The following is a 252,002-nucleotide window of genomic DNA, read 5'->3' as shown; positions in this document are numbered from 1 at the left end:
GGCCCCAAAATCCCCGGCTTTGCCTGCTGCTGGTGATCGAGGCTGGGGTCGAAGTGTTCGGCAGAGATGGTGCTCAGTACTCGGTGTCGAAGGGCTGATCGGAGCTTGAAGTTTTGGGACGATTCAGAGTCGGACTTTGGTCGGGCATGGCAGGGAGAGTTTTCTTCCTTCTCCTGTCTGTGTGAGACGTGGGACTTTCGAGAGACTTTGAACTTTTTTACTGTGACCATGGCCTGTTCTTCATCAAGTTATGGTATTGTTGCACGGTTGTAACTATATGTGGTTTTTGTTAGTTTTTCAGTCTTGGTCTGTCCTGTGTATCTGTAATATCACACCGGAGGAATATTGTGTCATTTCTTAACGCATGCATTACTAAATAACAATAAAAGGGGATTGCGTGTCCTCATAATCTAATCAAATGTAATCTAATATGGTGCTGCCTCCCACGCTCAGCTGTTTCATTCCACAAGATGAGTTTGAATGGCATTTTCAAAGATACTGAACTGCAGCCTGCAGATATCCAACTAAAGGCTGATTTATACTTGTGTGTTAAATGTACGCCGTAGGTACGTCGTAGCCGCGAAACCTACGCAGTATCTATGCTGAACCCTACGCCGTAGCCTAACGCGCACCTCTCCCAAAATGTAACTACGCGTCACGACGACGCAAACCGCAACAACTGTGAGTCGGCTTGGTAGCATCGCATTTCCTCCTACGCTGCAGTAGCTTCCCATTGGGCGACTGAAGGACAGGGAAGGAACTCTGGCTGCAATGCTTTCCAAAAAGCTTTACAGACCTCCGAGATTATGGAGGACCCTGTGCTCGACCCCAGTTTGTAGCTAGCTGCTACAGCCTGTTGACTTCCACCTGAAGCTAAAACTCGAATGGTGATTGCCAGTCTCTGAGTATACTGTGCGTACACTGATGCGAAATAAATGGTTGGAGACGATGAACCAAATCGTCAAATCTACCTGCCGACATCCGAAAATATTTGAAATGCATTTCCTCATCCATGTCTCTCAGTGGCCGAACAAGCACAGAAAATTCACCCTCCTTCAGTTTCAGTCACCATTGTTTGAAGTTTGAGTTTCTTTGTGGTGAGTTTCAACACAGTGGCATAGAAACCCCACCACCAACTAGCGTTTTGGCGGTGAATTGCAGAGCGATACAGACAGACCAACGCACAAGTATAAATGCTCACAACAGCGTAGCCCACTTGTGTAAGCTGCAGCGTAAGCTAGTACGCACAAGTATAAATCAGCCTTAAGAACTTACACTGGGGAAAAGAAAACTCCTGTGGGAATGGCGTTTATAACGATGAAATACAACAACCAATAAACCACCTTGGGCTTATATATGGTAAAAATAGGAGGTCCAGCATTGTGGGGCTGTGATGGGCTGAGACAACTACAACTTGATTGGAGATCCATCTAAAATTTGCATGCCACATCCCCTACATTAGAGTCAATTGCAAGCAAATTAAGAAAGGTACTGGATGATGCCACATCAGCATTCAAGGACAGCATTGGAAAGCTCAAACATATCAGGGGTAAAATAGTGCTGAATGAAAATGCCACACCCAAGTTTTACAAAGTTCATCTGGTTGCTTATACCATCCATGACAAAGTAGCCAGTGAGCTAGACTGCATGGAGGCCGAAGGAATTCTTTCCAAGTTTGAGTGGAGCCTGTGGGCAGCACCAGTGGCCTCAGTAGCCAAGAAGAATGGGTCTGTCAGGATCTGTGGTGATTGTAAAGTCACCATCAACCCAGTATGAAAATAGATTAATACCCCCTGCCCAGGATAGAGGATAGATTTGCAAATCTTTCCACATGAAAGCACTTCAGCAAAGTGGACTTCGCTGAGGCCTACCTATAAATGAAAACAAAAGAAAAGTCTAAACCAATTCTCAACATAAACACTCACAAAAATCCTTGGACCATAAGACCATAAAACATAAGAGCAGAATTAGGCCATTTAGCCCATCGAATCTGCTCCACCATTCAATCATGGCTGATCCTTTTTTCCCCTCCTCAGCCCCACACCCTGCCCTTCTCCCTGTAACATTTGATGCCATGTCCAATCAAGAACCTATCAAGCTCTTCCTTAAATGCACCCAACAACCTGACCTCCACAACTGCCTGTGGTAATAAATTCCACAAATTCACCACCCTCTGACTTAAGAAATTGCTCCGCATCTCTGTTTTAAATGGACACCCCTCTATCCTGAGGATGTGCCCTCTTGTCCTAGACTCTCCCACCATGGGAAGCATCCTTTCCACATCTACTCTCTCTGGGCCTTTCAACAGTCAGAATGTTTCAATCCTCCTAAACTCCAGTGACTACAGATCCTGAGCCGTCAAATGTTCCTCGTATGATAACCCTTTCATTCCTGGAATCATCCTTGTGAACTGCCTCTGAACCCTCTCCAATGTCAGCACATCTTTTCTTGGGTGAGGAGCCCAAAACTGTTCACAATACTCAAGGTGAGATCTCACCAGTGCCTTATAAAGCCTCAGCATCACATCCCAGCTCTTGTATTCTATTGAAATGAAATTGCATTTGCCTTCCTCTCCACCGACTCAACCTGCAAGTTAGCCTTTATGGTATTCTTCACTAGGACTCCAAAGTCCCTTTGAATCTCAGATTTTTGGATTTTCTCCCCATTTAGAAAATAGTCTACAAATTTATTTCTATTACCAAAGTGTATGACAATGCATTTTTCAACATCGTATTTCATTTGCCACTTTTATGCCCATTCTCTTAAACTGGCTAAATCCTACCTATTTCCTCAACACTAACTGCCCCTCCACATATCTTCATATCATCTGCAAACTTGGCAACAAAGCATCTATTCCATCATCTAAATCATTGATGTAGATCATAAAAAGAAGTTGTCCCAACATTGACCCCTGCACAACACCACTCGTCACTGGCAGCCAACCAGAAAAGGATCCTTTTATTCCCACTAATTACCTCCTACCAATCAGCCAGTGCTCTAACCATGCAGTAACTTTCCTGTAATACTATGGACTCTTAACTTGGTAAATAGCCTCATGTGTGGCACCTTGTCAAAGGCCTTCTGAAAATCCAAATATACAACATCCACTACATCCCCTTTAACTATCCTGCTTGTAATCTCCTCAAAGAATTCAAACAAGTTTGTCAGGGAAGATTTTACCTTTAGGAAACCATGCTGACTTTGTCCTATCTTGCCCTGTGTCACCAAGTACTCCATCACCTCATCCTTAACAATTGACTCCAACATCTTCCCAGCCACTGAGGTCAGGCTAACTGGTCTACAAATTTCCTTTCTGCTACCTTCCTCCTTTCTTAAGGAGTAGAATGACATTTACACCATGCCAGAGTCCAATAAATTTTGAAAAATCATTACTAATGGCTCCACGAACTCTACTGCAGCCTCTTTCAGAACCCTAGAATGCGGATCATCTAGTCCAGGTGACTTATGTACCCTTAGATCTTTTGGCACCTTCTCTCTCATAATAGTAACTGCACTCATTTCTCTTCCCTCACACCCTTCAACATCTGGCACACTGCCAGTGTCTTCCACAGTGAAGCCTGATGCAAAATGCTCACTTAGTTCATCTGCAATCTCCTTGTCCCTGTTCTTATTTCTCCAGCCTCATTTTCTAGTGGTCCTATATCCACTCTCAAATCTCTTCTATTTTTTACATGTTTGAAAAAGTTTTTTCTATCCACTTTGGTATTGCTTGCTAGCTTGCTTTCATGTTTCATCTTTTCCCTCCAAATGATTCTTCTAGTTGCTCTCTGTAGGTTTTTAAAAGCTTCCCAATCCTCTATCTTCCGGCTAATTTTTGCTTTGTTGTATGCCCTCTCTTTTGCTTTTACATTACCCTTGAATTCCCTTGTCGGCCACGGTTGTATTATTTTGCTGTTTGAGTATTTCCTCATTTTTGGAATACACCTGTCCTGTACCTTCCTCATTTTTCCCAGAAACGCATGCCATTGCTGCTCTGCTGTCATCCCTGCCAGCAGCTCCTTCCAATTTACTTTGGCCAACTCCTCTCTCATACCACTGTAATTTCCCCTACTCCACTGAAATACTGCTAAATCAGACTTTACCTTCTCTCTATCAAATTTCAAGTTGAACTGAATCACATTGTGATCACTGCCTCCTAAGGGTTCTTTTACCTTAAACTCCTTGATCACCTCCGGTTTATTACATGACACCCAATCCAGTATAGCTGATCCCTAGTAGGCTCAACAACAAACTTCTCTAAAAGGCCATCTCGTCGGCATTCGACGAACTTTATCACTATAATAGGCCTAGTTTTGGAGTAGCATCTACATCTACAATCTGACAGAAAGCTATGGACCAGATGCAGCAAGCCAGGAACTCACTGCTACTTAGATAACAGCACTCTTCCCAGTTAGGGTGACAAGGAACATCTCCAATATCTCAAGATAGTGTTAAAAACATGAGAAGATTATGGGCTTTATGCACAATGCAACATTAAAGTGGATTCTTTAAATCAAGTATTACTTACTGTGGCTGCACTATTAACGCACAAGAATTACACAAAAGTGTTCTGAGAAAATTCAAGCAATGATGGAAACCTCAAGGCCAAAGGCAAATGCAATATTAGACAGTTGCAGTCTTTCTTAGTATTTGTCCATTACTATAACACTTCCCTGCCAAACTTGGCTACTATGTTCCCTTCCTTGAACCTAAGTAACAGGAGCAGGAGTAGGTCATCTGGCCCATTGAACCTGCTCCACCGTTCACTAAGATCATGGCTGATCTGGCCATGGACTCATCTGCACCCACCTGCCTGAGATGAACTCATTACTACACATCGGGGAGAAATGGCACTGGACAAAGCAGTGTGAGGTGGCTTTCCGAAAGGTAAAGGAAATGGTGACGTCAAACACTGTACTCGTGCATTATAATCCACATCATCCAGTGATGCTTGCCTGTGATGCCTTGCCTTATGGTAAATGTGCAGTCATGTCACAGGTTATGAGTGATGGAAGGGAACACACTATATCCTTTGTATCGTGTTCCCTTACCGCTGCAGAGAAAAATTACAACAGATTGACAGAGAGGCTTTGAGTCTGGTTTCAGATGTAACTTGTTTGGGGGAGAGTTCATCCTCATTACTGATCATCAACCACTGGTGTCCATTTTCAATCCACTGAAGGGTGTTCAACTTACACTAGCGGCACAAATGCAGAGATGGGCTCTGTTTTTCGGAGGACACAATTACAAGATCGAATTCAATGGGACAACTAATCATGGAAATGCTGATGGGTTGTCCCATTTACCCTTGGAAAGGGAAATACCAGAAAAATTTACACAAGAGAGCACTCCCCTTGACGTATCAAGCAGCTTGTCATATGTTGTTTGGAATGCCAACACACCCAGAAGATGCCAAAAGCATCTTTGAGAAGAAAGGTGTCCAGATCTGTCAACACTTCCTGCAGTCCCAGAGTCAACTCCTACAATCCCCATGGAGGAGCCCCAGAACCTGAGATTGTTCCACAGCCGCAAGTCTCACCTGCCAAGCAGAGTGACCTCCCTTGTCAGGTAAGATGTTATCTCACAAGAGTAAGAAATCCTGCACAGTAATTGGATCTTTAGGCCTGAATGGAACAATATATATTTTACTGTGCTGTGGAAGTCATTGTTTCATTAAGCATTCTTTATTACTTATGTAATTCATTATGGCTTAAACGTAAAAGTACATGAATGGTATACGTCATTACAGCACCATGTCCTACACATGCACCTCACTTAAAGTAAGAATGAATCGATGATGCTTATCTCCCAACTCCTTGTTTTTATTTTATTATGGACAAGGTGTTGGTAAGTATTTCATTCTCCAGCAATGATAATTGTTAACTCCAACCAACCAAAACTAATGACAGAAATATTAAATGAAAAATGAACACGAGATTCTGCAGATGCTGGAAATCCAAAGCAACACACACAAAGTACTGGAGGAACTCAGCAGGTCAGGCAGCATCTATGAAAAACAATGAAAGTCATCGTTTTGGACCCATCATCGGGACTGGAAAGGAAGAGGGGAAAAGCCAGAATAAGAAGGTGGGAGGAGGTGAAGGAGTACAAGCTAGAAGGTGATAGGTGAAACCAGCTGGTGGAGAGGTATGAAGTGAGAAGCCAAGACGCATTAGATGGAAGAGCTAAATGGCTGGAGAAGAAGGAATCTGATAGGAGAGGGAAGTGGACCATTAGAGAAAGAGAAGGAGGAGAGGCACCAGAGGGAGGTGATGGGCAGGTGAGGAGAAGAGAAGAATTAAGAGGGGAGTTGGTGTGGGGAATGGAAGAAGATGGGAGGGGGAAGGAAAGAGAAAATTACCAGACGTTAGAGAAATCAGTGTTCGTGCCAACAGGTTGGGGGATACCCAGACAAAATATGAGGTGTTGTTCTTCCAACCTATGAATGGCCTCGACATGGCTGTAGAGGAGGCCATAACCCAGCATGTCGGAATGGCTGTAGGAGTGGAATTGAAACGGTTGGCCATCGGGTAGTCCTGCTTCTCGTGGCTGGAGCAAAGGTGCTCACCAAGGTGGTCCCCCAATCTACGTCGGGTCTCATCAATGTGGAAGAGGTAATATTGGGAGCACTGGATATTAAATTAAAACAAGTTATCAATCAGCATTAACAATTGGGGCCTATTTATACTGAAGTCTTGACATCATTTTTATTCATGAAATTCATTTTTGGATATCATTAATTTGTCATTTCTCACCTTAGCACAGTAACTGCTGACCCATTACTGTGCTATCATTAAGACTGAGACTTTTCCCTGGGCTCCTGCCAGTGGCTCCTTCAACCACTCACCGGGGTTTTGCCTGTTATCGCTGCATATGCTGATCTTCCCTCCTTGTGCCTTCTCACCCACCAGAGGAAACAACGTTCTTGCCTCTTTCCTAATCTATCCCTTTCATCATTTTATATGTTTCAATAAGGTCCCCTCTTGTTCTTTTGAATTCCAGTGAGTATAGTCTCAGGTGAGTCAATCTCTCCTCACAGGCTAACCCCCTCATTTCTGGAATCAACCTGGTGAACCTACTCCTTGACACTCTGGACAAAACTGGATACTCTAACCTGATGGCACAAATATCGATTTCTCCTCCTGGTAACACCCACCCCCACCCCCCCTTCCTCTATTTTTCACTTTGACCTTTTACCTCTTTACACCGGCCTATCACTTCCGCCTTGATCCCTCCTCCTTCCCTTTCTCCTATGGCTCACTCTCCTGTCCTATCAGATTCCTTCTTCTCCAGCCTTTGACCTTTCTCACCCACCTGGCTTCATCAATCACCTTCCAGCTAGCCTCTGTCCCCTCCCCCCCCCCACTATTTTATTCTAGCATTTTCCCCCTTCCTTCTCAGTCCTGAAGAAGGGTCTCGGCCGGAAACATCGACTATTTATTCATGTCTGTAGACGCTGCCTGACCTGCTGACTTCCTTTAGCATTTTGTATGTTTTGCTTTGGATTTCCAGCATCCACAGACTCTACATAATTGTTCCTGGTGAAGGAAATGGGGCCTGTCACTGTGGACTGCACTGGAAGGCTACACCGGTGCGGCAAAGTAGCGTGGCGGTTAGCATAAAATTATTACAGCACCGGTGACCCAGGTTCAATTCCCGTTACTGTCTGTATGGAGTTTGCACGCTCTCCCTGTGACTGTGTGGGTTTCCTCCGGGTGCCGTGGTTTCCTCCCACACTCCAAAGACGCACAGGTTAGTGGGTTAATTAGTCACATGGGTGTAATTGGGCTCATTGGGCCAGAAGGGCCTGTTATCATGCTGTATCTCTAAATTACACTAAACAGTCTGCCCTGGTACTTTGTTCATTGATAGGACTTTGCAGATGATTTCAAGTTAACTTCATTCACTGGTGTCAAATGAAGATCTACAATTTAAAACACCGGCCCTGCCTAACTAAACTCTCCCCATATGCATTCACTCAATGAGGCAGAGACAGCTGAGATACTGAGACCATTGCATGACCTGAGGGTTGTCCCTGTGTCTGTGGTCCAATCACTCGTGTTTGTATCAGGCCATCGTTTTCTCTACTAATGCAATGACACTCTCAAGCGTTCTCCTCTAGACTTCCATTTCCATCTAGTTGAGTAGAATGGCTGGAACGGAACGTCTGCTTAGCACTAACAGCCGAAGATGAACTTCCATCCTTTGGACTGTGAACAGCAACCAGAGAAGGCTTCCCCACGGCAGTCATGTCCTGGTACAAGACCCAAGTTCCAAAGGTGAAGAGGTTGCCCACTTCTCTCCTGCCAGGACCTCCTGGCTTGGTTTGTCAGAAAAGGCAGAACCATTCCAGTATCTGTCAGTCAGAACAAGAAGGCAGCAATTCTTTGGCAGTTGTGGCATTGCTGCCTTGGTGACATGGACAACCTCCATCGTAAGGTGCCAACGCAAAACTGGAGGAAAATCAATCAAAATAAACTTGAGAAGAAGTTCAGCTTCCATCGGGACAAGCCAATTGGCATTTTATTTTTCTGTTTTGCAGCCATTCAATTATTTCCTCACTGGCTCACTTTAATTTTTTTTTAATGTTTTCATTTTATACGCCAGTGACCCAGTTCTGTGAAAATTGCAGCCTGTGAATCTTGGCGATGTTGTTACAGTTTGGGATCCAGACTTTCCCTTTCAGGATGACAAGGCTTGTTTCGCAAATGTGGTTTTGTGCTGCACAGGCAGGGCAAGCTCATGTTTGTGTTCCTTATTCTATGCTGAGTTAGCCGATCTCAGCAGGAGCAGTGACCACGAGAGAGAGGTCCATCCCTTCAGGGTGGAGAATGTGGAAGGAGGCAATCTGGCACATTGAGTCCAACTCAGTTCTATGCGGGAAACAGTGTAGCTACTCCCACTCCCTTCCCTCACTCCAAAGTACCACAACTTCTCAGACACTTACCCAGCTCCCTTTCCAACATTACAATTGCCCCTTCTTCCACCCCTGCTACAGGCAATGCATTCCACACCCCGCCAACTTGAGAAAAAAAATTATCTTGTGTCACTTGTATTTTTTTAGTCAATCGTTTTCGTTCTGTGTTGCCTAATTCTTGACCCCTCCGGCAATGTGAACAACTTCTCTCTGTCCACCCCGTCTATACCCTTCATGATTTTAAATATCCTCGTCAGGATCAGGAACAGCTACTTTCTTACAGATATCAGATCCTTGTACAGACCTGCACAACCCTAACCTTACTTCAGTAATGGAGCACTATAGGCTACCTCTTGCACTATCATAGACATGTCTGTGATTGTATCTTCCTTTTTGCTGTAAGATCTTGTTTTTGCACAGAATTTATTTCTCTCTCTTTGTGTGATGAATATATAATATGTCTGTCTGCACCTACAAGCCTCTATTGATACTGCATGCAAATTTTTACACGGAATCTGTACTTCAGCATCCTTGCACCCAGAACGATAAACTCAATTTGACATGACTTGGTAAATTTCCCAATGGTTGCAAAAGCACCTACAAATATACACAAGCAACACACATCAAAGTTGCTGGTGAACGCAGCAGGCCAGGCAGCATCTGTAGGAAGAGGCGCAGTCGACGTTTCAGGCCGAGACCCTTCGTCAGGACTAACTGAAGGAAGAGTGAGTAAGGGATTGGAAAGCTGGAGGGGGAGGGGGAGATGCAAAATGATAGGAGAAGACAGGAGGGGGAGGGATAGAGCCGAGAGCTGGACAGGTGATAGGCAAAAGGGGATACGAGAGGATCATGGGACAGGAGGTCCGGGAAGAAAGACGGGGGGGGGGTGACCCAGAGGATGGGCAAGAGGTATATTCAGAGGGACAGAGGAAGAAAAAGGAGAGTGAGAGAAAGAATGTGTGCATAAAAATGAGTAACAGCTGGGGTACGAGGGGGAGGTGGGGCCTAGCGGAAGTTAGAGAAGTCAATGTTCATGCCATCAGGTTGGAGGCTACCCAGACGGAATATAAGGTGTTGTTCCTCCAACCTGAGTGTGGCTTCATCTTTACAGTAGAGGAGGCCGTGGATAGACATGTCAGAATGGGAATGGGATGTGGAATTAAAATGTATGGCCACTGGGAGATCCTGCTCTGGGAGACCGCTTTGCTGAACATCTACGCTCTGTCCGCCAGAGAAAGCAGGATCTCCCAGTGGCCACACATTTTAATTCCACATCCCATTCCCATTCTGACATGTCTATCCACGGCCTCCTCTACTGTAAAGATGAAGCCACACTCAGGTTGGAGGAACAACACCTTATATTCCGTCTGGGTAGCCTCCAACCTGATGGCATGAACATTGACTTCTCTAACTTCCGCTAGGCCCCACCTCCCCCTCGTACCCCAGCTGTTACTCATTTTTATGCACACATTCTTTCTCTCACTCTCCTTTTTCTCCCTCTGTCCCTCTGAATATACCTCTTGCCCATCCTCTGGGTCACCCCCCCCGCCCCGTCTTTCTTCCCAGACCTCCTGTCTCATGATCCTCTCGTATCCCCTTTTGCCTATCACCTGTCCAGCTCTCGGCTCCATCCCTCCCCCTCCTGTCTTCTCCTATCATTTTGCATCTCCCCCTCCCCCTCCAGCTTTCCAATCCCTTACTCACTCTTCCTTCAGTTAGTCCTGACGAAGGGTCTCGGCCTGAAACGTCGACTGTGCCTCTTCCTATAGATGCTGCCTGGCCTGCTGCGTTCACCAGCAACTTTGATGTGTGTTGCTTGAATTTCCAGCATCTGCAGAATTCCTGTTGTTTACAAATATACACAAAATTGTTTTACGTTACTCTGCCTGATAGCAGAAAGCACGGTTGTATTACCCATAGGGATTGTGTGAATGAATATCCAACCTCCCCTTTAGACTCAGGTACGAAGTTTATGTGGTGTATATGAAGATGCCAATACCACATTGGCATCTTGGTCTTTCATTAATTGTATTCTGTTTAGAACATAAAACATAGAACATGGTCCACAATGTTGTGCTGACCATGTAACCTACTCTAGAAGCTGCCCAGAATTTCCCTACTATATAGTCCTCTATTTTTCTAAGCTCCATGTAAGAGACCCTATTGTATCCGCGTCAACCACTGTCACTGGCAGTGCATTCCACACACCCACCACTCTCTGTGCGAAAAACTTACCTCTGACATCCCCCTTGTACCTACTTCCAAGCACCTTAAAACTATGCCCCCTTGTGTTAGCCACTTCAACCTGGGAAAAAGCCTCTTGCTGTCCATACGATCAATGCCTCCCACCATACTGACGCAATCGCGAAGAGGGCACGCCAGCAGCTGCACCTCATTAGGAGTTTGAGGAGATTTGGTATGTCACCAGAGACTCTAGATGTGCAATGGAGAGCATTCTGACTGGTTGCATCCCTGCCTGGTGTGGAGGCTCCAATGCGCACCATCACAAGAGGCTGCAGACGGTTGTAGACTCAGACAGCCCCATCGTGGACACAACCTTCCCCACCATCAACCTCATGTTCTCTATCATTGAGGACCCTTGCCATCTTCTGTCAGAGAGGACATACAGGAGCCTGAAGCCACACACTCAATGTTTTAGGAACAGCTTCTTCCCCTCTGCCATCAGGTCCATGAACACTACCTCACTATTCCTCCTTTGCACCCTTTATTTGTTTATTTTTTAGTAACTTATAGAAATTTATTGGGCCTGCACTGGCCTGACGCCACAACACAGCAACTGTCATGACTGAAGTCAGTGATGATAAACCTGATTCTGATCCTGAATGGGTTGATGCGGACAATTTGGACCAAACAGACTGAATCCATGCTGCACAACGCTACGACTGTAGGATTCAGACAGAAGAGCCAAGCTCTAACTCCACAGCCGTGTGAAGCACTGCTCACCATTTGTACTTAAAGACAACTAATCCACTAGATGGCTATTATACTTGATTTCCCCTATGATACATTACTATTTACATAAGCTGTCTATTCTTTGTAATTAATAATTAAACTCTTAATTACAGTCTTCATGATATTCTCAGTGATGGAACATTAATAATAATAAACTAAAATTCTTTGGGAAGTAATAGGGAATAGGACTGATTGAAAAATACTGAGAAAAAACCAGCACTGATATCTTCTTTGGTGAGAAAGGAGGCTTGTTAAAGGGTCAGTCTGTGGCTTGCTGGGGGAGAACCAGGGGTCAGACTAGAGTTAAAAGTAAACTGTAGTGGGAACTCAGTGGATCAGGCAGCCTCTGTGGAAGTCAAGGAACGGTTACTGTTTCAGGTCAATTCCCTAGATCGGGGCTGGGAAAGTAGGGGGAAGGTATCCAGCATAAAGAGTTTGAGAGGGAGGGGTGCGATATGGGCTGGTAATTGATAGATGGAACCAGGTGAAGTGCAGGATGATGAGAGAAGGGAAAAGCAACTTAGGTGGGTAGGTGTGTGCGTGATGGGCAGATGGAGCCATGTGAAGAGTGGTAAATGTTCCGTATGCATGGAGCAAGAACGACGACGGAACAGTACGATTAAACATTTCTTCCTGAGTCATGTTAGTAAAGGTTCACGCTGGGCAACTGACAGTGCAGGAGTGACGAACCGAGCCCACCGAGACTTAAAGCTCGCGCACTCGAAAAGAGGTCCCTCTGCGTGAGGGAAGGCCAATCGATTCGCCATGAATATGGGTGCGGGGGGGAGACAGAGAAGGTAACCAAAGGGCAAGAGAACCCAGGAGGATTGGGGGGAGTGGGAAAGGACCACAGGGACTGGAACGTCACTGGGTCATACCACTGGACTGTAGGCTGCCTGGATGGAATAAGAAGAGTTGCTCAGTGCTGTGGTAAAGGAGGGAAGTAATGAAACACACCAGAGTGAGCCTCATCCCCACAGTGGAACAAAACTGTTTAGGGAGTAGCAACATAGAACATAGAGCAGTACAGGCCTTTCAGCCCATGATGTTGTGTTGACCCTCTAACCTACGCAATGATCAATCTAACCCTTCCCTTCTTCATAGCCTTTCATTTTTCTATCATCCACGTGCCTATTTAAAAATCTCTTAAATGACCCTAATGTATCGTCTCTACCACCACCCCAAGCACCACGTTCCACACACCCAAAACTCCCTGTGTAAAAATCCTGCCTCTGACATCCCCCCCACTAAACTTTCCGCCCAACACCATTAAGTTATGCCCTTTTGCATTAGCCACTTCCACCCTGGGTAAAAAGTCTCTGGCTGTCCACTCGATCAATGCCTCTTATTATCTCGTACACCTAAGTTATTAAAATTTGTTCTGAACCATGCAAACGGCAGGCACAGCTCAGAACATGTACTCATTTCATGGGGAACATTGTACTGATAACTACATTACTCCGTATTCTCCAGAGTTGTTACGCCAGTATAACATGATACAGGAAGTATCTGTCAAAGTAGCACGATTCATTATTGAAATTGTTACAATTGCATTCCACTGCAAAAAGGATTAATTTTCACCTGCTTTGCATTGAATAAAACACAATCCCATGAATTAAGTTCCAAATGGTGTCACCAGAGGGCAGTGTTTTTAATAAAAGTTTGCAATGAACCATCTTTGCAGCAGTTAATGCTTCTGTGACAGCCTCTGTTATGCTCACAGATAAAGAACAATAAATATTTGGACAAACGTAGTGTGGTGTGTTGAAAATAAAATTTCCATTATTAAGGTGATTCTAAGTATTGGCAGGGTTAAGATTTTGAGCTTGAAGTCAATGGTAACTTTCTCAACAGAGGCTGTTCTGAGTTTTGTGCAGAGAGGGTTTGAAGGATAGGAAGTAGAGTAGGTGTTTAGAGTTAAGATACAGATTGACTTTGATCTAATTAGCAAAAAGTTTCAAGAGGCAGAATTACTATGACCTTCCCCCACTGACGGTACTCGATCTCTGAGAAACTGCGCTTTGATTGGCAAAACCCAATGTGTTTGGCTTACGATAATACCAAGCTTCGAGTCACTTCACCTCATAGAACAGTAGGGTGCAGGAACACGCCCTTTGGCCCACAATCTCTGTGCCGAACAGGATGCAGAATTAAACTATATCTCATTTTGAGTAAACAGAAAATTTACAAGGATATTTCTGAGACGTACAAGTCTAGGATATAGGGAAATGTTGAATAGATTGGGACTTTTTTCCCTGGAGCATAGGAGAATGAGAAGAGATTTGAGAGAGGTATACAACACAAGTGCGCGCGCACACACACACACACACACACACACAAAAGCAATCACTCACACACCCACACACACACTCTTACACACTCTCACACACAAAAGCAATCACCCACACACCCACATGCACACACACACACACACACACTCTTACACACTCACACACACACTCTTACACACTCTCACACACAAAAGCAATCACCCACATGCACACACACACACACACACTCTTACACATACACACACACACACAAGCAATCACTCACACACCCACACACACACACTCACACACCCACACACACACACTCACACACCCACATACACACACACACAGCCACACACACACTCTTACACACTCTCACACACACACACACACACACACAAAAGCAATCACTCACATACACATGCACAGACACACACACTTACATACTCTCTCACACACATATGCACACGCATACTCTCTCTCTCGTGCGTGTGTGTGCATGATCACTCGCTTTCCAGCGCATCAAACCAGAATGGGAATCTGGTGTGGATCCTCGCCCACCAGAAGCAGAAGAACCAATCTGGAATTGTTGAAGGCTGATCCCAGTCTGTCTGGCTGCCAGTTTTTCAGGGAGAGTTTGATCCACTCAGGAAGTCGGAATTTTGGTTGAGTGATTGCTAGTGATCGCTGTTGAGCAATCTGTATCTCGGCAGATATCAGTTGAACTGGGCGATCGGATGTACTTTTATCTTTGGGAAGAAGCATGAAACCAAAGTTGAAGCTTAAATTTACAGACAAATATGCCCATCTCCCTGGAGACTCAGCCTTCAATCCCAGCAGCAGACACAATGCCAGGAACAACCACTTCCGATATACATGACAACATCCCAGTGAATCCAGAACACAAATAGAAGAATGAACACTGCCAGCACTAAAATGACTCAGATAACCAGAACTCTGAATAGCGGCCAATGCATTCCACTGGTGTATTGTCAGAGATTAGAGAGATGAGCTTCACCATGTCCCATTTGCCAGACAGCAATGAAAGCGAGAAGCAATCGCTAAACACTGTCAATCCTTGTCTCACACATCAAGGACAACCATGCAGCTGTAGAGGCCAAGTCATTGGGTATACTTAAGGCAGAGGCTGATAGGTTCTTAATAAGTCAGAGCATGAAGGGATACGGGGAGAAGGCAGGAGATTGGGACTGACAGGGAAATGGAGCAGCCATGATGAAATTGCAGAGCAAACTCGATGGGCCAAATGGCCTAATTCTGCTCGTATATCTTATGGTCTTATAGTAATCTGGACATTTATCACTCTGCCTTTTTGGAACCTTGCTGTATACCAGTCGTCAGCTAAATTTCTTCTTTACAAGATTAACTTATAAAGTACTTTCAGGGCATCCTAAAAACCCCTTATTAAAAAGGTTGCATTTGCATTTAAAAATATATTTTGCTCTTTTCAAGACCGTCCCATCCCACCCCTAAATCAAACTTTGCTGGGTCAAGTCATTAGCTTCATACACCAGGATGTTGCTGGATTTGTAGGCTACGGCTCTGTTCTCGATGCAGAACCATGAAGGACAGACAAGGCTCCGAGTTACTCAAGTTACTCTTTTGACCATGGACGGAAATAATCTTCCTGCTTCCCAAGACTTCTTGCTCCTCAATAAATCCGCTGCGCACAAGTGCCAGGGAAATTGGTGAAGAATTTGATTTGAGTGTGATGAATTTCATGGCTGAATCGCCTACTGGCAATTAACAGGTACTGCGTTGGGAATGATCACCAGGACAAAGTAAAGAGATGTAACTACCGGTCAGCAGGGAGCCAGGGGCCCAACAAAGAACAAAAGATAAGGTTAGCTTTATTTGTCACGTGTACATCCAAACATACGGTGAAATGTGTCGTTAGTGACAAATTAAGTCAGTGAGGATTGTGTTGGGCAGCCTGCGAGTGTTGCCCACAACTCACTAACCCTAACTGTCCATCTTTGAAATGCGGGAGGAAACCGGAGCACCCGGACGAAACCCACACGGTCACAGGGAGAAGGTACAAACTCCCTACAGACAGCATCGGGAGTCGACTGGCACTGTACATCATGGCGCTAACCACTACGCTACACCCTGGGCACTGTTCCACCCAGGCACACTGAAAGAGTTCAAGATCCCTCTGAGTGTGGAAATCAAGCAAGAGGAATTATGGAGTGGAAGGGAAGAAAGTAGCAAAGGTCTCCCCTCATCCTCTGTATAAAATGCTGCAGTTATTGGTGGTCAAGTGCAGATTTCAGAACTGAGATTCATAGAATTTTACTTGGTAAATATATCAAGGTAAATTCTACCTATAGTGGGATCCAAAGCAGGATGTCATTAATAGATGGTCAGTGATGAAGCCTATCTGAAACTCAATGGAAAACTCTTAACCTACAGAATGGTTAGAATGTGGAACTCACTAGTAAATGGATGGGTAAGGCAAAACATCAGATTTTTTTCAGGCAAAACCATGTAAGTTCATAAGGAAGAATGTGGGAGTGTGGTTGAGGAAGGCTCTTGCAGATGTGTAAACACTTCCATACAGATTTCAGACTTAAAAATTGTAAGCAGTGTTGATCTACATAGTGATACAGCAAGCCCGAGGGACTGAATTTCCAACTTCCCAATGCTCCTGAGAGTATTTAGAGAGGAAAGGAAATGGCAGGAATATTCTCAGCTGAATCCACTACAAAATGAATTGCTAACTGTTTATGAGGTGGGTAATGTCGGCATAACGTGTCATACTTGTGCAGTTGATTTTTTTTTTTGGCCATTAACTGAATGAAACTGCTTGATCACACAGCACTGTTCATGTGCAATTTCACGCGTTGAAAACTTCTCTCCACACCCCCCCCCTCCCCTGTGTCTTGCCTCTACAAGACAAAAGAAAGCCAATTCACTGAGTACCACAGTCTCACAATTCTTCAGCACAAATGTCGGTAAATGGAGTTCAGCAAGGGATTTTCAGGAAGTCCGAGGGGCTGTCTGCTTTGTTTCCATCTGTTAGCAAGCACTGACCTGAGCAAGTTAGTACTCATGATGCTGAGAGGGTTGCGTATTTATAGGGTGGCAGCAATGGTATCAATATTTTAGAATAATTGCAGGACTATACCTGGACTTGCAGAGCCATGGGGGTGCAACATCATTGGGGCACATCAAAATCACTTGCAGAAATATAGCATAATGTGCTGCCCTAGGGGATAGGGAGAAAATGGGCATGTATACTGTAGGTAGAAATCCAAATTTACAGAATGACTGCTGAGTTTTTAAAAAGTTAAAACCTGTTTTGTTTAAAATTGGTTTAAAAGTCAGAACCTATATTGTTTAATTAATAAAGGCACCTTAAGATCTTTAATCTTCCACTTTAGTCCAGTGATCATACTGGGTCAAGAATAACTCGTGATGAGGAAAACAAAAGGTTAAATTTACATGAAAACTTTCTCAGAACATCCCACGTTTCACATTAAATGCTCCTAGACGTGTTTTTAGCTCATGTCAACCTTGGTGTTTGCATGTTGGCTGCAAATAGTGGGCAGTATGGGAGCGCCAGGGTCCCACAGCTGAATGTGAGGTAAATGACCAGACACACGGCCTCTCCAGAGTTCAGTTCCCCAGAACTATCTGAAACCCGTAAAGTTTGCAAGTTGGAAATGTAGCTGTCCAGCAATATATTGAAACAGAGGTATATGCTGGCCAAAGGCAATATAGTTAAAGCAGAGCGTTAAACTCAACCACTCATATTTCTGTGCAAGATGCAATGATATTGCCACAAACCAAGTTTCCACATAGATGAAGATCTCTGCAACCCTACAGCAGCCAGCAAATCCATCCCAGCAGTGTCCCAAATTCTCTTTATGTCTATGGGCTGTATGTAGGCTGGGTGCTCGTAGCCTTCGGTCTGTTTCTGCAAGCGTTAATTGGGAGATCAAATCACAAATAAGATGAAATCTGCAAATGCTGGAAATCCAAGCAACACACACAAAATGCTGAAGGAACAGGTCTCACCGAAGGCTCTTGGGCCGAAACGTCAACTGTACTTTTTTTTCATAGATGCTGCATGGCCTTCTGAGTTCCTCCAGCATTTTGAGTGATTAATTGGGTGGTATCTATTTTCCTGCATACTAAGAGAGTTTCCAAGCTTATGCTGATTAAGTACAATGGGATCGTAGGTTTGCATAAATAAAATGGCAGCGGCGTTTTAAGTTTAAAGAAAACTGTAACAACTCCTTTATTGCCAACCGAACACAGAACATAAAGCGCAGTAAAAAGCAGCATCACGTCAGACCAGCCTCTTCAAGTGAAGACCCAACAATTATCCATGTTTTTTCACCCCTTATGTTACCCTACACAGGCGCCCCCCCCCCAAGAATTCAGCAAAACCGGCACTGTGAGAGCCGCCCAGATCAGGTCCTATTTTCTAAGGGTGGAGGAACAGCAGGTGCCCCTGGCTCATCCAGAGGTGTGTTGACATGCTCATGGTCCTGTCATGATGCTAGTGGCATGGTAGTGGAATTACCCTACACGATCCCTACATCTCCCTGAGAGGGCTGGAAGGATGCTGGTTTTTTACTGCCTCCAGGAGGACCTCATTAACTCATTACCCTCACTGAAGAGTTTAGGCTTTAGAAATGGAGCTTCTTCTACAACTAAGGTGCACCTATGCTCAGGTGAAAACGTTGACAGGTATATGGATAGGAAATGCAAAGAGAGACGGGCCAAACGTAAACAAATGGGACTATCTTAGATGGGCATCTTGGTTGGTATGCACCAGATGGGCCAATGGCCTGCTTCTGTGCTGCGTGACTCTGTGTTATTCGAGGGGTACAGTGGAGAGCCAGAGGAGGAGATGAGGAGAATTTCTCCAGATTTTGTAAATTGCTGTGATTGTGTACACACTGCTGCTCAAAGTGGAGAAAACCTGTAATCTTCAAAAGGTAATTGAAAACAATCATTTGAAAGTGGATGAATTGCAGGGCCACGGGGAAAGAACAATGGACTAATTCGACAGCTCTTTCAAAAAACAATACTGGCCCAAAGACTTTTTAACGTACTGTCCTTATTCTATAAATCTACGTATTCCACTCTTTCGTGTCACATATAGAGTCCACCAGATGTTTCAATCAATGGAGCTTGTAAGTGGGGGTGGGTGAGGATGGGGGCGGGGGTGGTACCTACTCAGATAAATGCTGACGGCAAATGTAGAGCCTCTTTCAATGTCCATTTGCACTGTCAAAAGCCTTACACTTATGTATATTAAAGGATGCTATATTAAGGAGAAAAAGCATAACTCAGTGTAAAATGCAAGTGAACTGTTATAAGCAGTAAGACAGCATTATAAAATATGGAAAAGCTTGTAGACTAAGACTTTTACCCAGATGAAAGAGACTAGTTAGTATTTCATGGCAAATATATTTTAGGCAATTACTTAATGCTTTTGGAAAAGTCAGACCCAAGTTTCTAATGAGCACATGCAGCGTAGTTATATTTATTCACATTTTTACAGACATCATCCTTCCCAGCCTAGGAGAACGCCACTTTTTAAAAGATGCCCGGGTTAAGTGGTTTATTTTTGAGGCCTTTGTTTGGCTGGTTTGCTTTAATTAAAAATACAATTCATTGTGAACACAAGGGGCTTCCACCAAGCTGCTTCCTGCATTTCCAAGGGCTCGTCGGTGTCATTCGGAGTTCTAAGGCTTCCTCTAATCCTTTATTTTTATTCAGTTTAACCTGTGCAAAGCGGCAAGGTCAGCTTGGCCCATTGCATGCTTCACTGTCAATTAGCACATGAACAGGGAGACTGCAAATGGCCCCCGCAGCCCTGACAGAAGCCAATGATACACAGGATCTGCAATGCAAATCTTTCCTGGGACATTTTAAAGAGACAGTGCCCCTGTTTGTCATGGATTATGGTCAGGATCAACAAAAGGGGGGAAAAAAACATTTTTCCCACAGAGTCTGATGAAAATAATTCCCAATTTTCACCTCTTTAATTCCGAGCAAAATAGCAAACAAGCAAATTGGTTGTGAGTATGACATTTACTTGTTATGTTCTGATAATAATGGTAAACGCCACAACGTGTTTTTACATGTTTCATTGGTCTAAGTGTCTTCATCTGTCCTTGCGTTGGGCTCCCCTACTTGGGCTGACATTGGCACTGAGCTTGATCCCACCAACATTCAAAATTCAAACAGCGGATAGAGACAGGATTAAGGAATCTTGCTTTAATCCTCCCTACCTCCTACCCAACAATGAGGCAACAATGCAGTAGCTGTGCTCCCTCTACCAGGGATTTTATAACATAGCTCATAGGAACATAAGCGGACCTCTCACCTCCTTGTGTTCTGCTATCCAACTCATTGGCCAGTATCGTTTTTCCTCTATTGATCTTGGTTCGGAGTCACTTAGAAACCAACAAAAATCTACAAATCTCTGTTTAGAGATTTTCAGTTGCTTTCCCAGCTTCCCCACCCCATCACCTCAGCTTGTTTCTTGGGACATGGTTGCAAATTTTTACTATCCTTTGTGTTTTATTGCCTTCCTTACTTATCAGAGTATATACACTGCATACGTAGCCCCCCAGTACAATGCAACTGATGGTTTTCATACCGATTTGATAGCCAGCCACGAACTCTTATTCGGGATACGGACAGGGATCGGTTTGAGTTTCACAACTCCCCCTTTCTCGAGCTGTATTTATTCTCGTGCAGAATGGGACCTTCCTGCTCTTTGAGCCACGCCTCCCAGCAACCCCCAAATTTAATCCGAGCCTAATCACGGGACAATTTACAATGACCAATTAACCTGCCAGCCGGTACATCTTCGGACTGTGAGAGGAAACTGGAGCACCCAGGGAGAACATACAAACTCCTTACAGGCAACAGTACGAAATGAACTCGGGTCACCTGTACTGTAAAGCATTGTGTTAACCACTATGTCTGCTTGTACCCCATGAAAAACCATGGGTGGCAGAGTGAAGATACGTCTCTACCAAAGGAGGTGTAAGGTGCTCCTTCCCTCCACTAGCCTGCAGGTCACCCTTGGACAAGGTGTAGCACCTGCTTAGCCCCCCAATCAGGGTCATGTGAAACCATGGAAGCAGATGATGGATGGCCGTATGAGCAGCCGGTGCATATCACAAGTCATGGCTACGCAACCGCTGACGCCAGGCAGACAATCTCTGAAGAGTATTGATAATGGCTGGAATCACCTGCTTGTAAGGACACTGCCTAGAAGAAGGCAATGGCAAACCACTCCTGTAGAAAAATCTGCCAAGAACAATCATGATCAAGATCATTATCACCTACATTATATAACATGGCACATAATGAATGAATGAATGAAAAACCGACATTTAAAATCTATCATTTTGGTAACATACAAATGGTGAGACTGCAGTCTAAAACCTGTTACAGCATCAAGGGCAAATTTCTCACTTAATTCTCTTCCTGGACTTGCCTTTAACGGGAAAAAATGGTTAAAACATAGAACTGGGAATACAGATCCATAATTCCTTGAAGGAGGTGTCACGGGTACATAGGGTTGTAAAGAGAACTTTTGGCACACTGTCCTTCATAAATCAGAGCAGTGTGTACAGAGGTTGAGATGAAATATGGAAGCTGCGTAAGATGTTGGTGAGGTGAATTTGGAGTGTTGCGTGCAGTTCTGGTCATCCACATACAGAAAGATACCAATAAAATTGAGGAGGTGCTGAGACAATTTACAAGGATGTTGCTGAGGCTTGAGGACCTGAGTTATAGAGAAAGATTGAGTGAAAGGAGATCTTATTAGAGGCATATAAAATTATGAGGCTCCTCTCCCTGAAGCTGGGTGAGACTAGAACTAGAGGTGATGGGTTTAGGGTGAAAGATGAAATATTTAAGGGGATCTTCATCGCTCGGTGGGTGGTGCGAGTGTGGAACGAGCTGCCAGCGAAAGTGATGAATGCAGGTTCAATTGCAACAATTACGAGGTGTTTGGATAGGTACATGGATGAGAGGGGTGTGGAGTAGATGAGTGCAGGTAGACTGGAATTAGCAGATAAACAAGTCAGCACAGATTAATGGGCCAAAGGACCTGTTTCTATGTTGTAGTGCCCCATGACTCTGAATTTAATTCTTAGACAATATTTTACATAATTCTCTGTAAATATGGAATAAAACCACCCACCTGGTTTCACCTATCACCTTCTAGCTATCTTCCTTTCCCTCACCCACTTTTTTATTCCAGCATCTTCCCCCTTCTTTTCCAGTCCTGAAGAAGGGTCTTGACCTGAAATGTCAACTGTTTATTCATTTTCATAAATGCTGCCTGACCTGCTGAGTTCCCCCACAAATTTTTGTGTACCATACTCTGGATTTGTGTACATTACACTGGATTTGCAACATCTGCAGAATCTCCTGTGTCTTTATTTATTGTTATCAATTTTTGTTCTTTGCACTTTGCCTTCTTTTGTACATTGGTGGTTTGTCAGCCTTTGTGTGTAGTTTCACATTGATTCTATTGTATTCTTTATTTTACTGTGAATGCTTGCAAGAAAATGAATCTCAGAGTATTAGATTAGATTGGATTATGAGGACACGCAGTCCTCTTTTATTGTCATTTAGTAATGCATGCATTAAGAAATGATACAATGTTCCTCCGGTGTGATATCACAGAAACACAAGACAGACCAAGACTGAAAAACTGACAAAAAACACATAATTATAACATATAGTTACAACAGTGCAAACAATACCGTAACTTGATGAAGAGCAAGCCGTGAGCACGGCAAAAAGGTCAAAGTCTCTCGAAAGTCCCACATCTCACGCAGAGGGGAGAAGGAAGAAAACTTCCTTTGTTAATGGTGACATATAGGTATTTTGATAGTAAATTTACTTTAAACTTTGAATGGGGTGAAATGGTGACTTGAAGGGATGAAAGGCTTTCTCCTGCTTACATTTATGTTGCAGGTTTCCCAGTGACTTTCCGTGCTCTGAGAGCATCATGGAATCATTTTCCACTGACGGTTACCTACTAACCTTTTACCATGATGGTGCTTGGATGGAGTGACTGGTATCGAGGTGGACTGGTATCGAGGTGGACTGGTATCGAGGTGACTGGTATCGAGGTGACTGGTATCAAGGTGGGCTGGTATTGAGGTGACTGGTATCGGGGTGGGCTGGTATCAAGGCGACTGGTATTGAGGTGACTGGTATCGACGCGGACTGGTATTGAGGTGACTGGTATCAAGGTGGGCTGGTATCGAGGTGGGCTGGTATCGAGGTGACTGGTATTGAGGTGACTGGTATCAAGGTGACTGGTATCGAGGTGGGCTGGTATCGAGGTGACTGGTATCGAGGTGGGCTGGTATCGAGGTGACTGGTATTGAGGTGGGCTGGTATCGAGGTGACTGGTATTGAGGTGGGCTGGTATCGAGGTGACTGGTATTGAGGTGACTGGTATCGAGGTGACTGGTATCGAGGTGGGCTGGTATCGAGGTGACTGGTATTGAGGTGGGCTGGTATCGAGGTGACTGGTATTGAGGTGGGCTGGTATCAAGGCGACTGGTATCGAGGTGACTGGTATCGAGGTGGGCTGGTATCGAGGTGACTGGTATCGAGGTGACTGGTATCGAGGTGGGCTGGTATCGAGGTGGGCTGGTATCAAGGCGACTGGTATCGAGGTGGGCTGGTATCGAGGTGACTGGTATCGAGGTGACTGGTATCGAGGTGGGCTGGTATCGAGGTGACTGGTATTGAGGTGGGCTGGTATCAAGGCGACTGGTATCGAGGTGACTGGTATCGAGGTGGGCTGGTATCAAGGCGACTGGTATCAAGGTGACTGGTATCGAGGTGGGCTGGTATCGAGGTGACTGGTATCGAGGTGGGCTGGTATCAAGGCGACTGGTATCGAGGTGACTGGTATCGAGGTGGGCTGGTATCGAGGTGACTGGTATCGAGGTGACTGGTATCGAGGTGGGCTGGTATCGAGGTGACTGGTATCAAGGCGACTGGTATCGAGGTGGGCTGGTATCGAGGTGACTGGTATCGAGGTGACTGGTATCAAGGTGACTGGTATCAAGGCGACTGGTATCGAGGTGACTGGTATCGAGGTGGGCTGGTATCGAGGTGACTGGTATCGAGGTGACTGGTATCGAGGTGGGCTGGTATCGAGGTGGGCTGGTATCGAGGTGACTGGTATCGAGGTGACTGGTATCAAGGTGGGCTGGTATCGAGGTGACTGGTATCGAGGTGGACTGGTATCGAGGTGACTGGTATCGAGGTGGGCTGGTATCGAGGTGACTGGTATCAAGGTGGGCTGGTATCGAGGTGACTGGTATCGAGGTGGACTGGTATCGAGGTGACTGGTATTGAGGTGACTGGTATTGAGGTGGGCTGGTATCAAGGCGACTGGTATCGAGGTGACTGGTATCGAGGTGGGCTGGTATCGAGGTGACTGGTATCGAGGTGACTGGTATCGAGGTGGGCTGGTATCGAGGTGACTGGTATCGAGGTGACTGGTATCAAGGTGGGCTGGTATCGAGGTGGGCTGGTATCGAGGTGACTGGTATCGAGGTGACTGGTATCAAGGTGGGCTGGTATCGAGGTGACTGGTATCGAGGTGGACTGGTATCGAGGTGACTGGTATCGAGGTGGGCTGGTATCGAGGTGACTGGTATCAAGGTGGGCTGGTATCGAGGTGACTGGTATCGAGGTGGACTGGTATCGAGGTGACTGGTATTGAGGTGACTGGTATTGAGGTGGGCTGGTATCAAGGCGACTGGTATCGAGGTGACTGGTATCGAGGTGGGCTGGTATCGAGGTGACTGGTATCGAGGTGACTGGTATCGAGGTGGGCTGGTATCGAGGTGGGCTGGTATCGAGGTGACTGGTATCAAGGTGGGCTGGTATCGAGGTGACTGGTATCGAGGTGACTGGCATCGAGGTGGGCTGCCCTCTGAAGCTGACCCAGTATATTTTGGGGTACGGTCCTGGGATGCTGGTCTGGGAGAGGAAGCTGATGTGATTTCACTTACCCTCAAATTGGATTTGGTAGATTTTAAATTGGTGATGTCAAACGTTCCCTCTAATTTTCATTTACACTGCACAGACAAATGATTGGTCTGAGCAGGAAATTTTTACACAGCCTGAAAGCTGGACAGCACTTTAAATGTTTTGTTTTGTGATATGCATACTATGAATATTTAGAATGAAAATTGAAAAATCACGTATTCTTGATTTTATTTATTAAGTAAAGGGTACAATGAAATACAGTACAACAAAGAAAATCTTTTCACATTTCATGAACATTTTCTCGTCTGTCTTATATTCCAGCTCTGCGGCAACGGAGGTTGTGCGCGTGGGAGCATTTCAGTTACTGTATGACCGTGCACCCACACACCTTAGAGGGAACTGTTGTGTTGCCTGTCCTGTGCTTTGAGGTGCCAAGCACTGAGGCTAAATGGATAGTGTCATAGGGTCATAAAGAACTACAGCACAGAAATGGTCCTTCAGCCCATCATGCTGAACTGTAATTCTGCCTGGTCCTATCGATCTGCACAATGGGCCATAGCTCTCCCATCCATGGACTAATCCAAACTTCTCTCAAATGTTCAAAATGAACCTGCATCTGCCATCTCCTCTGGCAGTTCATTCTGCACTTGCATTATTCTCTAGGTGAAGAAGTTCCCCCTCGGATTTCCCTTAAGTATTTCACCTTTCACCCTTAACTTATGACCTCTAGTTCTAGTCTCACCTGACTTCAGTGGAAAAAGCCTGTATACATTTACCCTATCTATACCATACCAAATTCTACACACCTCTATCAAACCACCCCTCATTCTCCTACGCTCCAGGGAATAAAGTCCGAACCAATTTAGCCTCAATCCCTAGCAACAACCTTGTCAATATTCTCTGTACTCCTTCAATCTTATTGATATCTTTCATGTAGGTAGGAAACTACAGCTGCGTACAATACTTTAAGTTCGGCCTCACCAACATTGTATACAACTTAAACATAACATCCCAACCCCTGTACTCAGTGCTCTGGTTTATGAAGACCAAAGTGACAAAAGCTCTCTTTACAAACCTACCTACCTATGACACCACTTTCAATGAATTATGGATCGGTATTCTGTGATCCCTCTGTTCTACTGCTCTCCTCAGTACCCTGCCATTCACTGTGCAAGTCCCCCCCAAAGTGCAATGCCTCACACTTGTCTGCTTTAAAACCCATCTGCCCTTTTCGAGCTGCTCAAGATCCCACTGTAAGCTTTGGTAGCCTTCCTCGCTGTCCACTACACTCCCAGTTCTGGTGTCATTGGCAAATTTGCTGATCCAGTTCACCACATTATCATCCAGATCTTTGATAGAGATGACAGACAACAACGGACCCAGCACCCATCCCTGTGCCACATCACTAGTCACAGGCCTCCAGTCAGAGAGGCAACCATCTACTACCCTGAAGTCAATGTCGAAACTAATTTACTACCTCATCCTGAATGCCAGGCAATTGAACCTTGTTGACCAGTCTCCCATGCAGGGCTTTGTAAAAGGCCTTGCTGAAGTCCAAGTAGACAACATCCACTGCCTTTCCTTCAACAACCTTCCTGGTAACCTTCTCAAAAGATGCTAGAACATTGCTTAGACATGACCAAACAGAGGCACCTGGGAGCACGAGTGCACAGTTCACTGAACGTGGCTGCACAGGTAGACAGAATGCGAAGAAGACCTTTAACATGCTGGCCTTCGTCAGTCAAGGTATCGAGCAGGAACATTATACTGCAGTTATATAAGTCATTGATGAGGCCAAATTTATATATTCATTTCCGAGAGGAGCAGAATGTGAAGACAAGGATGTAATGCTGATGATTCATAAGGCATTGGTCAGACTGCACTTGGAGTATTGTGAACAGTTTTGGGATTCTTATCCAAGAAAGGGTGCTGACATTGAAGAGGTCCAGAGGAAGTTCACAAGCAAGATCTTGGGAATGAACAGGTTAACATATGGGGAGCATTTGGTGGCTCTGGCCAGTTCTCTGGAGTTTAGGAGAATAAAGGGGGATCTCATTGAAACCTAAGAAAGACCTAGATAGAGTGGAAGTGAAGAGGATGTTTTCTATAGTGGGGGAGTCTAGGACCAGATAACAGAGATGAGGAGGAATTTCTTTAGTCAGAGGATGGTCAGTCTGTGAAATTCACTGCTACAGTTGGCTGTGGAGGCCAAATCATTGGGTAAATTTAAGGTGGGGGTTGATAGGTTCTTGATTACTAAGGATGTCAAAGATCATGGGGAGAAGGCAGGAGAATGGAGTTGAGAGAGATAATAAATCAGCCATGATGGAATGGCAGAGCAGACTTGATGGGCCAAATGGCCTAATTCTGCTCCTATGCCTTATGATCTTATGGGAAAGGCAGTATCAAGCTGGAAAGGATGCAGAAACTATTTCTGAGGACGCTGCTTGGATGAGAAGGCCTGAGTTATAGGGAGCAGATGACCATGCCAGATTTTTATTTGCTAGTGAGCAGAAAAATGAGAGGTGACATAGGTGGATGGTCACCGTCTTTTCCGCAGAGCTGGGGAGTCCAGATACAACCAAGGGGCACAGATAAAAGAGGAGGCAGATTTAGAAGAGACCTGAGAGGTAACTTCTTTACAGAGAGGGTAGTGAGTACCTGGAGTGAGCTGTCAGAGGAAGTGGGCGAAGCAGACACAATTACAACATTTAAGAGGCGTTTGGTTGGGTACATGAAAAGGAGGGGCTTGGATGGTTCTGAGCTGAATGTGGGCTACTGGAATCAGCAGGGAGGATGGTGTTGTTGACATGGACCAGTTGGGTCCAAAAACCTGTATCTGTGCTGTTTTATTCTCTGACCCCCACCACCCTTTCACTCTTAATATAGCTAAAGAGCCACTTGGAATTTTCCTTAATGTTACCCGCCAGATCCGTCTCATACCCTCTCCTTGCCTTCAGAATATTCTTAATCTTTTAGGTGATCTCACTTTTAAGGACACTTTATCTCATGTTCTTGTTATTGATTGCTATTTCTTTATATTTGCATTTGCACCGTTTGTCGTCTTCTGCACTCTGGTTGGTTTCTCATTGATCCTGTTATAGTTACTATTCTATAGATTTGCTGAATATGTCCATAAGAAAACAAATCTCAAGGTTGCATATGGTGACATGTATGTACTTTGATAATAAAATTTACTTTAAACTTTTATGATCATCAAGGGATTCACTTGATCCCAATGTACATTTCTCTTTCCTGACCAGAGCCTTAATATCTCTCATCAGTCAAGGTACCTTAAACTTGCCAGGTTTATCCTTAACAGGAGCATGCTGTTCCTAGACACTTGACATCACACAATCTCATAAGAATATTAATACATTAGTATTCATCCTAGATTACTTCTACTGCAGGAAAAGCACATTCGAATTGAGGTGCAGCATTTTAATAAGAAAGATGAAGTGTTACCCCACTTGACTCCATGTGTGGCACAAACTCTCCATAACTTCCGCCATCTCCAATAGGATCCCACCACCAAACACATCTTTCCCCTACCGCCACCCCCCCAACCCCCAGCTTTTTGTTTCCAAAAGGTATTGCTCTCTACGCGAATCTCTTCCCTCTCTACTGATCTCCCTCCTGGTACTTATCCTTGCAAGTGGAACAAGTGGCACATCTGCCCCTACACCTCCTCCCTCACTATCATTCAGGGCCCCAAAGAGTCCTTCCAGGTGAGGTGACACTTCACCTGTGAGTCCGTTGGGGTCATCTACTGTATCCACTGCTCCCAGTGTGGCCTCCTGTATATTGGTGAGGAGACCCAACATAGATTGGGTGACCGCTTTGCTGACCACCTATGCTCTGTTCCCCAGAACAACCCATTTTAATTCTGCTTCCCATTCCCATTCCAACATGTCAGTCAATCGCCTCCTCTACTGCCGTGATGAGGCCACACTCAGGTTGGAGGAGCAACACCTTATATTCCGTCTGGGTAGCCTCCAACCTGATCATCGATTTCTCAAACTTCCGGAAATTGCCCTCCCCCTACCTCTCTTTCATCATTCCCTGCTCCTGTTTCCCTCTCTCACCTACCTCCTTACCTGCCCATCATCTCCCTCTGGTGCTCTTCCTTCTTCCCTTTCTTCCATGGTCTTCTACCCTCTCCTATCAGATTCCCCCTTCTCCAGCCCTTTATCTCTTTCACCAACCAGCTTCCCAGCTCTTTACTTCACACCCTCCCCCTCTCCTGGTTTCACCTATCACCTGCCACCTTGTACTTCTTCCTGACCCTCCCCCTGCCTTCTTACACTGACTTCTCATCTTTTTTTTCCAGTCCTGATGAAGGGTCATGGCCCGAAACATATATTGTTTACTGTTTTCTATAGATGCTGCCTGGCCTGCTGAGTTCCTCCAGAGAGTGGGTGTAGATGGTTGCCCCTCTGACCAGAGGCCTGTGATGAGTGGAGTGCCACAGGGATCGGTGCTGGTGCTGTTGCTGTCATCTATATCAACGATCTGGATGATAATGTGGTAAACTGGAGCAGCAAGTTTGCAGATGACACCAAGATTGGGGGGTGTAGTGGACAGTGAGAAAGCCTATCATGGCTTGCAGAGGGATCTGTACCAGCTAAGGAAATGAGCTGAGAAATGACAGATGGAATTGAATGCAGAAAAGTGCGAGGTGTTGCACTTCAGTGGGGCAAACTCGAGCAGGTCTTACACAGTGAATGGTAGGGCACTGAAATAGGATGTTGTGTAAAATTATGAGGGGTAAAGATAGGGTAAGTGAAAACAGCCTTTTTCCACTGACATTGGAAAGGACTACAACCACAGGTCATGGCTTAAGGGTGAAAGGTGAAAAGTTTAAGAGGAGCACTTGAGGGAAACTTCTTCACTCAGAGGGTCGTGAGAGTGTGGAATGAGATGCCAGCACAAGTGGTGCATGAGAGCTCAATTTCAACATTTAAGAGAAGTTTGGATAGGTACATGGATAGTAGGGGTATGGAGGGCAATGGTCTCGGAGCAGGTCAATGGGAGTTGGCAGTATAAATTGTTTGGCATGGACTAGATGGGCCGAAGGGCCTGTTTCAGAGTGGTACTTTTCTATGACTCTTAAGCCAGCAGTTCTTAAGATCTACTAACCGTTCTTTGGCGCACAGAAAACCTGTGCCAAGCAGAGGTCTACAACTTCAGCTAAAACAAAGTCCCATGTGTAGTGTCATCTATTGAAGCAGAGTGTCACACGTCGTGTCCCATAAGTGCAGATCATGCTGCCTTTGGTGGTCTATAGCGAGGGTCTGTCACTCTCTGCCTTATAATCAATGGGCAGTGCTGGCAGCACACTAACTTGAGCACCCGTGTCGGACAGGAAGCTTCGCCTTGAAAGGGTGTCTTTAATCAACAACAGATGAAACCCGAGGTGCTCACAGACCTCCAATGTCCCAATGCACTGGCACTGTTAAAGCAGCATGACATTTGTGCCAAAGCATGCGTGGTAAAGGCATAGATCCAGCATTGTCTGGTCTAGAGCCACGGACGTGAGTCTGCTGACAGTGCTTATTGAGATTGGGGAAGGAGGAGGAACGATGCACCTCTGCCTGGCTGAGTGTAGACTACCGGCCATTTTAGCAAGCTCTCCTTAGTCCTTCATGGGTGTATTAGTGAGGGCTAGGTGAATTTGATCAGGCATTTGTTGCATAAATAGTTCTTTAAAAATAGAACAAGGATGGTGATTGCCCAGGAGATAGCATGTGGCCATTAGTCCTGAAGGACTATCGTCACCCAGGCCCGGTAAGGAGAGCAAATGTTCGGTTTACTCAGACTCAGACAGTTCAAAAGTCGGCAATAGGTGGGTTTTCAGAGTGACATGTTTATCACGTGCAGGCAGGTCTTCTAGTAGATTCACCACTTTGGTTGCAGCAGAGCTACCTTGTGATGCTACGCCATAGTTACAGTTGAAAATGCCCACAGTGATCTCTCGCAGCGTGAACTGGGCTTCCGCCTGTGCAAACTACGTGGTAGCGTGCTGCTCCCAAAACCCCGGCAGCTTCAAAGCGATTGTGTTGGTTGACATGTCGTTCAGTAACTCTGGAATCATCCCTGAGCGTTACGGTCGCCAATGTAGGGTTTTGTGAATAAAACACGGCAGAATCATTTCATATGCTTAATAAAAGCCACAACCCTTTTGGTTTATGAGGGGTGACTGATAAGTTTGTGGCCTAAGGTAGAAGGAGTCCATTTTAGAAAACCTAGCACATTTATTTTTCAACATAGTCTCCTCCTACATTTACACACTTAGTCCAGCAGTCGTGGAGCATACGAATCCCTTCTTTGTAGAAGTCGCCAACAGCAGGGGTGATTGATAAGTTCATGGCCTACAGTAGAAGGAGGGGAGTTATTAACTTCAAACTTTCTGCATTATCACTCAAAGAGTTGAACTGCACGTGCATGTAACCAGAGCGTCTTGGACCTCCAGGTGGTCCATAGCAGGGAGGATTGATAAATTCATGGCCTAAGGTAGAAGGAGATGAGTTATACCGCTCTCGTTACATGCACGTGCAGTTCAACTGTTTGAGTGAAAATGCAGAAAGTCTGAAGTTAATAACATTTATGTCTACCTTAGGCCACAAACTCATCAATCACCCCTGCTGTGGACCACTTTCTGGAGGTCCAAGATGCCGACTTCTACAAAGAAGGGATCCGTATGCTCCATGACCGCTGGACTAAGTGTGTAAATGAGGGAAAATAAATGTGCTAGGTTTTCTAAAATTGACTCCTTCTACCTTAGACCACGAATCACCCCTCGTATGAACAAACCAAAAGCAGTCGCCTTTCACTGACTTCATCACCTCAGACACTGTCTTTTAAAGTGAACACACAACTCAATGACAGTGTTTGTGAATTATGTAGAACAGTTTCTATTATAAACAATATGTGTCATCTGTCACACATTGCACTACCCTACAATGGCAAGGCTGGACTACACAGTTTGCTGTGGAATGGAGTCAAGGGTGCACAAGTCGAGGACAAATAAAGTAAAAGGAACACTTTCATCAGGGGAAGAGAAATACTCTCCTGACACAGTGATTGTTGCTGTCTACAGTGAGGTACACATCTCCCCCTGTGACATAAGACCAGGTGGCAGATAAATCAAGGCCGCAAAAAAGGGCTGTGGAGGATCTGCAAGATGGCAATAGCTACGGTTGGATTTTGCAGTGTGTCTAAAGCTCAAAAACCTGGGGCCCCACATAGATGAGAGCCAAGAACTTCAAGGGCAAGAAGGTTGTCAGGATTCATAACAGGGAAGGTTTTAGCGACCCCTGGGCCGTATGTCTGTCACACATCAGTAATATACTCCCTGCACCCTATGCAGCTGATCTCCCGCTACTGAGAGGCTTCTGCCCACATCACTAATGAAGGGTTTCGACCCGAAACATCAACTGTTTATTTATTTCCATAGATGCTGCCTGACAGGCTGAGCTCCTCCGGCAGATTGTGAGCGTTTCCCGCACCACTTCCGGGTTGCAGTACATCAACTTCCGGGTTCGGGGAAGCAGCATGGCGGCGTCCATCGGTGTCCATCTGGAGTTCAGGTGTGTTTCCGGGCGTAAAGTTAGAAGGTTTCTGTGTGTCGGGCTTTCTCTCTCTCTCTCCTGTCCTTCCGTATGTTGTGTGGGTTTCAGGTACGGGTATCGGGGTCTCTGACCGGACAAGGGGTGGGATGGGCTGGCCGGGAGTGGGGTTTCTCATTGGGATCAGAATCGTTGCCGGTCCGGTTTGTAGTTGTTGCTTTAGATTTGGTATTTCGTTCACCGTGATTGTACGGTTCGAGTGCAGAGCAAGGTTGAGGTCAGCGACTGGTCGCTATTCTGACCATGAAGTGCTGAACATTTGTCTTTACACATTCATGTAGACTTTTAGGTTGGTCTAGGTGCCGGGGCGAGAGATGCTGAGAGCAGGTTGTGAACTGGTTTCAACAATGATAATAAGCAGGGACAGAGTTACTGGTTATTATCATGACCGTGCGAACGGATATCCTTGACATTTATGGATATAAATGCCTTGAAAATTAGCTTTTTACAGCACAATACCTAACAAATATGAATTAACATAAAATTTAATCAACATGAATTATGCTTAACTTACATGATTAAATAAATATTATGTCTTGAGTGCAAGAGAAGGGAAGTATAGTCTGAGGTAGTGTTAGGGGTTTTCAGATTGGTTCAAGAACCTGATAGCAGTGAGGAAAAAGCTGTTGTTGACCCTTGAAGACTGGATCTTCAGGCTCCTGTACCTCTGGCTGATGGTAGCAATGAGAAGAAACAATGGCTTGCATATTGGGGGTCCTTAATGTTGGATGAATGTGATGCCAAAGTAAACATAAAAGTATATTTTATGACTGGTTGTTGTGATGTACTGTTGATATACAATCACTGTTTCTATGTAGCACGACAAGCTCCCAAAGCCAATATTTTAAGGATCATCTAATCTATTTTAGTGATGTTAATTTAAGTAACAAGGGGTTGTAAGTAGCAGGAGTTGATTCCACTGTTCTTCAAAATAGCGGCATTGGATTTTTGAGTAAACTAGTGAGAGGCATTTTGTTCCCAGTTTGAAAACTCATGCTGGCCGGTGGTGTAGTGGCATTGGTACTGGACTTTGAGGCGAATGGTCCTGAGTTCAAATCTAGCCGGCTCCTTGCACACTTTCCATCCGTGCTGGGTTGAGTGTCGAGCTAGCAACTTGGTCATCTTGTATAATGCTAAGAAAACAGCAAGATGTTGCCCAATGTACCACAGGGTGCGGAAAGGAATATAGATAATATGAAAACTCATCCAAAAGGTAACAATCTTGGCAATGTAGGGTTCTCTCTGGACTACACTATAGATTCTTACACTGCGGTCTCTGGAGTCGGCCTTGAATATGCAACTTTCTACTAGACTGAGCCGTGGTTGACACTCTTCAATGGTATTGACAAACTGTTCTACATCAATGGTGCACTGCAAAACTGTGCTCAAGTATCTATTTTACATGTGTGAAATTATTGTCAAACTATTAATAAGTTTATTACAGTAACAATCAAGATTAATTGATATGATAACGCTGACTGTTTCCCTCTTCCCTGAGGTAAGCATTCCCAAACACAATAGATTTTGGTTTCAACAGCATCCTGTGGATTAACATTAGCCGATCTGACAATTTGTAGAAGAGTAAACCGTAGAGTGGAGACTTGAATCAATGACATTCTGTAACATGAATTCAAACGATGGGTCTTGCGGCAATTTATCTAAACTGACTTTGATTTCAACAATACCACTACTCCGGATTCCTTTTGGCAAGTCCCATCTCTGACTTGTTCCTTCAGTAAAGTTAATGAGCATCCACCCCCTTAAAATGTCTGCAGCATCTGGCTTCATTGTGTCACGCAACTCATTTAATTTCATGTACACTTTAGGCATAGCAATGATGATAAATATTGATTTTGATTACCTTGCACAAATAGAATTCATTTTCTTATCCCACTTCTCAATTACTTTTGAAATGTGAATAAACTTAACAGTCAAATTTCTAGTTTTTAACTGCCTTCAGGCACCATCATACCTCACTCTGCAACACGATAGAACGAGACTGGAGTTACATTTCCCAAGGAACAATGTTGCAGAATGCATATGAACAGTGACAATATCGGCTAAGGAATAGACACGGGGTGGGGGGAGGGGGTTTGAAGTGTGTGTATTTTAATGCTAGGGTAAGGGTGATAAACTTTGAGCATGGATCAGTACTTGGTCAGAACAGCCTTGGTTGAGGGAGGGACAGGAATGGATGCTGAATCCTCTAGATCAGAGCTTCACAACCTGGGGGCCTTGGACCTCTCGGTTAGTTGTAGGGGTCTATGACATGAAAAAGTTGGGAACCCTGCTCTAAAGTTTTGATGTTTTATTAAAAGATGGAGAACGAGGTAAAAGAAGAAGGAACACCAAATGTTGAAAGGACTAGATAAGGTGGACGTGGAGAGGATGTTTCCTGTGGTGGGGGTATTCGGAGCCAGAGGGCACAGCCTCAAAATTGAGAGGCCACCTTTTAGAACAGAGGTGAGGAGGAATTGTTTTAGCCAGCGAGTGGAGAATCTGTGGAATGCTCTGCCACAGACTGTGGTGGAGGCCAAATCTGTGCATATATTTAAGGCAGAAGTTAATCGTTTCCTGATCGGTCAGGGCATCAAAGGTTATGGTGAGAAGGCAAGGGTATGGGGTAGAATGGGATCTGGGATCAGCCATGATGGAATGGTGAAGCAGACTCGATGGGCTGAATGGCCTAATTCTGCTCCTATGTCTTATGGTCTGAGAGGCTGGGGGAGGGGGAGATGCACTACTAATCAGGGACAATATTGCAGCCGCACTCGGGACATATTCATCCACTGAGTTATATGGGTGGAACTTCAAAGTAAGAAAAGTGCAATCACTCTGATGGGATTATATTACAGCACCCCCCCCCCCCCCAACCACCAGCACCAGGACATCGAGGAACTGATGTGCAGGCAGATTAGAAAAGGGTGTGAAACTAACAAAGTTCTTGTGGTAGTTAACTTCAACTTCCCTAATATAGACTGGAATCTCCTTAGTACAGGAGGTTTGGAAGGGGCAACACTACTTAGGCTCATCCAGGAGGGTTTCTTAAATCAATATGTAGATCATCCAACAAGAGAGCAGGCCATACTGGATCTGGTGTTGGATAATGAGCCTGGCCGGGTAACTGTTGGGAACTGTAGGAGCAGTTGGGGAACAGCGATCGCAACCCCTTAAGTTTAAAGATAGCTATAGATAAGGGTAATAATGGACCTTGCAAGAGAATATCAGGTAGGGACGAGGGAGAGTTAATTGAGAACAGCTGATTTTGGGAAAGTCCACATTGTACATGTGGGGATGGGATGTTTAAAGGCCAACTGCACAGAACACAGGACAGGTATGTTCCTGTAAGAAGGAAGGACAAAGGTGGCAAGATAAGGGAATCTTGGATGATGAGAGAAGATGGTGAATTTAGTCAAGGAGAAAAAGGAAACGAGTGTAAGGTTTAGAAAACTGAGATCAAACAGAGCCCTTGAGGATTATAATGAAACCAGAAAAGAGCTCAAGTGGAATTAGGGAAGCTAGGAGGGCCATAAGATGTCCTTGGCATGTAGGATTAAGGAGAATCCTTGGGCACTCTGTGCATATATCAAGAGCAAGAGGGTAAGTAGAAAGTGGGTTGATAAAGTAGGGACAGGATTTAGAGGCATTTGGAAAACTATGGTCTAATTAGGGACAGTCAGCAGGGCTTTTTGTGGAGCAAGTTGTGCTTCACTAGCTTGAATGAGTTTTTTGAAGAGGCAATGAAGAAGATTGATGAAAGAACAGCTGTGGATTTCAGTGAGGCATTTAACAAGGTCCCTCATGGGAAGCTCAAGATGAATGGGGTCCATGGTGAAATGGCTATTTGGATTCAGGTTGGTTTGGCCATAGACGAAGTGGTTGATGGGACTTATTTTGGTTGGCGACTAGTAGTGTTCCACAGGGATCTGTTCTGGGCCCTTTACTATTGGCGATATATATAAATTGTTAGGATGAAAACATAAATGGAAGGGTTAGTAAATTTATAGACAATATGATGATTGGGATAGGTGTTCTGGAGAGCGTAGAAGACTGCCAAAGGATAGAATGGGATATAGATCTGTTGCAAATATGGGCAGAGAAATGGCAGATGGGGTTTAGCTCAGCCAAATGTGAAGTGATGCACTTTGGAAGATCAAATGTAAAAGAACAACACACTTATATCCTTTTATATAAGATTCTTTGTGTTGAAGTACAGAGGGTCTGAGTCCATGGCTCCCTGAGAGTAGACAGGGTGGTTGAAAAAGGCTTATGGCATACCTGCCTTCATTAGCTGAAGAACTGAGTTCAAAGATCAGGAAGTTATGTTGCAGCTTTATTAAACTTTAGTTAGGTCGCATTTGGAGAACTGGTTGCTGCATTAGAGGAAGGATTCAAGACTATTTGTTGTTATTCGTCGGTACACAAGTGGAAAGGAGAGCAAAGTAATTCTTACTCTGGCTGTGATGCAGCATCAAAAAACACAGTGAGTATAAATACACAAGATTAAGTTGTGTACACAGACCGATTGTACAGTGTGCACATAAAGAGAGGCTATTACAGGAGTTTCTGAACGTAAGATGATTCTGACAGGAAATGATAAAGTGTGGTAGGATGGGTTAATGAATGGAGATGTTGATCATTTTTGACTCTGGTGGTCCTATTCTGTATGTTGCATAGCCTGTTCTCTGATGGGAGTGGACTAAGCAAACCCATGAGCAGCGTGAGTGGGATCCTTCATCGTATCGCCGGCCTTATTCCAGCACCTTTCTGCGTAAACTTTGTGCCCTTGATGGTGGGTAGGCTGGTGCAGTGGAGGCTTTGGGGAAGGTGCAGAAGAGGTTTACCAGAATACTACCTGGGTTAGAGGCCATGTGCGGTGATGAGAGGTTGGAAAATCTTGTGTTGTTTTATCTGGAGCTGCGGAGGCTGAGGGGAGATCTGATAGAGGTTTATAAAAGGGATTGTGAGAGGCCTAGATACAGTAAACAGCCAGTCTCTCCCAGGGCTGAACTTTAAAATATCTACTGCCAAAGGGCATTTAATGTGAGGTGGGAATTAGAATTAGAATTTTATTTCTTACATCCATCTCAGAACATGAGGGAGTAAAAATCTTTATGTTGCATCTCCGTCACTATATACAAGCAATAAGGAAGGGAAATGTGGGAGGTTATTGCCCAGACACTAAGATTGTGTACATAATTCTTTGTGTGCATGCATTTACAGTCAGATACAATGTTCAGTCAGGTAGGCAATCAGATCAATGTGTATTGATCAATCTGATGGCCTGGTGAAAGAAGCTGTCACAGAGCCTGTTGGACCTGGCTATAATGCTGTGGTATTGTTTGCCAGATGGAAGCAGCTGGAACAGTTTGTGGTTGGGGTGGTCGGAGTGCCAGATGATCCTCCAGGCCCTTTTTACGCACCTGCTGCTGTAAACGTCCTGAACAGAGGAGAGTTCACGTCCGCAGATATGCGCTGGGCTGTCCGCACCACTCTCTGCAGTGCCCTGGGTAGAGCGTAGTACAGTTCGCGAACCAGGCAGTGACCCAGCTGGTCAGGATGCTCTCGCTGGTGCCCTTGTAGGGCTCATGCCAAACTTCCTCAGCCGCCTGAGGTGAAAGAGGCGCTGTTATTTTTACACAGAGTTGTGGATGCTTGGGATGTGCTGCTTGGGGTGGTGGTGGCGACAGATGCAATAGAGGCAATCAGCAGGCTCTTAGAAAGGTACATGAATGTACAGGAAATGGAAGGATATGGACATTATGAGGGATTAATTTAGACAGGCATTTGATTACCAATTTAATTAGTTTGACACAACATTATGGGATGAAGGGCCTGTCCTAGTGCTGTAATGTTCTATTCTATTAGATCTTTCTGCTCTGCAGTTAGCGTCTTACTGCTCCATTTGGTGGTGTATGTTCCTGCTCCTCTTGATTAATTAGTGGTTCCTCAGTGAAATTCAGAGAGTGAGGCTTGAAAACCAGATACTGGAAAAAAAAAATTGAGAATGACATAATTATAGTTCCAGATAGCAGCCATGCTGCATCTTTCTAAGATGAACCCCAGGAAAGTGTTTCCTGTGACCCACAAAACAGAACTCTGTACATGTGGTATTGGCGCAGTCTGTCTTGCCTGAGTCTTTCAGGCCCTAAGCTAATTCCCACAACAGCCCGGGGAGGGAGAAAACATTTTGTGCTTGAGCAAGAAGAACAAAATACAACTGTGTAGACTCAGCATGACTACAGATGGTCTCCATATCCAAATTGCTCAGTGGTAGATGCCAGAGGCACAGAGGTGTGAATTGGTGTTTAGTTAAAAAAAAAACTATGTATTTCAAAAAGCTGATAATCAGGAAGAAAAAACAATCCTTAAGGATACTGAATCAAATCTATCCTATTTTAGATAAAATTAAATATCCTAAGTTTGATTTTGGTGAACAAAATTACCTGCCCTCTAATGTGGAAACTCTTTTACCCACAAGGTAACTGGATTCAACTGAGAGTCTCAGAACTAACATTGTCAAATAATTGCAGCAGGAATTTGAAAGCAGATCATTGGAGTTGAGATTTAGTTTTGCTGTGAGCCAGTGAGTAGTAGAACAAGTTAGGGGGTAGAAGGGACTGTTGTAGATGCAATGTCATTATGGCCACAAACACACGAGATTCTGCAGATGCAACACACACAAGATGCTGGTGGAGGAACTCAGTAGGCCAGGTAGCATCTATGGAGAGGAATAAAGAGTTGCTGTTTCAGGCCGAGACCCAACGTGTTTATTCATTTCCATAGACGTTGCTGGTCCAGCTGAGTTCCTCCAGCAGTTTGTGCATGTTGCGATATCATTATGGTTTTGGCCTTGCTATGGAAAGCTGAAATGCTGGTGGCATTGCCCAGAGCTGCAGAAGTTACGGGGTTAGAACAGAAGGATTGTGACACATTATTGAGACCCTTCTCTTCTCAAGTGGGATTGTGTGGTCTGACACTAGGTGTTAAGAAGGTTCTTCAGTACCCCAGTGCTGCTGATTCTTTATCCTCAAAGACACCATGAAGTAACTGATTTTCTCAGACATGTAATGGCTTTTATTTAATTAACTCATTTATTCTTCTGATTAATCGCAGAGGTGGTGCTGAGCTGCTCTTCAATGGGGTGAAGGAGCAGGACGTCAGATTGCCGAACCAGTCAGCGCCATGTGAGTGATGGATTCTATTTACTCATATCGAATCCTCTTGCAAAGCAACCAAAGTGAACACAAGTAATTGTGTTGTACCTTCTTGGGAGAAGGGGGCCACGAAAACTGCTGGGCGCAAGAGCACAAATGTGGAGAAATGTTCTTTAAGAGAAAATTGACTCGTGCGGCAAAATGATCCATTACCAATGATGAGCTGGACGCTTTGTGCCTTTTCTTTTCCTTCTGCCAAGTGATCTCCTGGCAGGGGTGAAATTTCAGCACCAATCCAGACAGGACGAAAGAATCTCTGGCAAATCCTGAGCCCTTCAGGTACCAGAAACAAATCCAGCCAGGTCGTGGCGTTTTCCGTTAAACAATTCCGACTTTGTGTAACACTGTCTTGTTTCATCAAGGTTAGAGTCAGGTTTATTATCACTGACATATGCTGTGAAATTTGTTGTTTTGTGACAACCGTACACTGCACTACATAAAATATAAAATACAATGAGAAATATATAAAAGAAATTAAATAATCAGTGCAAAAATATTGAGGTAGTGTTCATGGGTTCATTGACCGTTCGGAAATCTGATTGTGGAGCTGTTCCTAAAATTCTCCGCTCTAATGGTAGTAGCAAGAAGAGGGTCCTGGGTAGAGAAGGTCCTTAATTATGGATGCTGCCTTTTTGAGGCATCGCCTTTTGAAAGTGTCTTCAGTGGTGAGGAGGCTGATGCCCATGTTGGAACTGGTTGAGTTTACAACATTCTGCAGCTTTTTATGATTCTGACCAGTAGCCCCCTCCATACCAGACGGTGATGCAACCAGTTAGAATGCTGTCTGTGATACATCAGTAGAGATTTGCGAGAGTCTTTGCTAGATATATGGTCCAACTTCCTCTTGGAGCCAGAGTGTTGACTCTGCTTACTAAGCTGACAACAAAATCCAAAGTGGAACAGCCAGTGGATCTGTTGCCTCTCAGATCCAATGACCCAGGTTCAGTACTGACTTTTAGTGCTGTCTGTGTGCAGTTTGCCTGTTCTCCCTGTGACCGTGTGGACTTGTGGCAAGGATCTTGCTTCCTCCTGAGGATGAGTAAGTGAGAGAGGGAATCTGGGGAGAGTTGTTGGAAAACTACAGGTTGAATACCCTGTTTCTGAGATGCTTGGGCTGGAAGTGTTTTGGATACTGGATTTTTTCGGATTTTGGAATATATAATGAGATAGCTTGGGATCATCACTATCATTTCTGACTTGGAATTTATTTGCTACCGGTAAGCAGTCTTTGTCTTACACTCGTTCCTCACAAATGATTACAAACCATTAATGTAATGAAAATGTAGTGTGTTCGGGTAACAAAAGCAGCATCGAGAGAATCAGCTGTTGAACAGCAACAGACAATGGCAGGCTTTCAGACTCCACCTACACGCTGTGTTTTGATTAAATGGTTACAGTACACTGTGTTTGTATTTTACCTTTTTTTTTGGTTTTATGTGAGGTATGGAAACATTCAGCATTGTAGACTTGTTCTGGTGTTAGATTTTCATCAGTGATGCTTTAAAACTTTAATGCCATTATTTATTTTTTTAAAAAATTTATTCAGGACATTGCTAGCTAAGCCAGCATTTATTGCTCGTCCCCAGTTGCCCTTGAGAAAGTGGTGATGAGCTGCCTTCTTGAACTGCTGCAGTCCCTGAGGTGAAGGGTACCCACACAGCGCTGTTAGGGAGAGCATTCCATGATTCTGACCCAGTAACAATTAAGGAACAGCGATATGTTTCCAAGTCAGGATGGTGAGTGACTTGGAGGGGGATTTCCAAGTGATGGTGTTCCCAGATATCTGCTGTTCTGGTCCGTCTAGGTGGTAGTGGTCGTGGGTCTGGAAGGTACTGCCTTATGTAGGGTATAAAACCAACCAGCATCGTAGACTTGTTCTAGTGCTAGATTAGCAGATTCTTTAAAAAAAAAGTCATGCCTTTTCTTAAATTTCTGCAACCACCCTGATGAATATTCACCGTTACCTTCAATTTTCAGTCTCTTACCAACTCTTCCTTCAGTTAGTCCTGACGAAGGGTCTCAGCCTGAAACGTCGACTGTACCTCTTCCTAGAGATGCTGCCTGGCCTGCTGCATTCACCAGCAACTTTGATGTGTGTTGCTTCAGTTCATTGTGATAGATCTTTAGTTGTTTCATGATCAGCATATCGTTAAGTGGCAAATATTCACTCCAGCGCTGTCAAAGCATGGTCGAGATCTTCATTTTTCGCTTTATGCAGTGTTTTTTCTATTTTTCGTAACTTCTTTTCATTACATATGTGAAGTCACTTCTCAGAAGTGTCTGTGTTGTGCAGAGACCTGCGCATCACCTGGAACCTTCCCAGCACCTTGTGAAATTTTCCAGTTGTGTCATCATGTCAGCACTCAAAAAGAATTCCGATTTCAGAGGTTTTTGGATTAAGGGGTACTCATTTGTAAATGGGTTTGGTTTGGTTGGCATGTTTCTGATGGGCTGACAAGCCTGCTTTGATTCTGTATGATTTGATGAATGAAATCCAAAGGTTCCATTCTCTCTGAGAACAGAAGAACCCCCTAATATCAGGCCTGTTAGTATTTTTGCATAGGTCCATTGTATACTAACATCACGGAAACCATCATTTTATGCTATCTCGTAGCTATTTGGCGGAATTTGCTTGTTCAAATTGACTGGATACACTTCCAGTATATTTTATTGGCTACAAAACACGTCAGGATGCCTCAAGGTGAGATGTAACCTCTCTCGCCATGTCTTGATCTCACATTCTCTCGCCATTCAGTAACGTTGAAGTGCAGTTGCCATGAAGCTATTTATGTGAGGTAAATTTAGCTCCAGGACATTACAATCCTACATACATTGAAGGATCAAATTTATCTGCCATATATATTTACATGTATATGGAATTTGCTGTGGTGTATTGTGACTTGCAACTGAAGTCAATAACACTTAACCATTATAAAGAAAGAATTGTATAAAAAAATTAAGTCAAGAGGTTAAAGTATGAATATGGAATAAAATGTACATGAATACATTAATACCAGCAGGTATTTGCGATGTAAACAGCATTATAAAAAGTGGTTTAAAGTGTTTACTGTGCAGTGATTGGGATAATAGATAGAGGATGAGGAAGGCTAGGAAATGCGAACTAGAATTGTTGATCAGATTAACTGCCTTGGGAAGAAGCTTTTAAGATGGTGTGAAGTTTTTATTTTAATAGCCCTATAGCACTTTCCAGAAGAAAGCTTTTGGAAAAGGCATCTTGCAGGGTGGTTAGTGTCTGCAAAGATTTTTTTCTGCCCACTTCTTTGTCCTGGACACACACAAGTAGTGATGCTAGACTGCAGTCAATGGCCTTTCTTCTGACTGTGTTCAGAAGTGAATTTTTCAGCACAAATCAGTGGTAGAACAACTCCTGTGCTTGTTTTCCCTGGCACTATCCCACATATTGTCAGATTCAGGCCGTTGAGTTTCAAATCTTGCCACAGTGACATTTGAACTCCGAACTCTATCACTCTGGTCCACAACACTATCACAGCCAATGTGTACTAAGAGTTCACAGCAGTCAGCCTATGTACTCTGGTGCCATAAGCTCCTGAAGCTTGACTTTGCATTCACGCAACCTTTGTCCCCTGCAGAGTCCAAGTGTGTGAAAGTGTAACAATTTGACACTCCCGAGATAATCTTTGATTTGTTTTCCCCCTTCCCCCAGCTTCCCAACAGGTTGTGCTGATCTTTGCCCTTTAAAATGCTCTATTTCATGTTATGAATGGGCATCTTATGATCCCATTGTTGAGGTATTTTGAGATGTATGTGTTTTTTTTTGGTTTACTTGATTGGTCTTAATCCTGGATCAAATTCAAATATAGTTTTTTTTTAGTTGTTCCACCAGAGAAACTCATCACCCACCTCCCTTTGCTCCACCACCCCAATTCAAAATCAGGTTATTTGTTATGTCTTGCAAAGGTTATTATGGCTGGCATCTAAAATTTACACTGCATTTCTCTTTTATCCACTAACCTTTCTGTGTGGATTCCACTTTCCCTCCTGCAGTTCAGGTAAGATACGGACGAATGCTTATTCCAGTGCTGGGCAACCATGGCATTCTTCCAACAATGCAGCCTTGAACTCTGACAATTGGCCTGCTGAGGATTTCTCAGTACTGTCATCGGACGGAAAAAGAGTGGAAGAAAAAGGACTCTCTGCCCCATCACAGCTTTCCATGGGCCAGGATTTTCGATGTGCTAAATTGAAACACTACACACAGTGGCCATTTCATTAGTTACCACCTGTACCTTATAAAGTAGCCACTATATTCATAATCTTCTGCTGCTATAGCCATCCACTTCAAGCTTCAACGTGTTGTGCGTTCAGAGTTGTTCTTCTGCACACCACTGTTGTAGCGCGTGGTTATTTCAGTTACTGTCTCCTTCCTGCCAGCTTGAACCAGTCTGGCCATTCTCCTCTGACCTCTCTTATTAACAAAGGCTTTTTGCCCACAGAACTGCTGCTCACTGGATTTTTTTTTTGTTTCCCTGTAAACTCTAGATGTAAAAATCCCAGTAGATCAACAGTTTCTGAGGTGTCAAATCACCTCATCTGGCACCAATAATCACTCCACAGTCAAAGTCATTTAGATCATATTTCTTCCCCATTCTGATGTTTGATCTGAACAACAGCTGAACCTCTTGACCATGTCTGCTTGCTTTTATGCATTGAGTTGCTGCCACCCGATTGTCTGATTAGATGTGTGCATTAACGAGCAGGTACTGAAAAAGAGTGCAAGATCGAAGAAGATGGAGGTGCATAGCTGCCAACCCTGGATTCGGAACGGCACCCACTGACTGACTGACTGACTGAATGACTGAATAAAGTGGCCATTGAGTGCATAGCTGGAATGTTGGGCCAATGGAAAATGCCTCAACGTTCCAAGTGAGCGAGAACAGCAAAGGATCCTTTAGAAGACTAGTTCATAGCTTTCTCCTCTATGGTTTAGCAGGGTTAGCTGCTGAAGAATAGGGTCTGTGTTGTTCCGATCAATGTGATCATGCTGTGTTAGCTCAGGAATGTGTGGTGACACTTGCAGGCTACTCCTTAGGTGTGTTGGTTGTTAATGAAAATGACATATTTCACTGTATGTTTCGATGTACATATGATAATCTGAATCTGAAGATTGAGGATTACCAAGAATGACTCCCAAGTGATAAATTTTGTAGTCAACTTTTGTCGGGTGTGAAGAATGTGCCCAGACAGCAATCAGCAGCTATGGGGCCAAAATCCTGCAAAGAGAGTCACCTGATTGAGGAATGACTGGAGAAAGCTGTTTTATCTTTGCAAAAAGTGAAGCCAATAGATTAGCAAATTAATTTGGCAAGAATTTAAACTTTTAACAGCCAGTAACAAAGCACAGAATGTTCTCCACATGCAGTGAATGTTTACAGTTTTCTGAGGCACATCAAGGATTGTGATAGTAACACGTGTTTCCAAAATACAGATGCCACAGTAAAACCTTGCAGGAGCATAAGCAGTGGATTCTGGTTAATCGGGCCATCAGTTAATCAGGGCAGCTGCTTATTTGGGACAGCTCTTCATAAACAAAAACGAATAGAGAAAGTTGCCAAGATTACCTTTGTTTATTTGGGATACCGTGCCGCTTAATTGGGGCAGGAGACTGTTGCCGAATAGGTTCTAACTACTGTCAGTCACGCACACTTGCATGGCCGTTTGACGCTGCACTTGTAGCATCAGTTGTGTGTGTTTGTGTTCAGAAAGCGGTGATTTTTGTTGCTGATAGTTGGTGAGAAGTAAGCAGTAAGACAATTCTAAACTGTTGTGCTCACTTTGGTTTCAAGCATTCAGCCTTCCAAATGCCAGAATTGGCTGGGAGTGAAAATCAAACCATTTCACTACTTAAGCAAGTTAGGAACTAGGAAGAATTTGAAGGTATCGACAGTCGTCTTGAATGTTGCAATGAAAATGAAGATTTGGAGGATCCAATCATCGATAGCATTGTAGGAGGACAGTCCATTTTTTGCACTTGGTGTCCGTGCTGATCTTGTTCATTGTGTACTCTGGATGAACTCCTCCATTGATAACTAATAGGAGCTAATACACAGCTTTATAGTACTATAATGCTATTGGTAGTGTTCTAATTTGTTCTATATTAGATTTAAATACATAATTTCTTACTCAGTTAAGTGGTAGTTTGTCTTTTTTTAATACCTTTTTAACTATTTCCATGAAATTTCAGCTAATTGAGACAGCCACTTAATTGAGCCAAAATGTACAGATCCTGATGTGTCCCAATTAACCGAAATCCACTGTTTTGAAAAAATGATGCTTAGTTAATGAAGAGCTATCTAGCCCAGATGACAAAAGATGTTGGCAAAAGTTTGAAAGAATGTAAAAAGGAACTAGATACTGGGCATTGATAGAAAGTGATGAGACTCCATTTGATACTTCAATAATGTAGTACTGTTTGTTTTAACCAGTATTTACAATCTAAAACTTAAATCAGCTTACTTCGTGTCTTTGGAATGGACTGAAGTGATATGAACTTGGCTAATTTAGTGATGCATTACTTTAGATGAAATGCTGGGATTATCCTAAAAGACATAATATATATTTTCCTGTATATTTAAAAATGGCATGAAAACACTTAAATATGATTAAAATATTCGATCAGAATAATTATTACCTTTGGCATAAAAGAGCTTTGTAAAAATCACAAATTGCCCATTTTCTGAAATGAAATTTAGAGACAAAATCTTCCCAGGCCCTCACTGTTGGAGGCTTTAAAACATGGTTCCGTTTGCCTGTGCATCATCCCTCATATCCTGGGTATTATTTACCTATAAATAGGATTGTCTGATCATGTCTCATTGTTGTTAGGGGGACTCTGCTGTGCACAAATTGTTTCTGTGGTTTCTGGCTGCACTTCAAAGCGTAGTGATCTTCTTCAATATTGCATCTTTAGAAACCTGGCGAGCCAGTGGCACGTAAAGTTACGGATTTATGAATACTCCTATTTAAGATGCTCCTTTCAGTAAATTGACTTTTGGTTTGCTAATATTTATCTCCTAGATCTCTATATCATACAGGATAGATCAACAACTTTGAAGAGATCATTATTCAAAGCCATGTGGAAAATTATTCATTGTGACCAATATTTCAGAAGATGATCAAAATTTCGGGTTAAGTGTGAAGCCAGGGATTGGATAACATTAATTTAGGGTCACCGTTTTTATTGGGTGAGTTCTGTAAACCAAGTTGTGAGGAATGAAACGAGAGCCTTGCTGTCCAAAAATGCTTCAGTGTGGGTGGGAAACAAGTGAAGAAATTTGGCATTGATGGCAGGATGCACTGTAATTCAGAGCAGCTGCCAGGTTGGAGAAGGTCTGCATCTCCAGCTGTTTTGTAAATTAGATTCAAATATTGATTTATCTTGCCTTCAAAATGTACAGTTTATGCATATTGAACTGACTGATTTAACCAGCATTCATCCATCCTTCTGCTCCCGACCCACATCATCCCTCCCTATGGAAATGTTTGCCTGCAATTTGGGTTTGAGAGCAGAGTTTTAATATTTATCTGCAAATTAGAAATGTGTTCAACACTGTTCTGCTTCAAGGAACACTCTAGGAAGACAGATCATGGAAGATAAGGTATATCCAAGACAAGTTTTTGTAGATTGGCTGTGGTTTTATTTTCCTAGTTTGGTGCCCTTGAGCAAAATCAATTCATCCAGGTCCAAAAGACGAGTAAGATCAACTAAACTATATTTTTATGTTCTATTCCTACTTCAGACAAGTGGTAGACTTTTACATTCTCACAGAATGATACATCTATTGTGTCCATACCAGCTGATTGAAACACATTCATTCCTACTTCTGACCTGCTCCCCGTAGCCATGCAAAAAATAACAGAATATCTGCTCATTATTCTATCTCTGGGAGCTTGCTCTGTGTAAATTGGCTGTTACGCCAATGACTAAAAGACTGACGTAATTTACATGCATCTGTTCTCCATCTATTGACATTTTTCTGAAGAGAATATTTTATTTGGATCCACCCTTATGTATTCACCTCATGTAGAAAATTACAGAACAACTTCAGAAAATTGCAACAGATCCATCTAACATGATTTCCCATTCCATAAATCCGTGCTGACTTTTCCCAATTCAATTATTATTTTCCAAAAGCTCAATTAATGGTAAAAATCCAGCATTTTCCTGACTACTACATCTTGCTAACTGTTCAAAAGTTCCATATTTTTTCTGTGCCTCCCTCCTTAAATCATAGTGGATCCTTTCAACAGCTTCCAACTGGGAGAGGTTGCTGTAATTTTTGATCTGGCCTGCATCATTTAGCAATGAAACAGACTGAGTGATCATTGAAAACCCTAGTGCATAGGTTGATGTATTTTCGCCCAGAAGGATTGAGGAGGTGGGATCAATGAAGATACTAAAGGTAGATTTTCTTTTGAAAATCGTGCAATTGAGTTCTTTGGCAAATTGGCATAGAAGAGGGTTTCAGACCTGGGGCGATCACGTTGAGTGATTGAGCAGGCTTGAGGGCACAGATGACCTGCTTCTTATGTTCTTGATTGTGACTGTTGAAGAAATTGTCTTTTCAGTACATTTGAGTGTTTGCTGTGAGCCCAGACATACGTCAGTCTATTTTGCCTCCAACTCATTGTAATTTTAAAAAATGCACTTTATTGGCTGCCATTTTCTTTGGTGATTCTTGAGAATACAAAAGCTATTATATCAGTGCATGCCTTCCTATACCTGGCCATACTCAGTCCCCAATAGTCTTCCTCACCTGCCCACAACCCAGCCTATGCATTAGTGGGGTCTGCCATGTCCCCCTCGCTGAAATCCACTGCTGGAAACTGATTATGACCTGATAAATAATTAAAAATTAAATTGTGGCTTTTCCAACAGTGTATTTCACTGGCTCAGAGCCACAAAGTATCGAAGGATATCAAAGAGGGTCAAAGCAAACTGGCTATGGAAAGTCAAGAGACTGAAAACATCTGAAGCTGATGTTGAAGAGGGATCCACCTCATTGACTGTAAAGTGCATTGAGACGTCAAATACATTTTCAATACAAGCAGAATCATAAAATGATTCATAAATCAATTCGGCTGCAGATATGTGGAAAGGAAAATATTAGCAGAAGTTAATGTGGGTTGCTTACACACTGAGAAGAAGAAATTATATTGGGGAATAAGGGAATGGTAGAGTAATTAAGCATATTCATGGAAGATGACATGGAAAACCAGCTTGGAAATAGTGGAGGGCAACCAGTAAGTGAAGAAGTGAAAGAAATTGGAATTAGTGACAATGACTATTGGAGAATTCAGTGGGGTCGAACGCTGCTAAATCCCCATGACCCGATGACCTACCTCTGAATGGTTTGAAGCTGGTGGCTTTGGAGATGGGAGATACAGCCATCTTTGAAATTTCCTTAAATTCTAAAATAGATCCTGCAGTTTGAAAGATAACAAATGTAACTCCACTGTGTAAGAGAGAGAACAAGGAACTTCCAAACATTTGGCCTGAAAGTAGTAGTTAGGAAGATGGTGTGATTTATCATTAAGGGGTTGATAACAGGGCGTGTGGAAGAGAGTAAAAGGTTTAGGTGGAGTCGGGATGAGCATGAAAGAGAAATGATATCTGATGAATCTAGTGGAATCTGGTTTTCAAGGATGTTTCAGATGAAGCTTCGGAAGACATTTGATAAAATGTTACACAGGAGATTATTCAACAAAATTAGATGGCCTGGTACAAGATTTGAGTGTTAGAAAAAACACTTCTTGCTACATTTATATAGAGCCCGGTGAGATCACATCAGGAATACTGTGCACAAGTCCGGTATCCCTGCCTATGGAAGGATCTACTTGAGATAGACTGAGTGCAGTGAAAATTCTCCAGATTAATTCCCAGGGTGGTGGATTGGTGGATTTGAATGAAGAAAGATTAAGCTGACTGGGTTTGAGTATAGAAGAATAAAATGTGATCTTATTGAAACATACAACATTCTTATAGAGCTTAAAGGTTGATACACACTTAATTTTCCTTCTGGCTGCAATGTTTAGACCAATGGTCAACATCCCTGGAGAGGGCTTTGGAGGCTCAGTTGTTCAGAGCAGATTTTTGAACACTGAATAGATACTGAGGGAGATCATCCAGAAAACTTACTGAATAATGCCTTACTGTGTTATTTATAATACTTATGGCTGCTGTTTGGTAGAGTTATGGAATGGTCCCACTCTCCTACTTTTGCTCCCCATTACCTTTTGCCTTCAAATCTTTTTTTTGGTGTTTAATGTGGAATGTGCTTTCACCATCCTTTCTTGAAGGAGATTCCAGATCACTGCGTGCTGTTGGGTTTAAGCTGAACATCCTTTTCTCAGCTCTGTTCTTTTGAGAGATCACTTTCAATCCATGTGCTCTTGTTACTAACTGTGCTGGAATTGAAAATAGCTTCTGACTTTTTCTTTTAAAATTATTATTATTTTCAAATCTCTCAATCGTCAGCCTTGTAAGGCTAGCCCTATCTATGTAAGTGGAAGCATTGTGGTTAAGGTTTTATTTAGTTTTCTTTCTCCTGCCTTTAATTTCTCCATTGGTGTAATCCCAGATGCACATCATTTTAAAAGGGGTTCTGTCCCTTTAAGCTGAAATGGGCCAGTTACGACCTGCTGGGGAGTATGAGGTGGTGGGAGATGCGGTTGTATTTAAAATTCCGTTCACACGCTGCTCATTACCAGCTGGTCATTCTGTGCTGGTTTGAAGAGTCCTGTTTGCTGAACTCTGAGCAAAGTTTAAATGCCCTGTGCCTCAGTGCAAATCACATTTTAAAAAGGCAAGTTTCTGCCTAATTAAACAATGAGCAGTGACTCTGTACAACATCTGTGAAAATCCATCTTCTGCCTCATTCTTTACAGAAACCGTGTCTTTGTTACGGGCCATTCACTTGTAAATGTAGCCACTGATCCCTCAGCTTCGAGTTTATTGGGGGTGGGGGCGGGGTGGAGGAGAGAAAGATGAGGGTGGCAGCCCATTTGAGCTGTTATATCAGGTTAAGTGCTGTGTTGCCGCTGTTCTCATATTTGGCTCTTGGAAATCTGAGGGTAAATATGTTGGGTTTGCTAAAGCGGTTTCCAGACTTTTGAAAAGACCGACCAGCTAGTATTTGTACAGTGTCTTTCACACAGTTGGGGTACAGTGCACTGCAGAGTCAGTGAAGCACTTACTTTTAAAGTGTTATCACTTTTGTAATGTGGATTAAAGTTTTGGGCATCCAGCTCAGCCACTGTTGAAATAGAGATAGAATGCTACAGCACAGAACAGGCCCTGCATGTAAACTACTCTAAGATCATTCTAACCATTCCCCTCTACATAGTCCTCCACTTTTCAATCTTAAATGCCCCTAATGTATAAAGGGGTTTGTTTACTAGTTGCCGCTGGTGGCTCTCAGACCGATGTTGGCTGTGTGAATCCCTAGATAAAGCAAGCTGCTTTATTGCTCACTCCACACCTTGATGCCTCCAACTCACCTGGCCACTAGCATTCAAATGTTTAGCAAACAAAGGTACTTCCTGCAGGTACCCACTTTTTCATGAGATTCACAATCACTGTGGGTTAAAAGAATGAGCTTGCATGACTAACATCTCAGTGTACTTTTTGCCCAATAAAGTATTAATTTTTAAAGGCAGTTACTGTTGTAATATTAAAAATGTGGACCTATTGACTTTTACCTGTGTTATAATTTTGCCATAAATCTTGGTAGATCTGGCTTTAACCTTTGGGACACAGGTTTGCTCCATTGTCTGGATATCCACAGTGCAAAATGACCAGAGAAAATTGCAGAGAGCTAAGAAGAACACCTGCTGTGTCAGTGCACTGATATTGGGGACATTTCTCACTGCTCCATTCATGCCTGCCTCTGCCGCTGTCCTACAAATGGTGCACGGGTCAACTGATTCAGGCCAGTGATAGCTTTTGATCAGTTTAGTTTGTTTCTATGAGAAAGTCTGAGAATGGGAGATTTTATTGTGTATGTGTGTGTGTGTGTTATAAACTATAGCTAAATTGCACTGGAATCTTATTAACGTGGTATATCTATTTAATAAGCACAATGGCTCTCATTCATATTCTATCAACATTCTTGAATTGGTGCAAAACAAATGGAAAAATATCAACCTACCTACAAAGAAGCAAATGCAATTGCTTGAGAAACACAAGGTCCTCACAAAATTAGAGCTGTTTTGCAACAGGAGCCAGTATGTCTATAACCTCTGACTTGGCTCATCAATCACACATTTAAAAGAGATGACAGCAAGCTAGGCAGCCCCGAAAAACAATTAAAATCTTGTTTTACTCTGTGTTTATTTACCAGCAGTTAAACTCTGTATTCATAATGAGAAGCCACCTCACCAAAGCAGCAGAGTACTGCTTTGTGCACAACAACATTATGTTAAAACAAATTTTGTCCGATTTAATCACAGGTAGCTCCATGGTGAGCAATGGATGTTTGTGCAGTGGCAGGAATGCTGTGGCCAAACAGTACTGATGAAGGGTCTCGGCCCAAGAAGTCGACACTTTATTCATTTTTATAGATGCTGCCTGATCTGCTGAGTCCCTCCAGCGTTGTGTGTGTGGTTCTTGGTATTTGCCACTTTCCTCGTTGTGTTAGTTTGCTTCATCTCCCATTTACCGTGTCCCAAGGAAAAATTTAACTTGTTAAAAGGCAAGTAGGAGCGAATGTTGCCTTGTGGGCACAGAGAAACCATGTTTTTCTTTAATTGTAGAGGTTTACTTGTGCCTGCTGTTAGTGCCATTCGTGTAAAAACATCTTTATCATATTGAGGATGAAAAGCAGGAAAACTGCAGATGCTGAAAATGTGAAATAAAAGCAGAAGGTGCTGCAAACACACAGCAGGTCAGGCAGCATCTGTGGAGAGAGAAACATAAATGGTAATGTAGTGGTCAGCACAACGCTTTACAGTGCAGGCAACTCGATTTCAATTCCCGCTGTTGCCTGTAAGGACTTTGTACGTTCTACCCATAACAGTGTGGGTTGCGTCTGGGTTCTCTGGTTTCCACCCACAGTCTTAGGACATACCAGTTGGTAGGTTAATTGGTCATTGTAAATTGTCCCGTGATTAGTCTAGGATTAAATCGGAGGATTACTGGGTGGCACAGCTTGAAGAGCCTATTCTGCACTGTATCTTAATAAAATAAAAAAAATTATGATTTCAAAATAGTGTTTTATTCCTCCTATATTCTCCTGCTACTTGCACCTCCTACAGACATTAATAAGTCCTTACTATCCTCTCTCAGCTGACACCATCCATGTCATATATTTTCTCTTGGTCTCCATCGTGTAGCAAAGGTTACTTGTTCTCCCCCCTCCCATTTTCCCTTCTCTGCAATGAAAAATCATGTATGTTTGCTGAATTTTCCCAGTTATAGCAAAAGCTTATTGAGTAGCTACATGGGTTCTGATGAAGGGTCTCAGCCGGAAACGTCAGTGTTTATTCCCCTCCGTAGATGCTGCTTGAGTATTCCAGCATTTTTTTGTTGGTTTTTATTTATTATTGGTCATACCAGCATTTGAGAGCATGATCTCAGGAATTTAGGTGGGGAGAAGTTATGCAGGACACAACCACAAAGTTCTTCTATATTATGCATCAACACAGTGTTTCATAAAACATTCACAAAACTTAGTCTCAAGTATTTTACAGAAACCTACATGACAAGCTTCTGTTCAGTGGTAATAAGGTGTGCAGTCCTTCCATACCTTAAGGTACAGTGCTCAGGGGGAGTAAACGTCTGGCAGTAGAGGGTGCAGCAAATGGTTCTTGATGAAAATTGACTGTAGTTGCTGTGAGGTCTGCTGTTCATGATGAGGAGTGGTGACTAACAAACCAGAGGAGTAACGACTGTTACAGCTCTTGGATTTACTGAGTATGCCCACAAGGAAATGGATCTCAGGGTTGTATATGGTGACATATATGTACTTGGATAATAAATTTACTTTGAACTTTGCTAGGAAAAATGTGAGGTTCAGTTTTGAATTCTGAAGAAATGAAACGGCTTTTTACAGATGATTTAACACCCTAAATCACTTGAAGTGAATTTCGTGTTTTCTTAAATGGAAAGTCAAAAGTTTGCTTTGTTTATTTAACAGTCTAATCAGTGAGTTCTTGTTTTCTGTCACCTGAGTGTTTTGTTTCATTGCCCGGGAAAAGGATGTAGGTTCTTGTATTGAGATTAGCTAGAATTTTTTATATTGAGGAGGGATGAACAAGGAACAAAGGGGTGCCATTATTCCACATTTGCATGAAAACAAAGGCCTCTTGAGTGCTCGTGTGCCAGGCGTACTGGCTTGCGCGCGCTGCCATTGTTTCCAGCAGGAGAATACCATCTGGGGGCTTTTACTCTACAGACCAATTTATTTGGCAACATGTTCTGGGTGTGACAGGGACTATCTCATTCCCAGCCGCATTGTGCTTGGTGGTTCCATTGACGTGCGCTCTCTTAAAGGTGAACTGTCTTGAGGAGACTTGCTGGGAAAATTGTTTTATTGTGCCTGATTGCAAACTGTACAACTGAGTTGCATGTAATAAAGTATTATCTCAGCTAATGTGACATCACGATGAAGCTTACAGATGTCACTTTGTGTTATTTTAAAATTTGGCTGTGCTATTTTTTTCGAACAAGGAAAGTATCCCTTTAGAGCAGAGGTTCCCAACCCGCCGTCACAGTTAATAGTAGGGGTCCATGGCATAAAGAAATGTTAGGAACCTGTGCTTTAGAGAATATGATACACTCAGTCACTACTTTATTAGGTACCTTCTGTACCCAGTAAAGTGACTACTGAGAGTATGTTCATAATCTTCTGCTTCTGAAGCCCATCGTCTTCAAGGTTTGACGTGTTATGCGTTCAGAATGCCCTTCTGCACACCGCTGGTTATTTGAGTTACTGTCGCCTTCCTGTCAGCTTGAACCAGTCTGGCCATTCTCATTAGTGACTTTTTCATTAACAAGGCATTTTCACCCACACAACTGCAGTTCACTGAATGTTTTTTTTTGTTTTTCCACACTTTTTTCCTGTAAACTCTGGAGACTGTTGTACGTGAAACTCCCAGTAGATCAGCAGTTTCTGAGACGCTCAAGCCTCCCCATCTGGCACCAACAATCATTCCAAGATCAATGTCACATTTCTTCCCCAGTCTGATGTTTGGTTTGAACACCAGCTGAACCTCGTGGCCATGTCTGCATGCTTTTATGCATTGAGTTGCTGCCACATGATTGGCTGATTAGCATAATGAGCAGGTGTACCTAATAAAGTGGCCACTGAGTGTAGGTTGCTGCATTTAAAATTAGCATTCAATACACATATATTGTAATTTACAGGTTTTATTATTATGTATTGCAATGTACTACTGCCGAAAACAACAAATTTCATGACATATGTTGATGATATTAACCCTTTTCCTGTATCTGATTACGCTTGGATTTTATCCCATGTTATTTGAGATTTGAACAGAATTTGAGCAAGAAATACACACGTCCAAAGCCCCACGCCACCAGGTTCAGTAGCAGTTACTTCCCTTCAACCATTCACTTGAACCAACCTGCAGAACCCCGATCACAGCCTCAGTACAGCAACTTTCTGGCCACTTTGTGCTACAGTGGACTTTTCATTGTTATAATTGTGTTCTTCCTTGTCTAATTAATGCTTAACTTATGTTTTTTCTTGTGAATGTTGTGTCTAATACAAGGTGCTAGTGACGCTGTTGCAAGGATTTCATGCTTCTGTATTTGTGCATATAACAATAAACGACTCTGAACTTGTCTGTCAGGAGCAATAGTCGAACTTATTGGATGTTACCTTGGCCTAATTTCTTTCCCTAGATTTTCTAATCCTATCATACTTCATGCTTTATTACTTGCCTACATCATCACCTCAGGATAAATTCTTCCTGATTTCTCCCTCATGTTTCTCTGATTTGTTTCACCTCAGTGGTCACATTGCAGATGTGGATTTAAGATGATGGTTTGTTGTTATTTTAACACCTACCATTTTCCCCACATGTGCTTCTTCCTTTCTGCCCCCTCCTGCCCTGGCATTCTTGGCTACATATCCGAGGCTGTTTGAAACAAAATATCTTTCTTGTCCATTAGATTTGCCACCTCCTGATAATGAATCTCCTGGATACTTCTGTGCTTGATCAGCATTGTAAAAGATTGCCCATTTTGTTTCTTTGAAAATAACCGCTCAACTGTGCTGGTATGGGTGGGGCAGTAGAAGAGATGGTTGGAGGCAAGATATGATGAAATCATAAGGGGAGAACTGGGTCAGAGTTGGTGATCCTCTCCTGTTCTAAACTCCCCTCAACACCCAAACCCTCCTTTCACCAACCACAGCCACAGAGTAGTTTGCCAACTCTATAGACAGAACTGAAAGCAAACTAAACTCTTTTGGAATCATTCGGTTTCGTGTGGAAGGGACACATTCAGTTTTCAGTGAACAGTTTTAACTGAAGGAGAAGCTTGATTTCATTCTGAAATTGATGCATTAATGTTTGTATGGGTGAAGACTTGCTCACTACTTTGCTTTAATAGATGGCCTTATCCATGAGCACTTTTGTAGAGACAAAGGGATGATCCTGGTTCCTTTGGCCATTTAATTAATAAAATAAAATTACACCACTTGGTGGATAAGGAATTATTCCTTCCTGTTGATTAAGATGGTATTATTTTTACATTTGCATATACATAAAATGCAAATATAAAAATGTTTTTATGTATATAATTTTATATATATGCAAACATAAAAATTACACTATTTGGTGGACAAGGAATTATTCCTTCCAGTTGATTAAGATGGTATTACTTTTACATTTGCATATACAGTATATAAAATGCAAATATAAAATTGTTTTTATATAATTTTATATATATGCAAACATAAAAATTACACTACTTGGACAAGGAATTATTCATTCCAATTAATTAAGGTGGTATTATTTTTATGTTTGCATATATATAAAATGCAAATGTAAAAATGTTATATGTATATAATTTTATATGTACGCAAACATAAAAATAATACAATCTTAATCAATTGGAATGAATAATTTCTTATCCACCAAGTAGTGTAATTTTATTTTATTAATTAAATGGCCAAAGGAGCCAAAATCTTTTATTGAAATGTTTTAATCCATATTATGAGTTGGATAAATTTGTAACAACAAATCAGACATTTAAACCAATAGATCTATGCCAGTCTTTATGCTCCCCTTGAGTTTCTTCTCAACTCATATTATCCACTCCTTTTAGCACAATCTCTCAGTCTCCCTTTAAATATTTCTCTTTGGAGGCCTTTGTAAGTTGAATCTCTTGGTTTTTGCCTTTCTTTATTCATGGTCTCAATGCCATTCAAATTGTATTTTTGGACTGGTGCACTTGGCAAGCTGTCAGCTAAAAATATTTCAATGTTACTTTTGTAGTCACAAGAGTGCCCACTGTTTTCTGTTCAACTGGTACTGAGCAACTGGGATGAACGTACATTGCTGTCGTGTTGCCAGTGGCTGACTAGATGATCCACACCTATTTATCTATGGATTTTTCCCCATTTCTTTCCATTCTGCTGATAGTACAAATCGCCAGTTGCACTGTATGAACTTGCAGCAGTAAAAATAGCAAATTGCGTTTATAGTGCACTCCTATAACAGGAAAATGTTCAAAAGTGCTTCAGAGCATCGGTTAATAAACTAAATTTGTCAGCAGGCCATCGGAGATGTTAGGACATCACCAGAAGTGGACGTTATGAGAAGTATCTTAAAGAAGAATTGGTGGGCCTTCAGGAAAGCTCACCCCCACGTGGCCACCCCTCTTTTGGTCCTGCCACTATATTAACGACCATTTTTTTAAAGTACGGGAGTGGAACCCAGAGTGATCTTCTGCTGCTGCACACCATCTACTTCAAGGTTCAATGTGTTGTGCTTTTAGAGAAGCCCTTCTGTGCACCAGAACACCACGTGTCAGCTTGAATCAGTCTGACCATTCTCCTCTGACACTCTAATTAAGAAGGCGTTTTCACCCACAGAGCTGCTGCTCACTAGATATTTTTTAGTTTTTTTGCACTATTCTCTATAAACTTAAGAGACTGTTGTGCATGAAAATCCCGGAAGATCAGCAGTTTCTGAGATACCTTGACTGTGGAATTATTAGCACCAATAATAATTCCATGGTCACAGTCACTTAGATCACATTTGTTCCCATTCTGATGCTTGGTCTGAGCAACAACTGAACCTCTTGACCACGTCTGCATGCTTTTATATGTTGAGTTGCTGCCACATGATTGGCTGGTTAGATACTTGCATTAACATGCATTAAATTGGCCACTGAGTGTATGTAAATTGTTGGCTACTTTTCTAACATCCATTGAGAGATAGAACATAGAACGGTACAGACCTTGCAGCCCATGATATGCTGACCTAACCTACTCCAAGATCACGCTAACTAAAATAACTCACCATTTTTCTTTCATCCATATGAGCATTGGATGGTCAGAAATATTCTCCAGTTAAATGTTGGTAAGAGTGGAGCCATTATTATCAGTTCTGTTCATTCCGACCTCATGACTCCTACCATGTATTCAGAACTCGGGCATATTTTCAGACTAAGGGTCATCCAGATTAGGAGGAATATGTACTCTCAGAGGGTCACGAACCTTTAGATTTCTCTGCCTTGAAGAGTGGTTCATTGTTGATATCTGGCTTGAATAAATCGACATTTAAACTACAAGGGAGTCAAGATATAGGGGGCTATGAGGAAAGTGTTGTAGAGATCAGGATTAGATCATCCATGATCGTTGTGAATGGAGAAGCAGGCTCGATGGGCTAATTAACCTCCGGCTCCTGTTTTTTAAGTTCTTACGTTCTTGTGCTGGCCTGGGCATACTACTTACTATCTTGGAACAGGAGCTTCTGTAGTTATGGAATTGCCAAGACTGATCGCAATGCCACTTAATAAAAAAATTATTCTGTGGATCTGGGCATCAGTGATATATTTATCTACTTTAATATTTTATTTAGAGTTTGAGAGCCGGCTGGTGGCGTAGTGACATTAGTGTCGGACTTCGGAACGAAAGGTCCCGAGTTCGAATCCAGCCGGTTCCCCTACACGCTTTCCATCCGTGCTGGGTTACGGGTTGGTGATCACTTTGGAAACTCACCCGGCAGAAGGCAATGGCAAACCACTGCTGTAACTTGCCTCGTACGCGGTTCCCCACTACGTCAGAGAAATCGTCTGCTAACCAGAGAAACTCTGGATGTGACGTACCTTTCCTTTATTTAGAGATTGAGCATGGTAACAGACCCTTCTGGCCTGATGAGCCCGCGCCACCCAATTACACCCATGTGACCAATTAACCTGCTAACCCGTATAGCTTTGGATTGTGGGAGGAGACTGGAGCACCCGGAGGAAACCCACACGGTCCCGGGGAGAGCTTGCAAACTCCTTACAGCGGCAGGAATTGACTCCAGGTTGCTGGCGCTGCAAAGTGCTATGCTACTGTGCTCCGTGGGCACCATGGTAGCATGGCGGTTAACGCGACCCTGTTACAGCGAGGGTTGTCCTGAGTTCAGAGTTCAGGTCGTAAGGAGACTCTGTGTGTGTTCCCTGCGGAATGTGTGAGTTTCCCCAGGCGCTCCGGTTTTGTCCCACAGTCCAACGACATACTGGGTCATTGTAATTTGTCCCGTGATTAGGTTAGGGTTCATCGAGCCGGTGGTGTAGTGCCATCTGCGCCGGACTTTGAGGTGAATGGTTCCGGGTTTGAATCCAGCCGGCTCCTTGCACGCTTTCCATCCGTGCTGGGTTGAGCATCGAGCTAGCAACCCGGCCTCGTAAAAACCAGACAAAAACGCTAGGGAAACGGCAAGGTGTACCAGTGCTCAGTGCACCACAAGGTGTAGAGGCGAACACAACAGCAACAATCGGAGTTGTGGGGTTGCTGGTGTGGCGTGCCTCGAATGGCCGTAAGAACCCACTATGCGCTGTATAGTGGCACATGTCCTTCTCCCTAATTGCCCTTGAAGGTGGATAATGAGAAGCTTCCTATGTAGTAAGGTACAGGAACTCTCTCAAACCTCGGTAAGATCAAACAGTAGTGAAGGAGCAGCAATGTGTCTGCAGGTCAGGAGTTATAAGTGACTGGGAAGTGATGTTCCCATGGATCTGCTGGCCCACGTATAACCAACTCTCATAGATGGCACTGATTCTAAAGATCGCCATAGTTAAACGTATTAAAAGTCTGAATGTTATTCATTATCCAGTGATCCCATTCTGGAAAATGGTCAGACTTACTTGTAATGCCTTGTAGGAGACTAAGGGTAAGAAAAGAACAATCAAAGGCATTACCCCTTTATCATGACTTCTTGATATTAACCTTTGGAAGAATATATATTGCTCTTTTTACTGTGTTTCAGGCTAATCTGTGTGGAGTCAGTGTGGGGCGTTTATGGTAAGCTGCTCTCTACCCTCCACCCCCACTGCTCCACAGGACAATGCCCCTCTCCTCTCCATTCCCTGACAGCAATAAATGGGCAACTTTTCCATAGTGACTGCACCACAAAAGGTGATACAAGACCGGAATGCACTGGGGTCATGAGTCTGAAGCCACAGGACAGCTCTGATGACCAGACCTTATAAATGACTCATCTTTTGTATAAAAAGAAGCTACCAAGAGTGCGATTGCTTCTTTGTGAGCGCAAGGTGGAATGATTGGAAGTTTGCAGTATTGGGAGGAAGTTTGGGGGGGTGGGTGTGGATCTTCTCTGTGTGCTTGTCGCTCTAAACTGGATGGAACTGGTGCACATACCTCCTAGGGAGTCCCTGGCAACAACCTATCGCTGCGCTACTACACTGCACAGTACAGAGGCCCTGCTAGCACGGCCAGCAGTAACACATACTGAAGTCACTGTTTAAAAAATTGGCTCAGTGTTTCTTTAACCTTTGTTGACTCTAAAGCCCCCATGACGACCTGGAATGTTGCTCATTATGGCTGTCGGGAATGGGCAATGATTTCAGTTCTGCCAACATTGTACACATGCCAAGAAAATGCAGAAATTCACATTTCACCCAGTATAGTCTGGCCAAGCAGGCTGTTAACATCTAAAGAACCAGATAAGTACAAAAATCGGTTTTGTTGAAAAGTTACTTTCCTGCCGTCGTTGGTGTCTTTGTGCTGCACATTCCATGAAGCGGATTTCAAAATAGAATATTTCATTGAATTCAGCACATTTTGCGTTCTCTTTCAGCTTCCTTCCAGCTGAGCACAGTGACTCGTGCTGGGGAATCAGATACACACAAACTCTTGCACCTTCTTTCTGTGAACCTGAACAGTAATTAGCAGCATATTCCGCCATAGGAGATATCACAGGCAGACCCTGCATGCAATTGTTATTGACTGATCAGAATCATATTTATTATCACTGCTCGATATTAATCCGATTTATATCACTGCCATGCTCCTTTCTCGCTGCTGCCATCAGTCAGAAGGTACAAGATCCACCAGGTTCAAGAACAGTTACTACCCCTCAACCATCAGGTCCTTGATCAAAGGGAATAAGTACACTCACTTGCCCATCCATTGAGATGTTCCCACAGCCAATGATCTCACTTTAAGGACTCTTTATGCAAGGAGATCATCGTGGACTCCAGGCATGCCAGGAGTCACACTCATGTTCCCATCTACATTAACGGGACTGTAGTGGAGCATGTATCAAGCTTCAAATTCCTTGGTGTCCACATTTCCGAGGATCTCACCTGGTCCCTGAACTCCTCCATCCTGATCAAAAAAGCGCAACAGCGCCTTTATCTCCTGTAGAGCATTGAAGAAAGCTCACCTCTGTCCCAGGATACTGATGGACTTTTACCGCTGTACCATTGAGAGCATACTCACCAACTATATCTCAGTGTGGTATGGCAATTGTCCTGTATCGCACTGCAAAGCACTCCAGCGTGTGGTGAAAACTGCCCAGCAGATTTTTGGCACCCAATTGCCCACCATTGAGAACATCTACCATAAACGCTGCCTGGGCAGGGTGAAAAGCATTATCAGGGATGCATCTCACCCTAACCATGGACTTTTTACTTTCTTCCCATCCGGTAGGCGCTACAGGAGCCTCTGCTCCCGCACCAGCAGGCACAGGAAGAGCTTCTTCCCTGAGGCTGTGACACTGCTGAACCTCTCATCACAGCACTAAGCAGTATTGCATCCGTATTGTACTGTCTCAGTACTTTTATGTTTGTGTGCTGTAGCACTTTTCTTATTCACAGTTATTTTGTAAATAACACTATTCTTTGCATTTCTGGTCTGATGCTAAATGCATTTCATTGGCTTTGTATCTGTACTCGGCACAATGACAATAAAGTTGAATCTAATCTAATTACTTCATGTTCTTGTTATTTATTGCTATTTACTTATATTTGTATTTGCACAGTTTGTTGTCTTCTGCACTCTGGTTAATCTTTTATTGATTCTGCTTATAGTTACTATTTTATAAATTTGCTGAGTATGAAAATGAATCTCAGAGTTGTATTTGGTGACATATATGTACTCTGATAATAATATTTACTTGAACTTTGCCATGGAATTTGAAGGCAGACACTGTATCTCATGAGCAGGAAGGGAATGACCCAAGGCAATGTGTGGAAAGGCATGACAGAACATTTGGTTTACTTTTTTTCCCAATCAAGCCACCACTCAGTGGGAATTTTAGCTGATTTCTTTTGTAATGTTTGCCCCTCCCTCACCACTGGTGTGGGTCACACCTAGCCAACACTGGCTCATGCCAAATCCCTCATTAATCCAGGATGTTGAGGTCAGTTCTTGAGTCCCAGCAGACAGCCTGACTTCAGTGGGGTGGCTGTCGCTGACCAAAGTTTGAATTTGATCTGCTCGGCTGAATGTGCTGAGCCGCTGCGCATATTGCCCAATATCTTCGCTGCTCTGCTTGTAACAGGCATATGAATGACAACAAAATATTCTTTATTTCTTATCCTGAGTGAGGATAATAGCAAGGACATAGCAGAAATAGGAGGATTAAACTAGGATTCTCATAAAGTGAGATCTTGGCCAATCCTGTAGATGGCATAACTCTTCTATTCTTCATCAGTGTTATGTCGAGGTATTTTTCATATCTATCTGAGAGAGGAGATGAGTTGTGTTTTCAGTGTTTTATGGGCACCATGGCAATGAGAGTTTTGAACATCGAACATAAAAATCTACAGCATATTACAGGCCCACAACGTTCTGCCGACCTTGTAACCTACTCTAGAAACTGCCTAGAATTTCCTTACCACATACCCTTCTGTTTTTTCTAAGCTTCATGTACCATCTAAGAGTCTCTTAAAAGTCCCCATTGTATCCACCTGTTACCACCGTCACTGGCAGTGCATTCCACGCACCCTCCACTCACTGTGTGAAAAACTTACCTCTGACATCCCCCTTGTACCCTACTTTGAAGAATCTTAAAACTATGCCCCCCTCCGTGTATCACTTGAGTGTCAGCCTAGGTTGTGGTGGGGTGAAACCATAATTAGTGACTCAGGTGAGTGCTGTCATTGTGCAGCTAACAGCACAGGATTAGTGCAGAGGGACAGCCTGTGCTGCCTGCACACACTGAACAACTTGATCAAAAGGCGAGGAGTGATTCAGTTGCCTTGTTGTTGGGTAGAGGTCACAGACCTGAATAAATGCATTTCTTTTCACACAGATATTTTCTGACCAATTTTCATCTGCTGGACTATCTGTACTAGTTTGCCATTAGTGTCAATGTAGCTGGAGTTGAACATGAAGGAATTTGTTTCATTTATGCTCTTCAATGAAATTATTTAACCAATTCTTTTTGCTTATCTCATGCCTTGGACAAAATTTTATTGGCAATATTAGTGAGCCTCCAAGAGGACCACAACCTTATCGTAGTGATCGGAGATTTGAGTGCCTCAGTGACCTGCAGAGCTGTGTTGGCTGGAGTCAGGGTTTTATGCTTTGGCTCTTGGCAGGGTCACCCATGCCAAACAGGTGAAAGGGTAGAGGCCCTGATGAAGAGTGATCCACCAGTGTTCCAGGTTTGGAGGTTCAGCTCAGAGCTAACAACTCTGATAAAACAAAATTATTATAGAAACAACTGAGTGCAACAGTGTTCCTGAGTTGCAAGGCGGACAGTAGTGAAAACTGAGAGGGAGCTGCTGACACCTTGAAGAAAGTCCTGAATACAGCCAGAGATGGAGGACTTTCACTGCTGTCCTAACTGCCAGTAGTGTAACAGGGAAGGAAGAAGTGAGTGAGCCTGGAACGTGTTAGCAAAAATTCTTCTTTTATTGCCAGCATTTGGCTGAATATTTTAAATGGGACAACCTCTGGATTAAAATAGTAGACTAGTTTTCTAAAAGGCTCTCCCAGTATTGCTTCTGGCATTAATTTCTAATCTCCCTTATGTGAAAGTGCTCAGACTCCCCAGGATACTCTTTTAAAAGCAGAATATGCTTTGAAGATTATATTAACATTATTAATGGGATGCAGGTCCACCCAGGTTGTGTCAGGGTGGCGTTCCATCAAACTGTTCATAACCCATTCAGTTCGCAGGTTGGAAATATAGCCACAGACTTGTGTTCTCGCATGGCAGAAAATGCCTGTAACCCCCAGCAGCCGACAAATCAATACTGCCCGTCTCCTGAGTGTGTGTAAGGGCTGTGTATAAGTCGGGTGTGCGTTAATGTATTGACTTTATTCGTAGTCTACTTCATTAACCTATACTGTGGAACTTTTTGTTCTCGAGTATTCTTGGGATATATATGCACCGTTTATGCGATTGCCATACTGTTTGCTGATAAGTACTTTGCCAGGGGGTCCTGCAGAACATCTTGTTCAGTGTGGCAGTTTTCCTTCTCCGGAGATCAATAAACCGTGGTTCCAGAAGAAACGGAACCTCATTTTTCCTGGTGTATTTTCATAAGCAGGACCTGACACGGAGGATGTCATTTTACCACCATTGTTTGTGTCATTGCCTCCATCCTCGGCGCTGCTTTATATTAAGCACCGAAGATTACGCAAGTACCTTGGTTGGTCACATGATTGGGGAATGAAGTGCCAGTGATTGCAAGTCTATTGCTGGTAGCAGGATGTGATTGGATTAGATTAGATTAGGCTTGCTGCTGAAGAAAAGCGCACTTGTCGGAAAAACAACACCAAGACAACACTGGAGGACAGTGCCTTCAAGCGCAGTCACTGCAGCCGAGACTGTCACTCCTGTGTGAGACTCTACAGCCACAACAGACGCTGCTCTAACACAGACTGAAGCAAGACTTTCCAGGCGAATTCCATGGTCTCGTGAGACTAACGGATGCCACATCATCATCAGATTAGATTAGATTATGAGGACACTCAGTCCTCGTTTATTGTCATTTAGAAATGCATGCATTAAAAAATGATACAACGTTCCTCCAGAATGATATCACAAGAAAACACAGGACAAACCAAAACTAAAACTGACAAAACCACATAATTATAACATATAGTTAGAACAGTGCAAAGCAATACCATAATTTGATAAAGAGCAGACCATGGGCAGGGTAAAAAAAAGTCTCAAAGTCCCGATAGACTCATCTCACGCAAGCGGCAGAAGGGAGGAATTCTCCCTGCCATGAACCTCCAAGTGCTGCCAACTTGCCAATGCAGCACCATTGGAAGCACCCGACCGCAGCGGACTCTGAGTCCGTCTGAAAACTTTGAGCCTCCGACACCAAACATCGAGCACCATCTCTGCCGAGCGCTTCAACCCCGCCCCGGCCGCCGAGCAACAAGCAAAGCCGAGGATTTGGGGCCTTCCCCTCCAGAGATTCTGGACCACACAGTAGCAGCGGCAGCGAAGATGTTCACCAGATGTTCCTCCGTGCTCTGACGTCCATCTCCATCAAATCAGGATTGTGCACGGCACCCTACTTGATGAGTAACATACATCACCACCGGAGTGGCCGCTGCGAGCTGCGTCACGTCGCCATCTTCTCTCCTCTCCTCTTAAATGGGATTTAAGCCCATTTTACCTTGCTCAGTTGGAGGGCTGAAGAAGTGCTATAAGGATCAGATGAAGAATGCTTTAAGGAAGTGCAAGGTCAGACTTGAAGACCTGGAGCAAGTTGCTGCTGACCGTACCACTTGGCGACAGCTGGGTAGGGACGGGGTTCGTATTCTGGAGATGGAAAGAACAACCAGAAGACAGCAGAGGAGAGCCAGGAGAAATGCAGCCATGGTTACCACCACCACTACTACATATACATGTCCCATCTGCAATAGAGCTTGTGGGTCCAGGATAGGACTGTACAGTCATCAAAGATCTCACCGGTAAAGGAGTGGACATCATCATCGGATTTCGATGGACAACCGAAGACCTTGGGAATGCATCCAGTGGAGAATGGGTACACTCATTCTCAGACTGCACTCTTCAGTACAAATAACCTAATCTACAAGGGGACGAAATACATTCTGTTGTGAGTCTATAAACCTGTTGTCAAACTAACAGACACAGTGAGTTGTTCTTGTGTTTCTGCACCTCTATAACACTGGACAGCAAGCTTTTTTGGAAGTGTTGCTTCCCCAGAAATTTTCTGTGGTTATGATAAATTGCTTGAAGCTGAACACAAATATAACTTCAGACTACTTGTTTCTCCAAACTCCTACTTGATACACAAAATTAGCTTTTATTGAATGTAATGTGTTTAATTACATAATGGTTCTGATGCTTTGCAGCAGTTCAATGAAGCTAAAATGTTTTGTTGATGATTTTCATTTGTACTCAGTGTCTAAGGCTTCTTGCTTAAGTGTCCAACAATAATCGGCCAGCATTGATGGATTCCAGTTGCCCTGATACCATTTCTCTATGACAGCAATGTCCCGGTGAAACCTTTAACCTTGCTCCTCACTGACAGCGCCAAGATTTGCAGGGAAGAAGTCTAAGTGGGAATGCAGAAAATGAGTCTTTAGTGACATGTTGCACTTCATGGTTTTTGTATGCTTGAAGCATATTGTCAACCAGCTGCATTTAGCTTGGTGCTCTGTAGTTGCCAAGAAAATTTTCAACAACATCCTTGAATGCCTTCCATGCCATTTTTCTCCGGTCCCACTAAAAATTCTTTGAATTGCCTGTCATTGATGTGATTTGTGGACCAACAAAAATGCCTTCCTTAATCTTGGCGTCAGTTCTGGCAAATATCTGTCTCAAATATTGAAATCCTCCATGGAAATTTTTGTGCCTGGTGATAGCAGATTCCATCCCAGTAATTCTACTTTTGCCTTTGACAAATCCAAGTTTATGACCAGGTCATTTAACTCAGATTGAGTTGTCAGATGAGGCTCACTTGATGCAAAGGGTTCAAAATCTGTATCAGTATCAGTGTTGTTTTCCGTTCCTGGCTCGTGCATCATGGCATCTTCGTCTGCTCCTCTAGACTGTGTCTCTGGTGGCATTGGTACTGGAAGACTATTGTCATGCTCCACAGGTCTCATTGCTGAAGGGAGATTGGGGAATTCAATGGCTTTCTTCATTTTTAGCAGAGAGATCAGACACGCTGGTCAGACAGGAGTAGTAGTCTGTCACGTGATGATTCTGCTCTCTCCATACCACTGGGACTTCTGAGTACCTCTGAGCCAAGCTAAAGATCGACAGCACACGTTGCACAACAAATGTGAGGAGCCCAGGCTTTGTTTTGGTCGCCGATTTTACATCCAAAGTAGAGCTGAAAGGCTTCCTTAATGAGAGGTGTCATGCTCTGTTTTTGAGATTTAAGCATATATTCACCACAGATATAACAGCAGGTATAGCGACTGTTAACAACATTAGTGAGACATTTTGCTATCATAAATACTCCTGAAAATATAATTACTTTATTATAATAAGTACACAGTGTGCTACATGCATAGAGCATGTGCATCAATGTGATCGCAGACCGATATATGTGTAAACAATACATAGAACAGTTCGTGTGGTGCTTTATAGCCTTTATAAACCCTGTCCTGCCATACAACATCCACCCTGCCTAAGCATGGCCAGGCATGCCTGAACAAGATAGAAAATCTTTCAGCTTACATTGTGGGCAACTATTTAATTGACTTGAATTGTGAATTGAAATAACAAATGTAGGTGATTTCAAAAGAAACAGTACATGATAGGGAAATTGCATGGTGATTTTCATAATCAGTAGCCCAAAATCGATAAAGTACACTGAAAAGTATTCAGGAAGCAAAATTTTTATTGTCCTGTGTAACTAGACTTGTGTGTTCTGTTCAAGTTTCACTGTATATATATATATATATAAAATTTATTGTTTTGTGGCAGTGGTACAGTGCAATACATTAGAAATATTTGCGAGTCGTTGCAATGAGAACTGTATAAAAATAACTAGTGAAAGAAGAGAATGATATAGTGAGGTAGTGTTCATGGTTTATGGACCATTCAGAAATCTGATGGCAGAGGGGAGGAAGTCAGCAATCCAGGTTCAATCCGGCTGCTGTCTGTAAGCTGTTTGTATATTCTCTCCATCACCACGTGGGTTTCCTCCAGGTGCTCTGGTTTCCTCCCACATGCCAAAGACACACAGCTTAGTAGGTTAATTGGTCAAACGTGTAATTGAGTGATGTGAGCTTGTTGGGCCTGTAACGTGCTATATCTCTAAATCAATGAATAAATAAGTGAAATAAAGCTGTTCCTAACACAGTTGAGTGTGTCAAGTAAATTTCTCAGAATGGATATGTTGCAGATTAAGAGATTCTTCTGGTTGCTCTGCAGTTTCCCACTTATACTAATGTTGACAACATAGTCCTTCACTTGGTGATGGCTTGGTCTGAATCACCCATCTCGAATGCGGGTGCTCTGTCTTCCTACCAGTACTTACAGTTTCTGTTATTGTCAAAAATTGAAGATAATTTACCAAATTACTCTGAAACGAAACAACGAGTTTGGCTAACCACGAGACTTCTTTATCTGGTTAGGATTAATGTGTTTTAATGATACTCAGACTGGTTGCTTAAGTATTCAATATTCCTCTTTCATTCAAGTGATGGTTAATTGAACTTGTGTTCTTCACTGCCCTATTCTTTCCGTGGGTTTTCCCCAGTGAAATACTTAAATACATAAATAAGCAGTGAGAGGAAAGTCCGTAGGGATTACTTGAATATTCAGTTTGAGGCTTACAAAATGATTTTCAGCTGAGTTTCCCATCACTTGTGTAAGGCTGTGAGCCATTTCTTGACCCCATTGACCTGTGTCTCTTTTGTTACATTAACCATATTATTTCCATCTACTGCTGTGATAAACTTGCATAGTCCTAACAGAAGTTTTTCAGTTGCAGTTTGGGGTGACATCCCTTCCAAAACCACTGTGAATTGCCTTTTGATCAAGACAGACTTACAATGAGTCTGTGTGGGATTCAGTGTGACCATGCTATTACCTGTATAATATTTAAAGAATATTGTGTTTTCTTGAAAGAAAGTCTTATGTGGTTTTTTTTCTATTAAAGTTTGTCCAAAATTACAATAGGACCATCCTATGCTACTCTTGTGGGCACGAGGCCAAGTAGTTAAGGCATTGGACTAGCGACCTGAAGGTCGTGAGTTCGAGCCCCAGCCGAAGCAACGTGTGTTGTGTCCTTGAGCAAGGCACTTAATCACATATTGCTCTGCGACAACACTGGTGCCAAGCTGTATGGGTCCCAGTGCCCTTCCCTTGGACAATGTTGGTGTCGTGGAGAGGGGAGACTTGCAGCATGGGCAATTGCTGGTCTTCCATACAACTTTGCCCAGGCCTGCGCCCTGGAGAGTGAAGACTTTCCAGGCGCAGATCCGTGGTCTCGCAAGACTAATGGATGCCTTTCAATGCTACTCTTGCAGCTATAGATAAACTTGGACTGAGGTCTTCTCATGCCATCAAGTTGTTACAGACTCCCAGTAATGCAATTGTTTGGCCAAATATGAACTATTTAGTATTATAGCTATCTATTTTCCTTTAGGGGATATTCGGCAGCTTCTGGTGTGGATCAAAACCAATATGTTGAAGGATCGGCCAGAGCTTTTCATTCAAGGTGACACCGTGTAAGTACAAACCGGCTTCTGTTTCTTGAGTGCCAATAACCTTGTACTTGGGGTTGGCTGGGATATACCCCAGGTTGCTAGGGGAAGTGAGGGAAGAGATTGCTGCATCTTTGGAGATGAACTTTGCGTCCTCACTAGCCACAGGAGTAATTCAAAAGACTGGAGGTTGGCAAATGTTATTCCTTTGTCCAAGAAAGGTAATGGGGATAATGCTGAGAATTATAGATCAGTGAGGCCCACCTCATGGTGGGCAAGCTATTGGAGAAGATTCCAAGAGGTAGGATTTGCAAATATTTAGAGAAGCATAGTTAAATTCAGAATAGTTAACATGACTTTGTGAGGGGTGGGTCATGATTGGATACTTCAAGAAATTGACAAAGCAAAATGATGAAGTTAGAGCAGAGGATGTAGTGTCTTTGGATTTTACTGAGGCACTTGACAAGGTTCCCCATGGTAGACTCATTCAGAAAGACAGGAGGCATAGGATTCAGGGAAACTTGGCTGCATGGATTCAGAACTAGCTTGCCCACAGAAGGCAGAGGGCGGTAGTAGGTGGAGCGTATTCGGCCTGGAGGTTGGTGATTGGTGGTGTTCCACAGGGATCTGTTCTGGGACTCCTGCTCTTTGTGATTTTTATAAATGACTTGGATGAGGAAGTGGAAGGGTGGGTTAGTAAGTTTGCAAATGACATGAAGGTCGGTGGTGATGTGGATCATACAGAAAGCTGTCATTAATAGGGTGCAGAGCTGGGCTGAGGAGTAGGATGGAGTTCAATCTGGAAAAATGTGAAGTGATTCACTTCGGGAGGCCAAGCTTGAAAGCAGAATACTGGGTTAGCGTAGAAGTTTTAGCAGAGTGGAGGAAGAAAGGGATCTTGGAATCCATGTCCACAGATCCCTCAAAGTTGCAGCACAAGTTGATAGGGTGGTTAAGAAGGTGTGTGGTATGGTGGCTTTCATTAGTTGGGGGAATTGAGTTTAAGAGCTACAAGCTCTGTAAAACCTTGGTTAGACCACACAAGTTATTGTGTTCAGTCTGGCTGCTTCATTATAGGAAGGATGTGGAAGCTTTAGAGAGGATTCAGAGGAGATTTAGTAGGATGCTGCCTGGATTAGAGAACATGTCTTATGAGGATAGATTGAGTGAGTTAGGTCTTTTCTCTTTGGAGCGAAAGAGGATGAGAGGTAACTTGATGGAGGTGTATAAAATGTTAAGAGGCTGAGATAGAATGGACAGCTGGAGACTTTTACCCAAGGTGGAACTGGCTAGTACAAGAGGGTATAACTTTAAGGTGTTTAGAGAAAAGTATAAGGGGTAGAAATTTTACACAGTGGATTGTAGGTGTGTGGAACGTTCTGTGAGGGCTGGTGGTGGAAACATACATTAGGAGCATATAAGAGCCTCTTAGATTGGGACCTGGATGAAAGAAAAATGGAGGGCTGTGTAGGATGGAAGGGATAGATTGATCTTAGAATAGGTTAGAGGGACAATATAACATTCTGGGCCACAGGGCCTGTGCTGCATTGTACTGCTCCATGTTTTACTTATTAAAAGTCACAACTGCATTCATTTGAGACGTCTATCACTCACTGTCAGTCCACAAGCCCCAAGCACAAGAGAGTAAGCTATCATGCAGCAGCCAATCCAGATTCAATGTCTTTCCCATTTATTTATGGAACTCTGGCAGGCACATGAACTGTAATTCCCTGCAGCAACAATGAATTTGGACACATTAAGCATGGTCTTTATCCCGTGCAGTGGGCAGCTTTTATGCTATGTGGTGTTTAACTGGCAGCAGCTTTGGTGCTGTGCAGATTTCAACATCGAGCAGCTTTTTACACTGCAGTGTTTAATAGAGTGCAGTTTTTCCACTCCGCAGTTTCACAGTGTTCAAGTTGCGTTCAACTGTAATGTCTTTAACAGTGCAACTTTCATACTCTGCAGTGGTACACTACATGCAGTTTTTGTTCTGTGCAGTGTATAACATGGTGCAGTTCTTACACTGCGGTATTTGCCATTGTGTGGTGTATATAATATGCTGTGCTTCATGGTGTGAACACTATTCTGTGCAGTGTTTCACAGAATGCAACATTTATGCCATTTTCACATTGTAGAGCTTTTACTCTGAGTGTAATTTAACCAAGAGTAGGTTTTAAATGGGAGATTCAGATGTTGGGATGTAGACTGGAGTTTCTGTAGTTTTGTAACAGTTCCACCTCCCTGATACCACAACACCGCTACAGAGCATCCGCAAAGGGGGAAGGTGCACATCCGATCTCACAATCCATAACATAGGCAGGAAAAATAATGAAGGCAGGAAGACAGCATTGATAGAGCTCGGAAAGAGGTTAAAAAGCAATATGTCTTTGCATTACTACCAGTGCTGTGTTCTAGCTGGTACGTGAGCAGGATGATTGAACAGATGAATGCATGGTTGGCGAGGAGGTTTTAGATTCAGGAGGAATGAGACTGTTTCTCAGGAATGTGAGGAATCTCTATAAGCCAAGCAGTTTGCTCCTTAACATGGAGAGGATTAAAATCTTCAGAGTGGTTGGCTGGGGGTGTTGGGGAGGGTGTTTGCTAGTGGGTTTCAATAGATTGACAGGGGTTTTGGAACTCAAGTGTATTCCGAATGGACGAAAGCTAAACTGGAAACAGCAGATCAGGTTCAGATGGAAGTGTATTTACAAAAGCAAAAATTAAAGGCATCGGTATAAGATATAGGAACAGCAATAGGCCATTTAGCCCATCGAGTCTGCTCCACTATTCCATCATGACTGATTTATTATCTCTTTCAGTGATAGGGTACCAAATCGGACAGTATGTCAGCAAGAGGCACAGTGTACAAGTATAGGAGTGTATCAGCAAATCAAGCGAGAGTAAAAAGATAAGGTAAAATTAAGATCTCTTCATTTGAATGCATACACTGTTCCCAATGACACAGAAGAATTGATAGCACAAATAGAAATAAATATACGATCTGGAAGGTGATTGCAAGGTGAGCAAGTCTGGGAAACTGACGCTTAACATTTCAGGGAGATAGGGAGAAAGGAAACTGAGGTAAGTTAACTCTGTTGGTAAAGGATGAGGTCACTGCAGTAGTGAAAAAGGACATTGGCTTAAAAGGTTAAGGTGTCGAATCATGTTCATGTCATTAGTTAGGAGGATACCAAGACGGAATATGTATTTTGGTGGACAGAATATAAATGAAAAATTGGGTGATTTTAAGAAGAATGATCATATATGATTTTAATTATCACATAGACTGGTGAAATCAAATTGGCCACAGAATCCATATCATTCGCTTGGAATGGTTACAGAACTAAATATTAAGGAACCAACCAGGGAACAAGTTATTTTAGATCTGGTGTTGTGTCAATTGGTTAATCATCCGAGAAACATGATCCTAACATGATCAAATGTCAAATTCAGTCTGAGAGTGCGAAACAAGGGCCTGATCGGCAATTATTTTGATGTGAGAGCAGAATATTGGCTAAAGTGAACAAGGGAAACAGACTGAACACTACAACCATAGATCAACAAAAGAAGTCTTATGAAGAAATAGCTCGTAAATCCCAGCAACGTTCTATCCAGTGAGAAGGGTACACCATCTGTGGCAAACTAGGTTAAGGATCGTATCACTTTGAAAGAAAAGGCACAGAGTGTAAGGATTATTCCAAGGGGTATGGTGTATAAAAGAAATTAAGTTGTGAAGCAGCATTAAAGGGCACTGGTGAACACTGTGTATAGTTTTGGTTGCCATAGTAATAGAATGATTTACTAACATTGGAAATGGTGCAGAGCAGGTTTAGCAGATTGGTTTCAGGGATGAGAGAGAGGGTTGATGTGTAAAGGACAGTTGAGCTGATGGGGGCCGATAATTAAGTCCTGAAAAATGAGAGATGATCTCATTGAAACATTCTGAGAGGCCTTGATAGGGTGAAAGTTGAGAAGTTTGCCCTTGAAAGGCATCTAAAGCTAGGGTACATGATCTCAGAATAAGCTTGCCCATTTAAGATGGAGGTGAGGAAGAATTTCATCTGTGAGAGCTGTGAACCATTAAAATTATCTACCCCAGAGAACTGTAGAGCTAGAGTCATTGTAATTGTCAAGGTGGTGACTAACAGCAAAGGAGTTGGGGGGTATGGGGAGAGAGCAGGAAAGTAATGTTGAGGCAAAGTTTGGATTCAGGTGATCTTATTGAATGATACAGAAGGCTTGAGGTGTAGTTTATTATACTGCTGCTTGTATTGTTTAGCAGGCATTATGCTCTATACCGAGCAGCTTTATTTCACGGATGCGGTGTCAGGCAGGATGCAGTTGTCACACTGTGCATCGATTTTCATGTAAGGTCAACAATCTGGAATGTTAATTCCATTTTTCTGTCTCCACAAAAGCTGCTTGACTTGCTGAGTTTTTTTACTGCAGCATTTTCTGGTTTTCCTGTATTATGTGTCAGGGTACAGTTATTGCACATATTAAAACGTTAGAACAACACAACACGGGAGCAGGCCGTCCGGCCCATTAGCTAATTAAACTAGTAATTAAATGCCTAACTAAACTAATCCCTTCTGCTCACACAACGTCCATATCCCTCCATTCTCCGCACATTCTGTACCTATCCAAGAGCTTCTTAAACACCCCTATTGTATTTGGTTCCGCTAGGATGATACATTCAGATAGGCACGGGAATGTGAGGAAGATGGAGGGATATGGACATTGTGCAGGTAGGAGGGATTAGTTTTGGCGGGGTTTTGATTTATTTTTTAGCTGGTTCGGCACAACACTGTGGGCTGAAGGGCCTGTTCCTGTGCTGTCCTATGTTCTACATACCAAGCCTGGCAGAGTTGATCAGGGAGCAGTCGTTTACACGGTGCAGTGTTTTTCATGGCACGGCTTTGACATCATGCAGTGTTTTACTTGGTGCAGTTTTTGCGAGGTGTAGGGTTCTGCTCAGTGCAGCTTTTAAACCACACCCCGCTCCACAAGTCGCTCTCTTTCACAGGCGGGCATTGTGGATTGGCAATATCATTGCTTTCTGATGAAGAGGTGCATTGACATTCTGGACCCGAGCTGTGGTCACTGCTTAGTAATAGCAAGCTCATTCACGTGGTTTCTGGAATTTTCTGAGTCATTGTTTTCTGTAGTGTTGCCAGAAAGAGGACTCTTTCTGGAATCTTTTGATGAAACTGAAGATAGTCTTTAGTCTCTACAATCCAAAGCCCATTTCTGCATGTGACCACCAGACTGTCTCAGTAACAGGATCACTATTCATTACATATTTTTAAAGCAAAGGTGCTTTGGGATTCCCTCTTCCCCACCTGTCCCAGCTCTGCATCCTCTGCATTTTTCATCAGGTATTGACTAACACATGTGTGGATACTGAATGAGATCATATTCTAATGGGATGCCTCATGCTCCCCGGTTAAATGGCTTGTCAGCTCAGCTCTTGTGTGAAGGATGCCTTTCGCATTTCATTTATCCTGCCGATCGCTATCTCTTTACAAGTGGGATCATTCACGGGCAAGTGGAGAGAGGGGACAAAATTCTTGTCGGTTGTGGATGTCGGCACTGGGGGAAATGGTGAGGAGGTCGTTGACCTGAGACATTAACAATGCTTCCCTCTCCAGAGTGGCAGATGAGCCAGTCAATGACCCCAGTAATTTGTTTTTATTTCAGATTTTGAACATGTTTTGAGATAGAAAACCTTAAAAATTTGACAGCAATAAATCCTCTTTGTAGAATAATCTTTATTCGTATCTCTGGATTGGAGAGTCAGTGGCAAGACCAGCATTTACTGCCCATCCTTCATTGTCCTTGAGAACATTGCAGTGAACCATTCCCTTAAACATAGCTGTATTCCTCTCTATAGTGCTTTTGGATAAATATTTCCAGGATTTAGATCCAGTGATGATGGGACACTGATGGTTCATTTCCATAAATTTAAGGTATATGTGGGTATACACACCCAGTTGCCACTTTATTAGGTACCTGCTCATTAATGCAGCTATCTAATCAACCAACCATATGGCAGATGCTCATTGCATAAAACCATGCAGACATGGTCAAGAGGTTCGGTTGTTCAGACCAGACATCAGAATGGGGAAGGAATGTGATCTAAGAGTCTTTGACCATGGAATGATTGTTGGTGCCAGATGGGGTGGTTTGAGTGTCTCAGAAACTGCTGATCGCCTGGGATTTTCACGCACAACAGTGCGTCTTTACAGAGAATGGTGCGAGAAGCGAAGAACATCCTTGAGTAGCAGTTGTGTGGGTGAAAATGCTTTGTTAATGAGAGAAGTCAGAGGAGAATGGCCAGACTGGTTCAAGCTGACAGGGAGGTGGCAGTAACTCAAATAACCAGCTATTGCAACAGTGGTGTGCAGAAGAACATCTCTGAATGCACACACATCGAACCGAGGTACATAATAAAGTGGCCACTGAGCGTAAATTTGGTCATCTATATATTTGGGTATATTTAAAGTGGTAGTTCATTGGTTCCTGATTTGTAAGGGTGTCAAAGGTTACAGAGAGAAGGCAGGAGGATCGGGTTGAGAGGGATAGTAAATCAGTCATGATGAGCAGAGCAGACTCGATGGGCTGAATAGGCTAATTCTGCTCCTATGTCTTATGGTCTTGTATCAGAATAGTTTGCAATTTGGAGGAAAATCTGCTGTTCCAGATCTGCTGCCCTCATCATCCTTGCAATGGAGGTCACAGGTTGAAAGGTGTGGCTGAGTAGCTTAGGTAGCTAACTGCAAATCACTTTGGAACTGTTGTTTACTCCGTCACAGGGGTGAAGGAAATGAATGCTTTGAGCGATTGATGGATGCCAATAAAGTGAGCAGTTTTGTCCTAGATGGTGTCGAACTTCTTGAGCGTCGTTGGCACTGCACTCATCCAGTCAAGTAGAGAGCTCAACCATTTGAGCCTTCTACCAACCAGCACAACTCTAAACACTACACTACAGTGACAGCACTGACAATAGATTTTACTGTGGGACTTCTCATAAAATATTCAACCTGCAACACCAAGACAGATTTTTTCTCTAATTGTATTCATTCTTGTATAATTTTGTATGACGTCAACTTTTTTTGGGCGTGAATATTGTGTATCTGATGCTATCTTCCAGTGATGCTGCTGCAAGCTTTTCATTGCACCTATGCATACGACAATAAACTTGATTTTGACTTTGCATTCTATCATGGACCAGATTTCTGCCTTGTAGATGGTGGAACGGCTTTGGGATGATAGAAGGTGAGTCATACACTGCAGGGGTACCCAGTCTCTGAGCTGTTGTGTGTCACACTATTTATGTGGCTGGTCCACATCTGGTCATTACCTTTGGATCGTCTACAGTGGGAGACTTAGTGAAACTTTTTAATGTCAAGGTTAAGCAGTTATTTGTTGGAACTGGTCATTGTTTTTTTGGATTTTTGAGGAATGAGCATTTCCCTCCACCTTTTAACCAATGCTTGAATGTTTGGATGCGGCAGGCTTGGAATGCCTCATTTGCTGAGGGTTGCAAATGGAATTGATCACTGTGCAATCAAGATTCAGATTTTATTTATCACATGTACATGGAAATAGACAGCGAAATGTGAAATACAGGGAAATGTGTCATTTGCATTAACAGCCAACATACCCGAGGGTGTGCTGGAGGGCAGCCCGCAAGTGTCGCCACACATTTTGGCACCAACATAGCATGCCCACAATGCTTGGCAGAACAACATAGAACACAAGAAGTAACAAAACGAGCCCCATTCCTTCCTCCCTCCCTCCCATCTACCCATGCACGTATATAGTCCTCTAACCCCAGGTCGTGCATTTTTGGCCTTCAGCAGACTTGCAGATATTGGGGCTTAGACTTCCCAGCGGACTCTCAGACTCTGGGCTCCGGCCAACACCAGTGAATGTTCCCACTTGTCCCTTTGGGATGGGCAGAAGATCATTGATGAAGTAGTTGAAGATGGATGTGCCTGGGCCACTCCTGTGGTGATGTGCTGCAGCTGGTATGAGTAATGTCCAGCAATCACTATCATCTTGTATGCTGGGTTTGACTCCACCTGTTGGGTATTTCCCACGTGACGCCCATTGACTGTAGCTTAACCAGTGCTGCCCTGATATAGAGGAGCAAAAAATACTGGAAAATCTCAACAGGTCAGGCAGCATCTGTGGAAAGAGAACGAGTCAATGTTGTGGGCCTGCAGCCCTTAGTCATTCAGCTCTTTGGTGCATGTTTAAACCAAACCTGTGAAGTCTGGAGTGAGGTGGTGTCCTGTGGGGAGATGTGGCTTATTCTGATTGTCAAAAGTTGCTTCCATTGTTATTAGTTAGTTTAGAAATTGCAGCTGCTTTTCCCATTGGATAGATGCCTGGTGTCCAGTTTCAAATATTCTGGGTACTGTATATAAAATAGCGTGTGGAAGGGGCTTGCTCCCTTCATCATTTGTTTAAGGCAAGAATGCACATGACGATTGGGAAGGTATGCTCTGCGAGCACTTTTAACTCAGTATGTTTGTTGAATGTATGGATGTTTGTTGAATATTCAGCTTCGTAGTGTCTGTAACATCAATATTTGGTTGGATTTTTACTGTTTATAAATAAATGATTAACATACCTATTTGAAGTCAGTGCATGTCCTGTCTCGCTGGACCCGTGAACCTGATTTAAGATTACAGGTGGTCCTTGTCAAACCGAACGAGACATCAGTGAGAAGGTTATATGTTAGTACCGGCATCTGCCAGCACTGTCGATGAACTCCCTCCAACGCTTTGTGGATGATTGAGAGTAGACTAGGTATTGATGAGCTGGATTGGTTTTATCCTGCTTTTAGTGAACAGAACATACTCTGGCAATCTTCCATATGAGACATTAACTCCTGGGGCAGGGATTTTGTCTGCTCCCATACCTTTTGCTGTTTCTAGTCCGTGAGTCATTTCTCGGTATTGTCTGGAGTGCATTAACTTGGCTGAAGACTCTTCTGCTGTAGTGGAGATCTCAGGAGGAAGCTGAGGTGGATCATTCACTCAACACTTGGCTAAGTGTGGTTCACATCTTTAGACACAGTGGGCCCCTCGCCAGTGTAGGAGAGCTCCTTCTGCCCAATAGCTGACTGCAGAGCTTTGAACCAGTAGTGGTCAGATGGATGATTTCTACCTATTATATTTAAATTTTTTGTTATATACTGCAGATGTAGTCCAATGCCACTACTTTACCTGAACTGACTGGCACACCTGTCTTAGTTTTCCTGTTACTTCTCCCAGGAAAACCTTTCTGCACTTATCGTTGGATCACCATTGATCCTCGGGCTTAGTGGTAGTGATAGATCATGGGATAGACCTTGTCATGAGATCATTGACTACAATGGTGTATGTTGCTGCTAATAATGATTCACAGCACTCTGTGGATGTCCAGGTTTGAAATGCTGAATCTACTTTAAATCTAAACCACTTAGCAGAATTTTCATCACACTCTTTGGAGCGTAGGAGGTTGAGGGGGGACTTGATGGAGGTATTTAAAATTATGGGGGGGATAGATAGAGTTGACGTGGATAGGCTTTTTCCATTGAGAGTGGGGGAGATTCAAACAAGAAGGCATGAGTTGAGAGTTAAAGGGCAAAAGTTTAGGGGTAACATGAGGGGGAACTTCTTTACTCAGAGAGTGGTAGCTGTGTGGAACGAGCTTCCAGCAGAAGTGGTTGAGGCAGGTTCGATGTTGTCATTTAGAGTTAAATTGGATAGCTATATGGACAGGAAAGGAATGGAGGGTTATGGGGTGAGTGAAGGTCGGTGGGACTAGGTGAGAGTAAGAGTTCGGCATGGACTAGAAAGGCTAAGATGGCCTGTTTCCGTGCTGTAATTGTTATATGGTTAACAGCATTGATAGATTTGGCATTGAAGTGGTTTAGTGCACTTCAATTGCTTCAGTTTTTTTTCTTACACTGATTCGATTTTCAGGTAATTGGTCACATGGGTGTAATTGGGTAGTGGTCTTATTGGGTTGGAAGGTCCTCTCACCGTGCTGTATCTCTAAGTAAAATAAATAACTAATATTTATTTTCCTCATATTCTACCATGGATCTACACATTAGGAGCAATTTACATTGGTCTATTAATGCTGCTTGGCCTGCTGAATTCCTCCAGCATGTTGTGTGTGTGTAGCTCACCATCCTCCTCGGGATGCAGATCACTTGGAGGAAGCACACACAGTCAGAGGGAAAACTTGGAAACTCCACACGAAGGCTAAGGTCGTGATCAAGCCTGGGTTGCTGGAGCTTTGTGGTAGTAATACTTCTAGCTGGGTTGGAGGCACAAGAGAATGCAGATGCTGGAATCTGGAGCAAAATCGATGTTTTTGGAGGAACTCAATGCGTCAGGTAGCATTTGTAGAAGGAAATGGACTGTTGACATTTTGGGCCAAGGTGGAATACAAACCATATCACTGGAATATCAACCCTTGAATATCCCTTTACAGCTCAGAGTTCTCTGTGTAGTTGACTAAGAGATGCATAAACCTAAAAGTTCCCTCAGCATGGCATCCATGGAGAAGAGCAAGGCCATCAGTGACGGTCTTGAAACTTGGAGCAGTTTTCTAATCAGGATAGGTGTGAGTGAGAGCATCCTCTTCCAAAGTAGCTCCAGTTCATCCATGTTAGGAGATTAGCCATCTTCCTCAACAATTTATATAAACACCTTTGAACATTTTTTTCTGCCTTCACTGAATCAGTACTTAGGAATTCTTGAGTTTCATAAATCAAGGAGATGTATCACAAAGAATCAATACTTTTATAGAAAATAGTCAAAATTTGAATGTTGTAAATAGAGAAGGATCTATATATTTCATAGTTCATCTTTCAAATGTCGACATACTCCTGTAAATAATAGCACACTCTCCGAGTCTCTTATCAAAAATTGATATAATCTCAGCTCACTGTAAGCAGCACTAACTTTCAAAAGACTAAAGGAATGCAGAAAGCATTTTTATAATTATGATAATTGGGGGAAAAAACCTAAGCAATAAATCAACCTAATCAGAAATTTGGGTTCTTGCTTTTAACAAATGAACTGTCTCTTTACTTCTGACTTACCAATATGCAACGCTTCATATTTGGCCAGGTTAAACTCCATCTGCCATTCCTTCGTCCGTATCTACAACTAACTGTATGTCATTGTATTCTTCACCAATCTTCATATCATATCATATGCAAATTTACTAACCCACCCATCTGCATTTTCATCCAGGTCATTTATATACATCACAAACAGCAGAGGTCCAAGTCCAGATCCTTTAGCTAGAATTCGACCACTCCCATCAGTCTTCTGTGGGCAAGCCAATTCTGAATCCGAATGACCAATTCCCCATGGTTCCCATGCATCCTAATCTTCCAGATGAGCCTCTCATGTGGGATCTTGTCAAACACCTTACTAAAATCCATCTAGATAATACCCACAGTTCTATCTTCATCAATCACCCTCGTCACTTTGTCAAAAAACAAAAATAATGAAACCGGTTTTGTCCCCAACCACCTGATTTCTGATTGGAAATTTGGTGGTATCGTTCTCTCTCCCTCTGGACAGCAGTATCAGTTCGTATGTGGCTGTTGAACGAGGCTAGGATTGTGTCCTCTCTGGAGAAATGGCTACCAGGTGACAAATGACCATGGCATGGGCAAAGAGTGCTTGCTGACCCGCACGTACCTCTGGGTGAGTCGACTCTTTGAAGAGGAAAAAGGAAATGATAAATAGTGGAACCCTTTTACTTTTAATGCCACTTGCTCTCAGAATCCCACTGAAGGCCACTGCTGTCACAAGGCATGACGTGCCGCTGTGAGTTTCAGCTCCCATCTGGCGCTGTGCATCTGCTTTTGAATTAAGGGCACACTAAATGGCTCAGAGTGTGGAATGCTCCTATTCTGAAGACGGTTGAAGTGTAGTAATGATCAAACAGCTTCTCCATCCAATTTTCATCATTAACTGATGTACTAATGCCTTCCTTTTTGTTGACGGGCTTTAAATGAATAGCTTTGATAGCACTTCCAAGTGTCACTTTAACATGCCTCTCTTCTGTTTGTGCACACTGCCAAGCAACTGCTCCCACCTCACTTGTGTGAGATTTAGTGGCTATAGCCATGCCTGACCAATAAATTAAAGTGAGAGGTGAATCCACGGGTATCCTACCATTCATGACTTGCCCATTAAGTGCTTCTCTGGGTCAAATGCTATTCCACATCACCAGGTTTCTGAGAGGGGACTTGGGAGGGTAGAAGGGTTTAAAGAAGAATTCTACGGTACAGGGTTGTGATAGGTGAAGATTCTCTATAAGAAGGGTGCTGAGAGAGGCAGGGTGTACACTAAAGGACAGGGATGTAATTCTTAGTTTTCAGACTACTTCAAAGTTCAAAGTAAATTTATTACCAAAGTACATATATGTCACCATTTTCTACCCTGAGATTCATTTTCCTGCGGGTACTCAGTAAGTAGAAAGAAACACAATAGAATTAATGAAAAATCGCACACTCAGAGATGGACAAACAACCAGTGTGCAAAAGAAAGCAAACTGCAAATACAAAAAGAAATGAAAATAATAAAAAAATAAAAAATAAATATCGAGAATGCAAGTTGTAGCGTCCTTAAAAGTGAGTCAGTAACTAGTGGAATCAGTTCAGTGCTGGGGTGATTGAAGTTATCTTCTTGGTTCAAGAGCCTGATGTTTGAGGGGTAATGATTGTTCCCGAACCTTGTATGGGTTCTGAGGCTCCTATACCTCCTTCCTGATGGCAGAACCGAGAGCAGAGCATGGCCTAGATGGGTGGGGGTGCTCGATGATGGATGCTGCTTTCCTGCGACAGCGCTCTTTGTAAATCTGCTAAGTGGTGGGGACAGCTTTACTCTACTTTTTGTACGATTTTCCATACAAGGGCATTGGTGTTGCAATCAAGCCATGATGCAACCAGTCGGTGTACTCTCCACCTTGTATCCATGAAGGGTGATTGATAAGTTCCTGGCCTAGGGTAGAAGGAATCAATTTGAGAAAACCTAGCACATTTATTTTTCAACATAGTCCCCTCCTACATTTAAACGCAAACAACAGGAATTCTGCAGATGCTGGAAATTCAAGCAACATACATCAAAGTTGCTGGTGAACGCAGCAGGCCAAGCAGCATCTATAGGAAGAGGCGCAGTCGACGTTTCAGGCCGAGACCCTTCGTCAGGACTTCGTAGTCCTGACGAAGGGTCTCGGCCTGAAACGTCAACTGCGCCTCTTCCTATAGATGCTGCTTGGCCTGCTGCGTTCACCAGCAACTTTGATGTATGTTGCCCCTCCTACATTTACACACTTAGTCCATCGGTCGTGGAGCAGACGGATCTTGGACCTCCAGAAAGTCACAGATGGGTAATTGATAAGTTCGTGGCCTAGGTTAGATGGAGGTGAGTTATACAGCTGTCATTACACGCACATGCAGGTCAGCTCTGTGAGTTATTATGCAGAAAGTTTGAAGTTAATAACTCATCCCCTTGTACCTTAGGCCATGAACTTATCAATCACCCCTGATGAGTTATTAACTTCAAACTTTCTGCAAATCACGCAAAGAGTTGACTTGCATGTGCATGTAACGAGAGCTGTATAACTCATCTCCTTCTGCCTTAGGCCACAAACTTATCAATCACCCCTGCTGTGGACGCTTTCTGGAAGGCCATGATCCATATGCTCCACGACCATTGGACTAAGTGTGTAAAGGTAGGAGGGGACTATGTTGAAAATTAAATGTGCTAGGTTTTCTAAAATTGACTCTTCCTATCTTAGGGCACGAACTTATTTATCATCCCTCGTATAGAGGTTTATCAGAGTTTTAGATGACATGCTGAACCTGCACAAACTTCTAATAAAAAGTAGAGGCGCTTTCTTTGTAATGGCTATTACATGTTGGACTCGGGACAGATTCTTTGCGCTGATAACGCCGAGAAGTTTAAAGTTGGTCACTCTCTCCACATCTGATTCCGTGATGACGACTGGCTCATGGACCTCTGGTTTTCTCCACCTGTAGTCAATAAGAATATGGATATACAAATTAGGAGCAGGAGTGGGATCACTCAGTCCGTTGAATCTACTCCATCATTCAATAAAATCATGGACAGTCTGACAGTAACCTCAACTCCTTATTACTAGCAATCTCTGGTAATTTTTCACCTTTATCGTGTATCTGTCTTCCACTGCTTTAAAATATTCAGAGTCTGGTTTTACTACCCTTTGAGTTACAATGACGGCATGGTGTTTAGCACAATACTTTACAACACCAGCAGCCCGGGTTCAATTCCCGCCACTGCCTGTAAGTCCCCATGACTGCGTGGGTTTCCTCCGGGTGCTCCGGTTTCCTCCCACAGTCCAAAGGCATACCGGATGGTAGGTTAATTGGTCATTGTAAATTGCCCTGTGATTAGGCTAGGATTAAATCGGGGGTTGTTGGGCAGTGCCGCTCGAAGGTCTGGAAGGGCCTATTCCCCACTGTATCTCGATAAATAAATAATAATCTGAGTAGAAAAGTATTCCCTTCTGCCTAAAATCCTAATTCTTCTCCTGTGTCTTATGGTCTTAAAATGTGTGACTCTTCTTTTGAAGCAGTGACTCAATAGTTCTAGATTCTCCCAGGAGAAAAGACATCTTCGCATCAACCCTGCCCACAGCTACAGCCTTCAGCATTTAACATTTCAATCAAGTTGTTTCTCATTCTGTTAAATTCCAGCAGATGCAAGTGTCTTTCAAAATCACCCCAAGTGTCTTTCCATGTATCAATCTGGTAAACCTCCTTTGAGTAGTTTCCAGTGCATTGCGGCCTAAATAACGAGACTGGTGTTGTAGGCTATGCTGGAGGTTTTGCTTCACTAACGCCCTATAAAACTGAAACAAAACCTCCCTACTTCTGCTTTCAGTCCCATTGCAATAAACAATAACTCTTGTTTAACTTTCCTGATAACCTGATGTACCTGCAAATAGCAGCAAAGAATATAATTGACTGTCGTCTATACCCTCAATGGCCACATACTAGGTACCTCTTGAACCTAGTAAGTTGTTCACTGAGTCTATGCTTGTGGATCTTCTGCTGCTGTCGGGTATCCACTTCAAGATTCAGCATGTTGTACTTTCAGAAATGCACACCACTGTTGTTAAGTGTGGTTATTTGTGTTACTGTCACCTTCCTGTCAGCTTGAACTAATCCAGCCATTCTCCTCTGAACCCTCTCATTAAAAAAGGTGATTTCACCAACAGAGCCGCTGCTTCACTAGATTTTTTTTTTGTTTCTCGCACCATTCTCTGTAAATACTGAAGATAGTTGTGCGCGCAAATCCAGGAGAGTAGCAATTTCTAACATACTCAAACCATCCCGCTTGGCACCAACAATTATTCCACGGTCAAAACCACTTATATCACGTTTTTTCTCCATTCTGATGTTTGGTCTGAATAGCAACTGAACCTCTTGACCATGTCTGCATGCTTTTATGCATTGAGTTGTTGCCATTGATTGGATGATTAGATATTTGCATTAATGAGCAGGTGCAGGGGTGTGCCTAATAAAGTGGTCACTGAGTGAACATACCTTGGGCTTTGTACCCAGTTCTGATCAACAAATCATAAAGGATATATTTGAGTATTGGGGCAAGACCACCAGGATGTTTTCAAGGGTCTGTTCTGTGTTGTAAGGAGAGGACCATGTGCTTTTTTTCCTAAAGAACACGTGTCCATCTAGAGAGGGTGAACTGAATGAAGATGTTGGATCTGAAAATGAAATACAGAGGCCAAGTGTTCAACTAGTGGAAGGCAAACTCAGGACCAGGCAGGATGTTATTCTTCACATACACGTGTGGGTTGGGGGTCTATTTAAAATGTTGAAGACAAAATTTCAAGTGAACCTGCTGGATTTGTGAGTAGAAGTTTGGAGTCTTTGGTCAGATGATTCATAATAGTATGGGTTCACAATGTAAAGGGCACAGTAAGCCAGTGGGAGTTAATGTGGAGCAAGGTCACAGCTGGATAGTATGTGATGTGAATGGGATTTGTTATATTTAGGTGGGTAGATCTTAGTCCAGGTTATCAAGAACAGCACTTACTATGGGATGAGATACAGGCAAGACCTGGTACAGGGTGAATTGTGGGAGAGGTTGGGTATTTAAGGTGTTTATAAAGTATAGGGAAGGGAATTCCTGATGAAAATCTGGTTTGGTTTAATTTTACTTGATTCAGTGCTTTTAGTGAGGGTGTCCAGACTGGAGTATTCTTGGCTGGGGATTTTGCAGTTTCCCTCTATGTTCATGGACTAGAGTAAGAAAATTTTTCTGAGTTCACATTGATTGTTATCTAGGACCCTTAGTTGTCCATCTACATACCTGCATTGGATAACAGAATCAGTGTCAGATGTGATGCTGTCTTATTTATTAACTTTAAGTCTCAAAAATCTTTTGAGATCGCAGGAAAAGAGATGGAACAGATAGGATTATTCTCTTTGAATAATGATGCATGTGGTGAGAACCAGAGAAAGGAAAGGAAGTTCATTGTAAATTAGAAGTCAGAGGGCAGAATTAAAAGTATGGTATTGGTGGCAATTTGCAGTAAAGCACAGGCTTGCATTTGAGAATTACACCGTGAGTACTTGGGTGATCGCAGTTAAAGCGGTCACTTCACTCCTTTTCCTCCAACCCCTTTCTGAGGAAGGGCCCCAACCTGAAATACTAATGAGCTGCTCTTTGCACAGGATGCCATTTGACAGGGTGGTTTCTTCCATCATTTCCTGGCTTGGTTTCAGATTCCAGCATCCAGTGTTATTTGTTTTCTATAACAGTAGAGTGCTATGATTGGTGTGCTTCACCCTGGGTCTGACAGGATTCCTGCTCTTTGTCATCTAGTGACTCAATATTGGAAAGTGCATGAGTGCATTCTGCTGGATGATGGCAGCACCCAGTCCAGCACAAGAACAAACTGGCCAGTTTCCCTCTCCTGTTCTGTGTTACAGGTAGCTACAAACCTACTGTTGGTTTGGTGGTCAGGGAACGGACAATGAGCCAAATGCCTACCAATTGTGATCACTGAGCCAAACCTCCTATAATGGGTATGAATGTGTGGAGAACCAAGGGCCCAAGTTAACTGTGCCCCTGGGAGAGGTAGATGAATTTTAGTAATGTTACAGAGATGAGAACTGAAGTGGGTGACTTTTGTGATTAAGGGAGTTGAACCAGCATTGTGTAATTTGACAAACTGATTCACTGTCATCCAGGCACTTAAGGAAAACAGAATCACAACTTTACAACAATATGGCAGTCCATAAATTGTCAAAACCACTTAACAAGTTCCACAACTGTCAGCTTCTTTCCTACAGCTCATAAGAGAGTAGCTTGACTGGAAAACCAGCAAGTGGTCATTTGGCAGTGAAGTAGATGCAGGTCAAAGTGTCAAAGTTAAATATAATTAAGTCAAGTGTACAGACTGTTAGTGGTGAACTTCATTCATGCTGAGCTTAAAGAAGATGTAAGCATCCAGCTGATATTTGAACTTGTTGTACCAAAGAGCGCTTTTAAACAGGGCACTGGGAGAAATTACCAGGTGGCATTTGACATAATATCATTCCCATCATCTAGTTGGATGGAAACCAGTGCCCCAGCCTCAACCCCAGAGAGGTATGGGAAGTGTTTATAACATAATATTTATAACACCTCAAAAAATTCCTTCCCAAATGTCCTGCATACTATCAAAAATTTTTATCAAGCAATAACCCAAGACCAAAGTATCTTGGCTAATGTTCCTCCCTCAACAAATTCATTTGTCCTTTATCACATTGTTTGTGGTTGCTGTCTTTACCCAGCTTATAATAATGATTGCCTTCAGTATCTGTAGTAGCCCTGCAATTGATAAATGGAAGTTTCTTTCTGCCCTTATATAAAACTCTTAGTGTTCTTCCAATATGTCACCCCAATCATTTCTGCTAATTGTCTATTGCAAAGTGCAATTTTTGCTCAGGTCAAACTGAAATTTTTTGAACAGTTCGATAGGCACTTGGCTGTTAAAGATCATGTAATGGCTACTAAGTTATTGTGCGAAGCTGTAACCTGGCCAAGGGGGGGGGGGGGCGGGATGGTATTGGAGGTAGTTGAAAGCTGAAAGAGGTCCGAGAATATTAATAAATTATGGTGAAGGGGCAAGGAATCAGTGAAGATTGTAGAGTTATTCTTTTAGTGCTGAATTAATTTAAGCCATTGAATGTTGTCTCTGTGTGGAATGTTCAACCCATAAAACTGATTTTTACTAGACAACCCACAGAATATGCAATGAAACACACTGCATCACACATCTGGTGCTTTTATACTTCAATAAAATTACATGTCTGTGAATATTCCTCACCTTGCACTTTATAGACATAAAACATTAATGGACAGAATAGACACACTTTTCCCATCAAGATTGTGCCACACACCATGCTAGTCAGAACATTAGGTCTTGCTGTTTCCCCCTTCCAAAGAGCTGTGTGATCATTAGGGAGAGGTAAACTTAAACGAGGATAAATCCTCAAGAATGAGAAGGAAAAAATATTCTTGGACAATTTCTTTGACGTCCCTCCCTGCCAGCCATGTGTTATTGATAAAATAAACCTGCATCCCTGTGGATGCTGATGATTTTGTTGTCATGAATTAACACAGGTAATAGGATCCATCATAAAACAGTGTGCTAACTGTGTAAAAGATTTTAATACTTTGTCCAAAAATTGCAATTGTGACTTCAAGTTTGACTGTCTAGCCAACTCAAATGGCAGGCCAATACAACCCGAAACTTGGAAGGAAGTAAAATCAGAATCAGGTTTAATATCACCGGCAGATGTTGTGAAATGTGTTAACCTTTGTGACAGCAGTACAATGCAATGCATAATAATAGAAGAAAAAATGTGAATTACAGTAAGAGAGAGAGTGTGTGTGTATATATATATATATATATATATATATATATATATATATATAGAAATAGAAATAAAAGTAGTGAGGTAGTGTTCATAGGTTCAGTGTCCATTTAGAAATCAAATGGCAGAAGGAATGAAGCTGTTCCTGAATCATTGAGTGTGTGTTTTCAGGCTTCTGTACCTCCTTCCTGATGGTAACAATGAGAAGAGGGCATGTCCTGGGTGATGGGGGGTCCTTCATGATGGACATAGATGTGGGGCATGGCATTTATGCTGCTGCTTTTAGTAAAGCAGCTGACCCTTTGACAGCTCTGGTCCATGACAACAGTGAGTTTCTCCATTTTACTGGTATCTCTAAGCAAAAGGAAGAAAGCTCTTCTTGAACCAGTGCCCTTACAGGCAAAGTGGTTAAATTGCTCGACTAGTAATCCAGAGGCCTCAACTAATGAGTTCAAATCTACCGTGACAGCTGGCAAATTTAAATTCCGTTAATTAATTAATATGGAATAAAAGGCTTGTATCAGTAATGGTAACCATTAAACTCCTAGATTTGTCATTTAAACCCATCTGGTTCTTGTGATGTCATCATGTTTGTTGAGCAGCAAATCATGTTGTAAAAAAATCACACAGACTGCACACCCAGAAGCAAAAACACAATTTTAATTAACTTTTTAAGCATTATACACTGCTAGAATGAGACACACATCTGATATGATTAAAATAGCACCTGAAATACAAGGAACGTTTCTTTAGAAAATATTTAACATTTTGAAATACTTTTAAGGATTGCAGGCCTTGTAATTTGCGGGCACAAGAGATTCTGCAGATGCTGGAAATCCAGATTAACACACACAAAGTGCTGGGACATTTATCAGTAGGTTAGTATGGAGAGGAATAAACAGTCAACATTTCAGGCTGAGACCCTTCATCAGGATGATGAAAGGTCTGGAAGAAGGGTCTCGGCCTGAAGCATCGACTCTTTATTCCTTTCCATCGTTCCTCCAGCATTTTGTGTGCAGAACGCGTAATTTACAGGAACAGTTTTCTAAGCAATAACAGCATGGTACATGATTTTAAAACTTAGACCTCAAGTATTAAATCGAAAGATTTTCAACGTATTCTGGAATGGGTCAGGGAGTCTTGGAGTCACGGAAAGGGAATGGAGTTCTGAGAACAATGAAAGATGGGTTTGGTTTTCCCTGTAATTGGAGGAATCTCTGGTTCTCCAATACCAGGTGCATGCCGGAAGCAAGTGCAATGTGCAAGGTTTTGAACTGACTGGTGTAGCATCAATAGTCTCCCAGTGGTGTCTGGCATGAGAGGCTAGGCTGTATTGTCAAAGCAGACACACTCTTTGCAAATGCTGAATGCTTGAAGGATCGAATACTGCAATGCTACAGTATCTGAGATGTAAAATCATTTGTTAAGCTAAGGTCCTGACTACACAAAGGGGCCCTGTGGGTGATTAAACAGTGCAAGAGGTTCTCTTCAACACGAGAGATTCTGCAGTTGCTGGAAAGCCAGAGCAACACACAAAATGCTGGAGGAACTCAGCAGGTCAGGCAGCGTCCATGGTGGGGCATAAACATTATTCTGTCTCTTCACTATCTTTCAGCCAACATAATCTAAACATATCATTTTGCCGTAATCACACTATGACTTGTAGGTGTTTGCTGAATTGGAATTGATAGCTAGATTCTCTACTGAACAACACTTCTGAAAGTATTTAACTGGCTGCAAAGTGAGTGCTTCAGAAACGCAAGTTTTCTTTAACTGATAGCGACTGTGTAGCAGAGGCAGTGATTCTGGTCTTGGTCAGCTGCTAACTAATGTCTCAGCATATGACCTGCAGGAGCATCGGAAATTAATGGGTGATTTTCCCGAAGAGCATCTGCAACACCCCAATGCGGAGAGATTTTGTTCATGTGGTTCCCGCACGATTATTTTTTTTTAAGTCCCGATTTGCTGTGCTGCTGAGTGCGAGAAACAAGACAAGTTGGCTAATGTTGAAATAACGCCCACTGGCTCACTTGAGGCTAGAACCTCCTGCACGTTTTCTCCCCTGAGTTTCTGTGGGCCTGTACTCCACTATCTAATTGACGCATTTAGATACCTGAAGTTGGAAATGGCTAGGGTTAGTTGAACGATGATCGGGTCTGTCTTTTGGAGATTAACCCACCATAACCATTTTAAAACTCCAAGCCAATAAAGCGATACAACACGCTCAAACGTTAAATATTCGACAATTTCCCATATAATTCCGATTGAACACCCACCTATACAGTACGTTTTTTGACGCTGAATCGGAACATAAACCTGAGATCTGCGATTTGGAGAGTTGTCTGATGACTGACCTCTGTCCTGTCCCTTTCTTCTTCCAGGAGGCCCGGCATCCTCGTCCTGATTAACGACTCCGACTGGGAATTAATGGTGGGTATCATCCGGTTTGATTTCGCTTTACAGTCCACTTCCGTCCGCCTTGAATCGGGAGCAAGTAATTCTTGGAGCTAGAACCGTCACAGTTCACATGGTGTTTAGTTAGGCGGGTGGAAGGTTCCCGTGACATACAAAATGCTGGAGGAACTTAGCATCTATGGAAAGGAAGGTTCCCGTTACCGACAGGGCGCCGTCTGTCCATTATGTGATACAATCATCACATTGCACAAACAAATCAGACGGCTTTATATGGGAAATTATATCAGCAAGTCTTTTCTTAAGTGTATTGCTTTTGTATTGGTTTTACGTTCAAATTTGTGATTACAGCAACTGCCGTTGCCTGCGTGTGCCACGCTTTTTTACACTGAAAATATTTACACCAGTTTCGAAGGGTGAACCGGAGTACTTAGAAGACTATATAAATGACGTGCATCGTTTTTGCTCTTTTTAATGCAATAAGCATCCCTCCATTTTATTCTCCCAAATAGAAAATGGCTGCTGTCGGTTTCGGACTGTTCGATTAGGGCCGAATAACGTTGTGGCCGATTTATTTTGCAACGAAGGCTGAGAGTGTTGGGATGCTTTCTTTTTAGGTTTTGTTATATTGTTCTCTCATCAATTTCGGGACCACTTCAGCCTTCTTTTTAAGCAGGAGGAGCCAACTTTAGAAACTGGTCCACTTTAAATTGGGAGTTAAATCCACTTCAACCAAAACGTATTTTGACGGCAGTTGAGAGATTGGGCAAGAGGAAGGTAGTTTATAAGAAACGGTCACACTCCGGATGAAACTATCAGACAAAGATATATTAAACGATAAATCGTATTACAGCTGCGCACTAGGCCAAGGAAAAATGCACAACTGCATAGATAATGGGACATGCTAACTAATACTTCATTTTGATTTCTAAATCTGTTGTAAATTGTTGAACGAATTAAACAACTGGACTTGCGATATGCTCAATAACCAAGAGTGACAGGGATTTTCCCCTCTACCGTTTTGTTTTGGTAGGGCCAATTGGATTATACACTGGAAGACCGAGATAACGTTGTGTTTATATCAACTTTACACGGTGGCTAAGAGAACATTATCTTAAAACGGCGAGAGATTCTTTATGGCAAGATCTAATCGTGGTTTACTGTTTCACAGTAAAGGGACGCTGTTCTCATGGTTATGCAGATTCATTTTGCATAATTTACACATCGTTTGACCTCTAGGACATTAGGATTACGGCCAAAACCAAGAATATTAATTTTAAACTACAATAGAATAAAATAGAAATAAAAAAATAAGCTTCTGTGATCCTTAAAGTCCTTAATCCCTTCTTTACAAAATAATAATTCCATCAAATTATATGGCAATAAAGTTGCATGTTTTAGCGTAGTCGAGTTAACTCCCACAAGAATTAACAACGCGAGTCAAAATTCGACGAAATTATGACAATTTAAGGGTTATTTGTGTTGTTTTTATATATTTGTTGTAAATTAATATTAAAATCGAATCTTGAAGGATCCTGTACGCTGTTTACCCTGTAGTCTCTTTCCAAGTTATTTTGTTACCGTTTTCTCTCCACCCCCTCCACCTTACCCAAACGCGTACGCACGCAAATAGAAACCGTCCAAAATTTAGTCCACGGGGGTGAAACACGATTTTCAACGCAATAATCACTAATTAAAGATACTGGTAACGGATACCGTTCCCTGCACCTGCCTTTCATTTGACTTCGGGCCCAAAGCCGCAGTTCGCTGGAACTACACACTTTTCAACTTAAATTCTTTCAAATATGTAGTGGGAAATTGCGCAATACCTTCTAGCTCTGATAGAAAATTAACTGACAAATTCTGGAGTTTAATGTTGTCAATTGAAAACGGGTTTTGCGAGCGATTCGAGGCAGAATACTTTTTAACAAATATCCGCTTTGCAATACTAAATGTAACTCCCTCACTAATATTAACCTGAAAACAGTGCCCCATAGGAAAAAAGTTGGGGTGGGATCGGGGTTGAACAGATGCTATTAAGTTTCGTAGCAACGTCAGAATATTTTATTAATATAAGTGAATATATAGTCACATTATAGTCGCGGTATACTATCTTAAATGCAAAATAAACGGAGCCTGCTCATTTGCTGCATGTCTTGAATTACATGCAAGAAAGGAAACAATTTATCGAACACAAAAAATTATCTAAACGAACATAACCTCCTAGTCGTTGGAATAATTTCTCGCTATTGTAATTGCATACTAAGACGAGATTTTATATAGACACTCTTGCTTTAAAACTATTTTTTTTAACATAATAAACCATTTTCCTTGTAAAACAAATGATGTAAACATATAATCAGATTTTTAAAAACTCTAGTGAGAGTTCAATTTACCAGCTGTATTCACCCTTTCTGTGATATGGGTATTAAACGTGCTTTCAAAAATCGGAAAATCCATTTTTTCCCTCTTTGGCCTCTGCTGAAGATTCTCCATCCCGCAGTTCCGCTTAGTTAACCTCGTTTTATCCCTCCGGTTCTTGAATATAAACTGAAGTTGTTTCTTTAAAAAAAAATGTATGTATATACCGTTTTCTAATTACAGTGGCCGAAGGCAGAATGTGAAAATCCAGCTACAGATGTCCATCCACAATTCTCGGGGTCCGACTCTTAAAAGCACAAGAATTGCGTTTGGACAATCAATAGCGAGAATTTCTCTTTTTTTTTCCCGGAGGCAGCATTTTGTCTTCGATGAAAACACACACACGTACATTTTTAAGCAGATTTGCTGACAAACGCACTCTCCGCCAATTTGCATCTCTTCTGGTTGTGATCCAGTAATGCTGGAAACACGAGAATCAAATCGCACAACGTTTTCCAGAGAAACTGCGGGCAATTTATAGACATAACGGCTCGGCTAGATGGGCACTTGCCGGTTTTGCTTATCGTGATAAGGGCCGCATTATTTTGGCCACCATTTTCGCGTTAACACAGAATGATGTCGTTCAAGCAAGCACAAGCATTTAAAAAATAATACGAAATCTTCCTTCTAAAGATAGAAAAAAAGAAATTGGAATCTCACTTTTACCTTTGAAATCTAACAAGCCATGGTTGCAGCAATCGTGTAGGTACGCACATCATACACATATAAAAAGACCTGTAAAGGATTATGAGGGAGGCGGGGGAAGGTTCTCCCTTATTCCCTCTTGTTTAAAGCATCGGTATTCCCGCTGTTGTGACTCACCCCTCCAACTAAGGTGACATTTCAGACTCGTGGTACTTAAACTCCGTTGGAGGATGTGCATTTCGCACCGCGTTTGCTTGCTCAGTTAGTGTGAAACGGGGCTGCTTCTGAGCGTTCCGTCTTCTTCCTCAACCACGACCCCACCACCCTCCCACCCCCCCCCCTCCACCGCCGTCGAACAATAAATGTACAGTGACCAAAGGGGAGAAAGAGCGAAAAAAGACGATTGTCTTCAATTGGCACTGCATTTGAATAACGCCACGGGGTGATAAATGGCCATTGTGACCGAAGTAATGAATCTGTGCAGTCTCTATAGCAGAGAACGGCAGCTGGGAAATATCCAGGCTCTTCTTAAAGCAAACGCCATTGGGGGAAAAAAAAACCTTTATATAAGGTTCGAAGCTTTATTTAATATATGTAATACGTAAACAAAATGCACAACTATATCACGCGCAAATTATTTGTTTCTAAGTTAATAGCAGGTGTTTTCTCTCTGTTATATATCAAGTAAGCAGTTTGGCTTTTACCGAGGACCACGTGCATATCTATTTATAAATATCCCAATATTATATATAGTGCACTTTTACAACGCATTCTGTGTGAGCCATGTAAATCACTTTGGGCCCAGTGCATTTGCGGCTGTGCGGGGGTGCGGTACACACAACTAACAGCTGGACATCCGCTACATTCTCAGTTCATTACGGCTGTATTCGTTGCTAACCTCGTCGCTCGGAGGCAAATACTTAACTGTTTTGTTCTAACTTTTATTTAGCCACCAGGCGTCAGACTTCAGCCTGAGGACTCATTTCTTGACATGTTCCCTGACATTTACTGTAAACATGTATGTTGTTATTTATCAGTGTTTATTTCAGGGTACTCCACAGGCCTTAGTTGTCTATTATCCAAGTTGTTTTTTGTTCTCCTTAAAACAACTTCCAAACAACTTTATTTTGGCGGCTCCGCGCCAACCCAGTCAGTCATCTTTTCTCTAATATATGATTGGCCCCGGGTTATACGTTTAGCAGTGTGATATACGAATGATTCATTTAAGTTATGAGTTCATATAAATGTTAATTATTTCATATTAAAACAAGAAACGTACAACTGTCCGTTTCCATCCCGTTTTTCCGCCTATCTCCGCTTTGCCTGTGTGTGTGCGTGTGTTTAGATATATTTTGGAAAGGAAGATTTCTTGGCTCACTCGCACAAGTTGCCCAGCAACAGCAAATCAAAAGGGACAAATGTAACCAATCAGAAGATAAAGAATAAGATTTTCTTGACGTCTGACCCTTTTAAGCGAGAGGAACAAAAATCCCCGCAGTTATAAAGTGCCCCGCTGCGCGCTCTGTTCCTGGGCCCTCAGTCTAACTTTAAATGGAACCGATAGTGGAATTTACAGGTGCAAATCTCCATTCCCTCAACGCAAAACAAAATGAGAATCTGGCTTAGGGTCTACCAGGGCCTCTTCGCCCCTCCGTCCATAATGCTTGATACAATTAACCACTCCAACCCACTTTCTTTGCAACACCACAAAAATTTCCCCTTCAAGCAATGTAATGTTTTAAAAAGAGGAACTCGTCAGTTTTTTGTTCTGACTAGGGGCGACGGAGTTTGAATTGTTGATTTTGTCTTTTTTTGGAGTCAGAATATGCATAGAGAGTTTGTCACAACACCAGTTACTAATTTATAATAAATTACAATGTATGTGTGGTAAATGGTTGCAGCCGCTTCAACATAAAATGGATCCTTTCAGATGTATTCTGTAGAGGAGTTCTCCTGACCAGAAATCTGTGGTCATTTTCCAATGTACACTTCTGTACCCATTTTCCATTTCCACATTTGACCTGCTGGTTCGAAGTCAATTCTTCGTACGAACCTTTCTGAAAATAATTTCTCCTTCCCGACGAACGGGACATTAAATATTGCGATTTATCCGTTAAGCCAGACGACGTCTGAAGCGAACAACTTTTGGGCAACCAGCAAACACTCGACAGCTCAGGCGGCGCTTGTGGGAAAAAGAACCAGAATTAATATTCAGGTCGAAGACTGTTCCTCAAAACGAAATCCGTTTTTGTTTCAGATTTCCAGCATCTGCCGTTATTATTTTCGAATTTTCGATGAAGTTTTCATGAGTCCGCCAGTTGTAGTTTGTTCCACGTTCGTCCAATTCTTTCGTTAATCACAGTTTGGGAGATTCCTTGTATTACAATTGAGATCCTTTCAGAACACGGCGAATCTAAGTTAATTTAACAATTCCTCGCGCAGACGGCGGAGCAGCTGCTTACCTACCTGAATTGCTGTCGCTTTGTCCGGCTTGTCATTTTGATTCGTTTTACGGGCCAACGCTTATTAACGCCAACGCAGAACAAAATTTACCCCGCCGCATAGTGCGGTGTGCTGGGGTGTTGGATAAAGACGACTGTAAAACAGATTAAAAAAAAACAACAAAACGATTTAAACTGAACAGGGTAAAAACCAAGGTCTCTTGACATGACCTATAGGCAATTTTTGGTCAATTTCCCCAGCGGGTTTCACCTTTGAAGTGATTATGTAAGCTTTTCAAAAGATTTCAGTAGTTCAACGAATATAAATTACAACGACTATCAAATTTAATCTATCTATTGTCGATGGACCCAGAGAGATGGGGTTTAAAATGATGAAGAGGCGGGGCATTTGAGTTATAAATAATTCAGATGAAATCTCTCCCCTGTACCTTCCTCCCCCACCACCTCCCTTTTGACCAAGCTTTTGGTTTTCTGACGTAACAGTTCTTCGCGTGATAGGATGTCAAAATCTGTTTTGAGATCTTCTTGTGAAACTCCCCGGGACATTTTAATGGCAGCAAAGGTTCTGCGCACATGTCGATCTTTGCTCTTAGTTACAATATTGCGGAGCCCTTAGTGAGGGAGTAAGGTTAGTTAAGGGGTCTGAATAAACGGGGTTGTGAGCTGAGATATGCTGTCGCCTCGAGGTGTAGAGGAACCAGGCAAAGAGGCGGGAGAAGGACAATTGCCCTCATGGGGCAAACGTCCAATCTGCCTGGTGGACGCTGCGATCTCTGCATATTTTCTCTGACAGTTCCTCATTTCTGATGTTCCAGTCCACAAGTGAGAGGGCCGCTGATCATTGGCGGCGTCTCCCTCTCGTGGGCAAATCTTGCACAACCATTGACACATGTTAGCTTTACCGTGCAGGGCCACAGGTGAGAATAGGCCAGGGTTTCCACAACTGGTTTATGAAGCAGCCTCCTTTCTGACTGTGTTACTATTGGAAAATGTAAACGCATACATTGTATTTTCTATGTATTACCGTATTTACAATATTTACTCAACAGTATTTCAGTATTCACTCAAATGCACACATTATATTTTCTATATTTACTATGTAAGCACTGCTAGCTGAATAGAGGGTATTCACTATGTAGCCATGACTTTTGACCTAATCACTATTAATTCATGAAGAGAACTAGAATGAAACTAAGTAGGAAGATAACGGTGGCGAGTAAGGTAATGAAATATGTGGCAGTATGTCAAAACAAGACCAATTAAGAAATAACTGTGGTTAGGGATGAGGGGACACCTGGTCTAAAAAGTAAACTAGGACATAGTTAAATTGGGATGATATGTGATCACAGGCCGTCTGGATATGATAATGTAGCTAAGATAGGAGATTGCTATAAAAAATGCTGTGTACAAGCCTCGATGGGCAGTCAGCTACTAGCTTTCTGATTGCCTCAGCTTTGATTTGCAAATTAAAGTTTAAAACGTCTTGAAGGATTTTCTGCGTCTCCTTGTTGTTTGTAAGAAACGAGAAACCACGACAAAATTGGCATCACGAACAGTATTCGGATAGAGACCCGTGAGGAAGGGAACGGCAGATTGGGACGCTTCCCGGTCCCTCGGGGACCCTCACGGGGCTAACAGAATTAAGGGTGCACCCAAAGAAAAAAGTGAGCGCTTTTTGCGATAATTCGGACTAAGAATTCTGTTGGTTTTGGGGGGACTCGGGGACTCAGAAGTGTGAAGCAACTGCCGAAAGGTCTCTCCGATCCAAAGAATCTGGCAGAATCGGGGATAAAAGGAGGCTCAGAGGATTAATCAAGAACACTGCAGTGGGGGTAAGTACGAATAAAGTAATAATAAGTTAAGTAAGAAAATTCCACGTGGTGTTGGTAAGTCCCTGTGGATACCGCTTCGCACGAAACGAAGGTCTGAACAGGCAGGGAAGGAGAATTAAAAATCCTCGTGAATACCGCCTTAAGAAGTGTAAGGGTCTGCATAGGCGAGGTGCAAATTAAAAATCCTCGTGAATACCGCCTTAAGAAATGTAAGGGTCTGCATAGGCGACGTGCAAATTAAAAATCCTCGTGAATACCGCCTTAAGAAGTGTAAGGGTCTGCATAGGCGAGGTGTAAAAGGTTCTATGGATACCGCCCTAAGTAGGGGTCTGCACGGGCAGAACGTAGTAAGAGACAAAGATAGTTTGATAGAGAATTCAGACGCTGGTGAGATAAACCATAAGGCTAGGCATAGAAATAGAGTTAGAAAAATAGTACTATTAAATAGGCAAGTAGTGAGATTCTAAAAATACCATAATAGAAAAAGGAAAAAGAGAGCAACATGACAGAGACAGGAACAGCAGTAGAAATATTGAGCAGAAAATTCCCGGTGTGTCAAGGTAAGATCGTGGAAATTTCAGAAAAATGGGAAAAGAAGAACTAAAGAACTGGTCACGAAATGGCCAAGAGAAGGAACGTTTGATGTAAGGTTATGTGAGGAAATGGAAGCGCTAATTAAAAATCACAAACCCAAAGATAAATCTAAGAAAAGAGAAGGAAAAAGGGAACAAGAAATGGAAGTGTTAAAACTCTTTAGGATGGAGGGAGAAAGATTAAGAAAGACGGGAGGTATATTAATAGTAAGTAAAAAAGACACTGAGAAACGAAACGAACAGTCTGATAAAGAGAAGGAGAAGCATAACAGGGAGCCTGCTTCGGCTCTATACCCAGACCTGAAAGACGTAGAAAAACCTCCTCCCTATTACGAGAGAAAAACCCTTAAGCAGTGTCCGATGATAACAGGAAGAGTGGATCTAAATGGAGAAATTAAAGTCTGGGATACCGAGGAGGAACTACGGAAGGTAATAGAAGAAGACAGGGCAAAGATAGAACAGGAGAAAAGGGAAATAGAAGAAGAGATCAAAGGGTTACAGGAATTAAAAGCGAAAAGGGATGAAGAGAAATCTTTGTTATATGGGCACGGAACTGAACAGGCCAGAGCAGAAGGAGACTTGTCGGGAGAGCAAGAGTTAAGTAGCGAAGGAGAGGGTACGAGAGAATGTAGGCAGAGGATAGAAGACAGGAGCCTTGAAGGGGAAAAAGAGAGAGTGAAAAGGCAGATATTAGAAACAGAGGGAGAGATTAGGGAATTACAGCGGAGACTGAATTTCCAACGAGAGTTTGAGGATTTCGCATGGGCCAAAGCGAATGCTAGCTCAAGGCAGAAAGAAAGAACTCCACGAGGAGGCCAAGGGAGAAAGGAAACCCCGGAAAGAATCATGTGGCAGCCAGTGAAAACGTGCTCAGAAACAGATGGGGAGTCAGGCGAGGAGGAGAGTCAGGAGATGTGGGAAAGGAAAGGGAGAATGATGCCGTTGTTAGTAAAAGGATTGGGACAAGTGCAGTATATTCCTTGGGGATCCCAGGACCTGGAAGGGCTGAAAAACACCCTGCCCAGCCTACATGAGGGTGCAGGGAAGTGGATTAGGGCCTTTGAGGAAGAAACCACGGGACGAATGTTGGCTATAGGAGATTTGAAGGCGCTGCTGATATGGCTGATGGGAACCTCCAAACTACAAGAGTTGATGGAAGCGGCTGGCGTTCAGAATGCGGACAGCACACTGATTGACGGGGCCAGATTTGACACAGTGAGGCAGAGGGTATGGGGGGCCCTCAGGGAGCTCTAGCCACCCAGAATGGACCCCAAAGCCATGAAAGGGGATCCACTGAAAATCCAGTAGCCTACATAGAAAATCAGTTGAAAAGGTGGAGACTGGAAATTGAACAAGAGGTGGAAGGCAACCCGTTTATGACCTGGATGTTCCGAAGTGCTGTTTTGGATGCGATGCCTTCCCAAGTTAAGTCTAAACTTGAGGAAGTGGCCGGACTGATGTCAATGACCCCACAGGAATTCAGGGACCACGTAGCCCATACGGTCGAAAAATATCGAAAAGACAAACGAAAGTTGACTGAGCAGCAAGAAGCAAAGAAAGCTGATACAAACGCAGCTTGAAGAACTTAAAAAGAAGGAAAAAGAAAAAGGCAAGAAGATGCAGCCAGCAATAACCGATTTAAGCACAGCCGTGGAAATGAATGAAATGCCATTATATGGAGGGACCGGTCGTGCCGTAAGACAGAGTCCGGAACACCCCATGCCAATAATAAACGTCTTTGGGGGATCTTTTCCCGCAAATGCCCTATCAGGGACAGAATAAATTTAAACAGCAGCCCAGACAGGACTGGAAATCCCAAGGAAGGGGGCAGAGAGATAACAGGCTAGATAGGTTACCATCTATTCTGTGGTCACAACATGACACGGATGTAGGGAAAATAAGAACAGCTAGTCCGGTAGAAATAAAGCTGAAAAAGGGAGCAGTTCCACCCAGGAGACCACAATATCCCCCGAAACCAGAGGCAGAAGAGGGAATAGCGCCAACGATACAGGGGCTACTGGAGGCAGGAGTACTTAAGGACAGACAGCCCATGTAATACCCCACTGTTACCTGTCCTTAAAGCGGATAAATGTAAATGGAGACTGGTGCATGACTTGCGAGCGGTGAATGAGGTAATGGAGGACTGGCCAGCGGTAGTTCCCAACCCACACACGCTCTTGACTAATGTTCCACCAGAGGCAGACTATTTTTCGGTGATTGATTTGTGTTCGGCATTTTTCAGCGTTCCCCTGGCAGATCAGTGTCAGTATCTATTTGCATTTACATACAGAAACAACCAGTATACCTACACTAGAATGCCTTAAGGATTTAAACATTCACCACACGTATTTAATCAAGTGTTAAAGGCGGACCTAGAGGGCACATCGTTGGAAAGTACATTGATATAGTATGTGGATGATTTGTTGATTTGCTCCTAAAGTGAGGGACAGTGTGAATAGGATACCATAACCCTTTTAGAGAGACTGGCGCATGGAGGGCATAGGGTATCTAGAAAGAAGATGCAATTTTGCAAGCAACAGGTAGAATACCTAGGTAGAGTGATATCCAAGGGAGTGAAGGCGATAGCGCCCGATCAAATTGAGGCTATAACTAAAGCTCCCAAGCCCCAGACAGTGAGACAGATGTTGACGTTTCTGGGACTGACAGGATATAGTTCAGATTGGATTGGGGAATATGCTGAAATTGTAACGCCACTAAGGAAAATAATGAAGGAAGCAGGACATACAAACTTGGGGAGTAATCTACAGTGTGGAAACAGAGAGGTTTTAAAAAGAGCAATGGAGATCCCATACAGCACTGTCAGCAGATTTTAGATCTAATAAAAGCGCTGATGAAACCTAAAGCACTGGCTATAGTAAAATGCCAGGCACATAAAAAAGGAAACGATACAGTAACAAAGGGAAATCAAGCTGCAGATGAAGCAGCCAGGAAAACGTCAGGGTGTACATCCGTTGTCAGCGCACCCCAGGTAAGTCTAGAGCCGGTACCTATGGTAGAGGACCTAGTTGAAATACAGGGAAAGGCAACTTCGCAGACTGGGAGACCGCTTTGCTGAACATCTACGCTCTGTCCGCCAGAGAAAGCAGGATCTCCCAGTGGCCACACATTTTAATTCCACATCCCATTCCCATTCTGACATGTCTATCCATGGCCTCCTCTACTGTAAAGATGAAGCCACACTCAGGTTGGAGGAACAACACCTTATATTCCGTCTGGGTAGCCTCCAACCTGATGGCATGAACATTGACTTCTCTAACTTCCGCTAGGCCCCACCTCCCCCTCGTACCCCATCTGTTACTCATTTTTATGCACACATTCTTTCTCTCACTCTCCTTTTTTTCCCTCTGTCCCTCTGAATATACCTCTTGCCCATCCTCTGGGTCACCCCCCCCCGTCTTTCTTCCCGGACCTCCTGTCCCATGATCCTCTCGTATCCCCTTTTGCCTATCACCTGTCCAGCTCTCGGCTCCATCCCTCCCCCTCCTGTCTTCTCCTATCATTTTGCATCTCCCCCTCCCCCTCCAGCTTTCAAATCCCTTACTCACTCTTCCTTCAGTTAGTCCTGACGAAGGGTCTCGGCCTGAAACGTCGACTGCGCCTCTTCCTATAGATGCTGCTTGGCCTGCTGCGTTCACCAGCAACTTTGATGTGTGTTGTTTGGCAGAACAAACACTGTGGAGACGAAGGGGGCGCCAAGCAAATCCCAGAAGGCCTATGGACCACGGAAGATGGTCTACTGGTAGCTCCCATCCCTTTACTGACTTTCCTGATCTCAGAAGCACATGGGATGGATCATTGTGCAAGGGGGGAAGTAATAGGAAAAATAAAAAAGGATGGATTTTGGTCGCCTTATTTACAGGCTTCAGTAGACCATGTGTTGTCACAGTGCGAGGTATGCGTGCAGAATAATAATCGGAAAGGAATTACAACCCCAATAGGTCATATACCCGTACCTGAAGGGCCATTTAAACACCTAGTGATTGACTATGTAGACATGATAAAAACAATAAGAGGGAAAAGATACATGTTGATGGTAATCGACAGATTCAGCAGATGGGTAGAGGCAGTACCCTCGAAAGATCAAGGGGCAGGAACAGTGGTGAAATTCCTGACAAACGAAGTGATCCCAAGGTTTGGGATACCGACAGAAATTAGCTCAGACAATGGTTCAGCTTTCATTCAAAAAGTGGTTAAGTTAGTTCTGCGAGCACTGAGAATAAAGCAGAGATTTGGATGTGTGTATCACCCTCAGTCGCAGGGTATGGTGGAAAGAATTAACGGGACCTTAAAAACCAAACTAAACAAAATCTGTGCAGATACTAAACTTAATTGGGTCGATGCACTACCATTAGCATTAATGAGTTACCGCATGCAGACTAATCGGATGACGTGTCTAACACCGCATGAAATGCTAACCGGAAGGCCCATGCCAGTGCCCCGGTGGAGAGGCCCATATAAAGGGCCTAGTTTAGAACAACTGGAATTGGAATTAAAACAATGCATGCGGCAATTAACTATGATGCATAAGTCTATTTATGTACAGGAAAAACAGAAAGAGCCAGAGATTGATCAAGGGGAAGGACCAATCGAGCCAGGCGATCAGGTCTACGTGCGAGCGTTTCGAAGAAAGTGGAACGAACCCAGAAGGGAAGAGCCCTTTATAGTAACCAAAGCATCACCCACCGCAGTTCAAGTGGAAGGACGCTCCACCTGGTATCATCTCAATCACTGCACTGGAGCAATCCCGCAGGTACAGTCAGGTGGGCCACCCGAGGTAAGTGGTGAAGAGGAACAAACAGTAGGGGACAGACAAGATGAACAAGAAGCTGACACTGAACCGCAGGAACTTGACCAAGTAATAAGGGAAATTTTTGGTCCTGAGGACAGGCCCGAAGACCCTAAGGATGGGGTTATGGATGGTAGTACTCTTTTAGATAATGGGGACGACTTGGGGGGCGACCAGTCCCGCCCCCCGGGAGGATACACTCAGATACTCTGGTGCAGATTTGCAGACCATTTATTTGGCAGATGTGGCATGGGACTGTTAGGATCCCACAAAACCTGAGAGAAAGGAGTAAGAGGAGCACAATGGTTACCTCCGTACCATGGTACCAGAACATGTGGTACCAATGGGCAAATTATACAGCAGGAATGATGAAGAGACAGAATTGTTATCTATGCTCAAGGGCAAGTCCAGTGCAATATGTAGTCCCCATGCCATACAACTCTTCCACCTGCACGCAATGGCGAAAGGAGCGGAGGGGGCAGTGTGCGCAGCAGTGTCCAAGTATAGTCAAGACCTGCAGTATGGGAATTTGTAGCGGGATAGATCCTTGTTATCGGAAATGTATTGATAACACACCAATGTGCCCTTATTGGTGTATGTTATACCAGGCTTCCTCACAGTATGATCAAAACAAGCTTGCCTCTAACTGTAATTACAGCAGACCGTGGGCTATGAATAAAAGAAGCCAGACACCCACTTTGGGAAAGCTCAAAGTGCAGGAGCATTTGAGTTATGAATGTTTCACACAGACGGGTGATCTCTTGGTTGGACATTTCAGTGGTAACTGTGCTAAGACTTGGGATGTAACCCCAGGACAGAGATACAAGACAGGTACCCCTCTGCCCGATGGTGCACTGGATGCCCAGACCATCCCGTTAGCAGATACCTGGTGGCTCTGTGGGAAGGAGGGAGGTCTGAGATCCACGCTCCCCCTCGGTTGGACAGGTACATGTACACGAGTTATGCTGATTCAAGAAGTTGTAGTATCCCCTGAAGTACAATTTGACGCTCTGAAGCAGCAGATACTGCGACGAAGGAAGAGAAAATATGAACCTGATCCAACAATCCAAATCGACAGTATAGGACAGCTGAGAGGTATACCTAATGAGTTTAAGGCAAGAAATGAGATTGCTGCAGGCTGGGAGGCACTTACTCCTCTAATAGGGGTTAGTAAAAATGTTGAATGGATAAATTATATATATTATAATCAACAGAGATTCATTAACTACACTGATGATGCACTAGAGGCCTTGGGGCAGCAGCTAGATGCAACCAGTAGAGTGGCGTGGCAGAATAGACAGGTACTAGACTGGCTATTGGCAGAGAAAGGAGGAGTTTGTGTAATGCTTGGGGAACAGTGCTGTACTTTTATACCAAATAATGCTAGTCTGGAGGGATCGTTTACCAGAGCAATGAATAAACTGAAAAATTTAAGAAAGGAAGTTAAACAAAATGCAGGGTTTGGACATCAGTTCTTTGACTGGTTAAATAGTAAACTAGGAGGATGGGGAGCATGGCTGACCAAGATTGCAGTAACCATTGGTATTGTATTGCTAAGCTGTGCGGTCATTCTGTGCTGTTTTCTTCCATGCCTCAAGTCGCTTGTAGTGCGTGCTGCAATGAAACGGTTTCCGATGCTCCTGGAAATAGTTGGGTCGAGCCCTATGGAGAAGGAGACACCGATGATGTATTCGTACGGTCTACGAGACATGCAAGACGAACAGGAGAGAGATGAGATATGTGGGGATTAGGCTGTGAAGGTTCCTGAGACTTTTTTCCTGTCTCAGTTACAAAGGGATGGGTTTTTGGCTCAGTGGCCTAGGGAGTTAGGGAGAGAACACTTTGAGTCTTAAGCGCAGGAAACTATAGTTTAACCCAAATTTGGGAGTAAATGCGTGGCTTTATTTGAGCTTTTGTGCATAGACTCTCAGTCCTCTCTCTCTCTTTATGAGACCCTGTGGGTCTCAAAGGGAGGATTATATTGGAAAATGTAAACGCATACATTGTATTTTCTATGTATTACAGTATTTACAATATTTACTCAACAGTATTTCAGTATTCACTCAAATGCACACATTATATTTTCTATATTTACTATGTAACCACTGCTAGCTGAATAGAGGGTATTCACTACGTAGCCATGACTTTTGACCTAATCACTATTAATTCATGAAGAGAACTAGAATGAAACCAAGTAGGAAGATAACGGTGGCTAGTAAGGTAATGAAATATGTGGCAGTATGTCAAAAGAAGACCAATTAAGAAATAACTGTGGTTAGGGATGAGGGGACACCTGGTCTAAAAAGTAAACTAGGACATAATTAAATTGGGGAGTAAAACAATAGTGGAAGGTCAAGAGCGGATGTATTGATGATATGTGATCACAGGCCGTCTGGATATGATAATGTAGCTAAGATAGGAGATTGCTATAAAAAATGCTGTGTACAAGCCTCGATGGGCAGTCAGCTACTAGCTTTCTGATTGTCTCAGCTTTGATTTGCAAATTAAAGTTTAAAACGTCTTGAAGGATTTTCTGCGTCTCCTTGTTGTTTGTAAGAAACGAGAAACCACGACATTACCCACAGCATCACAGTTGGTAGGCATGATTTGCCGCTCAGAGGTACACCTGCCCTGAAGAAATTTAAATCTTCTCCTCGACGGGAGTTCACTGAGGCCCGCTCTCACCGCCCCCCTCCTCTGCTGCTCTCCGACTCTCCGCGACTAGCTTGTACTCTTTCCCCTCCCCTTGATATTCTGGCTTCTTTCCCCCTTCCTTTCCAGTTCCGATGAAGAGCCTCGACCCGAAATGTCGGCTCTTTATTCCTCTCCATAGATGCTGCCTGGCCTGCTGAGTTCCTCTAGCTTTTCGTGCGATAGACATGATGGTCATTAACCGAGTAGAATAAAGACACTAAGAATTGCGGGGCGGCATGGATATGTTGCGGTTCGCCCAGTCGCTAAACAGTGCCAACTTCGCAGGTGGATTCCCGCCTCTGCCTGTAAGGATTTCGTATGTTCTCCCCGTGACGGTGCGGGTTTCCTCCGGGTGCTTCGGTTTCCTCCCCTATTCTAAAGACGTACGGTTGGGGTTAGTGAGTCGTGGGTGTGCTTTGTTAGCGCCGGAAACGTGGCGGCGCTTAGCTGATTTGATTTGACGCAAAACAATGCATTTCACTGTATGTTTCAATGTGCATGTGACAAAAAAATTAATCTTAGAAAAGAAAACGAGAGACGGATCTGTTTGCTTAAATGACACTGCATTGTATCTCGGTCTGGGTCAGGTTGGCATATCTGGAACAGCACATTGGAGCAAAAGTGGATGCTACACAGACAGCACCGCGGGTCAATATTCTAAGTGTAATCTGCACATCTGTAATGACGATCCAATTGTTGTGTAGTTACCAGGTCTGTATGACAGCCTACTTTCCTGAAGATGGTTATGGCATCTCCGAGGTCCTTTGGACTTTAGCTTGAGAAGGGATTGATTGGCAGACAGAGGAAGAGACCCAAGTATGTGCTTGGAGTCTCTCATTCCCCCACTGACTCCAGGGAACATTTCGCCCACGATCGCTCAAAGTGGAGAAGGAATATTGTGGATGGCGTTGAGAAATTTGAATCTACGTTGGAGCGCAGAACTTCAGTGTAAAGTCGAAAGGAGCCCTCCTCCTCACAGACTACCTGCTCTGAGTGGGGCCCCTGTCCCACATCAATACTTCTGTTATAAATTTGAACTTTGAAGTCATCCTCAGTCCTGAGGAACTGCCCATGAAGAAACAGGACGACCAGTATTACTGAGCTCTACATATGTAACATCATTTCTGGTCAAAAGATCTTGAACATCAGCCCTACTGTTACATGATCAACACCTGGTAAAGCAAGGCAGGCAGTAAACACATCGGGAAGAACAGTACTAGTGTTACACACCTGGAGCATCTGAGTGGTTGCCCTGGGGCTGGCTGGAACAACAATCCACGAATACAGCTTGAATGGCAGATCCGGAGCTGTACAGTCAGATCATTGGGGACAGCCGTCCTGGTGCAGGAGAGGCACGTAAGGCTTTGTGATCGAGAAATCCATCATATTCACTCTTCTCCTCATTGATTCTGAGACCATGTGCATAATATAGCAACAACTCAGAGTTAATGGGGAGATTTGCCAACAAAGTGAGCATGTTTACGAATTACTGGCATTAATTAATTTGAACGAATCAGTTGTCAACCACTTTTCAAAGTCATTCAGCATTTACATACGAAACCAACAGCTACACTTTGCAGATAGAGGATCTCGGCAGGTCAGGCAGCATCTATGGAAAGGAATAAAGAGTCGACGTTTGGGACCGAGACTGCAGAATCTCTTGTGTTTACAGTTTGCATATGTTACTATTGATTTTGCCTTTGCTGATTTTCTTCTACCGTGCCACACTTTATTCATACACGAAAAAATACACAGGGGACCAGTTTAACATGGGCAACATTATGGAGTTTGTTCCCAAATGGGTTTGTGATACCTTCAGTAGTGTTCGTCGCGTGTTAGTAATGAAATATTACTGCTTAACGTTGCTTGCCAGCGCCCACCCATTTTTTTTGCATCACTTGTTCTTAAGTTTTGGTTTAGTTTGGGTATGTTTTGTTTTCATTTCTAATAGCGGTCCACAAAATTAGTTATTTTAATTTCTTAAAAAAAGTTCACTCAAGATATCACAGCTTTGAGTCTTTATAACACGCAAACTGGTAATAATAGGAATCACGGACGAATTCAAGGTTTATCTTATTTCTTCCGCCAAATCTTCAATTTATATCATCGCAAAAGCCGTTTGCCTGCGATTTTCTCTATCGGCCTTTGTCACCAATCCCCACCCGTCACTGGTCGGAGTCCACTTGAGTATTTCGAATAGCAGATGCAGTATTCTTAAAACAAATTCAGTCATAATGTACATGGCTGATATTTACTCCTGGCATGGAGTTTCACCCATGATTTTAAAAAAGGATCAATTTTCCGCGTTGTTCCTCGGGAGTGTTTTCCTGTTTCAAACCGACAATGTTAAGCCCTACTGGCAAAAACCAGGCTCCCCGGTGTCACTGCTGTCTCAGACACAGGGCAGAGCTCCGAGCCTCCGCGCATGATTGTTTAGTCTTTAACATTGTATCGCTGACTGCATCCGCGTCGCCGGCTCGTATGTACACACACACACACACACACACACATCCAGACAAAAATATTTGTGTTGATGGCGAGCACTTAACCATTCGCGCTTTGTAGATTAATCCATACAGAGGATACTTGAAAATCCGTACGCGCACTCACAGTTGCTAATTCAACTTTACACTCATCTTGACGTGCATCACACTCTCATTTCCAATGAAGACGGACTCATAGACTACCGTAATGCACGTAACAGAAACATACATAGGCGCACTCTCGTTCGTTCACAGGCTCTCGCAAACGCATACTCACTCACCAAGACTTGTCAACGCTGACACGTATTTGTACAGGAGTAAATATTTGGCATTACTATTGAGAACATTGATTCTAATGGCACGTTACTGTTATGAGACATTAACTCTTTCTGCACAGACTGTCCTGACTTGCTGAGTGTTTCCAGCATTCTGATTTTATTTCCGAATTCTTCAGCGGCTTCCGGTGTTTGCTTTTCACGCGATAGCGGTACTGTTCCGCCTGCATCTAAGTTTGTAACTTGCACCAATATGAAAGAAACAATGCGACTCTGAAGGTTGGTTCTGATTAACCATAACAAGATGTCTTGTTGCATGTAGAAATTAATTAACATGAAGTTTCAACCCCTGCTTTAGGTGCAATGAAATTCCTTGTTTGTATGAAGCTCACAGAGAAAACAATACACATGGTAATAAATACAACAGTAAGTACAACGATGAACACAAAATGGTGGGATGATGCAATACCATTTTAAATAAAGATTTGGGGCAGCTAGAGTCCAGAAAATACTTGAAAAGTTCCCCAAGACAGGCGGATGTCTAAACTCAGCGCTCCGGGACTCCTAACTAAATCTTGTATATGAAATGGAAATTCAAAGTTCAAAGTCAGGGTATTATCAAAGTAAGGACTTACTTACTGCCCATTAGGCTGCTGGTATTTGGAGCAGCAATGAAGGTCCCCTTTCCCTTGCAGTGTTCAGGGCTTCCTTCATCGTGTCAGTAGCTTCTTCATGGTTTTCACTACTGCCAATCACGCAGGTCCCGGGTGGAGACTCAGGAACCACCATCGCACTCAGATGTAGAAGGATTCTTCATTGCTGTTTTCATAACAGTTTAGTTTTACCAGTCAGGAATGTTGGCCCTGAGCTGAACTCTCGAACCTGGAGAACCAGTGGACCACTCTTAGTCTGACCTCTACCCTTTGACCTGTTCGGCGTGGGCGACTCTACCAAGAGCCGAAGCTTAAAACCCTGACTCCAGCCAGCAAATCCCTGCGTTGAGGCATGCAAGTCTCCAAACCATGACAAGGTTTTTGGAGGATTGAGGTATGTATATGTCACCATGTACTACCCTGAGATTCATTTTTTGCAGGCATTCGCAGTAGCACAAATAAATACAACAGAATCAATGGAAAAACTACACACAAAGACTGATAATCAATGTGCAAAAGAAGACAACCTGTGCAAATGAAAACAAATACTACTGAGAACATGAATTATAGAGACCTCGTAAATGAGGCCATAGGTTGTGAGATCAGTTCAGTGTTGAGTGAAGTTATTCCTCCCCCGCCCCCATTCATGAGCCCAATGGCTGAAGGGTTAGGGTTAAATTGTTGCTGAACTGGGTGTGAAAATGGCTTAAGGCAAGAAATGAAGTGGGATTTCAATCTAATTCAGGGTAGGGACAGTGAACGAGATGATTTCAGGATCAGCATTGACATGACTACAGGTGTTAGCTTACATGAATAGTTTTTGTCTGAGACAATGTGTTACAGATGCACATTTGAAAATGATAAGTGTTGAGGAGGCAGGTAACTCAAAATTAAGGCAAACGTTAGTCTCGCGAGACCATGGATCTGCACCTGGAAAGTCTTCACTCTCCAGGGCGCAGGCCTGGGCAAGGTTGTATGGAAGACCGGCAGTTGCCCATGCTGCAAGTCTCCCCTCTCCACGCCACCGGTGTTGTCCAAGGGAAGGGCAAGGGCCGATACAGCTTGGCACCAGTGTCGTCGCAGAGCAATGTGTGGTTAAGTGCCTTGCTCAAGGACACAACACGCTGCCTCGGCTGGGATTCGAACTCATGACCTTCAGATCGCTAGTCGAATGCCTTAACCACTTGGCCACGTGCCCAGATAGTAACTCAAAAGATGCAAGTCAAAAAGAACAAGGTTTGTATGTGCAAGGAACACCCAGGACGGAAGTGTGACGTGTAAAAGATTATTGTTGTTAAAATGGGTAAAGCTAAAGTTGAAGAGATGTAGGACTCCTCACAGGCTCAACAATCCCAGAGTCCCACCAACACCTTTAGAATGCGGATATCAATAGCCCGAATACAGAGGTTTGAGGGAAGTGGCAAAGGAACTAGATAGGAGGCAAGGGGGAAATTAATTTGACAGCAAATTGTTGTGATCAGAATAACTGCCTAAAGGGGTTAAATGAGAATTAAGTAATTTGTATAAATGGAAAAACTTGCATGATTACAGATGCTCAGGCAAAACATTTCAAGAATTGGGAGGAGTGTGGAGTGCCTGGGGATTGATCATGTGAAGGGCGGAGGACTAGTTTCCAAGTCCCAGCTGGTAAAAGACCAGGTAACAAAGTCATTCTTAAAGCGGCGAGTGATCAACATGCTCGGAGCAAGAATTACAGCGGAGTAGCATGACGAAACATTTGAGTCATGTTGATAAGGCTACACGCTGGGCCATTGACGGTGAGGGAGTGACGGCCCGGGAGAAAGCCCGCGCGAAGGAGGCCCACGCGCCATCAATGGGCCGCATGTGCACTTGCCGCATTCTGATACAGTTCACCTCTCCTTCACTATCGATGGGAACCGCAGAGGAAGGGAGTAAGTGAGGTAATCTGAGGAAAAATGGTGAGGTGAAGAGTCTATACTGGCCAGCCTCTCTTTCTGGTTAGCTAATGTCGAAGCAGTTTTCCTCTTGATGTCAGGTAGGGTAAAGTGGGGTAAATAAAGTGAAAAGAAGCAGCAGTGATGTGATTTTAGGAAACTTCAGAGTCAGTTTTAAGAATATTCAGTGGTGGTGTAGTGATTGGAGTTTTATTTTTTGCCGGATGATTTAAAACCTTAGCTGTTGAAGGGAAGTAGCCTTCCTGAACCTTTGATGCGAGATCTCAGGCTTCTGTACCTCCTGCCCGGTGAATGAATAGGTTCAGAGAGACCTGCCCATCCTTGCAAAATGTTACAACCAGCTAGCTAAAACGAACCTTGCCTCCTCCATGTATACACAGTTACTACCGGCAGTCTGTGCTCGTGCACATAATTGAGCAAATACTTGCATTTATATAGCATCCTCGTTAGAGTAAAACATTCCAAGGCCCTGCATGGTATCGTTATCAAACATTGAGCCACATAAAGGCAAGTGTCTGAATTTTGACCAGACAGGAGAGTTTGGAGAGTGTCACCTGGTTCAATATCAAATTTTATTTAATCACAATCCTGTGGAGAGTTATGGAATATCAAGGTGTTACTGTATATAACTACTTTGTGTTGTTAGTGATGGAGTTCAGTAGAATGACTGGATACCTAAAGCCTGGATAGAGTGGGCATGGAGAGGATGTTTCCATCAGTGGGAATTGGGCCTCCAGGGGCACAAACTAAAAATAAAGGGATGTCCCTTCAAAACTGAGCTGAGGATGAATTTCTTCAGCCAGAGTGTGGAGAATCAATGCATTATTTTTGCCACACAGAAGGAGTATTTAAGGAAGAGAGGGTTAGGTACTTGACATGTAAAGGGGTTAGGATTACAAGGAGAAGGCAGGAGAAAGGAGCTGAAAACATCAGCTGTAATTGAATGGTAGAGCAGACTTGGTGGGCCATATGGTCTAATCTGTGCCTATACCTTGTGGTCCGATTGTAATTGAGAAAGATGGAAAAGCTGAGATATTTAGGGTGGGAGCGTCAGAGCTTTGGATCTCAAGGAGTTGCAAATGTAATCATCGGTGGAGGAGACAAAAAACTGGAGTTGTACAAGATGCCAGAACTGGAAGAGCAGAGAGATTTTGCACAAGATTTTCTGCAGCAGATAAATAGGGGTGAGGCAGACTTACAGAGATAGAAGGAGGCATTCTTGGTACCTCTGCTTCCATTAAATTCAGTCATGGAGCAAGGTGTATTGACAGCAAAACCATCTCCTATTCCCATGTAGGGATGAAAATAGACAGCTGAGGCAAAGGCCAGAATCAGAGTCAGGTGAATTATCACTGGCATACGTTGTGAAAATTGGGGTTTTGTGGCAGCAGTTCAGGGTAAGACATAAAAATACAGCTATTAGGACAGGGTTCAAAGGGTGGTCAAATTGTTTGATTTTAAAGATCCCATGAGAAGATGGTGGAAGGGAGGCAGAGGGTTATTATAGAATCACATGGCACAATGGAAGACCATTTAGTCTATTGTAGCTTAGATGACTCTGAAAGATCCACCCTATAGGTTCTGTACTTCTGCTCCGACCCCAGATCTATGAAAATGCTTCCCTTCCAAGTATGCAACCAATTTCCTTTTGGAAGGTCCTATTGAATCTACATCCAACGTCCTCTCAGAGTTAGTGAATTTGTTGGCTAGTTGAAGACATGGACTCAATGTTATGCAGGTGAATTAGCAACAGTTTGAAACATACTGAGTACTTTATTAAGTACACCTGTACACCTGCTTGTTAATGCAAATATATAATCAGCCAATCATGTGACAGCAACTCAATGCATTAAAGCATGTAGACATGGTCAAGAGGTTCAGTTGTTATTCAGGCCAAACATCAGATTGGGGAAAAATCTGATCTAAGTGGCTTTGACCGTGGAATGATAGTTGGAGCCAGACGGGGTGGTTTGAGTATCTCAGGAACTGCTGACCTCCTGGGAATTCTATACATAACAGTCTGTAGAGTTTATAGAGAGTGGTATGAAAGACAAAATAAGGAGAAACATCCGGTTAGTGGCAGTTCTGTTGGCGAAAACGCCTCCTTAACGAGAGAGGTCAGACTGATTCAAGCTGACAGGAAGGCGACAGTAACTCAAAAACCGTGCATTACAACAGCGGTGTGCAGAAGAGCATCTCAGAACGCACAACATATCGAACCTTGAAGTGGATGGGCTACAGCAGCAGAAGACCACACTGAGTTTCACTCCTGTACCTAATAAAATATCCATTGAGTGTACGTTAAGTCACCGGGGATTTGGATTTAAATTCTGTAGGAGGTTCAATGATGCTTTTGTCGAGTTGGAAGTTGCTATTTTATTTTCCAGTTAGACAGGCAAATATGCAGAGAACAATCTAAGTTTCTCAGTATTTTGAAATGAGGCACCCCCACTGAGTCAACAGTCTGCAGAGCTGTCTGTTCTACAAAAGGCACTCAGACTCACTGTGTTAGCAAAGTGGTGAACTTTAAAAGACAATTGTCAGCTTTAATACATGTCAACAAACTCAGGCAATTCTGCTCTCTGACTGCTGCACTTCAGAATTTATTTCCAGCCCTTACAGTGAATCAAATGTCTCTGGTCCAGCTTTTCTTTGTAATAGTTATTGGAAAGTGGTCATGCTGTCAAGTTAATGTTGGCTCATAAGGTTGGTCCAGTAAAGTTTAGGCAACTCCTTAACAATCCTTAACTCCTTAAATATCCCTGGTAAATGCACTGACTGATACTGGTCTTGGTTTATTAGTATCACATGTATCACGATACAGTGAGAAGCTTGTCTTGCACATTGTTTATGCAGATCAAATCATTACACAGTGCAGTGAGCAAGAGTAAGGTAAAACAATAACAACGTAGAAAATGTGTAAAAGCTACCGAAAGAGAGCAGTACTGGTAAATGATGAAACCATAGAAACCACAGAAAAACTACAGCACAGAAACAGGCCTTTTGGCCCTTCTTGGCTGTGCCGAACCATTTTCTGCCTAGTCCCACTGACCTGCACACGGACCATATCCCTCCATACACCTCCCATCCATGTATCTGTCCAATTTATTCTTAAATGTTAAAAAAGAACCCGCATTTACCACCTCGTCTGGCAGCTCATTCCATACTCCCACCACTCTCTGTGTGAAGAAGCCCCCCCCTAATGTTCCCTTTAAACTTTTCGCCCCTCACCCTTAACCCATGTCCTCTGGTTTTTTTCTCCCCTTGCCTCAGTGGAAAAAGCCTGCTTGCATTCACTCTATCTATACCCATCATAATTTTATATACCTCTATCAAATCTCCCCTCATTCTTCTACACTCCAGGGAATAAAGTCCTAACCTATTCAACCTTTCTCTGTAACTGAGTTTCTCAAGTCCCGGCAACATCCTTGTAAACCTTCTCTGCACTCTTTCAACCTTATTTATATCCTTTCTGTAATTTGGTGACCAATACTGAACACAATACTCCAGATTCGGCCTCACCAATGCCTTATACAACCTCATCATAACATTCCAGCTCTTATACTCAATACTTTGATTAATAAAGGCCAATGTACCAAAAGCTCTCTTTACGACCCTATCTACCTGTGACGCTACTTTTAGGGAATTTTGTATCTGTATTCCCAGATCCCTCTGTTCCACTACACTCCTCAGTGCCTTACCATTAACCCTGTATGTTCTACCTTGGTTTGTCCTTCCAACGTGCAATACCTCACACTTGTCTGTATTAAACTCCATCTGCCATTTTTCCAGCTGGTCCAAGTCCCTCTGCAGGCTCTGAAAACCTTCTTCACTGTCTACTACACCTCCAATCTTTGTATCATCAGCAAATTTGCTGATCCAATTTACCACATTATCATCCAGATCATTGATATAGATGACAAATAACAATAGACCCAGCACTGATCCCTGTGGCACATCACTAGTCACAGGCTTCCACTCAGAGAAGCAATTCTCTACTACCACTCTTTGGCTTCTTCCATTGAGCCAATGTCTAATCCAATTTACCACCTCTCCAAGTATACCTAGCGACTGAATTTTCCAAACTAACCTCCCATGCGGGACCTTGTCAAAGGCCTTACTGAAGTCCATGTAGACAATATCCACTGCCTTCCCTTCATCCACTTTCCTGGTAACCTCCTCAAAAAACTCCAACAGATTGGTCAAACATGACCTACCACGAACAAAGCCATGTTGACTCTCCCTAATAGGTCCCTGTCTATCCAAGTACTTGTAGATTCTGTCTCTTAGTACTCCCTCCAATAACTTACCTACTACCGACGTTAAATTTACTGGCCTATAATTTCCCGGATTACTTTTCGATTCTTTTTTAAACAACGGAACAACATGAGCTGCTCTCCAATCCTCCGGCACCTCACCTGTAGACAGCGACATTTTAAATATTTCTGCCAGGGCCCCTGCAATTTCAGCACTTGAAGTGCACGATCATAACAAGTTAGATTATAGGGCCACGAGTCCATCTTATCATATAAAAGGTATGTTCCAAAGTCTGATGACAATGGGATAGAAGCTGTCCTTGAGCCTGATGAAGTGTGCTTTTGTGCTTTTGTACCTTCTGCCCAGTAGGAAAGGGGAGAAGGGGAAATGTCTGATGACACTGAACCGTATGGACCGATGTGACGTAAGGTCTGGTGAAATGAATGTACCCGTCTAGAGATTATTGACCCGTTGAATCAGGTGGTTTGATGCACCTTTTGCCCAGTGACAAGGGGGAAGAAGAGAGAATGCCCAGGGTGGGTGGGATCTTTGATTATGTTGGCCGCTTTACCGAGGCAGCATGATGTGTGGGTAGAATCCATAAAGAGGAGGATGGTTTCTGTGATATGCTGAGCTTTGTCCACAGCTCTGCAGTTTCTTGCAGTCACGGGCTAAGCAATTGCCATGCCAAACCATGATACGTCTGTAATAGGACACTTTCTATGTAGCGTCAGTAAAATTAGTAAGGGTCAAAGGGGATATGCCAAAAGAGAGGTGTTGGTGAACTTTCCTGGCCGTGGCATTACCATTGTTGGTTCAGGCCAGGCTACTGGCAATGTTCACTCCTAAGAACTTGAAGGTCTTAACCTTCTCAACCTCCACACCATTGATGTAGTCTGGAGCATGTGCAACTCCCTTTTGGAAGTCAATGACCAGCGCTTTTGTTTTACTGACATTGAGGGAAAGGTTGTTCTTATGACACTATGTTAGGAGGCTTTCAATTTGCTTCCTGTACTCCAACTTGTTTTTTTTTCAGAAACAGCCCACTACAGTATCTACAAGTTTGTAGATGAAGTTAGAGAAGAATCCAGCCGTGAATTTGAGAGTGTACGGGGACAGAGGAGGGGGATGAAGACACAGCTTTGTGGGGCATCAGTATTGAGGATAGTGGTGGTAGAGGTGTCAGGAAGTCAAGGATCCAGTTGCGAAGAGAGGCGTTGAGTCCCAGGTCTAGGAGTTTGGAGATGAGTTTTCTTGGAATTATAGTACTGATATATGAGCTGTAGTCAATAGTCTATCATAGGTTCCTTTATTGTCTAGATGCTCCAGAGATGAGTGTACAGCCAGAGAGGTGGTGTTTGCCTTAGATCTGTTTCAGTGACGGGTAAATTGAAATGGGTTAAGGTTGTCTGGGAGACTGGAATTGATGTGTGCTATGTCCAGCCTCTTGAAGCATTTCATGATGGTGGATATCAGAGCCACTGGGCGTTAGTCATTAAGGCATGTTGCCTTGTTTTATTTTAAGATACCAGGATGATAGTGGTCTTCTTGAAGTACAGATTGAAGCAGGGAGAAGTTAAAAATGTCTGCAAATACCCCTGCCAGCTGATCCTCACAGGATCTAAGAATACAGCTGGTTGCTTTCATGGGTTCACTCTGCAGAAACTGATTTTCATCCACAACTGTGACTGTGGGTTGAATTGTATTGGAGGCTCTCAATGTGACTAATGTCTTTCCATTCTCTTTCTGTTCAAAATGTGCATAGAACGTGTTAAGTTTATCAGGAAATGATGTTCTGTTGTCAGCAATGTTGCCTGACTTCATTTTATAGCCATTTATAGCATATAAGTTCTGTCACAACTGATAGCTGGTCTGGGTTTCTATTTTGGACTAGTCTTGTCTCTTGGCATTACTGATAGCATTATGGAGGTTGTATCTTGATTTCTTTTATAGATCAGGGTCACCTGATTCGAACACTGCAGTCCTGTCCTTCAGTAGGGAGTGGATCTCCCAGTATGTCCGTGGTTTCAAGTATGGAAACATCTGAATTGTTCTCTTTAGTGCACAGTGCTTAATGCATTTTCTGATCAAGTCTGTGATGGTGGTGACTCACTTATCTGGGCAGGCTGCTGAGTGTGTGAACGTGGACCAGGCTAATGACTCAAAGCAGTCGTGTAGAAGCTGAAACTGTTTTCTCAGACCAGCATTATTTGACTTTCTGTACTGGATTGTAACGTTTCAGCTTCTGTTTGTATGCAGGGACAAGGAGCACAGCGTCATAGTCTGATTTACCAAAGTGCGGATGGGGGTGGCTTGGTAGGTGCTTTTGATGGTTGTATAACGATAGAGCCCCTGGTGGGACAGGAGATGAACTGGTAGTATTTCAGTTATGCATGCTTGAAGTTCGCCTGGTTAAAATTATGAGCAGCGATGAAGAGGGCCTCAGAATATCCTGTTTCGAGGCTTCACGTCTGCGTGGGGAGGATGTAGGCTGCTTTCGGGATAGCTGAAGTGAACTCCCATGTCTGGGCAACATCTTTCCATTTGTTCAAAGTTCAAAGTGAATTTATTATCAAAGTACATATGTCAGCAAATATAACTCTGAGCTTCATTTTCTTGCAGGCATACTCAATAAATCAAATAACCATAATAGAATCAGTGAAAGACCTCACCAACTGGGCAGACAATCGGTGAGCAAAAGGCAACAAACTGCAAATACAAAAACAAGGAAGAAAAAATAGTAATAATAAATAAGCAATTAATACCGAGAACATGAGACGATGAGTTCTAGAAAGTGAGTCCTTAGGCTGTGGGAACATTTCAGTGATGGGGCAAGTGAAGTTGAGTGCAATGATCCTCACTGGTTCAAGAGCCTGATGGTTGAAGGGTAATAACCAGTCAATCTCCTCTCCACCACAAATCTGTAGAATTTTGTAAAGTTTTAGATGTCATACCAAATCTTTGCAAACTCTAAGGAAGTAGAGGCACTGTCATGCTTTCTTCGTAATTAAGTTTATGTGCTGGGCCCAAGACAGGTCCTCTGAAATGTTAAAACTGAGGAATTTAAAGTTGCTGACCCTAACCATCTCTGATCCCCCAATGAGGACTGGGGTCAATAATTGGCTCCTAGGTAATGCTGACATTGATTAAGGGGTTATTGTGGCACCTCTCAGCCAGATTTTCAATCTCCCTCCTTTATGTTGTATTGGCCTACGTCACTGGTGTCATCAGCAACTTGAATATGGCATTGGAACTGTGCTTAGACACACAGTCCGAAGTGTAAAGTGAGTAGAGCAGGGGGCTCAGCTCACCTGTGCCGATGGAGATTGCGGAGGAGATGTTGCCAATCCAAACTGACTGGGGTTTGCTGCAAGTGAGCATATCGACTATCCAACGGTACAAGAATGAATTGAGGCCAAGACCTTGAAGCTTATTGATTATTGATGTTTCAGGTTTGGTGAACAAGAACTCATATAGTCCGAGAACCACAAAGTATTGATTGGAAAGCGTACTCTTCAGCTTCTTACTTTACCCGAAGATGCCGTACAAAGGGTAATTGGGAAGCCCTATGGTTGTATGGGGCAGTCAGGTGAAGCACGTGTAAGCCATGTTTCAGTATGACAGCAGATCTCTTTGGTAGATCAAACTTGCTTCACTTATCAACCTTGTTCTCAATGGCCTGACATTATTCCGCTCAAAATAGTGATCAATGTTGCCCAGTGGATCATACATGGATAGCCAGGGAGGGGAACTGAGAAGAGTGTTTGTTCTAACACATACAATGGTTACGGTTACGAGGGCTACGGTAGGAAACTTTGTCACATGGTGTGAGCAGAATTATCTGCAGCTTAATGTGAAGAAGACTAAGGAGCTGGTGGTAGACCTGAGGAGAGCTAAGGTACTGGTGACTCCTGTTTCCATCCAGGGGGTCAGTGTGGACATGGTGGAGGATTACAAATACCTGGGGATACAAATTGACAATAAACTGGACTGGTCAAAGAACACTGAGGCTGTCTACAAGAAGGGTCAGAGCCGTCTCTATTTCCTGAGGAGACTGAGGTTCTTTCACATCTGCCGGACGATGCTGAGGATGTTCTACGAGTCTGTGGTGGCCAGTGCGATCATGTTTGCTGTTGTGTGCTGGGGCAGCAGGCTGAGGGTAGCAGACACCAACAGAATCAACAAACTCTTTCGTAAGGCCAGTGATGTTGTGGGGATGGAACTGGACTCTCTGACGGTGGTGTCTGAAAAGAGGATGCTGTCTAAGTTGCATGCCATCTTGGTCAATGTCTCCCATCCACTACATAATGTACTGGGTGGGCACAGGAGTACATTCAGCCAGAGACTCATTCCTCCAGGATGCAGCACAGAGCGTCATAGGAAGTCATTCCTGCCTGTGGCCATCAAACTTTACAACTCCTCCCTTGGAGGGTCAGAAACCCTGAGCCGATAGGCTGGTCCTGGACTTATTTCATAATTTACTGGCATAATTTACATATTACTGTTTAACTATTTATGGTTCTATTACTATTTATTTATGGTGCAACTGAAAACCAATTTCTCCCGGGATCAATAAAGTATGACTACTACTACTACTTCTGAGGAAGCTTCTATCGTGATGGTCCGCTGCCCCCTGGTGGTAATGATCAGAAATGGCACCTGTATAAATGTCAGAAAGATGCTACAACCTAACACAGCATTGCAGAAACTCAGCGGGTGAGACAGCACCCAAAGCATCAACTGATAATTTCTCTCTATAGATGCTGTCTGACTCCAGCACTTTGTGTCGTTTTAATGTTATCTATCTAAAGCCAATGTTAGCTTTAGGCAGAATTTTTCTTTTATTTACTTTTTTTTAAGATGTTGGCATCGTTGGCAAAACCAGCAGAGATTGCCCATCCGTACCTGTCCGTGTGAAGGTGGTGACCACCTGAACTGCTGCTGATCTCCAGGTGAAGTTACTTCCTCTGTGCTGCTGGATTTAGACCGAGTGATGATGAAGAAACACCAACCATCAAAGTACATTTATTATCAAAGTATTTACAACTTTGTGATTCGTCTCCTTAAGGCAGCCACAGAACAAAGAAACCCAATAGAACCCATTAAAAAAGAGGACCCTTAGGCACTCAATGTGCAAAAACAAGAGAAAACAATAAAAAGTGAGCAAATAACATTCAAAACTAAAGTTGATGAAAGTGAGATCACAGCCACAATTAGTTAATACTAAGGACATGAATTGTGGAGTCTTTGAGAGTGAGTCCACAGACTGTGGAATCATTTCAGTGTTGAGGCGAGTATAGTTATCCATGCTGTCTCAGGAAGCTGAGGGTTGCGTGGTACCAGCTGTTCCTGAACCTGGTGTTGTGGGATATAAGACTTGTGGCAATTTACAAAGGGCAGTTCAGTCACTATCCACTTGCCCATCGGGTCCTGGGTAGATTGCCCACCTTCCTTTATTCCTATAGCCATCCGCGCTCAAGAAATCTGCAGTCTTCCGTTTGACAACTTTGTGGGCTTGTGGATTTGAAGGAATATTAACTGAGTTTGAACGAACCCTCATAAGGTCTTGACCAGCCGGGGTCCTTTAGTGGCTTGTTTCTTCAGGATGCGTATTAATTGCTTACAGTTAACCACGGGCTGAGCGGAGGGGGAGACGGCAGGAATGCTGATGGGAAATGGAAGACGTTAAAAGGTTTTAAGGTTGATGTTTCAACATTATTCAGACATTGAATGATCTACAAAAGCGAAATAACATAACAAATATTCAAAAGAACTAAGAAAGCAGCATTCATCCTCAAGGATTCTGACTGTCCAGGCCATGCTATCTTCTTGCTTCCTGAACCATCAGGTTCAGGAACAGTTATTACTCTACAGACATCAGGCTCCTGAATTGGTGTGGATCATTTCACTCACCACAACTCTGAACTGATTCTACAACCTACTGATACACTTCCAAGGACTCTTTACAACTCGTGTTCTCAGTATTAATATTTAATTTGTACAAAGTGTCTTCTTTGCACATTGGTTGTTTGCCGGACTTTTTATCTGTCCCCATGAAACTAGATGCAACATTAAGGCAGAGCTGTATTTGAACAAGTGGTGTTGGTGTTGGATCCCAAGGGGGGGAATGATTAATTGCAGAGATTTAAAATGGCTTGTAATTAGAGTTGGTAAACCTGACAACACAAATGTTGTGCATTGACACGACCTGAGGTGGCATGGTGCCGTAGCTAATAGTGTAACTCTTTTTTTTTGGGCGGCAGTCAGAGTGAGAGGTTGTTCACTGGTGAAGCAGCACGAGGGTTAAAAAGAGCTGGGATGCTTTCGGCTTTTTTCTTGGCAGGTGGCAGTCAGCGTAGGGCCAATGGAAAGGAGGTGTAAGCAGAGCGGGCATTGTTAAAGCGGTCTGGCTTTGGCTCAGCAGGCTTCAGTGAGAACAGATTTGGGAAGTACAGGTGGAGGTTCTAAGAAATTAAGTAGGAAAGTTTCTCGTAAGTTTTGGGTCTGTAATTACATAGCTAATGCGCTGAGAATGGATCCGGTATGTTCATTGTGTGTGGTGTGGGAAATTTGGGAGACCTCCAGTCTTCCTGATGACTACATCTGCCATAAAGTGCATCGAGCTGTAGCTGCTTGGAGAGCAGGTTAAGGAACTGGAGCTGCAGCTCAATGACCTTTGGCTCATACAAGGAGAGTGATAGATAGGGAGGTAGTCACCCGCAAGTTGCAGAGTACCCCGTGGCCACTCCCCTCAATAGTAAGTATACTTTTTTGGATACTACTGAGGGGAATGGCCTACCAGGGAAGCTGCAGCAATCGGGTCTTCAGCGCAGAGTCTAGCTTTGTGGCTTACAGAGGCGGGGGTGAGAAGAGGAGTGCAGTAGTAATAGGGGATTCCATAATTAAAGGAGTAGAAAGCAGAATCTGTTAGTGTGAAACAGACACTCAGATGGTAAGTTGCTTCCAGGCGCCAGGGTCAGGGATGTCTCCGATCAGCATTCTAAAGAGTGAACAGCTGAGGTCGTGGTACACTGGTACTAATGACATGGGGAAGGGCTCCTGAACAGAAACTGTGGAGAGTTAGCCAGAAAGCTGAAAAGCAGGTCTTCCAGTGTAGTCATATTTGGAGTGCTGCCCGGGGCCACATGCCAGTGAGGATAAGACTAGACTCTGCGTCCAGCACATAATTCTCCATAACTTCCACCACCTCCAACAGGATTCCAGCATCAGGCACATCTTTCTTTCCCTCCGTCCCACTTTCCACTTTCCACAGGGATTGCTCTCTACGCCACTCCCTTGTCCACTCGTCCCTCCCCACTGATCTCCCTCCTGGAACTTACCCTTGCAAGTGGAACAAGTGTCACACCTGCACCTCCCTCCCCACTACCATTCAGTGCCCCAAACAGTATTTCAAGGTGAGGCGGCACTTCACCTGCAAGTCTGTTAGGGTCATCTACTGTATCTAGTGCTCCCAGTGCGGTCTCCTGTTTATCAGTGAAAACAAACGTAGATCGGGGGACTGCTTCGCCTGGCACCTATGCTCTGTCCGTCAGAAAAAGTGGGATCTCCCATTTAGTAGCACCCATTTCAATTCTACTTCCCACTCCCATTCTGATATGCCAGTCCACGGCCTTCTCCACTGTCGCAATGAGGCCACACTCAGGGTGGAGGAACAACACCTTATATTCCATCTGGGTAGCCTCCAACCTGATGTCATGAACGTTGATTTCTTGAACTTCCAGTAATTGCCCCCCTCCCATTCCTGTTTCCCTCACTCATCTCATCTCCCTCTGGTGCTCCTCCCCCTTCCCTTTCCTCCATGGTCTTCTATCCTTTCCTCAGATTCACCCTCTTTCAGCTCTTTTTCTCTTTCACCTATCACTTCCCATCCCTTTACTCTAGTACTTCCCCCCCTCCCAGTTTCACCTATCACCCACCACTCTTTCCTTCCCCGTTCTCAACTTCTCCCCTCCCTTTCCAGTCCTGAAGAAGGGTCTCAGCCCAAAACGTCAATTGTTCACTCCTTTCCATGGATGCTGCCTGGCCTGCTGAGTTCCTCTGGTATTTTGTGTGCGTTGCTTTGGCTCGCTGGCATTTGCAGATTTTCTCCTGTAAGAATAGGATGATTTGGCAGATGAATGTGTGGCTGAAGATTTGGTGCAGATGCAGCTTTCAGATTTATGGATGATTGGGGTCTCTTCTGGGGAAGGAATGGCCTGTACAAAAGGGACAGGTTAAACCTGAACCCAGTGGGGACCAATATCCTTGCAGGCAGGTTTGCCAGAGCTCTCGGGGAGGGTTTAAACTTATTAGGCAGGGGGATGAGAACCGGACTGACAGGGCTGAGGTTCGGGCAGTGGGTATACAAGTAGATGCGGTGTGTAGTGAGACTGTGAGGAGGGATAGACAGATGGGAGGACAAAATTGCAGTTAGTGGCATGAGTTAAAGTGTAACAGGGGGCCAAAAGCAAAAAGGGTGATGAACACAGGACTGAAGGTGTTACATCTGAATATGAGCAAAATACAGAATAAGGCAGCGCACTGCAGTTATAGATTGGCAGGTATAATGTGGGCATCTCCAAGTCATGGCTGAAAGAAGATTATAGTTGGGAACGTAACATCCAAGGATACACATTGTATCAAAAGGACAGGCAGGTAGGCAGAGGGAGTGGGGTAACTGTTGGTAAAAAATGAAATTAAATCCTTAGAAAGAGGTGACTTGAGATTGGAAGATGTAGAATCCTCGTGGATAGAGTTAAGAAACTGCATGTGCAAACCTGATGGGTGTTATAGGCCAGCCTCCAAACAGCAGCAAGGATGTGGGCTACAAATTTTAACGGGAGAGGGAAAAGGTATGTAAAAAGGGTAATGTTGTGATAATCATGGGGGATTTCAATATTCATGGAGATTGGGAAAACCTGATTGGTGCTAGATCCCAAGGGAGGGAATTTGTAGAATGCATATGAGATGGCTTTTTAGAGCAACTTGTGGTTGAGCCCACTAGGGGTACAACAGTTCTGGATTGGGTGTTGTGTTATGACCCAGATTTCATTGGGAAGCTTAAGGTAAAAGTACCCTTAGGAGACAGTGATAATAATATGACGGAATTCAAACTGCAGTTTGAGAACGAGAAGCTAAAATCAGATGTATCAGTATTACAGTGGAGTAAAGGGAATTACAGGGGCATGAGAGAGGAGGTGGCCAAGATGATTGGAAGGAGACACTAGCAGGGAGGACAGTAGAACAGCAATGGCTGGTGTTTCTGGGGGAAATTCAGAAGGTGCAGGAAGAATGCAGCTCAAAGATGAAAAAGTATTCTAAAGGGAGAGTAAGGCAACCATGGCTGATAAGGGAAGTTAAAGACAGCATTAAACCAAAAGAGAGAGCATATAATAAAATAAAAATTAATGGGAAGGTAGAGGATTGGGAAGCTTTTAAAAATCAATGGAAGACAATTTAAAAAGCCATAAAGAGAGAGAAGATAAAATGTGAAGGTAAGCTAGCCAATAATATAAAAGGGGATACAAAAAGTTTTTTTTCAGATATATAAAGAGTAAACGAGAGGCGACAGTGGATATCAGACTGCTGGAAAATGACACTGGAGAGGTAGTATTGGGGATCAAAGGAATAGCGAATGAACTTAGTAAGTATTTTGCATCAGTCTTCACTGTGGAAGACATTAGAAGATTGCCAGAAACGCAAGAGTGTTGGGGCAGAAATGAGTACAGTTGCTATTACTAAGGAGAAGGTGCATGGGAAATTGAAAAGTCTGAAGCTAGAGAAGTCACCCGGACCAAATGGACAACACCCCAGGGTGCTGTTTGTTTGACTCTGGCCATATTTGAAGATATATTTTGCAAGCCAACAGGATTGAGTCTGCTTTAACCTTGATGATATGAACAGAAATGCTAAGCATCCTTCACACTAACAGATTGATGCAAATAGTGCTGGTCTCAATTTACAAATGTTTTTTATATGATGCTCTGGAGCAACAATAAAAGCCACGAGAAGCAGTCAGTTCGCGAGTGCTTCAAAGCAATGTACTCACTGTGTTTGTTTAAAGGACAGTCATCAACCTTTAGGAACCTGCTTCCCTAACCAAACCGCACTTACTGTTAATTATTATTAATAAAGGGTTATTTTGAAAGAGATATGATACCACTTGGACAAACACAGGGCACCCCCCCCCAGTGAAGGGGCCCAACCTTAAACATCATCCATAGATGCAGCCTGACCTACTGAGTTCCTCTCGCATTTTGTGGAGGGAGAGGCAGAACTTACCCCTTGGCATGTGATCACAGAGGAACAAATGATTTTTACTAATTTTATCCAGCAGAGGGAGCCACATCCCTGGAGTCCAGGTTTTCACACTGGAGTGGTGCAGCATGTCACCTGAGGTTTTGATGCAGTTTATATTCACACTTACTGACACTTTATATTGGTTTCCCTTGTAATATCTGAATCTGTGTTTCAGGGATGTGGATCAACCTTCCAGTGTACCACAGGAAAGATTCCAGCGTGGATAAAGAGGTGACTGAGTGGCTGGAGGCAAAGTGTGTGAATAAAGGGAGCCGTTTCTGACTGGCTGGCTGGTGACAGGGGTCTGTGTTGGGACCGATTCTTTTTACGTAAGTATAGTTAATGATTTGGATGATGGAATTGACAGCTTCGTTGCAAAGTTTGCAGACGATAAGAAGATAGGTGGAGGGCAGGTAACCATATAACCATTACAGCATGGAAACAGGCCGTCTCGGCCCTTCTAGTCCGTGCCGAAATCTTACTCTCACCTAGTCCCACTGACCTGCACTCAGCCCATAACCCTCCATTCCTTTCCTGTCCATATATCTATCCAATTTAACTTTAAACGACAACATCGAACCTGCCTCAACCACTTCTGCTGGAAGCTCGTTCCACACAGTTACCACTCTTTGTGTAAAGAAGTTCCCCCTCATGTTACCCCTAAACTTTTGTCCTCTAATTCTCAACCCATGCCCTCTTGTTTGAATCTTCCCCACTCTCAATGGAAAAAGTCTAACAGGTAGTCTTGAGGAAATAGAGAGGCTACAGAAGGACAGAATGGGCAAAGAAATGGAAGATGGAATGCCGTGTCAGGCAGTGTTTGGTCATGCATTTTGGAAGAAGAAATGAAAGGGTAGACTTTTACCAAAAGGAGAGAAAATACAAAAAACTGACAAGCAAAGGGACTTGTAGTCCGTGTTCGGGATTCCTTAAAGGTTAATTTGCAGGTTGAGTCTGTGGTGAGGAAGGCAAATGCAATGTTAGCATTCATTTCAAGAGGACTAGAATATAAAAGCAAGGATGTAATGTTGAGACTTTATAAAGCACTGGTCAGCCCTCACTTGGAGGATTGTGAGCAGGTTTGGGCCCCTTTTAAGACCATAAGACATAGGAGCAGAATTAGGCCATTCAGCCCATTGAGTCTGCTCCACCATTCTATCACGGCAGATTCTGGATCCCACTCAGCCCCGTACACCTGTGTTTTTGCCATGTCCTCTGATGCTCTGACCGATCAGGAAACTATCAACTTCCAACGTAAGTACACGTACGGACTTGGCCTCCAGCACGGTCTGTGGCAGAGCATTTACTACTCTCTGGCTAAAAAAATTCCTCCTTACCTCTGTTCTAAAAGGTCGCCCCTCAATTTTGAGGCTGTGCCCTCTAGTTCTGGATACCCCCACCATAGGAAACATCCTCTCCACATCCACCCTATCTAGTCCTTTCAGCATTCGGTAGGTTTCAATGAGATCCCCCCACCCCTGCATTCTTCTAAATTCCAGTGAGTACAGGCCCAAAGCTGCCAAATGCTCCTCATATGTTAACTCCTTATTTCCCAGAATCATCCTTGTGAACCTCCTCTGGACTCCCTCCAGTGATAGCACATCCATCATTAACAAACAATGTGAAAAGCAGCGGTCTCAATACTGACCCCGAGGAACACCACAAGTCTACCAAAGACCCCTTTTATTCCCACTCAATGCCTTCTGCCTGTCAGCCATTCCGCTATCCATACCAGTATCTTTCCTGTAACGCCATAGGATTTTATCTTGTTAAGCAGCCTCATGTGTGGCACCTTATCAAACGCCTTCTGAAAATCCAAGTAAATGACATCCACTGCCTCCCCTTTGTCCACCCTGCTTGTTACTTACTCAAAGAACTCCAACAGATTTGTTTGGCAAAATGACTGTCCTGCCCAAATTCTTATATATGTTCCAAAGCCTCCCAAATTTTCTAACAAAGACTTTCTTCAGTAATCTAAATAGTCAAATTTCAAGTTTTATTTGGGATAAAAAAAACAGCCCAGAGTAAAGGAAAAAATACTACGGAGGCCTCGTAAGATGGGGTTTTGACACTTCCAAATTTTCTGTATTACTACTGGTCAGCTAATATAAGAGCAATTTTATATTGGACAAGAGATGATATTGCTGCTCCTAGCTGGGTGATTATGGAGAAGTCATCCTTACAGTTTACCTCTTTGTCGGTAATATATGCTAAAATACCACTGTCACAACCTCTATTTAGTTTCACACTGAATCCAGTTGCGATGTACTCCATTAAAATTTGGTTCCAATTTAGACGTCATTTTGCACTTAATAACCTTTCACTCGCTGCACCAGTAGCAAAAAATTACATGTTCACTCCATCAATAATGGATGTAGCGTTTGATTTTTGGTCTAAACACGGTATCACTCCATTATATAATCTCTACATTGACAGCAATTTTGCCTCTTTTGAACAGCTAGTTAAGAAATTTGGGATCCCTAGGACACATTTCTATAGATATTTACAACTCAGAAGCTTTATGGCCTCTCATCTTGAGTGCTTTCCCTACTGCCCCCCCCCCATCGCTCTTAGGTTCAGTCCTTAAGTGCAAAATTGATGTGAAACAATCTGTAAGCAAAATCTATGAGCTACTTAATTTGGATTATGAGGACACTCAGTCCTCTTTTATTGTCATTTAGAAATGCATACATGCATTAAGAAATGATACAATGTTTCTCCGGTGTGATATCACAGAAAACAAGACAGACCAAAGACTAACACTGACAAAACCACATAATTATACCATATAGTTACAGCAGTGCAAAGCAATATCATAATTTGATGAAGAACAGTCCAGAGGCACAGTAAAAAAAAAGTCTCGAAGTCCCCAAGTCGATCGACTCCTGAGTCCCCGATAGCAGCGGCAAAAGGGAGAAACTCCCTGCCATAAACCTCCAGGCACCGTCAACCCGCCGATACCTTGGAAGCAGCCGACCACAGCCGACACTGAGTCCAACCGTCTGAAAACTCCGAGCTTCCGAGCAGCCTCTCCGATACCGCCTCCCAAGCGCCATCCTCTGCCGAGCGCCTTCGACCTCTCCCCAGCCGCTGAAACATGCACAGCCAAGGATTTCGAGGCCTACTGTAGTTAGTCCTGAGAATTTGGAATTATTAAAACATAAATGGGAAGAGGATATTCCAGATGACATATGGCAAAAAAAAAGTCATAGAATTTATTTATCCTCTGTGTGTCTTAGACATGTTGTTGTTCAGTTTAAAATTGTGCACTGTTGTCATTGGTCTAAAGTTAGATTGGCTAAGGTTAATAAAGATCTTGACCCAATGTGTGACAGATGTAAACAATTCCTGGCTACAGTCTGCCATATGTTTTGGTCATGTCCAAATTAGTAAATTTCTGGGGTTTGATTTTTGAAGCTTTTTCAAGAATTTTGGACAATTTATTACACCATCTTGGTCAATAGCACTATTTGGAGTGCCTTCTCAGAATGTTAACCTCAGCAAATTCCTAACCAATCTCATTGCTTTTTGTTTACTTCTTGCCAGAAGGCTTATCTTGTGCAAATAGAAAGACTCTTCCCCTCCAACGTATGGACATTAGATCAAAGATAACATGTACTTTATAAAATTTGAGAAGATCCACTATTTGGTCAGGGAGCAGTCTGCAAGATTTAACACCACTTGACAACCTTTTTTAAGCTTTGTCAAAAATATGGATGCTGAAAAAGTTATTTGAATGTGTAAGGTGCTCTATCTTTATATGTACACTAGGCCTTTTTATCTATTTTTGACTGGTCTGGCTGGTTCTAGTTGTTCTTTATTGAGGGGTGGGGGGGCTTTTTTTGTAACTGGTATAAAATGGTTGGTTGTATTATAACATATGTTCTGCTATTCTTCTTTGTTAATAAAAATACTTTGATCAAAAAAGATTTGTCTGGCAAAAATTCCCTTTACATGCTGACTTTGATTTACTTTATCATTAGTCTCCAGGTACCTGGAAACCTCATCCTCAATAATAGACTCCCAACACTTTCCCACCCACTGAAGTTAGGCTAACTGGCCTATAATTTCCTTTCTTTTGCCTTCTTCCCTTCTTGAGGAGTGAAGTGACATTTTCAATCTTCCAATTCTGCGGGACCATGCCAGAATCGAGTGATTCTTGAAAGATCATGATCAATGCATTAGTTATCTGTTCCTCCTCGTCTCTGAGTATTCTTCTGTTCCGAGACTGTCCCCTCTGGTCTTAGAATTACACACCTCGCTATTGGATAAATCCTCTCCACATGCACTCTATCCCGGCCTTTCAATATTCGACAGCTTTCAATGAGATCCCTCCTCATTCTTCTAAACTCCAGCAATCAAATGCTCCTCATACATTAACCTTTTCATTCCCAGGATCATTATGGTATTCTTTACATCCTTATTCAGTACCCAGACACTGGTCCTACTTGCTCCCTATTCAATCCTCCAAACAAGTTATCATCGCTCTATCTCCTGTTTCAGGGCTTTATTCAATCCTACCGTCTTCTCTGCCACATTATACTGACTTTAGCTGTTACTTTTAAAATCTAACCTCAGTGGTGTTTTTAAATAAACCCTTAACCTAGTATTGAAAAGGTCTATCCTCCACATGACAGCTATTTACAAGAGACCAACTCTTCTCAACTCAAAGATGCCATTTCTGTTCTATATTGAATTCAGCTCCACCAATGTGGCAGCTGCGAGCCTTACGATTTTCCTGTCAATCTGCCTCCCATATGTAATTGAAGATTAAAGAACTAGGCTAAATAGACTATATTTATTTTACAGCAAACGTTTTGAATTAAATCAGTATTGGCAGCCACTGAGATTTTGTTTTACCTTTGTACAGCTGCATTTCTTCAAACATTATACAATCCAATATGTTGCTGACATGTTGTCTTTGTTCTGAATTACAAGCAAATGTAAGCCAACAGCTCAATCATTTATCAGAGAGACCCAACCTCCTCCAAGCCCATGTTGTCCAGAAACACCTCTCCAATAATTGCTGTCTTGACCTTTCCTGAGGAAAGAAAAACACACAACTCTACCTCACAACCGCAAATGTTCCAAAGCACTTAATGGCTAGTTGAATGCAACACGACAGGAGCCAGACAGCACTTGAGGTAAGGTGGATCAGAAGTGGCAAAGGAGAATCAATCACTGTCATCTGAGAAGGCAGGTAGTGCCTTGGCCTGGAGTTGAGAAGCTGAGGTACCTCCTCAACGCCACAAGAAAGCCTCAGTCAAGTCTCCTAGGTGGAACTTGAGGTCAGGACCCTCAAATGTACAAATACAACCACTGTCCTACTGTCATTTATCCAGCTTCCTGATTCCTCTCAGTGCCCCCCACCTCAGCTAAGCTCTACAGCATCTACTGGCCCTTTACACGCAGACCAAATGGCCTAGTCAGCTTCCATTGGGCAGAGTCCCTCGATAACCCTCGCCCTCACAATTCTCAACAAGTAGCTGTCAAGAAGTCTAATTCAAAATCACGTTACCCATTACCTGGTGTTGACTCATGCAATACAAGTGAGTCCTTTAACTTCCCTGGCCTGTTTAAAACCGCTGCACATTTATTAATGAGCATTCATAACAGAATTCTTAATTTTTAAGTTGCAGAAAATATTCCTTGCATGAGCAGTTTGAGTTCCAATTCCGTAAGGTGAAAGCTGTCTGACCAAATAACCATTTAAGCAGGTGTGAAATTGGACAATGTACACAAGTGGGCTATTTGATTATGCAGACCATCATTGCCCAACAGATCCAACATTCCCCAGACCCATCACATCCCTGTCCTGGACTAAAAAAAAGCTAGTTACATTGTCTGCGTGTGACAATACAGGCACCCAATGCACCCTTTACCTTCCCTACCTACCATCACCCAGCTTCTTTCTTCATCCCACGCCCACCTACTTTCCTCCAAACCTGGCTTCACACATCACCTGCCGGCTTGTACTCTTTCCCTCCCCTCCATCCCCCCACTCCAAACTTCTGGCTTCTTTTCCCTTCCTTTCCGATCCTGGTAAAGAATCTTGGCGCAAAACAACGGTGGTTAATTCATTTCCATAGACGCTAACATTGAGTTCCGCTAGCAATTTGTATGTGTTACTCTGCAGTTTCAGCATTTATTAGAATATCTTGTGTTTAAACCCAGTGCAATATATTTTCACCCCACGCTTCAAATGCCAATGGACCCGGTCGCTTCACTGTTTATGGAAGCTTCCAGTGCACTGTTCGCGTTTCCCTCTTTGAAGCATAGTTCATCGTCTGGAAAGCATTCGAGAAAGTCGCTTTTAAAATTTAAAGTTTTTGAGATCCACCCTGGCCTCTTCCTGTCTGAAGCCCAGTCAGTTCCCTGTAGGTTTAACGCACTGACTTGAGAGGAACATATTTGAATTTAAAACCACTTTTTCAGGTAAGCTGAAAAGAATGATACTATTTCTTTTTCCCCTTTCGGGGAGACTTTCTGAACTACAGGGTTAACATGTGCCTCTCTTTTGTTTTCTTAGCAATAAAGTCACTTTTCCCCTGAGTTTTGTTCTCTGGTTTCTCCCTCGGCTCCGCCTCTGCGAACTTTCCGTAGTCTCCAGCGCTTTTTTGTCTCCACCCCCGCCCCTGCCCCTGCCCCTGCCCCGCTTGCTGACGCGTCCCGACCCGCTCCTGGGGATACGGGCAGCGCCAGAGTGCGGGGAGAGCGCGAAAGGATGGCCGTTTGCGCGGCGCTGTTCCTGACCCTCCTGTCCCGACCACTCACTACCACCGCCTACTTCTCCGAGGAGCGGCAGCCCTTGGAGTCGCCGCTGCAGAGCCCCACCGTGCTGATCGCCATCATAGCCAGGAATTCGGCCCACACCCTGCCCTATTACCTGGGGGCTCTCGACAGACTGGACTACCCGAAGGACCGGATCTCCATCTGGTGAGTGGGGTTGGGGTCAGAGTCATACCACTGATTAAGCCTAGAAACGCGGGCGACGATACACCCCCTATAATTGGAATACTTTTTCTACAAGTGTTTGTAGCCATCTCGGTTCAGCTGTGGACGTTCAAACCAAAACTCGGTGCCTGAAGGGAAAGAACAGTCTTTGTGTACTGCCCTATTCAATTGTAGATACCATTATCGTCATCCAGCGACGAGTTAACGTTTCCTGGCGCAAATTGCCGGACCTGATTGGCCCCCTGTGCTCCTCTCTAGAGCAAATGAAGCACCCTCATTGCTTCATCCTCAACGCCTACGGGGCTGTTTTTTGAGGGGAGCTGGACGTCCCAGGGCGCCTCACTGCCCTGAAGAAAAGTTGGTTTTGAAATGTGGCAATCCACAACTGGGGAACAAGATCCCAATACCAGTCAGGTCATCTGTATTGACTGAGGAAACACCCTGAGATCTTATTCAGTCCAGTGCCATGAGATGGCTGGCTTCTAACTAGGAGTCTGATTAATGGGTTTCAATTTATTGATCTACCTGAGAAAGGTGAAATCCAACAATTTAACTGAGATCAGACTAGTAATTTGAATGAATTTAACATGGAACCACCCCTCCTTCAAATTTCACGCTGTTTTTCAATGGCAGAGTGACATTGTTGGGAACATTGTGGTCCCAAGTAGCAGAAAGTCCAGATGATGAACTGCAGTTTCTGTTGTCAATGGCTGGCTAACAGTGCAGAGTTGAGTTTGAGGTATCATCAGCCGGGCAAAGTGCTCCGTTTCAGTGAGGTGTACCTGCTGCAGGTGGTACAGAATGAAGGGGATTGAGCTGGTAAAGAGTCACTCTTCCCATCAGACATGTCAAGTGCAGGAGCATGTACCAAGAATTGGCAGATGACCTGTCAGTTGTGCAGTTGTAGAGTTTGTACACATTGTGCATGTGGAAACTCAAACAGGAATATTCCAGACACTTGGATTTAGGAGCATTGGCTGGGCCGCTTAATGTTCCAGCCACAGATTTGAGTGGCAATTTTATTTCTCTAAATCTATGGCTTCAATAGACTACTGATCCTCTGTTGGTATGTCTACACTGTCCCAATACTACTTAATCGGGTTTATTATCATGGCGTGTGAAATTTGTTAACTTTGCAGCAGCAGTTCAATGCAATACCTAATCTAGCTGAGAAAAATAAATAAAATAAAATAAATGAACAAGTAAACCAATTACAGTATACGAATATTGAACAGATTTAAAAAAACATGCAAACGCAGAAATACTGTATATTTAAAAAAAGTGAGGTAGTGTCCCAAAGATTCAATGTCCATTTAGGAATCGGATGGCAGAGGGGAAGAAGCTGTTCCTGAATCGCTGAGTGTGTGCCCTCAGGCTTCTGTACCTCCTACCTGATGGTAACAGTGAGAAAAAGGCATGCCTTGGGTGCTGGAGGTCCTTAATAATGGACGCTGCCTTTCTGAGACACCGCTCCCTACAGAAGCCCTGGGTACTTGTAGGCTAGTACCGCAGATGGAGTTGACTAGATTTACAACCTTCTGCAGCTTCTTTCGGTCCTGTGCAGTAGCCCCTCCATACCAGACAGTGATGCAGCCTGTCAGAATGGTTTCTACGGTACAACTAAAGAAGTTTTTGAGTGTGTTTGTTGACATGCCAAATCACTTAAAACTCCTAATGAAGTATAGCCGCTTTCTTCTTTATGACTATGTCAATATGTTGGGACCAGGTTAGATCCTCAGAGGTCTTGACACCCAGGAACTTGAAACTGCTCACTCTCTCCACTACTGATCCCTCTATGAAGATTGATATGTGTTCCTTCATCCTACCATTGAATGCCAAGTTGTTGTTGTGGCACCACTCCACTAGTTGGCATAACTCACTCCCGTATGCCCTTTTATCAACATCTGAGATTCTACCAACGATGGTTGTATCATCAGCAAATTTATAGATGGCATTTGATCTCTGCCTAGCCACACAGTCACGTGTATATAGAGAGTAGAACAGTGGGCTAAGCACACACCCCTGAGATGCGCCAGTGTTGATCGTCAGTGAGGAGGAGATGTTGTCACCAATCCACACAGATTATGGTCTTCCGGTTAGGGAGTTCAGGATCCAATTGCAGAGGGAGGTACAGAGGCCCAGGTTCTGTAACTTCTCAATCAGGATTCTGGGAATGATGGTATTAAATACTGAGCTATCGTCGATGAACAACATCCTGACGTAGGTGCTTGTATTGTCCAAGTGGTCTAAAGCCGTGTGGAGAGACACTGAGATTGCGTCTGGCGTTGACCTACTGTGGCGATAGGCAAATTGCGATGGTCCAGTTCCTTGCTGAGGCAGGAGTTCAGTCTAGTCATGACCAACCTCTCAAAGCATTTCATCACTGTCGATGTGAGTGCTACCCGGCGACAGTCATTAAGGCAGCTCACATTATTCTTCTTAGGCACTGGTATAATTGTTGCCCTTTTGAAGCTAGTGGGAACTTCTGCCCGTAGTAGTGAGGGGTTGAAAATGTCCTTGAATACTCCCCGCCAGTTGGTTGGCACAGGTTTTCAGAGCCTTACCAGGTACTCCATCGGGACCTTCCGCCTTGCAAGGATTCACTCTCTTTAAAGATAGCCTGACATCGGCTTCTGAGACGAAGATCGCAGCATCATCAGGTGCAGCAGGGATCTTCACAGCTGTAGTTGTATTCTCCCTTTCAAAGCGTGCATAAAAGGCGTTGAGTTCATCTGGTAGTCAAACATCACTGCCATTCATGCTATTGGGTTTCGCTTTGTAGGAAGTAATGTCTTGCAGACCCTTCCAGAGTTGCCGTGCATCTGATATCGCCTCTAACCTCTTTTGAAATTGTTTCTTTGCCCTTGAAATAGCCCTCCACAAATCATACCTGGTTTTCTGGTACAGACCTGGGTCGCCAGACTTGAATGCCACAGATCTGGCCTTCAGCAGATGACAGACCTCCTGGTTCATCCATGGCTTTTGGTTTGGGAATGTACAGTAAGTCTTTGTAGGCACACACTCATCCTCACAGGATTTAATGAAGTCGGTAACAACTGCGGCATACTCATCCAGGTTCGAAGATGAATCCCTGAATACAGTTCAGTCCACCGATTCAAAGCAGTTCTGTAGGCACTTCTGTGCTTCGCTTGTCCAAACCTTCTTGGTCCTCACTACTGGTGCTGCAGTCTTCAGTCTCTGCCCATACTCGGGGAGTTGAAGTACAGTTAGATGATCAGATTTCCCGAAGTGAGGGCGTGGAATAGCACGGTAGGCATTCTTGATGGTAGTATAGCAATGGCCCAGCATGTTGTTTCCTCTGGTATTGCAAGTGATCTGTCGATGTTAGTCGCTTAGTGATTTTTTTCAGACTGGCCTGGATGAAATCCCCCAAAACAATGGTGAAGGCATTAGTGTGCGCTATTTCGTGCATGTTGATCCCATGGCTCAGATCATCTAAAGCCTGCTTGACATTGGCCGGAGGTGGAATGTAAACTGCTACCAAATTGACCCCGGAGAGCTCCCACGGTAGGTAAAAAGGACGGCACTTTACTGCTAGATATTCCAGGTCTGGTAAGCAGAATTGGGACAGCACTGATATATTTGTGCACCAAGAAGAGGTGATCATGAGGCATACTCCTCCACCTCTGCTTGTGAGAGACTCTATAGATCTATCCTGACAGTGTATGGTAAACCCATCGATCAGAATCGCTGCATCCGGTACGAAGGGGTTAACCAGGGGTTAATCTAAATCCCAACTGTTTACTAGTTTGGCCAATAAATCTTGTGATGAATATTATGGTATTATCTTAGGAGCCTAATTCTATCATGGAGGTTCGCATTTTCAAAAATATTAAAAGCTTGCAGAACATTTCACATCTTACAGAGCTGAGGTTTGGCAACTCATTCCTACAACTCCTCACGCTTACGAACATTAATCACTGCTTTATAATATACATTGTTTAGGACTGCACATTGCCAGGGTTTATTGCCCAATCTCAGGTACCTTGATGTGAGAGAGAGAGAGGTGTCAGAAAATTGTGTCTTTAAGTGATTACAGGTAGTTGGGAGCTTGCTCGGATGGTTCAACAGCTTCCATTTTTTTACAATAGTGCCTTTAATGTCCCGAGGAGTTTCACAGGAACAGTTAGCAATCAAAATTTGACAATAACTTACAAAAGGTGACCTTCAAGAGTACCACAATCTTGTCATAGGGTTTGGAGGCTTGCGTGCCTCAGTGACCTGAAGAGCTATGTTGGTTAGAGTCAGGGCTTTGTGCTTTGGCTGTTGGTAGGGTTACCCATGCCAAACAGGTCAAAGGGTAGAGACCAGACTATGAGAGGTCCACCAGTCCTCCAAGTTAGGAGGTTCAGCTTAGGGCGAACAACACTGACTAGCAAAAAAAATGTTGTTACAGAAACAGCAATGAAGAACCTTCAACATTCGTGTGTGACGGTTTGGACAGACTGAAATGGAGGACCTTCATTGCTGTCCTAAACGCCATTGGTGTGACGGGCGGAAACAATTACAAAAGGTGATAGGAGAACAAGTGAAACTGTAGGTTGTAGATGCCATAGAGTCATAGAGGTACAGCACGGAAACATGCCCTTCAGTCTATCTGCATTGACCATTTACAATAATACCGTTTTATTCTCTGCACATTCTCATCAACACCCCTCACTCCCAGACTCAACCACTCTACTAGGGTCAGGTTAGAGTAGCCAATTAAATTACCAGTCTGCACACCTTTGGAACATGGGAGGAAACCAGAGAACCTGGAAGAATCCAGAACCCAGGTAACTACAGAGAGAATGGACACACACACACACACACACACACACACACACACACACACACACACACACACCCCCACCCCCCCCAGCGTCCAGATTGAACCCAGGTGTCAATCGGTGTCAGTGTGAAACCTGTAAAGAGTGTTTTAAAGTAGAGAGATGGAGAAAACTTAATGGAGGAATTGTTAAACTTAAACTTCAGGCAGGAATTCTCTGTGCCCAGGTGTCCTTGGAGAGAGAGCATGTTGTGCCCGTTGGTTCCCTGGAAGCCTTTGAGGACCAGTGGGTAGCAGAACGAGCATGGTCATGCTTTAATCTGAAGTTGAATTTTCTGTACAGTCTGTTTCTAAATTTACACATTTTATATGCATTCCATCATGGTTACTTCATTAGATGCACCTGTACATCTGCTCCTTAACGCAAGTGTCTAATCATGTGGCGGCAACTCAATGCATCAAAGCCTGCAGACAAAATCAACAGGTTCAGTTGTTGTTCGGACCAAACGTCAGAATGGGGAAGGAATGTGATCTAAGCGATTTTGACTGTGGAAGGGTTGTTGGTCCCAGACCGGGTGGTTTGAGCATCTCAGAAGCTGCTGATCTTCTGGGATTTTCACGCACAACAGTCCCCAGAGTTTACAGAGAATGGTACAAAAAACAAGAACGTCCAGTGAGCAGCATTTCTGTGGTAAAAACACCACCTTAATGAGAGAGATCAGAGGAGAATGGTTAAAGCTGACAGGAAAGCAGTGGTAACTCAAGTGGCCATACATTATAACGTTAATGTATAGAACAGCATCTCTGAATGCACAATATGTCAAACCTTGAAGTGGTTAGGCTACAGCAGCAGACATCTATGAACATACATTTGGTGGCTACAGCGCTAAGCAATATTGCATCTGTATTGTACTGTCTCAGTACTTTTATATTTGTGTGCTGTAGCACTTTTTTAATTTGCAGTTATTTTGTAAATAACACTATTCTTTGCATTTCTGGTCAGATGCTAAATGCATTTCATTGGCTTAGTATCTGTTCTCGGCACAATGACAATAAAGTTGAATCTAATCTAATCTAATTAGATACCGGAGATACCCAATAAAGTGGCCACTGACTGTATGTATATAAACCTTTTTTAAGAAAATGTCTGCTGAAGTCACAGCTAACAGTAATGAAGAGACTAACCTCAGCAGGCCAGAAAAATCTTACAGGGTATCAGGCAGCAATTAACAGCCAAAAGGTGGAGCTGGTGATCCAGATTGTGAAAGTCCGGAAAGGTCCTTTTCCCAAAGGATAGTTATTCAAGTGGTAGATGTTTATATTGTAACTTCTGAGTTTCATAGTTGTCCCTCTGGCCTTACTGCACAGCCAGCTGTGTACATTGTCTGTTTCAAATCGGATGTCTTTCTTTTAGGGTGGCAACTGATCATAACATAGACAACACGACTGCCATCCTCAGAGAGTGGCTCATCGGTGTCCAGAGGTTTTACCACTACGTAGAGTGGCGGCCAATGGATGAACCAAGGTATGTTTCTGTGTCTGCTGTTCACCCAGCTTCCTGACTGGAGCTGGCTTTTGGTGATAGTATTAGGGTTAAACTTGCCGAGTATAACCTGGCTCAGGGCCAAGTCCCACCCCCCGCAACTCTGCTGGATTCCCAATCCTTGGGACACGATTCCCTCCTGGTAAATTGGTAATACAATTTCCATGTGGTAAATTGTGTCAAAATGACAGGGTGGGATAACCCTCTAAGTGAGCAGTCAGTGTTCGTATTGTTTTCTCTTTTGCCTGAGCTCACAAAAGGTTAAACAAGGCTGGAGTTTGTGTTTATTTAGCACCACTCACAGTCCAGCACATCCCATAGCACTTCACAATGAACCGACAGCAGCCAAGTCACACATAACAAGGTCTCACACAAACAACACTGAGATTAATGGTTGAATCATCGGGCGAGCATACAGAGTGCATCAGCCACTCCCTGGCTGGGAGACGATTCAAACTCGGCTGCTGTTCCACAGCAGGGTGGGGGCATTGTGGGAGAGAGGCACTTACTAGGCAGAAATTGAGGAATTTTTGCTCCCCTAGCCCCACCCGAATTATTGTAAACAACCTGAGCCTGCTGCAGCATATGCATGAAGGATTGTGATGCCTGGCACTTGTGGTCAGGACATGCTTGAAGCTTTTCCTGCTGAACTGCAACCCGCTTTAAATCGAAGTTCAGCCAGACTGCATGGAGCAGCTGTTAGATTCTCTACTGAAGGCCCATTGGCTCTTGATGTTGTGTTCTGCCACCCAGTATGTTTAAGTCCATAATTAGTATTCTTATTACTTTTCTTATTGTTAAGTCCATTATCAAGGGTGTCAAAGGTTGCAGGGAGAAGGCAGAAGAATGAGGTGGGGGGAATAAATCAGTCAACATCGAATGGTAGAACAGACTACAGGCTGAATCGCCTAGTTCTGCTCCTAAATATTAGCCTTATTTGTCACTGTGTGCATCGAAACATACAGTGAAATGCGTCATTTGGGTCAAACCAAATCAGTGAGGATTGTGGTGGGCACCCTGGAGGAACAGATAGAAAGCCTGCACAGCTGCAATTGATATTACGCTGCCTGCAGCTTTCGTGTATTTCTCTTGTGCGGGAAGTTGAGGTTGTCATGCAAACCATTTGATTTTGAATTAGGGTCTGTGGAAAGAGGCAGCTTGAGACGATCGTTCCTGGGGGGAGAAAAGACTTTCCTATCTGCTTGCCCCCAATCACTGACTTCAGTCTTTCCTGTGAGAGTTAGAATGGAGTAACGAGATGTGGCACGTTGTGTGAATTTGACTGGTTGGCGGAGAATGGGAAGCGAGCTGGTGGTGAGTGTCAGTATGGTTCACAGCTTCACTGACTGCGTAGAGCAGTCCTTCTCGCTTTCTCTGTTGAGGGCAGCTGGTTCCCATAGAGATGATGTCATCAACTCAGAGACAAATGACGAAATAAATATAGAAAATCCTCATTGTTACCATAGAGCAGTACAGCATCACACAAGCCCTTCGGCCCACAATGTTATGATGACCCTTTAACTCCACGATCAGTCCAACCCTACCGAGCCTAAAGCCCTTTACAATATGATAGAACTCACCCTGCAGTTTGAGAGGGAGAAACTAAAGTCTGATGCATCAGTATTACAGTGCAGTAAAGGGAATTACAGAGCCATGAGAGCGGAGGTGGCCAAAGAGACATTATGAGGGATGATGGCAGATCAACACTGGCTGGAGCTTCTGGGGTTAATTCAGAAGGCACAGGACAGATACATTCCAACGATAAGGCAACTGCCGCTGACCAGGGAAGTCAAAGACAGAATAAAAACAGAAGAGAGGGCATATAATAGAGCAAAAGTTAGTAGGAAATTAGAAGATTGGGAAGCTTTTTTAAAAAAACAAGGCAACTGAAAAAACCGTAAGGAGAGAAAAATTGAATTAGGAAGGTAAGCTAGCCAATAATATAACAACGTACACAAAATACTGGAAGAACTCAGTAGCTCAGACCAGGATACCAAAAGTTTTTTCAGATATATAAAGAGTAAAAGAGAGTGAGAGTGGATACTGGACCACTGGAAAGTGACACTGGAGAGATAGTAATAGGGGACAAAGAAATGGCAGATGAGTTTATTAAGTATTTTACACCAGTTTTCATTTTGGAAGGTACTAACAGTATGCAGGAAATTCACGAGTGTCAGGAAGCAGTGTGAGTTTTTGCTGTTACTAAGGAGAGGTGCTTGGAAAGTTGAAAGCCCTGGGACCAGATGGACTACACCACAGGACTCTGAATGTGGTAGCTGAGGAGATTGTGGAGGCCTTAGTAATGATCTTTCAAGAATCACTGGATTCTGGAAAGGTTCCGGAGGACTGGAAAATTGCAGATGTCACTCGACTTTTTAAAAAGAAAGGGAGGCAGAAGAAAGAAAATTGTAGGCCAGTTAGCCTGACTTCAGTAGTTGGGAAGCTGTTATTAAAGATGAAGTTTCGGGGGTACATAGAGGTGAGTGATAAAGTAGTACAAAGTCAGCATGATTTCCTGAAGGAAATATTGCCTGAAAAATCTGTTGGAATTCTTTGAGGAAATAACAGGCAGGATAGACAAAGGAGAGTAAGTGGATGTTGATTACCCGGACTTTCAGAAGGCCATGGACGAGCTCTCACACATGAGGCTGCCTAACAAGCGGAGAGTCCATGGTATTACAGGAAGGATACTAGCATGGATAGAAGATTGGCTGACTGGCAAGAGACAGAGTGGGAATAAAGGGGGCCTTCTTTTCACATTAAATGTCAATCAATGATTTGGAAAATGGAATTGATGGCTCTGTGGCCAAGTTTGTAGGCGATACAAAGATGGGTGGAGTGGCAGGTAGTGTTGAGGGAGCAGGGAATCTGCAGAGGGATTGGTTTCTTGTAAGAGCGAGGATGTAATGCTGAGGCTCTATAAGGTATTGGTCAGACCACATTTTTGAGTATTGTGAGTAGCTTTGGGCCCCTTATCTAAGAAAAGATGTGCTGGCATTGGAGAGGGTCCAAAGGAGGTTCACGAGAATGATTCTGGGAATGCAAGGGTTAATGTATGGGTGGAGTCTAATGGCTCGGGCCTGTACTCGGGCCCCTGTACTGTGGGCCCCTCATTGAAACCTATGTAATATTGAAAGGCCTAGAGAGAGTCGATGTGGAGAGGATGTTTCCTATTGTGAGTGCGTCTGGGACCAGAGGACACAGCCTCAGAATAGAGGGATGTGCATTTAAAACAGAGATGAGAAGGAGTTTCTTTAGCCAGGGGGTGGTGAATCTGTGAAATTCATTGCCACAGATGACTTTGGAGGCCAAGTCATTAAGTGTATTTAAAGTGGAGTTTGATAGCTTATTGATTAGTCAGGATGTCAAAGGTGACGGGGAGAAGGCAGGAGAGTAGGGTTGTGAGGGGTAATAAATCAGCCATGATGGAATGATGGAATAGACTTGATAGGCCGAGTGGCCTAATTCTGCTCCTATGTTTTATGGTCTTTTTTTCTTTCTGTGCTATCTAAGAGTCTCTTAAATTTCCCTAATTTACCAGCCTAATGTACCACTTGTAGTGCATTCCAGGCTCCTAATCTGCCTAAAGAAATCCCAGGTTTGACATATCCCCTCAACTTTCCTCTATTCACCTTAGTTATTTATAGCACCAGGAGAATTAAGCTACCCAAGAACAAATACTGTAATCTGGTTAAAGCCCTTCACCCTACTTGGTAAGGGGCCCAGTGGAACCATAAAGTTTGACAGTCTGAAAAGGAAACCAGAAATCGAGAATCAGATGACCTAGAGTGAAGTTCATTGGCAACATTGGAGAATATGATTTTCTGTGTTGTTGTGGTGTGGAATGTGCAGTGCAGGGGCTTGGTGGAACAGACTCACTCATAGTCTTCACATGGGAATTGGATAAATACCTGAAAGAGAAGAAAATATGGCAGAGGGTTGGGACTGTCTGGATTTTGCTTTTGTAGAACTGAGATGATTCAGTGGGTTGAATGGTGGTCCCCTGTGTGTGAAGCTGTGGTAAGACCAGGCTATCCTATCCTATCCTATCCTGTCCTGCCTATCTATCTCTCTCTCTCTCTCTATCTATCTCTCTCTCTCTCTCTATCTCTCTCTCTCTCTCTCTCTCACACACACACACACATACACACAAATGTGACTAAAGCTACTCTAATTAACTAAGTAACTGAGTTCTGGTTTCACGTTAATCATAAAACCTTGGGGGTAACAACTAGGAGGTTAAATCAGTGACCCGTGAGTCTTTTTCTGTTTTGCTGTAGGTTCATTGTTGTAGGTGAGAGAATGTTTGTAGCATTTGGCAATCATTCTGTGCAGTTTCTGAACAGATATTGTTTGGGCTGTTTTTAACAGTTCATTATGGACACAGCATGTATTCCATCAGTGAGTTCCTAGCTTTACAGTATTCCAGATTCTGATTAAACATTTTTATAAGACTGAGGATAAGGGGGAGAACAAAGTTCTGTACTCAATAGGGGTTTGAAGCTATGGAATTCAGTGTACAGACTGAAGCGGAGACCACGGTCAAACTTAACCACACTTTAACTGTGTTCCTCAGGGAACAAGGAATGCATTCATATATGAACTGATTACTCAAGACTCAGATAAACACTCAAATGGCTGAAGTTTTCCATGTAGTTTGATTTGAAAGATACAACAGTGTTTGTCTGTCTTATTTGTGTTTGTGAAAAGATTGTTGCCTTTCTCTTGGCTGTATGTGATCCGGTGGCTACATCGGGTTTCCCTGTTTCATTTCACAGTTTCTCCTGTGTAACCTTGTGCTTACTGGGACCTACTCTGCATTACCTCATTCTCCCTCATGAGGTGGCCCCGTGGAACCTGAGATTAGTTTTCCAGCTGTCCCGGTTGTTGGCTCGAACCTCATACTTGCTGCCACTCCCAAGTGCATCTGGAGTTAAACCTCATTGATTTGGTAGTCCCCACTGAATTTATCCTTCTTTCTTTCATAACCAGTAAGTACCTGAAAGAAAAAAAAATCTGGCATGGTTACGGGGAGAGGGCAGAGAATATTCTTGGATTGTTCTTCTGTGTGAATCTGTGATAAGGGCATGCAACAAAACCAAATCTCACAAAAATCAACACACACTCATGCACACGTGCGCACATGTCCTGGCTGAGGCTTTGTGACTAAAACAACTCTTAACTAACTAATCATTTCCAACCATTGCCAAATTACTAAGCCAGTGTAATACCAGAACACGATGACCTTTAACACATCGAACATGTGTTAGTACATTAGTACATCGAAATCTACAGTGGAGTGTGTCATTTGCTATCCCAAGTGGATCTAGAACTAAACCTCATTGGGATATAGTGCTTCCCTTGTATTTATCCATTCCCCTTCCTACTTGGCTGTCTTGCCAGTCCTCCTATGTAATCACAGATGTGTTCACTATTTAGCCCATCAAGATGTCAACTATCTAAATCTACTAGGAACATTGTCACCTCCTGAAGAAAAAGTGAAAACACTCCTGGGTTTAATTCTATATTCCCCAGCTGCTAAATCTTTTTTGAGATGACTTACTTTTCCTTGAGCAAATGTCAGAGCTGATTGTAACACAAGCAACACCTTCATCTTCTACTGGTTGTAATTTAAACACAATCACCTGGATGATTTACATCCATCCTGTTAACTCCCTGAGGCTGGAAAGTCCAGGAAATGTAATACAGTTTATTGCAGAAATGAAAATGCATTGTTTGTTGCATTGTTGCGTAAACTCAAGTGGAGGTGCCTGTTACCATGAGTGTGTTTCACTATCCCCGCTAGTTTGGTCAATGGGCGTGGTGTGTGGGGGGTGCACAGCATGGTAGCATAGTGGTGAGTGCAGTGCTTTACTGCGCCAGCTATAAGATCGGGGTTCAATTCCCACCACTGTCTGTAAGGAGTTTGTACAATCTCCCTGTGACCACGTGGGATTCTTCTGGGTTCTCTGGTTTCCTCCCATATTCCACAGATGTACGGGTTAGCGTTAGTGAGTTGTGAGCATGCTACGTCGGTGCGGGAAGCATGGCGATACATATGGGCAGCCCCCAGCACAATCCTTGCTGATTTGATTTAATGCAAATGGTACATTTCACTTTATGCTTTGATATACTAATGCACTAACACATGTTCGTTGTGTTAAAGCTAATTTTCTTCTGACATTCTGTCGGGCTTTTGGGTATTCAAGATTGGACTCATGGCTCATAAGCCACTTGAGAGCCCATAAGTAGATCAACAGAACAAAGACCATCACCCTCGACCTCGAGGAATAGCCATGACGATTGAATAGAGTTGGGAAACTGGCGATGGTTGGTTACATATCTAAGAAGAATGCAAATAGTTCTGTAGGGATTGTGATTCTTGGAGAATCATTTTAACCAACGTAAAATGCTACTGAGGGAATTTTTTCAGTAAAGTTTGTTGTCCTGTTTTTCACAAGTGGCCTGGGGAAAGTGAAGAACAATAATAACTTCCTCCTTGCCTAATATCACAACCACACTTGAATCAATTATATCAATTATGCTGTGATTGAGATAATTACTCTTTAGTTTATTCTACACTAAAGCCAATTGATCCGCCTGGTATTCAAATAGTACCAAGCTTCAAATAACTTATCCCACGTACGTTAGCCACTACTATGACTTCATTGTCAGTGAAACCATCAGCCAGTCCTGATAGTCCTTATTCATTGTGTCAGCTTCCCGAACACCACGCGTATAAGTTCTACTCATTCGAATGTTGACTACCCACACTCAATTCATTATAGACTTCTATTCTGTTTTTACCTCACCCGCAGCTTCCATTTCCCTGAGAGTCAATATGTGAGCTGTATTTAGCACTGAATGTGAAGGTGTTTGACTGCCTTGTAATTCTTTTGGGTTGACTTTCATCTCATAGGAAGACTAAAGGCTGTGGGAAGGTACATGGAATTTGCACGTCAAATCATTGATCTCCAAAACAATGAGGAATTAAAGTGGGATCATGTAGGTTGGAGAACTGTGAAGCCCCTCTTTGGCTCCCTGATGCACTGGTTGGAAACAATTTAGGGGAACATCAAGAGATTCTTCATCCTCAAAGGAGTTCAGAAAAGCAAGACAGAGTCAGAGGGACTCTGACTCCAGGAAAGCATGCAAAATTTACTCCTGCTGTAGTCAAGGTGGATGTAGAGGGGGCACTCTTTCCTTTCTTTTTCCAATAGTTTTTATTGATTTCTATATAGAAGAGTACAGAGTTCCAGAGAATACATATTATAAAACAAAAGAAAAAACATAATAATACCAGATACAGTATATTGAATTACATTAACGAACTCCTTACTCTATATTCATATGGATTAGATTAATTCGTATATTAGGATATAAACAATTTTATTAAAAAAAGGATCTACACCCACTACCAAAGTCAAAGCTGTTTGGGGGAAAAAAGAAAAAAAACTATCAGATAATAAAATATGCTATTAACCAATTTCTGTACTTTAACAAGAAGTCAAAGATTATGAAAATAATTTAAAAACGGCCCCCACAAATTTTGAAAATCTTGGTTAGATTCAGAAATTGAACAACAAATCTTTTCTAAATTGAGACATGCCATAACATCCCGTAACCACTGAGCATGATTAGGCGGAACAGCATCCTTCCATTTAAACAAAAGCGCCCTCCTAGCCATAAGAGAGATAAAAGCCACAATGTGTAGATCAGATGTCTTCAAAATGATATCTTTCCTTCAAACAGTACCAAATAGGGCAGTCAAAGGATTCAGCAAAATTTACTTTAAAGAGTACAGAAAAAGTTTGGAATACTTCCTTTCAATATTTTCCAAGAATTGGGCACATCCAAAACACGTGAATAAGTGAAGCTTCTCCATTGTTACACCTATCACAGTAGGGAGATATATCCTTATAAAAATGAGATAACTTATCCTTGGTCATGTAAGCCCTATGAACCACTTTAAATTGTAGGAGGGAATGATGAGCACATAATAATGAAGTATTAACCAATTTAAAAATCTCATTCCAAGTTTCTTCAGAAATTAAGGTCTGTAAATCTTGTTCCCAAAGATTTTTAATCTTGTCTAAATCATTTCTCATTCCCAACAACATATCATAAATATTGGATATTGAACCATTATAGAATGGTTTCATATTAAGAATTTCTTTTTAAATCTTTTTATTGAATTAGTACACAAAAGGTAAACTTATTAGTACACAAAAGGTAAACCATATAGGCACTGATACACAGTTGCAATATAACTTTACAAGAGATATTAATACACAAAAAAAAGTTAGTACAAACAGTGCAGTTTAGATATAAAATAACCAGGTAATATAATAGTACATTAATTTTCAAATATGTCAATAAGGAAAAAAAACCCACCGTGCAACTAAACTAAAAAGCAAAGCAAAGCAATGGGCTAACTAGGTATCAAGTAGAGTTAAATAACTTAAAACAATTACGTCCTCAAACCCGACCTCCATTAAAAACAGTTAAAAAGCAAGAAGGGAATGTAGATATGGCCAGAGAAAGAAAAAAAAAGAATTTCATCTAATATGTTCTTATTAGGTCTATTGGGAAATGTATATAATTGAGATTGCAGAAAATCTCTAATTTGTAAGTACAGAAAAAAGTAAGTTTTTGGTAAACTATATTTAGTTGACAATTGTTCAAACGAAGACTTCCTCCCACAAACAGATCCCGGAAGCATGTAATGCCCAATCTTCCTCATTGTTTAAAGACTACATCAGTCACAGGAGGCTTAAAAAAAAATTTTTAAATGAAACTAGAAAGGGAGAATCTCAATAAACCAACGTATTTTCTAAATTGTATCCAAATCCTCAAAGTATGTTTGACTAGCACATTTTCAGTTACCTTACTTAAGGATAAAGGAAGTGAAGAACCCAATAGGGAGATAATAAAAAATTTATTAACCAAGTTAGCTTCTAAAGAAACCCACCCGGGACAGTCCTCGTGGTTAATATAGCAGAACCAAAACATGAGATTTTGTATATTAGCTGCCCAGTAATAAAACCTAAAATTTGGTAAAGCTAAGCTTCTATTCTTTTTAACTTTCTGGAGATGGACTTCATTCAGTCGAGGATGTTTATTTTCCCATATGTAGGAGGATAAAATAGAGTCCAGAGAGTCAAAAAAGGATTTAGGAATAAAAACGGGTAACGCCTGAAAGAGGTATATAAATTTAGGTAAAACATTCATTTTAATAGAATTAATTTGGCCAATCAATGTTAACGAAAGGGGCAACCAATTTGATAATGTTCTTTTTATATAATTTAATAAAGTTAGAAAATTTTCTTTAAATAAGTATTTATAATTAGTAATTGTTACATCCAAATAAGTGAATTGGTTTCTTACAATTTTAAAAGGATGGTTAATATCAGTTAATGGCAAAATATTCAAAGGAAAAAGTTCACTCTTCTGTAGGTTCAGCTTATATCCAGAAAACTGACTAAAACAAGATAGTAAAGAAAGCACAGAAGGTAATGAGGTTTTGACATTAGAAATGTAAAACAATAAATCATCCGCATAAAGTGAAACTTTGTGGATAGTACCCTTCTGTAAAATATCCGTGATATCATTAGATTCTTGAAAAGCAATAGCTGAAGGTTCTAAAGCCAGATCAAAAAGCAAAGGACTCAAATGGCAACCTTGTCTGGTTCCACATTGAAGTTTAAGTGGTTTAGAATTCTGAGAATTAGTAAGAACCTGAGCAAAAGGGGATAAATACAGTAATTTAATCCATTGAATAAAGTTGGACCCAAAATTAAATTTTTCTAAGATTTTAAATAAATAGTGCCATTCAACCCGATCAAAAGCCTTCTCAGCGTCTAAGGATATCACACACTCCGATATCTCCTTAGAAGGAGAATAAATAACATTTAATAATTGACGAATATTAAAATGAGAATATTGATTTTTGATAAAACCAGTCTGATCGTCAGAAATGATAGATGGTAAGATATTTTCCATTCTACGGGCCAGAACGTTAGATAAAATTTTAGCATCAACATTAAGTAAGGAAATTGGTCTATATGAAGAACATTCAGTTGGGTTCTTATTTTTTTTAAGGATAAGCGAAATAGAAGCTTCGTAAAAAAGACTGCGGCAACCTACCTGATTTAAAAGAATCTGAAAAAAACTGAACATAAATGGGGTATGAGCAAAGAAGAAAAAGCCTTATAAACTTCTCCAGAAAATCCGTCAGGACCTGGAGCTTTCCCTGAATGCAACAAACGTACCGCCTTGGCTATTTCTTCGTGAGAAATACATTGATCCAACTTTTCTCGGTCATCAACAGAAAGCGTAGGGATATTTATTTGGTCTAAGAAGTTATCCATTACAGTATTATCTTTAAGAAGATCAGAACTATAAAGTTTGGAATAATATTCTCTAAAAGTATCATTTATTTCTAAATGATCAGTTGTCCTAATACCGTTAGCTTTATAAATTTCTTTAATCTGTCATTTAGCACTAGAAATTTTAATTTGGTTAGCCAATAATTTACCTGCATTATCTCCATGAATATAAAATTGACTTTTATCCTTTAGGAGTTGAGTTTCAATAGGTTATGTTAATAAAAAATCATATTTAGCTTTAATTTCAACCTGTCTTTTATATACAACAGGATCTGAAGTCAAAGCATATTCTTCATCTAATTGTTTCAGCAGATCGGCTAAATTAATTCTATCTTTATTAGCTTTTTTCTTAACGCTTGTAGTATAAGAAATGATTTGACCTCTAATATAATCTTTAAAGGCATCCCATATGCCAAGTCTAGAAGTCTCCTCCACCGTATTCTCTTCAAAAAAAAAGAGTGATTTGCCTCTCCAAGAACCTTAAGAAATCCTTGTCAGATAACAGAGTTAAATTAAGAGGCCAGAATATGTTTGAGGAAAACCAGGAAGATTTATGGATAAAAGTGCAGGAGCATGGTCAGAGATAGCAATTTCTTTATATTCACAAGATCAAACTAATGGAATCATTTGGTTATCAATAAAAAATAGTCAATTCTGGAATACGTATGATGAACATGAGAGAAAAATGATTAGTCTCTATCTGTTGGGTATAAGAAATGCCATATATCAACAATACCGCATTTCGTTAAAAATGAATGGGTAAATGAAGCTGATTTATTAAGTGTTGTTGGTTTAGAAGAGGACCAGTCTAAAACTGGGTCTAACCAGCAATTAAAGTCTCCTGCCATCACCAATGAATACACACTCAGATCAGGCAAAAATGAAAAAAATCGCTCAAAGAATATTGGATCATCTACAAATGTTTGTACAAACATATATTTGGGGCATAAACATTGGCAAATACCAAGAATTTATTCTCTAACTTCCCTGATACTATAACAAATCGTCCATTAGTATCAGAAACAACCTTGTGTTGAACAAAAGGAACTGTATTTTCTATAAAAATCGAAACACCTCTAGCTTTGGCCTGAAAACTTGAGTGAAAGTGAAATTCTCTCCATCGGCTAAAAAGGTGTGAGTTATCAGAATTACGTACGTATGTTTCTTGTAAAAAAATAATTGGGACCTTAAATTTTTTAATATAGGCAAATATCTTCTTTCATTTCAAAGGATGATTTAATGCTTTCACGTAAAGACTAAGTAATTTAGTATTATAATCCATTTTATTATTATTTTAAAAATAAATTAAAAGGATAATCCTTAAGAAGGTTAATAAAGCTAAACTATGACCTATGAGATAAGAAAAACAAACAGGTTTGACTAAAAATCCCAAACAGCCTCCAAGAAAAAAAATCCAAACACCCCCTCCCCCCTCCCAAAGAGAGAAAGTCGACGCCTACAACTAATGACGACATCCCCCCAAAAATCCTGCTGGCTTAGCTCCAAATAAATTACAAGGTTAGAATATTCCAACCTAGTCAAAACAACAGATAATAAAGAAACAGTTAATTCTGGTATCAAAAAACTCTCTAGAAAAGTAAGTATAATATAAAATAATATGGACACACAGAATATTGGCTCATTAAAATCTTAATCTCAAAGTAAAACCTTAAGAGGTTCTGAAAGAAAATTGACTACAAGATTCACCAGAGGCAAAATACACAATTATTCATGTAAGATTTTGTTAAACAGCTCTAACATGATACTTTTAAACTTAACAGACAAACTAATAGCACATTAAAGTCTTATTCTCAAAATAAATCCTTAAAAAGTTCAAAAAGAAAGAGTTAAATACAAAGTTTAGCAAAGGTAAAATAAACAGTGATTCATGTAACAAATAATAAGCAGCCTGGAGACTCATACGGAACCATTTTTGCGATCCATCCTGCAGTGTAATTCTGAGCTTCGCCGGGTACTGTAAAGAAGGTTTAAACTCTTTTTTGTAGAACTCTGACATGAAGCTTTTGAACTTAGCACATTCCCTCATAATCTCTGCTGAGAAATCTTCAACAATTCTAATCTTTTTTCCATTAAAGTCAATCATACCTTTCCGATGAGATTCTCGAATTATACGGTCCTTTGTTTGAAACTCATGAAAAGCAATTAGTACTGAATGAGGTTTACTTGTAAATATTCTGTTCCCAGGTATTCTATGCGCTCGGTCGATCATTGGTGTTGATTTTAAAATATCAGGAAATAACTGAACCAGAAAGTTTGCAAATATTCCGTAGGACGATCACCTTCAGTTAACTCTTCAAGACCAAGGATTCGTACGTTGTTCCTTCTACTTCTGTTTTCTAAATCAATAATCTTCTGTCTTAGTTCGTCATTAACCTTGGATTGTTTCTCATAACGCTTTTGCAGGTCGTCCAGTTTCTCATCCGGAATTAACAGGATTTCTTCATTCTCTTTTATTCGTTTATCGTGCTCAGTTAGGGTTTCTTGAATAGAATCCAGTTTTGTGCTGAATTGCTTAATTTCAGAGCCAAGTTGTTGAAATCCTTCGGAGGATTCCTTTCTGAATCGCTGAAATTCCTCAGACGCTTCCTTTCTGTGCTTTTGCATCAATTCAATAATAGAATCCAAAGATGTAGAAGAATCTTCTCCTTTTTTACCTTTAGCAGTTTTTGCAGTCATAGTGTCAGATCAGGTTGGAAAGTAGGAAAAGTAAAGTAAACTAGGAGCAGCTGTAACATGCTGTTATTCCATCCACCGCCAACAGGAAGTCTCCAGGGGGAACTATTGAGAGCTAATGAGGTTACAAGTCTTTCTCTTTGACTTGGAGTCCTCCAAGATCATCTTCTCATCCAGAGGTCACTTTTTGGAGCAGAATGTGATGTGCTCATGTTTCAGAAGTTTTGTGCTTCACAGCTTGAGGAAGAGATTGGCTTGGTAACATCCTCCTAGCCAGATATTTTGAGGATCTTTTAATCCTTCCTTCACTGGTCTGTACAACAGCTTCCTTCATCTCAGAGCAAGTGGGAGAGTCTGAACCAGCCACTCATCCCTTCATTCTCTTGAGAAGAAAACTCCCAAAGTGATGGCTTACTGGCTGAGTGTACTTGGCTCTGTGGCACTGGGTGAACCCAGATATGGTGGAAGTGTACATTGTTATGCTTCAAATTGACAGCATGTCAAATCCACGTGAAAGGGCATCATCACCTTCATCTTCAAATATAAGGGAGAGGGAGGACATATCACTTTGGAATGTGGATTACAAAATCCTATGCAAGATCCTTGCAGATTGGGGCAGGTCTGCTCTGGGACAAAACCAACCTGTGCCTTACCAAGTAGGGAATTCTCTAAAAGCCTTGCTCTGCTCAGGATACCATCGTCCACATATGGGATGGGTCTAGGGTGAGGGGTGTACACTTGACTGGTCAGCTTGGACCAGGGGAAGGCCTTTGACAGGATATCACACATGTACATGATGGTGTACTCCCTAAAATGGGCTTTGGCTGGGAATCAGGAATTGGATTCAACTGCTCTATGCAGACGTCAATTGGACAATCCAAATGAATTGGCGGGAAACAGAAAGCTTCCCATTAAATCCGGAGACCGGCAAGGGCACTTGCTCTGTCCTGTCTTGTTTGTGTGTTGTATTGAATCCTTTGTCAAATCTATCAGGAGCTACACTGATGTAAAGGTAGCAATGATGCTCAGGTCAAAGCCTCCCTGTAAGTGGACAATGTCACATCTTCTCCTGAAACTCATGGTGCGTCTGTGCATTAATCAGCGTCTGTGACCAGTTTGAGCTGACAGTGGGGACTAGAATCAATAACACCAAGGGTTCTTTGTCAACTGGCCCAACCATTCCTCTGTTTCCTCCACCCCTCCCCAGTCTGATTACCTGAATTATAGATAGCAGGAGAGGTGGTGGGGGGCAAGAATTAGCTTTAGCTTTATTTGTCACATATACATTGAATCATTCAGTGCAACGCATCATTTATGCCAACGTAGCATGCCCACAACTTACTAACCCTAATCCGTATTTCTTTGAAATGTGGGGGGGGGGGGGGGGGAGGGAACCAGAGAGCCTGGAGGAAACCCACGTGATAACAGGAAGAATGTACAGACTCCTTACAGGCCGCAGCAGAATTAAAACCAGATCATTGGCACTGTAAGGTATTACGTTAGCCGCCACACCACTGTATCGCCCTTACCTGGAGCAGATAGCCGAGGAGAAACAAACTGGGAAATGAGATTGGCACTCCGTCTTGGTCGGGGGGTGGTGGGGAAGATGTTCTCCCTGTTGTACTTGGACCCACCACTGGGTATGCCGTTGCCGTAGCAATGGGAAGTTGGGACTTTGCTGGTCAGGACACTGCCCTGTGTAACGCCCTCTCATGGTCCACTGCAAGGTAAGGGGGATGGGGAACAGGGTGACACTGAAGCACTGTAGGAGAATGTATTGGATTACTGTGAATATAGAGAAAGGCCTACAAATTGTGTTTCCTATGTATATAGTTATTAACAAAGTATGTTTTTGAGATGAAGAAACTGAGGACGAGAGGGCACCAAGGCTCAGCAGAAGATGTGTCCCAGGGCTGGCAAGACAAAGGAGGGTGTGACCTGGGGCTGGAGAGAGACAGGGGTGTGTTCCAGGAGTGGAGAGAGACAGGGGTATGTTCCAGGAGTGGAGAGAGACAGGGGGTGTGTTCCAGGAGTGGAGAGAGACAGGGGATGTGTTGCAGCAGAAGAGAGAGATGGATGTGTGTCCCAGGCTGGAGAGGGACAGAGTTTGTGTCCCAGGGCTGGAGAGAGACAAGAGGGTGTGACCAGGGGCTGGAGAGTGACAGAGGTTGTGTTCAGAGGCTGGAAAGAGACACTAGCTGTGTCTCGGAGCTGGAGAGGGATGGGAGAGGCTGGACTTAACCAGTTGAATCCCTGGTTTGGAGAGACAGGGTTGGAGTCCCAGGGCTGGAGAGAGCCAAGGGATTATGTCCCAGGGCTGGATTGAGACAGGGGTTGAGTCCCGGAGCTTGAGAGAGGAGGGTTGAGTCCTGGGGCTGGGGTGAGACAGAGGTGTGCCCTGGCGCTGGGGCGAGTCATGGGGTGTTTCCCAGTGGGGAGTGTGTCCCAGGCTGTAGCAGTGGGACTATGCTCTGGGGTGATGTCCCTGGGCTGGGTCTCACTGGAACTGGTTCCCAGTGGGTAGTGCGTCCTGGGTCTGTGACCATTGGGATTTGTCCCAGAATACACTCATTCTTTCAGGTGCATAAGGACCAAAGAGATTTACAATTTAATTCTCTTAATAGGTTTTCCTATTTCTAATTCCTGGCTCAGTGTCTGATTATTTTCCCATCTGCCTGGTTTGTCATGGGACTCAGGAAATGGAATTATACAGGCTTGTAAGTGCCTGATGGAGCCAAATGTGGATCGTGGAGTGGTCACAAGTGACGCTTCTTTGCACAGCTGGTTCACCCGCTGCTGTTGAACTTTATTCACGCTCTGCGGGACCTGACAACTGAACATCCCATCATGGAATTGGGGCTGCAGGTGGGGGGGGGCGGGGGTGAGGGATGTTCTCATGGTGAATGTTTTAGTTGATCATCTGATCAAAGAGTTCCCATAAGGGACTGAAAAATGTTTCAAATGTTAATATTTACTCATGTAATCAGAAACATAAACCCCATGGTTTACATTTTAAAAGTTTTCCAGAATAAAAACTTTCAGCTGCTAGGAATTTGTATCTCTGCCCATTTGCCTATCTGTTCTCACTATATTGCTGCAATTCATATTATCTCATTGTAAATCTGAATTTGATATTCTTTCTTTAAACTGTCACTTTTCTCCTCCATTTGCTGTGCTTCACTCTCCTTTCCCTTCCCCTACATCAAATCTTCTGTGTTCATCTTTTTGTCTTCCCTTCTCACATTATGTTTCCCTTTCTGCTCTCCACTCTTCTAATTGATGAAACTTTGGGTTACAATAAAATTCTGATAATCAGCCAATCCAAAGTTCAGAAATACTGATAGTCTGACAATTGGTTCACCAGATGCTGATCCCAGCACTCCTTCTACCACACCCGGTTTCTCTATCGCGCACCAGGCCCCACTTCACACACTGAGGTTTGGTTCCTGAGCAACACACTCAATATTTGAGGAACTCAGCAGGTCAGGCAGCACCGAAGGAGGGAAATGAACAATTGACATTTTGGGGTGAGACCCTTCATCAGGACTGAGAGGAAGGGGGCAAAAGTCAGAATAAGAAGGTAGGGGCAGGAAAAGGAGCACAAGCTGTGGCGGGGGGGAGGTAGATGGGTGGGGGGGAGTGGTTTGAAAGGTAATTGTGTGAGAAGCTCGGAGGTAACAGTGGCTGAAGAAGGAGGAATCTGATAGGCACTTCCTTTAGCACTGGGTCACAGTTCCCACACTCGCTTTAACACACAGGGCCACTTCCTGTGCACCCTTTCACACAACGGCACTGGTTCCTGCACTCCCTTTAACACATCGGGGCCCAATGTTGTGAGCTCACTCTATCACAGAAGGACATTGGTTTCTGCATTCCTTTTTACTCGCCAGACTCCCATTCTCCACTCTCTCTTCAAATCAACAGGCCTCTCTTCCATGCTCCCTTAACTTTACCAGGTTTACTCAAAAATTTAATAAATCTGCGTGCATCTTTAAAATTTGCTGATATATTGCAGATGTCTAAGAGACTGTTAGATTGACACATGGATGAAAGAAAAATGGAGGGTTTTGAGCTCTGTAGGAGGGGCGAGTAGGTTCCTTATGGTTGGGGGATAAGCTCTTACTTCCTGTTAAATGCTCTCAATGGTATATGTCTCAGCTAGACTCTGACAACTAAATCCAGCTCCTGATCTTCACATGTGGCTTAACTAGTAAGCCTGGCAGGACCATCTCTTCTCACAGGAGAAGGGGAAAAGGTGGGTCACTGGTGCGGCAGATGGGGCTCATCAGATGTGATTGGCGGCTCATCGAGGAGAAGGAAAGCTCTGATCTCAAACCTCTGCGGGCTATACCCACTCATGGGGAAGGTTTCAGGAGAAAACCTCAAGGAAAGACCTAGAGCTGAGCCCCTAAGGCAGTCCTACGTTGAGTTCAACGTTAACTCCTGTGACATCCCTGCTGTTCCTTTGGGTTCATCAGCTGTGTGGAGAGGGGTAGCCTGCTGCATGGGCAACAGCTTGCTCTCCATGTCGTACTGCCCTGGCTCGTGTATCCATTGTACGTAGATGGCTAGGATGCAATATCCATGGTTAATGCCGACCAATGGAATCCTCAGCAGCGTGAGATTGATCATGGTGTAGGTTAAAAAGTCAGCACAACATCGTGGGCCAACGGGTCCATACTGTACTGTACTGTTCTAGGTTTTGTATTGGAAAATTATGTTAGTTGTAGGTTGGGCTAATAACATCCAATAGTTATGTACACCTCTAAAGCCTCAAACGAGCTGGAATAACAACTGCACTGTGCTTATTGGACCTTGTGTGGAGTTGTGTCGTCAGGTAGCATCTGTGGAGAGAGGAAGGGATTTAACAGAAATGATGTAAGCTGGATGAAATGTGACTTGGAAGGGAATGTTCAGGTGATGGTGTTCTTCTGCACCTGTTGTCCTTGTACTGCTGTGTGGAGTTTGGGATGTGTTACCTACAAAGTCCCGGGGTGACTTGTTACACTGCATTGTGCAGATGATGATACCTTGTGTGTATAGTTAAAGTAAAAGTGGGTCTAGTGCCAATCTGGTCCCAGATGGTGTCTTGTTGGAGCTGCACTGATCCAGGCAAGTGGAAAACATCCCATCACTCTGCTAACATGACTTACAGATGGAGGATAGGCACTGTGATGTCTGGTGGTGTCTCTTTCCATGAGATATTCAGCACCTGAACTGCTCTTATCGCCACTATGTTTATTTTGCTGGACAGCTGAGTTTCTGTTTAATGCTGACCTCAAAGGGGTTGAGGTGGAACTTCAATGACCATAATACTACTGAATATCAAAACCAGGAGTCCAGACCATCTCATGAGATCATCACTGCTGGCATTTGTCATAGTCATAGTCATACTTTATTGATCCCGGGGGAAATTGGTTTTCGTTACAGTTGCGCCATAAATAATAAATAGTAATAAAACCATAAATAGTTAAATAGTAATATGTAAATTATGCCAGGAAATAAGTCCAGGACCAGCCTATTGGCTCAGGGTGTCTGACCCTCCAAGGGAGGAGTTGTAAAGTTTGATGGCCACAGCAGGAATGACTTCCTATGACGCTCTGTGTTGCATCTTGGTGGAATGAGTCTCTGGCTGAATGTACTCCTGTGCCCACCCAGTACATTATGTAGTGGATGGGAGACATTGTCCAAGATGGCATGCAACTTAGACAGCATCCTCTTTTCAGACACCACCGTCAGAGAGTTCAGTTCCATCCCCACAACATCACTGGCCTTACAAATGAGTTTGTTGATTCTGTTGGTGTCTGCTGTCCCAGCACACAACAGCAAACATCATAGCACTGGCCACCACAGACTTGTAGAACATCCTCAGCATCGTCCGGCAGATGTTAAAGGACCTCAGTCTCCTCAGGAAATAGAGACGGCTCTGACCCTTCTAGTAGACAGCCTCAGTGTTCTTTGACCGGTCCAGTTTATTGTCAATTCGTATCCCCAGGTATTTGTAATTCTCCACCATGTCCACACTGACCCCCTGGATGGAAACAGGGGTCACCGGTACCTTAGGTCTACCACCAGCTCCTCAGTCTTTTTCACATTAAGCCGCAGATAATTCTGCTCACACCATGTGACAAAGTTTCCTACCATAGCCCTGTACTCAATCTCATCTCCCTTGCTGATGCATCCAACTATGGCAGAGTCATCAGAAAACTTCTGAAGATGACAAAACTTGTGTGATGTGACCAGTTATCAGGTGGTCTTGAGTTAGCTGAATGTGGATGTGGAGTGTACAGATCTGCTCATTGCCTCCTGCATTTAATACTACATTTCTTGTCCTGTAGATCATATCCGAATGAACTGGGCCCTAAACACTGGACCCAAACCAGATTTGAATACATCATGAAGCTGAAGCAAGCTGCGCTCAAGTCTGCCAGGAAACAATGGGCGGATTACATCTTGGTGAGTTGAGTCGTCTTCATTTGCCTGTGAAGCAAAATGATTCTGCCATCCCTCCCTCTGTGGAGCAATTGGGATTTCCTCACGAGTGCTATTCTTCCATTTATTAATTTTGAAACGGTCAGATGTACCATTTGCATGAGATCTTGTTGCACCTGAAGATGCTTAACACAGTGATTTGAAGATTAGCTTTAATTGTTACACATACACTGAAATATGCCTGCATCAATGATCAGCACAGTCTGGGGATGTGCTGTGGGCTGACCACAAGTGTCACCTTGCTTCCGACGCCAGCATAGCGTGCCCACAGCTAACTAACCCTAACCCACACACCTTTGGAATGTGGGACGCAACCAGTGCACCAGAGGAAACCCACGCGGTCCTGGGGAGAAATACGGCTGTTCATAGGAGGAGAGAGTCACAGAGACCCAGGTGAAGAGAGGTTTGAGGGCAGAGTGTAGTGGATTTGGCAGTGAAGATGGTGAATAATCGGGCAGGGAAACCTCAACAGGAGTCAGAGCCGATAGGTTTCAGTGTGATCGTTCTCTATAAGATCATGGATGGTAAGGATCTTCACAGAGTGGCAGGAAGAACCAGTAATTCTGACCAAAGCAACACATACAAAATGTCGGAGGAACTCAGCAGGTCAAGCAGCATCTATGGAGGAGAATAAACAGTGAACACTTCAGTCCAAGACCCTTCATTAGGCTTGAGACATCAACTGTTTATTCCCCTCCATAGAAGCTGCCTGACCTGCTGAGTTCCTCCAGCATTTTTTGTGTATCGCTGAAGATTAACAATATCTGCAGAACCTCTTGTGATTTTGACCAGAGTCCCGATGAAGAGTCTCAGCCTAAAATGTTGACGTTTGCTCCCCCCATAAATGATGCCTGACTTGATGACTTCCTCCAGCATTTTGCATATGTTGCTCAAGCTTTCCGCCATCTGCAGAACCTCTTGTGTTTAGAACCAGTAATTAGACTGTTGGCAAGCTGAACATTGGTCCCCTGAGGGCAGGTTGGGAGGATAGTTGGTATGAGAGGAAGATGTGGAGATTGGATTTACATTGGGCTACACATCTTTAAACATTATGTGTTTTTATGTTGTGTGTGAAACATGCCAAGAAGGAAGAACTACATCTGGAGCACTGTAATCCAATCATGTAAACTCATTTTATCAGCTTATTAGTCGAATATAGGTGATACATGACCTGCTTTCTTATAGCACCCAAGGTATTTAATGGAACTGCCTTATTTTAATGAGTATTTAAACTGGTTTCTCCCACTAGCCACAGCAACCTGCTGACAAATAACTAACAAGTGCCAGTTTACTGCCACAAGCTGCAACTGTTTAGTATTCGCGGCAGGCTACGTAATTTTGTAAATGAATAGACCTGTTAACCTACTGTGGCTAACGCCGTGCAATTCGGTCTTGTTCTCATGGGGTAGGAAGATCTGTAAAATAATACAACTGCATTTGACAGAGCCTGCTGAGCTCCTGCAGCATTTCGTGTGTCACTGCTCGTAAGCTGCCTGCTTCTTGAATCACAAGTCTAATTGCTGCAGATTGTCACATCTTGTGGTCAGTTGGAGGAAGATGGAAGGCTGAGAAATCTCCATAGTTCTCTTTAATTTTGGATACCTGGCAGCGTTACGGTTCTTTGCTGACTGGCATGCAACTGCTCTGAGCTGAAGCGTGTATAGATTTCCCCACTCTGCAACAACAGGGTTAAATTCAGAATGACTGAACAAGTTCAGTGGTTCCTCCCACTCAACCCCTCACCATCTAATGACCACACCTACAGTAGTTCCTTACGGACGCTGTCACAAGTAACTGCTTGTTTAAACAGTGGAACAGTTACATTACCCTCAGTAGCTTTCCATTACGTCATTTTCTTCACTGTGTTTCCCCCACAGTATAAGCTCTTCACTCCACTCAACACTAATGTGCTTTGGAGCAGTAAGCAGAGGTATTAGTCTGAGCCACCTTGAAGGGGAGAGGCGGGGATGGATATCTGGCTCTGTAGATACCATGAAGGGATAAGCTGGCACCAAAGACTGTCACACATAACCTTGGTCAAAGAATGAGGTGATTTTCGCAGCATGTGGGTGAACATAGACCTGGCAAAGACAGTGTATTGTGCACTGTAAGAGAATGGGAGTGGCAGATATCATCCCTCATAGTCAGAAGGATAATGACTGCCCTGAGCCCTGAGAATGGTACCTCTCCAGTTGTCAGTCATTCCTCCAAGACTTGCTTATAGTTGCCCCTTGGATATCACAGAGGGAATCCATGGTTGGCCCACCCAGCTCCAGAGACTTGCCTTTCAAGAGCTGCTGGAAGGGATCGGTCAGCAGAACGTCCAGGATCAAGGCCCTCGAGTGGTGGAGAGAACTTCCAGGAGAAACTGGATAAATATGAGGGAGAAGAGAATAGAAAGCTGGTACTGGCGGTTAGACTTCTGTGTGTCTGGTGGGGCTGTGAAAACTGGCCAGGGCCAACTGTCCAAGCACTCTGCTCCTGTCCCTTAAAAATTTGAAGTAAATTTATTATGAAAGTACTTGAGTATCACCATATCCTAACGAGATTCATTTTCCTGCAGACATTTACAGGAAAATAAAGAAATACAATAGAATTAACTTTAAAAACTATAAGAGCAGATAACCAATGTGTTGAAGAAGTCAAATTGTGCAAATATATATATATTTTTTTAAAAATTCATAGTTCAAATTATATTTATTATCAAAGTATGTATACTATATACAATCTTGAGATCCGTCTCCTTACAGGCGGCCACAAAGCGAAAGAACCCAACAAAAACCCAGCATTAAAAAAGACAAACACCCAACGTGAAGAAAAATAGAGCAAATCATGCAAACAATAAAATGTAAGCAAATAACGTTTAGAAGTAAAGTTCATGAAAGTGAGTTCATGGCCATGAAGCTAGTCATCACTGCAGCCAGTCCTGGGGCCTGTTAGCTGCAGGCCGCAGCTTCAGTTCAGCGCAGAGATGAGAAAATCTTGCTGAACACCGGCCCATCCGCTCACCTCCGGCCCCGACACGCTGAGCTTTTCAATCTAGCCCGGTGCTTAAACTGGCCAAGCATTGGCTCGTTCCTCACTCTCAGATCTGGGCCCTGCCGCTTTGATGTGCTGTTGGACCTGGGCTCCACTGCCTCAATTCAACTCGTACCCAACCTTTCCAATCTGGCCTGGCACTTAAATCAGGTTGCTCCTTGCCTGGGCTCTGCCACCTCGACTCTGCATCACCTCGGATCTGTCATCTGGAATCGGTTCCAAGTCCACTCAGCAATTGCCAAACACCTGCCTGTTCCCTGTTTTTGGGCCTGGGCCCCATCACCTCAATTCGGCCTGTGTAGGCCGCGCTGCAAATGTCCCACACCTTCAAGACTTTAGTTCACATCGCAAAAGTGCCAGGTTGTTCAGGCAGTTCGAAAGCTGAGATCTGAAAAGGATGTTACAGGCTATTGATTGCTGTGATTCTTGTCCGAAAAAATGTGATTCATAGAGTAGGTAACACACATAAAAGTTGCTGGTGAACGCAGCAGGCCAGGCAGCATCTCTAGGAAGAGGTACAGACGACGTTTTGGGCCGAGACCCTTTGTCAGAACTAACTGAAAGAAGAGCTAATAAGAGATTTGAAAGTGGGAGGAGGAGGGGGAGATCCAAAATGATAGGAGAAGACAGGAGGGGGAGGGATGGAGCCAAGAGCTGGACAGGTGATTGGCAAAAGGGATATGAGAGGATCATGGGACAGGAGGCCTAGGGAGAAAGATGAGGGGGAGGGGAGGGAAAACCCAGAGGATGGGCAAGGGGTATAGTGAGAGGGATAGAGAGAGAAGAAGAATGTGTGTATATAAATAAATAACGGATGGGGTACGGGGGGAGGTGGGGCATTAGCGGAAGTTTGAGAAGTCAATATTCATGCCATCAGGTTGGAGGCTACTCTTGACTCCATCCCTCCTCCTCCTCCTGTCTACTCCTATCATTTCAGATCTCCCCCTCCCCCTCCCACTTTCAAATTTCTTACTAGCTCTTCTTTCAGTTAGTCCTGACAAAGAGTCTCAGCCCGAAATGTTAACTGTACCTCTTCCTAGAGATGCTGCCTGGCCTGCTGCATTCACCAGCAACTTTTATGTGTGTTGCTTCAAATTTCAGCATCTGCAGATTTCCTCGTGTTTGCATTAATAGAGTAGGTAGTAGTTTTGTTTGCTACCACTATAGCGTCTCTGTGGCTCACCAGCATTATCTTAAACTAGAATAAATAATGCTGCGAATATGAGTGTAGAGTCCTTGAAAGTGAGTCTGTAGGTTGTGGAATCAGTTTAGAGTTGAGGTGTCTTAGATGTTTGACAGGATGGTGTAGGAGGAGATTTAGACCAAATGTTTAATAAACCATTAAACATTGCTGTTTAATAAACCATTGATGATTCACACAGGCACTGGAGGGTCAGCAAAGAATTGCCCATTTCCTTGAGTAATCAAAGGAAAAGTGGATCTTGATTTTCCATGTTGAGTGAACTGAACAGTTGTGCAAGCCTAGTTTTGTTTCCTCCTCCACTTGTCAGAGTTTGACCGCGCTTTGTTCTGGGTGTTGTGGAGCTGTTCCGGTAACTTTCAGCCATCGGATTCCTGCTTGCCTTGAATGGCTAACACCCAGAAAAAGCTGAGGAGCTCTGTCCTTTCCAAAAGTCAAATGCTGCTAGCGCAGCCACGGTAATTCACATCTGCTAGAGCACAGCCTCCAGCTAACAGTGTAGTTTTGCAGCCGTGTGCCAGCTGGGAAACTAAACTCACCTCTGGCAAGGATCGCTGGCAGGAGTGATATTAAATGAGGTGAACAGATTAAACCTTTGCCAATTGTTGCTGCTGTTCGTAACAGACATCAGCCTGGATTTTCTGGACTTTGTTGGAGAAGTAATTGGAAAAACATAAAATTAAAAATTCATATCGGTGGAACGCCAGCACAATAATATGTGTTTGCCTGTTTCAAATACTGGGCCCTTGGGAGGCATAGTTATAACCTTACCAGCAATATGGTTGTATGTCATCCAAGAAAGAATCCCCTAGAGAGTACCCCTTTGAGGGTGGAGAGTGATGGAAGTATTAGTAGGGTTGTTGAACCTGTAAGCACCTGATGCAGAAATAGTGTCCAACCTTAAACACTTAACCCAGTTACATGATGTTCCTTGCTCCAATATTTTAGCAGAGGGCTGTTCTAAGATTTTCAATGAGAAATCTCCTGCAAGAGAAGACAGGTAAATGTTATGTAAGTGAGTGAGCTCTCTGTCCGCTGTTGTCAGCTGCAGCCAGCTTAGTCATGTTGTGTGGTTCAGGGAACCCTGCTGGGTTTAACTGCATTGTTTTTAAGGGTAGTCCATGGTCATGATTCAGAGAAATACACACAAAATGTTGGAGGAACTCAGCGAGGGCAGAATGGTGGCACAGCCGTTAGCTTAACCCTTTACAGTGCCAGATGGGAAGATCGTGATTCAATTCCCACTGCTATCTGTTCTCTTGTCCTGTGATCACATAGGTTTCATTGAGGTGCTCCATTTTCCTCCCAACATTCTAAGCAAAGATGCACGAGTCAAGGTTAGTAAGATTTGGGCATGTTATGTTGGCGCCAAAAACATGGCAGCACTTGCGAGTTGAGTCATCGGGTGTGTTGATTTGGCATTCTCCTATGTTCCTGGGAATAAAGTATTAACCTTTTCAACCTTTCCCTATAACTCTGCTCCTCAAGTCCTGGCAAAATCCTTGTAATATATATTTGGTTGAAAATTACAGTACATTGCAGTAAATTAATCAGAAGCATGAAGTCAAATGAAGATATTTTAAGTAAAACTTGCATTTTTAATTAAGTCTAATGTTCTATACCAGCTATGCCTCGTTTTCAGCGGATTCAAAGTGCAATGTCCCTTCATCTGGGTCTGATTTAGAATTTAATGGTGAGTCCAGGGGAACTGACTAAAGTGTTTGAGTTCACTTGGAGGTGATAAATGTAGAAGCCAAAGACAAGCAGAAGATCAGAGGATTAGGTGAAACAACTTCCACATTGATCTACACTAGGGGTCACCAACCCGTCGATCACGATCGACCGGTTGATCTTTGAGACTTTCCCAGTAGATCCTGAAGAAAAATCAAAAATAAATACACAAATACTGTTGCAATGTGAGCATTATATAAGTAATACTAATTAGGATAATGGTAATATAGCAATATTTTTACTAAAAAGCTGTTTGCAAAGAGAGATTGTTTCCGGGTTGCGGGGGTTTAGTTCCGTTCTTTCTGCCCAGTGCGCATGTGTGTAGTTCCCCCCGCCATGCACCGAGTTTTCAGCGTAGCCTGTGCTGCATCAAAGTGACCCATCAGATTAGGTAACAGTACAGACTGTCGCAAACATCAATATACGGCAGTGTCTCCAACCTCCGGGCCGCGAAGCATGCAGGGGTGCAGCGGTAGTTGGGATGCACACAGCACACCTTTAAGAAAAAAAGCCAAAATAAACAAGCTAATTAATTAGGTGCTGCCTGGCACATAAATGTCGGCCCAGATCAGAGGCGATGCAATCAGCAATTGCTCGTGATATCTTGATAGCATAGTGGAGGCTCCACGAAAGAAGGTGAAAACATACAAATTCCATCCAGAATGGGAAGAGGAATTTCTATTTACCTTGGTGAAAGACAAGTGTGTATGTATGTTGTGCCACCAAACACAAGCACTGACTAAAAGAGGGAATCTGGAGCAGCACCACAACACCAACCACCAGGAATTTAAAGACACCTACCCCCCCAAAAAGCGCAACTCGTGCCTGGATAGTTGAGCTGAAATCGGGGTTGAAGGCCCAGCAATCGTTTTCCACAAAACATGCTGCTCAAAATAAGTCTGCTATTGAAGCAGCATTTCGTGTAAGTCACCTTTTGGCTAAACAAAAGAAGCCTTTTACAGATGGCGATTTATTCAAGGAAGCAATGGTCATTACCACAGAGACTGTTTTTAATGACTTTAAAAACAAAAACGGCATCACAACCGCAATACATAATATACCGCTTGGCCCTGCAACAGTGACAAGGAGGTTAGAGTCATTGTCAGAGGACGTGGATATTCTTCACTACAGTTCGATGAATCCCTGGATGTAATGCAAACAGCTCAGCTTGTTGTATTTGTTAGAATGGCTTTCCAGGATTTTACAACAAAGGAGGACTTCCTCACTCTTTTGCAATTAAAAGAAAGGACGAGAGGTGAGGATATTTACAATGAGTTTAAAAAAATATGTCCGTGAAAGTGACATTCCCATTCATAAACTAGTGGCAATTACTACTGATGGGGCCGAGCAATACGCGGTGTGCGCGTTGCTTTTATACCACTAAAAGTCAGTGCCTACTTCGGGTCAACTTATCTATGTGAAATTGCATTTTCACAGATGAAAATTATTAAATCTAAGTACAGGTGCTGACTTACTGACAGACACCTCACTAGGGTTGCCAACTTTCTCACTCCCAAATAACGGACAAAAGTAGCAGGCAAATCCCGGGACATTTGTGTTTACCCCAAGAAAGACTACCATGACCATGAAGCTTTGCGCGGGCACCAATTTGCGCATGGGCGTACGTGTTGATTTTTTAACCCCACGAATCGGTGTTGGCTTAATTTTCATTATTTCTGCTTTATATAGGCTGTGTAGTTATCATATCATTCCTGCTTTTACTATATGTTAGTGTTATTTTAGGTTTTATGTGTTATTTGCTATGATTTGGTAGGGTTTTTTTGGGTCTGGGAACGCTCAAAATTTTTTTCCATATAAATTAATGGTAATTGCTTCTTCGGCGTAAAGCATTTCAGCACGAAAGGTTTCATAGGAACGCTCCACCTTAGCGGAGGAAATACGGGACAGTTGGCAACCCTACACCTCACAGACTGTCTCAGACTGGCTGTCTGTAGTTATGAGCCAAATTTTAGGGAACTAGCAGAAAGTATTCAGCCCCAGTCATCACACTGAGTGCAACAGTCAATTTTTATTCATTTATTTTTCGTGTTGAAATAAAATTAAATAATGAAACTTAGAATTAAAGGTGTAAAGGTGTAATATTCTTAAAGAAAGACAGCTATGGCCTGTTTGATATGCTAGTTACAGTGTTTTCTTGTTTGAATTAATTTGAAAGTTTGACAAAAGTATTTTGTGTAATTCAAATACAATTCGCCCAAATAAAAGGCCTCAGATTGGAAGTACACTCTGAGCTGTTTTTTCTCTAAACGATTTAGTAGGTAGAGCTTGCTTTTCACTGAGGTCGAGGTAGGGGATCTTCAGCTTAAAAAGGTTGGTGACCACTAATCTACACGCACGAGTAACTGAGCTGCTGGATGGTGTGCCTGAGCCCTGAGAGGATGTTCTGGAGACTTGAGAGAGACTTGTTCTGGAGCTGCTCCGGCCTATGGTCAGGCCACACTTAGATCCCCTCCAGTTCGCCTACCAGCCCCGACTAGGAGTTGAGGATACCATCGTCTACCTGCTGAACCGTGTCTACGCCCACCTGGACAAGCCAGCGAGCACTGTGAGGGTCATGTTTTTTGACTTCTCCAGTGCGTTCAACACCATCCACCCTGCTCTGCTGGGGGAGAAGCTGACAGCGATGCAGGTGGATGCTTTCCTGGTGTCATGGATTCTTGATTACCTGACTGGCAGACCACAGTACGTGTGCTTGCAACACTGTGTGTCTGACAGAGTGATCAGCAGCACTGGGGCTCCACAGGGGACTGTCTTGTCTCCCTTTCTCTTCACCATTTACACCTCGGACTTCAACTACTGCACAGAGTCTTGTCATCTTCAGAAGTTCTCTGATGACTCTGCTATAGCAGGGGAGATGAGGCTGAGTATAGGGCTACGGTAGGAAACTTTGTCACATGATGTGAGCAGAATTATCTGCAGCTTAATGTGAAAAAGACTAAGGAGCTGGTGGTAGACCTGAGGAGAGCTAAGGTACTGGTGACCCCTGTTTCTATCCAGGGGGTCAGTGTGGACATGGTGGAGGATTACAAATATCTGGGGATACGAATTGACAATAAACTGGACTGGTCAAAGAACACTGAGGCTGTCTACAAGAAGGGTCAGAGCCGTCTCTATTTCCTGAGGAGACTGAGGTCCTTTCACATCTGCCGGACGATGCTGAGGATGTTCTACGAGTCTGTGGTGGCCAGTGCTATCTTGTTTGCTGTTGTGTGCTGGGGCAGCAGGCTGAGGGTAGCAGACACCAACAGAATCAACAAACTCATTCGTAAGGCCAGTGATGTTGTGTGGATGGAACTGGACTCTCTGACGGTGGTGTCTGAAAAGAGGATGCTGTCTAAGTTGCATGCCATCTTGGACAATGTCTCCCATCCACTACATAATGTACTGGGTGGGCACAGGAGTACATTCAGCCAGAGACTCATTCCACCGAGATGCAGCACAGAGCGTCATAGGAAGTCATTCCTGCCTGTGGCTATCAAACTTTACAACTCCTCTCTTGGAGGGTCAGACACCCTGAGCCAATAGGCTGGTCCTGGACTTATTTCCTGGCATAATTTACATATTACTATTTAATTATTTATGGTTTTATTACTATCTAATTATTTATGGTGCAACTGTAACGAAAACCAATTTCCCCCGGGATTAGTAAAGTATGACTATGACTATGACTACTATGTGCACTCAAGAAGCGATACCACAGAGAGATGACATTGTCCTCCTAAACCACCAGCTTCCCTGTGTGTCAGTCTCCCTCCTGTCTCCATCTCCCAATGCAACATGGATTTAAAATCTAACCCAGTCTTAATTTTGATTCTTTCTGTGAGCTCCCGTGATTCCTAGATATTTTGGCTTTTGTGTCAAATCTCCAGCTTCTGCCATGTTTGCTTAAGCTTAATGTCCATTCCTTTTCTTTTCTTAGTACGTGGACACAGATAATATTCTGACCAATAACCAAACACTTAGACTGCTGATGGCGGAGAACAAGACTGTGGTAGCTCCATTGCTGATCTCCCAGACAGCTTACTCCAACTTCTGGTGCGGGATCACTCCTCAGGTAATCAGATGCTTCCGCAGATTGTTCACCTGGAAGAGAAATTCTACTGTTGGTGGGTGGTGGGAGGGGGCACTGAAAATCTGGGGGGATTCAGCCATTCAGTACATCAGATGATTCATGGAGATGAGTGTAAAACAACTTGTTCTGGTCACTGAAGTGGAGGGAGGCGCGAATATTTGCTTTTGGGTCTTAATTTGCCCATTGTGTGAATTTAATGTCTAATATTTGTAACTAAGACAGTGTGTTGGCCTCATTCTGTGCTGACTGTGTATCATTGGCCCTATTGGTAAAGGTATGTGGTTATAACAGGATCACAAGAAAATACAAGCAAGATTAGGCCTGTTGGCCCCTCAAGCCTGTCCACCATTAAATGTGATCAGGGCTAATCTGCCTCATCTCTTCTGTGCCTGTTTCCCATAGCCTTCAACTCCCTGATCTTAATAATGTTTGTCTAACTTCTCTTTAAATATGATGTAGCCCCCTCGAACTGTTTGGTGGAGAATTCAAGATATTGGTCATTCTGTCCGCTTCCGTAGCTGTTTTTACCTGACTGCAGGATGTGCAACAGTGCTGTAGTCAGTGCCTCAATAGAGGGTACCAGAAGTTATGTACATAAATTTGCAACGTGTAATCTTATTGCAGGGGTGAGAAGCAATAGAGTGAACTTCTAGGATCCAAAATAAATTAGCAAACAGCCTTTGGCCGCTAATCTTGTGCCTTCCTGACTGCCTCAGCCTCTCAGGCCCTGCCTCATGTTGCTAAGGCTGCTGGCAGTGGGCCCCATTCCTCTCTGTCCCCGTGGTGTCCCCTTTGGGACTCCGAGTATTAGAACCCACTTCCATATCAGTGAGCCTGACCTTCCAGCTGGAATTTTGAGGTACCTGGGTTTTAGGGTTGCCAACTTTCTCACTCCCAAATAAGGGACAAAAGTAGCTGTCAAATACGGGACACTTGTGTTTACCCTGAGAAAGACTACCATGACCATGAAGCTTTGTGCGGGCACCTGTGTGCACATACATGACGTGCGCATATATGGCATGCGTGTGCGGGTATGTGCCGATTTTTTTTCTACAAATCAGTTTTACCTTAATCTTCCCGACTACACTGTACATACGTTATTTGTACTTTATATAGGCTGTGTATTTATCATCTCATTCCTGCTTTTGCTATATGTTAGTGTTATGTTAGGTTTTATGTGTTATTTGGTATGATTTGGTCGGTTATTTTTTGGGTCTGGGAACGCTCAAAAATTTTTCCCATATAAATTAATGGTAATTGCTTCTTCGTTTTACGCCATTTCGGCACGAAAGGTTTCATAGGAACGCTCTACCTTAGCGTGGGAAATACGGGACAAGGGTGGTCCCGTATGGGACAAAGCAATTTAGCCCAATATACGGGATGTCCCGGCTAATACGGGACAGTTGGCAACCCTACTGGGTTTAGACCTGCTCAGGAACCTGTGGCTGTTCATTTTAATGAATAGGAAGCTGTGGGTGGCAGCCAACAGCAGTCCTATCCCATGGATGGGAACTTGGTGGCAAGTGCTTGACTAATGGGCAGAACTTGTCTCCCAACTCCTGCATTTTTAAAAGGAATGGAAATTCTTGGAAATACTCAGCAGGTCAGGCAGCCTCTATGGAGAAAAAAACGAGCATTAACATTCCAAGTAGGTGCACTTGCTTCAGTTTCGGGTGGATGAAAACCAAAGGGGAGTTCAGAATCAGAATAAGGTTATTTATTAATAAGGAAATTTATTACATTGCAGCTGTAGTACAGTGCAAGATATAAAAATGACTGTAAATGCCATAAAAATAAATAGGGAAAAAGAGGAACAGTGAGGTAATATTCATTTGTTCTTGGACCATTCTGAAATCTAACGGCAGAGGGGAAGAAGCTGTTCCTAAAATGCTGAGTGTGCATCTTCAGGCTTCCATTTGTCCTCCCTGATGGTAAAAGTGAGCAGAGGGCCTGTCCTAGATAGTGAGAGTCCTGAATGATGGATGATGCCCTCCTGAGACATCGCCTTTTGAAGATGTCCTCAATGGTGGAGAGGCTTGTGCCTGTGATGAAGCTGGCTAAATGTACACGCCTCTTCAGTCCTGTGCCTTGAACCCTCCACACCATCCAGTGACGCACCCAGTCAGAGTGCTATGGTTTGTGGCAAGGATTAAATAGAAGAGGTGACAAGAGCGGGTCCAAAGACAAGTATCTGAAATTAACAGCAGGGAACGCGACGTGCAATGCTGGAAATGTGAGAGAAGCTGGCAGTGTAATATGTCTCTGCTTTTCTTCGGTCAAGGGTTACTACCGCAGGACGGCAGAGTATTTCCCGACTCGGCATCGCCAGAGGTTAGGCTGCTTCCCCGTTCCCATGGTGCACTCCACCGTCCTGATCGACCTGCGCAAGGAAGCCGCGCAGAGCCTGGCATTTTACCCGCCACACCCGGACTATTCCTGGGCCTTCGATGACATCATGGTGTTTGCATTTTCCTGTCGTGCCTCAGGTAGCCGGCGCGCGCGTGGGCAGGAGTCAATAGATCAAAGAGAAAGACAACAGAATGCTCTGATGTACACAACATAGAATCAGAATATGGTGTGAAATTTGGTGTTTTGCAGCAGTGCAGGCAACTATGTTCTCTCCCTCTTCTAACGTTACCTGATACACACGCTTTGAGTTTCCCTCTTTCATTCCATGTCCATTTGCTGGTTTTGACCAGCTTCCATCAGCTGAGGGTTGGAGAGGGATTTCATCCTGGTTTCTTCACCCTGACTTCCTCTATTTATGCCACTCAGGGGATCACATGCTTGTAGTGTGAATCTACAGGTGAAGGCTGAACAAGCTCAATCAACTGGATAGCCTCTTCCATAGTGGCTGAGGGAGCAGAGTGACTGACTGCTAGTGATGGAACAGTTCGCTGCTTCTTGTCTCCTGCCGACATGAGGGTCTCCATATATTTCTACTGGATAGTGCCTTTATCCCTTCTCATTCTCTGTCTGTTCACGTGGGCATTTTCACTTCCACGCTGAAAGTGACTCTTCCATTCCCTATTTTTTTTTCCTTCTTTTCACTTCACACCACAGCCCACCACCTCGTCCCACAACCAGGCACTTCTCAGTTTCCTTTTGCCTCCTTTGACTTTTCCCATTCATTGCTCCTCACCTCTAACCCTTCCTCTCTCCTCAACCTTTCTATATTGTTTCACTTCTGGCATCCATGCCTTTAACGGCTTGAGTCTGAGCTCTGGATTTCCCTCCCTCGCTGTCCCACTCTCCTTCCCACCATCCTGAACACCCCTTCCGTAGACTGAGCTTTACTCCCTTCTCTTCTTATCTGTTTTATTGTTCGGTTTTATTGAATAGCTCCCCAGCAAAATGACTCAAGGAAAGTTTTACTATGGTGAAGACACTTTATCAATGTTCTAACATGATCTGCAACTTCTTGGCATCTTTTTAAATGACTGGTTCTGGAACAAGTCCATAGTTAGTTAAGCCCATCTCCCCTACCAGGGCATAGTCCGCTGTCAGCAGCTTGCCAGACACCTCTGTCCTGGGATCGTAGAAGGTTGATTGGCCCTGTGGCTTTCACAGACTGTGGCTGGCTTTCACCACACGACTTTGAACGCCTTCTAGGCAAAGATCCTTCCTCTTCCAGGGATGAGGCCTTCAGAGCTTCTGTTGGATTTTATGTAGCACTGTTTTTGTTACAGAATAGGTTGCTAGCCCCATGCCCAAACCCCCTCCTTTCACAGTCATTTGTCTATGGTGGAGTTAATAAGGAACAACCGTAAGGAATAGGAATAGAATTAGATCATTGGGCCCATCGTCTGCCCTGCCATTTGATCATGGCTGATACATCCCCATCTCAACCCCATTCTCCTGCCTTCTTCCTTACATTTGACACCCTTATAGCCAGAACTTATATACTGTATGTTAGTCTATGTGAAACACAGGAGCTTGAAGATTTTAGTTTTGTTTTATTTAGAGATGATATTAGGCCCCGGAGTGATAGTTTAACTGCCTATTTGACCTTATTCCATGCTACTTCCGATGCTAATCTCAACATCCCAATCTTTCGATGAGACTACTGCCAATATTCTGCACCAGCTGTTGCGTGCCTGATCCCCATATGCTTTAATTTGACTCCAACCATCTTTCACATTCAGCCTCAATGTCTGAGTATTTAAAGCTCTGGGTGGAGAGTTTCAAAGCCTCACTGGGGCAATGAAACCTTTCTTCATTTCAGTCTTAAATTATCATCCTTTCCCTGAGGTTTTGGACTCTATGGCCTCTCTGAATTTTACACATTTTAATGAAATTACCGTTCATTCTAATGGACTGGTGAATACAGTCCCCGATACGAGAGATTGTTCAGATGCTGGTAATTGAATATAGTCCCTGTCTGCTCAATCCCTCTCCATTTTCCAACCCCTTAAGTGCTAGAAGTGATCTCTTAAATTTACAATGCACAGTCTCCAAAGGTAAACCATAGAACATAGAAAACTACAGCACAGTACATGCCTTTTGACCCATTATGTTGTGCCAACCTTTTAGCCTACACTAAGATCAATCCAACCCTTCCTTCCTACATAGCCCTCTATTTTTTTTATCATCTGTGTACTTACCTAAGAGTTTCTTAAATACTGCTAATGCATCTGCCTCTACCACTGTCCCTGGCAGTGCATTCCAGACACTTATCATTTTCTGTGTTTAAAAAAAAAATCTGACCTCTGACTTCCCCCCTCCCTATACTCTCCTCCAATCACCTTAAAATTATGCCCCCTGGTTTTAGCCGTTTTCGTCCTAGGAAAAGTCTCTGGCTGTCCACCTGATCTATATCTCTTATCATCTTGTATATGTCTATCAAGCTGCCTCTCATCCTCCTTCATTTCAAAGAGAAAATCCCTAGCTCACTCAACCTATCCTCATAAGGCATGCTTTCTAATCTGGGCAGCATCCTGGTAAATCTCTGTGCACCTCTCTAAATCTTCTACATACTTTCTATAATGAGGTGACCAGAAATGAACACAGTACTCCAGGATTAAAAAGTGGTATCATCCATGCTGTTGGTGTTGGTGGATCAGACTGGAATGACTGCCCACCCAAATCCTCCTCTTGTTCTTCTGTCTCCTCTGTTTTCAGTTCTTGTATTTGCCTGGGGATCTGTTGTTAGGCTCGGCCACTGAGCACGTTCAAGATGGAACTAATGGCATTTTCAGATGCTGGGGTGAATCAGGGAAAGCTGGGAGGATCATGGATGTTGAGCAAGGTCCCAAAACACCCACGAGAATTCAGAGCAACAGCTACAGTAGCCCTCAAGGCTAACTTGCTATTCAGTACTGCCTCATCTAATTGAATGGCTTGGGTCAAGAGGTCTCCAGCTGTTACATTATGTTTTTGATGTCAACAGTATAGATGAGAGTGGGCTAGTTCTGGGCACTAGGGAACTAGAGGCAGATTTGCTCAGTGGGGAGGAGGCTTTTGGTGGGTTGGGACAAAAAGTGCAAATATTTTAATTTTTAAAATTTACAACGTACAGCATGGTAACAGGCTCTTCTACCTCAACAATGCAGCGTCACCCAATTACAACCATGTGACCAATAGCCTACTAACTCAAACGTGTTCAGAATGTGGGAGGAAACCAGAGCACCTGGAAGAAACCCACATAGTTGTGGGGGCGAACGTACTAACTCCCTACAGACAGTGACGTAGTTGAACCCGGGGGCGCTGGTGCTGTAGCAGTGTTATGCTCACTTCTACTTTGGAAGATGAGGCTAAACAAATAGCCAGGCTCCAATCAGCCTCCCTGTTGCTTTCTTTTGCAGAGGTCCAGATGTATGTGTGCAACAAAGAGCCATACGGTTTTATCAACGTTCCTGGCAAGCCCCAGAGCACACTGGAGGACGACAACCTGAACTTCATCCATCTAATGTTGGACGCAATGAGTAAGAGCAGCTTCGAGCACAGTTTTTTTTTGACCCATCATTGATGTAGCAGAATAGGTATGCTAGGGAAATGAAAGTTATTGTGGGCAGCAAAAATACCCTGAACCCCTTCCATGATTCCCTGTTCTGCTATGTGATCGACAGTGACATGAACAGCTAGTCAGGATTGTTCTTGTGCTCCAGAATGATTAATTGCAACCTGGAAGCTATCTCTCTCTCATTGTCCTTCAGGAGTTGGAAAGACACCTTCTACTTAATGGAAGTTTAACCTCTAATGAGTTACCTTCCCCCAGATGATTAAATAATCAGTATGGTCAGTTCACTGTGTTCTAGGCCAAATGGTTTTATCTCATTTCATATTTTTTCATGCCTTGACAATAGAGGGAAGATGATAAACAAGACCAAATAAACCATTACAACATTTTAAGAAAGGTTTGTATTATTTTAAACCTTCACCGTCTTTATCGGTAAAAATGCATTGGGAATCTCTGTTTTTACAAATGTTGTTGTATATTGGAGAAGGTGTTTTCTCCCACAGTGAATCTGGATATACACTACAGACATCCAGAGGGCTAAAGAAAAGACGGGGAATGAAAAATACTTTTGCTGCTGTAAGATGGTCACTTTGGATCTTGGCGACCTGTTGTAGCATTGATCTTGACTGACGGTCATTGGTTGAGCAAAGTGCAGTGATAATTCAAGTGAACTTGTAAATGGGGGACTAAAACAAAGTGAAGGGAGGAGGTTGCAGCCTAGTTTTACTTGTATCCACAGTCTTCTGCCAGCTTCTTGCTAAAGTGAAGTAAACAAGCCACTGAAATCTCCCCACAATTGTTTGCTTTCTTTACTCTTTTAAAAAAAAACAGTATTATAAGTGCCACTTTAATGGTTAATGTGACCAATTGAATTATAGCCCAAAGTGGTGGAAGCAAATTTAGAACAAACTTTTATGTCATCTCCATAGTGTAATAGCATTAGGAATGCATTAACTTTCAGATGCAGTTTATATTAGAAAATTCCTGTAAAGTTGTAGAAATAGATTAGAGGGACTAGAAGGATTAAACATTACCATATGTATGCATTTGTTTTTGCAGAATCATTTTAAATTAAAATCAAATACAAACATGTTTTCAAGGATCGATTTTGCTTTTAAAACTTTAAAACAAAACAACATTTTTTTGTTTTAGAGTTTTAGAAGGGAAATCAATTTCTTAAAACTTTATTAAAATTCCTTAAAACTTTAGTTTTGTTTTAGAGTTTTAGAAGGGTAATCTATTCTTGAAACAATAAGCATTAATATTACAAAAGGAAGTTGCACATTTTAGTTATGCCTTAATTCGTATATTCTTTGTCATAACAATTTTATTTAAAATGCAGAAAGCTTGCAAAACCTCTAAGTTGCATCCTATGGAAGGATCATCATGTTCCTCTGCCCAGTCAGGATGCCTTGGATCTTGCTGTCCAGATTTGTCAGGCTGATGACTGATTTTGTCACACCATCTCAGGTCTCAGTCAGTGCATGGTCCCAGCCCCTGTAGCACCTCTGATAGCCCCTGACAGGGCAAAGATGTGAACTGAAGTTTGATCTGTCAGTGTCGTCACTTTTAAATCAGGTACACAAAACTGCTAAAATGGAAGTAAATAATAGACGTTCATAAACATTTTAAAAATAAGTTAATTCAAACACAGAAAAATTATAAAACAATTAAAACACCTAAATTAAGTAAAATATTTGTTTCAAAAGACTAAAAGACTGCAAGTTCTGGAAATCTAGAGGGACACACAAGATGCTGGAGGAACTCATCAAGTCAGGGAACTTCTACGGAGAGGAATAAACAGTTGACATTTCGGGCTGAGACTCCTTATCGGGATTGTAAAGGAAGGGGAAGAAGAACGTGGGGGGAGGAGTAGGAGTAGGGGTACAAGCTGGAAGGTGGTAGGTGAAGCCAGGTGAGGGGGGAAGGTAGGTGGGTAGGGAAGGGACGATGAAGTGAGAAACATAGAGGTGATGGATGGAAAAGACAAAGTGCTGAAGAAGGAGGAATCTGAAAGGAGAGGAGACTTAAAACCTTTGCTTCCTAATTTGCAAGTCTGAAATCCTCAATAGATGAACAAGGTCTCCGATCAAACCTTTGGTCAGATATCGTGCAGGATCCCAGAACAATTCCTTCAGGATTATTACCAGTAAGACTGTATCTTACTGGCAGACTCGTGTAGAATCCAGTGATGGCCCTCCATCGCTCTGTAAGACCTATAGTTCCATGGAAGTTCGGGTTAGTAAAAGCTGGAGCCATGGACTCCAGCCAGTGAAATTTACCACATCATCACAATTGCAAACAACGTATCTTCGCCCATACTGTTTCTAATTGAGGCACATGAAGCAGAAGAATAATAACTGGTCAATGCTTGTATAATGCCTCTGAAATTTGGGGCAGTGACTATAAAAATCTGGAGAACATCCTTTCCCTTTTAACAGTTAACAAGAAAAATATGTGTGTGTCAGGAAACTGAGACAGGTTGTGGTGACATGTTGTCTGTCAAATGATTCCAGTTTTCTCTCAGTAGTTCCCATTTCTTTTTCATACCTTTCGTTTAAGGGATTGTAAATTTGCAAAAATTCTCATTTTGTTCAATGCGACTATAGTTTAAAGTGTAACAGAGTGGCAGCATGTTTAATGTCTTGTGCTGAAAAAAATTTTGGCAGTGTTTAAAACTGTGGGAAATGATCTGCTGGAGGTACTTAGTGGACGAAGCAGAGAGGAAGAGAACTGCTGGTGTTTTGAGTTGAAATCCGCTGAGTTCCTTCAGCAGATTGTTTTATGCTTGAGGTTCCAGCATAGTCTCTCTACGTAAAGAGGCGGCAATGTCTCCGTCAGGCTGGGAGTGAAATCGGTCAGAGTGCACTGGGCCTGATGAACCCATGTCTCTGTTTTAGCTACAGGGTAGTGAGTGATATTTAATGCTTGTGTAAATATTTTTGGATATTTTTTAGATGCACAAGTCAAGAATGTACTGGTCGTGCTGCGCTCTGTGTTGAAGCTTCCTTTAAGTGATGGTAGAACTGTGTTACCTGTATAATGCTCTTTGGGTCAGGAGAACTGGTTCACTGGAGTAAGCAGTGTGCTACTGTGGAGAAGCGCAGTCACTGTGCTGACATTCCAGTGCAGAGAGCACAGTGCTGTCAGATGTGAACTCCTTCTGATGAAATATTCAACTGAGTCCTGGGACTGTTGCAGAAAGAAGGGTAGATATCCATAAGCTCCTGTCTAATGTTTATCCCTTAAATATATTGCCATTTTTGGGGAGATTTCTATCCACAAATTGCTGTTCTTTCTCCACTGTAACCATAGTAACCATGCATCTTAAGGGTTCAATGACTGTGAAGAATTTTGGGGTGTCATGTATCTCCTTTCTCTTCTCTCTACTCCCTTTTTGCAGAAGATCCCATTTAATCCCCAGGATGCACATTCCCCCTTCTCCCAACACTAGTCCCCACCCCGTCTCCCCACCCCTCTCTACAGCCCCTCGACATTCACAATCTCAAACCTGCTGGAGATGCGTAACGGGCTGGGGTCGTGAGTGTGGAGGAGGATGCAAAGGGGCTTCAGGGTCTCAGCAACAGGCTGACTGGGTGGGTGACAATCAAATGAAGTGGAAAATGTGGGACCATCCACTTTGCTACATGTAACGGCAGAGCACTTTTTAAATGGTGAGAGGCTGATGTTCAAGGGGACTGGGAGTGCCTGTATAAAAATCACTAAAGGCCAACATATAGGTGCAGAAGCCAAAGATGGGCAAATGGGGGAGGGTCTGATTGTATTTGAGAAGCAAGAGGATAACCAAGAAAAGAGCGGTGTCTTTAGGAACCAAAGGTGTAATTTGTATATAGAGTCAGGAAGTATAGGGAAGCTCTGAAATGAATACTTCTCCTCTGTATTCACTTGAGAAAAACAATGTGGAAGGTAGTGAGTTCAGGGGGGGATATGTAGATAATTCAGAACAGGTCAGTATTAAGGAGGACGTGTTAAATATTACTGGCTTACAAAAAAAAGTTAGTGATTCTCCAAGGCTATATAATGAATTTATCCCAGAATACTAAGGAAAGCAAAGTAGTAAGTTTTTGTATCTTTATCAGCCAGTTGAGGTGCTAAAAGATTGGGGATAGCTAATGTTCCTTTGATTAAATGGTGGTAGAAGGCTGAAGGAAGTAATAGGTATTTTCCTGATTGGGAAGTCTGTGACCAGTGGTGTACTGCAACAAGTGGTACTGGGATCTCTGCTATTTTGTGATATCTATAAGCAACTTAGATGTAAGTGTAGGTTTTCCCTGGGTGCTGTGATGTGCTACCACATTCCAGAGACGGAACGGTTAGTAAGTTGATTGGTCGCTGTAAATTGTTCCGTGATTAGATGAAGGTTAATTGGGGTTGTGGAGTTGCTAGGACCATGTGGCTGAAAGGGCCTACGCTCACTAAATAAGTAAATAATTGAGATATAGATCAAATGAAAAGTTGTGAAGCATTGGCAAGTAGAACTTATCCCAACAAGTGTATGTGATACAATTTGGGAAGTGAAATAGGGGTAAGACATGTACTGTTTGGATTGGCTGGGTTTGTTTTCTGTGCAGATAGTGAGGCTGAGGGATGAATTATAAGAGTTACAGGGTAGATGAGCAGAATTGTTTTCCCTTTGGTAGGGGGATCACAAACAGGAAGGCATTGGTTTAAAGTGAGAGGAGAGTTTTAGAGAGGAGCTGAGGGATTTTTTTTTACATTGAGAGAGGTTGACATGTGAAAGTGATGGCTTCAGATCCAATGGCTATGTATCAGAGACAGGAAACAAGCACTTAAATAACAGAACATAGAAGGATGTGGAGGATTAATGTATTTGGGCAAAGTGTTTGGCATATGGATGTGGTGGGTTGCAGAGACTAGCTCTGACGTACATCTTGTGAGCTACAGTTTCAGAAGAAGGGTTTGGCCAAACAAAGTTACTGCTGGTAAACATTTCTTTCCTTGGAGGGTGGTGAACCTATGGAATTCTCTGTCCTGGGGGGGCTGTAGAAGTTTAATCATTGAGTTTATTTAAATACCGCTGAGGTAGAAGTTCAGTCATGGTCACGATAAATGGTGTAGTGGACCTGAAGGCCTAGATTCTTGCTCCTATTTCTGATATTCTCCCTGGCTCACCTTTTCCCCATACCTTCTTCCTCAGCCCTTTGGTTTTGTTCTTCTTTCTTTTTCAGTGCTTTGAGAGTGGGATTTAGGGTGAGAGTGAGACTTTTCTCCCTCATATCCCCACGTCACTAGATTGTTCCTCTTGTTACACCAGTGCCCCTGCCAAAAGATCTACTGACTCTCTTTCTCTGCTTCCGGATTGGAGTTGGCAGAGAGAGAGAGAGAGAGAAAAACACATTTTGGGAGTGCCGTGTTGCCATGCTCTTTGAAGTAAGGCCAGATGTTTGAATGAACACCCCAGGACAAAATAGTTGAGGTTTATGCTCTGACAGCCAATGGATTTCTTTGTAGTAAATTAAATTCTGATCTGACATGCAGAGGGGCAGGAAACACTAGTCAAACTGTACTGCTGTTGCATTAAAGTAAAGAAATAGCAGACACAATACTTAAAAGCTAATTGAACTATCCTCCCTGTGGCTAACAGGGCGAAACACAGATCCTGACTCAGAACTGTAGCATGTTAACCAAAATAAGCTCCAGGTTCAACCCTGGTCTGGACTACGAGTTAACCAACCTCAGAGAGGGTAGTGTTTCTTCAGTTATCCCTACTTAAGTCAGAAGAGGATCATGGGATAACCATGGTGCTCTCTTGTCAATAGTAGCTCCTGCTAAAGAATAGCTGTGTGTGTGTGTGTGTGTGAGAGAGAGAGAGAGAGAGAGAGTGAGAAAGAAAGAAAACACCATTCTCTCACTATAGAATAATTTGTTAATTCCCTATCTTATCTCTCATACACAACAGAAGACTCCTTGGGGTAGATGTAAGTGGGGACTGCACAGAAGAAATAATAATGGAAGGGTTGTCGAGTTAGTCTGTTGATTTCTCCATGCTAAAGTGTACTTGGTCCATAATTGTCTTTTCTTGTTTCTGTACAGACATATCCCTATTCTAAAAGAAAACATGACACCGGACTAACCAAAGGTCTGGAGCTGGACCAAATATGATCCCAGTAGTGAAACTGCTCAGCATTTTGTGCAGTTATAAGGAATAGCAGTCCTCAGTAATAAACAGATTTCATCAGTTTATATTTCACTTTTCATGCTGAGGGTTCCTTAGCATATTTGCATTAAATCAGAGCCTGACTTGAATGATAGCCTAGTCCATTGTCCACTCTGGTAGTTCAGCCATTGAAAGGTGTCACGGTTGGTCTGCAGGTGCCTTTGCTAGTGAGAGGAATCAGGAATCAGCATGCTCTTGGTTGTTTCTCAGATTTTCCCTGTACAGGGGGGAAGGAGAACCGGGGGCTGGATTTAGATGGCGAAACAGTCTGTATAATGGGTGCTCCAGGAGCAAAGTGGTTAGTGGACGTTATTATAGCTTAAGACGTAGAAGTTTGGAGTTAAATCCCGGCATCCTTTGTGAGGCCCTCCCCATGAAATACAAGGGCTTTCTGGGGGTGATCCAGTCTCTTCCCACTGTCTAGAGACGTACCAGCTAGTAAGGTTAATTGGTCATTAGGTTAGGGGTTGCCGGTGTTTGCTGGGCTGAACAGCTTGAAAGCCCTGAAGGGTTGATTCCACAATGCATCTCTAAATAAATAAATAACAAAGCCGGCGTCCTGGATTTGTGCGTGAACGTAAACAGAAATAGGACAAGGGTAATTGGCTCCTGGGACTTTCCTGCCATTCAGTAAGATCATGGCTGATGCAATCTTGCCGTCAGTAACAGTTTTTCCACTCCCTCACCACATCCCTTGATGCTGTCAAAGTTCAGTTGTGTCTACTTCGGTTCTATTCAATGACAGTTCTCTGGGGTAGAGAATTGGAAACACTCGTGACCCTCCATTGGCGAGGAATTTGCACATTTTTTTCTCTCTAGGGTGGAGCAGTAGTGTAGCATTTAGTGTAACACTATTACAGAGCAGCAACCTGCGTTCAGTTCCATCGCTGTCTGTCAGGAGCTTGTACGTTCACCCCTGACCACATGGGTTTCTGTTGCATTCCAAAGGCTTACGGGTTAGGGTTAGAAAGCTGTGGGCATGCTACGTTGATGCCAGAAGCACACAAATGCTCCAGCACGTCCTCGGACTCTGTTGGCCATGGATGCAAATGTTGCATTTCACTGTATGTTTTGGTGTTTTGATGTACGTGACAAATGAAGCCAATCTATTTTAAATGGTTGACCATTTAACATGAAATTATGTCTCCTGGTTCTAGTCGTGCCCTCCGAGGGAAGCCAACATCTCAGTATCCATCCTGACAACCTGATGTGTCTTAACAGCATCACCTCTCATCATTCTAAACCGAAGTGACATTAGAAGCTTAAGCTGCTCAATATCTCTTCATCTGACAACACTTCCATCCCAGGAATGCTAGTGAGCTTTTCCCACACCATTTCCAGTGCAAATGTTACCATGAAGCGGTGTGATACTTTAATAGAATGGGGGTGAGGAGCAACATGTGCATCTGCACCCCAAAACAGAGAATGCAAAGTCACCCCAAAGAGAAGTCCTACTGCTTCCACTGTTACTGATTTAGACTGAGCTGAAGTGAGTTTGCAGATATCAGACTGGAGCAAGGGTCTGAGCCCAGTACCGGGTCCCTGCTCTGATTAGCCAAGAAATGTCTCTTGTTTTTCAAAAGATTAGATCAGATCAGCTGTATTTGACACGTCTACATTGAAACGTACAGTGAAATATGTCCTTTGCGCCAATGACCAACACAATCCAAGGATGTGCTGGGGGCAGCCTACACGTATCACCATGCTTCTGGCACTAACGTAGCATAGCAACAACTAACTCACCCTGACACAAACGTCTTTGGAAACTGGAGCGCCCAGAGGAAGCCCACGCTATCACTGGGGAAACTTACAAACTCCTTAAAGACAGCAACAGGAATTGAATCCTGATTGCTGATGCTATGATGCATTGGACTACCATGTTGTCCAGTTTGCTGCATTGTGAACTCTTTTCACCTGCGTAAAGCCGATCAGCTAGGCCTCTGCTTGATTCTTACTCTTCAGCCATAGGCCGCTGATTGAGGCCCCTTTAGACAAGCTTTTCTCTCTGGTTGTGGCACTTCACTCGGAGGTGTCTGTGTTGGAAGTAAGGCCCAAGCTGATTGTTCAGTAGTCCTCAAATACAAGAGGGTGAGCGGAAAGAAAACCATGCCAACAATTTTCAGTGCAGCGAGCCAAGTAGTGAAGTCACGTCACAAAATGAGGCTGTCTTGGCTTTCAGCCAGGCCTCTCGGGATTTATCAGGATGTTCAGGATGCAGAGCGGCTGAAAAACTTAATAGCTCTGGAATTCTTACATCTGCAACTCAATCGCTTAACCAAGCAATCAGCCAGTTCTGGGAAACATATTGGACCTATGTGAAAATTGGAAGATAAGTTCAAGCCTGACTTTAGATAATTGTTCCCTCCAATACATTTAGCCTCCGTCTAAAACACTGATGCTCCCGACACACTGAACCACAAAGCAATTGGACCCGAGTTCCTTACCCTTGATCACCATGGTTCTTGATTAGGAAGAGTATTTAACAGAAGACCCACTGTCTCACCAAATGTATATGAATTTGTTAAGTGCCTGTACATTAAATAGCATCTTGTGCATAAAATGCATCTGAATATATAGTTTAGCATAATAATCAGTGCAGATTACATAGCAGTCAGTTTATATTTGAGTCTAAAAGTGTTATTACGTTCAGTGTATAGATATAATACAATGTGTTTTTGACCTGGTGAATAGTACATAAAATATCTATTGATATCTTTAAATATTTGTATATATACAGTCAATGTGTTATATCATGTGGATGATAAGTTGACGTCATACCTATTGAAAGAACTGTATGCTAAAAGATGTCCTAACCATGCTTGAAGGCATGGTAATGTTTTGGATTGGACAGTGTCCATTTTCAGGCATAACATGTTACATTTCACTCACCAAGTGAGGTTCACCCAGGCAAACAAGGGCACCTAGTGTGATGAACAAAGGTGATGCCCTTGCCTGGCTACAGCTTACTGGAGTATTGGGTTGGAAATATAGCACTGGACTTTTGTAAAGATACCACTTATTCTGTTTGTGTACCATGATGTCGGAGGATTGTTGACGCTGATTCTAACAAGTTAAGTTCAAACTTCCCTCGGGAGAGGGAAATATGGCGGAGCTCGTAAACGGATGGCTGATCTGAGGGAACAGTCATTCCCCTGTCCAGACCTTAGCAATGCCTCAGTGACCACTGAAGAATATGTAACTATCACAAAATATATCAAAATTCTAAAGGGATGGCAGACTGCAGGAGCACTTGTCACTAGTTTTAAAGCTCGGTTCATCCATTTTATGTGCAACCATATTGTCATCTGTTGTTGGGATTTAGAAGACAAAACGTGTTGTCTTTCCCCCTGCAGTTTTTGGGCCCCCGATGTCACCATCACAGTTCACCTATCTCCCGCCCAGGTATCCGGATAAGATGAACTTTGATGAGGTAAGTATGATGCAGAGCAGGTGGGTTTTCTGAGGGATTCGGCTCTCCCCATAAGATGCAGTACTGTATTGGAAATGAAGGGTGAGAGAGAGTTTGACTTCAATCGTCCAGTCCTGACCCTGACAACCACACTGATGCTCAGCCCCTGGCCCTGGACAAAAGGATATTTCGTTATGACTGCAAACTCCTCCCAAAGGTATGGCCCCCTCTACTCATATAGTTATGCACGGTGCTGTCCATCTGGGTTTTAACACCAGGCTCCTGAACCAGCATGAATAACTTCTGAACTGATTCTACAACCTACAGACTCACTTTCAGGACTCTTTATAACTCATGTTCTCAGTATTACGTTTTTTATTTGCAGTTTGTATTCTTTTGCAGATCTGATGTCTGTCAGTCTTTACCTCAATGATTATTTATGCATAGTTTTCTGTAAAATTTTATTGTATTTTTTTTTCCTGTAAATGCCTCCAAGAAAATTAATCTCAAGATTGTAAATGGTAACAGATACCTACATTGAATATGCATTTACTTTGACCTTGTTCATGCTAACCAAGATGTTTTCCTGTTAGTCCCACTTGCCTGCTCTGGGACCACATTCCTGTAAACCTCTTCTATCCACGCACCTGTCCAAATATCTTGTAAATGTTGCAATTGCACCTGGCTCTACCACTCCCTTTGGTTCCGTATATCACCTGCTATATACCTCTGTATGTATCCTCTGCACTCGAAGTTTTGGTCCCTCAGCATAGCCTCTTTCCCTACCCAGAATCATAATCAGAATCAGGTTTGATATCACCCAGCATATGTCGTGAAATTTGTTGTCTTTGCAACTGTAGCAGTACAATGCAATGCATAATAATAGAGAAAAAATAGTGAATTACAGTGTGTGTGTATATATAAGCTAAATTAAATAAGTCGTGCAAAAATTTTAAAAAGTATTGAGGTAGTGTTCATGGGTTCAATATTCAATCAGAAATCAGACGTTGAGAGGATACCAATAGAATTTGCAAAAACTTCCAACCACCCACTTTAACTTGTGCTGTGGATAAGTGCTAACAGACTGAGCCTGTGTCCATGCTGAAACTACAATGTCTTTCAATGATTATATTAACATCCAGACAGCTTATAGATATGTTTAACAAGGACCAACTGGTTTAGTACATTTTCAGTTCTTCTACCTTGATGCTGAAACAAATATTGATGTTAGGATAGTAGTCAAATTTCTAGGCTGGGGCTACTTGTCTAAAAACACTAAATTTTAAAATATCACATCAAAATATTTTTTTTAATTTCTCTTTTACCTCTTGTTATTTTGTTTTTATCAGACATACTCTTACACAAAACCCAATTTCTCAATCCTTCTGGCTTTCATTCTATAAAATGGTAATGGTGATTTTTTCCAGCTGGGTTAACTTGATGATGCAGTGGACTTGTACAAGTCTTGACAAGCTTGTTGCCATCAGGTTGAATTTTGAAAAATGGTACTCAAAGACAGGTAGCATGATTCTTGGCTTTCAAGGGTTTAATTAGAGGAGTAAGATATAATGTGGAACATTCTAAAACTGATACAAGTGTGTGTGTGTGAGAGGGATGGTGGGAGGACAGGGATATGGAACTGATAGGAAAGCTCTTTTAAATAACAGGCATGAGTACTTTGGCCTCCTTCTGTGCTGTAATATTCCATGGTAAGAACCAACCTATGTAGATGGTCGGTGATGAGATATGAAGGAAAGTTTTCACCAGTACTCCAACATTGAACCTGCTAAGTTTACAGAGTTCTTCCATCAGAACATTCAGGTTAGAGAGGGCAGATTGCACTATCCCATTACAATGCCTGAGCTATATAGATTAAACATGGAGATACAGCTGTATGGGACCTGAGAAGTGATCCTGACAATCTTGGTTGAGGGAGAGTGTGCTTTAGTTATTCATTCCTAACTCTACCATGAGCGGTCCCAAGCCCGGCTGCAAAAGGAGGACGGTTGGGCCTGGGGCTAGAAATCTCATCTCGTGAAAATCCAAAGCTACGGGAAACATTAATAGAAGCTCCAAAGGCCTCATCCCTGTGAGAAGAAGGATATATCAAGAAGATGGGTTGCACCTGGAAAAAGCTTGAAGGAATGTCCCAGGACTGAGGACTCTGGTGAGCTGTTGTCCATGTCGCCAGCTTATACCCCAGTAGGGGTGATGGGCATCTCATTCCGACGATGTGAGCTTTTATTTTCCATTCCTAGCTATCCTTTATCAGACTGAGTTGATAGGCTGTTTCATTACGCAGGTGAGATCAGCTGCATAGCTATGTATCTGGATATGGGCAGTAGGTTTCTTCCATGAAGTACTTTTGAATAAATATCCAGCATTTTCCATGATTGAGATAACCAGCCTTTCATTACAGGTTGTATTTAATTAAATAAATTTGAATCTCCCAAATGACAGAGTGGGATTTGAAGTTCCTCTCGACTGATCATCCAGGTCTTTCATTCACTCCGGTATGAGTTAACTATGAAATCCCCACACGTCCCTTCTTTGTCATAACCTGATGTCCATCCAGAGGCTCGTTTGTCTACTGAATTCATTTGTCAAGGGATTTTATATTAATGTAACCAATGTACTTGTCTTATTTTGTGGCAGGTTTATCTAATAAACCTCAAGCGGCGTCCGGATAGACGGGAGAGGATGCTGCAGGCACTGTACGAGCAGGAGATTGACTGCAAGATAATAGATGCAGTGGATGGAAGGTCAGTAGGTTTCCTTTCCAGGTGTACAAGTCTCAGGGAAGGTAAACTCAATTGGCCCTAAGGGTGGGAATCAGAATATTGACTGCCGTTCAGCAGGACCAGAGACAATGTTCAAACTGCCCATGTGTTCATCCTGCTGAGAGGCTAGAGATTTTCTGACATGACTGGGAGAGGAGTGCGACTTTTCAGCACGCTCTTTCTCCACTCATCAGTACCAGGGGCTGCCTGTCACCAATTGTGGGATTTTGCTCTGTGCTTGTATTTGAATGAACAATGGGCATATGTAGTCCGGTGAAGCATAATTTCAACTTCCACCTCCTCAATTAGTGATGGAGTTACACAGGTCTGATTAAATTTGCATTTAAGTCCTGGGCTGAACTGTGCAATCTTCTCAATTCTGAATTAAGATAATATTCTTGGGAGGCTTCATAGTGGAAAAGTTAAGCGTGGATCTTGCTTCAGGGCAGGGCCAGATGTCGTCTCCCGGGAAGAATATACACGGAGAAAGAAAGTTCTGGAAAAGGAACAAAAAATTGAGAAGAGAAATACGTTTTATTGCTTCTTGCGATCAAATGTGGACAAATACAACTCTCCAAATATGCTGATAAGTTTATTTTACTGAGGTGCCCAGCCCCTCGCTGCCACAAACCATATCATCCACCCTCTTCAATTAATTTAAACCCTTAGCTGGTTCCCTGACTGAAATATAAAATGCAATGTTTTGGGAAGGGTGGATAAGCCCACAGCCCAGAATGATTGCTGTGGGAGGAATAATGAATTAGTTTGTTGCCGGTTGAGAAAATGTGGCTGCAATTTTTGAAATTAAATGCACCTCGGGCAAATGAACTGTGTGCCAAGTGGAGAGAGTTAAGCTAAAATCAGGACTTTCTGTTTTAAATTTCATGTGTGGCTAACCATTTTTTTGTATTTAGGATAATATATGCCAATATAATTTAACAGATCTGACTGAAAACTGAAAAGGAATGTGGTTTACAGCCAAGTTTAACTTGATCATTCAGTGAAGACTGAAGTTAATTATTTTCCTTTCTCCACTTTCTCCGTCTGCCCTTAGAGGTTCTGGCTGGTTTCACACTGACTCCATTTCTTACCTCACCATTGTGGTAGCTCTGTGTCAGGCTATTCTGTAGTGGGAGGCAATGCTGTCTGCCAGATTCAAGTATGATTGGTTGTGTGTATACCACTCATGGTTGACTCACAGTCCCCAGAAGCTCATCCCCTTTCCAATCCTTATGGACATATATAAGGCATAGAAGCAAAATTAAGCCATTCGACCCATCAAGTCTGTGCCATTCCATCATGGCTGATTCATTATCCCTCTCAACCCCATTCTTCTGCCTTCTCCCCATAACTTTTGACTCCTTTACTAATTAAAAACCTATCAACCTCTGCCTTAAATATACCCAATGGCCCAATATACCCAGCCGTGACAATGAATCCCACAGATTCACCATTCTCTAGCTAAAGAAATTGTCCTCATCTCTGTTCTAAAGGGATGTCCTTGTATTCTGTAGAAAAGGATTAGTAAGTTTGATAGATTCCCTATTGAAGAGGGAATTTTGTGCTTCACCAAAAAGTGAAGGGTCTATGTCTTGTGCTCTTCTTTCGTTCCCATACAACCCCCTTTCATCCACCCCACTGTCATATAAGCCACTTACCTTTCCAGTTCAACTATGTTCCTAGGCATATTTTCTGCAGTCTGATTAACATCATTTCATCCAGTGTTGTTTACCTCACCCATTCCACCGAGTGGCTTATTCACCACGAGGGCTATTGCTGTGCAACACATACAGAACTGTGTAAAAGTCTTAGGCATCCTAGATTTTTCTATATGGTTTCAGATGGTATGGCCGACACAGAGCCCTGATATCAACATCATCAAGGCTGTCTGGGATTTCCTGGCAAGACAGAAGCTCTTGAGATAGCCAAAGCCTGCAGAAGAACTGTGGCAAGTTCTCCAAGTTGCTTGGAACAACCTACTAGCTGATTTTCTTATATAACTGCATGACAGTACTCACTAATATGAAAGAACTGTTGTTACTTCCTCTAATTTTTGGGAAGTTGAAGACACTGCTAAAACATATAGCTCAGAATGGAATGTGAATTCACCTGTACAAGCTTCATGTTGGATTCTTCACAGTAACTAATTTCCTGTATGTTTTTCCAAGTCTGCACACATTTGTTGCCTCTCACTGACCCGGCGTTGGTCCACACTGGGGCATTCTCCAAACGATGTGCGTGTCCTACTGTACCAACCAAGTGTACATTCTTTTTTTAAAAGCCTAGATGCTGATCGCAGACAAGATTATTTAACTGTTTGGGAGGCAAATCCATACCAATTCCTGTTCTCATCTCACACCAGATGTCAGTTTCCTCCCCATTCCAAAGTGGTAGGAGTTAGTAGACTGATTGGTTACATGCGGGTAAATAAGCAGCATGGGTGGGAAGGGTCTGTTACCAGGCAGTATCTCTCAATGAATAAATAAATATATTAGTCAGCGATAATAAATCTTATTCTGACTGCTGTAATGAGCCAACAGAGCTGAGCTGGGACAGCAGAGAGGAGGAGGGAATCTTGGACCTCCCTGTTAACAAATAAGTGGTCTACGGTTATAACGGCCTATTGAGTAAATCTCAGAAATGCCTGTAAACATTTCAGTGTTGCTTTGGAGGACTTGCCAACTTGAACTCTGGAAGGTCCCAGTCCAGTGTTGGCTGAGGACTGACTTTAAAATCAGACACTTGGACACCTTGTAGCCTGGCTTTATGCTGGCATCAGGGGGTCTTAAAGGGCCTAGTGTAGAAGCAGAACAACATCAGACCTGTTATCTCATGGAAAAAGAAGGAGCCTGCTGTAAAGTGCTCAAATAAACTGTAAACAAGAGTGTATCAGTTTCTCCAGTGGGCAATGTTTATCTTCTATTCTCAAGCAAGTTGACTCTCTTGATGCATTGTTCCCCTTATTTTATCTCCACAGTGCTTTGAACAGTAGCACCTTAAAAGCTATGGGAATTAGAATGTTGCCAGGATATTCTGACCCATACACAGGAAGGAGTTTGACCAAGGGAGAAATTGGATGTTTTCTTAGCCATTATTCCATCTGGAAAGAGGTATGCATCTTCAACATGATGACCTTGTGTTATTAAACTGTTGTGTTTTTCATGAACACGGTGATTCTGCAGATACAGGAAATCCAGAGCAACACACACAAAACGCTGAAGGAACTCGGCAGGTCATGTGGCATCCATGGAGGGCAATAACCAGTCAGCATTTCCCACTGAGATCTTTCATCCTGTACTAAGAAAGAGTCTCGGTCTGAAATGTTAACTATTCTCTCAGCATGTTCAAAAGACATCCATAGTTGGTCAAATCTTGACACACATTCCCGCTGAGTTTCTCCAGTATTTTGTGTGTGATGTTGTATGTTTTTGTTTATATTATTATTATATATCTAGCCAAAATTTGACCAAAGATCTGGCTGTCTCCTAATTTATGGTCCAGATGTTCCGTTTGTGTGGATCCCAGCACTCAGCTAACACCTCAACAAGTTACTGTTCTTCTTATGCCAGTCTTTATTTCAGAAGACACAGAGATGATGACAGATTGATCCTCTTGTGAGAAATGTTGTCAGGATGAATGGGAAGGACCTATTTTCATTAAAGACACCAAAAGTAGGGGTCTTAGATTGAAAGTAACACAGCTCATCATCTCTTGGAGATTATGCCAAGTGCTCCATACTCTAAATCAGTCACGGTGTTTAAACTTCACAGTTTCAACTGCAGCATGTCTAACACCATATCCCAGTATTTCACTGTTACCAGTATCTATGATACCGGAAGTAATCAGTAAGTTAGCAACAAAGGTCCTCAGTTGAGACAAGAACATTTTAAAATTTAAGGGAAGTGGAAAGATAATGTTTTCACCAAGGCATGATCACTGCCTGAAAGGGGTACTGCAGAAAAAAAAATCTCATATTTAAAAAGTACCATAACGATATGTTCGTTGCGTACAGCCACAGAATCTTGGAAGTGGGGTTAAGCTGAACAACTTCATCATTAGAATGGGCATGGAAAGACCCTGTAACCTGACCCACAAATTTTAATGATTCTAAGAGTCATTGATTCCAAGAGCCAGCCTGGGATCCATGGACCCCTCAGTTAATGGTAAGGGTATAAAAAACATTGGGAACCCCTGCATTAGAGTTTGAATACTAATAGTCATTGATCTATACAGTACAGAAACAGGCCTTTCAGTCAGACTGGTTCACAGCGACCAAGATGCACATCCAATCTGATCCCATTTGTCACCATTTGCCCACAGCCTTCTAACTCTTTCCTATCCGTGTACCTGTTCAACAAATGTTGTTATTGAACTAGCTTCAACTTCTTCCTGCATCAGCTTGTCCTACATACATATCGCACCTGTGTTAAAAGAAATTGCCCCTCAAGTTCAATCTTTTACCCGAAAGCTGTGCCCTCTCATTTTTAATTCCCCACCCCGGGGGAAAAACTGAGGGCATTCACTCTATGACCCTCATGATTTTATACACCTCCATTAGATTGCGTCCTACCCTCCAAGGAGAAAAGTCCTAGCTTACATAGAAACATAGAAAACATCCAGCACAATACAGGCCCTTTGGCCCACAAAGCTGTGCCGAACATATCCCTACCTTAGAACTACCTAGGCTTTACCCATAGCCCTCTATTTTTCTAAGCTTCATGTAGCTATCTAGGAGTCTCTCAAAAGATCCTGTCATTTCCGCCTCCACCACCACCGCCAGCAGTCCATTCCACGCACTCACCACTCTGTAAAAAAAACTTACCCCTGACATCTCCTCTGTACCTGCTTCCAAGCACCTTAAACCTGTGCCCTCTTGTGGCAGCCATTTCAGCCCTGGGAAAAAGCCTCTATCCACAAGATCAATGCCTCTCATCATCTTATACACCTCTATCAGGTCACCTCTCATCCTCCGTCGCTCCAAGGAGAAAAGGCCGAGTTCACTCAACCTGTTTTCATAAGGCATGCTCCCCAGTCCAGGCAACATCCTTGTAAATCTTCTCTGCACCCTTTCTATGGTTTCCACATCCTTCCTGTAGTGAGACGACAAGAATTGAGCACAGTACTCCAAGTGGGGTCTGACCAGGGTCCTATATAGCTGCAACATTACCTCTCGGTTGCTAAATTCAGTTCCATGATTGATGAAGGCAATACACCGTATGCTTTCTTAACCACAGAGTCAACCTGCGCAGCTGCTTTGAGCGTCCTATGGACTCGGACCCCAAGATCCCTCTGATCCTCCACACTGCCAAGAGTTTTACTGTTAATACTATAATCTGCCATCACATTTGGCCTACCAAAATGAACCACCTCACACTTACCTGGGTCGAAATCCATCTTCCACTTCTCAGCCCAGTTTTGCGTCCTATCAATGTCCCGCTGTAAGCTCTGACAGCCCTCCACACTATCCACAAAACCCCCAACCTTTGTGTCATCAGCAAATTTACTAACCTGTCCTTCCACTTCCACATCCAGGTCATTTATAAAAATCACAAAGAGAATGGGTCCCAGAACAGATCCCTGAGGCACACCATTGGTCACCGACCTCCAAGCAGAATATGACCAGTCTACAACCACCCTTTGCCTTCTGTGTGCAAGCCAGTTCTGGATCCACAAAGCAATGTCCCCTTGGATCCCATGCCTCCTTACTTTAAGCTTGTCCCAGCCTCTCCCTATAACTTAATCCCTCAAGTCCTGGCGATCTTTTAAATCTTTCGTAAACTCTTTCCAGTTTAATAACATTTTTTCTTACAGCAGGATGACCAAAACTGAATATAATATTTCAAGTGTGGTCTCACCAGGATTTAGTACAACCACACCATGACCTCACAACTCTTATACTCAATGCTCTGACTGATGAAATATGTCAGAAGTATTCTTTCACCACCCTGTCTATCTGAGACTTCAAGGTTGCTCTATCCCCCAACACTCTTCAGGGCCCTACTGTTCACTGTGAAATTCCTACCTTGACATAGCGAAATACAATATCTTGCATTTCTCTGATACCTAACTTCAAGCAGTCTAGCATAGGAATATTTCTTGAGTTTTCCTCTTCCTAAAGATGGGCGATATTGAACCTACTTATGAAGATATTATCTCTCTCTAGCCTAATATTGGATGACAGGGCACAGTGATGGAGTCATACATGCAAAAATAGGTCCTTCTGCCTATCTTGTCCATGCTACCCATCAAGGACTTACTTCATTGACCAGCACTTAGTCTGTAGCCTACTACATACAGGAGAGGAATTGAACTGGTGATTCATTTGGCTGTCAGGTATTGCCATGATTCCACTATTCATTAGGCAACCACCTTTCATTCTTTATCAGCTTGTGTTGGGTCAATGAGTTCTGGTGATTTCTCAGTGGGTAATTAACTCCGTAATTCAGTTTCAGTCCCTTATCTATTTTGCTTCAGTAGCTAGCGGTATCAGCATTGGTCTCAATGTCAGGGATATAGTTCTGTATTCTATGCTGCAATAATTCAACTAAATGAAATTTGCTTTATTTTTGTTTTTAAACTCTGCTGTATGTTACAATTAACTCCAGTCATGTATTAAGCTAGATGTTGCCTCAAGTGATTGGATGTCTGTCGTATCTGACCTCAACAGTTAAATTTGTGCAACTCTTCTATTGTGAAGGTGATGTGCTCTACACAAAGAGACCATTGCAGCGGAGTTTTTAAAGTGGAAAAGCCTGTTTCACTGGGGCAGTTCCACTCTTTCAATCACAGAAGTCTAGGTCCAGTGGTTTGAATAGTCGTCACAACTGGGATCTTCCTTGGTTGCAAAGGACGACCATGACTTCTTCTGTGGCTTTTTATGCCATTCTTGTGCCACCAAGTACTGCAGAACTGGCTCCCTAGCCGTTGGATCTCACTGTTGATCTTATGTCCAGAATGCTGGAACTGACTTTGCATGTAGTCAGTTGCCTTAACTTTAATTAGCCATTCCCAGGTCACTGGATAAAGATGAGGTGAAGGAATCCTGGTAGATGTGTGGGGTATTGCCTCATGGAGTATTTGGGGCAAATAGCACAAATGCCTCTTGAGGAGAAGCCAAGCAAGTACTTGAGCAGGAAAGATATAGGATGGATGCGAAGAGGATGATAACTATTGGGAGACAAAGATGAGGCAATCATTTTTCTCTCAGAGGGTATGACCGCTTGGAATACTCTTCCACCAGAGGCAGTTAAAGCAGAGTCTTTTAATTTTTTTAAAGACAGAGATAACCAAATGGTGAAACGTAACTGGGATGGATGAGAGTGCAGAGTCGAGATTGCAGTCATGATCTTATTAAATGGTGTAGCAGGCTCAAGGGACGAAGTGCCCTACTCCTGATTTCAATGTTCATGTACAGAAAGATATGTTATTGGGTCAGATACAATAGAAGGTTTACGTAGATCATAAACACAGACAAAAAATGACAAATCTGAATGGACTGGTTCAATCTATTTCCAAAACATCTCCCAGCTCATAGATGAGCTGCAGTCCTCAGCCACACCTCCATCACCATTAAACCTGAGTATTCATCCTTGGCCACCCTCCCATCTTGAATTGTTCATAAATTAGATATCTTGTAAATGTTATGCTGAAAATAAATTGCTGAAAAAATGCTCAGCAGTTCAGGCATCATATCTGGAGAGAGCAACAAAATAAACGCTAGAGGTCTATGAAATATCATCAGCTTGAAACATTAGTTGTGGCTTTCTCTCCGTGGATGCTGTCTGACTGCTGATCATTTTGCTTCCTTATCTCCTTATGTGGATCAGTGTAACACTTATGAAGCACAGTGGGATTCTTCACTGTCTTAAGGCAGCAACTGAATGTAAGTTATTTTAATAATTTAATAAACCAAAAGAATTGGTGCAGTTTGTCCTGAACTTTCTTCCCTTGGCTGAGGCCATAGAATCTGTGTCAATTTAATGGGTAAAAGTACTTGTGAGATACGGACCTGTGTGTGGCACTGGAGTAATTTTGGTAAAAGAAAACTGCTAATCTGGGTGTGTGTTACATCGTATGTTCTCAGCATGCCTGGGCTTCCAAGCTCATTTGTTCTATATCATTTAGGCTAAGACAAAAGAATTCTTCCAATATTATCTTAAGTGAGATCAATGCTTTCTTGTTGAAGTCTATTGGGAAAGGAATTCAAGTTTGTTATGCTAAGAAGTCAAAGGTTGACCCAATATTTATCTAAACTTTGGCTCTCCAACTTTGACTAAGTTTTGTTTGATGGACTGTAGTAGCAAAAAGAAGTGAAATCATCTATCCCTCACAGAAGAGTTCTAAGTACAAAGTGTAAATTTATTATCAAAGAGTGAGTGTGTGTGTGTGTGTGTATATAACCTAACACATATCTATATATATATATGTGTGTGTGTGTGTGTGTGTGTGTGTGTGTGTGTGTGTTACCATACACCACCCTGAGATTCATTTTCTTGCAGGCATTCACAGTAGAACAAATAAATACAATAGAATCAATGAAAAACTACACATAAAACAAAGACTGACAAACAACCAATGTGCAAAAGAAGACAAACTGTGCAAATATATAAAAAGTAAAACCAATACAACTACTATTAATAATAAAATAAATAAAGACACACATTGAATGGCCATTAGAAGTAAACACATTCCTCATGCGTAACTATTATCGAGTAACGGAACTTGAGACTGACAGCATACCTAGATAAACTTCATCAACAGTTTATAGCCCAATATCCCTTTATGCATGTAAATGCACAATGAATAGCAGATCAACGTAGAGTAAAAATAAAAAATAACAATGCCTATAGACATAAAGTAGATCAAGAGCAGGAAAGAAAGCAACCTAAAGACCACAACAATGGTATTCAAGAAAATAATGAAGATGCCACCACCCAAACCGCTGATGGAAATAGAATTACTTCAACAACTGCTCCACAAACAGACAGTACTAGCAACAACACAGATGTGAGCCTCCACAAAATGCTGATGTCGAAGCTCAGCTTACAGACCAAATTGCCCTAACATTTAACCCCACACTAACAGAATACATGGGCACTGACCCAACAAAAAGACCCTGCATGCCAAAACAAAAAGCATTATCAAAGTTCGCAAAAATTGTTAATACTCTCAGTAATATTAAATTACCACAATATTTAGGAAAGTTTGAATCATTTGGAGAACTGCACAGCATTAACAGCAGTACAATGCAATGGCTCCAAAATAGAAGCACTCATTAACAGAAACCCAAAACCGAGTAATGAAATGAGAACACCAAAATGGCAAAAGCGATTAAGAAGCAAAATTGAAACCTTAAGAGTAGAAATAGCCTGCCTAATGGTCTATAAAATGGATAACCCAAGCAAGAAAGTTAAGAGAAAAGCTAAGGAAATAAAAAATCCACACAAGGTATGATCAACCTAACAAAGGTTTACGAGGATGATTCTGGGAATGAAGGGATTAATTGTACTCACTGGAATTTAGAAGAATGCATGGGGATCTTGTTGAAACCTACCAAATGTTGAAAGGACTAGATAGGGTGGATGTGGAGAGGATGTTTCCTATGGTGGGCGTATCCAGAACTAGAGGGCACAGCCTCAACTGAGGAGTGACCCTTTAGAACAAAGGTAAGGAGGAGCTTCACACATAAAAATTGCTGGTGAACGCAGCAGGCCAGGCAGCATCTATAGGAAGAGGTACAGTCGACATTTTGGGCCGAGACCCTTCGTCAGGACTAACTGAAAGAAGAGATAGTAAGAGAGGAGGAGCTTTTTTAGCCAGAGTGTTGTAAATTCTGTGGAATGCTCGGCCACGGACTGCAATGGGGTCCAATCCATGCGTATATTTAAGGTGGAAGTTGATCGTTTCCTGATCAGTCAGGGTATCAAAGGACATGGCGAGAAGGCAGTTGTATGGGGTTGAGTGGGATCTGGGATCAGCCATGATGAAATGGTGTAGCAGACTCGATGGGCTGAATGTCTTATGGGCTAAAACACTAAAACAAAAGTTTGGAGCATAGAAAGCCAGACTAAATGAAGAAAACAGAATTATCAGTTCAAGAACAATGAAAAGGTTTAGACAGGACATCGAAACTAAATTTGACACACCAAGATGCCGCCAACCCTAGCACAAAATTACCAACAAACACAGAGATGATGAACTTTTGGTCTAATATCTGGTCAAACAGGACAATAAACAATCAAGAAGCAAACTGGATTACAGAGGACAAATAAGACACTCACACAATTGAAGACATGCAAATACCTAGTTACAATCAATATGCTAGATAAAGACAGTTATAAAAATTCAACTGGAAAAGCACCAGCATTAATTATTGGTATAAATAATATTTATACCATCTGGGATATCAACAATATCAATATTCTTTATTATTGGTATAAAAAATTTACTTGCCTTCATTCAGACCTATTAATACATATCAACAATTTTCTTAAAATCATGATAAAAGTGCCCAAATTTTTGACAGAAGGCAAAGCATATCTCTTCTCTAAAGGAGAAATCACAAATATCCTCCTATTACTTGTTTATGAATTATATATAAAATTGTAACATTGTGCATCTTGTGACTAATCACCACTCACTTAGATAACCACAATATACTTGCAGAAGAGCAGAAAGGATGCCGTAAGGCTGCAAAAGGATGTAAAGAACAACTGATAATAGAGTCTGTAATTCTAGATGAAGCCCAGTGAAAAAGAAAAACATCATTCATATTGTTACATTGACCACCAAAAAGCATTTGATTCTATCCCACACTCATGGTTAATAAAAAGTTCGGAATATATATAAACTGCACCCAATGCCTGTGAAATTCCTACAATATCTGATGATGCTTCAGCAAGCTGTAATCACCCTATCAATTAACAAGCAAAAAAGAACAGCCACCATCATCAAAATAAACTGAGGCATTTGCCAGGGTGGTTCTCTAGGTCTACTAAGGGTACGTCCACACTATGCCGGATAATTTTGAAAACGAAGCTTTTTCTCTTCGTTTTGCCCTCCCGTCCACACTGAGCCGGCTTTTGTCTAGCTTTAAACCTGCCCTCTAATTTACAGAATTGCTTGAAAATAGGGTGTCAAATCAGCAACAGCCAAACGAATTATACCTTGACCCATCTTCTATACATGGACGACGAATTGAAATTATGCATTCCTTCATCAGTGAAGCTGAAGTTATTAAGTCAAATAGTAGAACTATTTTCAAAAGATATAAGCATAAACTTTGAACTAGGTAAGTGCAGAACTTTAAACATAAAGAGAGGTGCAATAGAGCTCAAACAACAGGAATTCTGCAGATGCTGGAAATTCAAGCAACACACATCAAAGTTGCTGGTGAACGCAGCAGGCCAGGCAGCATCTGTAGGAAAACATAGAAACATAGAAAATAAGTGCAGGAGTAGGCCATTCGGCCCTTCGAGCCTGCACCGCCATTTATTATGATCATGGCTGATCATCCAACTCAGAACCCCGCCCCAGCCTTCCCTCCATACCCCCTGATCCCCGTAGCCACAAGGGCCATATCTAACTCCCACTTAAATATAGCCAATGAACTGGCCTCAACTGTTTCCTGTGGCAGAGAATTCCACAGATTCACCACTCTCTGTGTGAAGAAGTTTTTCCTAATCTCGGTCCTAAAAGGCTTCCCCTTTATCCTCAAACTGTGACCCCTCGTTCTGGACTTCCCCAACATCGGGAACAATCTTCCTGCATCTAGCCTGTCCAATCCCTTTAGGATTTTATACGTTTCAATCAGATCCCCCCTCAATCTTCTAAATTCCAACAAGTACAAGCCCAGTTCATCCAGTCTTTCTTCATATGAAAGTCCTGCCATCCCAGGAATCAATCTGGTGAACCTTCTTTGTACTCCCTCTATGGCAAGGATGTCTTTCCTCAGATTAGGGGACCAAAACTGCACACAATACTCCAGGTGTGGTCTCACCAAGGCCTTGTACAACTGCAGTAGTACCTCCTTGCTCCTGTACTCGAATCCTCTCGCTATAAATGCCAGCATACCATTCGCCTTTTTCACCGCCTGCTGTACCTGCATGCCCACTTTCAATGACTGGTGTATAATGACACCCAGGTCTCGTTGCACCTCCCCTTGTCCTGACGAAGGGTCTCGGCCTGAAACATCGACTGCAGCTCTTCCTACAGATGTTGCCTGGCCTGCTGCGTTCACCAGCAACTTTGATGTGTGTTGCTGGTGCAATAGAGCTAGTAGAATACAAAACAGAGCAGCTGGATACAGTACAACTGATGGATGAATATAAAACATACAAGTATCTGGGATATCAACAAGCAAAGAAAATAGATCATAGTACAATATAGGGAAAACTTTTGACAATTTAGTTCAAAGTTTATGAAAATTTACCAAACAACGTTCAAAAGTAAAAATTGACAAACACAATCAGCTATTTCGCTATACTCATAGTAACATATTCTTTTGGCATAATATGTTGGTCCGAAACTGATTTGGAAATTTTACCAAGAAAAATAAGAACTGAAATGATAAATTTTAGAAAACACTATATACACTCAAACACACTTAGATTAAAACTATCTAGCACAGAGGGAAGAAAAGGAATAACAGACAGTCAGATTAAACTTCTAAGGATGTATCAGGGATAAATAGGATTCAGCACTCCATGCAAACATATGCAATTCTAATAAGAAGTACTAAACTTAAAATGAAAACACAACCCTGAAAAGTGAAGAAATTATCACTGCAGAAGAAAAAGTTAACCAATGGAACAGCATGACCTTCCATGGAAAACATCCCTATGAGCTGAGCAGACTAGATATCGACAAGGAAGTGTCGAATGCCCAGCTCAGAGTTGTAGTTCTCTTCCCAGTAATGGGTTTATTGTGGCAATAGAGAACCAAATAGTTAACACAAAACATTAGGAAAAATACATAATAAAAGACCAACAAATTCAAGATGATAAGTACAGAAATTGCCAAGAGAAACCAGAAACAATCCAACACATTACAGGATCCTGCAAACAACAGGAATTCTGCAGATGCTGGAAATTCAAGCAACACACATCAAAGTTGCTGGTGAACGCAGCAGGCCAAGCAGCATCTATAGGAAGAGGTACAGTCGACGTTTCAGGCCGAGACCCTTCGTCAGGCCTTCAGTTAGTCCTGACGAAGGGTCTCGGCCTGAAACGTCGACTGCACCTCTTCCTATAGATGCTGCTTGGCCTGCTGCGTTCACCAGCAACTTTGATGTGTGTTACAGGATCCTGCAGCAGTTTAACTCAATCTGATTACTTACACAGGCACAATCAAGTGGCAAACATAATTCACCAACATCTTACTTTAACATAGAAATCATAAAAGACACCATACCTTACTATAGGGGAAGGGGGAACGTCAACTCAGACCATGAGAGGCCTGTGTCGGGCATTTTGATGCCTTACAAGGTACAGATTTACTATAAATAGAAGCCCAATTCAGCTTTAGAGTCAGAGTCCTACAAATTATACTATACTGCATGGAAATAGGTACTGAGGGGATGTCAAGTTAAGTTTCTCACACAGAGTGGTGGGTGTGTGGAATACACTGCTGGCGGCAGTGGTGAAAGAGGATACAACAGGGTCTTTTAAGAACCTCTTAGATAGATACACAGAGCTTAGATAAATAGAGGGCTATGTGCTAGGGAATTTCCAGGCTGTCTTTGGAGTGGGTTATATTAAAGGGCCTGTAATGTGCTGTAAATTTCTATGTTCTATGATCCATTATTACAGATAGGGCAATCCATAATGACGGCCTGGAAATAATATTACAAGATAAACAAGCAAGAACAGCTTACCTAATAGATATAGCTATTTCAAACACACAAAACACATAGAAATCAGTAAGTGAAAAACACCAGAAGTATACTGAATTAAAAGAGGAAAGTGAAAGACTATGAAACATAAACAGGGTATACATTGTCCCAATAGCAATATCGACAACAGGTATCATCCCAAAGTCACTACACAGTAGTATTAAACAACTAGGCTTACACAGCACTATTTATGTAAGTAGAAAGCCACAATACTGAACACCACTGGAATAGTCTGAAAGTTCCTAGCAATTGAGAAATGAGTGTGTTTGGCTATGCCCATACCCCATGTTTTAGCAGCTTGAACTGAAAAATAAACAATAATAAAAATAGGTAATAGTGCAAATATTAGTTGTAGACTAATAGGCTGTGAAATCAGTTTGGTGTTATGGTGAATGAACTTATCCATGCTGATTCAGAAGCCTGATGGTTGAAGGGTATGAACTGTTACTGAACCTGGTGGTGTGGGATCTGAGGCTTTCGAATCTCCTTCCCGATGTCAGCTTGGATGGTGGGGGTCCTTGAAGGATGCTGCTTTCTTGTGGCAGTGCTCCTTGTAGATATGCTCAATGGTAGCAAGGCCTTCTCCTGTGATGGACTGGGCTGTATCCATCACTTCTTGTAGGCTTTTCCATAGTTAGGCATCGGTGTTTCCATACCAGGCCATGATGTAACACCTCAGAGAGAACATGAGAATAAAGATCAACTTCAGAAAAATCTCCCCTTTCCTGCTGAGGACAAGTAAACAATAGATGCAAAGTGAAGCATGGGTAGAAATGTTATAACATTAGAGTAGCAGGGGGGTTTAGGCCAGCTGTTCTCCAGACTGGGGCGAAACAATTACATTTCAATGTGTTTTCAGGTGGTGGATCGAAAGCTGAAGAAAGCAGTGGTGTTTGAAGATGACGTGAGGTTTGAGGGCCACTTTAAGAGGAAGCTGTTGAGATTGCTGGACGAAATTGAGGATGTCGACATGGAATGGGACCTTATGTAAGTGCGCATGAAACTTGTATTTTAAATGTTTGAGGCTGGTGATCCTGTTTTGATCTAAATGCACTGGAACATCGCTGGCTTTCTGCCTGCTCCTGCCCCACTGACGTTGTGTGTGCATAGTTCGACTCTGTTTTATTCCCCCACCGGTTAAGTCCCTTCCTACCTACGTCTGTGACACTTCACACTCTTTTGATCTTTTCAATGATTTGAAGTTCCCTGGCCCCAATTGTCTAATTTTCACTATCCAGTCCCTATACACTTTCATCCCCATCAGAAGGGCCCTAAAGCTCTCCATTTCTTTCTGGTCAACAGACCCAACCAGTTCCCCACCACAACTCTCCTCTGTCTGGCAGAACTGATCCTTAACCTCATTAATTTCTCCTTTGGCTCCTCCCACTTCCTTCAAGATAAAAGTGTAGCCATGGGCACTCACATGGGTCCCAGCTATACCTGCCCTTTCATCAGCTATGTGGAACAGTCCACGTCCAATCCTACAGTGCCTATAAAAAGTATCCCCCCCCCATAAGTTTTTACATTTTATTGTTTTACGACATTTAATCACAGTGGATTTCATTTGGCTTTTTTGACACTGATCAACAGAAAACAATTCTTTCATGTCAAAGTGAAAACAGATCTCTACAAAGTGATCTAAATTAATTACAAATATTAGACATACAATAATTGCATAAGTATTCACCCCCTTCAGGTCAGTATTTAGTAGATGCACCTTTGGCAGCAATTACAGCTTTGAGTTTGTGTGGATAGGTCTCTATCAGCTTTGTGCAACTGGGCACTGCAGTTTTTCCCCATTCTTTACAAAACTGCTCAAGCTTTGTCAGATTGCGTGGGGATCATGAGTGAACAGCCTTTTTCAAGTCCAGCCACAAATTCTCAATTGGATTGAGGTTTGGACTCTGACTTGGCCACTCCAGGACATTAACTTTGTTGTTTTTAAGCCATTCCTTTGTAGTTTTGGCTTATGCTTATGCTCATTGTTTTGCTGGAAAACAGATCTTCTTCCAAATCGCAGTTCCCTTGCAGACTGCATCAGGTTTTCCTCCTGCATTTCCCTGTATTTTGCTGCATTCATTTTATCCTCTACCTTCACAAGCCTTCCAGAACCTGCTGCAGTGAAGCATCCCCACAGCATGATACAGTCACCACCATGCTTCACAGTAGGGGTGGTGTGTTTTTGATGATGTGCGGTGTTTGGCGTAAAAACATAGCGTTAAGTCTGATGGCCAAAAAGCTCAGTTTTGGTTTCATCAGCCCATAGAACCCTATTCCAGCTGATTTCAGAGTCTCCCATGTGTCTTCTGGCAAACTAGACGAGATTTCATGAGTTTTTTTCAACAGCAGCTTTCTCTCTGCCACTCTCCCATAAAGCTGTGACGGGTGAAGCACCCGGGCAACAATTGTATGTGCAGTCTCTTCCACCTTAGTCACTGAGGCTTGTAACTCCTCCAGAGTTGTCATAGGTCTCTTGGTGGCCTCCCTCACTAGTCCCCTTCTTGCACGGTCACTCAGTTTTTGAGGATGCCGGCTGTATGCAGATTTACAGCTGTTTTCTATTCCTTCCATTTTTTGTCGATTGATTTAACTGTACTCCAAGGGATATTCGATGACTTGAAAAGGCTTTTCAGTAGCCTTTTCGCGGAGTTGCTTGGAGTGTTCTGTTGTCTTCGTGGTGTAGTTTTTGCCAGGATACTGACTCACCAGCAGATATAGGTGTAATTTCACTACAGTCGGTTGAAACACCTCAACTGCACACAGTAATCTCCACTTAACTAATTATCTGACTTCTAAAACCAATTGACTGCACCAGTGATGATTTGGTGTGTCATATTGGGGGGGGGGGGGTGAATACTTATGCAATCAATTATTTTGTGTTTTGTATTTGTAATTAATTTAGATCACTTTGTAGAGATCTGTTTTCACTTTGACATGAAAATCTTTTTTCTGTTGATCAGGGTCAAAAAGCCAAACTAAATCCAGTGTGATTAAATGTTGTAAAACAATAAAACATGAAAACCTCTGGGGCGGGTGAATTTAGGCACTGTACACCCGCATAGCTCCCCAACTCCTCCTAAGCTATATCAATGATTGCATTCCTGCTGCTTCCTGCAGCCATGTTGAGCTCTCTATTTCATCAACTTTGCCTCCAACTTCCACCCTGCCCTTAAATTTACTTGGTCCGTTGCCGACATCTCTCTCCCCTTTCTCGATCTCTCTGTCTCCATCTCTGGAGACCGTCTACCTACTGATATCTTTTATAAACCCACTGACCCTCACAGCTAACTGGACTACAACTCTTCCTACCCTGCCACTTGTGAAAATGCCATACTCTTCGTTCAGTTCCTCCACCTCCGCCGCATCTCCTTTCAGGATGATGCTTTTCATTCCATAACAACTGAGATCTCCTCCTTCAAAGAAGAGGGCATCCCTTCTTTCACCATCAACATTGCCTTTACCCATATCTCTTCCATTTCGCATATGTCTGCCCTCATCCCATCCAGCTGCTTCACCAGAGATAGGGTTCCGCTTGTTTTTACCACCACCTCACAAACCTCCATGTCCAGCACATAATTCTCTGTAACTTCCGCCATTTCCCATGAGATCCCACCTCCAAGCACATCCCTCCCCCACTTTCCACTTCCTGCAGGGATCGCTCCCTATGTGACTCTCTTGTCCGTCCATCCCTCCCCACTGGTCTCCCTCCTGGTACTTATCCTTGCAAGTGGAACAGGTGCCACACCTGCCCCTATACCTCCCTCCTCACTACCATTCAGGTCCTTCCAGGTGAGGCACCACTTCACCTCTGAGTCTGTTGGGATCATCTACTGTAACCAGTACGCCCGGTGTAGCCTCCTATATGTCGGTGAGACCCAAGGAAGATTGGGAGACTGCTTTGTCAAGGATCTCTGCTCCAACTGCCACAGAAAGCGGGATTTCCCGGTGGCCATCTATTTCAATTCTACTTCCCATTCCCATTCTGACGTGTCAGACCATGACCTCCTCTACTGCCACGATGAGTCCACACTCAGTTTGAACATCGATTTCTCGAACTTACGGTAATTGCTCCCCCTCCCCACCTCTCCTTCACCATTTCCCATTCCTGTTTCCCACTTTCACCTCATCTCCTTGTCCATCACCTCTCTTTAAGCTCCTCCCCCTTCCCTTTATTCCATGGGCTTCTGTCCTCTCCTATCAGATTCGGCCTTCTCCAGCCCTTTATCTCTTTCACCAATCAATTTCCCAGCTCGTTACTCCACCTCTTCCCCCTTCCAGTTTCACCTATCAGTCACTTTGTGCATCTTCCTCCCCTCCCCCCACCTTATTCTGCCTTCTCTCCTTCCTTTCCAGTCTTGATGAAGAGCAAACATCAACTGTTTACTCTTCTCCGTAAATGTTGCCTGGCCAGCTGAGTTCCTCCAGCATTTTGTGTGTGTTAAGCAGGGTAAGATCCTATATCTCTGCTCAGTGTACCATGTGTGAGATGAGAAAGCAACAGGCAGCAAGGACTCGATGTAGCGAGGCATCTCAGCCAATCCCAATCCAGTCGTCCTTCAGCTGCTCCAGTGAACAGATGCTTTCAGTAGTTTTCACTGAGACTAGAAGCAATGTGATCAGTTTTCATTTATATAGCGCCTTTAATGCAATAACATTTTCCAAGAGACTTTACAAGGATTCCTTTAAGTAAAACTAACATTAAGCAATTGAAGAAAACATTAGGTCAGATCACAGCTCAGAAATGGGTCCTTCAGCGCACCATGTACATGCCAACCCTTTCCCCATCTACTTTAATCCCATTTGCTGCATTAGGAGTATATCCTTCAGTGCCCTGTCTTTGTGTATATTTCTAAATGTCTCTTTTATGGTGTGCCTTGACGAGAGTGGTCTGAAACTGGAACATTTAGAGGTTGGGCCGAAATGGCTTTAGGCAGGTGAATGGATGGTGAAAGATCAGAGATGTGTATGAGACATGAAATGGAGTGACACCGGCAATTTTTTCCATCCCGACTACATCCAGAAAATGTAGTGCACTCAGTAATTAACAGGCTCATCTCTTCTATCCCAGCACCGACTATGGGCATTTTTTCTGTGCTGCCCAGGACTGTGGTGGTGTAAATACCCAGTGATTAATGAAACACTATTACAGAGCCAGTGACTTGCGTTCAGTGCTACTGCTGTCTGTAAGGAGTTCGCAAGTTCTCCCCGTGACCGCGTGGGTTTCCTCCGCGTTCTCCGGTTTCCTCCCACGGTCCAAAGACGTTCAGGTTGAGTAGGTTCACTGGTCACGTTGGTGTAATTGGGCAGCATGAGCTTTTTGGGCCAAAAAGCTTCTGCTACTGTGCTGTATCTCTAAATAAAATATATACACATCCACCATCTGAAACCGTAAGTTGAGATGTTTCTTTAAAAGTGGGTGTTTGGAAACAGCCAAATATTAAGTTTGAGATGAAATCAAATGCAATGTATTTCATTTTTCAGCTACCTTGGCCGTAAATTGGTCAATCCCAGTCAGGAGCAGGCTGTGCTGGATGTCCGTAACTTGGTGGTGGTTGAATATTCATACTGGACGCTGGCGTATGTCATTTCACAGCAGGGTGCTGAGAAACTGGTTAACTCTCAGCCATTTAACAAGATGCTGCCTGTGGACGAATTCCTTCCTATCATGTACGACAAGCACGTGAAGTGAGTCCTTCTTAATTAATTAGAAGGAATTATTTATGACTGTATCTGTGCTGTTGTAAGAGTGCTTGGTATTGCTACTAGTTGATTATTGTCACATGTACTAAGACATGCAAAAAGGATACTGTCATTACAGATCAAATCATCACACTAGTATTGAGCTAGAACAGAGTAAAACAATAACAATGCAAAATAAAGTGTAGAAGCTACTGAAGAAATTCAGTAAATCACCAACACAAGAGATTCTGCTGATGCTGGAAATCCAGAGTAACACACATAAAATGCTGGAGGAACTTAGCAGGCCAGGCAGAACCTATAGAAAGGGATAAACAGCTGACATTATGGGCCAAGACTTTTCATTGAGTCTTGGCCCGAAATATCGAATGTTTATCCTCTCCATCGATACTGCCTGAATTACTGAATATCTCCAGCGTCTGTATATGTGTCTGTGTGTGTTGCTGTGATAAGGTGCAAGATCATAATAAGGTAGCTTGCGTGGCCAAGAGTCCATTGTATCATACAAGAAGTGCATTCAAGAGTCTGAATTCAGTTGGATGGAAGCTCTCCTTGAGTCTGATTGGTACGTGCTTTCAGGCATTTTTATTTTCTGCCCAAGGGGAGAGAGGTGCCTGACTATTAGTAGTTTGTTGATGAAACAATGTGCAGGGCTTTGAGACTGAAATACAAAGGGTAAAAAACATTAGGCTAAGGAACAGTGATTGGGTAATGTACTGGATCTAAGTCTTTCAAGGCTTTATTCACAGAAATGCAGTGTTCTGCACTTTCTTGTGTATTCAAAGGTCTGTCTTTGATGTTCTCTGGCTGAATTGAATGAACACCAATTGCTTTAAATAATCATTAATGGGAAGCACTACAAGATTGGTTTAAAAGACTTTATATCAGAAAAAGGAATGAGTGAGTGTTTTGAGGCCTCAAGCAAATGTATATTAGGATGTGCTTTGAGGAATCTCAGTTTCAACAATATGCCTGGGGGAGTGTGGAGAAGAAAGGAGAAATGTTACCTCCCAAGCATTTATGAATTTATTGAAGAAGGTATACAGACACACTTTAAGGGAGCTTTGGGCCCTGTATCTAAGGAAGGATGTGCAGGCACTGGAGAGGGTCCAGAGGAGGTTTATTAAAATTATCCAGGGGAATGAAAGGGTTAACATGTGAGGAGTATATGAGGGTTCTGAGCCAATACTGACTGGAATTTAGAAGAATGAAGGGAAATCTCATTGAAACCTCCTGAATATGTAAAGGCGTAGATAGAATGGGAGAGTCTAGGACCAGAAGGCACAGCCTCAGAATAGAAGAACATCTTTTAGAACAAAGATGAGGGGGATTTTCTTCAGCCAGAAAGTGGTAAATCTGTGGAATTCATTGCCACAAACATCTGTGGAAGCCAAGTCATTTGGTATATTTAAAGCGGAGGTTAATAGGTTCTTGATTAGTAAGGGTGTCAAATGGAAGACATGAGAATGGGGTTAGGAGGGATAATAAATCAGCTATGATTGAATGACCTAATTTTGCTATACAATATATCTTATCATCTTATTACAGCCTCAGTGATTTGTGACCTAATAGAAATCAGAGTTGAAGAATACACTTTCACACATAATCGATCACTAAATCTGTAACATTCTAGTGAAAGTTCAACATACCTCAGACGTCTTGTTTGCTTTAAATCACACCAGGCCATATTCACTAAATGAATACAGGCAGTGATTGTCTTATGCTGTTCTGAGGAAAACCAGCATGTGTATCTTCTCCTGCAAAGTTTGCCCAATATGGAGATTTCCACTTTTAAAATCTTCCCCTTGTGAAATGATTGTACCACACTGCATTCTCTGAATGTGTTCCTGTTTATGTCAACTTGCCAAGACTTGGTCACAGGGTTATTCATGGATCATCCTCAAAACACCTCACCTGTCATCACACTCAGGCCAGTAGTACTAGAGCTGTTTCTGAGGAAGCGAGAGCAAAACACGCTGTTGTCTTGAACATTGCTGCTAAACTTTTAGCTCTCTGGCACTGGCGGTGCATTTATAAATAATCCCTCTCTGTTGCTCTTGGAGGGTCAGCAGTGTGCTGTAATATGAGAGGCTGACTGCTGAGGCCTTGTACTGAAAATTACTTTATCTGCTGTCTGTAGAGGAAGTAGCATTTCATCCAGCATTTGTTTCAGTTTGTTTTATGTCAAATGCTGGTCATACAATTGGCAGGGGAAGAGCTGTACTCTGTTACATGGGCAAGCCATTTGTGAGATAGGCTGATTCAATTGCATTAAAGCTGGCAATTGTATTTGAATGAAACCAAATTAATCTATCATTTGTTTGTAAAAAGTCAGCTAATGCCCTGTTGTAAATATGCTGTTTGTGACGGATCAGTATCAAGGGTAATTTACAAACAATCCCCAGTGTATGATATGGCAATGTGCAGTTGACTCTGCATCTAACCAACTAAAGTCTAACTGTTCACCTAATGCGGTCACGTGCTGAGGAAGTGAAGTGGGAAGTTTGTTTTGCCCCCAGTCCTTACAGCCCCAAACCTAAGAGGACCTGATGACGCTGCAAAACGTTCCATTTCTGTCTCTGGTTTTCTTCAGTAAAAAACTAAACCTGCTTGGTGAAATGGCCATGGGTCTGCTCTTGGTGTGGCAGACAATTACCCAGCATCAACACCTTTCAGTGTTTCACATTGATGAGTTAATGCTGTAGATGTTTAAAGCAGTAAAGCCTAATCATTGTTCATCAATAATGATCTCTGGGCTATATTGCAGATTGGATTCTAGTTGTCAGTTTTATCTGCTGTTTGGGGTCAGTATTATATATTTCTAAAGGATGAGATCTGACGTCCAGGCACATCATGATGGACTTGGGGGCTCCCTTCATCCTATTTATTTATTTATTCATTTTGTTTAGAGATACAGCACAATAACTGGCCCTTTCGGCCCAATGAGCCTGCACCACCCAGTTACACCCCTGTGACCAATTGATCTACTAGTCCATACGTCTTTGGACTGTGGGAGGAAACTGGAGCACCTGGAGGAAACCCACGTGGTCACGGGGAGAACGTACAAACTCCTTACAGACAGCGGCCGAATGATCAGAATCCTGCCCTTAATGTCGAATGTACTTCTTTCCATAGATGCTGCCTGACCTGCTGAGTTCCTCCAGCATTTTGTGGGTGTTGCTCGGATTTCCAGTACTGGCACATTTTCTCTTGTTTGTTATCAGAATCAGAATCAGGTTTAATATTACTGGCATATCTCATGAAATTTGTTAATTTTATGGCAGCAGTACAATGAAATACATGAGGAATAAATATAGAGAAAGAACTGAATTACAATAAATAAATATATATAGAGAGAGCTATTAAATAGTTAAATTAAAATAAGTAGTACTGAAGAAAAACAGAAATTAAAAAAGTAGTGAGTTAGTTTTCAAGGGTTCAATGTCCATTTAGGAATCGATGGCAGAGGGGAAGAAGCTGTTCCTGAATCGCTGAGTGTGTGCTTTCAGGCTTCTGTACCTCCTTCCCGATGGTAACAATGAGAAGAGGGCATCTCCTGGGTGATGGGGGTCTTTAATGATGACCACTTCTTGAAGATGTCTTGGATACTAAGGAGGCTAGTGCCCCTGATGGAGCTGACTAATTTGCAAGTTTCTGCAAGTTATGCCCAGGTTACAGTTGCTGCAGTACCGTTCCACCCCTTTGCTTCTATAACCCCTGCCCTCCCTCCTTTGGTATATTTCTGTATTTTTGCAGTTGACTGAATGAACTGCACTAATGTTGTGTCTCCATGGTAGTGTTAAGTGCTGACATGTTAGGGCTAGCTCACTCAGACAGCTCCAGAGTCAGCAATCCATCTACTGAGCACCAACAGTGATGCTCCAAACCAAGACACACAACAGGAGACATTACTCGACTGGTATGGAACGTGGCCTGGTAGAGATCTGCCAGCATGTGAGTCTGATTGCTAAAATGAAATAAATTAAAGACAAGTTGAAGCTATGGGCTTACATAATTTGAATCCTTCAGAGGCAAAAGTATTACGGTCCACGTTGTTATGGAACTTTAATCCAACTAAGAGCTATTGTGTCTGCATAACGCTGCATCATACCTTTGTCTTCATTTTAACAGTGGCAATTGTAAAGATGAAGGAAGTTTATAATTGAGCTTATAACAAGTACTCAAAAAATTAAGACTGTAGACCATTTTTCCATTCAGCCCGCTCGATAAAACAATCAAGGCATGGCTAATGACTCTAGCCCACTCTCTCAATTTATCCACATATCCTAATCTAAAATTATATCTATCTCAGTCTTGGACATAAAGATGATGCCTCCATAAGCATTTGAGTAGAGAATTCCCTTCAATGTGAAGGACCTCCACTTTGGCTCATTAGGAAGTTATCGGCTCCTTGATCTGAGGAGTTCCATACCTCCCAGCCTGAGGAAACAAACCTCAAAGTTCAAAGTAAATTTAAAATCAAAGTACGTAAATGTCATTCTGAGATTCACTTTCTTGTAGGATTCACAGTAGAACAAAGAAATACGGTGCCTATAAAAAGTATTCACTCACCTTGGAAGTCTTCTTGTTTTATTGTTTTACAACATTGAATCACAATGGATTTAATTTGGCTTTTTGGCACTGATCAACAGAAGAAGTCTCTTTCATGTCAAAGTGAAAACAGATCTTTATAAAGTGACACACATCAAAGTTGCTAGTGAACGCAGCAGGCCAGGCAGCATCTGTAGGAAGAGGTGCAGTCGACATTTCAGGCCGAGACCCTTCGTCAGGACTAACTGAAGGAAGAGTGAGTAAGGGATTTGAAAGTTGGAGGGGGAGGGGGAGATCCAAAATGATAGGAGAAGACAGGAGGGAGAGGGATAAAGCCAAGAGCTGGACAGGTGATAGACAAAAGGGGATACGAGAGGATCATGGGACAGGAGGTCCGGGAAGAAAGACAGGGGGGGGGCACCCAGAGGATGGGCAAGAGGTATATTCAGAGGGACAGAGGGAGAAAAAGGAGAGTGAGAGAAAGAATGTGTGCATAAAAATGAGTAACAGATGGGGTACGAGGGGGAGGTGGGGCCCTAGCGGAAGTTAGAGAAGTCGATGTTCATGCCATCAGGTTGGAGGCTACCCAGACGGAATATAAGGTGTTGTTCCTCCAACCTGAGTGTGGCTTCATCTTTACAGTAGAGGAGGCCGTGGATAGACATGTCAGAATGGGAATGGGATGTGGAATTAAAATGTGTGGCCACTGGGAGATCCTGCTTTCTCTGGCAAACAGAGCATAGATGTTCAGCAAAGCAGTCTCCCAGTCTGCGTCAGGTCTCGCCAATATATAAAAGGCCACATCGGGAGCACCGGACGCAGTATATCACCCCAGCCGACTCACAGGTGAAGTGTTGCCTCACCTGGAAGGACTGTTTGGGGCCCTGAATGGTGTTAAGGGAGGAAGTGTAAGGGCATGTGTAGCACTTGTTCCGCTTACACGGATAAGTGCCAGGAGGGAGATCAGTGGGGAGGGATGGGGGGGATGAATGGACAAGGGAGTTGTGTAGGGAGCGATCCCTGCGGAATGCAGGGGGGGGGAGGAGGGAAAGATGTGCTTAGTGGTGGGATCCCGTTGGAGGTGGCGGAAGTTACGGAGAATAATATGTTGGACCTGGAGGCTGGTGGGGTGGTAGGTGAGGACCAGGGGAACCCTATTCCTAGTGGGGTGGCGGGAGGATGGAGTGAGAGCAGATGTACGTGAAATGGGGGAGATGCAATTAAGAGCAGAGTTGATAGTGGAGATAGGGAAGCCCCTTTCTTTAAAAAAGGAAGACTTCTCCCTCGTCCTAGAATGAAAAGCCTCATCCTGAGAGCAGTTGCGGTGGAGACGGAGGAATTGCGAGAAGGGGATGGTGTTTTTGCAAGAGACAGGGTGAGAAGAGGAATAGTCCAGATAGCTGTGAGAGTCAGTAGGCTTATAGTAGACATCAGTGGATAAGCTGTCTCCAGAGACAGAGACAGAAAGATCTAGAAAGGGGAGGGAGGTGTTGGAAATGGACCAGGTAAACTTGAGGGCAGGGTGAAAGTTGGAGGCAAAGTTAATAAAGTCAACGAGTTCTGCATGTGTGCAGGAAGCAGCGCCAATGCAGTCAGGATGAGGCTTTTCATTCTAGGATGAGGGAGATGTCTTTCTTTTTTAAAGAAAGGGGCTTCCCTTCCTCCACTATCAACTCTGCTCTTAAACGCATCTCCCCCATTTCACGTACATCTGCTCTCACTCCATCCTCCCACCACCCCACTAGGAATAGGGTTCCCCTGGTCCTCACCTACCACCCCACCAGCCTCCGGGTCCATCATATTATTCTCCGTAACTTCCGCCACCTCCAACGGGATCCCACCACTAAGCACATCTCCCCCCCCCCCTGCATTCTGCAGGGATCGCTCCCCACACAACTCCCTTGTCCATTCGTCCCCCCCATCCCTCCCCACTGATCTCCCTCCTGGCACTTATCCGTGTAAGCGGAACAAGTGCTACACATGCCCTTACACTTCCTCCCTTACCACCATTCAGGGCCCCAAACAGTCCTTCCAGGTGAGGCAACACTTCACCTGTGAGTCGACTGGGGTGATATACTGCATCCGGTGCTCCCAGTGTGGCCTTTTATATATTGGCGAGACCCGACGCAGACTGGGAGACCACTTTGCTGAACATCTACGCTCTGTCCGCCAGAGAAAGCAGGATCGCCCAGTGGCCACACATTTTAATTCCACATCCCATTCCCATTCTGACATGTCTATCCACGGCCTCCTCTACTGTAAAGATGAAGCCACACTCAGGTTGGAGGAACACCTTATATTCCATCTGGGTAGCCTCCAACCTGATGGCATGAACATCGACTTCTCTAACTTCCGCTAAGGCCCCACCTCCCCCTCGTACCCCATCTGTTACTCATTTTTATGCACACATTCTTTCTCTCACTCTCCTTTTTCTCCCTCTGTCCCTCTGAATATACCTCTTGCCCATCCTCTGGGTCCCCCACCCCTTGTCTTTCTTCCCGGACCTCCTGTCCCATGATCCTCTCGTATCCCCGTTGCCAATCACCTGTCCAGCTCTCGGCTCTATCACTCTCCCTCCTGTCTTCTCCTATCATTTTGGATCTCCCCCTCCCCCTCCAACTTTCAAATCCCTTACTCACTCTTCCTTCAGTTAGTCCTGATGAAGGGTCTCGTCCTGAAACGTCGACTGCACCTCTTCCTACAGATGCTGCTTGGCCTGCTGCGTTCACCAGCAACTTTGATGTGTGTTGCTTGAATTTGCAGCATCTGCAGAATTCCTGTTGTTTGCATCTCTATAAAGTGATCTCAATTAATTATAAATATAAAACAGAATAATTGATTGCATAAGTATTCACCCCCCTTTAATATAACACACCAGATTATCACTGTTGCAGCCACTGGTTTCAAAACTTACATAATTAGTTAAATGGAGATCAGTTTTTGGAGTCCTATGTGCATTCTAGGTGTTTCAATTGATTGTAGTAAAAATATACTTGTATCTGGAAGGTCCAACTGCTGGTGAGTCAGTATTCTGGCAAAAACTACACCATGAAGACAAAAGAACACTCTAAGCAATTCTGTGAAACGGTTATTGAAAAGCACAAGTTTGAAAAGCACAAGTCAGGAGATGGATACAAGAAAATTCCCAAGTCACTGAATATCCCCTTGGAGTACAGTTAAGTCAATCATCAAGAAATGGAAAGAATATGGAACAGTTGTTAATCTGCCTAGAGCAGGCCATCTCAAAAACAGAGTGACTGTGTAAGAAGGGGACTGAGATGGGAGAGACTACGCAGACAACAACTGTTGTCTGGGTGCTTCACCAGTAGCAGCTTTGTGGGAGAGTAGCAAAGAGAAAGCCACTATTGAAAAAAAAGCTAACATGAAATCTCGGTTGCAGTTTGTCAGCAGACATGTGGGAAACTCTGAAGTCAGCTGGAAGGAAGTTCTCTGGTCTAACAAAACCAAAATTGAGCTTTTTGGGCATCAGACTAAACGCTATGTTTGGTGTAAGCCAAACACCGCACATCATCAAAAACACACCCCACTATTGAAACCTACCATGAAACATGGAAATGGCTTCATCACGCTGTGGGGATGCTTCACTGCAGCAGGCCCCGGAAGGCTTGTGAAGGTAGAGGGTAAAGTAAATGCAGCAAAATACAGGGAGATCCTGGAGGAAAACCTGGTGAAGTCTGCAAGAGAACTGTGACTTGGGAGATTTGTTTTCCAGCAAGACAATGACCACAAGCATAAAGCTAAAACTGCACAGGAATGGCTAAAAACAACAAAGTAATGCCCTGGAGTGGCTAAGTCAGAGTCCAGATCTCAATCTGGACTTGCAAAGGACTGTTCATTCATGATCCCCATCCCCATGCAGGCAGAGCTTGAGCAGTTTTATAAAGAAGAATGGGGGAAAATTGCAGTGTCCAGATATGCAAAGCTGATAGAGATCTATCCACACAGACTCAAGGCTGTAATTGCTGCCAAAGGTGCATCTGCTAAATACTGACTTGAAGAGGGTGAATACTTTTGCAATCAATTATTTTGTGTTTTATATTTGTAATTAATTTAAATCACTTTGTATAGATCTGTTTTCACTTTGACTTGAAAGAATCTCTTTCTATTGATCAGTATCAAAAAAAGCCAAATTAAATCCACTGTGATTAAAAGTTGTAAAACAATAAAACATGAAAACTTCCGGAGGGGGGGAAGAATACTTTTTATAGGCACTGTACAATACAATCAGTGAAAAACTGCACACTCAGACTGACAAAGTAATAAATAAATAAATACATACATACATACATACTAAGAGCATGAGTTACGGAGTCCCTGGGTTGCAGAATCAGTTCAGTGTTGAGGTGACTGAAGTTAGCCGCTCTGTGTCAAGAGCCTGATATTGAAGGATAATAACTGTTTCAGAACCTAATGGTGTGGGATCCCAATGGCAGTTGCCATTAGCACCTGACAACTGCTCTTAGTACACTCATTCTCAATTAACTTCAGTAAAAATACTCCATGTGACCTGACATTTCCAGTGAATAAGTGTACTGTAATACAACAGGAATGGATGGCTGCTGCACCCCATTCAGCCACTTAACTGAAGCTGGCCGCTATACAAATTGACGATCAGGGAGAGCACTGAAGAAGTGCTGAGAAAGCTGAGAAATAAATAGACAGTTCTTATAAAACACTCCAACTGTGAATGTGACTGTAATATTTGTTCTCTATTTTTATGGTGTATCACGATTTAGAGATTTTTTTCTGCAATTTTGTGAACGAGTAGCTTGAGTGGTGTAAGTGTTTCGTTGGTTATTATATCTCCCAAGGAAGTCAAGTCCATTAATTTCATGCCCCGTTGTAAAGCTTGGGGAAGGGACGGTGGAACTGTTCTAAAACAGGATATCGTTGTCTTCATATCTGAAGGAAGAAGGCTCAAACGGATTGAAGGAATGAGCCCATCCTGTCATGGTTGGATTCAGTATTGAAGCACAGCAATAAATTTGCTTTAAATGATCAGATCGAGTCTCCAGGGGTCTCGCGGAGTTAAATGGCCCATGAGGCACCGGCTCCAAGGCATCCATCAGCGTGAGTAGATGCCCTGGAGGAATCAGGAACCTACTGGAAGCATCTGAAGTGAGAAGTGACCTCAAGATAAACCTGACAGCATGTGCTGGTGGGAAGGTTCTGGACCCTGACATTGGAGGCTATTGAATAATAGAATTTAGCACTAGGGTGGGTATTTGCCTGTTAACCATCTGCAAGGAGCTCAGTCTTTCGGCTCTGCTTTTAGATGTCAAACGTCACCCACGTGAAAGCGAGCAGTGTAACAAACGCTCATGTTCGTGCCCATTACCGTGTGCTGAGGAGGTCTGCTGTCTCACCTGGCTGTGCCAGAAAGCTGGACTCAAGTCATCTCCACTACACAAATTGGCAGGATCTCCAGACGAATGATCAATTCCAGGCTGGTTATGAACCATACTTCTATAATAAAGTTTTCTTGGCAGGGAGTTCAAATTACAGAGTTCCTTAAGTATTTTTCTAAAACACAGTTGTTCAGAAAATAAATTGCTAATAGTGTGATATTCCTGTAGCTGCTGGAATAGCAACAAGGCTATAATATTCTGTAAAGCTTGTCAGAGGGGGTGTCCTGAAGAGGCGCTGGTCAATTAAAAGAATGAATGGAAATCTGTGGCACTTCACCTGATCCAGGCCTGTCTGCTGTTTGGGCTGATATTTTCCAGCTTCCTGAGGGGTCGTACTCTTCCACACTTGGTACTGAAAGGTCATGTTAGAGTGAAGCCGACAGTGATCAAATTTAATTATTCACGTTTATCTTTAGTGAATGTTAAACCAGTCCCATGATAGAGTCGTAGAGCACTACAGCTCAGAAACAGGCCCTTTGGCCCATCTAATCCATGCCAAACTTATTTTGCCTAGTCCCATCGACCTGCACCTGGACCATAGCCCTCCATCACATTATATCTGTAATAACTAGAAAATCTTATAGTGCCTGTGCATTTTCTAACTATTACGTTTGCTTTCTTATTGTTACCTTTTTGCCACATTTTTGTTGCCATTCCTTTTCTCCCATTGGTAAAATCTCAAATGGCAGCAATGGCGTATGGGAGTGAAGTAGGTGGGCAGGTTGAGTGGTGTCACAACACACCTGAATATCAGCCAGATCAAGGAATTGACTGTGGACTTCATGAAGGCGAAGTCAGGAGTCACACACCAGTCTGTGAGGGGTCAGCAGTACAAAGGATGGGCAGCTTTAAGTTCCTGGGTGTCAGCATCTCCAAGGATCTACCATGGTTTTTCAACAAGTTACTAGAATCATGAAGAAGACACGTCAATAGTTCTACTCCATCAGGAAGCAGAGCAGATTTGGATGCCACCAAAATCTCTTGCAAATTTCTGTACATGTATGATAGAGAGCATTCTGACTGGTTACATCACAGCCTGGTATAGGCTCTCCAACGAACAGGATCGCAAGAGGCTGCAGAACATTGTAAAGGCATCCGTTAGTCATGCAAGACCATGGATCTGTGCCTGGAACGTCTTCACTCTCCAGGGTGCAGGCCTGGGCAAGGTTGTATGGAAGACCAGCAGTTGCCCATGCTGCAAGTCTCCCCTCTCCACGAGACCAATGTTGTGTAAGGGAAGGGCATTAGGACCCATACAGATTGGCACCCGTGTCGTCGCAGAGCAATGTGTGATTAAGTACCTTGCTCAAGGACACAACACTTTCCCTCGGCTCGGGCTCGATCTCACGACCTTCAATTCGCTAGTCCAATGCCTTAACCACTTGGCCACATGCCCACAGAACATTGAAGACACAGTTAATTCTCTCATTGTAGACACAATCCTCCTGTCATCAAGGGCATCTTCAAGAGGTAGTGCCTCAAGAAGGTGGCATGTATCACTAAGGGTCCTCACGCCCTCTTGTCACTACCATCTGGGAGCAGATACAAGAGCCTGAAGACTCTCACTCAACACTCAAAAGCTGCTTTTTCTCCTATCAGATTTCTGAACAGTCCATAAACCCATGGATACCACTTAGTTATTCCTTTATGTTTGCACAATTTATTTATTTTGTAATTAATGGTAATTTTATGACTTTTAGATGGGCAAGTTTAAATTCCTGGGTGTCAACATCACCAAGGATCCATCATGGTTTCAACACAATTCTGGAATCACTGCACTGCTGGTGCAAAAAGAGAATTTCACATAGTACGAGAGTGCTAAAAAAGCTGATTCTGATTCTTTGGAAGGAAGGCATTTGATCCATTATGCTTACTGCAACTGCAAGTTCCCCACTGCATCCTGTTTCTACACCCTTATATACCGACAGTGGAAAATGCCGCAAAACCCTACCCCTACCCCCACCCCCACCCCTCTTCATTTCACTTCACCCTATTGAACGCAGTGCACAGCAACCTGATCCGAAATCTTGGAGCAGACTTTCCATTTTCAGTCCAGCCTTTGATTCGAGTGCCTATTTTAAGAAGCTTTTTTCTTCCTCTTTAATTTCTGCCTTTGCTGATTTTGATATAATTAATTCATTCATTATGTGCTGTGTATTATGACTTGGGTGATCAAAAACAAGATTGTTCTTAGCAAATTTTTCTACAGAAGTGACTTGCCATTGCCTTCTTCTGGGCAGTGTCTTTACAAGACAGATGACCCCCATCCTTTATCAGCACTCTTCGGAGATTGTCTGCCTGGTGTCAGTGGTTGTACAACCAGGACTCGTGATGTGCTCCAGCTGCTCATACGACCGTCCACCTCCTGCTCCCATGGCTTCAGGTGACCCTGATCGGGGCTATTAATCAAGTTCTACACCATGCCCAAGGGTGACCTGCAGGCTAGTGGAGGGAAGGAGTGGCTGACACCTCCTTTGGTAGAGATGTATCTCCACCCCACCACCTTTGATATTAGTGAATGCAAACTCTGTCATAAATCAATGCAAGTAGGAGCCATTTATTTATTTAAACATTTATTGACATATTTAAGAATGCTGACTTAGTGCATCTAAAAATGGGTTTACCACAAAAGAGTAAGTGTTTTTAACTATTGTCTGTCCTACCTCAATTAACATACTCTTAAATTACTAAAAATGCTTTATACTTGCATAGCAACATAATGTGTAGTTATTCTAAGTGTGGAAACCAGTTCCAATATAAATTTTTAAAATATGTGCAAAGCTTTAAAAGACTGCCAATTTTGTAGTGGGCCTGGCTTTGACGATTTTTTTTTAATCAAAAGGGAACCCAAAGGATCACCGAAGCTTTGAGTTCCACCTAACCCAATTTGTCAGGTTAAAATTCTCTGAGGTTTTGTGCCAATTTCAAGCAAATTTTGCAAAGAAGACCTTGTTCAATGTAGTGAAAAATCCTTATGTTGCAGCCCAGCCTTCAGATTCTGGCTTTAAGAACCATACTTGTTGGGTTGAGATTCTCACTGTATTAAGAGTTTGACTAATAGGGTATGAAGGTGACATATATTTGGTTCGAAGGGCTTGTAGAAACACAGGTCTTCATAGATTGGGTACATCCAAGTACTGTAGGGTTTTTCCACTGAGGTTGGGTGAGACTAGAACGAGAGTCATGGGTTAAGGGTGAAAGGTGAAATATTTAAGGAGAATATTGGGGGGGGGGTCTTGACTCAGAGGGCGGTGTAAGTATGGAACGAGCTGAGTGGCAGTGTTAGATGCATGTTTAATTTCAGCATTTAAGAGAAACTTGAATAGGCATATGGATAGGAGGGGTTTGAAGGTCCATGAGTCTAGGCAGATTAATAGTTTGGCACTGCCGAGATAGGCCAAAGGGCCTGTTTCTGAGCTGCCGTGTTCTATGACTCTGTGACAAACATGTGCACCAACACGGGTACTACTTACACCTTTAAGGAAAATTAGACAGAAAATTGGAGTGAGTAACTTCTCTCAAAGGACTGGATTTGGCCCTCATATGTAACTAACTTGGCTCATGGATGAAAACAGTCATGTTATTTTCCACTCAAGCTTCTGTCATGTTGGAAACTGCAGCTTTGCTGAGTGATAGTTAACAAAGTAATTATGCAGTCGTGTATATTTGAAATCAGCATGACGTCAGCCCTGCAAGTAAAAGTATCTCGCGTGCACATCCCATTCTCTTGTTCTTCATAGTAAATTATATATCTCCCACTGAGGGATGTATGTTATGTGTCTAGCCTTCACACAACAAAGAACTTACACTAACTTACAAAATGATGTAATGCCTTGTACTCCTCAGCCAGTGTGCAGACTCACTTAAGGAGTGACTGGAACATTCTCGTTTCATGTTATTGTTGGCCGCAGAGTGGATTGCAGTCCTGAGTTAATTGTCAAAGCACAGAAACATGTCTGAGTATTTAACGTTCTTGAGTTTAACACAACGATGAGCAGATTCATTGCAGAGTGATGAGATAAACCAGACAGAACACATCTGCACTCAATATCGTGGAATGAGGTCGAACCTGATGTGGTCATCGGAAGGGTATAGGTTCGTACAATACTGAGACAGCATCAGGGCACCTGAATTATTTCCAAGACAACAAAATCCTTTTGCGATTCTTATCATGGTGCAGAATGCTGTTGTAGCAGAAAATACCATCAGAGTATAGTCACACTAGTGTAATGTGTGTTTCTGCTGTAACTTTGGAGTGCCTTGGCAGTCAAAGTGAAGGATAATCCAAAGAGCTTTTACAAGTATATTAAGAGCAAAAGGATTGTAAGGGATAAAATTGGTCCTCTTGAAGATCAGAGTGGTCGGCTTTGTGGGGAACCAAAGGAAATGGGGGAGATCTTAAATAGGTTTTTTGCGTCTGTATTTACTAAGGAAGCTGGCATGAAATCTATGGAATTGAGGGAATCAAGTAGTGAGACCATGGAAACTGTACAGATTAAAAAGGAGGAGGTGCTTGCTGTCTTGAGGAAAATTAAAGTGGATAAATCCCCGGGACCTGACAGAGTGTTCCCTCGGACCTTGAAGGAGACTAGTGTTGAAATTGCGGGGGCCCTGGCAGAAATATTTAAAATGTCGCTGTCTACGGGTGAAGTGCTGGAGGATTGGAGAGTGGCTCATGTTGTTCCGTTGTTTAAAAAAGGATCAAAAAGTAATCCGGGAAATTATAGGCCGGTGAGTTTAACGTCAGTAGTAGGTAAGTTATTGGAGGGAGTACTAAGAGACAGAATCTACAAGCATTTGGATAGACAGGGGCTTATTAGGGAGAGTCAACATGGCTTTGTTCGTGGTAGGTCATGTTTGACCAATCTGTTGGAGTTTTTCGAGGAGGTTACCAGGAAAGTGGATGAAGGGAAGGCAGTGGATATTGTCTATATGGACTTCAGTAAGGCCTTTGACAAGGTCCCGCATGGGAGGTTAGTTAGGAAAATTCAGTCGCTAGGTATACATGGAGAGGTGGTAAATTGGATTAGACATTGGCTCGATGGAAGAAGCCAGAGAGTGGTGGTAGAGAATTGCTTCTCTGAGTGGAGGCCTGTGACTAGTGGTGTGCCACAGGGATCAGTGCTGGGTCCATTGTTATTTGTCATCTATATCAATGATCTGGATGATAATGTGGTAAATTGGATCAGCAAGTTTGCTGATGATACAAAGATTGGAGGTGTAGTAGACAGTGAGGAAGGTTTTCAGAGCCTGCAGAGGGACTTGGACCAGCTGGAAAAATGGGCTGAAAAATGGCAGATGGTGTTTAATACTGACAAGTGTGAGGTATTGCACGTTGGAAGGACAAACCAATGTAGGACATACAGGGTTAATGGTAAGGCACTGAGGAGTGCAGTGGAACAGAGGGATCTGGGAATACAGATACAAAATTCCCTAAAAGTAGCGTCACAGGTAGATAGGGTCGTAAAGAGAGCTTTTGGTACATTGGCCTTTATTAATCGAAGTATTGAGTATAAGAGCTGGAATGTTATGATGAGGTTGTATAAGGCATTGGTGAGGCTGAATCTGGAGTATTGTGTTCAGTTTTGGTCACCAAATTACAGGAGGGATATAAATAAGGTTGAAAGAGTGCAGAGAAGGTTTACAAGGATGTTGCCGGGACTTGAGAAACTCAGTTACAGAGAAAGGTTGAATAGGTTAGGACTTTATTCCCTGGAGCGTAGAAGAATGAGGGGAGATTCAATAGAGGTATATAAAATTATGATGGGTATAGATAGAGTGAATGCAAGCAGGCTTTTTCCACTGAGGCAAGGGGAGAAAAAAACCAGAGGACATGGGTTAAGGGTGAGGGGGGAAAAGTTTAAAGGGAATGTTAGGGGGGGCTTCTTCACACAGAGAGTGGTGGGAGTATGGAATGAGCTGCCAGACGAGGTGGTAAATGCGGGTTCTTTTGTAACACTTAAGAATAAATTGGACAGATACATGGATGGGAGGTGTATGGAGGGATATGGTCCGTGTGCAGGTCAGTGGGACTAGGCAGAAAATGGTTCGGCACAGCCAAGAAGGGCCAAAAGGCCTGTTTCTGTGCTGTAGTTTCTATGGTTTCTATGGTTTCTATGTTAATATTTTGTAACGGGTAAAATGCCCCGTCTTTCTACACACTGCATGGGTTGGTTGTTCGGTGAGGTTTTCACAGGCCCCTTACCTCTTCTGCTGCCTGAATGATATTCTGAGACTTTTGGACTTGGGTCTCCTGTACAGGAACTTCCCATGCCGCAAACTTCCACCACTGTTAGTGATCGGAATCTCTAACGCGTTCAGCGCCTGCTCTGTCATACCCCGTAGTGGCACTGAGACACGTGCACGCAGAGTGGCCACTTGAGCAAGTTGTGTGGAACTCTGCTGCAGAGGGAGGCAGCCGTTTCAGGGGAGGCTTGCGGGAAGATGGGACCACTCAACCTTTTCCAGTATCTCTTAAAACTGTGCAAAATGACTGCCAGATCCATTTCCACCCCTCTTTCAGCTACAGCACTGTCCATGACACCAAATCCTGAGATTTGTCAAATATCCTTTCGTTTTTCTCTTGCAGTGAAGAATACAAGAAGGCTTACCCCAAACGAGACTTGCTGGCCTTTTCTATCCACCCCCTCCTTGTATACCCCACCTACTATACTGGAGATCCCGAATGGTTCAGCGACACTGAGACCTCTACCATTTGGGATGATGACTTGGTGAAGACGGATTGGAGTGGCTCTCAGAAAACAGTGAAGGCCTCACAGGCAGGAGCCTCACGCCAATCCATTGGATCTTTATCAAGAGATGAACTGTAATTTTCAGCGTCGGTGTAAGGTAAGGCAGCCAAAAAAACTTGCCAAACAAACTCTTCCTGTGTCATAGTTGGGGGTAACATCTCTTTGCCTCAATAGCTCATGTGGTAAATGCAGATCGAGAATAATATTGTGTTCAGTTCCCAGCATCTGCTGCACTGATCCTGAAGGGCTTTAACACGGCCTGAACTCTACACCAACTTCACACTACCGAAGTTCTGTATTCCCTCAGTGCTACAGGGGTTTCAACCCTTGTGTTTGAGTGTGCAATGTGGGGTTTGAACCCACAGCTTCCTGGCTTGGCAAAACTGCTAACCAGCAAGCCACCCTGCACAAAGCTTCAACCTAGCAATCTCTGTGTCTTGTCACTTTGTTGTATATGAGCTCGGATGCTTAAATGAACTGAATTGACCATTCACCCATATTTTAAAAAGCCAAATTAAATTCAGTTTTCCTGTAAATATAAAGAAATAACATCTATTCTCAGAAAGTGAGTTACTGAGCTGTGTTATTTTTAGTGGATAATGAGGATGCACTAACTATAATCAGTAAACTACCGTATGTGTCAGGCAATTTGATCTCCAGTGTTCCCAGGGATCTCCTGGCACGCAGCCCAGATCTTTCAATTACACCGTGAACATATGTTGCAGATGTTTGTTGGACTATGGGTACACAGCTGAGAAATTGCAAAGCACAAGAATAAATGTCGGCTGAGCGGAGCCGCCCTTCCTAATAATGCATGGGGTCACTGCGCCGGAACACTCACCCAAGCTAGAGGTCGCTGCTCCAAAGACTGCAGCACTGGGGTGCAGAGTGGAGGGAGTGTGACCAAAACAACCTGCCATTTAGGTAATGTTGTAAACCAATGTTTCACTTGCTCTCTCAGGTGGGTACCGAAGACCCCATATTTCCAGGTGAGGAGGCCCAGTAGCAAAATGCACAAAATGCTGGAGGAACTCAGCAGGTCAGGACCTATGAAGGGTCCCGGCCCAACACTTTGACTGTGTATTCATTTTCAAAGATGCTGCCTGACCTGCTGAGTTCCTCCAGCATTTTGTGTGTTTCGCCTTGGATTTCCAGCATCTGCAGCTTTTCTTGTGTTTGTGAGGAAGCGCTGTGTTGTTCTCCTCAATGCCAATATTTACTCCACAACTATTATAACTTTGTCTCCCGTTGCAGATGTCCACAGTATCTGTGGAGGGATCTGTGGGCACGTGGCCAAGTGGTTAAGGTGTTTGTCTAGTGACCTGAAGGTCGCTAGTTCGAGCCTCAGCCGTGGCAGCGTGTTTGTGCCCTTGAGCAAGGCACTTAACCACACATTGCTCTAGTGTCTGTGTGAGGAGTGGCGCCCCACACAGACTTCCAATCTGCGCCTTGTAAGGCATGAAAATGCCCGACGCAGGCCTCTCATGGTCTGAGTCGATGTTCCCTTCCCCTCTTTTTGCACTGGTACTGGTGGGATTTTGCTGTCCATAAATTGACCATCATGCCTCCCACATTACAACAATAATTCCCCCTCAGTAGCCTGTAGAGCGTTCTGACATCCTGCTGTTGCAAACTGCATTCCTAATTCTAACAGTTTTTCCCTTCCTAATCTTAAAGATATCCTTCTTGAGCATATACTCAGTGGCCACTTTATTAGGTACAGAAGTGGAACCCAGTGTGGTCTTCTGGTTCAAGTTTTGAGATGTAATGCACTCAGAGATGCTCTTCTGCCTGCCACTGTTGTAATGCATGGGTATTTGAATTACTGTCGCCCTCCTGTCAGCTTGAACCATTCTCCTCTGAACTCTCTCATTAAGAAGGTGTTTTTGCCCACAGAGCTGCTGCTCAGTAGATGTTCTTGTTTCTTATACCACTCTCTGTAAACTCTATCCACAGTCAGAGTCACGTAGTACAACTTATTTCCCCATTCTGATGTTTGCTGTGACCAACTGAACCTCTTAACCATGTCTGCATGCTTTAATGCATTGACTTGCTACCACAAGATTGGCTGATTATGGGCATCCGTTAGTCCCCTCTCCACGCCACCGATGTTGTCCAAGGGGAGGGCATTAGGACCCATACAGCTTGGCACCAGTGTCGTCGCAGAGCAATGTGTGGTTAAGTGCATTGCTCAAGGACACAACACACGCCCCAGCTGAGGTTCGAACTAGCGACCTTCAGATCACTAGACCAATGCCTTAACCACTTGGCCACGCGCCAACACGTTGGCTGATTAGATACTTGCATTACTGAGCAGGTGTACAAGTACATTTAATAAAGTGACCGCTGAGTATGAATTTCATGCAGCATTGTAAATGTTTATTTGGCTAAGTTCACTTGGTAAGTTGCAATTGCGCCCTCTGATGGCCCAGTGGGAACTGCAATTGGAACAGAAAAGGACAAAATAAATTGTAGATTCAGATTCAGTTTCATTTATTTCGCACATGTATAACAAAACATAGTGAAATTCATTATGTGCGTTAACAACCATTGCAACCTAAAGATGTTCTGGGGGCAAGTGTCACCACACATTTGGTGCCAACATGGCATGCCCACAATGTTCAGCAGAACAACAGCAAACAAAGCCCCTTTCTTCCCTCCCATTCACCCACTCACACACACAGACAGTCCTCCAGCCCCAGGACAGATCTGCAGTCCTCCAGCCTCCATTGGATGCTAGAATATGCAGGGGAAAATAATGCAACATTGGAAGGTCTCAATGAGACCGCCAACGTCCGTGGAGGCAAGAGATGTAAATCAATATTTCAGGCCAAGACCCTGCATCTTGACAGAGGGAAGAAGAAAGATTGCCCATGTACAGCAGTCGGGCAGGGGAGGATCGATGTTGGTGGGTGATAGATGGAATTGGATAGAGAGGAAATGATGGAACAAGGTGAGGGGAGGTGGCAGGAAATGTGAATAAAGGAAAAATAAAACAAAGTGGACAGGTGAGTATGCTTGAGAGAACACCTATCACCTACCAGCCTTGGTCCAGCATTTGCTCCTCCCCTCCACCTGGTTCTATCTGCCCATCATCTCCTCCCTGTTTGGTTCCACCTCAAACCTACCAGCCTTTATCCCATCCATTCATCACCTTCCCAGTGCTGACGCAGGCTCCTGGCCCGAAACGTCACTTGACACCATTTCATAAGCACAAGAGGTTTGTGCTGGAAATCTTGAGCAACACAGATGGAATGCTGGAGGAGCTCAGCAAGTAAGGCTGCATCCCCAAACAGTCGACATTCTGGGCTGAGACCCTAAACAGGACTGACACCGTTCACCCGCACAAATTCTTCGAAACATTCCACTTTGATTTGTTAGTCACTCGGCCAGTGTAGCAGAGGGAAAGTTCAGTTCCTAAGCTATTGAGAAGCTTCAGTGAGGCAAAAAGATTGATGTCAGGATGTCCTGAAGTGCTCAAATAATAAAAAAATAATGCGGGAAATGCTCAGCAAGCCAGGTAGCATCTATAGAGGGAAGGAGTGTTAAAATTTCAGGTTCATTGCCTTCTAGAAAAATCTTTGGCATTCATAATGCAGGAGAAACAGTTGCCTCAAACACCAGAATAACAATGACCAGGTCATCTGCTTTTGGTGATGTCAGCTGAGGAATAAATATTTGACAGAATTCCCAATCCCAATAAGGGGTCTTGACCTGAAACACCAGCTGTCCATTTTTCTCCTCAGATGCTTAACCTGCTGAGTTAATCCAGTTGTACATTTGTTGCTGCAAATTCAAGCTTCTGCAGTCTCTTGTAGCTCTATCATAACTCCCTGTTCTTCAAAACAGTATTCTGTGATCTTCTGTGTGATGAGTGGGTAGGTAGGGTCTTGGCTTAAAAGTTCATCTGAAAGAAGACAGCTTCAGCCTAGAATAGTCACTCACTTGAAATCTCAGCCTTCCAACTAGTTATGAGAATGGTACCATGGAGCCACAGTAGGGTCAGTTTTCTGACCTCTCTCCTCGGCTCTGGCATCGTATCCCAACACAAATTCAAAGAGAAAAAAAAATCTTTTCATAAAAGGAATGAATTTCTCCCTTTTAATGAAAGTAATCTCTTGTTTTACTTTCTCAGTTTTCAGAAAGTGAACATTCTCAGGAATTTGATTTCGGACTGACAGAACTACCAAATAATGAATGAAGATCGTCCAGCTGCAAAGTTGTGAACTTCTATCAAAACTCATCTGCCAGATGCAGGCCACACATCTAGACAGAGGCATGTAGGACGAACAGAAAAATTATTCAGTCCCATCTCAGCACTTTAACTGCGGGTAGTATGAAGGTGGCACCCATTACATAAAAGGCACAGCCCTTACAAACAAAGCATTGAATAATATGCAAACTAGAATGATCCAACTCATCAACAAGACAAGCAAAATATTGTATGAGTAGATAGATCCTTCAAGACCTTTGAACTGCAAAAGGCATATTTGACCTAAACCCAACTCACTCCTATTATGTAATCGAACAATGTTAAAGGGAATGCCTGTGCTTAAGCGGACTAGTGGAACCTTCCGCTGGTCCTGTGTGCTCCCAGTGTTAAGAAGCAAAGGCCGTTTAGGTATAGAGAGGATTTGCCCTGCCCTGTAAGATTGTAAGAGGGATAATATGAGTTCAATGTCAAGTGCAGGCAGAGTGGAGCAAGTATCCTTTGTGCATTATTTCATTCAACTGTCCAGTGAATTTGGGTGAGCAACTCTTTGAAACTCCCAGGTAGTGAAATAGCAAAGCTGTAAGATATTGAAAACTACATTCCGAAATAAATCTGCTCTCACTCCATCGCCTTCTGTAAATGGCCATCTCCTGCTGTGGTGTAATCCATGCAGTCAGAGTTCCAGAATTATCTGATCTTAGCTAACATAGCGACGGCAGCAGAGGCATCCTTGGTGCAACATGGAGTTCATGAGATAAAGATCTATGTGCAGATACTGGGAAAGATCAGTTCCTCTGTCATCGGACAAACCACACCTAGCGGGTATTACTGGGAAGACTGTAAAAGAAGTTCATTAGGAACAACCAAGCAACTTAAGACTATTCTAGACTTTAATATTTCCATTGGCCAATGCTCTTGATATTGAATTCTAAACAATAAACATTAAGCTTAAGTTCAACGCCACTACAGTCCTTCACTATCACTACCTTTAGTGAGAAGATGAATAGTTCAAAATGTCTTGTTTTCTTTCTTAAAATGCTTCTAACCAACATAAAAATAGAAGTGTGATTTTTCCAACAAAGTTGATTCCCAGCTATGTCATTTTGTTTAACTGGTTACAATTAAATGTTGTTTCTCCTCCCATTTTTTGCTTTCCCCGCCATAGTTGGAGGTTCAAAGATTGAAGAAACTCCAACTATTTCAGTTAAAAGTGGATATCATTCATACCGAGTAGAGAGAGGGTGTGCCTGAAATACTGTTCAGGTTAAACCCTTATAGGGTTCAAAGTGAGAAAGATATACACACAAATGTCAGCAAGGCGAGAGGAGTGAAGCTCACAGACTGGACAGTGAAGAGCATGAACAGCCAGCTACTAAAATGGGCCTTGGCAAAAGCATGAGCTCCAGAGTAAGCTTTGATGGACAGAATGTGGCCTTCCAAATCTGTGCCCACCTTGTGACTCAAGTTTTGGATTCAAATGTGCCTTTTAGAGATTTAATCTTAACTGGGCAAAAGGCTTCTGTGCTCTCATGCTCCCTGCTGCAACCTTGGTCACTCTTTGTCTATCAAGAAGTGGGCAGAAGTTCAACCAATGCTGCAGAAGACAAAGGTTCTAAACTGGAGCAGGGAAGCAGTAAAGCTGCCCTTAAGGTCAATCAGTAATGTTGTCTAGTACCTCTCTTTGTATACTGCATTTCATTGTAAACCTTAGAAATGGGAGCATTTCCTTGGGATGTATCACTGTTGTGCTTCAGATTAATATTTTCTTCACCACACTTTACACTGTTCAGCTGGTCTGAGTTTAAAAAAAAAAGACATTATAAATTAAATATTTGTTTTCTTCATCCTCTTCACCGGTCCTTTGCCTGTGTGTGGACTGGAAAGGTTTAGAGGCATGGGGACCAAATGCAGACTAATGAGGAGGAACTTAATTAAGCAGAGGGTGGTGAATCTGTGGAATTAATTACCACAGATGGCTGTAGAGGCCATTATTGGGCATATTTAAGGCAGAGGTTGATAGGTTCTTGATTAGTAAGTGCATCAAAGGTTATAGGGAGAAGGCAGGAGAATGGGGTTGAGAGAGATAATAAATCAGCCATGATTGGATGGTGGAGCAGATTCGGTGGGTGAATGGCCTAATTCTGCTCATATGTCTTATGGTCTATATGCCTGAGCAATGTTTCTCAAACAGGTTCTAGAAAAAGATTTCATCACTGAACCCTGGTTCACCGAGGAGCCCAGATAGGCATGCTGGGTGCAACGCCAGTCTTACTTAAAATTGGAACGTGAACCTAGACAAGCTGGATCACAGGGTTTAACACGCACAAAGCAACATGCCAGTAGGCAGAGCCGAGCGGTCCAGATTAGATCAGGCTCTGATTCTGCCAGAGCTATGTATAAATGGTAATAGATAATTAAATATTTAATGGGAGGCTTAGGTTCTAGGCACACCCCATCTTCAATGATTGTTGTGTCAGAATGAGAGAGATAAAGAAGAGGCAGAATCATTTTTAGACATCAGGTTGTAGAGAAACGGGTCCTTCGGGTCACTAGCTCTGCAGCAATTATCAACCACTTATTTACCTTAATCCTACCAATTTTTTTAATTTTCCCCACGTTCTCTTCAACTTCCCATTGATTCTACATAGCAAGGACAATTGTGGCTAATGAACTTACTTACCTGTGTGCGTCTGAGATGTAGGAGGAAACTTGACCTGGAGATCAAATGGAGAGTGGGAGAACTCCATGCAGCTAGTATCTGAGGTCAGGATGGATCTCACTGTCTGGCACTGAGAGGCAGCAGCTGCCCATGACATCCTCAGTCAGAAGTGCTAAATAGATGATCCATCTTAACCCCCTCCTGAGATCTCCACCATCAGATTCCATTCTTCAGCCAGTTCAGTTCATCTCATGTGATATCACAGAACAGCTCCGCACACTTGATACAATAAAGACATCATCCCAACTGTAATAATGAAGATCTCTGCTCCAAAACTATCTGATCTTACAACCTAGGATGAGGAGAAAAATTATTTATTTAGTCCCATCTCAACACTTCCCTACTGGGTAGTATGAAGGTGGTACCCATTCCATAAAAGGCAAAACTTTGAATTATATGCAAAATAGAAAGATATAGCTGGTCAAGTCAAACAAAATATTGTACGAGTAGACGGATCCCTGAAGACTTTGGAACTGCAAGAGCCATACTTGCTCTAAATGCAACTCACTCCCTGTGTTGAAGGGAATGCCGGTGCTTGAAGCAGACTGCTGGAATGTCTGCTGGTCAAGTTCGCTCCCAGTATGAAGAAGCAAAGGCTGTTTAGGCATAGAGAGAACTGCTGCCCTGGCTGAGATTTTATGAGATTGTAAGAGCGACAATACAAGTTCAGGCAGAGCGGAGAAAGCAGCTTCTTTCTGCCCCTTCAATATCTTCTCTGTTTCAATACGATCGATCGCCATCCTTCCAAACGCCAGAGAACTGGTTTGCCACTGATGACTGGCTGAAGAAATCAAAAATTGCCATAGGAGGATAGGTTGAGTGAGTGAGCTACAACATTTCCCTTTGGAGGGAAGGAGGATGAGAGACGTACAAAATGATAAGAGTCATAGATGGAGTGATACCCAGAGATTTTATCCCGGGGCAGAAATAGGTAATGCTATGGGGCAAGAGGGCATGTCCTGGATGATAGAGTAATAATACATATGATATAATAAGATAATAATATAAATGATATAAAGTGCCAGGCTTTACAATGGAAGATTTTGCAAATAAAATAGGCCAATCATTTTATGTGCTTAAAAAAAGATGCAGCCTTTTCCTTCAATTACGAACAAGTCAAAAGCCTTACAGTGACATCATTACCTCAGACAGCGTCTCTTAAAGTGGAGGCAACAACTCAATCATGGCGTCCTGAATTATGTAGAACAGTTTCTATTGTGAACAATATGTGTTATCGGTCACTTATTTACATTACCCTTTACAACCCCCCAGAATTGTGAGTCTGTCTGGAGCTCGTGTGAGCTGCACAGCTTGGAGCCGATGTGCCCTGGTCAGAGCAACAGCAGCTGCCTCCGGCTCGTCTGGGGGTGTGCCGACACGCATATGGCCATGTCGTGATGCAGGGGGTATGGTAGTGGAACCATCCGGGTCTTGGTAGACTGGTTTAAGGCAATCTACAGAAATACATTCAGGTTACCCTTCCTATCTACAATAAAAGTCTCTCCCCCCCCCCATTCCAAACCAGTCCATCTTAAGGGGGTGTTGATGTGCTTCACGGCAGAAAAACCGAACAAGGTAGAACGCAGGTCAACTGGAACCCAGGAGTGCCGTGTGCCATGACAGGAGGTTGGAATAAATGTAACAGAATTAAGTTTACTGAGAAGGGCGGAACGCCACTGAGATGCCAATCAGATGGTCTTGGTGATTGGAATAAAATCTCCTGGCATCTGTAGAGGTTGCCAGTACACCCAGCTGTGGAGGACTGCAGGCCTCTTTCAAATGGTTTGATTTAATATCAGAGACCGTATACCGTATACAACCTGAAATTCTTACTCTTCAGAGACATCCAATGAACAAGAACCCCAAAGAATGAATGTTAGTAACTTCAGAATCCCAAAGCCCCCTCCCCCTCACATAAGCAGCCACAGAAGCATCATTGCTCCCCACACTTGCACCTGCAGAAGCTCTGGCCACCTCCCCCCACCCCCACCATGCAAGCAATAGCAAAAGCCCCCAGAGATCTCGATCTAGAGTCCATCAAAAGCTACGGTCCATAACCTAGCACTCAGACAGGTTCTCTCTCGTTCCATTGAGGATGAAAGAGGTCGCTCCTGCAACAACATGAGGGAGGCCAGCATATCACTGTTCCGCCATTACAATCTTCTGTGTCATTTCTCCAAGAACACCCCCCCCCCCGATTTGGAGACTGACAGACTCTCATTCTCCATCAAAAGAGAGAGAGAAGGATCAATTGAGTACAGGGGCTGGCCAACTGGCCCAATGTTTCAATTTCCCATGACATTTCAGTCGGTGAAATTGGCAAGAACTGAGTCAGCCCAGGGGTCCGCTTCCTGGAGACACATGTCTTCTACACCACTCCTGGAGATATTGCAACTGCAGGTCGCATGGCCAGTACAAAAACCTGCCGTTTGCAAAGAACCGTAGTTTGAACTGCAGATCATAGGCTCCGACAGTACCCGAACCATGTAGAAAAGAAGAGGCGTGAGAAGTATAAGCCATTTTGTGGACGAACTGGAAGAAGTCACCTTGATTAACAAAAACCGTTGGTGCCTTTTGGAGCCATTTTGAGCCCCAGTTGCAGCCGGGAAGATGATCATGCCAACACTCATCTGTCAGGGAGGCCCTCAGAGCAGCCTTTAAGGAGCGGTGAAACCACTCGTACAGGAGTGGTTGGAATGTGGGTGATATGCTGTGATGTGATGCAATTTAAAACCAAGGTTCTGGGCCATTGCAGCCCAGAGGTCTGAGGTGAATTGGGGACCGTGGTCAGAAGAAATATCAGATGGGGTGCCAGACTGAGCAACCTAGGTATTGATGAATGGCCGAACCACGCCCACAGCTGTCATCAGCATTAGAGGGACAGCCTCTGGCCACCCGGTGGTACGGTCCACCATGGTAAGGAGCCACGTGAAACCGCGGTTTGGGGGGAGGGGAAGAGGACCAACCAGGTCCACATTAACATGGTCAAAATGTCGCTCAGGGACCTCAAAAGGTGCCCGAGTTTGACAGTTAATGTTCACCAGCTGACACATAACACAGGCTGCGCTCCAGTTCCGCACGTCCTTGCTAAGGCCATGCCACGCAAACTTTAAAACAACCACTTTCCCACCCAGATGCAAGAGGCTAAAAACAGTACGCCCTCATTTTGTAGGCACTGTGGAGTGAGGGTGACTGTTTGAGACATCACACAGGAGGCATACTCCTCCATCCCCAACTTGACGTCAGCCATCCACAGGCCTGTGACTGCTGTCCTGAAAGCCTGGACCCCTGGGCCAGATGCCACGCCAGCATAGTCAACTTCAATGTGCATGGCATCAAAGGTGGGCTCTGGGGAGGCAATCAGCCACAGCATTATTTTCCTCTTTGTCAGTTGTGAATTCTGAAGTGTAGGCCAGGTGGCATTGCTGCTCTGCAGACCAGGGGCCTGACACTTCGTCCATCGCGTGCACGAGGGGTTTGTGGTCAGCAAATGCTGTGGAATGCCATCTGTCCAGTAGAAAACAAAACTGGCAGATGGCCAGATTGAGGTGAGAAGCTCATAGCCAAACGTGCTGTACTTCCTCATGAGGGGTGAGGGGGCAGAGCTCCCTGCTCAAGAAGGGGAGCAGCTGCCACACGCCTCCAACCAACTGTTCATGCACAGCAACCGCAGCATAGTCTAAGACGTCAGTACTGATGGCTATGTGTGCACTGGGGGAGCGGGGTCACCAGTAGGCTCAGTTTCGAAATGTGAAATACTGTACTCACTCAAGCATGCGATTAAGGGTGTTACACAAGGGGAGCATAAGTTCAGCAACTCAGAATGAAAAGATGATAGAAATTCACCATGTCTAAAAACTCTTGCAGTGCCTTGGTGTTGTGGGGCAGTGGAAAGTCCATAACAGGGGCAACTTTTGATGGCAGGGTGTCACGCCTACGGAAAAGTAGTGGCCGAGGAGGTCAATAGCAGACAACCTGAACTGGCATTTAATAGGGTTAATAATCAGCCCATGTTGGCTTAAGCGATTGAAGAGTGTGTTGAGATGTGAGAAATATTCAGTTTTCGACGCACTGGCAACAACTATGTCATCCAGCCAAACAAAAAGAAAATCTAAGTCTTTTAATACAGTGTTCATTTAGCGCTGCATAAAATACAGTTCATTTTTCAGCCCAAGTGGCATGCACAGAAACACAAATGGGCCAAACAGGTAATAACAGCAGTTTTGGGAACGTCCTCAGTGCACACAAACACCTGATGGTAGCCCCTGACTTTAGAAATGATCTTTCCTGCTAAACATGACAAAAAGTCTTGAACATATGGGACTGGGTAATGATCAGGAGAGATGGCCTCATTAAGGAGGTGGTAATCACCACATGGACAGCAAGCACTATTGGGCTAAGGGAGCACGTGGAGGGGTGAAGCTCCAGGACTATCCGACCTGCATACAATGCCATTTCCACGTCAGCAAACTCAGCTTTTGTGCTGGCCAACTTTTTCAGAGTCCAGTCTACGCGCGCAGGCCTGGACCAGCGAGCCAGTTGTGGAAAGGTGGTGCTAGATCCCGTGCTTTGTGACTGTAGTGGGAAATGTGGGCTTGGTGAGGTTTGGGAACTTGCCCAGCAGTGAGGTGAATTCACACGTGATGATGCACGCACTCATCGTGGGGAACTTACTGGGGGTACAGGGTAATGACCCAAATTACTTTGCCCCCGCAATCCAGCAGTTCTTAGGATCTACTAACAGCCCTTTGGTGCTCAGGAAATCTGCACTAAGCAGAACTCTAGCAACTTTAGCCAAGACGAAGTCCCATGTGGAGCGTCAGCCACTGAAGCAGAGCATCATGACTCATGTCCTGTAAGTCTGAATCCTGATGCTGACAGCGGTGTCCAGCGAGGGGCCATCATTCTCTGCCTTACAATCAATGGACGATGCTTGTAGCACACTCACCTGAGTGCCCATGTCAGACAAGAAGCGCCACCTTGAAGAGATATCGGTAATGAACCATAGACAAGCCTGGTAGCTGGAACCCATGGTGCTCACAGACCTCCGATGTCCCGATGCGCTGGCACTGTCAAAGCTGTACGGTGGTCAGCACTCTTTGGCATTTGTGCCAAAGCATGCACGGTAAAAGCACAAACCTGGCAATGTCAGATCTGGAGTCGCGGGCGTGTGTCTGCTGATTGGGTTTATTGAGACAGGGAACGGAGGAGGAATAATGCACCCCTGCCTGGTTGAGTGTAAACTATCATCCATTTTAGCAAGTTCTCTTTAGTCCTCCGTGGACGTATTAGTGAGGGCTAGGTGAACTTGATCATGAATTTGTTGCATAAGGCGTTCTTTAAAAGTACAAGAAGGATGGTGATTGCCCAGGAGAGATAGCATGTAGTCCGTTAATTCTAAAGGCCTAGCGTCACCCAGGCCAGGTAAGGACAGCAACTGTTTGGTGCACTCAAACTCAGACAGTCCAAAGTCTATAATAGATAGATTTTCAGAGAGACATATTTATCACGTGCAGGCAGGTCTGCTGGTAGATTCACCACTCTGGCTGCAGTGGAACTACTTTGCATTACCACGATGTAGTAAAATTTGGTATTGACTGTGGTGATTTCTCACAGCGCAAACTGAGCTTCTGCATGTGCAAGCCACACAGTATTGTGCTGCTTTCAAAACTTTGGCAGCTTCAAAGCGACATGTTATTGAGCACCTCTGGATTCATCCAAGAGCATCGGGGTCACCAATGTAGGATTTTGCGAATAAAACATGCTAGAGTTATGTAACAAAAGCCGGAGTCCTTTAATTCCATTACGAACAAACCAAAAGCAGTCACCTTACACTGACGTCATTACCTCAGACACTGTCTCTTTGAGTGAACACAATGACGGTGTTTGTGAATTATGTGGAACAGTTTGTATTATGAAAAAATATGCCATCTGTCACCCATTACATACAGCGCCAGCTGTAAAATTGATCGGGGTTCATTTCCCACCGCTGTCTATAAGGAGTTTTTATGTTATCCCCGTGATTGTGTAGGCTTCTTCTGAGTACTCCGGTTTCCTCCCACACTCCAAAGATGCATGGGTTAGGGTTAGTGAGCTGTGGGCATGCTATGCCAAGGCCAGAAGTGTGGCAATACATGCAGGCTGCCTAACACAATCCTCACTGATTTGATTTGACACAAATGATGCACTTCACTGTATGTTTCAATGTACATGTGACATTTACAGCTGATCTTGAAATGCCTTGCCAATATTTACTCAAACCATATTGCTAAACCAGGACATTCGGCCCTAAATCATAGAACATGGGGACAGCATGGTTAGCAAAATGCTATTGCAGTGCCAGTGACCCGGGTTCAATTCCTGCCACTGTCTGTAAGGAGTTTGTATGTTTTCCCCATGACCGTGTGGATTTCCTCCAGGTGCTCAAGTTTCCTCTCACAACTTTTACAAGAAAAAATGTAATTAAAACAAGTACATTTTAGTGCAAAGTGATCAAAGTTGTCATAGTCTTGATAAACTGTAGTGATTAGAGTTGTGCTGATTGGTTCAAAACCAAATGGTTGAAGGGAAGTAGCTATTCCTGAACCTGATTGTGTGTGATTTCAGGCCTGTCCAATGGGAGCTGGAAGAAGATGGCATGGCCCCGATGTGGGAATCTTTGATGATGGATGTATCCTTCTGGAGTCACCATTGGTGGGAAGTGACTTACCATCAATGTCCCAGCATTCCCAATTTTCCATCACTCCACTATTGTGTTCTCAGTTGCCTAAATCCTGGAACTCTGGAATGTCCCCCTTAATTCTCTTTCTCTCACACACACACACACACACATAGTCTCTTGTATTATGGTGTAAAATAGTTATTTTTGTATTTTTCTTATAGATTAACTTTCCTATGCTTAGTTATAGTTTTTATATAATCACCTATTTACATTGTATCTTTGTATTTACTGGGAATGCCCTTCAGGAAATGGTGTTGGATAGGCTGTTGGGTCTGAAGGCTGATAAGTCCCCAGGACCTGATGGTCTGCATTCCAGGGTACTTAAGGAGGTGGCTTTAGAAATCATGGACGCATTGGTAATCATTTTCCAATGTTCTATAGATTCAGGATCAGTTCCTGTGGATTGGAGGGTGGCTAACATTGTCCCTCTCTTCAAGAAGGGAGGAAGAGAGAAAACAGGGAACTATAGACTGGTTAGCCTGACGTCGGTGGTGGGAAAGATGCTGGAGTCAATTATAAAAGATGAAATTACGACACATCTGGATAGTAGTAACAGGACTGGTCCCAGTCAGCATGGATTTATGAAGGGGAAATCGTGCTTGACTAATCTTCTGGAATTTTTTTGAGGATGTAACTATGAAAATGGTCAAGGGAGAGCCAGTGGATGTAGTGTACCTGGACTTTCAGAAAGCTTTTGATAAAGTCCCACATAGGAGATTAGTGGGCAAAATTAGGGCACATGGTATTGGGGGCAGAGTACTGACATGGATTGAAAATTGGCTGGCTGACAGAAAACAAAGGGTAGCGCTTAATGGGTCCATTTCGGAATAGCAGGCGGTGACCAGTGGGGTACCGCAGGGTTCAGTGCTGGGACCGCAGCTGTTTACAATATATATTAATGATTTAGATGAGGGAATTAAAAGTAACATTATCAAATTTGCCGATGACACAAAGCTGGGAGGCAGTGTGAAATATGAGGAGGACGTTATGAGAATGCAGGGTGACTTGGACAGGCTGGGTGAGTGGGCAGATGCAGTTTAATGTGGATAAATGTGAGGTTATCGACTTTGGTGGTAAGAACGGGAAGGCAAATTATTATCTAAATGAAGTCAAGTTAGGAAAAGGGGAAGCACAACGAGATCTAGGTGTTCTTGTACATCAGTCACTGAAAGCAAGCATGCAAGTACAGCAGGCAGTGAAGAAAGCTAATGGCATGCTGGCCTTCATAACAAGGGGAGTTGAGTATAAGAGCAAAGAGGTCCTTCTGCAGCTGTACAGGGCCCTAGTGAGACCACACGTGAAGTACTGTGTGCTGTTTTGGTCTCCAAATTTGAGGAAGGACATTCTTGCTATTGAGGGAGTGCAACGTAGTTTCACAAGGTTAATTCCCAGGATGGTGGGACTGTCATATGTCGAAAGATTGGAGCAACTGGGCTTGTATACTCTGGAATTTAGAAGGCTGAGAGGGGACCTTATTGAAACATGTAAGATTATTAAGGGACTGGACACGCTGCAGGCAGGAAGCATGTTCCCGCTGATGGATGAGTCCAGAACCAGAGGCCACAGTTTAAGAATAAGGGGTAGGCCATTTAGAATGGAGTTGAGGAAAAACTTTTCACCCAGAGAGTGGTGGATATATGGAATGCTCTGCCCCAGAAGGCTGTGAAGGCCAAGTCTCTGGATGCTTTCAAAAAAGAGATGGATAGAGCTCTTAAAGATAGCGGAATCAAAGGTTATGGGGATAAGGCAGGAACTGGATACTGATAGTGGATGATCAGCCATGATCACAGTGAATGGCGGTGCTGGCTCGAAGGGCAGAATGGCTGACTCCTGCACCTATTGTCTATTGGGTGACATACATGTACTTTGTTAATAAATTTAAACTTTGAACTTTAAAGTTGATCCTTGATCCCTGCTCTATGCACTTTACTTGTGTAAGTGATTCCTCAATTTTCTCACTTGCAGACCACAGTCAGTAGAGGTGCCCCACAAGGCTGTGTGATTAGACCCCACTCTACTCACATCTATGACTATGTGGCTAAGCATGGCTACAATGTTATATTCCATTTTGCTCACAACCGCAAGAACAAGGAGCTGATTATTGACTTTAGGAGGAGGAAACCAGATGTCTGCAAGCCAGGCTTCAATGGAGGATCAGTGGAGAGGATGAGCAACTTTAAATTCCTCTATGTTATCATTTCAGAAGACCTGCCCTGTACCCAGCACACAAGTGCAATTACAAAGAAAGCATAGCAGTGCTTCTACTTCTTAGGAGTTTGCAAAGATTCTGCATGACATCTAAAACTGTAACAAACTTTTATCGATGTGTAGTGGAGAGTATATTGACTGGTTGCATTACAGCCTGGCATGGAAACACCAATGCCTTTAACAGATAAACCCTACAAAAAGAGGTGGATACATCCCAGTCCATCACAGGTAAAGCCCTCCTGCCATTGAGCACATCCACACAGATCATTGTTGCAGTAATACAGCATCCATCATCACGGACCTCCATCACGCAGGTCACGCTCTCTTCTCACTGCTGCCATCAGGAAGGTGGTACAGAAACCTCAGGACTCTCATCACCAGATTCAGGAAGAGTTTTTACCCCTCAACCATCAGGCTCTTGAACTGAAGGGGAGGGATAACTTCACTCAACATCATTTGCCCAATCACTGAAATGGACGAATGGACTCACTTTCAAGGACACTTCATTTTATGCTCTCGATATTTATTGCTTATTTATTTATTCCTTTTTGTATTTGCACTATTTGTTGTCTTTTGCATGTTGGTTAAACACCCAAGCAGGTGGGAGGGTGGGTCTTTCATTGACTCTATTATGGTTATTATTCTATTATTGATTTGAGAATGTCTCAATAAGAAAATGAACCTCAGGGTGTGCATGGTGTACTATGATAATAAACTTACTCCGAACTGGATAAAAAGGCATTTCTTAACGGAGATTTCATCTGCACTATTCCTCTATGAGCATCTGGTGGCGCTGCTGAGATTTTTTTTTTTCTTTTTTTTTCATTTTTTTTTTCATTTTTTTTTCCCCAACAGGTCTACCCTCATAATTTAATAACACTTCGATTGTATTACATCCTTAACTTAAAGAAACATTTTAAAACATACCAGAATAAACAGTCTTCAACGGCCTTAGATATTTGATTGCCTGAGAATTATTAAGGAATGATCTGGTTCAAATGCAGTGGAGAGGGCGCCACGATAGGGTAGCAGTTAGCGCGACGCTATTACAACTTGGGGCAAGAGTTCAGAGTTCAATTCCAGCAAGAAAAACTATGCTTTCCCCGTGATATGCATGAGTTTCTTCCCTTACTCCGTTTTCTTTCCCTTTCCCCCTCCCCACCCGCAAACATTAACCCTTTCCCAGAATCGTTTACGTCAACCTCCTCTAGCCCTCTCCTATGCATGTGCTTTTTTTAGATCAGGGGACCAAAACTGCTCACAATACTCAAAGTAAGGTCTGACCACTAGCTTATAGAGCCTCAGCATTACATCCTTGCTTTTATTTTCTAGTTTTCTTAAAATGAATGCAGAATACTACTTGCATGCATGCACTAGCCCTCACCTATGACCTTGTTCTCCTCCCCACTTCCCAGTCCCTCCATCTTATTATTGTTTTCTTCCCCCTTTCTCTCCATTCCTGAGGAAGTGTCTCAGTCTGAAACGTTGTTTATTCCCTTCCATAGATGCTGCGTGACCTGCTAAGTTCTTTCAAGATTTCCAGCATCTGCAGAATCTCGAGTTTATGACCTGCCAGTTATGTGCAGTTCTCTTTTCCTTCTCAATCACTTCCCAATTCCCTGTCCAAACCCCCCCACCCCTCACGTTCAGAACCATTAATCTCCCAGAAACACAAGTGATGAAAGAAGGGAACCTGAAGTGACAAACATCTCATTTAATCGGCTTATTATTGATACCCAACTGTCCCAAGGGACAGGGACAAACTTCAGTTCATGTGCCATCCACAGAGAACATTCCAGTCAGGAGCAGGGTAATCTGGGGCAAGATCTACTCAGGAATGTCCTGTGATGCCTGAGGTGATCCCTTCCTCTTGGACGCTGGAGACACCTTGCCCTCTAATTTGTCTCCTGACGTAAGAGGGGCACTGGGGACAGAGTGCACAAGTTAGGATATCCCGTTCTGGTTGCTCAGGCCATTGGCAGGCTCAAAGTTAAGTTTGTTGTCTATGTGGGGTCTGTGCATGCACAGGTGCAATTAAAACCTTATTTACAGCAACATTTCAGGCACATAACATCATACAAGCTGTAGTTACATGTAAAACCGAAATATAATACAAATTAGAGAACATAGTATACTGCAGGAACAGGCCCTTCGGCCCACAATGCTGTGTTGAGCTACTCAGTGGTCTCACTCAGCTAGTTCCTTCTGTCTACACAATAACCATATAAAATGCTTTATCATTGTTCCATGTACTGAGGTTCAGTAAAACACTTTATTTGGCATACCATCCATACAGATCATTTTATTACAAATGAATTGAAGTAGTACAAGGGAAAATGATCACAGAATGCAGAATAAAGTGTTCCAGTTATAGGGAAAATGCACTACAGACAGGCAATGAGGTGGAATGTCCATCATGAGACAGATTGTGAGGTCAATTTGACCTTAATCATACTGGGGACCATTTAATAGTCTTATAACAGCAGGGTAGCAGCTGTCCTTGAACGGGATAGTATGTGATTTTCAGGATTATGTCTGATGGGCAGAGGGAGGAGGGAGGAGGAAGGAGGAAGGAGGAAGAATGATGTCCCTACTCCCGTACTGAGTGAGGTGGACATTATCGAGAAGGGCTGTTGGGGAGCAAAGGGCAGATCAAGATAATGTTTTAAGGATGGGGAGGGTTGTTGGGACAACAACTCAATACCTTCCTTCCCTCACACAAGCCAGCCCCACACTGGTGAGCTTACAAAGGGACACCTACCTCTCCATGATATCACACAGCAGCCACACCCTGGCAGCAGTCAGTGAGGTGTCGACTGGGACAGGTATTTCCCAGGTGAGCCCACGGAGTGAGGAGCATCTCAGAGCCTCTCTCTGTCCAGCACACAGACTATTCAGGTTAGAACTCGCCACATTCTACAGCAAACAAATGCTTCAGTTTAGATGAACCTGCATTCCAGGCCATTGAGGTAAGGTGAGGGAGACGCGCTGTTCAAGGGTTGGGAAGGCAGTTGTCAGTAATGGGGAGTGGGAACGCACAGCAATTTCCCCTGGAGGCAAACGTGTGCTGTTGTAGACAACTGTGAATGGGGAGTCGCAGTGTAACTTTTCAGTTAGGCCAGCAGTGAGGGGCAAAGGGTCGGGGGCAGAATTTAAAGTTCAAAGTGAATTTATTATCAAACTACATACATGTCACCATATACAACACCAACTTATTTTCCTCAGAGCATTAACAGTAAATCCAAGAAACACAATAAAATCAATGAAAGATCACATCCAACAGGGCAGACAAACAACCAAAGTGCAAAAGAAAACAAACCGCAAATACAGAAAGAGAAAAAGAAATAATACTAAAAATACTAAAAACTGGGAAAGTACAGCCAGTTAATAGTTCTGAATATATATGAACTACACCCAATACAGTATTTGTCAAATTCCTACAACATCTGATGGAGCATCAGCCATTATAATCACCCTATTAACAACCAAAAAAGAACAATCACTGTTATCAAAATAAAACAGAGGCATTTTTCTGGGTGACCTTCTAAGCCCACTATCGAGTTGTCTAGCTTAAAACCTGCTCTCTAATTCACTGAATCAGATGAAAATAGGACATCAGATCAGAAACAACTGGAGAAGTTGGAGATTGACATATCTTCTATCCATGGATGATTTGAAATTATCCACTCCTTCATCAGTAAAGCTAAAGCAATTAATTCAAATAGTAGAACTATCTTCTAAAGATATAAACATGAATCTCGGACTAGATAAGTGCAGAACATTAAACATAAGGAAAAGTGCAATGGAGCAACTAGAATATAAAACAAAGCAGCAGTTTACAATGCAACTGAGGGATGAATAGTACACATAAGTATCTGGGATATGAACCAGCAAAGAAAATAGATCATAGTGCGATAAAGGGAAACCCTTTGGCAGAATTTACTTCGAGGCTTAAGAAAATCTGCAAAACAAAACTCAATTGTAAAAATATAATGAAGACAGTAACTCTTTCACTATACCCCTATTAACGTAGTCTTTTGACATAACATCTTGGTCGGAAACTGACATGGAAAATTTACAAAGAAAAAATAAAATATAAAAATAGTAGTATCTACAACTGGTATCATCCCAAAATCATTACACAATAGCATTAAATAACTAAACACAAAATAATCTGCAGATGTTGGGGTCAAAGCAACACTCAACTCGCTGGAGGAACTCAGCAGGTTGGGCAGCATCCGTGGAGACGATCAGTCAACATTTTGGGCCGGAACGTTGACTGATTATTTCCACAGATGCTGCCCGACCTGCTGAGTTCCTCCAGCGTGTTGTGTGCAGTATTAAATAACTAGTCCCACACAGCAATATTTATATAAATCTTCAAAACCTCACAATAATAAACACCACTAGAATAGTCCGAAAGTTCTTAGCAATTGAGAAATGACTGTGCTTGCCTATGTCTGTACCTCAGGTTGAGCTGAGAAAAAAAAAGAACAAATAAATAAGCATTAAATATCAAGAACATTACATGAAGAGTTCTTGAACATTAGATGAAGAATCCAGTTTGTGGGAACAATTCAATGATGGGATGACTGATGTTATCCCCTCTGTTTCATGGGCCTGATGTTTGAGGGATAATAACTGTTCCTGAACCTGATAGTGGTGGTCCTGAGCCTCCTAAACTGCCTTCATGATGTTCAGCAGGAAGAGGAATGGTCAAATACGGCAATGTCCATGTGTACTCCTCCACCTCTACCTCTAGAGACTGGGCATTAGACTGAACTTCCTCTCTCCTCCCAAAACTGGCCGTCAGACACAATATCCTCTCTCTTTCCTCCAGGACTCTACGTGAGGCATATTGTCCTCTTTCCTTGTGTGAGCAGGCGCCAAACACACTACCACCTCCCCCCTCTGGGAATGAGCTCTGATAATGCCGTTCTCTCCCTCATCTCATCAGACACATTGTCCGCTTACCAGAACTCTGGGGCACACATTCCTCCCACACAAGATTGTGGTGTTTTGTTTGTGCAGACAATAGATGTGATCAAAACCGACACATACAAGTTCCCTGGGTTAGACAGAGTGCAGCTTCCTCCACACCAGGGATTCCCAACAGTTTTCATGCCATAGACCCCTACTATTGACCAAGAGGTTCCTGGGTCCCAGGTTGGGAACCCGTGTTCTACATCATCACATCACATCCCTTTGGTGTCAGATTCAGTTTGAAGCTCCCTCCATCCTACCACCCTCTATCAGGGTCAAAAACAGAGTGAAGCTCTTTCTATTCCTGTGCCACTGTAGAGAACACGATACCTCGTCAATCCCAACAATCAAGATGACGGATCTCTTCCGCTGTCACATCAGTGCTTGACACCTTGAAAAAAACTTCTTTGTTGCTGTTCATGTTTGTTTGCGAATCCTCCATCAAGACTAAACATTGTGGGAAATAAATTTTGGAGGAAATACTTCATCCCCCGACCATGCACGTTCTCTCTCGTGCACTCTGCGATTTTGATCATCCACCACCACCCCTCACCCACTGTAACCATCACATATCCAAAAAATTAACTCCACCCTGCACAGAAACTATCAACACATCTTGACTGATTTGCACCCACTCTAAACAAGGTTGCTATTTACCATAGGCTGACCCAAATTCTGGTCTTATAAAGGGGCAAAAAGGAGCAAGTGCATTTCACCATGAAGGTGGGTGCACAGTTTATGGGCTGTAAAGAAGATGAACAACATGCTTGCCTTTATTGTGTCTTTGAGTTCATGATCAAGACGTTACAGTGCAGCTATATAAAGTTTTCCTTAGGATACATCTGGAGCATTCAATCATATTAGACCCATTATAGGAAGGATGTGGAGGCTTTGGAGAGAATACAGAACAGGCTCAACCAGGGTGCTGTCTGGACAAGAGGGTATGCGTCATTAAGAGAAGTTCAATAACTTGGGTTGTTTTCTCTGGAGTGATAAAGGCTGAGCGGAGACCTAATAGAAATTTATGAGTATGAGAGGCAGAGAGTAGGCAGGGGTAACCTTTTTCCCCTTGGGTGGAAGTGTTAATAGAAGATATTTCTTCATTTCAAGTGAGAGGGGCAAGTTTGCAGATGTGCATAGCAAGTTTCCTACATGTAGAGTAGTGTGTATCTGGAATGCACAGCCAGGGGTGGTGATGGAGCCAGGTATGATAAAGGTGGTTAACAGACACCTAGATATGCACATGAATGTGCAGAATATGGAGGGATATGGACACTGTTTAGGGAAGAAAGGATTAGTTTAGTTTGCCATATAGTTGCCAGTCTAATGAGTTCAGCACAGCACCGTCAGCTGATGGGTCTATTCCCATTCGATGTCCTTCAAGAAGACACTGTAATTGAATTATCCAAAGATTCAACACACCCTGAGATAGGAAATTCTGCCCCACTCTTGTACAACCAGTGGGAAGTAACTCAGTAAATTCAGCCTGCTTTGTTGCACCGTTGCCGCATTCTGCATTTATATATTTGTAAATTTTTTTCCATAATCTTGCCTTCTGAGATGAAATAATGGGAACTCTCTGACCAATGCTAAACCTCCTAATCTAAAAATACCATGTACAGTTCCCGTTCCCGTATCCCTGGGTCAAACCGCAAGGAGCACAGTCATAATCACTATAATGACTTAAGAACTCCGTGGCCTCTTCGCACAGGCTTCCCAATACTGCTGTGGAACATCTTCGATTCCTGAGGATGAGCAGCAGGGAGCTGAAACTTGTCATAACTCAATGCCAGAAACCTCCCAGATTCCACCTCCCAGCACGGATAATGGAAGGAATGCAAATGCCCACGGAATACCAGCTACAGGTACTGAGGGTTGGGCAGTGGAATTGTGGGTTAAATCTGGAAAAAGCTGGATCAGACTAACACCAGGAGTTACCATGCACAGTTCCCACCTCTAAACCTTCGGTCACACCAACACTGAGAGTGCACGGTTGTAGCCTCTTTATATCTGGTATAGACACACCACAGGAGCACCATGCATGGTTCCCAACTTGGTATCCCTAAATCAGAACCACATTGAGAGCACTGTGCACAGATCCTGTCTCCGTGTCCCCCGGGTCAAAACCACAATGGGGCCGCCATTCACATATGAGACCTCTGGAATAATTTCTTTATGTTTGGACTTTCTAACCTCTTTTTCTCCTCTCCAGGATATGACCTGCGATCTGCTAACAATGCTCTAACAGTTGCTGTCAAACTTGGCCAGTCCTCAATATGCTAACCGGCAATGGGTTCTTCTTCAACTGTGTTTGATGATCCATTTTGGCTGTTGTCGACCGGCCATTTTATCTTAGAGTGCATCCAAATCCTGCTTTTGGATAGTATTGTGGTGCTGTTGGGGTCCCATGTCCTGCTGGTGAGGAAGACAGCTCTCCACACCGCCTTCCATGTCCTGGTGGTGAGGACAACAGTGGCCATGGTAGACTCCCAACCTCCATACGCCATTAGCTGTGTTTTGACCCTCACCGACATCCCCTACAGCTGCTCGTAGGAGTTCCAGAATCCTATGATATCAGCAGCTGTGCTTCAGGCCTTGTCAGGCTTACAATAGACCGCCCTTGACAGGGCCACTGGTCAACAGTGAGGCAGGTCCCTTCACATCTGGGTCCGGGATAGCACTTTCCATCGGCATTTCCCATCCAATGGAAGTTGATCCACTGCGGTGTGAAGGGGAGGGAGTAAAGCCAGTCTTAATCGAAGAGGTGACCCAGGACAGCAACAGGATGGGGCGAGCGGTCTGGACCAAGTCCACCCCGAGGTTTCCAATTGCTGGGTCTGCCTCTGAAATGCTGCGGACAGGGCAGGTCTCTCCTCCCTTCCTGTTCCCAGACAGCCGACTGGACTGCATGACCTCAGAACCATCCAGAACACTGGGATACCTCCTCCCTCGCCAAAAGGAAAGAGGAATTGCACAGGGAATACCAGCTGAAAGCCACAGCCTCCTGGCAGGCCATTAAGAGCAGAAGGCCCCATGGGGCTGGATCATGAGTGGTCTGTTCCTCAAAAAGAATCCGGCAGCATAGGGAGTTAATGTGGCACAGGGGAGCAAAGAATTGTTGCCTCTCAGCAGCGCAGGAACTCAACTACTTCCATGCACATAGCCTTTGTTTCTGCACAGCTGGAATTTTCTTTTGTACAATATAATTATTAAATTATTATAATCTAATTTTGAAATCCATTAATGGTTGTGAAATACCCTGTCATTAATTGTGTTAAAATAATCCATAAAAATTTGGTCAACATTACCACCGATACGAGCCTATACGGACCATATAACAATACTGACAACGACTGTCCCCTGCACCAAGAGACTTCTGGAAAAGCTTCATCAGAACATCACGTGGGCGAGGATGAAGATCAAGCCCAGCAAGTGCAGAAGCATCCCCATTGTCAAAGGTCAAGTTCACGGGTGGAACACCTGTCCCAACTATTTCAGAAATGCCAGTGAAGAGCTTGGGACGATGGTATGATGCTAAGCTCATGGACACCGAGCAGTTTAAACAACTTAAAAAGGATACCATCGTGTACAAAGCTCGCATCAACCTCAAGCTGTGGTGCTTCCAGTTCAGCATACTCCCAAGTCTCATGTGGCAGGAAAGATATGCCTCCTCCCTCCAAATCCCGTCGTCTCCAGGAAATCCAACAATTTGTTGAAGAAAGAAGAGGCCTGAGGAAGTTGTGGAAAATAGCAACAGCAGAAGGAGGGCATCAACCTCCTTCAAGAGGACCTAAAACAGAGACTCTCCAAGCACCACAGAGCAGAGAATTTAAGGAAACGACACAAAAAGAAGGAAAAAGAACAGACTTCTACAAAGATCCCTTTAAATATGTGAAAGGCATTTTCACAAAAGAGAAAAGCGGATCCTTGAAAGTATCAAAAGAAGAGGTTGAAAGACATCTCTGAACCATCCACACTGATGAGCTAAAAGATGAACCAATACTTGTCCCAGCTGATATTCCACCAATTTCACCCTCACAACATCAATTTAACATCAGCCCTCCCAAGCTGAGTGAGGTGAAAGAGGCAGTGAAGAAGGCAAGATCGGCCTCAGCGCCAGGCCCTAAAGATGTTCCATATTGTGTCTTCAAGAACGCCCCGGATATTCTGAAATTTCTCTGGAGAAACATGAGGATTGCATGGGAGAAGCAAGTGATCCCCAAAGCCTGGAGAAAAGCAGGGGGAGTTCTGATCCCAAAAGAAAAGAATTCGTCCATCAAACAGTTTCGCCAAATAAACCTTCTGAACATAGACGGCAAGATCTTTTTCAGCGAGTTGGCGCAAAGACTTACAAAGTACCTGAAACAAAACTATTTCATTGATATGTCTATCCAAAAGGCTGGCATAGCAGGCTTCTCGGGATGCCTTCAACATACCAGCGTCATATGGCATCAAATTCAGATGGCTAAGAAAGAAGGAAGGGATCTGCATGTTTTGTTCCTCGACCTAGCCAACACCTATGCATCAGTTCCTCATTCCCTACTGTGCACTGCTTTTTTCTTTCAGGTGCCTGCAACAATAACAAATCTGGTAAAACACTACTTCCAGGATCTTTAAGTTTGTCTCACAACATCAGACTTCACCACAGCTTGGCAACCACTGGAGAAGGCATCATGGCGGGGTGCACCATCTCCCCATTGGTCTTCACTATGGCAATGGAACTCATTACCAGAGCCTCAAAATGGGTTGCGGGAGGAAAACGGCTAGTTTGGTCAACGGTCACATCTGGGCCCGGGATAGCACTCTTCATCGGCATTTCCCATCCGATGGAAGCTGATCCACTGCGGTGTGAAGGGGAGGGACTAAATCCAGTCCTAATTGAAGAGGTGACCCAGGACAGCAACAGGATGGGGCGAGCAGTCTGAACCAAGTCCACCCCGAGGTTTCCAGTTGCTGGGTCTGCCCCTGAAACACTGCAGACAGGGCAGGTCTCTCCTCCCTTCCTGTTCCCAGACAGCCTACTGGACTGCATGACCTCAGAACCATCCAGAACACTGGGATACCTCCTCCCTCGCCAAAAGGAAAGAGGAATTGCACAGGGAATACCAGCTGAAGGCCACAGCCTCCTGGCAGGCCATTAAGAGCAGCAGGCCCCATGGGGCTGGATCATGAGTGGTCTGTTCCTCAAAAAGAATCCGGCAGCATAGGGAGTTAATGTGGCACAGGGGAGCAAAGAATTGTTGCCTCTCAGCAGCGCAGGAACTCAACTACTTCCATGCACATAGCCTTTGTTTCTGCACAGCTGGAATTTTCTTTTGTACAATATAATTGTTAAATTATTATAATCTAATTTTGAAATCCATTAATGGTTGTGAAATACCCTGTCATTAATTGTGTTAAAATAATCCATAAAAATTTGGTCAACGTTACCACCGATACGAGCCTATACGGACCATATAACAATACTGACAACGACTGTCCCCTGCACCAAGAGACTTCTGGAAAAGCTTCATCAGAACATCACGTGGGCGAGGATGAAGATCAAGCCCAGCAAGTGCAGAAGCATCCCCATTGTCAAAGGTCAAGTTCACGGGTGGAACACCTGTCCCAACTATTTCAGAAATGCCAGTGAAGAGCTTGGGACGATGGTATGATGCTAAGCTCATGGACACCGAGCAGTTTAAACAACTTAAAAAGGATACCATCGTGTACAAAGCTCGCATCAAACTCAAGCTGTGGTGCTTCCAGTTCGGCATACTCCCAAGTCTCATGTGGCAGGAAAGATATGCCTCCTCCCCCCAAATCCCGTCGTCTCCAGGAAATCCAACAATTTGTTGAAGAAAGAAGAGGCCGGAGGAAGTTGTGGAAAATAGCAACAGCAGAAGAAAAGGAGGGCATCAACCTCCTTCAAGAGGACCTAAAACAGAGACTCTCCAAGCAGCACAGAGCAGAGAATTTAAGGAAACGACACAAAAAGAAGGAAAAAGAACAGACTTCTACAAAGATCCCTTTAAATATGTGAAAGGCATTTTCACAAAAGAGAAAAGCGGATCCTTGAAAGTATCAAAAGAAGAGGTTGAAAGACATCTCAGAACCATCCACACTGATGAGCTAAAAGATGAACCAATACTTGTCCCAGCTGATATTCCACCAATTTCACCCTCACAACATCAATTTAACATCAGCCCTCCCAAGCTGAGTGAGGTGAAAGAGGCAGTGAAGAAGGCAAGATCGGCCTTAGCGCCAGGCCCTAAAGATGTTCCATATTGTGTCTTCAAGAACGCCCCGGATATTCTGAAATTTCTCTGGAGAAACATGAGGGTTGCATGGGAGAAGCAAGTGATCCCCAAAGCCTGGAGAAAAGCAGGGGGAGTTCTGATCCCAAAAGAAAAGAATTCGTCCATCAAACAGTTTCGCCAAATAAACCTTCTGAACATAGACGGCAAGATCTTTTTCAGCGAGTTGGCGCAAAGACTTACAAAGTACCTGAAACAAAACTATTTCATTGATATGTCTATCCAAAAGGCTGGCATAGCAGGCTTCTCGGGATGCCTTCAACATACCAGCGTCATATGGCATCAAATTCAGATGGCTAAGAAAGAAGGAAGGGATCTGCATGTTTTGTTCCTCGACCTAGCCAACACCTATGCATCAGTTCCTCATTCCCTACTGTGCACTGCT

General features: G+C 43.2%; 1 protein-coding gene across 1 annotated transcript; it reads left to right on the top strand.

Annotated features, from left to right (window-relative positions):
* Positions 1 to 32,723: 32,723 nt before the first annotated feature.
* Positions 32,724 to 230,743, top strand: LOC134360082 (procollagen galactosyltransferase 1-like). Its single transcript, XM_063074163.1, has 20 exons — positions 32,724 to 32,777; positions 39,933 to 40,003; positions 70,098 to 70,179; positions 91,498 to 91,546; positions 92,562 to 92,622; positions 99,780 to 99,910; positions 104,046 to 104,215; positions 133,490 to 133,822; positions 140,044 to 140,154; positions 159,593 to 159,710; positions 169,658 to 169,792; positions 172,092 to 172,296; positions 175,615 to 175,734; positions 185,322 to 185,398; positions 188,033 to 188,139; positions 191,135 to 191,267; positions 202,908 to 203,035; positions 207,530 to 207,733; positions 224,315 to 224,574; positions 228,613 to 230,743. Exons 1-19 carry the CDS (start codon positions 32,743 to 32,745, stop codon positions 224,553 to 224,555), a joined length of 2,511 nt encoding a protein of 836 aa, XP_062930233.1. The 5' UTR covers positions 32,724 to 32,742; the 3' UTR covers positions 224,556 to 224,574; positions 228,613 to 230,743.
* The last annotated feature ends 21,259 nt before the right edge of the window (positions 230,744 to 252,002 follow it).

This window comes from Mobula hypostoma, chromosome 21 (assembly GCF_963921235.1).
Source record: "Mobula hypostoma chromosome 21, sMobHyp1.1, whole genome shotgun sequence".
Classification (NCBI taxonomy): Eukaryota; Metazoa; Chordata; class Chondrichthyes; order Myliobatiformes; family Myliobatidae; genus Mobula; species Mobula hypostoma.
Note: the sequence above shows the minus strand (reverse complement) of the source record. Positions and strands in the feature narration are given on the sequence as shown.

Coding starts and splice junctions, on each gene's coding strand:
- LOC134360082 (XM_063074163.1), top strand. CDS start 32,743: ATGGCGGCGTCCATCGGTGTCCATCTGGAGTTCAG. Junction 104,216..133,489: donor GTGGAAGGACGCTCCACCTG/GTATCATCTCAA, acceptor AACTTTCCGTAG/TCTCCAGCGCTTTTTTGTCT. Junction 169,793..172,091: donor GGTGCGGGATCACTCCTCAG/GTAATCAGATGC, acceptor TCTTCGGTCAAG/GGTTACTACCGCAGGACGGC.